Below are 249,633 nucleotides of genomic sequence, written 5' to 3'. Positions count from 1 at the left end.
GTGTGTGAGAGAGAGAGAGAGAGAGAGAAATAGCATTAATAATATGTTAATTAACAGAACATTTCCACTAGTTTGTGCTATATTTCTTTTATACTTTTGTTGCATACTCATTGTAATGACTTCCAGGTTGGGTGAACAATTAGCAGTTTTGGGGAGCCCAATAAATGTTAATTAGAATCTTTCCCTGCTATCCTCCTCTCTATATTATTTAAATAATATAACTATGATACTTTAACCAACTGTTCCTTTAGGGAACAGTACTACAGGACCTTTTATCCTGAAGATTGCTGAGCAATTCTTATGACTGGCCAAGTGCTTGCAACTCCTAATAATGTAGAGAAATGATGCACAATGATCCACAATCAGGAAGTTGAGGCTAGACAAATTCAGAGTGGAAATAAGAGGTACATTTTTAAAGGCGGGAGTAGTTAACCATTGGAACAATTTACCAAGGTATGAAGGAGCATGCCCTTACGCTGACAGAGAGGGGTGGGGTGGGGGAGTTAAAAATAGAAAACCTACCACATAGGGTGACCAGATGTCCTGATTTTATAAGGATTTTGGAGGCTTTTTCTTATATAGGCACCTATTACGCCCCATCCTCTCTCCCGATTTTGTACACTTGCTGTCTGGTCACCTACTACCACAGGAAGCAGTGGTGAATAGGAAGAAGGCTGCTCTGCCTTATCTCATCTCATGCAGCTGAGCTAGGCCTGCTGAGAGGGAGACAGCAATAAGCCTCACCACTCCCAAAGCTGCAGAGCACCCCATGTAGACTGAGGCTTGGCTACACTTGCAGATGTAGAGCACTGGGAGTTAAACCAGCCTTCGGAGACCATATCAGGGAAAATGCTGCTGTGTGTTTACACTGGAGAGACAGTGTGTTTTGGGGGGCAGAGAGTATGTCAGCATACTGTCTTGTAAGTTCAGACAGCAGCAGACTCCCTTTCCCCCCACCTCTCTCACTCATACACACTCACAGCAGCAGCATTCCACAGTAATGGTTTGCTTTGTCCCGGAGCAGATAAGCATGCAGGCTGTCAGGAACGGAGCTTTGAAAGGGAATATCCGCATACCTGCAGCCAAGTTCAAAACAATGACAAGAGTGGCCACTTGACTTCAGAGAATTATGGGACATTTCTGGAAGCCAATTATAGCGCAGTAATGCAACACATCGTCCACACTGACATCCAGGCATTTCAGCTGGGGCGCAGCAAGCTTTATGCCTCTCGCGGAAGTGGGTTACCAGGAGAGCTCCAGCTGCAGTCCAGGCGCTCTAAGTGCCTTGCCAGTGTGGACAACTCAGGAGTTAGGGTGCCCGTGGCTGATGTAATGCACTCTAACTTGCAAGTGTAGCCAAGCCCCAAAGGACTGACCCAGGAAGACTGCCTGAGTTCCAGGTCAACCTTACCTCTCTTTAATTTCCCATGGACTCCCCTCTTCCATAAGGGAGGGAAAAGAGGAAATTACTTTTGTTTGTTTGCTCCAAGAACCTCTATGGGTGTTGGAGGGCGGGGAAGGAGAGGACAGTATAAGGACCTTCAGGGGGACTTGAGGGGACTTCCTGCCCCCAATAAATGGTGGTGAATGCAGGCATAACCACACCTAATAAAATGGGTTAAAAAAATCCTTAGAGGGAATAGAGCTCAGCTGCTCCATGCAAGATGGAACTGGAGCACTGGTATAAGTGTTTAGCAGACATGCAGCAGCAAGCTGCTCAGCAATAGCAGTCCCAACAGCAGTTGCTGCAGCAATGGACCACCCAGCAGCAAGTTCAGGCCACACAACAACAGCTGCTGAGGGAACTGATGGCCCAGCAGTAGAAGTTTCAAAAGGAGATGATACTTGTTCCTTTCTTGGGGCTTTTTCCCTTGCGGACTGCAGCTTCCTGCTTTTAAAGCCCTTCTCCCTACCATTCATGATTGGCAGGACTGGAGGGTCAGAGCTACCTTAGTACACAGACTCTCCCAGACCCCTTTCCTGTCAGTGAGGGGTTTATACACCCCATCACAGTCCCTCTGTGTAGTGTCTGATGCTTGTCTTTTCCTTCTGCATAGTCATCATGTAGGGCCTGATTTTTCCACTGACTTGCACTTTGAGTAGCCAGCCATTGAATCCTCTGCAGTCTTGGCTTTCTGATTTGATAGCACTTTATACCCTCACTACACAGTTGTAAATGACTAGTCAAGGTGCAAAATTCTGGAGAATCAGGACTAGTATTTTTTAGCTGCTTTGGAGCCCAATGGAGGCTGCACAAGGATTTGGCCTTGCAAATGGAATTTCACAATGAAGGAGTTTCAATATGCACTGCAATACACTGAAAAAGTTTAGGATTTTCATTTCTCCTTCACTAGAAATGGAATTTTCATTGTATTATTTTTGAATTTGGCCCACATTGGAAGATATGTTGTCAGCTGTTAGGTGATAGTCCTTGTAAAAATATGGCTCTTGGTAGTATGTACAGCAATGCCCATTTTACTTCAAATAATTTAAAATCTCAACCCTGTCATTAATAATATTACATACAACCCCCTCCAAAAGAAAACTATGTTAAAAGAGTGTTATACAGGTTTCAGGGTCATGCACTCAACAGTCAGAAAATGCCAGATTTGATGTATCACAGTTACAGAACTGACTGCAACTCTGTGCCCTCTTTTTGTCCTGGGCTGGGGCCCCATGATTCTCTCACTCTTAGACTAGGATCCTGGGCTTACAGCCCCTTGTGTATTTCCCACAATTACTCAGCAGGCCCAACTGAGTTCAGCCTCTGCAATTCTTTCCTTAGGGAGCTTGTGACTAGAATTTGTTGGAAATTTCCTAACGAAACAGTTTACTTGGAAAATGCCAATCTATGGATCCCAAAATGTTTAAAAAAAAACACATGGAAACCTGCCTGTTTCCCTGCCAGCTTGCCAACTCCTGGGGAGTCTGGGCTTCAAGGGTTTGTAGCTCTGGGGCAGCACCACCATGAGGTCTGTGCCAGGGCTGGGGGATCTCAGGGATTCCAGGCTTTCTGCAATTGAATGGAGAGATTAAGGATATGTCTACACAGCAATTAAACACCCACAGCTGGGCTGGGTCAGCTGACTTGGGCTGCAGGGCTGTAAAATTGCTGTGCAGACAGTTGGGCTCAGGACAAGTCAGAAGCCCAAACATTTACGCAGCAATTTTTAGTTCTACTGCCCAAGCCTCATAAACCCAAGTCAACGTCAAGTCTTTTATTCCAGTGGTGCCAAAAGTTTGTTGACAATACAAGAGAAGGGGAATGAGAATATTCAACGCTTATATCTGATCCAAACCTGAACAAAATTTCATGGTGAAAGGAAAAGGCACTTCTCTGGTCCTAGGGCTTTCTCCCTGATGAATTTCAAATGTCCGCTGCAAAACAATGGAGTATTAGAAATTCTCAGAAAAACTCGGATGCATCTTTTAAAATGAAAAGTGTTAGGCAACCCAAATATAACTCCCCCTATAATTTAACAAAACATACCTTTTTATTAATGTATTTTGGGACAAGTCCTGAAGTTTCAAGGAGATATTTGTTTCCTTGTCTTGTATCAACACAAATAGGTTGAGGCTTCTTAGCCACTCCCATGATAACATTTGCTGCATTTGTATTTATGAAATTCTTTTTACTTTGAATTCCCATGAGTGGGTGATCTTTCACATGTGGCACTGATGGTATTGTTAGTAACCTCTTTCTTCCTTCATCTCCTTTTCCTGTGGAATTAAGCATATGAACATCCTTGTAGCTAGTATAAAGCACTAAGTCATTTTTCAATGTTAGCATTCTCAGGTATCTCAAGTGGGAGAAACAACTAAAACTGAAAGAAAAATGTACAAAATTATTCTGGAATGAAAATCAACTAGGTTAACAACATAAGAATGGCTTGGGGAACTACTGTAATGAAAAACTACTTAAAGTTAGTTGAACCAAAAACCTACAGAAAATCTACATGGCTTCTGATCAGGTTTTACACTGTAAAATCCATTTAAAAGTACTATCATGTAAGACTTGATCCATATTTTTTCTGCTAGTTGTCAGAGAATTATACTACTTAACTTATGTTTTACCATCATCAAAGAAATATTTTTTAAATGTGTATAATATTTTATAAAATTAAACGTGTGCATTACTTTACATGGAAGAGAAAAATTAAATGTTTATACTTATGTATTTTAGCTCTCTTTAATACATTTTGTCTTTTTTAAAATAAATTACTCAAATGGTCTCATTTTGCTCTTCATTTCATCTACCTTCCTATCTCCTCTGTTCCTCTATCTGCTCCTAAACCCATGCAAATGCTTGCCTGATCCTCCTCTCTCCCTACACATTCTGCTCACACTTTTGGCTTCCTTCTCCCCTGAACATGCTGTCAAGTTGTCTCATTCTCTCTCTCATGGAAAGACGCTGGCAGTTCTAGTCCTACTGGAAGCTTCTGTCACTGAAGGTAGCTTCTGTTTCCTCTCCTCCTCCTGTATGACAACAGCCCACTAGTGAAAGCTGTAGTGATGGCTCATCCTCTTTGTTTTCAGCTGCTTTTACAACTGCAGAGGCAGCTGGAAGCAATGAGAAGATGCAGTAGCAAATAATCAACCAGCTCTCTGTGAGCCACCAGTAAGTGTTCAGTGGGCCATTAGTGGGCCACAGACCAGAGTTTGAGAACTAATAAAAGTATGTTTCTGTACAATGGATTATGTAGTAAAAGGCTAACAGTGAAAGCAGCTTTTGTAAAACTGTTGGGAGGTATTGTCATTCAAGAGAGCAACTATTTTATTTGTAATACCTTCAATTCTTGACATATTACATTTAGGCACTACACCACATACAGTACATACTGTCTTTGTAATTCTGCTTCTTTGAATTGATCATTACACAGGATTCTCACTCTTGAGTCACATACATTTAGATGGAGACTGACTGGGAACTCTCAAAACTAAGGAGTTTTTGAGAGTTGCACCCTTATCACACCCATCCACCAATGCCATGAGGCGGAACACTTCTCCAGCAGCACGAGTGATACAACACAGTGGAGCACTCAACTGTCATTCCTTTTTTGAGCAAAAATATGAACCATTCAACTAAGTATATCCATACAGGTAAAAATCCTGGGAGATTATATCAGTAAAGAAGCAGAATTACAATGTAAGTGATTTCTTCTTCTTTAAAGATACCATCATCCAGGATTCTCACTTTCACTGTGTACGTAGCTTGAGGGATGTCCTTTCCACTAAAAAATTCAGTAATATACACTGCATCCGACAGTGATGAAAATATCAATCCATATTAAATAAACAACTAGTAAGATTTCTTTCCTTTCTTTCCTTTTTTTAAATAAGGGAAAGGAAAGATCAGGGACCTCCAAAGAACATCAGCCAAAAAACCAAAGATCTTCCAGACTGAATCCAATAAAAAGAAAATTTGCCAACCTAAACACGGGGTAGCACAAAAGAAACAAAAATTCTAAACAGTGGGTGAGTTCACACCCCTTTACTTCAGAGGTATAGGCCTGGGAAGCCAATGAAGGATTTACTGGGAGCAGAAGGTTACAAGAAACATAAGCTACATAAACGCAAGCCAGGAGGATCATGTAGCTACCTGCATTTGTCTACGTTTAAAACATCCCTGAGGTTCATAGCGAAAGCTGCTTGCTCTATTTCTGATAGTGTAAGAGAGGATGTGACCTTCTAAGTATCAGCTATCCAGATCATACTAATAAGAGATGGTAATAATTAGGGCCCTACCAAATTCATGGTCCATTTTGGTCAATTTTGTGGTCATAGGATTTAAAAAATATATATAATTTTCACTATTTCACATATTTAAATCTGAAATTTCATGGTGGTGTAACCATAGGGGTTTTGACTAAAAAGGGTGTTGAGCAGGGGGTTGCAAGGTTAGGTCTTGGTATTGCCACCCTTACTCCTGCTCCACTGCTGCTGGAGGTGCTGCCTTCAGAGCTGGGCAGCCGGAGAGCAGCAGCTGCTGGCAGGAGCCCAGCTCTGAACACCACTGCCAAGAGCAGCGCAGAAGTAAGGATGGCATGGTATGGTATTGCAACCCTGACTTCTGTGCTGCTGCCTTCAGAGCTGGGCCCTTGGCCAGCAGCCGCCACTCCTCAGCTGTCCAGCTCTGGAGGCAGCAGCGCAGAAGTAAGAATGGCAAGGTCTGGTATTGCCACCCTTACTTCTGTGCTGCTGCTAGTGCGGTGCTGCCTTCAGAGCTGGGTGTCTGGACAGCAGCTGCTACTCTCCAGCCACCTAGCTCTGAAGGCATTGCAGAAGTAAAGGTGGCAGTACTATGACCCCCCTACAATAACCGTGCAAACCCCCATAACACTCTTTTGGATCAGGACCTCCTGTTTTAGAAACGCAGTTTTCACCCGTGAAACCAGTATAACAGTGGTTCTCAAACTTTTTTTTCCGCGGACCACTTGAAAATTCCTGCAGGCCTTGGCGGACCACTTAATGATCTTTCCAAATGTTGTTTGTACCATTAGCTAACTATTGTAGAGCGCTTTGGATAAAAGCATTATATAAAAAACCCCGTAGTAATAATAAACGTGTTTTTGTTCTACAAATAAAAGCACACAACTCATATTTGAATATCAGTAGTCTTACCTTTCTAATGTGATGGATGTGCCCTCTCTCCCCCACCGTGGCAGCCCCCGAGCTGGGGCTGGGAAGGAGGGAGGTCTCTCCCTCTCTCCCCCGCCCTTCATTTTCTTGTGTGCAGCCGCCCAGGCACGCACCTTAGAGGGAACTATCCATGGACCACCTGAATGGAGCTCGTGGACCACAGTTTGAGAACCTCTGCTTTATAGTATAAAGGTAAAAGGACACAAAAGACCAGATTTCATGGTCCATGACGTGTTTTTCATAGCCATGAATTTGGTAGGGCCCTAGTAATAGGCAGTCCTTAGTCATGTCCTCTTTTAATAACAATACCCAAGAAACTGTTGGGAAAAAACAAGAGTTTGGATGGACCTCCACTGTTTCAACTCTGCTCTACACAAAATCCCAAGGATGTGTTGATGTTGAACTTTGGGAGAAGCATCTCACCAAGACCAGCACTCAGGCCTGGTGAAGCTGTGGCACTTATTAAACACTGAAAATGTATACGTATTCAAACTCTACTGTCTGTTTCACCTTCTTTTATCTGTCAAGATATGTCACTGGACCTTGCTGTAGTCTTTCAGGGGGTCTCTGTTGCTCCCTGACTGGCTTTCTTTGGTTAGCCCCCAGTCAGGACAGTTTTTGGCCTCTGGCCTCTAATTCAGCCTAGTGGTCTGCTTCAGTCCCTATGGGCTGCATTTTCGGAGGCAGCACGGTAGAGGGGTGTCATAGGTTTATTCCCCACTTTGAACTTTAGCGTTCACAAGATGGGGACCTGCATGGACTCCTCTAAACTAAAATCCTAGTTTAGATCTGGTTCTTGCTGCCACCAGTCAAGTTTTAAGTGTCTGACACACTCCCTGTTCCCCCAAAACTCTCCCTGGGGAACACAGATTCAAACTTGAATCTCCACACAAAGGGAAACAACCATTTCCCCCCTCCCCTCTCCTAATGCTTAGGAGAGATACCTGGATTCAAATTCCTTGAATCAAAACAAAGAGGGATTCACTTTTCCCCCCTCTCCTTCCCCTGAAAATCCCAACAAGGGAAGAAATCAATCAAGTTCTAAAAAAGAAAAGATTTTATTAAAAAGAAAGAAAGAAAGTACACTATCTCAGGATGGAAAAATATCACAGGGTCTGACTTATAAACCTGGAGAGGCTCTCCCCCACTCCTTTCTCAGAATAATCAAAGTAACAGCAAACAGAAATAAAGATATTTTTTCAGCAAACACACAATTGCAAATGTAGAAATCAAATTATAAGACTAGTCCGCCTTTCTAATATTCACTAGACTGAATAGAAGAAAATACTTCAGGAAACTTGGAGAACTTGAAGAATATGTCTGGCCTCTCTTAGATCCAAAAAGATGTAAGCAGTCAGGATGAGCTCTACCCTGACATCTGGTGGTAAATTATGGGGAGTGCAGAAAGAAGTTTCATGTATTCGCATTGGTATTTCAATTATTTGCATTGGCCTCCCATTAGCATAGCGCACAGCAGCCTGGGATGGCTATTGTCACCGCTGTGGGATCCCCAATTTCTTTGTTATTGGGGCAGGAGGAATGAAATGTTGTCACCCTGATTGGGTAAATGGGGAACTACAAAATTGTCTTGTGATGGGGGGGTTTCATTGTCAGCTGGATAGCGCTTGCTAGATGGGGCACATGGGTTCCAAAACCCATTGAAAAGAGAGAGGCTGGGGACAGATGTCTGTACTTGGTGGTGCAGGCTCCTTGTGTAAGCCAGAAGCACCAGTTCCACCTATGCCTCTCTCCACTGTGGAATGTCAGAGTTAATTTTTTGATTCCCTTAAGAATTGAGATACCAGTTACTGAGCTGAACTCATGGGCACTGGATTCCCCTACTATGAGCTAGAATCACTAAGAGCTGAAATCACTGAAGAACTGGACTTGCTGAGCTGAGAGCACTGAATACTGTGCTAATGAGTGGGGGAGCCTGAAGCAATACCACGGAGCAGAGCAGCTGGCAGAGCGGAGTGGAGCAGTTTGTGCAGCCACTGGGTGAGTGGAGCCAAGCAGCTCGTGAGGATGGCTGGAGTGGCTCACAGGACAGCTGGTGGACCAGAGCAGCTGGCAGAGCGGAGCAGCCCACAGAGCAAGTGGAGCTGAGCTGTTTGCAGAGATGACTAGTGGAAGCAGAACCCCATGAAGAGGCAGGGCAGTTGGCCCCGAAACCACGTAAGGTGCCCCTTTCTACCCAGGCTGGGGAGGGGGACCTCTGCAGAGAGACTCTTGAGCTCTGGGGCTGCACTGACCCGGGACAGAGACTTTTGGATTGTGGGACTTTTGGGACTGTGGGTGATTTGGGGGTTGCTGGACTCAAGGGCCCCGAGAGAAGGACATGGCCCAATTTGCTGGAGTGGGTCTTTGCTCACGGTTTGACCTATGAACTCTAGCTGAGGTATTTTCCCAATGTAATGCTTGTTGTTTGTCATGTAATTAAACCTTTTCTGCTACACCAAGACTCTGTGCTTGCGAGAGGGGAAGTATTGCCTCTTCAAGGCACCCAGGGGTGTGTGTAAGATTTTCCCAGGTCACTGGGTGGGGGCTCGAGCTGGTTTTGCATTATGTTGTGGGGAAGGGACCCCTATGTATTGAACCCGGCCCTTGCTGCTATCGTTTCGGCCCGGCAGAAGGGTTACAAAGAGAACACACAATTCAAACAAAGGACACAGACAAAGCCTTCCTTCCACAGAGATTTGAAATTATCCTGACCCTTGATTGGTCCTCTGGTCAGGTGTTCATCAGGTTACTGAGCTTGTTAACCCTTTCCAGGTAAAAGAGACCTTAACCCTGATCTGTTTATGACAAGGGGTGTGACCCCTTTATTGTCCCAGGCCTTTCTGCCTCCTTTCCTTCTTTGAGCTCTCTCCTTTTACAGCAGGCCTTTTTCTCCTATTGGTTGCAGCTGAGTGTCTGCCTCCATGATTGGCAGTTGTGGCAGCTGCTTGGAGGTGTGGCAATGCTGCTTGCCTGTAGGCAGGAGTGGCTCCCTTCCCCCTTCTTCCTTTGCTCAGTATGGGGTTTGTAGACCCCATTACAAGGTACTTTCTATGTTCCCTGCTGCTATAGCAGCCAAGTGATTCCTAATAATTAATTTATTTATTCTATGCCTTTTGGTCTCCACAAAGCTACCACTACTTTCCAATGGCTTACAAATAGGATCCTCAGCCCCCACCATCAGTATGCTGCAGCCTATGTAGATGACATTGTCAATAGTCCTGCTTGAAAGCACTTAAAAGCAATACTAAAAGCCCTACACGATGCAGGACCTACAGTCAATCCTGCAAAGTGTTAAGTTAGCTGTAAGTGAAGTAACCTCCTTGGGTTACCACGTAGGAGGCAGTCTGATGAAACCAGTGGTCAACAAGGTATAGGCCCTAACAGCATATCACATTCCCCAGATGAAAAGGCATGTAAGGCATTTTCTTGGCCTGGCAGGATATTACAGACCTCATAAAAGGCAACAATGCTAAGAAGATCCAATGGGATAAGGAACGCAAGGGTGCTTTTAAGAAGCTGAAAACATGACTATGCTGGGCACCCATGCCCTTCAGCCCTGATTTCTCCTGGGAGTTCAGACAGCACACAGATACCTCGGCTCCAAGGCCAACATCTGAACTCTCACAAGGCTTCAGAAAAGAAGTAGAATAAGAAGTACTTCCCTGAGTAGGAAACTCTTTCCTAGAGAAAAGGTTAACTCAATTATTGAGAAGGAGGCATTAGCAACTGAGTGGGCCATGGATCCCCTCAGATATTATCTGTTGGTTAGCCCCTTCTCCCTCGTCACAGATCACGCGCCCTGAGATGGGGCAGGGCGGCCCCGCACTGGTACCGCAGGAGTTAACCCTTCCTTCCTAGCAGAGGAAGCCATGCCCCGGAAGCTCTGCTGGGCTTGTTTCAACTGGAGACAGGTATAAAAGCCTGCACTCCAGCTCAGTCGGGGCTGACCACTGGAGGAGAAGGACGTATGCTGCCAGCTCCTGAAGAGGAGAGCCTGCACACCAGGATCCAGGAGTCAGCCAAGCCGAGACACTACCTGAGACCCCGACAGAGGACGTCACAGGGGAGGAACAGACCGGAGGACCCCCTGCCGCAGATGAACTGGTACTCACGGTAGGAAGTGACCCAGGGGAACTCTAGAGACAAACGGCGTTAAAGCTGTATTGACGCTCGGTGTGTTGCGGGCGGATCCCCGCCAAGCGAGTGGCAAGGAGAGCTTGCCACTACCAGGGCCCTGGGTTGGGGCTCGGTGGAGAGGGCGGGCCCGAGTCCCCCTATCCCCTCACCCCCAAACCGTGAGGGATCCTAGAGACTCCAGCTGCTAGGCCGCGCTACCGGCGCTCGTGAAGGGGGATTGTATAAACTTTGGCCGCTAAGCCACGCTACCCCGCTTGTGAAAGGGGGTTGTGTGCACTCTGGCCGCCAGGCTGTGCTACCCCGCTCATAAGAGGGGTGGTATAGACTCTGGCCGCTAGGCTCCACTACCCCGCCAGACAGAGGCGATGGGGAGAAGGCGGCTGGGAGGCTGTAACCGACCACCTGCAGGGAGGCGGACGCAAGGACTGGAGAGTGGACAGGCACCGACACCCCATCCCACCCCTGCCACAAAGGGGCGCTGCGGTGATAGGCTCGCCACACTCCCATACACTGGATTCATGTCATGAAAGACACAAACCTTGTGCTATAACCCTACAGTTTCAGAGTTATAGTTTCAGAGCACTGGGCGGGGAAGGACTATGTTAATACCAATTTTGTTTCACAGGAGATCAGGGATGGTGACAATTCACCCCAGGGCGACCTTTCCAGCTTGAGGGGTGGGGTATGTGAAAGGGCACGCCCTCAATCTCCTCGTTGTCAAGGTAACAAGCTCCTCTGGAACTGCTCAGCACCAACCGGGCACACCTGCAAGTCTTGTTCTCTCTGGAGTGTGGGGGAGCTTAAGATAACCTACCACAGGAAGGTCCAGGAATCCCCTTGAGTGTCTGCACAAGGGTCATGATGGATTTTCCATCACAGGTAATTTTAAAACTGAGACTGCATGGGGGGTTTTGTTTTTGTTTGTTTTTTTGTTTGTTTTGGGGTTTTTTTTGTAAAATATATACTCCTAGGAGTTATTTTTGAGGACGTTCTGTGGCCTGTGTTATGTGGGAGGTCAGACTGGATAATCACAATGGTCCCTTCTGGCCTAGGAATCTATTCATCTGTTTCAAGGTCTTCTGCTATATGCTGGATTGGGCCCACAGAGTCTAGAGGAGTTGGAGCAAGAGGGACAGCCAGCTAGCATGTGTAGCCAGCTAGCATGCCAGCCCTCCGTGGCCACCTAACAACCCACACCTTGTGCACCCTTGGAAGCTTTTGTTGTCCCTGCATATTTTGCTTTTTTGTTGGTTTCCATCCTAGACATAGCTTAGTTTTCTAACAGATGGTGTCAATGGCATGCTACATCGAAGTCCAGCTTGAAGATGCCCCTCATTTCATTCATGAGTCAAGAGGTTTAATTAAATTATGTAAGTAAAAGTCGGAAACTAAAGCATATATGCCTATAGCTCCCTTAAAGGTCTAAAGGTTAGAAAAGACACACAAATGACTCTCAAGAAAAGTGGACCATAGTCTCAGGTGCCTTGTAAGCAAGCTCTATATGCGACTAGATCCAAGAGTGTCATTTTAGCAAAGCTTACTTTTTGAAATATGAAATCCAGAAGGAAGAGACAATGAATTTTTTAAAGCATGATAGTCATAATTACGATGAACTAGATCAACTTTATGATGAGTCAAATCTATACAGATGAAAAATGGAAAGAAGTTGCCTAAGAAATATAGGCCTTTCAATGAAGAGTATATTTCCTTACTGTCTAGAGTACAAAGGCTAATGTATCAAATCTGACATTTACTTCTTAAAATTAATTTCAGATTTTTTATTTAAATTGTGAGGGGAAATTTGTGCTGCTGAAAGGTGCCAGATTTGACATTCCAGGAGAAAGATTTCTCTTTGCACAAAACTAATCTGGTACCACCAGTAGTTAAAGCTGGTCCAGTCTACCTAAGCCAATCTCTATTCTGAAGGAAGCACCCTATGGGTGAGAGAGTAGTTTACGCTTCATGAAACTGACAAGAAGGGTGCCCTGTGTGACTGTTTTCCTGTGAGGTTGACATATGTCCCTTAGTAATTGGACTGAAAGGACCAACTCATTTCAGTCAGGTATCTGATAATTATTGGCAGTCTGTATTAACCTGGGCTGGTTTGCCCAGGTATTGGGCTCCCTGGTATCCTAGGGTTAAAGGCACTGTATCCAATTTCAAATCCCCTTTGAGCCATCCAATGCAGATATTCCCTGTCTTTAGACAACCAGTGTTATTGTTTTAGTTTTAGTGTTTTAAAAGGTGGATCCAGTAACAAAATGTAATGTTAGATCTAGTTCAAATAATGCTCTTTGAAAAGAAAATTTTTTAAAATTTAATTTTGTACAAAGCATAATAATACCGCCCCTCCCCCCCCCATAAGTTTAGCAGCATTTGACTTTGTACTGAATCTTCTGGAGGAAAAACTTATTTTTATAGCCTTGTAGTGCTCTACTGGATATTGTATTTTGATCCTCACATTATTTTCTACAAGATGCAAGCTTACCATTCAGTTATTTTATGAGATTTTTAATAAAGTTAAATTTCTTTCCTGCCTAAAGATATTATTCTTCTACAGCCAACAGATAGTTATATAGTAGCTGCTCAGCTTTTCGCATATTTCTAGAAAGAATGTAAAAAACATCCCAGAAAGTGTGTAATTTCTTCTTGGAGCAGCATAACAGGCCTGGACAAATATTCACCATGTCTCATTTTGACCAGATAACAGGAATGGACTGCTCATAGCACACATTTATTCTTTTCTCCTTGGTATAAGATCCAATATTTGAAGGTCAAATTCTGCTGTCAGTTGTGCTGACAAGCATAACCTGGACTAAATCTGGAGTAACCCATTGAGTCTAAAGGATTTACAGTATTCTGTATTTACACTGGTGGACTTAGTAGAATTACAGTAGAAGAACCCTAAAAGTCTAGCCCATTATGGGGTTAATTTATGTTAGTTTTGATGTCTGACGTTCCCATCTTCACATACCACTGCTACTAAAGCTTCGAAAAGCTGATACTTCATGTAATTTTGCCTTTGGGGAATAGCAAAATGTTGTAATTGAATGTATTAGTGTGCTTATACAATGGCATATTTATAGCCTCAGGAATCTTGTAATACTTCTTTTCAGTAATGACTTGAAAAAAAGTCAGACTAGTATTCTTATTTTTAGCCATGCTCCTTTGAAATGCAAGCAAAGAATGATTATTGTTCTTTCAAGACAATCTTATAAATGACACTGTGGAAATGTTTTCATGACACATACTTGCCAAAATACAAAACCTGAAGTTTAACTGACAGAGCAGGCTGAACTCAAGAGATTCCCTGCCTATATTTATCATTCTGTATATTTATTCAGGCAGAAAATGTACTACTGAATTTTTTCTGGGAGTTTCAACAACCTAATGTATCAGATTGGGGGTGATTTATTGGAATAAATGCTCCTAGGAACAAGCTCTCAGAAGGATTTAAGACTCAGCTTTAATTGTATGTCTCATCTTACCACCACCACCATCTATTCCCTATGGTCACCAGAAGTGGTCTAGCTCTAACACTGTGTGAGCTCTGGTAAATCATCAGACTCCCTCAGAACTGGTTACCAACTGAGCCACTGTTGTCAGCTTTCTACTATGGCCTCTGCACTTGTATCTTATTCAAATGTAAGGTCCACTACTTGCCTTTATCCAGGAAAGTATATCTGGGCATCTCTGTTGGGAGAGACAGATGACATTTTGGAAGTGTTTCCGCTCCTATTACTGGATCATTTTTGTTTAAAGTCCAGTAAAGGAATAGTCTTTGCTGGAGTGAAGTTTGCAGAATAAGGCATTCTCTTAAGAAGTGAGCTGTAGCTCACGAAAGCTCATGCTGAAATAAATTTGTTAGTCTCTAAGGTGCCACAAGTACTCCTGTTCTTTTTGCGGATACAGACTAACACGGCTGCTACTCTGAAACATGTCTTTTGATCTTATTTCACTCTTATGTGGGTGGCTAGTAAAATGGATTTCCACGAGAGAGTCATTTAAAACATCTCAATAACAGAAACTCCTAGTTTGTTATTTAAAATCAGGGATGATTTGTAGAGGAGAGAAATGTCTGGCTGGATAGAAAGCTAGAAAGTTAAGCATGCACTGTTGCTTTTTCTTTCCCTTGGCATTGAAATGCCCTAGTTATTAGGAAATATATTCAAGAAGAGAGGAAACTTGGTATTTCTTTTATGGCTCTTAATAGGAGATATAAGGTTAATGAGGAAAATTTGGCTATCCTTGTTCCCAAGAGGGAAAAAAAGAGTTTAGTGGATCCTTCAGTTTTTAAAGTAGTGTCCTACTAGTTACTAATGATTAAGAAACATAGATAACTGAGCTGGAAAGTGTGATAGTTGTCTTTGAATTCTTAATGAAAGACAATCTTTCATTCCAAATACAAACAGAAATAATAGGGTCAAGTTTACTCCATGGCAGATGTGCACTTAAGTTAAGCCCTTAAGTGGTGTGTAGAGCTCTGACCTAGAGGGACTTTGAAGTCAACAGTTAAATCTATAAATGTTCTGGATACAATACAGTGAGAGGATCCAGTTAACAGTGTCCTGGAATCAATGTCTGATCTGCTAATTTGGATGGAAAAGGATTCTGAATTCTAGACCCAACTATATAGTTGAGGCTTGTCTCAGGAAGAAGATGTAAGAACCATCCCTGATCCAGGCCTAAAATGAGGAGTACATCCCCAAGCTGGGAGAATGCTGACATACACTTTCTCTGGCCGTCTCTACACTGAGAACTGTGGGGATTTACCAACTGTTGGTCTAGCGGTGGTGCAGCTTGATCAGTATGCACAACAGTGGGTGTGCTGGTATAGATCAACTTCCTGCATTCCCCACCTTCAAAATCATCTAGACCTGCTCAGAGGAGGTCTAGGCAACCGTGGTAAAAACACTAGTGCCTGGCTTACCATTGCTAGCTCTAGTGGAGCTGCAGTGGTACTAGACTGACAATGAGAGCATTCCCTAAAATTCTCAGTCTAGATGTAGTTTCTGTGTAGAGGAAAGATGACAGCTGCACATCTTAAGAATTATACTTGCCCCCTGTAGTGAAATTGCATTACAGCAACCTGTGAAGGATATTTTTAAAAATTGTCTTGTGCCTGGATGGTGATTCTATTTGTAAAGGCTTTGGTCTTTTTTAACCTCTAGAATAACAGCAATTATAAAAGGAATAGTAATAGGACCTAATCCTTTGTTGAAGGATTTATTAGGAACTCAGATAATAGATAGTTAGCTCTTATTTATAAATAGAAGGAAAGGGGTACTGAATCTTTAGGAAAGATATTTTAGCTCTAATTTAGTAGTCACTGAAGTAAATGACAAGAGTTTTAAACACTGACTAAAAATCCCTTCTTCTTTCCATTGCTCTTCGCATGTTTCATTTCACTAGCTGTCCAGAATCCTCCAGGCTAGACAGGACCTGAATTTTTAACATAACAAAAAGAGAGTAGTTCTTTGTTATTACTTTGCAGATGACCTATAACTTGTAATGGCTTTGAAAAAAAGGATTGAATATTAACATCCCTATCAACTTACAGTGTCTTAACACTGTGTGTTTCAGTCTACCTTTTATTTATTTAGCAAACATCCCAGTGTTATCTCCCAGGTCTTTTACCTGATAGTTCTTTTGATTCTTCAGTCCAACGATCTCATGGTTCTCATAAGTGTCTTTCATGGTTCATTTCTACTAAGAAACGCTACTGTTTCACTTCAGTAAGTTTTCCCAGGCTTTTTAAAGATAATAGATTTAACTTAATACAGCTGTTCTCCTGCCCCCCCCTCCCCGCGTTCACTTTGGGCTTGTCTACACTTAAAATGCTACAGCAGCGCCATTGTAGTGCGTCAGTGTAGACACTACCTATGCAAATGGGATTCCCCCATCACTGTAGGTAATCCACCTCCCTGAGAGGTGGTAGTTTGGTCAAAGGAAGAATTCTTCTGTTGACCAAGCACTATCTACACCGGGGGTTAGGTTGGCTTAAATATGTGTCTCGGGGTTGTGGATTTTTCACACCCCTGAAAGACGTAGCTATGCCAATATAACATTTCAATGCAGACCAGCCTAAGATCTTATTTTATTAAATAGGCTCTGTGGTGTACTTTGAACAAAGTGTTGACTGTAGCAGAGGGAATGTGCCTACAAAAAGACAAAATGGTACAGTTTCATGAGCCTTGATATTGAAAGTACAGCAAATTGCCTCATAAATTACTTCACCCCACATTCCTTGTAAAAGGAATAGCGGGTGTGCAAGAAACGCAAGATCATTCCCAAAGTACTTGAGTCCTGATTCTTGTACACTGTTGCACAGAGGTAAGAAAATAATTGCCTCAAGAAAACATGTTTTTTTAAATATTTGTTATGAATGTTGAACTGCAGTTTATGCTCACCTTCAAAAGAGCACCCTTGGCCACTCTTACTCATTCGCGGGAGCTGTGTTTTTTGGCTTCTGGATAACCATTCTGACTTCCTACATTCTGTATCTCTCCTAGGGTGGCTTGAATTACATGTTCACAGGTGGGGCCCACCCTATTTGGAGCTGTTTGTTAACACACTGGAGCTTTTTAAAACACATACGCTACATGCGCTAAATGTCCTCATTCATCAGATTATCTCAGGGGTGGCCAAACTTAATGATCCTCCGAGTTGCGTATGACAATTTTCAGAAGTTCAAGAGCCAGGGCGCACCTGGCAGGGCTCGGAGCTTCAGTCCCGCAGGAGGTGCCTGCTGGGGCTTGAAGCTTCAGTCCGCTCCTGTTGAAGCCCTGAGCCCTGGCAGGTGCGCCCTGCAGTGCTGAAGCCCTGAGACCCCCTCCCCACTGGGCAGAAGTCTCTGCCCCACCACCCCACTGCAATGCAGAGGTCCAAAGCTCCCCCCACAGTCTGGTAGGTGGAGAATGGGGGCGGGGAGAGTGTAGGGGGCTCCGCAAGCTGCACTTTAACTGTAAAAGAGCTGCATGTGGCTCATGAGCCAGAGTTTGGCCACCTCTGGATTAGCTCATGCATCAGACATTATCTAAAGAAATAGGAATGGACAGGGGCGGCTCTAGACATTTTGCCGCCCTAAGCATGGCGGCATGCTGCGGGAGGCGCTGTGCCAGTCGCTGGTCCCGCGGCTCCAGTGGACCTTCCACAGGCGTGCCTGGCGGCTTGCCTGCGGAGGGTCCGCTGGTCCCGCGGCTCCGGTGGACCTCCCGCAGGTGTGCCTGTGGAGGGTCCGCTGGTCCCGCAGCTCTGGGAGGTCCGCAGACACGCCTTGAGGCGACCGGCAGAGTGCGCCCCGCGGCATGCCGCCCCAAGCAAGCGCTTGGCGTGCTGGGGCCTGGAGCCACCCCTGGGAATGGAGTTAGGACCAGGTCACCAAATTTACTGTGTGTTGACTACCGTTTCATTCACAGTCTGGGGGCCAGGAATAAAAAGTTCACTGGCAAGAGGGTAATTTTGCAGTCTTCTCTGACAGAATGTTCCCCTTTGGCTAGCAAAGTTAAATATGGAATTTAAAGGACAGTTTTGTGAAGTAAACACATTTTTAAACCTCCCTTCCTCTATCCATTAATTCCCTCTCTGCGCAGCCTCACCCCCACCTTTGTGTGAATTTCGACTCCTTTTCAAAGGTTGCACGGGCAACATTAATTCTGGCATTTCCTAATTTTTGAGTCCTTGACTTTTGAAACTTTAACATTCTTTTAACATAGGTTTTTGTATGTAATACATATATCTACATATATTTACAGAGAAGTGGCACGTGGAAGCCAAAATGAAAGATGTTTCATAAATACCTGAAGTGGATAGTGTAGTAAGATGCGGCCCTGTAACATAAATCCTTGTATCAGAGGCCCGGTATGAGGCCTAAGGACTGAACTAAAGTAATGGTCAAGACTTTGTTAACATAAAGCAAAGTTAAACTGTGAGCAAGAGGCAGGCCCTGCTCAGAGTCTGGCAAGGAAAGGGCTGATGTTGCAAAAAAACACATCCCTAAAAGGTACAGGACACTAGAGATATAAATATGTGCCGGGATGGTACCAAGAACACTCTGATACTAGTATATTCCACACAGATAACAAGGAACATGCTGACCCATCCCAAAGACAGGGTCAAAAGGATAATATGATGGATAGAGTTGTTTTGTTTGAACCAACATATACCAGGTGAGAGGCGGCACCCTAACATGTAGAGGGGTTGTACCTCAATACATCAGGAGTGATGTGTAACTTGTTTGTACCTGTGTATAAAAATTCCCCCCTCAGGAGTTGGCTTTGTCTGGCCTAGGGGGCAGTGAATCCCACCACTGACTGAGCTGGTCCATTGTCAGGGAGCAAATATGTACTAGGAAAACTGTAGACATCTGATCCGGGAAGCTAGAGACTGTGTTTTGTTTGGCAATAAATCTGGCCGGGTGCCTTCGTACCTTATAGGAGTCTGTGGTCATTGGGCGGTTCGCTCAAGATCTGCTGTGCCAGCTATCTGCACAGAGCTGGGACAGCACACAGGGAGAACACACACGCACACACACAGCTGACTATTCTCAACATTGGACAGAGCAGAGCACCATACTGGTGACATCTGACAACAGATAGTTATTATACATATAATCTCCCTCAGTTCTCTCATCCTAATCCTGACATCTCAATGTTTACCTAACATGGCCCAACTTGACCAATAGATGTTGCAACATTTTAGGATAAAGTAGATTCCATTCCTTTTTCTTTTCCATGCATAATGTTCTGAAATAGTTGAGTACAAAATATTTTTAATCTGCATGAGTAATTTGAATTAAGTCCATCCTTGAATTAACTATAAGTGCATAATGTACTTTAAAAAGTTACTATTTTAATATTTGTGTCACAGATGAGGAGAAAATACAATCTATTTTGGGGACTCAAAGTCCTCCAGGGAGTATTACAAATCTGAACAATTCCTTTGAGTTCTGGATATAGCATTTTGACCCTGATTTAGCTGAAAGATGCATAAAAGCTCATATAGCTAGAACTTTTCCTACTTGCTGCCTGAGAAGGCTGAAGGAATGTAAGCATTGGTGATCACAAGCACAGAAGAAATGTGGAGTTGATGATCCTCAACTTTCTGAAGGTTTGGCAGAATAAGGGTTACCTTCATGGGAAAGTTATATGGCATAAGCTACAGGTATGAATTTTAAATGATATAGTTTTACCAATATAACCCCACATGTGGACAGTCATTCCAATCAGAATGCCTTTTTTAATTTGGCTTATGTCTCTTGGGAAGGGCTTCAAGCTAAACTGCAAAAAGCCACTCATATTGGAATAAGTGTCCACATAGACAGGAATTTATATCAGTTTAACTATACCAGTATAACTGGTAAAACTCTCCTGTGCAGAAAAGACCTAACAGTGGATCAAAAGTGAAGTATTGAGGTTGCTGTCAACTCCTGAATGAGCACATCACTGTTATTTTTGGACACTTGTAAATAAATATATTCCTATTTGGTTATACTAAATCCTTTTATAATCTAAATTTGTAGGCAAATACATTCAAATGTAGATGCCAATATGACCCTCTCAGAACAGCACCATTATGTTAGGTTGTGAAATAATCTGCCAGTCAGAATATTGGAAACTCAAACTCTTTATTATTAGGAACTCTTAAAACTATAATGGGTAAAAGTCTAGAAACTGTACTGGGGGGAGAAATCCTGCATTGGTAGGGAATGGAGCCTGACTATATGATCTACTACTAGGTCTTTTCCAGTGCTAACTTCTATGGCTACATATATAGGTTATTACTGCAGTCATCTGCTAACTTTTACAAATGTGCAACAGGGACTAAAATTCATAACATCCTGGTCCAAAAAGCACAGGCCTCTGCCCAGTGTGCTGAAGGAACAGTTCAAATGGTTAAGCCAGTAAAGGAACTGTTAATTACTTGAGTAGTTCTGAAGTATTCCATCCACACATGGGAGGACAGTAGCATTCACAACTACATTGCTGTTTCAAGCCACCAGGTGGCTTTCAGCTGTAACTGCAGCAGCAGAATAAATTACATTGTATTGCAGATTGATGTAATTTGCCTCCCTCCCTATCCTTCCTCTCCTCCCCTGGATCCCTGAGGCACAAATCCTAATGGAAGGTCACATAACAAGGGAGATGTGTCATTGCTGTGCATAACACTAAGAGTTAATTTAATTGACGCTTTAGTTACCTATGGATGAAAACTTTAAGATAGATGCTGTATGTAAACCTCACTATTCCTTTGCTATATATGACAAGCAAACATAGGGATACTGAACTCTTACTAGGAAATAAATCTTTATTCAGCCTGAGGCAGATACATGGCATGACAAATTTGAGCCCACAGAGTTAGTTTCCCAAAGATATTAACAACTGAAAACAGGGTCTTATAATGGGAAGTATCAGGCAACCTTCACTATATTCAGTGCTATCAGCTACACCTATAATATAGTGACCTCTCTGTAATATATCTACTGTATAAAACTTCATCCTAATTTTATTCCATGAATCAGTCAAGATTGTGGTTTTCCTAATATATAAGATATGACCAAATATTTTCTTTCTTTATGAACAAAGATTACTCACAGCAATGAATATGATCAGATACTACAGTGATGGGTGTAGTATTAAGCCTAGACAGATTCCAGCTATATAAGCAAAAGGAATTTTCAGGAGTGTGAAAGTTTCAGTCTATCTAGGTAGAGTGCGGTCAATTCCATTATCTTACTAAAAGAAATGGTAGGTATATTCTAATTTATTTTGCTATTTTGAGAAAAAGAAGAAAATGTAAAGCTAGTAGCTATTTCCATATGTGTAATAATTTTAATTTCATGTTACAAGGATTTTTCTGACATAAGATAGTTTTGTATTTCACTGGGTGCCAAAGTTTGTTTAAAAAAAATCCATCCCTCAACTAACTTACAAATAGAAAAGGAACACACTATCCATAAAAATATATTGTATGAGCTTGATGGTTATGAGCAGATAAATCTAAACATTCAAAACTGAAGCTGCCATCTAGAAGTTGAACCCAACAGGAGGGGTCTGTCACTAACTTGTGCATGCACCATTGATTGTGCCTACATATCACAGAGGAGGTCCTAATTTGCATTAGCTGCCCTTACAACCAAGACATTTTCCCCACGGGGTGTATTCTCTTCTCAGTACAGGTAACTCCCATTAATGTTAATTAAGGGATAATCTCTATTACATTTTGCTACAGGAAGCAATAAATGGTTGCTGAGATTGATTAATATCTGAACCAAAGCTGAGAGATGTAATCAGTCTCAGACACAAAAGAGATTATTCCTGATTTACAACAAAAAGTAACACGAAAAATTAAAATAAGCATAAAAAACTCTTGCTTCTGAATAGCAAATTTTCTGCCTTTGAAATCTGTTGGATTGTACCAAATGGCCTGAATATTTTTTTTAAATGTTCCCAGTGGCAAATCCCCCCCAGTTTCTCAATCAGGGCTTTGTACCCACATCATCTGCAGATTCCTCAGTTTGGACAAGGGGTTGGGCAGTGTAAATAAAGATGTCAGTGGTAATTTGAGAGGGGATGATGTTCTATTTTTCCTGAACTGTCTGGTTGAAATTATTTTCTAGTTTAGTAGGAGTGATCCACATCCACAAATGAGAGGAGACTATGCACTTGATCCCATACCTGTTGTCTTCAGTGAGAGCTGAGGAGACTCTGTGGCCCACAACATTGAACCTTATAGGCTCATTGTGATGGATTCCCCCCAGGGTGCCACCTGGAACTGGGGTACCACTGACCCCCCCCGACCCACCAGCCTGGGCTCCCTTTACATTGTACTGCTGTGTCCAGCCTGCACTTTCACCAGCACACATATAGGTAGGGACACACCCAGCTGCAGTTACATGCAGACACTGTGATCAGTTCTGCCTGGGAAGGCTCCAGCTAAGGAACTTCCCAGCTACTCGGGCACAGCCCCCCCTCTGGAGTGTAAACCCAAAATTATACCATCTTGCACTGCACAGGGAAATGTGTAGCATAAGCTCATGAAATTCATCCCCTCCCTCAATGCGGAGAAGAATATACAATAGTTTTCTGCCCTGAGTTATGACTCCCACACATACTGGTTTTAGATAAAGCAAAAACAAGTTTATTAACTACAAAAGGTACATTTTAAGTGATTATAAGAGATAGCAAACAGATCAAAGCAGATTACCTAGCAAATAAACAAAACACACAAACTGATCTTAACATACTAAAGAGATTGGATATGAATAGCAGATCCTCACCCTAAGTGATGATACAAGCAGGCTGCAAATTCTTAAGGGTCAAGCTGCTGTGGCTTACAGCTTAGAAACCTCATGTGTTCCATTCACAGGCTAAAAATCCCTCTAGCCTGGGTCCAGCACTTCCCTCTGTTCAGTCTTTGTTCCTCATATGTTTCCAGGAGTCTCTTTGGGTGGGGAGTCAGTGAAGAACCCATCACAGTGGTGCAGTGTAAAGGGAGCTCAGGCTGGTAGGTCAGAGGAGCTCAGTGGTACCTCAGTTCCATGTGGCACCCCGGGGGGAACCCATCACACTCATGCCTGTTCCAATTGCAGTCAATTGGAGATTTGCTGTTTCAATGAGAGTAGGCACAGGCCCTATATACCTAATGCATTTTTGGTTAATGAACAAATACTACAATGTGAAATATTACACTGACTTACTATGTCATCTCAATATTGTGCCAAGAATTATTATTAACACTGCAGAATTACTGTTGAATATGTAACTTTTACTGGGAAAAATACCACAATACTTTTGCAGTAATTTAATGTTATTTATTTTTTCTTTTCTGTTTTATGATGGAAAGCTACAATTCAATATACTATATATTTAAACACAAAAGTGGCACATCAGTTAATCAGTACAGAATTACAGGTGCTTTAAGATTGTTAGAAAATTCTGGTCTGCCATCCCCCCTTTCCCCCCCACACCCCAGCCCAACAATCTTTTAAGTAGAAAAAATATAAAAAGTGATGTGTTATTCAAGTTTACATTTTCTCATATACAATTAAAATATCTCCACCGTTAACACATTCCTTAAAAATTTTACATTATTTTAAAGGATCTTTGCAGATTGCTTCATCTCTTGTTACTCAGCACATACCTGAATACATACTTATTTATCTTTAAACAAAACTGTTTCTTACTCAAAGCTGTATGAAGATCAAGTTTCTGAAACACTGATTGTTGAAAACACTGATATTTAGTGGGAGGGGAAAACTTGGAAAGCAGTCATGGAGAGAGAGAGAGCTGGGGTGAAGGTGGAGAGCAAACGACAATATATAATATGGCAGCAAAAGTGGCCATATCAGTTTTGAGCTGCAAATGCATCACACTGTGTAATATGTTTATTTAATTCTGACAGCTTCTGTGGTGCTGTACCAAACATGAAAGAACACACAAGGAACTTATAATTAATGACCCTGCCTGATTCTGTAAGTATGTCTCATAAGGTTATATACATTAGTCAATGCTTATTCCTGGGAGTTGGATTTATTCTCTTAGGGTATGTCTACACAACGGGATTATTCCGATTTTACAGAAACCGATTTTTGGAAACAGATTGTATAAAGTCGAGTGCACGCGGCCACACTAAGCACATTAATTCAGCGGCGTGCGTCCATGTACTGAGGCTAGCGTTGACTTCTGGAGCATTGCACTGTGGGTAGCTATCCCATAGCTATCCCATAGTTCCCGCAGTCTCCCCCGCCCATTGGAATTCTGGGTTGAGATCCCAATGCCTGATGGGGCCAAAAATTTGTTGCGGGTGGTTATGCGTAAATGTCGTCAGTCAATCCTCCCTCTGTGAAAGCAACGGCAGACAATCATTTTGCGCCCTTTTCCCTGGATTGCCTGGGCAGACACCATAGCCTGGCAACCATGGTGCCTGTTCAGCCTTTTTTCACTGTCACCGTATGTCTACTGGATGTTGCTAACAGACGCCGTACAGCAGTGCTACACAGCAGCATTCCCTTGCCTTTGCAAGTTAGCAAAGACGGTTGCCAACTCTACTGTACTGTCTGCTGCTTTGCAAGTTGACAAAGATGGTTACCAGTCATACTGTACCGTCTGCTGCTGTCATGGGTGCTCCTGGCTGGCCTCGGTGAGGTCGCTTGGGGGCGCATGGACAAAAATGGGAATGACTCCCCAGGTCATTCTCTTCTTTAAGTTTTGTCTAATGGAGAGTCAGTCCTGCCTAGAATATCAGGCAAGCCTACGAAAGAACCAGAGAGGCAAACGACCTCTCCGGGTCAGAGCCCCAGACATCCCGCAGAAATGATGAGCTGCATGCCATTCTAGGGGGTGCATCTGCAACAACCCCACCCATTGCTTCCCTCATCCCCCCCCCCCCCCTTCTGGGCTACCGTGGCAGTTATCCCCCCATTTGTGTGATGAAGTAATAAAGAATGCATTTATAAGAAACAACACTGACTTTATTGCCTCTGCAAGCAGAGATCAAAGTGGGGAGGGGAGGGCGGTTGGCTTACAGCAAAGTAAAGTGAACCACCATTTTGCACTTACTCAGCCTATAGCTGAAAATGGGAATCTGTGACAAGCACTAGGATAGAAGCACAGGCAGGACTGAATCTCCATTTGTGTGTGGGCCTTTGGTTGACACTGGTAAAATACAAAATGTCCCAGGATATGTATGTTGAGGGGTAGTTCTAAATGGCAGCTTCATTTTTTTTATTTGCAGCAAAGTGTAGAGGTCTAAGTATCTGATTGTGAGCCTTGGTAGCAAGGGGTAGGCACGACCACGCGGTGCTGCCGACTGGGAGAGCAGCCTGAGGCAGAAGCCTCCAGCTGCCATGATATTCCAGGCAGGACTGAATCTCCATTAGACAAAACTTAAAGAAGAGAATGACCTGGAGTCATTCCCATTTTTGCCCAGGCGCCCCCAGCTGACCTCACCGAGGCCAGCCAGGAGCACTCACGGGACGATGATGATGGATACCCGTCCTACTGTACCGTCTGCCATCGGGAAGGGAAGGGAAGAGGATGCTGCTGTGTAGCGCTGCAGCACTGCATCTGCCAGCAGCATCCTGTAGACATACGGTGACATTGAAAGAAGGCGAGAAACTATTTTTTTCCCTTTGCTTTCACGGGGGGTGGGGGGCTGACGACATATACCCTGAACCACCCACGACAATGTTTTTGACCCTTCAGGCTTTGTGAGCTCAGCCCAGAATTCAAATGGTTTTCAGAGAGTGTGAGAACTGTGGGATAGCTACAGTCATCAGTCGCCCCTCCCTCCGTGAGCATCCATTTGATTTTTAGGCTTTCTGGTATGCTTGTCTCAGCTCCTTAAGTTTCACGCAGCACTGTGTTGAATCCCTGTTGTGGCCTCTGTCCATCATGGCATTGGAGATTTTTTCAAATGTTTTGGCATTTCGTCTATCAGGGCCAGCTTTAGGAAGTGCGGGGCCCAATTCGAACAGTTTTGACGTGTAAAAAAACACATGGGGCTTGTACTCACCGGGCGGTGCTCCGAGTCTTCGGCGGCACTTCGGCAGTGGGTCCTTCACTTGCTCCAGGTCTTCAACGGCACTGAAGGACCCGCCGCCGAAGTGCCGCTGAAGACCCGAAGTGCCGCCAGGTGAGTAAAAATTAAAAAGGTGCCTCTAGCCAGGGAAGGGATTCTCACTGAGCGCGGGGCCCTCTTAGGCGCGGGGCTCGATTCAGGGGAATTGGTGGAATAGGCCTAAAGCCGGCCCTGTCGTCTATTGGAACAGAGTTCTGATAGAACAGATTCATCTCCCCATACAAAGTTCAGATTCAGTATCTCCCATACGGTCCATGCTGGAGCTCTTTTTTCATTCTGGGACTGCATGGTCACCTGTGCGGATTAGCTCTCCATGATGGGCAAACAGGGAATTAAATTCAAAAGTTTGCGGGGCTTTTCCTGTCTACCTGGCCAGTGCATCCGAGTTTAGATTGCTGTCCAGAGCAGTCACAATGGTGCACTGTGGGATAGCTCCCGGAGGCCAATACCATTGAATTGCGTCCGCACTAACACTAATTTGAAATGGCAATACCGATTTCAGCGCTACTCCCCTCATCGAGGAGGAGTACAGATATCGATATTAAGAGCCCTTTATATCGAAGTAAAGGGCTTCGTTGTGTGGACGGGTGCAGGGTTTATTCGGTTTAACATTGCTAAATTCGAGATAAACTCGTAGTGTAGACTGGGCCTTAGTATTAAAGCTACCTGTGAAACGTGTTAATAAGGATCATTGCTAGAAGGCAACCACTCTGCTTTAAGTGACTGCTTTAAAATATCCCAATGTTTCCATTACAATATTGTTCAACCTCAGTTCTGGCAATTTACCACTGTCATGTGAGACTGACCAGCTCACCCTTTCACCACACAAACACTCTTCTCATCCTGATTAGAAGCTGAATAGGAAGAAGTAGCAGGCTGCCTTATGTGGTTGACTCTGCAGAGGCCTGGCTCCTTTTTTCTCCCCACATGACAAGCCATCTCTTGGTTTTCTCAAATACTGCAGACTGCACTGACTTGACCCATTGGAGGACTTCAGCCACAATTACTCCTGTTCTTTTTGCAGCCTTTTAAAGTGACATTATGAGGAAACTTAGGAGGGGAATCTACCTTTTCACTGGAGACATCTGGAGTGATAGGAGGAGAAAAACAAAGAGGAAGGGTAAGTATGGAGGGAGGTAAGGCCAGGAGCTGGATGAGGTGGGAGTGGGGAAAGATCTCAGTGATAAGATGGAAAATGAAGGGGCAAAAGCCACTTGGGGGGAGAGTACCTAATTGTGTGAGGCAGTGAGGAAAGATGAAAGGACAGGGGGAGGCAAGAACAGAAAGGAGAATAATGGGCATGGGGAGCAGGAAATACAGTGGAGTAGAGAATGGGAGAATTTGAGAGGACAGAGAATGGGAGGGACAGATTACTGTGGATTTAGTTGGGGATTGGTCCTGTTTGAGCAGGGGTTGGACTGGATGACCTCCTAAGGTCCCTTCCAGCCATGATATTCTAGGATTCTATGATATTGGAGAAGGGAGAAAATTGATGGACATTTGTTGGGGAGTGAAGAAATGGGATAAAAGACAAGACTAGCATGGAGGAGGGAAGGAGAGAAGCAAGGCAAGTGTGAAAAAAGGACTGGGATAGAAAGAGGGTAAATATGTTAGGGGAGAAAGGTCAAATCAGAATAAAATACTGGAGAACTGTTTATTTTTGTGCCTTTTATTTTGTGCGTTCTGAAGTCAGCAATTTTATGTTTTATTATTTTTGTGCTCTCCAGCAGCTCAGGCTGCCTAGCAATGACTGGCTTGAGTATGCTTGGTCTGCCATTGCAAAGCACTCCTGTTGCCTAGCAACAAGCAATGTGAGTGTCAAGTGTTGTGCAGTGGACAGGGCACTGGATTCCAAGTCAGGCAGAGCTCGGAAACAGTGAGCAAACAGTGGTAGAATGTATGGGCACCTCTCTGAAGATACTCCTGTTCTCTGGAATCTCAGCTTTCATTAATGAAGTCTCTAGTTATTATAGTTGTGAAGACAACCTAAAAATATGAATTGAATGTAAGCCAATGCAGAGATGCCTGTGTGAATACTTAGTGAATACTAAAAGATATCAACTGCCCCATTCATCTCAGTGTGATTTCTAACTCAGAGGCCCACTGATAACTGAAGTATCAATATTGTTAACTATTTAATTCCTCCTGTAAGGTGTGGTCCAGGAAAGATTTTTTTGGTATAACCTAAAATCTGAATGTAAACAAATATAGCATTGCTGGTATAACCTTATAGGCAGACACTTTTATTCTTGTATCAGAGTTAATCTGTATCCGCAAAAAGAACACGAGTACTTGTGGCACCTTAGAGACTAACAAATTTATTTGAGCATAAGCTTTCGTGGGCTACAGTCTCTAAGACTGCTGAACTTGAATTAATATGCAAATTAGATACAATTAACTTAGGTTTGAACAGAGACTGGTAATGGTTGGGCCATTACACTAATTGAATCTATTTCCTCATGTTAAGTATCCTCACACCTTCTATGGATCATCTCGATTATCACGTCAAAAGTTTTTTTCTCCTGCTGATGATGGCTCATCTCAGTTGATTGGCCTCTTACAGTTGGTATGGCTACTTCCACCTTTTCATGTTCTCTGTATGTATAAATATCTTCTTGCTGTATGTTCCAGTTTATGCATCCAATTAAGTGGGCTATAGCCCACGAAAGCTTATGCTCAAATAAATTTGTAAGTCTCTAAGGTGCCACAAGTACTCCTGTTCTTTATTCTTGTATGAGTCCCATTTTTTTTTCAATTTAAACTTTTGTTATTTTGGAAGGGTTTTAAACTAACCACCAAAACTCATTCTTATACCAGAATCAGTGTGTTTACATTGGGGGCGGGGCGGTTATACCAGTGTAACTACACCTGTATAACTAGTAAAGCTTTCCACTGTTGGCAAGTCCTAAGAAAGGAGACAGAAGGTCACAGATCGGGACAAATTACTGGGGGTAAAATCTCATTTTGGTGCCACAAGCAGGTGCTGTTTGGACTATAGCACCACTTATTCCCCCCCCCCAATGAAAAATGAGCCAAGCCCAAGGATGAGCTTGTGGGAGTCTTCAACCCCCACTGAGGGGGAATCAACACCGAGAAGCCAGATGGAGCTCAGAGAAATGCATCAACATGTTTTAAACAGCTACAAAAATCTACTGTGAGAACAATCTCATTTAGACACCTCACAAGGACAGAATTTATTTTGTGGGTAGAGCCTGAAGATACCACTATCTATTCTCTTCCAGTCTGACCCCTGGATCAGGAGAGATGTTCTGTCTCCTCAGCTCTGCTGCTGGCTTGCTTTGTGATCTTGAGTGAATCACTTGCCCTTGTTTTCCCTGTCTACAAATGGGACTAAAATAGTGTCATGGCAGGTTGGGCCTTCACTCCTGTCTTCCTTGCAGAAACTGTGCAGACTCCGGTGGTTGTGCATTCACAGCACTCACTCATTTAAAGTTCCCTCCACCACTACCACAACACTCCCTATGCAACAGTCTATTTACAATATCTATAGTGCTTTTGGCCCTATCCTCTGGACCTGAGGGGAAGAGCTGCCTTCCTGAGGCTTCTATGTGACATAGCTCAACTAGCCCTCTACCACATCCTTCCTGTGTCTCTTTAGCAGACTTGGGCTGATGAGCTAATTGGTTCCTTATCCCACCCAGCTGGCCAGCCTATCTAATTACCTCTCTCCGCTTTCTCTGGGGAATTAAGTGGCATCTAAGTGACAAAGAGGGCTGGCTTGCTCTTTAGCCTCTAGCACTCTGTCACACAGGTGCAGCCAGGTGGTCCTATAAACATCTTCTGCGTTATTTTTCTTAGTATGCAAGCAAGTTTTGATTCTTGTAAAGACGTGCTGTGTTGTTGGTAGTGTTGGGTCATGCAAGGTTTTTTTCTGCATAGAGGCAGATTGGGGAGAGAGGAAACTGTTGTGAAGCTTTTTGCCATGAGCTCTGACTAACGTACATTCTTGAGGCACAGGTTGTTCCCTCAGAATCAGCTGGGCATTGGTGTTGGGCTAGGATTCCTAGAAGCTGTGATTGCCCTGCCTACTCTTTAACTACCTCATTTCACTCATACACTCTAATCTAAATATATCCAGACCTCACATCATGGATTTCTCTTACATTTGTAAAGTCAACCTGCAAGTCCCCAGATATCTGCTAACTTTTGGCACAAAGGCAACACTATGTCAGAACAGGACACTGATATCAGAAAAAGGAGCAACAATAGTATTATGCTGAAAAGTGTTAATGGCTGCCATCAAACAGCCTTGATCTGTAGACAATATCAAGCTTTGTTAAAGCTGATGGATTTGGTAATCTATTTTCTTTCAAGCTGAAGGAGTGATTAAGTGCCCCTTTTATAGTGATGGCTGGAAACAACAGGAAGCCACCATCCCAGGCAACAGACTGCATTGCAAGGCTGATCAGCTGAGCTGTGACATCTAAGGGGTTTCCCTGATATTGGTGGTAAAATACAGGGGTAGGGATTGATTAGTTGCTGCTACATGCAAAAGACAGCCTGCAGAAAGTGAGAGAAGCAGTACTGAATGTGGCCCCGAGAAAGCTGAGTGATGCTGCTTCTTTTGGGCATGGTACTCGCTGAAAGGTCCAACTTGGATTTTTGAGCAAGGAAACAGCTTGTTGTTTATTTCTACTGTATTCATGGAAACAAGGCTTTGAAAGAAAACAGGATTGCATCATAGAAATACCTGACTCATACAATTAATTTCTCTTCCTAAGAGGGATATCTCAGCATCAAGGCCCCAAATATTGGCTATCCACATGGGCTAAAAGAGGGGCAAAAATAACATATTCACCTCTGTTTAATATTTTAAGTGATACTTAGAAAAAGAACCATATGAATGCTGATTTTATTCATTGTTATTACTATTAGTCAGGCACTCTTTTTGTTTGTTTGCTGTTTCAGTGTACTTTAATATCCAACAGAGTACTAGCTCCATCCTACACAACTTCAGTACAGTTCCTTCAGATCTACTGCTGAAAAGCACTATATTCATTCTGAGTATTATTATTATCACAATTGTCACTAATTGTCATCCTTGCTGGCAGCTTCTACAGAGAAGCCAATGGCTCTGAATGGGCCTTGAGACTGAACTGCCCTCTGAACTGTTTGAAGTTCCCTGCAGCGGAGAGGGCAATCAGCATGAAGTGAAAGTAAAGCAGCTGTTGAAAAAGGTCTGCTTGAAAAAGGTCTAATCTAGTGAGGCCGGAAGGCGAGGTGGATAAAGGAGGGGTGGATGAGAAGAAGGTGTTTCAATATCTGATTGTCAGTCTCAGCAGTGGCCCTTTTGCCTCTCCCCATGGTGTAATGCAGAGCGGATCTCGGCCAGACACTGAGGAGCTCGCTCACTGCTGTTTGCATTTCCCATTGTTGCAGCGCCCAGCCAGGCCCGAAGCTGGTGGAAATGAGCGGGGCTGGCAGCTCTCCCTCTGGTGAGAAACTGTGTGAGTGTAAATCCTAGGGTGACCAGACAGCAAGTATGAAAAATCAGGATGGGGGTGTGGGGGGGTAATAGGAGCCTATATAAGAAAAAGACCCAAAAATCAGGACTGTCCCTATAAAATCAGGCCATCTGGTCACCCTAGTGAGTGCCCACAGGGCTCAGTCTATCAGCCACGGCCCGGCCTTGGGGGGGAACCATCCCGAGCCTCCATCGCCCAGCTCCGCCTGGCGCATGCCCAGTCCAGGAACTCAATCGCCGCGGGGGGGGGGAGGCCCAGCGCAGACTACAACTCCCAGCGTGCAGTGCGGCGGGCATTTCGGCGGTGGGTGGGGCAAGCACGGCGGCCTGACGAAAGCGAGGCGAGGAGGAATCCCACAATACCAGGCGGGCTGTGTGGGCTCGCTGCCGCCGCCGCTGTCTCTTTAATGCAAGAGGAAGCGATGCGGAGGGGTGGAAAATGGCAGAGCTGCAGATGCTGCTAGAGGAGGAAATCCCGTCGGGCAAGCGGGCGCTGCTCGAGAGCTACCAGAACCTCACCCGCGTGGCCGACTACTGCGAGAACAACTACATCCAGGTGAGCGCCGCGCCGTGCCGCGCCGGGCGCCTGGCGGCAGGGCGAGACGGGAGGCGCTGCTGGCGGCTGCAGGAAGTGGGCAGCGAATGTTGCAACAGCCGGGGGAGCCTCCGAGACGCTGTATCGCCCGGCGGTAGCGGCAGCCGCCTCTGCTGAGCCGCCCTGATACCTCCTCCCTCCCCTTTGCCTTTCAACTTTCTAGCCAGATCCCCCCCACCCCTGCCTGTGTCTGGGAAGGGGGGTGACTATTCTGTCAGTTCAGCACACAGGGTGTGTGTCTTTTTTATTTATTTATTGTGACTCACAGCGCCCAGATCTTCCCGGGGTGGGGGAGAGGGTAGATGGTACATGCCTCTTATGGAGGGCTTGTAAATCTGCCTGTGTGCCTGTTTCAGACCGAATTCCTCAACCCTCCTCTTCTCCCCCCCCCCACCCCTTTGCAGTTTGGCTTTGTAGCTGCTAGTGATATCTTAAAGAATCAAACCAACCATTTAAAAAAAAAATCCCTGACGTGCTGGCTTCGTAGGTCACTTGAAATAGAGACCTAGGCATCACCTTTTCTTTACTTTTTCGGGGTGTATTTTCCGTCCCTGTTAGGTGTGTAAAGAGGTGAATTTCAGAAAGGATTTAAGAGCGAGGTTGGCAAATGCTGAATTCTGGGTAGTGTTGAAATACAATTGACAAATGCAGATTTATGTTTGTATGTTGTGGGAGGAGGGATAATTTCCCCCCCCCCCAACATATAACAATCCAAGTAGAAATTGTTTATTTAATATTTGGCATTTAATTCTCACTAAGAGTAAATGAATTACATTCCTGGCATGCTGCACTGGCGATCCTGAATTGTTAAAATTAGCAGTTTGCATGTGTATAGACAGTAATGTGAAAGCATGATATGGTATTTCAGCATGGCAGTTTCTCCTTCTGAGAGGGCAGGGCTGCTTGCTTCATAATTCAAACATCCTATAGGAATATTTTTAAACCGGGTGTCTCTTGCTGCAAGATACAACCTGATTCACTTGTCTTGTATCTTTCAATTAATTAGGAGAATTCTTCTCCAGCTTGTTCAGTGTTTCCTAACCTCTTTTTTTAACTCTTTTGTGTGTGTGGTTACTTTAAGTACATTTTTATTTTGGCCTTTAAAAGTATTTTCATAGTAGTAATCTGTATAAATCTGAATATAATTGTGTGCATACACCTGGATTGAAGTAGACACAGAGCTCTTCCCAGATGCCCAATATAGTTCATGAACAAACTTACTTAAGAAAAGAGCATTAAAAATTATGCATTCTAATTTTATGACTCCTCCTTTATAATGTAAATAAACCTATTGACTGTAATATACCAATGGCTAGGACTAGGTGTAACCTATAGTTAATGTAGTTTTTAATGTCTTAATATTTAGCATTTGTCTGAAACTGGCACACTGTTTTATCTGTGCAAGTGAAACAGTAATTTGGTGGTTTTACCAAACTTTAAATATCCCCTCAATGTCCCTTTGCAAAATTACTCTTTTTTTCAAAATGTAATATGTTGATATTCGAATGAAAATTGAGGTAGCAAATCAGTGTGTTTTGGGAAGGATTTAGATCCTTTTCACAATCTGAGGCGATAAGATGTTTTTATTCTTCAGTTACTTGCTCCACCCAAAGAAAGCTGGTTATATAAATGCTTCAAAGAGGCGAGGTTACGTTTGGGTTTACTCATGGGAAATATGACAAACACTAGTGTGGTAATTTCAGCACATGTTTTGACCTGTTGACTTTTTTTTAAAATATTTCAGGAGAGTTGTGGAGAATCCTTCTGGCATTACATGTTGCTTTCAAATAGTCTTAAACATCACTTTTTTTTAAAAACTAACTTGAGACATGTCCTCATCAGTCATTTGAAATCCATCTGACCAAGAGTCACCTTAAGAATCAAGGTCGACTGTATACAGAATCAGTATATGTTAGTTTGTCCGCATACAGCTGTGTATATCTCTGTCGGAAGGAAGCAGTATATACTAAGCTGAATAAACAGGAGTTTAGTCATAGTTTTGTGGATTACATAATTTGTTTGTATTCTGTGTAGGTTTAGCCCAATTCATTAAAAGTGGTAAATGAGATGATGCTCATCTGATTTTTAGTGCAAATAGTTTTCCAGTAGTTGTGTAAAGCCATCTGTTCTACAGTTGGAGTAGTGTAGATATGATTACAATCAGTCTCCTGGAACAGTAGTGTCAATGGGGGGGAGGAAGGAGGGGCTGCCACAGGATTAGAGGATGTGACACACAAGGTGGTGTAGGGTTGTGAGAATGGGGAGCTATCAAAACAAAACATGGTGTTTGTCAATTCAATGGTACTTAATACAAACAGTATTTTTAGAACTAGATAGGTATTGCTCCCAACTGCCCTAGATATCGCCAGGAAAAGACAGAGCAGATCAAGATGAGAACTATACATTAAGTACAGTGTTTAAAACACACATAAAGCCAAATTATAAAGCATCTCATTTTTGAAGTATGTTTAACTGACTCAAACCAGGCTCTTAGAGATACCAGTAGTCATGGTTCTATTAGAAATCTCAATTTTTTTGAGAACAACATTGTGTTGCTTAGTGCAGAAGGTGTTTGTACAGTATGTCTGACAGCCCTTTAGACCAAAGTGCACAAATATTGTTGCAAACACTTTTTTGATGGAGGTTCTCAATTTGATATCTTGCATTGTTCCTTTGCTGTGGCAAGAATGTAACTTTTTATAAGATTACTGATTTTTTTTTTTTCCCCTCTGAAAAGTCTTTGAAATTGTATATGTATTAAAAATGCCTGTATATTTAAGTCTGGAACAATTAGGCTTAATTTCTAGTCCCCTCCCTTTCTCTCCTTCCTACTTTGCCCTCAACAGCTGATGCTAATCTTTGGATGTCAATGCTATAAGGAACTGAGAAATCGCTACTGGCTACCATGTGCAGTGAAACAAACAACAACAAAGCAGAAATCAAGAGAGTAATGTATCTAGTCCACCAGGCCGTGTATATGCTGGTTATCTGATAGGAAGGAAGGAAGAAGAATGCTGTGAGACGGCACTGAAAGGAGCCAATGAGGTTAGGAGAAGATTCAAAATACTAAAAGGAAATTTTAGTGTGGTGACTGTTGGGGAGAGAAAAGGGAAAAGACACTGAATGTAGAAGTAGAATCAACTACCTTTTATTATAGATGTTTGGCGGTGGGGTTTAAAGATTTGATTAGTAGGAAACAATATATAAATAACTGTTACTTTACTGGTTTTAATTTGTAACTAGATTTAAAATGTATCTTAAGCTTCTGGTTATGCTTAGAGGTGTTAGTGATTTGGAAACAGCTAGAAATCTAGTATCTGATCTAGAACCACGGTTCTCAAATTTCCAGAGTACTGTACTCCTTTCAGAAGGCTTTGTCTTGCGTACCCCAAGTTGCTGCACTTTACAATGATGTGCTGTATGATATGAATGAGGGAGAGGGATTTGGCACTCTTTGGTAAGTCCCAAGCGAAGGTTGCCAATTTTCTAATTGCAGAAAACCAAACACCCCATCCTGCCCCTTCTCTGAGGGCTCACCCCCTACTCCCTTCATTCCCTCACTCGCTTTTGCCAGGCTGGGATGGGGTGCGGGAGGAATGAGGGCTCCATCTAGGGGTGCAGGCTCTGGGGTGGGGCTGGGGATGAGGAGTTTGGGGTGCAAGAGGGGGCTCCAGGCTGGGACTGAGGGGTTCAGGGTGTGAGAGGGTTCTCTGGGCTGAGGCAGGGGGTTGGGATGCAGGAGGGGATGTGGGTGCCAACTGGGGGTGTGGGCCCTGGGGATGAGGGGTTTGGGGTATAGGAGGGGGCTCTGGGTTGGGGCTGAGGGGTTTGGAGTGCATGAGGGAGTGTGGGCTCGGGGTGGGGAGGGGAAAGAGTTTTGGTATGTGTGGGGGGGGATGCAGGCTTTGGGCAGCGATTACCTCAGGCGGTTCCCGGAAGTGGATGATACGTCCCTCTGGCTCCTAGGTGGAGTCATGGCCCCCAGTTTCCATTGGCCATGGTTCCTGACCAATGGGAGCTGCAGAGTTGGCACTCTGGGTGGGGGCAGTCCACAGAGACTCCCTATGCTTAGGGGCCACAAGGAGATGCCACTGCTTCTGGGAGCCATGCAGAGCCAGGGCAGGCAGGGAACCTGCCTTAGCCCCGCTGACCAGACTTTTAATGGCCCAGTCAGTGGTGCTGACTGGCACTGCCAGAGTCCCTTTTTGACCAGACGCCTGGCAACCCTAAAGGGTTTGCCTTCATTGTGTACCCCTTCCCCCCAAAAAATACCCAACCAAAACCCAACAATAACCCTCTCCCCTTCAAAAAAAGGTGTTTACAGCAACTAGGGTTAGCAACTTGAGTTCAACTCCAGGATCCCCTATAGGATTTAATTTGGCTGCTAATCAGAGTTAAACATTGTTGCCATGTCTTCGGTACTGTTTGAATCTGAGTTAGCTAACCTGAGTTAAGAACGCACTTTTTTTGCAGTGAAGGCATAAATTAAAAGACAAGCCTCAGTTTTTGATTGTTTCCTTTCCCATAATCCATCATGACTGCAATTAAACTGTGCTAATACTTGTGGTGGTTATGTAGCAATTTGGGGATTGTGATTGTGGTGAAATCCTTCTTTGGCAACACAATATAGAAATAACAGAGTTAAAAAGTACTCAGAGTTAAAAGTACTGTCTAGCTCCTCAATTAGAAATACTAACTTACCATACATGTCTCTCTGCTTCTAGTCTGACTGGGCTTTATTGCTTAGCTTTAGTGAACATATCTGCAATAACTTGCTTATTGGGTGTGGCGATGAAAAATAGAAATGATATAGGAAGCTGTGGTCTTCAATGTTGTGTTGACATCTTCCTTTGAGTTGCTGCACTTCATTGCAGTACAAGAACTAATGTAGTGAGTTTCCTTCTGTAATAGGTCTATAACGGGTCGGCAACCTTTCAGAAATGGTGTGCTGAGTCTTCATTTATTCACTCTAATTTAAGGTTTTGCGTGCCAGTAATACATTTTAACATTTTTAAAAGGTCTCTTTCTAGAAGTCTATAATATATAACTAAACTATTGTATGTAAAGTAAATAAGGTTTTAAAATGTTTAAGAAGCTTCATTTAAAATTAAATTAAAATGCAGAGCCCTCCGGACCGGTGGCCAGGACCCAGCAGTGTGAGTGCCACTGAAAATCAGCTTGTGTGCCGCCTTCGGCACACGTGCCATAGGTTGCCTACCCCGGTCTATATAATACTGATTGTAAACACTGACAGTTTAAGTCAAGACAGTGGAACAGTACTTATCTCATGGTCTGGTTAAGTGCAGACAGCTGCATTGTTTACTTCAGTGCTTTTCTGTTAGACTGCTGTGGGAGCAGCCAGTAATTAAATCAAATGTGATTTTAAGATCACATTCAGAGCCTCTAAACTAATGGCTTGAAATACCACGTGATTCTTGTAAATGATGATTATTCTGAGCTCTTTAATGCTGGGGTCACTTTTTTATTTTTGTGAATGGACTCTCTAGCTTTTGAAAGTCAATTGCATAAATAATAAACATGAGACTTTGAGGAAGTATGTGCTGAATTGCTTAAATGTGCCTTTTTGGATGTGTTATTTCCTGCTTTAACTTCAAGTCTGGTATGTGGAAACCATAGTTCATGCTAAGCTGACTGAGCTATTCTGGAAGAAAGGGAGAAACGAGGGCATAGTCTTTTAGATTGACCCTTGGAATTCACCCTATTGGAGGAAATTGGAGGTTTCCTTCCTGCTTGGGGCGGGGGGGAGGGATGGGGGAAGATGCATGTTACGTAGGGAAAAAAGCTGTACACAGGGCCGGCTCCAGGCACCAGCTTATCAAGCAGGTGCTTGGGGCAGCAACTCCAGAGTGGGGCGGCACTTTCAGGTATTCAGTGGCAATTCGGCGGAGGGTCCCTCACTCCTGCTCAGAGCGAAGGACCTCCCGCTGAATTGCCGCAGATCGCGATCGCGGCTTTTTTTGGCTGCTTGGGGCGGCAAAACCCCTGGAGCCGGCCCTGGATGTACAGGTCAAATGTCCTATCCTTTTGGTAGGATATGTGTATTGGTATGGAAGGTCTGATCTGATGGAGATGTTCCACAGTTTTTTAACAAAAAAGAGAGATGCAGTAGATACTTCCTTCCTAAAGTCATCTAATTCTTGTTCTTGTATTTGTGTTCTCTTCTTTTTGGTGTGGGTGACCTCATGCCAGACTTGCTTTGCTTGAAAGAATGGAACATGGCACAGCTTATTTCACTACAATGAAGTTCACTTAGGAGTTTTGAGACAGAAAATTACCTGTTTTAAAGGGATAAACTTCTTAAACAATCATTAATACAAATCTTGTACATTCTGAGAGAACTTCTGAACTACTTTTGAGTTCATAGATTTATATTCATGGTTTTCAAAAATGGTTAAAGAGCAAAAGTAAATTGACTTATTGTAGACTCTCAATGTATTACAGTAAGACAAAACAAACAATCCACTTTCCATTACGCTTAACTGTTCAGCACATATATTATAAAAGACGTGGGAGTCTCAGAACAAGGTGCAATGTCCAAGACCCAACTCCAGGAATCCTTCATGTGGCTTAAATTGAAGTACTTGTACTTTTTAAAAAAAGGCATGTACTGTGTGCAAAATCTTTTTAGAGGGGATATGAAACAGGACAAAATATTCCTTGCCCAAGTATTAAATGAGAACATAGACTACTGTAATGTGTGTCTTGTAAATAACATATTTGGTGATTTTTAAAATGTGGATTATTGGCCTAGCAGATGTAATGGCTCCTCTTGTGTCAATGAGAGTCTGCGTTTTTGCAAAACATGGTTGAATGCATACAGTTCTAAAGTGGACATGAGCAATATGGCCATAGCGTAGTTTCTTATTAAATATTTAAGTGGTTATTTAGCATGCACAGGAACCACTTCTCTAAATATAGCGTGATCATTTTGTGGGTTTTTTTCTTTAAGGAGGACTGGTTCAGATCATGGACCAGTTGTCACAAACTTGAGATGTTTATACTTGCTCTTCTAAATTTATTTGAAGTGGGGTGGCAAGATTTCCACTTCGGTTCCAGTACTGTCCGATTACCACTTCAGTAGGGGTTATGTCTGTGCGTCTCCACCTAATAATTCTCTACTATTACCAGGCAAAGCAAAGTGAATTGGACTCTTTTCACTGGGGTTAGGGTCTGCTACCTCTGTCGCAGGAGATGCTCTGGAGAGGGGATTTGAAACGCAGAGGCCTAGTAAAAAAACATATCAAAGGTTTAGCTTGATACTTTGCTCCCAAGGCTGGAAGGAGCTGGAGCACTGAAGTTGGTGTAGTTTGTAGTACTGAAATGTTGGAGGAAAGAGGAATGCTGAGTGAAAGAGGGAATCAGTCCTGCCCTTTACCTCCAGAGCCTGAGGGAAGGACACTGAGGCTCAGAGCCTTTTAGGGTGGGAATGAAACTGGGGTGTGGATTCAGAATATGAATAAAAAATATTACTTCTGAAAGTTGTGTGGTGAGGCTAGAGAGATGTGTGGAAATGGTCTGGTGTTGAGTACCAGCAGAAATGAAATGTGTGGAAGGGGATGGGGGAAGATGTGGGTGATGAATAGAGAAAATGTAATAGAAGTAAATAACTTAATAAGCATAAACAAAATATGTACCTGTATAATGCCAGTCATTCCAACACTGAAGTTTTATAAGTACTAATTGTTACCTCAGTTCCCCTGAAAACCAACCCAAGGTCACACTTGTATTAGTTTTATTACGATGCTGCTGTTGTGTCAGGTAGAAAAGAGATGGAGCTTATACGCACGCATTCACCGCATTCATACCCTCGTGTACCCACACACTTACACAGATGGAGAGTTACCGGAGACAGCATGGAAGCCGAGAAGCCAAAGCATGGTAGATCTGGTGTGTCCGCCTGCGGTCATGAATCCAGGCTGGTGAGCAGGTCAAGGAGCAGCAGCTTGTGTGCATGCCTTCCTTTTTCTGGAACTGGGCGGCTCCTGTCATACACACTGAGTTTTTTTTTCTTCTGTGTCCGTCACCGAGAAGCATTCCCAAACCAGTTTCTTTCATGTATACCAGGCTCTTCTTTTTTTACAGCACCCCATGATTGCCTTCTCAGGGCAGATTATATCAGGCGCTCCTGGCTCCGGGGTCTTTTCTCCTTGCAGTTCCTCTCCGCTCAGTCCCACATACACTCCCTTGTTCACACTCTCTCTGATTGCATGATGGGCTATTACAGAGCTTGGGAGTTCATACAAGTGGTAACTTGAAAAGGTTACAGAGCTTGCTAAGGTTACAAAACTTAAAAGGCTATGCTAACAATAACTGATGTTATAAAGTTTTGCAAAAAGGTTGCAGAACTTAATGATACAAGCGGCAAAGAGTTCTATGGCACCTTATAGACTAACAAACACATTGGAGCATGAGCTTTTGTGGGTGAATACCCACTTCGTCGGATGCTCATGCTCCAATACATTTGTTAGTCTATAAGGTGCCACAGAACTCTTTGCCGCTTTTACAGATCCAGACTAACACAGCTACCCCTCTGATACTTAATGATACAAGTTACAGATCTTACAATCGCGTTTGAGCAGAGGCTTTACATAACACTAATGAAATCTCTCATTACCCCTTTTTGGTAGGGTGAATTATAATAATTTCACAGATGAATAAGTGGAGGCAGAGAGAAGATAAAAAGCTGAGGTCATGCAGGGACTCACTGGCAGATTTAGGAACAGAATCCAATTGTTCTGACTTAGTACTGTGCTCAGAGGGTTCCCCCCTCCCCTCAAAAGTTCCCATTACTCTCTCCCGTAGCAGAAATTTTGCATTGCTCTGAAACATTATCAGACAATGAAATGATACCCCTGGGAAAACAAATGCCCCTGAAACTATCATTAAACTCTCTTTAGCAGTAGTAATTCCTTAGTATCAACAGGAGCCCTCTAAGAATAATTTCTTATCAACAGTGTGGGCTACAGATATAAACTTGTCACTATATTGTGTAGGTATTATAAAAATGGGTAGGTATTTTTAGGTATCTTGGCCCAACTTGCAGTATTTTAGTGAAAAAATTTTTAAGCCTTGAGTTAGACAACTTCCAAGACTTGTACATCAAAGTACTATAACATATATTGGTATGAGATGTAATTAGTAACTACTAACATGGTGGCTAGTCTTACAAAAATTTAGTGCAGTTGAGAAAAATCACTATTTATTAAATTCCTATTTGGAGCACCATATTTATTGTTTCAGTGATTTCAGTTCAAATCTGTTCCATACATAAGTTTAAAAAAAAATGGCTTTTCTAACTGCTAGCTTTGAAAAATTAGCCTGGAATCAGAGAGTTAAATTGGGTTTCTCCTGGCTCATGCCTTCTCAACAAAGTTTTTTGCAACTGGGCCATAGTTAAGAATTCTGATTGAAGATGTGCCGTCCACCTGCTTTTTCATAGCTATATTGTATCTGCAGAGCCAAATGGGAGTAAAATACACTACATATTTTAGTGAACTAAGTAGAGATGCTTCTCAGTACTTACAGGGAGCAGGCTTCTAAACTAAAATGCTAAGTTTACATAGATACACACCAGAGTTGAATGTAATATTATTTTTGGTGGTCCTAATGCTAGGTGCTGTACAAACACAGAACAAATGAAATCCTTGTCCCCTAGAGCTTACAGGGTAAGTTAATATCAGGCTCTATCTCAACTTTGCTGTCCATTTTTAAAACCTTCCATGAATTGACTATAGCCTGTCTCATGGACTGTCTCTTCCTACTGCCCTCCACTTGCTTCAATGCAGTCTTTTCACCTGCATTCTTGTATCTAGGCACCTCATTGACTCTGCATTTCATTTGAAAATCTCATCTGGAAATATCTTCTCCCTTGCCTATTTCTCTTAACTACTCTCTCCTTCTGCTATTATTTAACAGTAAAACATGCTGGAATGCTGTTTAAATTCTATGACCCTTTTGCATGGCATCTTTGAGGCAAACTGTTTTTACTACCATGAATTTGAATAATAGCTCATCACATGGGCCAGCAGCTTCTAAAGTGATATATGTTTAAGTGGTGTAGGGATGAGGTTGGGTCCAGACCTTTGCATGGGAACAACATGACACAAAGGGACCCTGAGGAGCAAACTGAGAGACAAGGCGCACTGGTGGAGAGCTTGTTTGTTCATGTACAGCAAAACCTGTACAAAATCATCCTTTATTAGGAAACTTTCCATTTTAAGAGACATCTCCATATATTTGGAATATTTTGTGCAAAGGTGGAACAATTTACTAGAAATCCATTTTTCTTAGGCAGCTACTCCTTTTGTTGTTGTTGGCCCAAGGGATGGTAGTGACTTAAAAGTAAAACTTACCTTGATTTCATTTGTTTTGCTATGGAGGATCTGGAAGTAATGATCCTACTCTGGTAGTGGCCTTTCAGGTATAACGTTGTTGAGGAGAGGGGGAGAATGGTGTCAGGAGGAACAGTATTCCATCTCTTTGTTTCAGTGGGAAAGTGTTGACAGAATAGAGGGTTGAGACTAATCCAAAAGGGATTTTATGCAATATGGTTCTGGCTCACTTGGATTTCCATTGTGAATCTTTATACCAACTGGGCTGGCTTGGTAGTTTGAGATGTGAGGCTAAATGTCAGGCTCAGCTAAATAGAGAGAGGCAACGGATTAATAGGCTTATCCTGGAAACCTGAATGGTGGGGGATATTTGCAAGTCGGGTTTGGCTGATCCAGTCCTCATAGGGTACTGTTGTAGATTTCTTTATTTTAATGTTTTTACCTATAGAAGATCGCTATGTAAAAGTTTTCGGCTTTAGCTATTCCACAAGAGCTCAGAACACATTTTAGGGGCTCCCTAAAACAACGTGGGATCCAGATTTGGTATTTGGGATCCCTTGAATGTCTCTCTAAAACATTACTATTGGGCAGGGCCTTATAAAATTCCCTCAGTGCATTTTCCATTGCAATATGTACTGGAGTCTCTCTGCGCTACACTCTGTTCATTGTTCCTGGAATCTTGAGACTCATTACTGAGGCAGTACAGTTGCCAAGTGGAAGACTTGACTGCATGCTGTCCGAGGCTGAGAGTCTAAAAGAGATGCTTCCTTATTTTTAGAGCCCAGAACTTTGAGCATGAGGGCTGGTAAATTCACTATTATTAAAGATGTAATTGCAACTTGGATGCACAGTGGGGTTTCTGGTATTAATGAAAACCATATCACTTGATACATGACACAGCCGGTATTCTAGATTTTTATCCCATTCCTTTTTGCTCTTGAACAGCATGACCTTTGTTTTTCTTCTCCATCAGTGTATAATCAATGAAATCTCTCTAGAACAGTCCTGTGTGTCTTGAACCTGTGGTGCATGAACCAGTCAGTTTAAAAAAAATAAAAATAAAAAAAATCTGCTCCTTTGTAATTGTTACTAGAGCATAAAGCATGTTAAGATAAACTTTCAGAGTCTTTAAGTACTATTTTGTTATGAGTGAAGGAGGTCTGAAGAGAGTCAAAAACAAATGTGCAGCTATACAGTCGAAGAGCTGAGTAAAACAAAACCATAGTTGCTGAGTTTTGTGCAGTTCCATGTGTGATATTTCCTGCTGTTGAGGAAAAAGTTGCTGGTCTCTTCTCTCCTCCTCCCCCCCCCCCCCCCCCGCAAGCAAGGAAGACAGTGTGGGAGATTCCAAGAGCTTTATCCCTCACAGCCCCCAGACATGATGAAGGGTTGGAAGGGAGCCAGTGGGGACCAAGGCAGCTGGTTAACCCAGTACTTCACTGACTGGGAGTCTATGGGGTTGTTGGATAGTTCCTAGGTCAGGGGTTGGCAACCTTTCAGAAGTGCTGTGCCGAGTCTTCATTTATTCACTCTAATTTAAGGTTTCGTGTGCTGGTAATACATTTTAACATTCTTAGAAGGTCTCTTTCTATAAGTCTATATTATATAACTAAACTATTGTATGTAAAGTAAACAAGGTTTTCAAAATGTTTAAGAAGCCTCATTTAAAATTAAATTAAAATGCAGATCTTTCGCTGCCAGCCTGGGGTTCTGTTCACCTAGGCCGGCAGTGGAGGGGGGTCAAGGGTCAGGGCTGAGGGGGTGTGGGGGGTGCAGGGCAGAAGGTGTATGGGGGTTCAAGGGTGAGGGCAGAGGGCTGGGGGCGTGGGGGGGTCAGGGCAGAAGACTGTGTGTGGGGGGTGTGTGTGTGTGTGTCAGGACAGAGGGCTGGGGTGCTCAGCTTGTGGGGGTGCTCCCTGCCATGAGCCGCTCATGGCAGGGGGCTGGAAGGGTTGTGCCCTGTTCCACCCCCCTTCCCCAAGGCCCCATCCCTACCTCTCTCTGCCTCCACGGAGCTGCGTGCATGCTGTGTGCTACCTCTCTCTGCCTCCCCCTCGCTAGGGCCATCAGCTGATTGGCGCAGGGAAGGAGAGGGGGCGGGGCAGGAAAGCACCATGCTGGGGGAAGAAGCGGAGGAGGGGGTAAGCTTGGCTGCCTCAGAACCAAGCTTCTGCCTCCTGCCCCCACAGGGGAGAGTGGTAGGCGGAGGGGCTGAGTTAGGCTGGGGGCTGGGACCGTGGCAGGCAGCTGCGTGCCACTCAAAATCAGCTCATGTGCCGTAGGTTGCTGACCCCTGTCCTAGATGGAGACTAGGAGGTGGGCGGAGTAGCCTGGCAGGAGTTGATGTGTAATAAGAACCTTGGAGGAGTGGGGTAGAATTTAGAACAGTCTCCTCGTCTCATTTATCCATGTTCAGTCCCTCAATCTAGAACCTCACTGGCATGGTGATCTGACAGATACTGCAATTGAATACAATGTCTTTGACTGGTGAGTCTTAACTGATCACCATACTTGGGGTTGGAAAGAAATTTTCCTCCAGGGCAGATTGGCAGAGGCCCTGGAGGTTTTTCACCTTCCTCTGCAGCGTGGGGCACAGGTCACGTGCTGGAGGATTCTCTGTAGCTTGAGGTCTTTAAACCACGATTTGAGGACTTCAGTAACTCAGACATAGGTTAGGGGTTTGTTACAGGAGTGGGTGTGTAATATTCTGTGGTCTGAGTTGTGCAGGAGGTCAGACTAGATGACCATAATGGTCCCTTTTGACCTTAAAGTCTATGAGTTTAAGTTTGAGTGGTATGTATCACTGTTGGCCAGGGATTGCATGCTGCTCCAGTTACCAAGTTCTAAAAGCAGTGGGGCATGATGAAGGCTAGTGGATGAAATGTCAGTTCCTACAGAGAGGTACGCTGCCTGGGGAGGCTTGGATGTACTGGTTCCAGCTGGGTTTTCCAGGGTATGCCCACACTATAGCTGGGAACAAGCCTCCCACCCTGGGTAGACAGACTTGCACTAGCGAGGTTCAGGCTGGCATACTAAACATAGCTATGTGGATGTTGCAGCTCGGGCTCTGAAGCCTGGCGGGGTCAGGTGGGCTTGAGAGCCTGAGTTTCCACCACAGATGTTTAGTGAGCTAGTGCGAGCCAGGTTATCATGAGTCTCTCCCAGCTGCAGTGTAGACACCCCCCCAGAGACTGTCAGACAAAGGAAAAGCTTTTAGTATAAAAAGCCTGTGTGTGTGTGTGTGTGTTTGTGTGTGTACTGCAGATGTTAGTGACACCTGGCAGTCCTGTAAAAAAAGACCTTAAAGTTTCCTTGTGATGTGTAGAGGTGGGTCAGCATGAGTGGTTTTGAAAACAGGTAGGTTAGGGGGGAGGAGAATGAGCAGAAGATATTAATTAATATGGTTTTTAATGGAAATTAACCACAAAAAAATTTAGAAGGAAAATGTATCTTTTTGAAGGCTGATGAACAGAGTCTCTGGCCATCCATGACAACAAGAAAATCCTTCCTGTGAATAGGAAGTCTAACTTATGCAGTTCTCTACCATAGAAATCTATTTTTGCCAGTCACTTTCAGAAATGACAAGATATAAAACTGGAAGGCAAAGATTTACTCATAAAAGGTGGTTAGAGGGAGTGTTGAAATCCTTACCTGTCAGCTTTGTTTTGTGTATGTTTTCAGTGTTAAGAACTTGTTTTATAGGAATGTCTTTTTTTTGTCTTTTATGTAGTACTTAATTTGTATGTTCATACCACCCAGTGTTTGTTTAGAATGTGCCAGCCTATGATTTGGTTTGATGATAACATTTTCCATATAATTTATTTTGCTACCAATATAGCCATTTATTCCCAGTCTACAACCCTGCATACCAAGCTGTAACAGAGTTTGTAATGGTTTAATTTTAATTCTTTAGTACCAGCCTGGCTTGCATCCATTCACATCAAGATAATATTCTCTATCTGTGGTAGCTAACCCTTGCCAGCAGCCTAGGCTGGCCTGTCATTGTTTTCCAGTAACTTGTTTGGTGCTCTTCCCCCACCCCTATTGCTTTGTAGGTAGGAACTCCCAGATCTCTTGAGAAGTAGGATATGGCCAGAGCGTGCTCCTGTGTGCATGATCTTTGAGCATGCTATACTCTGAGATGCTATATTGCCATTGCTCAGATTGTAGAGATTAAGCTAGCAGCATAGTTGGGATGGGTGGCTGAGCTGTGGTCCTGTGAGTGGAGGGGTGGGAAGCTTTGTCTGAACACAACTCATCCATGTTTGTAACCAGACAGATGAGTGTCAGACTTGTTACCAGATTTGCCTGTTACTTTGGGTTACGCACATTTATTAGAGTTACTCTTTTGGGGGAGTGGGGGTTCTGTAATTCTATCAGTGCACTGCTTGTGTCACTTGTGTTTTTTCATATGGAGCTCTACTTCTCCCTTCTGCAAGTCCCCTCCCACTGGTGCTATCCTGCAGGACCTATGTTCCCTAGGGCTGGGTTCCTCCAGCCCAGAACCAGATGAACATACACATATATTAACAGAGCAAGTCTGAGTGGACCGGGTCAGTCGGCACTTCCAAGCTGCTCCCTTATATGCCACAGGTACTGCACTGGAATCAGGGCCGGCTCCAGAGCCCAGCGGGGCAAGCACCCGCCTGGGGCGGCCCTTTCCCGGGAGGGCGGCAGTCTGGGCCAGCGGACCTGCCGCAGTCATGCCTGCGGGAGGTCCACCGGAGCCCCGGGAGCAGCGGACCTGCCGCAGGCATGACTGCGGTGGGGACGCGCGGCCCGCGGCTCGGCTGGACCTCCCGCAGGCATGCCTGCGGCAGCTCAACCGGAGCCGCCGGACCAGCGAACCGCCCGCAGCTGCGGGAGGTCCAGCCGAGCCGCGCGACCAGCGGACCCTCCGCAGTCATGCCCGCGGGAGGTCCGCTGCTCCCGCGGCTCCGGGGCGCCTCCCGGGCATGACTGCTTGGGGTGGCCAAATTTGTAGAGCCGCCCCTGACTGGAATAGAGTAAGCTTGAGCAGGCTGGGTCGAGCAGCATTTCCAAGCTACCATCCTCATATGTCACAAGTTCAGCACATCCCTATCCTCACTTTCACGTTACAATTGTTCTGGTAGTAACCTACTTGATGAGCAAACCCCACAGTATTTTTGGATGCTACAGGGATCTTTAGCTTAGGTAAGAGAAGCGTGGCTGCAGAGTAAATGGGGACGCCAAAAACACAAGATTAAAGTTCAGAGATGGGGAGGGAAGCAACCACCTTAACCATAAAAATTATTTATTGAATAATAGTGATAACCACACAAGGAGAGCCTAAACAAACAAGTTACATTATAAAAGATTACATTATATAGAAAAATTGTACCTGATCAAACAGGTCTGGGTTAAAAAGTTATACCTGAGGTAGAAAAGAAAATGGAGAGAGAGCCTGGGTCTCACCACTCCATGAAGCTTGAACTGGTTGGGGTTCCCAGGTGATGGAGGTAGCTCAGGGTCCTGAGTGCTGGAGACAGGCAGAGCCCCCAGCACAACCAGTCAGGAGAAGATGGACTCCCAGTAGAACTGATGCAGAGTTTGGATCCATGCATCAGAACACTTGAGCGTGAGTAGGGTGTTTTTGTTTTGTAGGGAAACAACAATGGTTCGGGGGGGGGCACGGCACTGGACTTGTTTATGGGTAAACTGATGACTCAAGAGTTTTCTTTAGGCTAGATCAGGGGTAGGCAACCTATGGCACATGTGCCAAAGGCGGCACACAAGCTGATTTTCAGTGGCACTCACACTACCCGGGTCCTGGCTACCGATCTGGGGGACTCTGCGTTTTAATTTAATTTTAAATGAAGCTTCTTAAATATTTTAAAAACCTTATTTACTTTACATACAACAATAGTTTAGTTCTATATTATAGAAAGAGACCCTCTAAAAACGTTAAAATGTATTACTGGCACACGAAACCTTACATTAGAATGAATAAAGGAAGACTCGGCACACCACTTCTGAAAGGTTGCCGGCCCCTGGGCTAGATAATGGGAGCTGATCTCTCCTAGCTATGGGTGGTGGTCCTTCCAGGGAGCTCACAATGCAATTAGGTCGCTTTAGTATTTTGGTAATCAGTCAAGGATTCATCACTAGAATTGGTCTGATAACTGCTGAGCTGGGTGTGTGCAGGCATAAGTTCATTAACATCTGGGGCAGAGATCCCCCATCATGCAATGCTTCCCTGCTTTTCTGGTCCTAGAGTTCAGTGCGGTTCTTGCCTTGGAATCTCTGTTACCCATTCTGTATACTAAGGGTACGTCCATACTTACGGCCGGGTCGGTGGGTAGCGTTCGACTTCTGAGAGTTCGAACTATCGCGTCTAATCTAGACGCGATAGTTTGAACTCCGAACGCGCTCCCGTCAACTCCAGAACTCCACCACCGCGAATGGAGGTGGCGGAGTCGACGGGGGAGCCGCGGACTTCGATCCCGCGGTGTCTGGACAGGTAAGAAGTTCAAACTAAGGTAGTTCGACTTCAGCTACGCTATTCGTGTAGCTGAAGTCGCATACCTTAGTTCGACCCCCCCACCCTAGTGTAGACCAGGCCTAATAGAGATGCCTCCCTGTCCCATCTTTCTAGCAGATGAGGCTTGGGGAGTTGCCTTAATCCTGTCACCCTTGTCAGGAGGGGTTTAGTTGTCTCCCACTGCCTTGTCATTGCTTTCTGTAAGTCTTTCCTCTGATTGGTTTTGGTTCAAGCAGAGGCTGGGGGGAGGGGGAGGTGACCTTCATGAGTCAGGCTGGATACTCCCCAAGAACACAGAGCTGACGGGTATCAGACTGGTTGCAAAAACATAGTCCTGCTTCCAATGTAGACAGGGTGTTACAGGTGTCTGCCATGATTAGCGACGCTTGTGTTCTAACACTTAAGGGCTCTTTTTGTTGGTGTGGATGAGAGAGCACTTTTATAACCATGTGAGGTAGCAGTGTGACAGCCTAAGTCAAGCTCTAATGCAGGGGTCTCAAACTCAAATGACCACGAGGGCCACAGGAGGACTAGTACATTGCCCCGAGGGCTGCATTACTGATACCTCCCCCCTACTGCCCTTGGCCCTACCCCCCACTCCACCCCTTCCATGAAGCCCCACCCCAACTCCATACCCTCCCTGCCATAGCTCAGTGGTTTGAGCATTGGCCTGCTAAACCCAGGGTTGTGAGTTCAATCCTTGAGGAGGCCACTTAGGGATCTGGGGCAAAAATTGGTCCTGCTAGTGAAGGCAGGGGGCTGGACTCGATGACCTTTCAAGGTCCCTTCCAGTTCTAGGAGATTGGTATATCTCCAATTATAAATAAAATAAAGGGTGTGGGGTGCAGCAGGGGGTTGGGGTGCAGGAGGGGTGTGGCAGGGGATCGGGCTGCGGCAGGGCAGTGGGTTGGGGTGTAGGAGGGGTGAGGGATGTGGCAGTGGGTCAGGGCAGGGGATCGGGCTGCAGGGGGGAGTGGCAGGTGGCTCAGGGAAGGGGGTTGGGGTGCAGTAGGGGGCTCAGAGCAGGGGGTCAGGGTGCAGGGTACAGCAGGGGGTTGGGGTACAGCAGGGGGCTCAGGGCAGTGGGTTTGGGTGCAGGAGGGGTGTGGCAGGGGGTTGGGGCAGGGGGTTTGACTGCAGGAGGGGTTCGGGGGGCAGGCTCTGACCCGGCGCGCACTGGATCCCAGTAACCAAACTATCAAGATTTTATTGTGCCAGTGTGTATTTACTGTTTCTTTGACATGTCCTCATTTGACTGTAGTTGCCAGGAAGGTACAACTAGAAATTGTGCTACATACTATCTATATAATATAAAAATATTAATATGGGGAGCAATTTATTCCAGAGCCAACAGGACCACCATTTGCTGTATTGGGCAGAAGACGCCATTAACAGTAGCTGGCATTGCTTCCTCACTGTCTCAATCTGTCTGTCACTTTGTAAATCACTCTCCCATTGGGTGGATCAGGTTGCTGTTGTAATTCAAACAGCCTGGATTACAATGGAACCACTTCTTTAAAAAGGTGACTTACAGTGGAGATCAAAATATCTATTGAACTCTTTAAAGAAGAGTAAGATGGTTTCCTGAACATTTGGTATGCCAAATCTTGCTCTGTTGCAATCCCATTAAGATCCGTGGCAGAACTATTTGTATACATAGATGTAAACACTGTATTTTGAACCAACAAGAGATGATGCCATTTTAGATTTGGTATTGGTGAGAGTTAGGACCTCCTAGAAGAACTGGTTGTAGAGGACAACCTTGGTTTGAGTGATTATGAGCTAATTCAGTTTAAACTAAATGGAAGGGTAAACAAAAATTGGTCTGCAACTAGAATCCTTGATTTCAAAAGGGCTAACCTTAAATTAAGGGAATTAGTTAGGGAAGTGGACTGAATAGAAGAACTCAAGGATCTGAATGTGGAGGAAGCTTGGAATTACTTTTAAGTCAAAGTTGCAGAAACTATCTGAAGCCTTTATCCCAAGCAAGGGGAAAAAATTTGTAAGGAAAGGTTGCAGACCAAGCTGGATGAGCAAGCATCTCAAACAGGTGATTAAGAGAGAACAGCCTACAAGGAATGGGAAGATGGGATGGATCATCAAGGAAAGATACCTCTTGAAGGTCAGAAAGTGTAGGGATAAAGTGAGAATGGCCAAAAGCAAAACAGGGTTGGACCTTGCAAAAGGAATTAAAACCAATAGTAAAAGGTTCTATAGTCATATAAATAAGAAAACAAGGAAAGAAGTAGTGGGACCGCTAAGCACTGAGGATGGGGTGGAGATTAAAGATAATCTAGGCATGGGCCAACACCTCTCTGTACTTGACAGATGCTACAAGTGGGGCACAGTGGCTATTCAGAATGTTGCTCTGGCCAACTGATGATCAGTTGGCCAGAGCAAACAGGAAAAATGCCCAGTTTTGCCAAAAAAAAGTGTGTGCCCTCCTAAGGGGGTGCAGAAGAATGCTTGTGGGGGGATTGGCAACTCGAGGCGCTGAGCTGCGTGGTGGGGCTCGGGCAGTCAGCCTGTTTTTATTTTGGGAGATAGGGTGGCCATATCTCTCCTTCAGTATTGAAGGTCAACTCCCTCTGTTCGTGGTGCCAGCCTCTCTTGCATACTTGTTTAAACTTCTCCTTGTGCCTGGGAGAAGCTCCCCATAAACATCCACAAAACTAACTCATTATCCTCCTTAAAACTCTGCTCTTCTTTTCCGGTATGTGTACAAAAACTTCAGGCTGCTGGTGTGCTGAGACACCACAGCCTGTTATGCTAACTGATAGTATCTTGCTGTTTCCTTGTGGTGATCTCCCTTTGGTCGGTCTATCCATCTGTTGTCTAGTCTTATAATTAGATTGTAAACTATTCACAGCAGGGACTGTGGGTTTTTTGGTTCTGTATTTGTACAGCACCAAGCACAACAGGGTTCTGATCCATGACTGGGGCTCTTTATTTGTAAATATTAATAGTGTTAGACTGTCCTTTTGGGATTTTTATATTTTTAGGTGTTCTTCTCCCCCCTCCCCCCCCACACACCTTTTTGAGGGAATGACTGACCAAATGCTAACATTTTTCTTTCTGAAGAAAAATATGCTGGTATCTTGCATCTGGGTTCCAATGTGATTGTGACCGTCTAAGTCTTCCAGTGCTTTGTGGTACACAGCACTGGGAGAAACTTAGGCTGTGGCTACACTTAGCACTTCAAAGCGCTGCCGCGGCAGCACTTTGAAGCGCTAAGTGTAGTCAAAGTGCCAGCGCTGGGAGAGAGCTCTCCCAGTGCTGTCCGTACTCCACCTCCCTGTGGGGAATAACACGGTTCCCAGCGCTGCGGCTTTGACCACACTGGCGCTTTGCAGTGCCACAATTTGCAGCGCTGGAGAGGGTGTTTTTTCACACCCTGCTGCAGCGCTGCAAATTTGTAAGTGTAGCCAAGCCCTATGTCTGATGCACTGAGTCAACATTAGCTGTGGTATAAAAGTTTATTTACATGGAGGGAGGAGACGCGAGTTCCATCAGTTTCTTTTGTGTAGTGTAGATTTGAGTAACGCACCTTTATCTTAAAGAAATTTTATCTGCAGTATTGAAGCAGTAGCTATTATTTCATGCCAACATCTCTTGGGAGTTGGAAGGAAGTTCAGTGGTGTAGTGATATTGAATGTGCTGTTTTTACTGGCTTTGTTGGGAAGATTTCCTGCTCCTACCTTCCTTTTGGTATCTGGACACTAATTTTCTTATCGTTAAAGAGGTGGGTTTTTTTATTTTTTATTTGTTTCTGTCAACAAGAAAAAAGCATATCTGAATGCCCTGGGTTTTAGGATTGTTCTCGACTGGCTTTTTTTTAACCCTTCTCTCTCCCTCCTCCCGCCACCCGGCCATTCCTTTGAAATAAACAGTTATTTCAGCCTTTAAGAGCTCTTGTAACTGCATTTCAGACTTTACTATTGTATCTGGTGGGATGGATATATTAGATCAGTGGTCTCCAACCTTTTTTTTTACGCCCAAGATCACTTTTTGAATCTAAGGGCTACCCAGGATCTACCCCCACCCCTTCCCCAAAGCCCCGTTCCTCTCACTCCATTCTCCCCCACCCTCACTCACTTTCACCAGGCTGGGGCAGGGAGTTGGGGTTTGGGAGGGGATGCAGGCTCTGGGCTGGGGCTGAGGGGTTTGCAGTGTGGGAGGGGGCTCTGGGCTGAGCCTGGGAGGGGGTTAGGGGTGCAAACTCTAGGAGGGAGTTTGGGTGCAGGAGGGGGCTCTGGGCTGGAGCAGAGTGTTGGGGTGCTGGCTCAGGGAGGGGGGTTGGGTGTGGTCTCCCAGTGGGCACAGTGAGCTAAGGCAGACTCCCTGCCTACTATGGCCCCACATCGCTCCCGGAAGCGGCCAGTGCACCCCTGCAGGGGGCGGAGGGCACGTGGCTGTGTGCGTTGCCTCTTTCTGCAAGCACCACCCCCGCAGCTCTCCCGGCCAATGGGAGCTGCGAGGGCCGTGCTTGCAGGTGGGAGCAGTGCACAGAGGGAGACCCCCAGCTGTGGGGATGTGCTGGCCGCTTCTGGGAGCAGCATGGGACTGGGGTAGGCAGGGAGTCTGCCTTAGCGGCAGCCACACTGCACTGCCGCAGATCGCGATCGACTGGGAGATCCTCTAGGATTGACCAGTGGATCATGATCAACCAGTTGGTGACCACTGTATTAGATCATCAGGTCCATTCTCTTCCCCCTTTTCCCTGCCTCCCCTGCAAGGGCAGGATAGTAGTTCCCTGGAGAGAGGACACTGGATAAGAAACAGATATTACACAAGTGTAGTTAACATACTTAAGGTATATTAATAGCTTACTTAACAATTAGTCAATTAATTAGTGTCTGCAACTTTCATAATCCCTGTTCTCTCGCTTACCCCTTGGGATGGGCAGAAAGTGCAGCAAAATGACAAGTTGTCCTCAGAGGAGAGATCACTTTAGAAAAGTTCAAGTATTTTATTACTATAAATATTCTATTGCAGAACTCTAAATCACACTGCTGAATTTGTACACGTTTATGTTAAGTCTTTCTAGTTAGACAAATCTTTAATTGTGACTTGAAATTTATATGTGCTTTGGAATGCAAGTGTTTATATCTTTTTAGTGTAGAGAAGCTGGTTTGCTGTGCCTACACTAGGATCGCTTCCCCCAGGCTTCCCCCCCCCTCCCGAAAAAACCTCAGACAAACACAAAAACCCAAAACAAATTTCCAACCATTTCTACTACTGACTCAGATGCACTGATGGTAGTAATGAGGGAAGAGCTAGTAAAGGCTGCACCAGACAGTCGTCAGAATTTCACTACCATGTGACCTAACCTTGTTTTAAAGGAGGTCTAGCTTAAATAATGGCTGTATGATACTGGTGGCCATCTGGAGTCTTGTCTACATTATGCTTGATAGGACATTTTAGTATAATATGTTTATACAAAAAAGGAGAAAGTGGATGCATAAGATTGGGTTCCTAATGCCATTTTTAGGTACCTAAATGTGTTTCCTGATAGTTCAAAAGCGCTGAGCACTTGGGAGCAGCTGTATGCTCAGGACCATTGATGATTAGGTCTTGTACTTGGGTGCCTGAATGTGGATTTAAGAATCTGACCTGAGGGTCTTTATTTTTTTAAATAAAAAAAAAAAACAACATATTTTGGCCCAGGTCTGAGACGCAGTGCATGTGGAAACCAGTAGAATTTCTCAAATGTAATTCCTATATGAGCATGTTAGTAAACACTTTCCAGTAGGAGTCTAACATATCAGTTTCTCCTGTCTCCTTGTTCCCACTTCCTCTATATAATATCAGTACAATTGTAAATAACCCCTATTTGTAAATGAAAATTAGTCTTATCCAGTTCGGTGGATAATTCTTTTGCCCCTTACTCTGCTTTTAGGACTTGCATCCTTTAAGTCTGTATACAATATGAAGGGGAGGAATACCCTATGCTGTCTGGGAAGCACTCTTTTATTATGCTGTTCAAATCCCCTTGAGTAGCTTCCAGTTAGATAGCTGCTAGAAGTTTCCTTTGGTGCATAGAGACTTGTGACTACTACCCTTGCAATGGCTGACCTGACTTTCTTCCCCCTTCTTTTTTGTGGATTGAAGTGATACTAAAATGATAGTGGCAGCAACAGCAAAACATGATCACCCACAGAGCAATCTGTATGCAAAGTGTTTGAAAGAGCTTTATGAATAAAAACAAGCTGATATCCATTGGCCACATACCTACTTCAATAGGTAGCGCCTCAATACTTATTTAACATAGGTATATCTCTCTCTATCTCATAGAACTGGAAGGGACTTTGAAAGGTCATTGAGTCCAGCCCCCTGCCTTCACTAGCAGGACCAAGTACTGATTTTGCCCCAGATCCCTAAATGGCCCCCTCAAGGATTGAACTCACAACCCTGGGTTTAGCAGGCCAATGCTCAAACCATTTAAAAGGGCCTCTGGATTTATCATTCTTAACATTCAGTGCAAATTAGACTTTTGGCTCATAGTAGGTAAACATTATCTAGCGTGAGTGGGATAACTAAACCTTTGAGGGTAGGTCCATACTTACCTGCTGGGTCGACGCGGAGAGTTCGACTTCTCGGAGTTCGAACTATCGCGTCTAATCTAGACGCGATAGTTCGAACTCCAAATGCGCTCCTGTCGACTCCGGAACTCCACCACTGCTAACGGTGGTGGCGGAGTCGACGGGGGAGCCGCGGAGTTCGATCCCGCGGCGTCTGGACAGGTAGGAAATTCGAACTAAGGTAGTTAGACGACACCCCCCTTCCCCCCCCCCCCCCGTAGTGTAGACCAGGCCTCAGACACATTACTACAGCCCAGACTCAGAATGCTTAGACCAAGCTGAACATAAGCTGAGGAGAGCTCAGAAATGCCAAGGCCTGTTGCCAACAATCAGAATCAAAGAATAAATTCTTAAAATTGTAGTCCAGCTTTTCAGGTTCTTAAAAGCCTGATCAGGGAGATGAAGAAGCAATTTGATTGAGACTTTCAAACTCATTATGAAGACATGTGAGAGTGCTCTATCATAAAAAGTTCAGTGCTATTGGGGACTGCATAATGAGCCAGTGTTTTCATTTCCTGGGTGGGGAAGCTATTTGTTTTCTGTGCCATGTGGGATTGCCACCTTGTAGATGTCAGGGTTCAGTATTGATGGGTAGAAGTCTCCAAGCCAATTGCCCAGATATACCTCCTTTCCCATTCTACTGACACTGCAAGTGTATCCCATTCCAACAGAAATGGGAATGTAAACTACAAGTGAGCCCCCCCCCTTTAATTTTTAGTGAGTCTTTCAAAATATCTTGGTTAACACCAGCTACCATATTAACAGGTGCTAGCACCAATTCAGTGTTCCCTTCTCTTCCTCCTGCTTTTCTCTCTTTATCTCTAGTCCTTGTATCATTGCAGCTATTTGTGTGTGGGACCAGAATCTGACCCAGAGAAGGTGGGTGAGGCTGTCAGTCCAGCTATGATCTAACTATTGGAGCTAGGTTGGGACTTTCTTTCTGGTCCTGTTAGGCCACCAACTTATGCCATACCAAATTGGCTTTTCTGAAGAGGCCCTTGCTCTCAAAGCTTAGACCCAAATCTCAGCCCTCTTGAATTTGCTGGCAAAATCCCTTGTGACTTCAGTGGGACAAGAATTTTGGCCCATAATTTTCTAGAGTGAACAGATGAGTCAGAAAGTGGGAGGAAGACTCTGAAGCGTTGATCTGATCACTTCATTTATTAGGAAGTATAAATTACATTCTGTAACAGAGGGAAGTGAATAAAAGTGAGTGAAATTACATAAAATCTGGTATATTGACCATTCTTTGTTCCTGTTAGTACTACTTAGCTGCAACCTCTAGTCTATGTGATGAAGACTGATTACTTTAGTCAGTTTACATGTGACTTAATCTAATTTGCTTTTAACTGGTTGATGCAAAGCGGTTAGCTTTATAAAGCTATCCACAAAGCTGAAAAAATACCCTTGCATTTTCTTTCAGCAAATACAGATTTGTCACTGTATGAACTTTACAGCAAAACCATATAAAACTGCATATAAATCTATAGCATTCCTATAAATCAGAGTGTAAAGAGGGTCTGGGATCTTGACTAGAATGCTAAACAACTGACAAGTTACTGGGCATTGAATGAATAATGTCTCTCTAACTTAGTGATTGGTCAACTGATGTAACATTGCCATAAGTGGTTGTCCTGTTCTTTTTTTTTTTCTTCTTCTTCTTTAATTGAGGTTGCATACACTCCAACAGATAAAGATGAAAAATACCAACGAGTACACATTGCAGGATGGGGAAGCAAAATCCCCACTGTCTTTAAACTATCTGATATGAATGAGCCAACTATTCCTTTCCAATGCTGCCACACTTATTGAATCCTGCTGACTTCAGCCAAATTAAATCAGCTGTTCTTGGGAGTGCTTCCTCTTGCTGCAAGTAGTGCCTCTATTTAGTCATTCCTTATTTATGATGGAGAGTTGATGTGGCAGCAGCCTCTAAATTTCCTTCATAAGGAAACTGGGAGCATATTGAATAAACTGAAATGGGGAGAAGTGAGAGACTGGTCTTGAGAAGATAGTGAAGGCATGTGTGATGTTACACTCCATATTCTTCATGGAAATATGGTTATGATATGGATATGACATAACTGAGATGTACTTTGTGCAAGATGAGTCTTGTTAAGATGTCATTGGAAAGGTTATAATTTACTGAATATGTTTATCCAATTTTTATGCATGTATTTTTATATCTGAAGCTGGGAGTATTGACCATGTCTCTGTATTTTAAATATGCCACATAGGATGAGGCTAAACAATGTTAGTGGCTTATTGAAAAAATGCACACAAGCAGGAACTGTGTGCAATAGACACCTCTCAGAGATAGCTCTATACAATGGGAACTGTTTGACCCAGCTCACAGCAAAAAAAGCTTTCCAGCAAGTGGGAGGAAGATGTAAAAGAGGGACAATGACATGAGATTGCTTGACTCATGCAATACCCCCAAAAACACCTGAGGAACAAAGAGGAATTAACCCAATTTATGTAACTTCTACAGGGGGCGGGGAAGTCATGCACATCTCTCCTCACATTAAGGAAGAGGGTGGATTTTTATGAGCTTGCACTGTATAGAAAATCTGCACAGTGCAAGACAGTATTTTGGGTTTATCTAGGTGACCAGATGTCCCGATATTTGCTTGTTTGTCCTGTGTCCCGACCGATGTTCGATCGGGACAGTGGCCAAACAAGCAATTTTGCCCTCCACTCCCATGCACAGGCGGAGCCCGGAGGGTCTTGCGCCCCCTCCCGCCCTGACTCCGCCCCCTCCTTCCCCATTGGATCCCTCCCCAAATCCCTGCCCCGGCCCCGCCTCTTTCCCCAAGCATGCTGCATTCCTCCTCCCTCCCAAGCTTGCGCCAATCAGCTGGTGCAAGTGCTGGAGGGAGGCCTGGGGGATGCAGGGGAGCGTGGGGTGAGTGAGGCCGGCCTGGCCCCGAGTGCAGGCACGAGGGTGGGGCGGTACCTGCAGGGGCAGCCCTGAGTCCAGCCTGGGGAACCGGCTCCCTGTATGCGCCCATGAGTGGAGGTGGGGGGGGCAGCAGCTGCCTGTGCAGGGACTCGGGGGGGCCTTAATTTCCCGCCACGTGGAGGCAGCGACAGCCCCATTCGTTCCCCTGTGGAACCCGAGCAGGACGGGGGTGCTGGGGCCTGCTGCCCCACCCTTCGGGGCCACCCGTGGTGCTCTGCTGGGCATGGCCCGGGCACACTCGGGGTGATGGGATTGTGCCGCCCCACAGGGCAGGCTGTAGGGAAACCCCGCCCCGGGGCAGAGGCAGCGGCAGCCCTGTTCGTTCCCCTGTGGGACCCGAGCGGGGCTGGGGCCTGCTGCCTCCACTCCGGGGCTGCCCACAGGATTGCACCAGCTGGGCACCATCCCCTATGGGGGGAGGTGGAGACGAGGCAAGCTGGTGTGGGGGGGCGCTCCGGTGACTTTTTTTCCCTCTGCCGCTCCCACCTTGCATCCCGATATTTCAGTTTTGTCATCTGGTCCCCCTAGGTTTATCTTCCAAAAGGGGTGTGCACCTGAGTACTGAGGGAGTCCTCTCACACAGAGCTGACTTCAGTCTGTGGCTGGAGCAGGGTGTGTGTGTGCGTGCATGCTGCAAGAAGCCAGAGAGCCTAGTTCAGCAAAACAGGGAGAGGGAACCCAGGCTGGTTGAGCAGGAGAGGCTCAGTGAAATCCCAGTACATCAAGTGGCATCCCAGAAGGGGTGTCCAACTCGTCACAGCATGTACTAGAGTGTTTTTGCAGTAAAAGTGAATGAATGCATTTCTGAGATGCTGTAGAAGGTCACCTGGCAGGATTGGGAGAGGTTGTCTGTGTAAAGGATACATACCTAAAATCGTCTCAAGGCTGTGAGCTGGAATAGCTAGGAAGATTGGTGGGACTCAGATGAAATGGCGAAAGTTGGGAGAGGAGATGGTTAGATTATTGCAGAGACATTCCTATGGAAAGATGTCTGTATATAGATGGTAATCCATAGAAGAATTGTTTGTTCTCTCAGCTGTGTGTGCATAAGAGTGAATAATGGACAGATTCCCCAACTCAGCCACACCCTTCAGGGACAGATAATAAGGAATCACTGAATGTGCTCCATCTCCTACTCTGGCAGTGATTTAGGTGGAGTTCATTGTGAAATCATCATAATGTAGTAACATCACTACAAATCTGAAAGTGATTCAGGGAACTTCGCAGTCTTGCCAAAAACCAGTCCATGAGGTGGTAGGAAATCTAAGCTGCACACTGGCTTATTTATTTATATATATATAAATAAAAAAACTTTTTTTCACAACCTCTTGAAACTTCATACCCAATTTCTGCAGAAGCAAAAAGCCAAGTTGGCATTCCACTTTAGTTAGGCAGCTGTTAAGGTTACAGCAGATGTACAGGTCAACGCCAGTTTTAATGGTGGGATGCTCTTTTGGGGAAACTTTTTTACTTAATGTTAGTGGGGGTTGGTTTTTGGGTTGGTGTTAATTTTTTTGGCTGAAATTAGACCATTCAGTGAAAAGCTTCAACTTTTGCGGGGTGGGAAATCTGAAATCTTCTCTAGTACAACTGGAGAAGCATTGGTCTGTTTGAAGTTTAATATGGACCACAAAGTGACTCCCTTCTTCTCACCTCTGTTCTGGATATTTAGTAGTAGTACATTCATAATGTCTTTAAAATCATTCTTGATGACTTGCAGTGAACCCCTACTGAAGCTATAAATATCTTTGGTATGTTTGCCAAATCTGCCTGAACTGGTTCAAGGGGTTGAAAAACTATCTGAGCAATTGTTCCTATCTGATGGTTTACAGGAGACCATTGGATCAAATCTTGATTCTATTGAAATCAGTGGGAATTTTCCTGTTGAACTTAATGGAACCAGGATTTGGCTCTTATTTCAAAAGCTGTTCTGTGGTGTGGGGAAAAATGCACATGTATTGCACTCTTTTAAAGGGAAGTGAGACACTTCTGACATTTGAAAACACCACTGCCTGGTATTGCTTTTTTCCTCATTTGACAGCACTCAATCTCTCATCTAGTTACTGCAACTGTTGTCTTTGTATCATGTTCTTACTGCCTGATTCTCCAGTCCATAGTCGCACACAATTCCTCAATAAGTGTCTTGTTTAGGTAAGGACTGCCGGAGGAGGTCATAATTGGAATCGTTGAGGTGCAAGTTGTGCTGACTGGATTCATCCTGGCTGTTTCTACTACATTAAACCTGTCACTTGAAATTTATCACTGTGGCTGCCACTCCACCGTTGGCAGAAGTGTTGGGAACCTGTTGGCTTTTTAATGACTATGGGCTTGGCTACACTTGCAGGTGTGCAGCGCTGGGAGTTACAGCTGTGTAGCAGGGTGGACCCTGCTCCTGCTATGAGGGGTTTAAAAGTGGCCTGGCAGGGCTTGAGAGCGGCTGCTCTCAAGGCTGGGCTGATTGAGGAAGTGGCTGCAGCTGGGGCCACGCCCCAAACTGAGCCACAGGCCTTATAAAAAAGGCCAGGGAAGCCAGAAGCCCAGACAGTCTCTCTCTGCCTTCAGAGAGAGAAGGGCCTGACTGCAGGGAGCTTGAAACTGGATACCTGAGTGAAGCAGGGCTGGGGAAAGGCTGAGGAGCTGGGGAGCTCCAGCCTAGAAAGCCCCAGGCTGCGGCCTAGCAGTGGGCCAACGGGTACTGGAGGTTGCAGAGGACAGCCCAGAGGTAGGCCAAGGCAGCAGGTCCAAACCCCTTTGCCTGTGATGAGTAGGCTGATACTGCAGTCTGCCCCAGAGTGTGGGGCTAGACAATGACTGGCAGTAGCCAATACTGAGGCAAGGTGGGGATAGAGGGTGGGGGTTCCCCAAGGAGGGGAGACCCAGAGAGAAAGGGGTTACTGCCAGGGGCAGCACCCCCATGTAAGAGGGCACCGGGTCCAGGGAGGGACACAGGGGGCCTGAAGACAGGTGGATCACTGGCCTGCAGAGGGCACTCCAGCGCTGGAATAGAACTAATTCCCGGAGTCACCAGCAGGAGGCGCCACAGGCGTGAGTCTGACCTGTCTACAAGCTGTCTTTTTGTACAGCTGTGTAGGGAAAACGCTGGAGTGTGGCCACACTGACAGCTACCAGCACTGCAGTGTGGCCACACTTGCAGCATTTGCAGCGGTGTTGGGAGTGGTGCATTATGGGCAGCTATCCCAGCGTTCAAGTGGCTGCAACGTGCTTTTCAAAAGGGGGTGGGGGTGGGGTGGAGTGTGACAGGGAGTGTGGGGGAGAGAGTGTATTTTTGGAGCCAACACTGTGTGTCAGCTCCCTGCCTTGCAAATTCTGACCATTTCCCCGACCCCTCATTCACTCTTAAATGCGAATAGCCTGCAGACCAGATAAGCAGCTGCTCTGATGGACTCCCTCCCACCCCCCGCCGTGCTGTTTCTCTCCTCAAGCAAACACTAGCTGTAGACATTCATCCCCCTGCCTGCCTCATTCACAGCAAACAGGAGCTGTGTTTGTTTTTTAGATAAGCAGCTCCGGGAGCCCTGAGTTCACAACAAAACAAAGAGAGGCATCACAACAAAACAAAGAGTTCTATAGTTAAAAGCATTATGGGAAAATTCTGGAGGCCAATTACAGCTCTTTTGGTGGCCACACTGGCGGAGCAGCACTGCATCACCAGCGCTGCAATAGTTATACCTGAGGCAGAGCAGGAGTACAGCCAGCGCTGCAGCCAGGGAGATGCAGCGCTGTATGTGCCTTGCAAGTGTGGATGGTGAGTAAGTTGCAGCGCTATAAACCCACCGCCAGCGCTGCAACTCTCCAGTGTAGCCAAGCCCTGTGTTTAACCCTGCTGACAGCATGTATAGATAGCACAGTGGTTTGGCAATATAGACAGGTTACCATTATTTTAATCTTGCTATCACCAGTGGAGTTGAACCAGTGGTAGCAACTCTGGTTCAAACATAGAAAACGTTCAGTATCCCTGATGGCTGACCAGTAGCATTGTTTGTTTGTTTTAGTTAGACTCTTGGTGGTAGTTTTTGAAAATTTCTTGGATCCCTTGGCTTCTGCCAAAACATGCTATAGACCAGGGGTCCCCAACCCCCGGGCCGCGGACCGGTACCGGTCCGCGGCCTGTTAGGAACCGGGCCGCGAACTGACCCCTAGCACATCAAGCGTGTCTCCGGTGGGGCCCCTGAGCCCCGCCCCCTTAGAGCCGCATGGTGAGGGGGCGGGGCTGCGAGCTCCAGGCTGAGCTCAGCTGCCTCCGCTCGGCATGGAGCTCCCAGCCCCGCCCCCTCACCATGCGGCTCTGAGCGGGACGGAGCTCAGGCCCCGCCGGAGACACGCCGCAGCTGTCGGGCGAGGCACTGAGGCTCCGGGTGAGGAGGGAGCCGGAGGTAAGAGGCTGGGGGTAGGGGGGTTGGCTAAGGGGCAGGGAGTCCTGGGGACAGTCAGGGCACAGAGAGGGGGCAGAGGTTGGGGGGGCGGTCAGGGGGCAGGGAATGGGGGGGTGTTGGATTGTGGGTGTTCCGGGGGGGTCTTTCAGGACTTAGCGTGGGGGGGAGGGGATAGGGGTTGGGGCAGTCAGGGGACAGGGAGCAGGGGTGGGGTCCCAGGGTGGTGGTGGGGGTCTCTGGGGGATGGTGAGGGGACAAGGAGCAGGATGGGTCGGGGATTCTGAGGGGGGCGGGCAGTCGGAGGGGCAGGAAGTGGGTGGGGGTCAGATAGGGGGCAGGGCTCCCACTAATTCTGCATTATGGTCAGTTGTATAATTTCATTATATATTACAATAATAATAGAAATAAAAGTACAAAAATAAATGTAATGCGCTTGAATCGTTCCAAAACCATCCCACAGGTCCGCAGAAATTTTTTTTTCTACGAAACCGGTCCCTGGTGCCAAAAAGGTTGGGGACCGCTGCTATAGACGGTAGTGGTGATCTACTCTCTACTATGAACCATTTTGATTAGATTAGACTTCATTCTTTTTGCTGCTTGTTGCAGAGTGTCCTCTACTTCAGAGTCTTTCTTTAATTCCCCACCCCCCCACCCCCCACACCCTTTTCATGGAGGATGGCATACCCCCAGTCACTGCTAATGCTTTCTATTAAACCATTGCTAGAAATTAACTTCAATATAAATAAATATTTAATGTAAAAAAGGGTTGACTTCTCTGACAGCATCCTTTTTAATATCCACTCCTTAATATTAAAAAAAAAAATGTGGAGGCAAAAGAGCTAATGATGCAAGATTCTAAGAATGATACTTAAGCAAGCTGAAGTCAGGAAATGCGGGGCTAAGGTGGAGTGCAAACTGAACTCCAGATTCCCTGATTTTTGCTATGCTTAATTTAAATGTACTATTGCAAGGAATGTCGTCTTTATCTTCTCCCTTTTATTTTCAACCTGAAAGAATAACTAACAAAAGGGGTATGGGGAGGAGAGAAGAGAAGAGATCCAGAATTGAAAGGAAGGGTTTAGAATAGAAACTTCCCCAAAAGCAAGTGTAGCTGCTGTTGTGATTAGGTGCTCTATAAATCAATAAAATACAAAGAAACTTGCATTTGCAGTAATCATCCTTCTGATGAGACTTCATTCCTTCCCTGCACATTTCACTTTGTCAGTAGAAAGTAATTCCTCCTTTTGGGAGGGATCAGGTAGGTATGAATTGCTGCTCTGAAGCTGGGGCTTAGGGGAGTAATCTCAGTTTGGCTTTGAACCTCACACCCTATTGAGGTGTGGTGTTGGGAAAATTCACAGCTCTGCTTCTCATATTGCTTGTATACAAACGCACTTGAAAAGGCAAATGTCACTAAGTGCATCATTGTGCTTGTGTTGTCTGTCTTCTCTTCTCTCCCTTCTCCCTTCGTGCCCCCCCCGTCCCCCTGGAGGATGTTTTTAGTTTGGGAAGTGAGCGTTAAGGTGGGTGCTGGTGGAGGCAGTTACCATGGGGAGGGAGAAGCAGCAAAAGTGTAACTGCAGTAGCCACTGGGATACTTGACACTTCTTGTTTCCTTGCAGGGAGAAGTCTGAGCGAGATCTTTTATTGTTTTGGACCGGGGGTGGGCAAACCCTTTTTTTTTTTTTGTGGCCCGAGGGCCACATCTGGGTATGGAAATTGTATGGTGGGCCATGAATGCTCATGAAATTGGGGTTGGGATGCAGGAGGAGGTGAGGGCTCTGGCTGGGGGTGCTGGCTCTGGAGTGGGGCTGGGAATGAGGGGTTTGGGACGCAGAAGGGTGCTCTGGGCTGGAACCAAGGGGTTTGGAGGGTGGGAGGGAGATAAGGGCTGGGACAGGGGGTTGGAAGTGGGAGGAGGTAAGGGGTGCAAGCTCCGGTCAGTGCTTATCTCAAGCAGCGGCATGGTGCCTTCCCCCAGCTCCTATGCGGAGGCACGGCCAGGTGGTTCTGTACACTGCCCCTGCAGCTCCCATTGGCTGCAGTTCATGTAGGAGCGGAAGGGGGAATATGCTGCTGCTTCTGGGAGCTGCATGGAGCGGGGCAAGTCCCCAACCCCACTTCCTGGCTGGAGCACAGGAGCAGGGCAAGCCCCAGACTCTGCTCCTCAGTGAGAACTAGAGGGCCAGATTATGACGTCTGACATGCTGTATGTGGCCCGTGGATGTAGTTTGCTCATTCCTGTTTTAGACCCTCTACCCCCTCTTGCCTTAGTTTGGGACTGCTTCCCCAGCTGAAGGAAGGTTTATCAAATCCTCATTGGAACAGGAATAATTTCACAAAGGCTCTTGGATGCAGGAGCCTTATGTATGCATGTCCTCCTGACTCTCTGCGCTCTCTTCCCCCACTGTGGAATAAGCAGCCAACACAGCTGTAGAGTTGGCTTCATAATAAAAATATGTGCACTGGGGGACACCCAACTGTGGGAAAATGCTTTTCCCTTTTTTAATTGGCTTGGGTACTGTGAAGAGGGAAGCTGGATTTCACTCGTCAGAGGAATTGGAAGCTTCTCTCTGGAAGTGAAAGATAGGCGGGTTACAAAAGCCCTGCTCCAGAGAATTGATAGTAGTCGTGTCAAAACTTAGCGAATCACTTCTTAGCATGGAACATCTTCTTAAACAAAACCATCCTATGTTTTTAGAGTCTTAGTGGGTTTTTTCCCCCCCCCCTTCATGTAAGTTCTTGCTTGATGTAGACTTGTTTGTGCAGTCAGAGCAGTTACTCAATCAGGCCTTTTGGGTGAGTGAAATTCTAAAAGTAATGTGTTGTACTCCTCTCTTCTGGCCTTACAAAAATGACATCTTTGTTGTTTTTCAGGCTCCCGATAAAAGGAAAGCATTAGAAGAGACCAAAGCATACACAACCCAGTCTCTTGCTAGTGTTGCTTATCAGATCAATGCACTGGCCAACAATGTACTCCAACTGCTGGACATTCAAGCATCCCAGCTGCGGAGAATGGAGTCCTCCATCAACCATATCTCCCAGGTAACCTTTTACATAAGGAATTGAAATGCTACAAAAAACTACTTTGGGAAACCTCATCTAAAAACTTTCCTGGGGTTTAAGGAAACTTGCACTTGGATGGGTCTTCATCTTGGCAAAAGTAATGTTATCTGAGTCTTGTAATTTTTCCTGTAGTAATGAAAGATTCTATTTGTTCTGCCTCTCTAAATAATGGTTCTAAAGGTTGAGAATTGGGTAATTATAGTCTTTATTTTTTATTTTTTAATAATTAACTTCATTATTATTAACTCCACAGAAAAACTTAAGTTTAAAAAGCAATGTTTCAACTCTAGCTTATGAAATCTGCTAAAATAGTAAAATACATAATTAAAATAAGCTAGTTTTCTTTCTCTATTTGGACTCTGAAGAGAAGAGTTCAGTCACTGAAGCTTCTAAATCTTCAGGTTTTAAATGGGGAAATAGGGTGAGTCTCCTATTCTACAGCAAAACTGAAAGAAACGACTCTAAAATATTTATTAGTAGCGAGACAATATTGTCTCATGTTCTTGTTGCTATGACACTATTAGCCTCTGCTGGAAGGAGTTTCTCATTCGTATCCCAGCATTAGCTTATTCGTGTAATCAAATACAGTTAACTCAAATACGGAATTTGGGTTGTGCCTTCGCCATGACTTTGGGACTCTCCATAAATTACATAACACATTTTTTGGTGATTTCCAAGACCAACCCATCTCCTTTTAACGTTTTGTAACATTGAAACACACAAAATGAAGCACCCACCCACCCCCTTTATTTATTTAATTTATGGACTGTCCATTTTATAGTGTCTCCTTGCCTAGCTGCTTCCCTTGGTCTCTTCCCACATATTTTCTTCACTCTCCCTGACACTTTTTTGTATGTCTTGCTGAGGATCCAACTTCTTGTTGTTGCTAGTTGGTGGCAGCAGTTTGCAGTTGCCACCGTTGGAATGGCTGTTTAGCAAATATGGTCATGAGGAGGAAAAACTGAAGAGCACGTATAAATATAGAGTATTCCTGCAAGTGAGGAGCATTTGAAAGGTGTGGGGAGTACTCTGAGCTCCTAGTTTTGGGCTACTTCAGCAGCAGGGTTAGTGAACCTGCTGTCCAGTCAGTTGAAAATCATTTGAATAATTGACCCAATATTAGAAATATTCAAATATTCTCACCCTTCCCATCTTGAGCCTGCAAGAGGTCAGATGGGTCCATCTGATATGCATCTAAAGAGTAAATGGGGGCTTGATAGGTGAGGCAATAGGGATGGTAGGAAAAAACAGCACTATGCTTGGATTGTCAGGACAAAAGAGTTGGGTTTTGGGGATGACCAAGTGCAGGAGGGAGGCTAGAGAGTCTAATCAAACACTTCCAGTCCTTCAAAAAGTGCTGGCTCTTGGGAGTTAGTTCTTTACCCAGCTCTAATTATGTATTCACTGTGTAGCTTACCCAACAACAGAAGACTATGGAGTGAGACAGCAAGGTCTTGTTCAAGTCAGACCTTTCCCATACACTAAATAAAAAAACATAAAATGTTTTTGGCAACATTAATTTTGAAGGGGTCTCTTTTAAACTACTCAATACTTCTGTTTGTGGGGATTTTGAAACCCTTAGTTGGCCAGCCATCCCATATTAGTTGTATATCTTCCTGACCACGCACTTGAGATCAGAACTTATTTCTTCTACTTCACCTCTATCTCCCGCCTCCCCACTCCAATCAACTTCTGGTTGTATTAAGCTTACAAAATGGTGTGGCAATTGATTTTAAAATCTTCCAGCTGAGGAGCTGCACTGTACACTGCAGGAGATGATGGCACTTCACGGAATATGTAAATACACCCTGAAAATAAAAAGCCTTTCATAAAGTTGTTCTAAAACATTTGCTTAGTTTTAATATGTATTTATTTTGTATGTTTTTTAATATTGCCAAATTAAAAATATCTCTGTCATCCAGACAGCTAATGACTAGAAGTAAAATTGCTGTAGATATGTTTCTAGTTATATAAAGGATTTGGAAAGATTTCTGGACCCTTAAATCTCACTTACCTCCAAAAAGAACTGAATGGGGAATAAAAATGTACTAACCTATCTCAACGTTTTCTTTCACCACCATATACAGAATACCACGCTTTCATAACTTTTGGACACTCATGTCATCTAGAGCAAAATACTGTTGTGTAAGAAAAGCAGTTCCCAGTCAATATTGGGGAAATTTGTGTTTAAACTGAAATTGTTGATATCTTCTTGGTCCATTGATAGGACTAATAATGCAAAAGCTAAAATATTTGATACTGGCACAAAAGGTGTAACCCCCTGCGTTTTGAATTGAAGGCACTATTCTGAATGTATTGAGTCACCTGATACATGAACTGTTTGCTAAAGACTGTGAACAATCAGTGCTTTGTGGAGCTTTGCAAGAGTCTTTAGCAAGATCTCTTTAGTTTCCTTGGCTGTTGGGTCTTTCCTGAAACTAATCCCAATTATAAAGGAATCTTTTCAGACTTATTTTACAAAATTAAAACTAGATACACACACATTTGAACGTCATCATTGGTATGTGTGGCTTTTTTTAAAAAAGGTTTAGTTCAAATTCAATTCTTCAGTTATGTATTTAAAAAAACAAAACACCACACTGTGTAGTCCCTTACTGCCTGTTTCAGAAACGGGTCTTTAGAATTTGTCTTCACTTGCCCCACTTGTATCACTTTTGAATATTTCCATTGAAGTGGATCAGATGTATGTATTTAAATTGGATAGTTTTCTAAAGTTGGTTGGAAAGACAAGGACCAGAGCCAGGCTAGCGTACCTAGGGCATGCATTGTGAAAGCTTCTGCACACAGCTTTGCAAATGTACTTCAGTCATTCTCAGCAACACTTCTACTGGCAATGCTCCAGAGAAGCGCATGATTAAACTGTAGTTTCATTTGTAAAACAGGTATGGTTCTCTAGTGATTCTGTTCTGTGGGCTGATCATCTCCCCCTCAGTCCCATACAGCACAGTGACCATGTTCTTTTCCAGTCCAGTGCATGTTTCTGAACTTCTGTAGATCAGTTTGAATATTGGGCTAGAGCATTATCGAAGTATCACCTGCCTCCTCCTAGACTTTTTGGGTTAAATGGCATGTTGTGTAATCTTGACTTTAAAAGAATGGTTAAAGTATTAGCATCCGTATTAAAGCTACAGGTTTAAAATAAGCCTTAATAAAATATTACCCTGAGCTGTCTTCCCTATAAGGAAGATCCATAAGAGTAAAGTGCACAGTTTAATATAACAGCGTCTCTGAAGAGCTGAGTTCTGCTCATGGAGAATTTGATCTCATATTATGAAGCTTCAGTTCAACTTAAAGGCAAACCAAAAAGAGGGCTTTACACAAACAGATAAAAGCCCTATTTGAGTGAGACTTGACAGGGCTTCTCAGAGGCTCTTCAGTGAGCTGCTTCACTGTTGCACCTGACTATGGAGATGTGTTTATGGAGTTCTTTGTTTTAACCCTTGACACCTGCTTTGAACTTTGCCACATTACTCCAACCCTTTCCATGCATGCTGAAGTAGTAATGCAAAGCTTTTGTAGCATCTTTGGAGATGCTTGCAAAGCCCGTCCAGTGCAAGGGAGTCTGCCATTATTACAGTACTAGACACAGGGCTGGCCTGAGGATTTTGGGGAGGAATAGTGAGAACACTTTTGGGACACACTTTTACATTTGTGGGTGTGTTTGTAAATTTGAGTATCTTTAGGTCCCCATCCCACAGACTTTCTGCTATAGAGGGGGAGTCCAGCTGCTATATTTTTCTCAACCTTTGTGATTGGTTTACTTTGGTTTATATTAGCCTTGAAAGTATAAAGCCATCTTCTCAAAGGAGAGCTAAAATTTACTCAATCTTTAAAAAATGAAAGTAAAGACTTTCTTTTGTAGTTCCAGTTATTTTTGGGAAAAACTAGGTCCCTTGGCTATGGGCTTTGGAGACCGAAGGGCAGCTCTTAGTAAAGGAAACACTTTATTAGTGAAATACATTTAATTAAGATGGAGAACTTTCTACCATTGCATTTCCACAATCTTCAAAACCAGATGAATCTGGCTCTTGCTAAGAAGAGTTGGGCTGACAGGGACATCCTTGTTTACTGTGTCAAAACTAAAAAAAAAAAAAAAAAGTAGCTTATCAGAGCTCACATTTATGCAAGGGCAGCTGCAGTATTGGGCGTAGCAACTAGTTTCTTTCCCCCCTGAATATAAACAGTTTTGAAATAGCTCATTATTTAAATCAGTGCCTATTGAAGTGTAGAGGAAGAAATTGAGTCCCTTTCAAGAGATAACACATAGGGCCAAAAAATAAAATTAATTCAATGCTCAAATTCTTCCCTTTGACTCTAAAGCTGACTTCAAATGTGCAGAGATGTGACAAAATGGAAACTTCTGACAATGTAATTCCCTGGGCTATGCAAGAAATAACTAGTAGGTCTTCTGATGGCATTAAAAATGTTGAAAGCTTTTTAGAATAGAAATTGAAGGCCCAGATTTAGTTTAAAAGAACAGTGCCTGTTAACCTCTATTTCATCATTTGTGTACTTGGCTTTTTACTCGTATATATGGTGTTCAGACTCCTTCTGTTTTGTAATGTTGGCTAATTAAAGCCAGTAGCACTAATGGAATACACAGATGCTATCTTTTTCTCTTAAGGCTTCTTCTCAGAGTCTCAGCTGTTGGCTTGAGCTGTTCTGCAAATGATATAAATACTTGGAGGCTGATTTTTTTCATTTTAATGTTTGATCAGACAGGATTAGCATGGACTTTAGGTTACAGGTAACTTCCCAACAGGTTCCAGGACTTTAAGCCTACCCAAATGTCCAAAATCCCTCCAAGCAGTAGCAGATTAAGCACTGATCCATTGATTTATGGATCCAAGTCTTCAGCTGGGCTTTATGCCTCAACAGCCAACTTAGTTTCTTACCCCTGGTCTACACTGGGGGGGATCGATCTAAGATACACAACTTCAGCTATGAGAATCTTAGATCAACTTAGAATCACTTTGCGTCCTCGTGGCGTGGGATCAATGGCCGCCGCTCCCCCATTGACTTTGCTTCCGCCTCTCGCTGAGCTGGCGTTCAGCAGTTGACAGGAGAGGGATCGATTATCGCATCTACACTACACGAGAAATCGATTCCCAGATCGATCACTACCCACAGATCTGGCAGGTAGTGTAGACGTACCCTTAGACTCTGGGAGTGTGCTGGAGAGGAGTGGAACAGTCCCACAGGAGATGGGAATTTGAGGTTGAGGGCTGGTTTTAGTTGTACTGTTGCTTCTTCTATGTTTGAGTTAATATGATGTGTTATGCATTATTGGGCATGATCCATGGCACAGAACCGAATTTCAAACACCCAAAGCAACAAATGGTAGGCGGATGGAGCATGTGACAGATCACCTGCTGCTGTAGTTGTGCTTACCATGAACAGCAATGCACAGTGACTATCAGTACTTCTAAGACCCTTATCTCAGGAAAGAAGAAAGAACTACTTCCTGAGGCTCCAGCAGTGGTGGGCAGACTGATAAGCCACAGCTCCTCAGGCCACAATCTGAGCTGAGGCTTTTGCCCTGGAACCTGACATTGGGCCAGGGTTACTTGCTGAAGAGGAAAGGATCTCACTTTACTCAATCTGTGTTTACCACTTTTTCTGGTTTTTACATGGATCAAGGAAGGACGTTGTTTTCTCTCCATCCCTTAATATATGTATGCTGGCATGACTGAAATCAAACCAACAGCCTTTAGATACACAAGCTTTCTCTCTCCATTTATTTAATTAAAAGTAAAGCAAGGCATTCTCCATTCTGGACAGCTTCATGATGACATGAGAATATTGGTGTGAGAATTATAAGGGCAAAATTGAATCTTGCCTATTTTTCCCCACCAAATGAGTAATGGTGGGATTGCATGCCAAGTCAAGAGATTCACAGTAGCTTCTCTAATCTCGGAGGCACTGATTTCTATATCTGCAAGGGGTTATGATCAGACAAAGTATGAACATGGAAGCTAGTGCATCACAGAGCCTTCCATGTTTCTCTACTGCAGACATGACTACCTCTATGGTTTCCTCTTGAATGCCTCTAACTCATGTGAACATGTTCTGTTCTATATAGGTTCTCCTATCCCACATGTCCAGTAAAAGTAGGGTGACCAGATGTCCCAATTTTATAGGGACAGTCCCAATTTTTGGGTTGGTCTTTTATAGACTCCTGTTACACCCCGCCTCCTGTCCTGATTTTTCACACTTGCTGTCTGGTCACCCTAAGTAAGAGTTGTATCACCAAGAACAGCACCTCTTTGGCTGAAGTTCTCTTGGGTTAGTTGGACTGGGAAGTGGATAATGGGGACGCAAACTTCGTCTATTGCTCCTGCACTGTTCGGGCAAATCCTGTTTTTCTTAAAATCCCTCTCTGGCCCAGTAGTCATCATACATGGCTCTGAAACAGCATCCACTGACACTACAGATCCAGATTGATGCCCAATGGGTGGATAACTGTCTGGGTAGCTTCCACAGCACAATTGCTGCTGGCCTATCTGGTGAAAGTGTATTTGTATTATTGCAGAGAGATTTCTATCTATTGTCACATTGTTCCTTCCTTCTCCCACCCACCTCTCTAATTAGAGCTTATTATGGGTTTGGTAACTGTTCCTGCTAATGAAGTAATCTTGATGTTGTCACGTACTGAGATGCTATCCAGAACAGTGAGGGGTTGTCACTGCCTGCCTTGTAACCCTGGGTGCTTAATTTACTCTGCGCCTGTAGCGCCCTTGTCTGGATGCTCTCAGACAGCATACAAGCCTGGACAGTGTTAAACAACTCTGTTGGATTCACAGTTGCTGAGTCAGCCTGGCAAGATGACCCCCAACGCTCCCAGTTCTGAATTTTCCTCAAACCATGTGCTCTGCAATATCCAACCCACCACTGGGAGAGTAAAAATTTTTTTTTTAAAGATACAGTACCCAGCAGCTTTCCACATTAATTGGAGTTAACATTTATTTTAAAATCAAATGCAGCAATGGGTTGGTTTAGATGGAAACTTGTATTTTTTCTTTTCTAGGATTTGAAATGTGTTCAGGTATAAAGAATGAAATTAGAAATGGTTACAAGCAAATAAAAGTGGAAAGTGCTTCCTAGATACTAAGACTTACCTTAAATCAAGACTGTTATTAAGATTCTCCTCACGCTGCTTTACAGCAAGATGGCCGCCCAGCCCCTCTGCTCAGGATTTCCCAAAAGTCCAAAGTATTCTGTTCCTGTGTCATCTTACGTGAAGGATAACATGGGGTTCTTTGCCTCTCTCTTTTTACTCCCGAGGGCATTCTGCACCAAAAAAACCCTAAATTGTGCACATGGTATTTTAAAACTCTACAAAATTCTGCAGATTTTATTTGTCAAATGTGGAGGCTCCAGCATGGCATTGGGGAGCACAAGCCACTAGTTACACAGAGGTGGGTGATGACTTGCAGCTCCTTCCTGCCCCAGGACACGAAGTCAGCTTTGAGGCTGCACCCAACTCTGACACAGTGCAAGGACCGGGCCTGCCCCAGAAACATCCTAGGGCCCTGCCACTCCATGCCAGGTGTGAGCGGGCAGGCTCAGCAAGGCAGGATCCAAGTGTGGAGGGGCTTAGTGAGGGGGATCCAGGTGTGGGTTCAAAGGGGTCTGTGTGGAGCAATCTGGGTGCAAGTGTTTCAGTGTGGGATCCGTGTGTGTGTATCTGGATGCACAGGGGCTTGTTGTGGGTGTTCTGGGTGCAGAGCTTCCTGCAGCTGTGGGAGAAATCTGGGGGTGGGTCTGACCCAGCCCCATATGCTGTGCAGAAGAAGAGGAAGTCCCATCCTCCCCAGCTGGGCCTAGCAGCTGAGCCTGGTGCAGGGTAAGAGCCACGAGCAAGGTCTTTCCCAGGTCCACCCCACAGTGATTTACCTCTTTGCTGGCTGCTCTAGGCACCTGAAACATACTGCTGGAGGGGGTTGCAATAACCACTCTTATGGTTTCCCTGTGAGAGTCACTTTTCTGCAGGGGACATAAATTCTACACATGCGTAGTGGTGCAGAATTCCCCCAGAACTATTTTTTATAGTCTAATGAATGTTTGACATACTTTCTTTGGAAAGTGCGCACACACACACACAAGTTCATTCAAGCTGTGAGGAAGGTGGCATGGAGCCTCCTGGTGAAGGAAGTTCCACGCTAGCTTCTTCCTCTGTAGGTGTTTTCAGGAACCAGATCAATTTGCATTTTGGCAATCTCCTCCCCTTGCCATGATGTGAGTGGTTGTCTCCTCCCCTTTTATGTAAACAGCATTCCCATGGTCTCTTAGCGTACCTTGGAAATACCTGCCACATGGCAGAACTGCATTCCTTTCGCTTCTAGTGGGGTAACTTCACTTCTGCCTGGCAGACACACTTTTAAATATTTTCAATATCTTTGTATTACTGAATTTGTCCTCCATGCAGTAATAGTAACTATCTGTATATTGTTAGCTTTCTGTTGATATCTTAGTTGACACCTCTTTAAAGAGAGGTCATGGCATTAGTGAGCTGGGGTACACTGAACTGGTGAAGTCTGCTGAAACTTACTATTAGATACCAATGAGTCCCTTGCCCCACACACACTCCTAGAGCTGGAAGGGACCTTGAAAGGTCATCAAGTCCAGTCCCCTGCCTTCACTAGCAGGACCAAGTATTGATTTTTGCCCCAGATCCCTAGGTGGCCCCCTCAAGGATTGAACTCACAACCCTGGGTTTAGCAGGCTAATGCTCAAACCACTGAGCTATCCCTCTCCCCCCATGATGTAGTAGAAGGTTACATGTACAATTTTCAACAGTTTTGGCTGTTACACCTGTTTCTCCACTGAAGAGCTATAAGCTTTTGACATATTTCATATTAAATTCAAAAGGTTGATGGAATCTTTGGTTTTCTAAAATCAGAGCCAGAAGCCCACTACCATGAGAATTACCTTGAAAGGGTTTTAGCTGGTAGGTTTTGTGCAGCAAATGAATTTAAAGATTCCATAAACACCTTTTAATCTTTAATGAAAATCTTTCGTCTTTAGAAAACCACAAAAATTGAATGTCTCATAAACATGCTTTTAAGTCAAAATATTACACTCCTCAGTTGGTTACTCTTTCTTTTCATGTATCTGATTTGGCTGTTGCTCAAAATTAATTTTCCTTCTACTTCAAGTCTTTAGACAAGTGCTTTTCAAATTTGAACTTTGTAAACACCACTAGTTTTATATTGGCATGGTGTCTTTAAAAAAAACTTTGTAAATGGTTGTGATATGGGATAGAGGAGGAAGGAAATTCTAGGTACCAAGTGAGTGAAATGAGAACTTACCCAGTGTGCTATTGGCTATTTGTTAATAAGTCCACACTATACCATGCAGTTAATCAGAGGAGCACTATATCTTTCTTGTGCTAACTACAAAAGTCTTATGTTCACATCAATCATTTGGGGAAGGAAAGAAACCATTTTGTGAAGCAGTCAACACTTCTGCATTACTATATCATCCAAAATGACTTGTTTGAGTAACAGGTCATGAAGAGTGGTCAACGTATGCTATCAGATGTTTGTGGTCTGAGATGTTAGTAGTATGGAAGTATATGCAGGGGTTTCTATTTGCACAGTTCAAAAGAGTTCTTTAGTGCATCCTGCAGGCTAGTTTATATTTGGATGAGAAATATTTTTGAGAATTTGGACTATACTAAAGAAATCCGTTACTATTGAAGTAATATAACAGGCATCATGATTTCTACAAGATTCCTCACCTCAGTCCCTGAAAAAATCATGGAGCAGGTCCTCAAGGAAACCATTTTAAAGCACTTGGAGAGGAAGGTGACTAGAAGCAGTCAACATGGATTCACCAAAAGCAAGTCATGCCTGACCAGCCTGATTGCCTTCTATGATGAGAACTGGCTCTGTGGATATGGGGAAAGCAGTGGAAGTGATATATTTTGGCTTTAGTAAAGCTTTTGATACAACGTCCCACAGTATTCTTGCCAGCAAGTTAAAGTATAGATTGGATGAATGGACTATAAGGTGGACAAAGCTGGCTAGATTGTCGGGCTCAACAGGTAGTGATCAATGGCTCAATGTCCAGTTGGCAGATGGTATCAAGCGGAGTACCCCAGCGGTTGGTCCTGGGAATGGTTATGTTCAGCATCGTTATTAATGCTGGGGGTGCAATCCATCCCATCATCATCCAGATCAAGTTTGTGGATGATACTAAACTGGGGGGGGGAGGTAGAGACCCTGGAGGGTAGGGATAGGGTCCAGAGTGATCTAGACAAATTGGTGGATTGGGCGAAAAGATCTGAGGTTTAACAAGGACAAGTGCAGTGTCCTGCACTTAAGACAGAAGAATCCCATGCACCGGTATGGGCTGGGGACCACCTGACTAAGCAGCAGTTCTGCAGAAAAGGACCTGGGGATTACAGTGGATGAGAAGCTGGATATGAGTCAGCAGTGTGCCCTTGTTGCCAAGAAGGCTAACAGCATATTGGGCTGCATTAGTAGGAGCGCTGCCAGCAGATTGAGGGAAGTGATTATTCCCCTCTACTTGGCACTGGTGAGGCCACATCTGGAATATTGTGTCTGGAGTTTTGGACCCCCCACTACAGAGAGAATGTGGACAAATTGGAGAGAGTCCAGTGGAGGGCAACAAAAATGATCGGGGGCTAGGGCACATGACTTAAGAGGAAAGGCTGAGGGAACTGGGCTTGTTTAGTCTGCAGAAGAGAAGTGTGTGTGGGGTGGGGGGGATTTAATAGCCTTCAACTACCTGACAGGGTGTTCCAAAGAGGATGGATCTAGACTGTTCTCAGTGGTGGGAGAGGACAGAACAAGGAGCAATGGTCTCAAATTGCATGGGGGAGGTCTAGGTTGGATATTAGGAAACACTATTTCACTAGGAGGGTGGTGAAGCATTGGAATGGGTTACCTAGGGAGGTGGTGGAATCTCCTTCCATAGAGGTTTTTAAGGTCAGGCTTGACAGAGCCCTGGCTGGGATGATTTAGTTGGTGTTTGGCCCTGCTTTGAGCAGGGGGTTGGACTAGATGACCTCCTGAGGTCTCTTCCAACCCTAATCTTCTATGAAAAGAAATCTGAGTGTTTTACAAGGTTGCCTGTATCTCATCTCATAGTTACATTACTACTGAATTTTTTTAATAGTCAGTGTCTTTGATTTTATAAAATATGTAATCTGTCCTTGTACAATAGTTCATTGTATATGAAGTCATGTGATATAAGTTTATATCTGATGCTGGGCCCCATTCTGCACAGAATGATTCTGGTGAATTCACTATTAACGAAATCCAGAAATATAAAGAAGCTTAAGGTAAATAAGGCAGAACTCGGCCAACTAATCTTTTGTCACTGATGTTTTGATATAATCTTGAGCAGAGGTTCTCAAACTTAATGGCACCAGGACCCCCTTCTGGCAACAAATTACTACATACTCCAGGCGGGGGTGCGAAAGTTGAAGCCCAGGGGCTTCAGCCCCAGGCAGGGGGCCTGTAACCTGAGTCCTGCAACCCAGGGTTGAAGCCCTCAAACTTGGGCTTCCGCCATGGGTGGTGGGGCTCAGGCCTTGGCTTCAGCCCTGGGCCCCAACAAGTCTAACACCAGGCCTTGCGACCCCATTAAAACAGGGTCATGACCCACTTTGGGGTCCCCGACTTACAGTTTGAGAACTGCTCATCTGGAGAACAGATTTGATCCCATCTGACTGGCAAAAAGGCATTTGACTGGTTTGGAAACAAGGGTAACAAACGAGACTGTAATTATAGCAGTATCTTTTTTTATCCATTCTGGGTAAAGTTTGTGGTGTGCGGTTTGGTTTTTGTTTTCTTTTTTTGCATCTGTCTTAAGGCGCAAGAGAAGACAGTAACAGGCTGGCTTTGTTCCTGGCCATTCCATGAGAGAGCAAATCTTCAACTTACCATGAATGAACAAGAATCAAAGTACACTGTTCACGTTGCATTTGTTGATTATCTAGGCCACATTTGACCCATTGACAGGCAATTGCTTTGGCTGAGCTTGAAACTCGCAGATTTCCTTCACAAGCTCTGTAGAATGTTGCATCTCTTATGATGACTCACTGACTTTTTTTGTAATTGGGAAAAGAAATTCTTATTACATGTTTAGGTTGGGTATTCAACAAGGCTGTGTTGCCACCCCGGAATGCTTTAGTGCAGTGATCACACGCTAAGTAAATGCATTTTAGAAATATGCCTTGATAACATCACCAGTGTTAGTTATGCAGACAACATAATGCTACTTGGCAAATCCAATGGTAGTAGTAACGGCACCTTGAAGCCCTGGAAAGCTCAGCACCAAAAGTTAGCCTGAAAATTGATTGGACTAAAACCAAAATTCTTCCAGTTGGCAATTTCAAATGTGCTGCAGGCTTTAGCATCTTAGTGGGCAGCCACCGAGTCGCGATTCTGTGACTTCACCTGTCTGTTTTGTTGCCAATAATATGGGTGGCATTGAGAGAGCGAGCTTGAAACCTGCACTGCAAAAGTGTGTCAGTGGGACACCTCCATCAAGAACATCCATTTGCAAACTGAACACTCTTTGGTAGAGAGAAGAAGCTGAGGATATAGAATGCTTTGGTCAATATTCTGACTTATGGGCCTGAAACATGGTCCTTCACTGTCAAGAATGAGAAGAAGTTGGACACCATTCAGAGAGGCAGCTTCATCTGAATGATCAAAAACATTCAGCTTGAGTTCATACCATTTGATAAGGAAAAGAGTTTTCTAAGTAAACGGGTCCCACGTGCTCAGTCACCCAGTGCTCTCTAAGATTGTATAGTCATCTGCCACAAATGCCTACCAACTTCCTTGTGAGAATCTTCTTCAACTTTGACCCAATGAAAGCAGGATGGAAGACATGCTTGCCCCCCTCCCTCTGGGGCACCCCTCTTGGGAAAACATGATGGCTGGATGGCATCAGCAGACATCTGTCCCTCACAAGCAGCCTACCTTGAAATGTTCCAGATTTGGCTCAGGATAGAATATCATGGAGGGGCAAAACCAGTTCAGTGGTCTTACACAGTTCGACTTGTCTGTCCCTCTGATTGCTACCCCATGCTGCTCATCCATGAGGGCACTAATGATATTTCCAGATTTGACCCTGAGCAGATCAGCTGTGACTCCAGGGCCCTAGGAACTAGTGTGAAGAGGTCAGGGTGCAGGTTGTGGTCTCCATCCTCCTGACTGAGGATAAGGACACAGGCAGGGCCACACGTATCCTAGAGAGGAAAGCATGGGTGTGAAGGTTGTGTTGATATAAGGGCTTCAGCTTCCTCAACTATGGGATGCTGTTGGAAGAAGGTCTGCTGGGAAGAGATGGGGTCCACCTGACAAAGAAGGGGAAGAGCATCTTTGCACACTGACTCGCTAACCTAGTTAGGAGGGCTTTTAAAGTAGGTTCAAAGGGGGCAAGTGACAGAAGCCCACAGGTAAGTATAAAAAGAGGGTTAGATGTTGGGTGGAGGGCATGAAAAATTACAATAGGGTCATAAGAGAAAATCAGTGGGGGAATCTGCTCAACATCTTAGATGTATATACAAATGCAAGGAATGTGGGGAATAAACAGGAAGAATGAAGTATTAGTACATAAGCTAAATGATCACTTAATTGGCATCACAGAGACTTGGTGAGAAGTCTCATGACTGAAATATTGGTGTAGAGAGGTACAGCTTGTTCAGGAAGGGCAGGCAGTACAATTCCATTGTACATCAAGAAATATATACACTTGTTTTGAGATCCCGAAGGAGGTAGGATGCAGACCAGTTGAGCATCTGTGGGTACAGATAAAAGGGATTAAAAAAATAGGGGTGTTGTCCATGGTGTAGGGATCTATTACAGACCACCAAATCAGGAAGAGGGGGTGGATGAGACACTTCTAGAACAAATAACAAAAATATCCAAAACACAAGACCTAATAGTAATGGTGGACTTTAACTACCCAGACATACGTGGGAAAAGTAATACAATAAGTCCTTAGAATGTATTGGGGAATAACTTTTTGTTCCAGAAGGTGAAGAAAGTAACCAGGTGGACAGCATTTTAGATTTATTCTTGTAGCAAATCTCAAGGTAGAAGGCAATTTGGGTGAAAGTGATACATAAGAACGGCCGTACCGGGTCAGACCAAAGGTCCATCTAGCCCAGTATCCTGTCTACCGACAGTGGCCAATGCCAGGTGCACCAGAGGGAGTGAACCTTACAGGCAATGATCCAGTGATCTCTCTCCTGCCATCCATCTCCATCCTCTGACAAACAGAGGCTAGGGACACCATTCCTTACCCATCCTGGCTAATAGTCATTTATGGACTTAACCACCATGAATTTATCCAGTTCCCTTTTAAACACTGTTATAGTCCTAGCCTTCACAACCTCCTCAGGTAAGGAGTTCCACAAGTTGACTGTGCGGTGCATGAAGAAGAACTTCCTTTTATTTGTTTTAAACCTGCTGCCTATTAATTTCATTGGGTGACCCCTAGTTCTTGTATTATGGGAATAAGTAAATAACTTTTCCTTATCCACTTTCTCAACATCACTCATGATTTTATATACCTCTATCATATCCCCCCCCGCCTTAGTCTCCTCTCTTCCAAGCTGAAGAGTCCTAGCCGCTCTAATCTCTCCTCATATGGGACCCTCTCCAAACCCCTAATCATCATGATTCCTAAGGAAGGGAAGGATTGAGAGTAACAGAATAAGGATGTCAAAGCTTGAACAAACTCTGAGAAATGGTTGGTAAGACCCCATGAGAAGAAAACATAAAAGTTATTCAGGAGAGCTGGTAATTTCTGAAGGAGACAATATTAAAGGCACAATTGCAAACGACAAGGAAAGGCTTAAAAAAAAAATTAGTCTTGAGAGAGAGTGAGGGGAGACCTGATAAGCCTAAACATATTAAGGGTCGCTATAAAGAGGATTGTGATAAATGTGATCTCCATGTCCATGAAAGGTAGGACAAAAAGTAATGGGCTTAATCTGCAGCAAGGGAGATTTAGGTTAATATTAGGAGACGTTTTCTAACTGTAAGGGTAGTTAAACTCCGGAATAGGCTCCCAAAGGAGGTTGTGGAAGCCTCATGATTGGATGTCTTAAACAGGTTGGATAAACACCTGTCTGGGTGGTTCTGCTACAGCGCAGGGGGCTTGACTTGGTGACTTCTTGAGGTCCCTTCCAGCCCTATATTTCTATGATTCTGTGAGAACTAACCTAGGTAATCCTGGACCAACCCATTCTAGGGGTTGTAGTTCCCAGAGCGATGGATGGGAACTCTAGTCTGAGAGCAGGGCCTGCTGGGGACAGGGGGAGATAAGATATAAATAAGATTCTCTCTCTTCATAAGAAGGAGAGAAGCAGCCTGCTGGTGGGCTCCCTAGTACTGGGATTTGGGCAAGCCCTAAAGAGAATGGGAGAAGAAGCTTAGGAATCGCTGGCAAGAGAGAGACCAAGTGGTAGGCAGAAAACAAGCAAACATAAGTGGTAGCCATTGTGTGGGAAAATGAAACAGTTGGAGACTAGAGCAGACACTGGCCTTAGGGCCGGAGGTTGTGGGAAAGGGGGAGCATGGCTCTCCTTTACATTAATGTAACCTTAAGTGCTGATACCCTTGTGTGAAGAGGGGTGGTTCCCTACAACTGTAGGTGAAGGTAGAAGTGTGGACCCTGGAAAAGATGAAATTCCCTCAGGCTTGAAAGAGCACTGTGACTCAGGCCTTGGTTACACTTGAGAGTTACAGCGCTGGTGGTGGCTTTACAGTGCTGTAACTCACTCCCCGTCCACACTGACAAGGCACATACAGCGCTGTATCTCCCTGGCTACAGCGCTGCCTGTAGTCCACCTCGACGAGAGGAATAAAGAGTATAGCAGCGCTGGGGTGCCAGTGTAAACAGGGAATAATCTTACTACATTGTAACTGACCTCCGGAACCTTCCCATAATCCTTCTAAGTAAAGATTACTCTGTTTTGTTGTGAACTCTGGGCTCCGGGACCTGGTTATCAAAAAAACAAACACAGCTCCTGTTTGCTGTGAATGAGCTCCTTTTGGAACGTCCACAGCTAGTGTTTGCTTGAAGAGAGGGGGAAGGAAGAGGCTTGAGGAGAGAAGCAGCACGGCGTGCGGGAGGGAGAGGGAGGGGTCTGTTTCGGAGCGGCTGCTTATCTGGTCTGTGAGGGGAAAAAACCAAAGAGGGCTATTTGCTTTCAGTGAGTGAGAGGAGTGGGGGAGGGAGTCGGAACTTGCAAGGCAGGGAGTTGACAGTGTCAGCTCCAAAAATCCCCCATCTCTCTCTCTCTCTTCCCCCATGCTCCCTGTCACACCCCACCCCACCCCTTTTGAAAAGCATGTTGCAGCCACTTAAACGCTGGGATAGCTGCCCATAATGCACCGCTCCCAATGCCTCTGCAGATGTGGCCACGACAGTGCACTGGTAGCTGTCAGTTTGGCCAGACTGCAGCACTTTCCCTACTCAGCTGTATGAAGACAGGTTTAACTCCCAGTGCTGTACAGCTGCAAGTATAGCCATACCCTCAGAGTGGAATGAGGTGAAAGCTTTTTGCTTAGAATTTTGCCTGAAGGACTTTCCTTCCCCATTGAAAGGGAAAAGTTCTTAGTTTAGCCCTTCAGCCAAAGTATCTTTGACAGCGAAAGGGAGGTGGAATGACTGGGGAACTGAGGCACAGCTGCATCCTGACTGGGAGGGGTCAGCAACTTTGCCACTTTTTTTTTAAATAAAGTTACTATCTCCAAATAGTGCGCAACCTGCTCTGATTCCTTTTCTAGCTCAAGTGTTTAATGAGCTAGGAAACAGTGGTATAATATATCCTTTCCTTTTAGTGATAATTGTTTACTTTAATCAAGGGGTCTGCAACCTTTGGCATGCAGCCCACCAGGATAAGCACCCTGGCGGGCAGGTTTGTTTACTTGCCGCATCTGCAGATTTGGCTGATCGCGGCTCCCACTGGCTGCGGTTCGCCGCTCCAGGCCAATGGGGGTGGCGGGAAGCAGCAGCCAGCACATCCCTTGGCTCGTGCTGCTTCCCGCCGCCCCCACTGGCCTGGAGCAGCAAACTGCAGCCAGTGGGCGCTGCGATCGGCCGAACCTGCGGACGTGACAGATAAACAAACCAGCCCAGCCCACCAGAGTGCTTACCCTGGTGGGCTGTGTGCCAAAGGTTGCCGATCCTTGCTTTAATCTCTGGTTTCTTTAAAGAATTTGGATGGGCAGATCACCCAATGGCCTCAGTATGTGTCCTAAAAATGGGCAAAATTTCATTAAATAATGAATGTTATTTATTTTGGGTACTTTCTTGAACTGAGTTAAAGGGTGTTGGGGAGGGAATGGGACATTTCTGGCTGGAAAGGCATATGGTAAACAAAAGCCATGGTGAAACCAAGTTTAGGATCATGGCAAGCTATTGGCCAAACTGTACACTTACTGAAAACATAACTCTCCTTTGCTAAACCATTTAGAGGTTTTTACTGCAGCACCTGCATATAATCCCAAACTAAACAATATTTCCTGTACAGAAGCTGCTCCTTTTGTGGGTCTGCAGCGTTGCAGAGACTTTGAACATGTCTCTTTACCAGTGCCTAGCAGAGGCACCTCAATCTGAGTGGGGTCTCTGGGTGCTACTTGCACGAGTGACTCTTAAACTCTATCTTGGAGCTGGACTTTGCATAGGGGTGAGGAGGGGGTCTCCACCCACAAGAGAGTCTATTTAAACCCCTGGGAGACCCCCTCCATTTTGTCTTCAGCTGGCTAACGAGAGAGCCTTTCCACCCCCCCCCCCCAATACTTGGAAGAAACTGGAACAAAGGGCAGTGACTGCAAGGGGTGTGAGTGATTGCTGGACCCAGGCTAAAAGGAGATTAGTCTGTAAAAGGGAGCATTTTGGAACTGGTGAGGATCTTATCTGTATTCAGTTTGATTAGACATAGATTTGCGCATTTTATTTTGCTTTGTGACTTACTTTGTTCTGTCTTACTATTTGGAACCGCTTCAATCCTCCTTTCTGTATTTAATAAAAAATTTTTTTACTCATTAATTAACTCAGAGTACGTATTAATACCTGGAGGAGCAAACCACTGTGCATATCTCTCTATCCGTGTTATAGAGGGCAAATAATTTATGAAGTTTACCTTGTATAAGCTTTATACAGGGTAAAACAGATTTATTTGGGTTTAGACCCCATTGGGAGTTGAGCATCTGAGTGTTAAAGACAGGCACACTTCTGTAAGCTGCTTTCAAGTAAACCTGCAGCTTTGGGGCAAGTAATTCAGACCTTGGGTCTTTGTTGGAGCAGACGGAAGTGTCTGGCTCAGCAAGACAGGGTGCTGGAGTCCTGAGCTGGCAGGGAAAGCAGGGGTAGAAGTAGTCTTGGCACATCAGGTGGCAGCTCCCAAGAGGGTTTCTGTGATCCAACCCATCGCAATCACATCCTAAACAGTGCTACAGATTCTCATGTTGAAGTAATTTTCTGACTCCTTAATCTATACAGGAAAATAGCATTAGGAATATGATAACCTCAGAGAAATAGGGACTTAGCCTTTGGCTTTTGGAGCCTTCCACCTTTGTTTTGTGTTTATAATCTCTGCTGCTGTTGGTTATTTAAAAACAGTTATTTACTCCTCAGAACACAAGAACTGTGGTTCACCAAATGAAATTAATAGGCAGCAGGTTTAAAATAAAAGGACGTATTTCTTCACACGACGCACAGTCAACCTGTGGAACTCTTTGCCAAGGATGTTGTGAAGGCCGAGACTATAACAGGGTTCAAAAAGAATTGGATAAATTCAGGGAGGATAGGTCCATCAATGGCTATTAGCCAAGATGGGCAGGGATCGTGTCCCTAGCCTCTGTTTGACAGAAGCTGGCAATGGGCAACAGGGCATGGATCACTTGATGATTACCTGTATGTTAATTCCCTCTGGAGCACCTGGTATTGGCCACTGTGAGAAGACAGGATACTGGGCTGGATGAACCTTTTGGTCTGACCCAGTATGGTTGTTCTTATGACCCTCACAACAGAGAGCCTAATATTGTACATGAAGCAGAGAATTCACTAATGATTACTTAGCTCTCCTGTGAGGGGGTGCACGTAATTCTTGGCATGATGGAAGTTTGTCCTTTTTAAAAAATGAAGAATCCACATTTTAACTTGAGCCATGTTTTGAAATACAGGGAAACACTTTTTGGTTAAGTAGATCATGATGATATTGATAGGAAATGGAGGCTTTCAAGAGAGGCAAACAATGGAGTATAAAAATGGAAAGTTTCATATTTTAAAGAAATGAGTGATTTTTTTTATTAGATATTGAATGTGCCTTTGGCAAAAAAACTTGCCTTGAGTGTTAGAATTACTTCCATAACTGCTCATTCCAGTGGGGAGAGGTGCTTTGTGTCTTAATTAACTAACCTAGTTCTGGTAGACTGAAAAAAATCATTTATTTTTATTTGGTCAAGACTCAGGGTAGAGCCCTAGGTAGACTTCTATGGAAATAAGTTTGCTCGGATAGGAAAAAATGAGTGGCAGCTCAAATAGATGCTATAATTGGCTTTTCAGTTTTATTTTTCCATGTGGAATGTGGGGAGTATATGTAAAATAGAGAGGTCTCGGGGCATATATTTGATTTTTTGTTTACAATCCATTCTTATCCCTTTTTTCTTAGCTTAGAACTTTTAAATTATACAGAATCAATAGCCTATAGACCTAAAAGTTGAAGCCATTTATTGTTCTATATATAGTCTGAGGTAGAGATATATAATGTTAGATTTTTAGTCCCCTAGAAATTGAGTGTGAGAGAGAATGAATGAACGGACATCTACTTCTGAATAGAATATTGTATGCAAACAAACTACTATAAAGCAATTTGATATCACATTAATGGCTAAAAGTCAACCTCTTCACGGATGGAATCTATGCACTCCCTTGATACTCTGTTGAAATGTGCTGCCATGTGGGGATCAGAATTCAGGAGTCAGTTCAGTATTTCTAACTCATCAGAATTCTCCCTTCCCTCTGTGAGAGAAAAGGACATCCTTCATCACCTGAACATAGTACAAGTTTTGTCATCCCATCTGAAGAAAGAGCTAGCAGAAATAGGAGTCCCAAAAGGGGTGGGGTGATGGATAATAAGTACCAAGATTTAAAGAAAGGATTGGATATTTATGTAGATCAGTGGTTCTCAACCTGTTTATCACTGTGGGCCTCAGGCCACAGATTGAAAATCAGTGACCTCCCCCTCCCCCGCCCCCCCCCCCCAAAAAAAACCCATCACAGTCCCCTATGCCCAGGGCCTCACACCCACAATGGGGCCAGGAACAGAGCCCTAGGCTGGGCAGTGGAACTGAAACCTCCCCATGTGGGGCAACTCCTAAAACTTGGGGGTGCTGCAGCACCCTGGGAAAACTGTCTCTAGTTTCCAGCACGCTGCCCCCCTCCCCCCCCGACCCACTTTCTCGCCTCCTGCCCCTCTGCAGCACTCAGCAGCCCCCTGCTGTCAGGAGTGCTCATGCAGGCTGCAAGGTGTTGTCTTCCCCCTCAGCCAGCCCCATCCCCTGCCAGAATAGCAAATTTTGAATTTTTATTAGCACACAGCTGGGCTGCAGCTGTGTGCTAATTGGGCAGCAGGTTGAGAACTGCTGATGTAGATAGTCAGAGTACTCTTTTTTAAAAATCTGATGTGATAGAACCATGAAAGAGAGAGACCTTCAGGCCATAAGCCAACCTCTGACTGATCAGGGTTGGGAAGAAAGGTCCCCGGTGGGCAGGCTAGCTGTCTATTGTAAGATTTCTGGAGAATTCAGTACTGATCAGTGTCTGAGACTGGATACTGGGCTGACAGAGCCGTGGTCTGATGTGCTTTGGGTATGCATAAAAAGGATGGTGTGGCCAGAGATGGGGATGGCCCTTACAAAACAGCTGTCTCTTCCTCTTCCACCTAAACCAGACCATAAGAGGTGTTGGTGAAGCTTTATCAGCAAATATTTCAGTGTAGTTCAGTTTTTTTAAAAAGCATTAACAAGACCATTTGAAATGGCTTTTGATTTCTCTGGATTATCTAATGTTTTTTGTTTATGAACTAATATCACCACCAAGCCCTTTCATCTGTAAGCATCTAAAGTCTGTTTACTCTTGTAGTTACACTGTATCAGACTTAGGCTGGAGGAAGTATATATGCAAACAACCCAACTGTATTTGCATGTGTACATTTGTGGAAATAGTTTAAAATTGTGCAATATAATTCTTCTTGGCCTCCATGATTAACAGAAAGAGAAACTTGTACTTTTGTGCTTTTTTTTGGTTTGGACCAGCCTAAGTCACATTTAGGGTTGCCAACTTTCTAATCTTACAAACCTGAACACCCTTGCCTTGCCCCTACTCACTCCATTCTGCCTCCCTCCATTGCTCACTCTCCCCTACCCTCACTCACTTTAACCTAGCAGGGGCAAAGCGTTGGGATGTGGGGAGGGGGTGAGGGCTCCACCTTGGAGTGTGGGCTCTGGGGTGGAGCCAGGGTTGAGGGGTTCAGGGTGCAGGAGGGGGTCTGGGCTGGGGCTGAGGGGTTTGGGAGGGGGTTCAGGGTGCGGGCTCTGGGAGGGAGTTTGGGTGTGGGTGGAAGCTCAGGGCTGGGACACGAGGTAGGGGAGGTGAGGGGTGTGGGCTGTGGGAGTGAGTTTGGGTACGGGAGGGAGTTCCGAGGTGGCAGGGGGTTGGAGCATGGCAGGAGGGTTCGGGGTGCAGGCTCCAGGGGGCGCTTACCTGAGGTGGCTACCGGAAGCAGTGGCATTGCCCTGTGGCCCCTAGGCTCAGGGCAGCCAGGTGGCTCCACACGCTGCCCCTGCCTGCAGGCACCACCCCTGCAGCTCCCATTGGTCATGGTTCCCAGCTAATGAGAGCTGTGGAGTTGGCATTCGGGGCAGGGGCAGTGTGTGGAGACCCGTTGGCCATCCGTGTGCCTAGGAGCCAGATGTGCCGGTTGCTTCTGGGAGCCGCACGGAGCCAGGGCAGGCAGGGAGTCTGCCTTAGTGTTGCTGCGCCACTGACCAGACTTTTAGCAGCCTATTAAAATCTCTCCTGGATTGCTCTCAGTAGTCACCAGGAGATTGATGCTGATTCCGGTAGACTCCAGGCCAATCTGGGAGGGTTGGCAATGCCCTAGTCATGTCAATCACTTGAACATTTTTAACATAATTTTAAGTATTGGTGCTCATCTACCATGGTGATGGGTACAGCATGGAAGCAACTAGAATGGAGCATTAAACGTGGGAAAGTAATTTATAATTCAGTTCAAAAAGTGACGGCATCACTTAGGAGCCATCATTTTTCTACCGTTTTACCTATATGGTGGGGAGGGATAGCTCAGTGGTTTGAGCATTGGCCTGCTAAACCCAGGGTTGTGAGTTCAATCCTTGAGGGGGCCGCTTAGGGATCTGGGGCAAAAATTGGTCCTGCTAGTGAAGGCAGGGGGCTGGACTCAATGACCTTTCGAGGTCCCTTCCAGTTCTAGGAGATGGGTATATCTCCAATTATTACCTTTATTACCTTTTTATGGTGTGCACCGAGCAGCCCAAAACAAAGCTAATCTTTTATTTTCAATTGCTTGGATGGTCTTGGTTATGCCACTGTATATTTATGTGAACTTTGGGTTTCTGCATGCGCTTTTAATCTGGTTTTACAAGAAAACAATACTGCCTGACCGCATTATAGCATAATTTGTTAAATCCAATACTCTGATTTAAAAGGAAAAAAACATTTTTTTTTCTTCCCTGCATGTTAGGGCTGGTGTAAACTCAGTTTTATGTAGCACGGTCATTTATTAAGAATATCGGTTTCTACTGTTTTTGAGAGAGGTTTTTAAACTGTGGGGCATGCCCCCTGAATGTTCCTCTGCACATGCCCCCCCAGGGGGGCAAGTGGTGACACCAGGCACTTGGGCTTCAGCACCACCTGACTGGGCTTGGGGAGGGAGTGCCACCTCCGCCTTCCTCTTTTTGTCTGGGTTGGGCAGGGGCACAACCAAAAATTGTAACTCAAAGGTGTGTGTGTGTGTGGCTCAGCTCAAAAAGTTTGAAAACTATCCTCCTAAGTCAGTATAGGTATAGTGGTGTGTAGACAAGCCCTTAGGAAGTATGTGACATCAACACTCTGTTTTGGCAGTAGCTTGACAGCGGAGTACAAGAATACTTTCTTTCACGTGATTATAATTTTGAAGTGTTCATGATAGCATTCAGTGTTTGATTTGATTTCTGCACACTAGCTCGTAGTGGGCATGCTATTCAGAGTATGATGCATTCTCTCTTCCACCTATACAGCATACTTCTGTCTGCTTGTCTCCACAAATAGAATGTGACCCCAGTCTCACTGTTTATCAGCAGTTTTTTTTTTCAGTCTTTGGCTAAATTTCAGGGTAAGGCCTCCAAGGTTGCATTGACGAAGCCTCCCACCCCTACCCCTACTCTGCCGCAGTGCTTCTCACTTTTGACAGAGAGGAACATGGAGCTTCAGTCCTATAGAGCTTGGACTGTTGCTGTGGAGCTTCATACCTGTGGAACTTAGATGCTCCTCAGGACTGAAGCCCCCTGTTATCTGAACCCCAATTTTACAAAGGTTTAGGCAGTCCTCAGAGACCTTCATAAAATTGGGTTGATGTGTTAGATTACATTTTTTTGAAAGCTGAAATAGGAAACTATACATCTGAACTGGATATTAATTACTTGAGCCGAGTGAACTATTCATAGCTAGTATATTTGCATTAACTTTTTTCTTTTGGCACTTTGTCTGCAAACACTTTTTTTTTTTTAAGATTTATTCATAAGAAATGTTTGCATAAAGAGATATCACTGTCACTTGCTATTCATTGTGGTGTAATGCAATTGGTTGCCTAGCATATGATATTGGTTTCTGCTTACTGATTATGCATTGTTTTTGTAGCCATGTTGATCCCAAGATATTAGAGACAAAGTGGGTGAGGTATTATCTGTTGTTGCTATGTTGGTCCAGTAAAAGATATATCACCCACACTGATTGAATGATATTCTTTAAAATAGGAGGAAAATGCAGTGCTCCTTCTGATGTGAAATTGCACAAACATTTACAGAAAGCAGAGGTCTTGCAAACATTCACATTGCTTGGACAAACAAATAGAAAAGATCACAAACTCGGATACAGTGAATTTGCAGATTTTATTCAAATGGATGGGTGAATATTTCCCCCCACTACTCCTTTGATAGTATTTGCTTAGCTCTCATTATGGTACTTGTTAAAAACCAATGCTGAATTGCCAAATGCACTAGTGTTTACTCTATGTGGATTAAATGTGTGTTACATATTGCTGGCTGACTGTACACAACCTGCAGGTCAAAAATGGAGTGACCTTGTTTGCAAAGGTAAGTAGAAGAGACCACAGAAGTTTGCAGAGCCTTCCCTTTATATTCCATTCATTGAGCCCGGACGTGCTCCATAGTTATCTCTTATGAAAGTGTGTTTACTTTTTTTTAGTTGGGTTTGCGTACATGTAATCTAAGGGTCTTTCACTCTTTTCTGAGCGGTCTGATCAACTGCCTTGGGAAATAGTGTGGCCAGTCTTCTATAACTTGTGGGGATTCTTTAACTTCTGTTGGATTTCAGTGTTGTACACAGGGGCGGCTCCAGGCCCCAGCACGCCAAGTGCGTGCTTGGTGCAGCAAGCCGCGGGGGGTGCTCTGCCGGCGCCGCGAGGGCGTCAGGCAGACTGCCGCAGGCGGGAGGTCTGCCGAAGCCACGGGACCAGCGGACCCTTTGCAGGCAAGCCGCCGGAGGCAGCCTGCCTGCCGTGCTTGGGGCGGCGAAATCCCTAGAGCCGCCCCTGGTTGTACAGGTTTGCACGTCATCCATACATGAGTTTTAGTGATGCATAATAATGTAGAAATATATTGGCTCCTTTAAAATGTCACTGTGCAGTACTTGTGTCTATAACACCCACAATACTAGAATATTTTCAACAGGGACACACATTGTTTCCTCATTTGCTTTTAGTAGTTCATGGTTCAGTTTTGCCAAAGCTTCCTTGTAGCATTCACTTAGCTTTGCCTAAGTGTCTTAACCAGCTTGCTTGTCTTTCCAGCAGGTAACTTTTACCGATGCATACTTGATGCCAAGCAGAGAAGTAAGGTTCAAGTGTCTTCAGCATGCATATTCTACAAGGATGTGTCAGTGTGACCTTCTCTTCTTTATCATTAGACTGGTCATTTTAACAATTAGTGTTATTTTGGAAACGGATTATGCCAAATACAAAAGACAATTTCCCCAAAGACTAGTGCTTGTCAGCTCCTGGCACACTCCTCTCTATTTGACTCTTCTCCTCTAAGGGTTCAAATTCCTCTCTACACTGGGCACCTAAGGGTGAGGGAGAGGTTTCTTAGTCCTCATGGAAATATGTGCACCCAGAAAAAATGATTAGATTTACACTTTAACCCATCTTCAGACTTACTCTGTTCCCCATCACTCTTAGAGATTAGCTATTTCACCATAAACACAGGCCAGATGCATTTTAAGTAATACACTGGGATAACAGGGTTACCACCTGGACAGCCTTCTCTTCATGCTTCTCCACCTAGGTGTATCTGTAGGATTTTCAGTGGCAGTTTTTCCCTTTCACTTGTTAAAAAGGATGGAGTGTTACAATGTAGACACAGTTACATAGGATATTGTTTTAGAATAATTGATTGTGTGGGTGAATGTGGTAGGGGATTGGATTCTAACTCTTGGGCCAGCAAGGACTAGAGGAGTTGGTGAAGGAACACACTGTTATGGTCAAAAAGTGATTCTGGTAATCTGAAAACAGTGTCCAGGTCTTAGCTGGAAGAAAGATTGGCTCAGTGTAGGATGAGTGTTGTATGCAGGCAGTGCTGCTGGGGTACGGTGACCATATTTCCCCATGTTAAATATGGGACACCTAGTAAAATGACTCCATATTCGAGCAAGTTCAACAGCAGTCACCAGAACTATGCAGTACAAACATTCAAATTAACATCAAGTTGACTGAGTCCCTGTTAAAAAGAAATACTGCGTAGTTGGATTCTTTATTTACATTCTTATCTTTAAGGCTTTAGGGTTCACACAAGGAGGGGTGACACACACTCCCATATGCCCCCGCTCTCTCACGGGGTTGGGGGGGGAAACCACATGATGGGGACACTGACCGACCCGACCATGCCTGGCTGCGCCCCTGGGATGGACCTGCCTCTCCTGGTACCTGGCACTACATCTTCTTGAGGCAACAGTTGGGGGACACACAGGGTCACATGCCCCCCTCCCCAGATTTCTGCCAGGGTTCACACCAGAATGGCCAGCAGCAGCCTTTCAGCACTGTGCAGGAGGGAAGGGAGCTGCTTCCAACTGCAGGGGAGTGGGGACCGGGGGGGGGGGGGGAATGACCTGGCCCGTGTCTTTGCAGAGCTCATCTCTCTCCTGTCCCGCCCCCGTGCAGCTGGAAGCTGCTTATTCCCTTCCTGCCTGCACAGTGTCGAAAGGCACCTAACACCTCCTTGCTGCTGCTGGCCACCAACATAACTTAGCTGCCTCCTGTCCTCTGGCTACAGCATGGGCAGGAAGGGGTTAAGCCCTAAGGATGCATTGTGCACCAGGGCCCAGGGAACCTGACTGCAGGGGCTTCAGGGAACCCGGCCAGAGAGGTGACTCAGCAGGGGAGGGTGCCTAGAGGACTGAGCAGACTTGCACTCCCTGGGGGCAGGACCTGGGGGTGGGGGTGTGTGGGGTGTGTGTGTGTGAAAGGGGGCATGAAGAGGATGCTAAGCCCCTGCCCAGGGAGCTTGTGTGGAGCCTGCAGGTTCGGGGCACAACCAGGCTGGAAATTGCTTCCCTCCACCCCCCCGCCACTCCAGAGCTTAGCTGAGGGGGGCACAGAGGCTTCCCCAATGCCAGTGCTGTGTGGGGCTTTGGCATATGTAGGGCTCGGCTCCTTGTGGCCAGAGGGCCTTAGGTTTTCCTGGGGCACTAGCCCAGCCAAAGGCTGTGGGGGAAGGAAGGAGTCTGCCGGTCTGGCTTTTGGTGAGCTGAGCACTCCAACCAGGGGCTGGTTCTCCACATGGGACTGGTTCTCCACCCAGCGCTGGGAGCGGGATGCGCCACACAGGGGAGGATATGGAGGAACAGCGGGGCTTGCAGAGGGGCAAAGCAGGGAGAGGCTAGTGAGAGGGGGAGCACGTGAAGGGCTAATGGGTGGGCAGCAGAGGTGACATGTAACAGGCCTGGTGCCTGCCTGTACTCACCAGCCACTGCAGCTCCCAGTGCGCAGCCAGTGCTGGCCGGAAGTGGGACAGGGCCCCGCTGGACGAGAGCTGGCTTGATGGACCAGCAGGGTGAGCAGCTTTGCCCTGCCATCAGCCTTGCACATCCACCCCCATTGTCGGCCACTGGATCCGCCGACTCGCTGGTGGGCAGGCAGCTGGCAAGCAGGGATTCAGCCAGCAGCAGGGCCCACCAGTGATGATGGGGGACTGTGGGGGGAGAAAATACAGGACAATTTGCCTGTTTAAAAAAAAAAAAGTGTTGGGACACCTGTAGCTGGGCTTAAATATGGGACTGTCCCTTTAAAAGTGGGAAGTCTGGTAACCCTTTGCTGAGGTAAATGGACGTGTACAGTGAATGTAATGGGAGACTTCTGTATTTTATTTTGGGTGGGTGGGGGAAATCAAGATTTATGGTAATGACTTATGAAAGTGTTTGAAGGTGGCAGTATAAATTCCCTAACTACTCTTAAGTTTCTATTACCAAGTGTTTGCAAATTAGAATGGCAGTGGAAAACTTATAGAAGACTTAATGACAAAAACCAACCCTACTAGACTCTGATGTAGTATTGCATGCGCACCCATGAGCTAGCTGGCCCTCTCCATATGTCTTCCACTTTTCTTGTAATCTAGCCTATAGAATGGGTCTGCGTGACCCAGTCCAGGGTAGTAACTGCTGCCTTGTGAAATGAGTTTGAGGCACTGTTAATTGCTCTTCTTTTAACTATACTTTTTTTTTAGTATAAAAGTGCAATTTTTTTTATACATAATGCTGTGAAAGTGGAGTTTTTAGGAGTGGTTTGAAGTAGATGAGGGTAGAGAAGTGAAATAGGTTTTGGAAGGTTATTCCAAGCACCCAGGCCTGAAAAAGGCACAGACTCTTCCATGAGCCAGGAAGATAGAAGGGGTATGGAGGAATATAGGGCTGGCATTACTGGTATAGTGGAGAAGATGAGGCTTGGGAAGGGGTTGTGGGGAGGAAGAGTGACTGACGGACACACGCTTTATAGGATCCTGAAAGCAAAGGCAAGAAGTTTAAAATAAATATAAATACGCAGTACAACATGGAGCCAGTGAAGTGACATGCATGAAGAGATTTTAGCTGAAGTGTTTGGATTGACTGGAGAGGGTTGGGGTTAGTATTGCAAAGACATTGTGGGGAGAAGATGCAGCAGTTTAGGTGGCCAAGGCATGGAGAAGGAATTTGGCTGTTAGGGATTGAGAGGGAAGGGTGAATTTTGTGAAGGCAGAAGCAGCAAGGCTTAGTTACAGCCCAATTGTAGGAGGAGTCTAAAGACTCTGAGCATATGAGTTTAGGCCACCTAATGGAGAAGGAGGGTACTGCAGTGGCTTGGCTGTTAAAAATAGGAATTTTTAATTTAAATTCTAAATTCACTGGGTTTAGTGAAACTTAAACTCTTGTATGAAACCTCTATATTGAAAACTTTTACAAATTGAGAACTTCTAATAGTTAAGGATTGTCTCACCCTTTCCATAACATTGCTACCAGGCACCAATATTGCAAGCCTCCAGAGACAAGAAATTTAATCAGTCAGAAGTTCAGAACCAATTATATTTGCATGTGACAAGTTTCTTAAGTGACACATTGTGGCCACATTACTCATGCAATCCTGGGTGGTCCTACCTGAAATCTTGCAGATATTCTGGTATGGAGAGAACATGTTTAATTTCCTAACCAAGCTTTGAAGATTAACTTTTCTTTACATCTTAATATACTTTTTAAACTAGGGGACTGAAACTAGAGAATTTGTAATGGAGATAATGGAACCTTTCATCTTAAAATATCTGGTTCATTTACACCTCAATAAGCAGCAAAAGATATACTCTGATGGTTGTTTGGATGGCTTCTGTAACATGAGTTGATGTGAGTACACTTCCTAATGCAGGAGGACCTATCACAAAAACCACCTCCAAATCTATTAATATGCATCCCTGCTGGCAGTCTCAACAGAGAAGCCAACAATTCAGTAGACATAGTGGGTATGTCTACACAGCACCTAGAGGCTCACAGCTAGCCTGTGCCAGCCAACTCAGGCTCATGGGGCTCAGGCTGAGGGGCTGTTTCATTGAAGTGTAGCTTCTGGGCTTGGGCTGGAGCCTGTGCTCTAGGATCCTGTGAGGTGAGAAGGTCCCAGGGCTTGGGCTGGAGCCCAATTCCAGCACATCTCCACAGCAGTGAAACAGCCCCGCCGCCTGAGCCCCTGGCATGGGCCATTTGCGGGTGTCTAGTTACTATGTAGACATACCCAGAAACAACACTCTCCCATCCCTAAAGGCAATCTTTACAATGTGAAGCTCAGGTTACATTGGTCGGGCATTGTAGGAGACTTCAGATTGCTTCTGCCTGTGCTATATCTGTTCCATGTGTTACTGGGGGCAGGGGCGGCTCCAAGCCCCAGCATGCCAAGCGTATGCTTGGGGCGGCATGCTGCGGGGGGCGCTCTGCTGGTCGCCGGGAGGGTGGCAGAGCGCCTCCTGCGGCATGCTGCTGTGCTTGGGGCGGCGAAATGTCTAGAGCCGCCCCTGACTGGGGGACTTTTCCCTGAGAGCTGTCTCTCCAGGACCCCTCACAAATACATTTTTTTGGAGGAAAATTTCATATTAATGTGAATTACAGACAATTTATGAACAAGTGTGTAGATAACAAATTAGAGCTGATTGCATCATTACATATAGTATTTTAAAACTTTTTTGTAATGATACCATGCACTGTTGTATCACAGGGGTATAATGCTTTACTGTCACTGTTTGAAGTGGCAGAGAAGAGTGGCTGCTGTATATTATACATAGTTCATTTCTTATTTATTACTTTAAAAAATGAAAACCGACCTTTTAAAAAAAGCTGACTGTTAAATCTTATTTCTCTGAACATTCTGGCTCTTCATCTTTGCAGCTCAGTGCTGGTTCTTTCTCTCAAGCTCTTTCAGAAAAAGTTCAGTGAAACTTGTTCTGAATCTGTTTCCTAATTTTTTGAGCAGGTTTCCTTTTCAGCCACCTGCAGTGCTTTTGCAGTTGCACATGTTTGTTTTCTGTGAAGTTACTTTTTTAGCATCCAAAATATTTTTATAGGACACAGACTTTTGATATCACAATGAAAGCAGAATAATGTTTCTTTAATGAGTCCAAACCATCTTAAAAGCCTTATCTATCCTTACATTTCTCCTGAGTGAATTGCAAACAATGAAAATTAGATTCTCATGTTTTATTTGATTAAAACATTTTTTTAGTGATGCTATACTACCAGTTAAACTGTCATGCTAAGCCTCTTATAAAGGCTGAAATTTCTCATGTTAAATCTCTGACCAGGCATGATTTTAAAAAAAGGAAGCTTGGAAAAAAACAACCTCTTGGCTGTTTTCAAGTTAATAAAATGTGAGAAATCCCCTTGTACTCGAAGACAAATGTTCATTTCTGAGCAAAGAGCTTATGAAAGAAAAAATGTGGTACTTCATGTGCCTTACCATTTTTTTTTAAAATCTTCGTAGAATGTGGCTATCAAAATATCAGTGCACATCCTCAACCAACTCGCAGATCGCATCCCTGGTGGACTATCGGCTATTTTCTGCTCTATCCTGCTTCCTATAACTTCCATTGGAATCTTGAACACTTTTTTTTAATGTGTTCCCAGTGAAGGTGAAATGAGTGTACAGTCTAATTTCAGAACCCTGAAACATTTGAATATGCAGTCAGGATTTTGAATCTGTGCTATCAAGTGCATTGGTAGTGCATTTCCTTGTTTTACTTCATTGTTTTTTCCTTAAACAGAAGTACCTTAATGATTGACTAATCTTAAATGCGTTGAAGTAAGGACTTTCAAAGTCCTGGTTCCCACAGCAATGGTAACTGAATTTTCCAACTTTTATTGCTTAAATTTCAAACATATTAGGTCAACAAAAAGACTGAGTTTTTTTCTGTTAATATTTTATGATGTAAAAATCCCAAATCAAAACTACATTAGCAGTAAATACCAGTTAGACAAATTCCCCAAAGAACCCCATTTAAACAAAACCGTTAATCAGAATATCCACCAGTCTCACTGTGTGAAGTGTTTCCTTCTAACAAACCTTATTTATCAGAACCTTGTTTTCAGTGAGGGGTAGGGGTAAAACAAAGACTAAAATAGTTAGCATGGGTGGCTTCCATACAGCATAAAACTCTTAACTGGAATGATTGCTGTATACAGCAAAACATCAGATCTGCTCATCAGAAATTATTGTGCTTGATTACATTTCCTTTGTGGTTTCAATCTGATATGATGGTGATCAACACTTCCTTTCTTAAACAGTTGTGTAGTATTGCTGTGCACTGTAACACAGGGCTATGTTTGAGTCGTGGCTGAATTTTCAGTAGTGATTGAAGAACGTTATGTGGGATTTGCAGCAGCCCAAAAAGAGGCTGTATAATTCACTCTCCCAAGTCCTTCTGTTGGCGGAAAGCTGTATGTGTTAGAAGGTAGGTAGAAGACCATCTCAAACCATCTCTACTGGCTCTTTCCTCTATGCACATGATAGAATTTACATTATTAGGCTTTTTATTAGCTTATTACACTCACCCTGAACTAGAGAACATGAAAACCTTTTATACCAAAAGTTAGTTGCCTGCCAAAATTAATACATTTTAATCCTCTGATGGAAGGTCTAGAAATACAAAGTGTTATGCAAGCATTAAAGAGGTAAACCTTGTACTTCTATTAAGGAGGTGCTTAAATGTTTTTATCTGTTTTATGAATGGTGAAAATGAGCAATAGGCCTTACCTAAGCTAGGAAAACTGACCCATAATTCACCTCTCGTGCATTTCCACCACTGCTAACAATGATGGAAGCTGTACTATCTCTTTCCCAGTGTGTTATCTAAACCTGCTCAGAGCACGTTTGTGATGCGGTACTAAAAATGCCTGCGTATACCTGAAAATTGTCTGTTATGGCTACCACCCATAGATAACTGTCACTGAAAAATAAGCCAAAGTTGTTAAGTGATTTACCTAAAATCACACAGGAAACCTCACACAGTCAGGAATAGAGCTCAGAGCTACCCTCTGTGTTTCTTGTGCATCAGACACAAACCATCCCGCTTCTTCCTCTCTGCAGGCTGACAGTTTCATTTGCTTTCAAGAAAACCAGCTGTGTCTGCAGCACTGTCAGGCCTCCATATTCCAGATGTTTCAAGTTCCGTTTCAAGTCCCTATACTAAAATGAAGTTTAGCAAAGCTCTTCTGGCATTCCACCAATGCAGGAACATAGTGGGCAGGGAGGAGAGAGGATTCTGGCTTTAAGTCCTTGGTATTCTAGTTACCTTAGCTATTTTTTTTTCTGCAATGCAGATCTCCATAGAATTACTAAAATTTCTTCTCAGGGTATCCAGGACTGAGAGTTATCCTGTTACCTCTAGTCTCCAGCGAGAGGGAGTCTTTCTTATGGTAGCTGGATGTTAGCTCCCTGACACTGCCAGCCTTTCAGCCACTCAAGCACTCTCCTCTGGGCTATGCCAGCCCTCACTTCACCTTGCAGGTTAACAATAGGTGTACCCCAGTCCCTGAGTTCCCTTGCATTGTTCCCCAGTGATATCCAGCCACTAACACGGACTACTCAGACTTTCCAGATCCTCTGCACCTACAGGTACCCAACCATTGCTCCTGTAAACCACACCGCATTTGTGAGCACTTACGATAAAATACAAGTAGGTTTATTTTAAGAAAGAATAAAGATTTGACTAGAAATGAGAGGTGGAAACGAGTGGTTGCAATAAAAACAATCATAAAACACGAACCTGGGTTTGCCCTTTATTAATAATTTCCTTCTCCACATTCTCAGTGAATGGCTACAGAGTATCCTTCCCCACACTGTAAACTAAGTCTTTTCTATTTCTACTCACAGCTAGGATGAAGCTCTGTCCTATTGAAATTTTCTTTTTACTGTTAAGTGGCTTTGATTGTATGTTTTCGGACAGTATTGTGTAAGGTTAAATGATTGAAACTTGTATTGCTGGCCAGACAGGATGGGATGACAACTTCCTCTTGCTCAAATGGTCTGTTACTGAGACATCCTGGTGATTAATCTTTACTTTTATTCCAAGTCCATAAATCATACTTTCAAATAAATACATTATTCCTTAAATATTATCCATACATACATCTCACGATGATTTTCTGTAGATACTTTACTACGTGTTACTCTTCATGGATAAATGTCCTGCAAGATGTTTGGTGTGATGAGTTCCTAAAGTCTGAGGTGAGAGGAGTTTGAAGAGACCTGGGGACCCTTTGCCAAAGGGTCCGTGTCACTCTTCCTTTACAGGAGCTGAGAAATGGTTTTTAAATGAGTTATCAAGCAGAGGCAACCTAAGTGGCACAGTAAGATGCAGCTGACCTTAGTGTTTTTTCCATTAAAAAGTTAAGACTCTGTCTTCTGATCACAACCCATTTTATTTTTATCCTTCTCCTTTTCTTCCTCTCCTTGCCTCCCCCACCCCCACTCAAAAGACCCCTCTCATAGGCTACATGTTGCAGTGACCTGCCCTCCAGTGGATGAGGGCTTGATGTGACTCCTTCCAAAACCTGCCAATGTTGTTGATTGTTATAGCGCAGTCCTGCGATGCACTAAAAGCTGCCAGTGAGGAGCTGAGGGCCTTCAGCCTCTATTGAAGTCCAATGAGAGCCAAGAGCCCTCAGAACTTTCACAAGTGGGCCCTGAGATGGTCACCAGGGAGCAACTCAAGAGACTTGTTCCCCTCCCTGTTGAGTATAAAGGGGCGGTGTGCAACCGCCACAGCACTCAACTGACACAGGGAGTGACGGATCAAGCATGGTCTGAAGTTCTGTTAGACAATTGGACCAGCCTTCTTCCTCAGTTTTTGCTCCTACAGTTCAACTTCTCCATTCTGTCTCTGCATCAGCCTCCCTTTGGGAGTGTTCCATCTGTTCCATTTTGTCCAGAAGTCTAAATTTAGTAGGATTTCTCTATGGGAATTTTGAAATGTGAAAATGGGGAAATGATCTTATGCTGAACATAACACTCCCCCGCCCACCATCTCCGTGTGACCCTAATGTATGCTAGTGAAAGGAGCAGTTTGTTTAGAGGAGGGTGAATTTTTAAGACTCTTCAGATTAGGGTTTGTTTTTTGTTTGTGTATATTGGGATCGGTATGCCCATGCCTACTGAGGGGGAGCAAAATTTGAGTTGACTGCCTAGAACAAAGAACCTGCTATTGACCTTGCTAGTTTTAACAGCACTAGATTTTCAGAGCTTCTTCCCAAACTCTGCATTTACATGTGCATGTGGAGGGGTGTATAGTTTCACAGATTTTGTTTGATTGAAAATGTTGCCCTTTTAATCTTCAGTTTGCAGTGAAGTCTGTTCTTCAGCTTAGAAAAAGATTTCTCTAGTTTCATAGTAGGATTACAACCTTACTAAATTTCTGGCAAATAAAGCTTTAGGAATATATTTTAACTTTTTTTTGTTTTTAGCCTTTTGATTTTAATGAAGCTTTTCAACGTATCTAAAAGCAACATTTTCTTTAATTTAAAGGTTTGCCTGTATTATTCCTCTTACTCTTTAAAACACATTCTCTGACTGCCATGGAAGACAAATTTCCAGTATTTAAGGCTACTTTGGGAAAAATTTGTCAGAAAGTGAGTAACTTAGTACTGATACAATATGCCAAGTGGGACATACCACAGTCATGTTGGAAGCTATTATAATTCATGTAATTAATTGTTATAGTCTGTTCGAGGCTTACCAAAAAAAACGTCATTTGAGGGGGAGCAACCGAAGTGGCAGAGTGAATTTCCCTCCACTTTTTCTGATACCAAGGAAAAAATTTGCAAATAAAGAGAATGCGTCTTGCTTCAGAGCTTCAAGATGGTAGTTTTAGCTGCTGCTCTGTGCATCAGGCTCCAATCTAATTTCTGTTAAGTAGGCGGGCATCATTGCAAAGATAGAAAAATCTGCTGCTGTGCATCTCTGCATATACACAACAGAAGATTTTAACTGAGTGGCCACCTGTAAAGTGGAGACTAAAATTTAACCATTAGCCTTCACAGATGGTGCTTGTGAAGCTCAAAGATGAGCCATTAGAAGTAATTAATTATTTAAGACTTTTTAAAATTGGACAAAATTGGATGAATTTAGCAAAATGCTTTATCAATATTTTAAGATCATTAAATGTGGTTAATTTAAAAAGACCAATAGGATCTGCTAATTGAAGCCCTGGTAAGACTATGTTCTACTTTTGGGAATATGTAATGTAAGAAATGCTGAACATTCCCCCTCTTAACAGGTGAGGGTTATATGTATTGTGCTGATATTACACAAGCTACTACATATTGATGACTTTGGTTCATCATGTTAATCTGTAAAAGCCTCTTGACCGTAAGTCCTATCTAAAGGTAGGAGCATGTGTGTGACTTTTGTTACAAATTAAGTGTGACATGTATCTGGTTGCTCTAGCCTTTTACCTTAAGGGGTCTGTACCTACCAGGACTTCAGGAAATGAGACTAACTAGCCTGTCTCTTGAGAGATTTCTTTCCCACCCTGTGACTTGTCTGCACTGTGGGAGGGATGTGTGTGAGAATGGACTTCAGCTGTACATTTTTGTTTAAAGCTACCAGAAATTAAGCTCCTGAAAAAAGTCTAACTTTGTTTTAATTGTCATGTGCAACTATGGTAGGACATGTATAATGTAAACATTTACTGTTGCTAAATTCTTGAGTACATTTAACAAAAGTAAACAGCAACACATTTTCTCATATTTTTTAAATAGTTTAAAATGTCAAAAGGGAGAAGGAGCATTTTTAGTTTTTCAAAAGTTACCCTGTTTGTTGCTAGCACTTGTCCTCTCCTGTGGATTCAGTGATTATAGGCTGTATCTTTTTAAAGGTATACCCGCCCTTTAACAGAGTGGGCTCTAGTGACTGTCTAAATGAAAGTCAGACCCCTTGAACATGGCCCTTTTTTTAGGATAAAAGGTTACAGGATAATCTTGCTATCCAGGAGACTGCTGCTTTTCTCAGTAAAATTGTCATCTACTGTCTGTAAATTGAGACTTTTTTTCCCCAAAGCCAAGTATGGGAGTTAGCCACCCCATTCTTTATCATGCCACCATCACCAGATTTATTTCAATACCTTGGTCTGCTTGCAACTTGGGGCAGAACCAGATCTGTCAGGAAAGCAGTACCCAAACACCTCTGAAGTTTTTCCAGTCCTATCTACCTATGCAGTGGCAGGCAACTGAGACAGGCTTCTCTGCTTGCAGAGTTTTTCTAAGGGAAATTCCAAACTTCATTTCAAATTTCAGATCCAGAATCTTGCAGAAGATAGCAACACTATCACACGCTTCCTATTTATGCCTTTCTGGCTGAGCAGACTATGGCTCTTGGATCTGATTAGCCTAACATTGGACCTTGCAATATGTGCGTCTCCGAGGAAGGCTGTTATTGCAAAAACAGGTCCTCCATCCTGGACCGCCCAGGTTCAAAATGGGTACTAAGGACTGTTCCACACTACAAAGTTAGATCAGCTTAACTACATTGCTCAGGGCTGTGAAAGTTTCCCGTTCTGTTAAGATGACCTAAGCCTCATTGTAGACACTGCTAGGTTGATAGAATTTCTTTTGTCAGCCTAGCTATTGCCTCTTGGAGAGGCGGCTTTACTAGTGATGGAAAGCCCTTTCAGTTACTGTAGTACACATCTACAATACTGCACTACAACTGCACAGCTGTGGCAGTGCACCTGTGCCACTGTATTATTTCTAGTGTAGACCTAGACTAAGAGGAAATAACTTTCACTCTCATGGACCCTAAAACGTCATCCAGTAGAACGTATTGTATAGGCTGGTGCAAAGTCCATAGTGTACCTACCATATTCAACCAAAGTTTTGTACAAATCCAATATTAAATGCTTCCTTTAGGGGATACGTGTATTGTAGCTGCACAAGGTCATAGAGCCCAACCTTGGAACTCCATTCTGCTTCTTACAGCACCGTCCAGATTTGACCCCTTGGGGGAGGTGTCATTATTCTGCCTATCTGCTAAAGTAGACCTCTTAAGGGCTACCGTCCCCAGTCAGAGGAGTTTGTTTTTTTTTTAAAGCTGGGAGCTTTCTCTGGGACCCACTATTGTACATTGAATTCAGACAAATAATCATAGCATTCATTTACAAAAATAAATTGAAGAAATATTCTTGTTTGGTTACTCATCAAAGTCCCAGTCCCTAGGAGCACTGACAGTTATAGGGCAGGGAAGTTATGCCTCTTGTCTGAGGCAGACACATGGTCAACCATATAAAAATTCACCAAATTCTACATATTGATCATCAAATGTTTAGATAATACCATTTTCTTGGCAGAGGTCTTCTCCATGCTGTAATGCCCAGGGGAGGATGGAGGGCAGAGGACATGTACACCTCATTTTGGGCGTTCATATTTAAAGGATGAGCCTGGCTTCCACACTGGAGGCATACTCCTGTGAAAAATCTCATTGTAACAATCTCTGAACCATAGCACAGTGTAGAATTGGGAAAACATTTGTGCTCACCTGAAAATTTTCTTTTGTCAAGGGCATGGTCCACTGTGGAGACAAGTGGATCATTGAGAATAGAAATGGAAACTGATCTCCAAAGATTTGGGGTTGTTTCATTAGGAGGAATTCCCTGTGCTCTGCAGTAGGAGAACTTGTGCATTTTCCTCAGTGTCTTTAACAGAAAGATTTCTAATTTACAAAAGTAGAATTGAATTATCCTGGCCATAGAATTTGTCTCAGCTGGAGAGAATTTCAAAAGGTGGTTATTTTCCTGCTTGCTGCCCGTTACTGGGAAGTTTGGTTCTGCCCCCAACCTGCCAGCAGGCTGAAGTACCAGTTGTAACGATCAGTGATGAGCTGCCAAAATCTTAACGGGTTCCCTATAAAAAGTTCTGATTTAACAACGGGTTCCCTATAAAAAGTTCTGATTTAACAACGGGTTCCCTATAAAAAGTTCTGATTTAACAACGGGTTCCCTATAAAAAGTTCTGATTTAAGGGATGTGCGACAGCATGTATTTTTTGTACCAATAGGGTTACCATACGCCCATATTTTCCCAGGAGGTGATTAAGAACCGAAAAGCCTGACATGTCCAGGAAAATACAGATGTATTTTAACCCTACCTAAAGTTCTTTTTTAAAAAGATGGGGCTGAACTAGAAATGAGCTCCGTTTCACATGTGTGGGTGGTGATCAGGGACAGTCTCAATTTTTGGGTCTTTTTCTTATATAGGCTCCTATTACCCCTCACCCCCATCACGATTTTTCACACTTGCTGTCTGGTCACTCTAGGGTGTGCACATGTGTGGGTCCCAGCTGCTCCCTGCCCCCCCCTCATTAAAGCAGGTGTGCAGGGGGTTACTGCCCTGGGAACTGCAGGGCACCAGTGGATGTGGGGCTGGCTGCAGATAGGGGCGTGGGGCAGGGCTAGCTGGAGGCAGGGAGTGGCAGGGGGCTGGCTGCGGCTGGCAGGGGGCTGGCTGCGGCTGGCAGGGGGCAGAGGGTGGCTGGGGGCAGGGGCTGGCAGGGGCTGGCTGGGGGGCAGGGGGTGGCTGGGGGCAGGGAAGGCGGGGGAGGGGCGCAGATACTCACACGGGGGGGGGGGGGCTGGGAGCAGCAGGAGGCAGCCGGGGACTCACCAGGCAGCAGCCGGAGCCCCAGGGCCAGAGGTCCAAAGAGCAGGAGCAGCAACAGGGCCAGGAGGCAGCTCACATGGCTCTCGCAGCGCAGCACCCCCCGGCGGCCGGGAGGAGGAATTACAGGCTTCCCAGGCAGAGCCCATCAAAGCTTCCCTTGCAGGGAAGCTAGTTAACAAGCGGTTCTAAAACCGCTTCTAAATTTAACAACGGGTTCGTGCGAACCGGTGCGAACCGGCTCCAGCTCACCCCTGGTAACGGTTCTGTGGCTCTTATTGCCCCAAGAAAGGAATTTTTCACATAAGTACATCTTCCTATTCCTGATAGCTTCAGTGGTAACTGTGGCCAGATCCCCAGGTTGGCTTTCAAAATCTCAAACCCTGTGAAAAGGGAAGCGTGAGCTGCTGGTTGTAGAGCCAGTGATTGCTGAAGCAAATGTTACTGCATTATGCAAATATGGAACTCATTGCTTTCATGAAGCATTTCAAGACCACTTGAGTTCAAAAGTTATGAGACAGTATGCTGCCTTTTTAGTAGACACAAACCGCTCTGGTCTCAAGCAATACATATACAATAGAGTTTGAAAATGTAATTTATTCAGTTACTTACCAGAGGCAAGTAGGGAATTTCCATGGATTTGGGGGGGGGGGGGAAGTGTGCAGAAATTCATTAATGTTTAGGATCTATTTTAGTTGTTTCTCTCCTTTTATTGTTGTGAAGGTACCCATCTGCAGATTTAGGGGAAAAAAAACAGTGCAACAGTGTCTGTCCTAAGCCTGCACATGGGCAACTGCAGTGCTTCTGCAGTTGCTTATATATTTACCAGACAAAACCAGAGTGGAGTTAACAAGAGGCTCCATTTCACTGCTGCTGCCTGGGACTCTGTGTGCAGCAGTGAAGTCCAAGCATTAGACTCCTTTCACTCTAGAGAATTCTGTGGGAAGTAGTGGAAACTCAAACTAGTCACTGGAGAGGAGAATACCAAAACATGGAGGCTGGGGAGAAGGGTAGAGAATCGGATTCTTCCTAGCAGCAGTAGCCAGGGGTTGAGGAGAGAAGAATAACAGACTTCCTCTTGGCCTTGCAGAAGACTGGAGGTAGTAGGGTATTCCAGTAGCTGGGGGATTGGAAGCTGGTGGTCTCACCAGGATATTCACCTTGAACGTCTCTGGTCAGGGCCGGCTCTAGGTTTTTTTGCTGCCCCAAGCAAAAAAAAATTTGGCCTCCCCCCTTTTTTTTTTGGTTTTTACACATTTTCACTTTTCAAGGTTTATTCATTTGTTTGGTCTTGTTTTTTACTGTTTAAAATTAAAAATAAAGAAAACAGAATTTGTAGTTAGTGAAATAAAACAATTTCCTAGTAGTGTAATCATTTACTCACTGGGCTGGCCATGGAGTGAGCTGGGCTGTCTGCCTGGGCAGAGCTAGGGCTCTGTCAGAGGCCTTGGCATAGGCAGGACATCAGCACCAACCCCAGGGCTCATGTGATCCATCCGGGTCGGACCAAGTCACGCTGCTGGTGGGCTACCCAGCCTGGCTGTCGCTGCTGAGTAGCCAGAGGGGCCTGGAGCTGCGTGGGAGACACCGAACAGCTCTGCTTCCTGTCTCTCCTTCCCCACAAGCTCGCTCGGGGGCTTGGCGCTGCCCTCCGGAGCTGGGTGTCGCAGCCCCATGCCAGCAGGAGCAAGCAGCGGGCGTTGGGGGGTGCGGGAGGGCAGGGCTGCCTGGTCCCTCCAGCCAGGGCACAATCACCTCCACTCCCCCGGTGCCAATCCCAGTCTGAAATGGCTGTAGCAGCCCTGCCCACGGTCCCACGTCTTGCTATGCAGCGCAGGGAGGGGAGGGGAGGGCCCTGTGGCTGGAGCAGGGCTGCCCAGAGGGGGGGGCAAAGGGGGCAATTTGCCCCGGGCTCCGCAGGGGCCCCCAAGAGAACAGCGGAGGCTCCCGCCTCCGCCCCTCTCCTGGAGCCTCAGCGCATCAAGCGCCGAGTCTCCGCCGGGGCCCCTGAGCCCCGCCCCGCTCAGAGCCGCATCGTCAGGGGGCGGGGCTGTGAGCTCCAGGCTGAGCTCAGCTCCCTCCGCTCGGCGTGGAGCTCCCAGCCCCGCCCCCTCACCACGCGGCTCTGAGCGGGACGGAGCTCAGGCCCCGCCGGCCACAGGCAGCGGCTGTTCCGGCGAGGCGCTGAGACTCCGGGTGAGGAGGGAGCCGGGGGTAAGAGGCTGGGGCTGGGGCCGGGGCAGGGGGGGAAGCGGGACCCGCCGCTGAAGCGCAGCCCAGTCTTTGGCGGTGGGTCCCGGAACGGAAGGGGCCCCCCGCCGCCGAAGTGCCCTGAAGACCCGCGGCGGGGGCCCCCCCCGCCGAATTACCGCCGAAGACCGGGCTGCACTTCAGCGGCGGGTCCCGCTTCGGCGGTAATTCGGCGGCAGGGGGCCCCGCCGCGGGTCTTCAGGGCACTTTTGCGGCGGGTCCCGGAATGGAAGGGCCCCCCCCCCCGCCAAAGACCCCGGGCCCCCGGAATCCTCTGGGCGGCCCTGGGCTGGAGGGGCAGTGCACCCCAGGGAGCTTGGCTTGGGGCAGCCTCAGCAATACCCCAGAGTCGGCCCGGGCAGTCACCCTGCGGCGTGGCCGGGGACAGAGCCAGCCGAGTGGGGGGCACCACCTGTAGCTCTCATGTGGAGCGAGCTGGGGCGGCTGTGGGGTTCAGCTGCTGGGGCAGAGCAGACGGCGGCTGGTGATCGCAGGGCAGTGTGCCCGGGCCCCCCGCGAGCCGGCCGCTGGCTCGACCTGCGCAGCGGCACGAGTGCGGCTCAGTCTGGGCTGCTGCTCCCCTCCCTGGGCAGGAGGCAGCGAAGGGGGGAGGAGGTGGTGGCAGTGGAGGCAGGGACAAGCTGAGGAGGAGCCTGTAGCCGGCGCTGGAGGAGCGGCCCACCCGGCCGCCATGTTCCGCCGCCACCCCCTGCGTTCCGTGACCGGCGCAGGGTCGCGCTACCGGCTCCTGTCTGAGGGGGGCTGGCCGCTGCCCGTGGGAGAGCGGCAGGGACACGCTCCCCCTGCCCTGCCGCACAGCCCCGGCGGCACTTGGACAGAGAACAACAGGGCAGTCAGAATCCAGCCCAGGACACTGCCTCAAGCAGAGCTGGGGCCCCAGCATTATGCTGCCTCTGGTAACTTGCTGCCCTAAGCACTTGCTTGTTTTGCTAGTGCCTAGAGCCGCCCCTGTCTCTGGTATAAAAGTTTGGGAGATGGAGAATGGTGTTATCAGCCTCTGGCTAATGTGAGATTCTCTAATTGGTTCGCATCTGGTAAATTTTTAAAATCCTGTTGAAGTGGCTGTTTCATGGTCAGTCTTTGGGGGTGAATAGGGAGGGGGAGAATTATCATAAAGTGACTGAGATGCTCCATGTCTTTCCTTGTGGGTCATGGGCTAGACCAGGGGTAGGCAACCTATGGCACACGTGCCAAAGGCATCATGCGAGCTCATTTTCAGTGGTACTCAAACTGCCAGGGTCCTGGCCACCAGTCTGGGGGGCTCTGCACTTTAATTTAATTTTAAATAAAGCTTCTTAAACATTTTAAAAATCTTATTTACTTTACATACAACAATAGCTTAGTTATATATTATAGACTTATAGAAAGAGACCTACTAAAAATGTTAATGTATTATCGGCACGTGAAACCTTAAATTAGAGTGAATGAATGAATACTCAGCACACCGCTTCTGAAAGGTTGCCAATCCCTGGGCTAGACCTAGTGGGGAGAGAGGTCCTGGATTTTCCCCCCTCAGGATACATCTGGGGAATGACAGACTGCTGTTTGATTGCTGGGACCGCTGACTGTCAAACAAGCCCATCCTAGTACTTTGGGGTAGAAAGACTCTTGAGCCATTGCCTGCGCATGGAGGACAGATGAGGTCCAAGAGAACTGGAGACAGGCAAATGTTGTTTGGTCTCAAAGTGAAACCTGTACAACCTTAATTCATCTGTCCTGCAAAATGTGTTTATAATACAATTATATTGCAAAAGGAAACTATCCCCACCCAACTTACCTGTCAAACGTGCTAAGTTTTGTACAATTGCTTCACAAAATAATTGTATAAAGTAGTAATTTGTTTCATCTGAAGATGTACAGAGCTGCATAATAGTTTAGTGTGACTAAAGGCAGAAAATCTTATTTTTGTAGATCAAGTTGGTTGTCATTAATTTAACCCTTAGGATTCATATTGTACACATGATCTTCTCAGTACAATTTTTTTATTCTGATTTTTTTTAAAATCCTTGTTAAATGTGCCCTTCCTGGAAAAAGAATAGCTGGATACAATCTGCATATGTTGATCTGCTTTACTCTCCTTAATCTGTATCCTTTTAAAATATGATGAGTTTAAAATAAACAGCTGCTGTAGTGAGACAATGAAAACTAAAGGCCCTGTGAAGGGAAGTGAAAATGCTTGGTGTTATGGTGGGATTTATGCAGAAGAGTTTGCAAACAGCTGGGATTATTTAGCTTGGAAATAGGGATTGTGAGGGGATTTGATTAAGGTATTTAAGAGTGAAGGCTATAATGAAAGCTGGTTGCTTGCCTCTACTTGATTCTCTGCCCCTTTGCCCCTGGATCAAGGGAACACATTGAAGTAGGTGGGCAGTGATCTTAAAACCACTAATATTAATTTATAATGCAAAATATTAGTTACTCCTGGATTTCACTGCCATGAGCAATTGAAGTAAAAACAGTGGGTCAGTTTTAAAAGAAGAGTCTGGATAATGTTTGACCATTTATTGTATATTAACAGTGACAATGAGAGTAGTCAAAACCCTTTACTTCTAGGCTTGAGCTGATCAATCTAGTGGGACAGGAAGGAATTTCACTCAGGCTTTGGCTACACTTACACTTCAAAGCGCTGCTGCGGCAGTGCTTTGAAGCGCTAAGTGTAGTCAAAGCACCAGCGCTGGGAGAAAGCTCTCCCAGCGCTGTCCGTACTCCACCTCCCTGTGGGGAATAACGGACAGCGCTGGGAGCTTTGACCACACTGGCGCTTTGCAGCGCCGCAATTTGCAGTGCTGGAGAGGGTGTGTTTTCACACCCTGCTGCAGCGCTGCAAATTTGTAAGTGTAGCCAAGCCCTCAGTCCTCCATGTGCTGCATTGCACACCTAAATTCAATCTGGGATTCATTCCCCTCTTTTCTCTGCAGCATCAGGTACAGGAGATTGGGAGCAGAATACCAGATTTGATGGACCAATGGTCTGATCCAGTATTGTCAAACTATGTTCCAAGCAACTTGGTTTAGACCAGGGGTAGGCAACCTATGGCACGCGTGCCGCAGGTGGCACGCGAGCTGATTTTCAGTGGCATTCGCACTGCCTGGGTCCTGGCCACCAGTCCGGGGGGCTCTGCATTTTAATTTAATTTTAAATGAAGCTTCTTAAACATTTTAAAAACCTTGTTTACTTTACATACAACAATAGGTTTATCTATTATAGACTTAAAGAGACCTTCTAAAAATGTTAATGTATTACTGGCATGTGAAACCTTAAATTAGAGTGAATAAATGAAGACTTGGCACACCACTTCTGAAAGGTTGCCGACCCCTGGTGTAGAATGTGATTTTTGTTTTGTTCAAATACCTCCTGTGTTTTTCCTTGAGCAGTAAAACAACTTTAATTGAGGAGAATTTCTCACCCCAACCTCAAATATAAAATGAGTTAAATGCCCACTCCTCTCCTTCCCCCTCCCCGGATATATACTGAATGACTTTACTAACAAGGATCTCAGCTGTTCAGATTGAAAGTAGAATGGGTCTCAGTAACACTGAACATACATAGATCTGTACACATTCAAAACACTGTACATACATTAACAAATTCATCCTCTCAACTCCCCTTTGAAATAGATTGGAAAGTGTGCTATCTCCCTTTTACATGGAGTAGCTGAGACTTCTCCATGAAATGACTTTTCATAAGGTTACACAATGAGTTGGGCCAAGCCAGGGTTAGAATCAGAACTTCTTGACTCCCAGTTCTGTGCTAGTTCCTCCAGACTAATAATATTTTAAAGCGTGATACTATTCTTAATAATGGAGCTTTATAGTAGCAATTGTGGTATTCTCTTGATAAGGATCCCTGTAATTTATGACCTACCATCTGCAGGATTTTCCCGTGGGCTGTACTACCGTTGCAGTTCTTTGTTTATAACCTATTCTATAGCTTATGCAGCATACTGTGAGGCTTCAACTTAGAATATTGCTACTTTGTCAGTTTACAAAACTAGCTTTATCTATTCCTGTGACTTAAAATATTTGAATTGTTGTTCAGGGAATACAACACCAACTTTGATGTGGAAAACGGATATAAAAATTCCACAAGTGACCAATCCATTAAGTATGACTTAGTCACTCCAGACACCCTGAAGAGGCAACGCTTTTTTCCTATGTAACTCCTAAGAACTTTTCCCCTTGTGCCTAAACCTCTGTTCACACAAAATCCATTCTGATCTAGTAATTCTCATACCTGCAGAACGATGCTTAGCATGTAAATAGTGCTTTAACTATCCAAAGCTCTGTGCAAACATTAATGTAGTTGTATTTTTAATAACTTAAACCCATCCCAAACTTTGTATTCAGCCACAAACTGATTTTAAAAAGCAAGGGTGTGTGTGTGTGAGAGAGACTTACTCACAAAAGCAAAAAAGGAATCTGGAATCCTGGCTCTATTGTTAATCCCCTCCCCTTTCCTCCCCCGCCCCCTCCGGTGTTTTGTGTCTCCTTCATCCACTCTTCTTCTCTGAAATAGTTGTGTTTTTGAGGTATAGCTGAAGTATCAGCATGGAGTTTCAGCCCTGAATTTCCATGTCTGTATGAATCAAGGGCCCAAATGTAATGTTACTTCTGTGTAGCTCTTAGAGCTGCAAAGACATTTGTCTTAAAAGAGCAAGTTTGTGATGTGAATATCATGCTAAAGGTCTAGAAATTGCTGTGTGAAGTGACTCAAGAAGCTGTCAAAATAAAATTACACGAACAGTAGCAGCATTATTTTAGGGTGGGTTTTTTCAGTTTAATGTAATGTACCTATTTTATCTTTTTGTGGGTGGGTGGGGGGTGGTGATGGTGGTGTTTAGGGCAATTCCTTCTCTCTCTAAAGAGACCACTATTAGAGAACGTGTTAATCAAACACTGAAGTTTTTGTTAATGTGCTCACGGGTTTATGTAACTTGAGTTATTTTCCTCCCCTTTTCCCCAGGAATGGATAGTGCACAGATAGTAATTGATAACCCTTCTTCCTCCTAGAGCTCTGAGCATTCACTGATTTTGCTCTCTTTCCTTCAGCCCCTCCTCATTCACTTTTTCTTTCCCTCCCTCATGCTCTACTAGGATTCACATTGCGACCACCATTCTTACAGTTGAGGACTGGCTAGGACACCCTTTCCAGAGCATGTGAACACTACTCATTCTGCTGGAAAGGTTGCTGTTGAGCAATATGAGGAGCTCTTTCCTCCCCTCTTTTTTTCCCCAGGTTGAGTGCACTCCTTTATTCTCTAATTCTGCATTAATATTGATGGTAGGAAGCCTGTGAGTTAGCTACCCTGCACAGCGTTTCAGGAGTTCCAGTTCATTTAGCACATAGACACCTAAAAGGCAGTTACGTAGTACAAATCTGGTATTCTGTGTAGCTGCACTTGCTTTTCATCAACCCAACATTAAGGCCAGTTTAAATTTACCAGCACCCATGTTCATGAGTTTATTTGGTAGGGGTAATTTTACTTGCTGTACACCAGCAAGTACATCTCAGTTAAGTCATCTTCTTTCTATATTACATGTTCTTCCTTGTAGCAATTGGTGTAGGTTCACAAGCATAGAGGGTGGACATGGATACATTAGGGCAGAATTAAGGTGATGCTTGGAGCCTTAGATGCAGGCATCTTTAGCTTAAAACACTTAAAGCTTAAAAGTAATGGTCACTTTCTAGAATGATTTATACAAAGACACTGCATTTTCATTCATCATTCTCCAGTACCGTGTGTGTGTGGGGAGTGCGGGGGGGTGTTTGGTCTGGGAATATTTTACAGCTCTGTCCATGTTTTACATTATGCAGTACAAGGGGGAAAAATCAAGCTGTTTGATTGTATTATTATTATTTATTATTATTGTACTGGGACTGGCATCTACCCCACTTCTGAGAAATAATAATCTCTTAAACTTCAACTTCATATCAAGTATGTGACGGCCTGGAAGAATGTGACAATCTAACATAGCCCAATATTAAAGGGGCAACTACCCACTGACCTTTTTAAAACTACTTAAAGCTTTGTTGACAGTTTCCTGATGTTCATTGGCAGTAAGCCAGTTATGTTCTTTACCATGTACTTTCTGAGGTTTTGTCTTCACTGCTTAAAAAAGGTGTGTTACCGCTGGATAACTAATGCACGTTAGCTATCCTGCTGTAAAACCCAAGTGGAGATGAGTCACTGTAGTATTACTACAAGGCAGACTAGGTGAGGCTAACCACTGGTGGGGGTACAGTGTTGATCTCGCCTAGCTATCTGTGATATGACACTGCCTTGTCTCCACTGGGATTTTACAATAGGATAGCTATGCACAGTTGTTATCCTGCTGTAAAACAAAATGAGCCCAAGTTTTCTTTCACTGAAGACATTGCCTGTGATTAAGCAACAAGATACCACTATATCACTAGTATACTTTCAACTTATGTGCTTAACTGTATTGGTTACAGTACAGATCTAATTCTCTGCTTTACACTAACAGTAGTGATGTCCGATTTCACAAATCACTGGTCTGCATTTCGCAGTAAGGTGAGTTGGCTTCTTCATATTTATTATATACCACATCACTTTACAGTTTGTAGGATTTTCCCAACAATGCTAACACACAAGTGAGCCAGACTACTTTCTAGCTATGCATTTGTCAGGGTTCAGTGAGGCCTAGGGGCCTTGGGATGAGCTGGCACCTGGTCCGCCAGCGTCACAGACCTACATATTGCCTCTCCAGGAGGTGGATTGCCTACAGTGGCAGGAGCACCCCTCCCATTGTGGTAGTGAGTGTCTACAGTGCACAGCTGTACCGCTGTAGCATTTATTGAGAAGACCTAGCCTTAGTGAGCTGCTGCTCTTCGCCTTTCATCTTGTAAAATTGGCTGCTAGAGCATGTGTGGGTGCTGTAGCTGATTTTTAATGAGGCCTGCATATGTCTAGAAGTGCCTAGGTCAGAATGTTGCCTTAACTTAGGCTTGGTGACTACTGAGGATTTATGTCAGAGCATAAACTCAATGCTTTACATGTTCCAAAGCTGTGCAGGGGATGTAGCCCCATCTTCTATTTGCGTTTAATTGGAAGATATGTGGCTAAATTTCCTGCATTGCTTTTGAAAATCTCAACCAATGTCTTTAGAAAACAAGGAAAATTGAATTTGAAGTAAAGGAATGTCACTGAATGTTCTTCTTTCAGTGATTCCTCACTGTGTCCGTTCCACAATAGGTGTGCGTGCTCGCCACATGCACCGGGGCCAGAAGATTTTCCCTTAGCAGTACCTGTAGGGGAGCGCCCCTAGTGACCCTTGGAGTGGCACTGCTATGGTGTGGTATAAGGGGTGCTGCGCATTCCCCCCCCACCCTCATTTCCTTCTTCCCATCAGTGAAGGTGCTTTGGAACTGCTCTGCTCCAGCTCTGCTGTAGCTTTCCCACTTTGGACTTTGTTTAGTTCCCCCCCCCTCCCCCCCCAAATATATAGTTAGAATAGATAAGTGCACCTGGGTTGGGGCATGCCCCATGCCCCGGGCTTTAAGTCGTGGGACACTTGTAAAAGGCCTATCATAGAATATCGGGGTTGAAAGGGACCTCGAGAGGTCATCTAGTCCAACCCCCTGCTCAAAGCAGGACCAATTTCCCAACTAAATCACCCCAGCCAGGGCTTTGACAAGCCTGACCTTAAAAACCTCTAAGGAAGGAGATTCCACCACCTCCCTAGGAACCCATTCCAGTGCTTCACCACCCTCCTTGTGAAAAAGTTTTTCCTAATATCCAACCTTGTCATAAACAGATAGTTAAGGGTTAAGGTCTGTTTTACCTGTAAAGGGTTAACATGTAGTACCTGGTGACCACCTGACCAGAGGACCAATCAGAGATAAGATTTTTTCAAATCTCTGTGGAGGGAAGCCTTTGTTTGTGTGAGAACTGTTTTTGGACCTAACAGAGGACAGTCATGTCTCCAAGTTCTCCTGGAGTAGTTTCTACTAATTAATAGTGAGTATTAATTAGAAAGGCGAATTAGTCTTATGCTTTGATTTCTACATTTGCAATTGTGTGTTTGCTAAAGGAAATGCTTTATTCCTGTTTGCTGATATTGCTTTTACTGAGAAAAGGGGGAGAGGGGATTCTCTCCAGAGATTAATAAGGTTATACCCTATGAGTGTCCAGCTTGGGCTCATAGAGATTCTGTATTTTTCTTTTTATTCTTTAATAAATTCTTTTCTTTTCTATTAAGGACTTGTTGGTCTTTCCTTGGGTGGATTCTCAGGGAAAGGGGAGGGGGAGGTTCCTCCTCTGTGAATTGATCTGTGTTCCCAAGGGGGGAAACAGGGGTGTCCCGGCCCACGGAATTGACCGGGTGGTGGCAGCCGAAGGGAAGACCTACCCTAGGATTTTGGGGTGGGGGGAAGACATGCGGGTCCTCACTTTGAAACCGCCCAGTTTCAAGTGAGGGTAGACTCTGACAAACCTAAACCTCCCCCACTGCAACTTGAGACGATTACTGCTTGTTCTGTCATCTGGTACCACTGAGAACAGTCTAGATCCTCTTTGGAACCCCCTTTCAGGTAGTTGAAAGCAGCTATCAAATTCCCCCTCATCCTTCTCTTCTGCAGACTAAACAATCCCAGTTCTCTCAGCCTTTCCTCATAAGTCATGTGCTCCAGCCCCCTAATCATTTTTGTTGCCCTTTGCTGGACTTTCCAATTTTTCCACATTCTTCTTGTAATGTGGGGCCCAAAACTGGACACACTACTCCAGATGAGGCCTCACCAATGTCGAATAGAGGGGAATGATCACATCCCTCGATCTGCTGGCAATGCCCCTACTTATACAGCCCAAAATGCCATTTAGCCTTCTTGGCAACAAGGGCACGCTGTCAACTCATATCCAGCTTCTTGTCGACTGTAACCCTTGGTCCTTTTCTGCAGAACTGCTGCCTAGCCATTCGGTCCCTAGTCTGTAGCAGTGCATGGGATTCTTCTGTCCTAAGTGCAGGCCTCTACACTTGTCCTTCTTGAACCTCATCAGATTTCTTTTGGCCCAGTCCTCTAATTTGTCTAGGTCCCTCTGTATCCTATCCCTACCCTCCAACGTATCTACCACTCCCAGTTTAGTGTCATCTGAAAACTTGCTGAGGGTGCAGTCCACGCCATCCCCCAGATCATTAATGAGGATATTGAACAAAACCAGCCCCAGGACTGATCCTTGGGGAACTCTGCGTGATACCAGCTGCCAACTAGACACGGAGCCATTGATTACTACCTGTTCAGCCTGACAATCTAGCCAGCTTTCTATTCACCTTATCCATTCATCCAACCCATACTTCTTTAACTTGCTGGCAAGAATACTGTGGGAGACTGTACCAAAAGCTTTGTTAAAGTCGAGGAATAACACATCCACTGCTTTCCCCTCATCCACAGAGCCAGTTATCTTGTCATAGAAGGCGATTACGTTAGTCAGGCATTACTTGCCCTTGGTGAATCCATGCTGACTGTTCCTGAGCACTTTCCTCTCCTCTAAGTGCTTCAGAATTGATTCCTTGAGGACCTGCTCCATGATTTTTTCAGGGACTGAGGTGAGGCTGACTGGCCTGTAGTTCCCCAGATCCTCCTCCTTCCCTTTTTTAAAGATGGACACTACGTTAGCCTTTTTCCATTCATCCGGGACCTCCCCCAATCGCCATGAGTTTTCAAAGATAATGGCCAATGGCTCTGCAATCACATCTGCCAACTCATTTAGCACCCTCGGATGCAGCGCATCCGGCCCCATGGATTTGTGCTTATCCAGCTTTTCTAAATAGTTCTGAACCACTTCTTTCTCCACAGAGGGCTGGTCACCTCCCCCCCCATGCTGTGCTGCCCAGTGCAGTAGTCTGGGAGCTGACCTTGTTTGTGAAGACAGAGGCAAAAAAACCCATTGAGTACATTAGCTTTTTCCATGTCCTCTGTCACTAGGTTGCCTCCCTCGTTCAGTAAGGGGGCCACACTTCCCTTGACTTTCTTCTTGTTGCTAACATACCTGAAGAAACTCTTCTTGTTGTTGTTAACATCTCTTGCTAGCTGCAACTCCAAGTGTGATTTGGCCTTCCTGATTTCACTCCTGCATGCCTGAGCAATATTTTTATACTCCTCTCTGGTCATTTGTCCAATTTTCCAGTTCTTGTAAGCTTCTTTTTTGTGTTTAAGATCATCAAGGATTTCACTCTTAAGACACCGTTAATATGGTTGCCTGCCATATTTGGATTTCACTGTTAATATGGTCACTTGCCATATTTACTATTCTTTCTAAACATCGGGATGGTTTGTTCCTGCAACCTCAATAAGGATTCTTTAAAATACAGCCAGCTCTCCTGGACTCCTTTCCCCCTCATGTTGTTCTCCCAGGGGATCCTGCCCCTCAGTTCCCTGAGGGATTCAGTCTGCTTTTGTGAAGTCCCAGGGTCCATATTCTGCTGCTCTCCTTTCTTCCTTGTGTCAGGATCCTGAACTTGACCATCTCATGGTCACTGCCTCCCAGGTTCCCATCCTCTTTTGCTTCCTCTACTAATTCTTCCCAGTTTGTGAGCAACAGGTCAAGAAGAGCTCTGCCCCTAGTTGGTTCCTCCAGTACTTGCACCAGGAAATTGTCCCCTACACTTTCCAAAAACTTCTTGGATTGTCTGTGCACTGCTGTATTGCTCTCCCAGCAGATATCAGGTTGATTAAAGTCTCCCATGAGAACCAGGGCCTGCGATCTAGTAACTTCTGTTAGTTGCTGGAAGAAAGCCTCATCCCCCCCTGGTCTGGTGGTCTATAGCAGACTCCCACCACGACATCAACCGTGTTCCTCACACTTCTAAACTTAATTCAGAGACTCTCAGATTTTTCTGCAGTTTCATACCGGAGCTCTGAGCAGTCATATCGCTCTCTTGCATACAATGCAATGCCCCCTCCTTTGTTGCCTAGCTTGTCCTTCCTGAACAGTTTATATCCATCCATGACAATACTCCAGTCATGTGAGTTATCCCACCAAGTCTGTTGTTCCAATCACATCATAGTTCCTTGACTGTGCCAGGACTTCCAGTTCTCCCTGCTTATTTCCCAGGCTTCTTGCATTTGTGTATAGGGACTTAGGATAACTCGCTGATTGTCCCGCTTTCTCTGTCTGAGACAGGAGTCCTCCCCTCTTGCACTCTCCTGCTCGTGCTTCCTCCCGGTATCCCCTTTCCCCACTTACCTCAGGGCTTTGGTCTCCTTCCCCCGGTGAACTATGCCCATGACTGATCTGCACACTGACTGTTTATGCTGTCTGGGGGAACCCACCTCAGCGACCGCTGCAAAACTTGTGGATCTTTTAAGTCTCGTACTTCCACATTCACATATTCAAGGGCCACAGGCATTTCCTCCGCTTCGCGGTAGGACAGGAACACTACCAGTTCACTGTCCTCTCATTTGGCCTCTTGATGGCACCCAAAGTCTTCACAAAGTGTCTGTGGTTGTGGCCTACCTCAGGCATCCAGGGGTCCAGATTTTTCCCTACCTCAATGACTGACTGGCTGGTCAAAGGCAGCTCCAGATCACAGGTACAGAACCATATAACACTCCTTCTGTCCTCGTGCACCACACTGGGGCTGCTGGTTAACAGCACCAAATCCACATTGGTACTGGTGCAATGCATAGAGTTCATTGGCATGATTCTGGATGTGGCATCGGCCAGAGCCAGCCTGCCTGCCTCCCTCCCCCCAGACAGATTCTAAACCTTGCTGGAGCTCATCGGGGTGGTTACGAGGTTTCCCGTGACTACTGCCAGAGTGTGCCTCCATCTCCTAGGTCATATGTTGGCATGCACATACGCCGTTCGTCACGCCAGAGTCAGGATGCAGCCCCTTCAGCTCTGATTGGCCTCGACATTCTCCCAGTCCAGAGACAGGATGGACAAAGTTCTCACTGTGCCTGAACCCGGGCCTGAAGACCGGGCTGCGCTTCGGAGGTAATTCGGCGGGGGGGGGCTCCCGCCGCGGGTCTTCGGGGCACTTTGGCGGCGGGTCCCGGAACGGAAGGGGCCCCCCGCCGCCGAAGACCCCGGGCCCCCGGAATCCTCTGGGCGGCCCTGCCTGGCAAAATGGTCTCTGTTTTCCCGGGGGGCCGCAGATCGGGGCGTGTTGCCAGTGGCTGCTCTGATCCAGTTTATACTGGATTACCTCCTTCATTTCAGAGCCCAGGGCCTAGTGCCCTTGTCTGTCAAGGTGCATCTGGCAGCCATATCGGCTTTCCACCTGCCAGTACAGGGCCACACTATATTCTCTCATGCCATGACCGGTCGATTCCTTAAGGGCTTGGATCGCCTCTTTCCTTACGTTAGACCCCTGATCCCTCAGTGGGACCTGAACTTCATGCTGGCCAGGCTAACAAGGCCTCCATTTGAGCCACTTGCTACATTCTCCTGGTCCCACCTCTCATGGACAGTAGCCTTGTGGTGATCACGTCTGCTAGAAGGGTCTCAGAGCTTCGGGCTCTGAACACAGTATTCCATAAGGATAAGTTCCAGCTCCACCCACACCCTTCTTTCCTCCCTAAGGTGGTCTCCGCCCATCATATGGGCCAGGACACTTTCCTGCTGGTGCTCTGTCCCAAGCACCAAGCGTCCACTGAGGAGCACCACCTTCACATGCTAGATGTGAGACGGGCTCTGGCCTTTTACCTGGAACGTACAAAACGATTCAGGAAGTCTTTGCAACTGTTCATCGCTACTGCCATGCGCATGAAAGGTCAGCCAATTTTCCAATCAGCAGCTCTCCAACTAGATCACTTCATGTATCTGTACTTGTTATGACCTGACGGGTTCCCCTGCCGCCGATTTGTGAGGGTGTACTCGACAAGGGCGCAAGCCTTGTCAGCTGCCTTTCTGGCTCATGTCCCTATTCAGGACATTTGTAGGACATGGTCATCGGTCCACATGTTCACCTCGTATTATGCGATAGTCTCCCAAACTAGGGAGGACGCTGGGTTTGGCAGGGCAGTGCTCCATCCTGAGTGTCTGAACTCCTGCCCACCTCAAACAGGATATAGTTTGGAATCACCTATTGTGGAATGCACATGAGCAATCACTTGAAGAAAAGACCGTTACCTTTTCCATAACTGGTGTTCTTCAAGATGTGTTGCTCATGTCTATTCCACATCTTGCCCTCCTTCCCCACTGTCGGAGTTGTCTGGCAAGAAGGAACTGAGGGTTGGGGGAGTGCGCAGCGCCCCTTATAACGTTCCATAGCAGCGCCACTCCAGTGGTTGCTAGGGGTGCTCCCCTATAGGTATTGCTAAGGGAAAAACTTCCGGCACCGGTGCATATGGTGAGCACACACACCTATTGTGGAATAGACATGAGCAACACATCTTGAAGAACACCAGTTACAGAAAAGGTAACGGTCTTTTGCAAGCCATCTATTATTCAGTCTGAGGCTGTGAAAACAAGATCACTAGACTTTGCTTCTTTTAAGTTCCTCCTCCACTTACCTTGCATCCTAGTTTGCGATTTTTTAATAGGGTATAGAAACTGCTGAGAGAGGTTTTTGTTCCTTCTACTATAACTCCAAAGAGCTCAAGATGATTTAAGCACATACTAGAATTCAGTTGACTAAATCTGTTCTTCTATTGCAAGCATTTGAAAATCACCTCTGTATGCTTAGTCAACAAAGAGTTAAGGTAAATCTGTAATATTAAAAAAAAAAAAAAAAAAAAAAAAAGAGGGGGGGGGGGAAAGGGAAAAAAGTGTGTTCTGAAACCTGGCAATGGTGGGAGGGTTTCAGAACTCAAGCTTCAGCCCAAGCAGGAATGTCTACACTGCTATTTTTAGCCCTGTAGCACAATCCTGAGTGAACTGACCCAGGCTCTGTCACCCACTGCTGTGGGGGAAGTGTTGTTTTTTGTTTTACAGTGTAAATGTACCTGTTTTCTTAGGATCTGTTGACCTCTTGGGTGCTTATATGTTGGGCATGATTAGATGGTGGAAAATTGCTTTTGAATACAAAACTGATTTTATGATTCATCTGGATGCTTGTTTCCACTTTACTAAACACCGCGTATGCAGCACAATACTGGTTTTGATTGGGGCAGATGACTGTTTCTGGAGACTGATCCAAGCAAGTACTGACAGACAAGACTCTTCTTGCTCTTTTTCACTCTCTTGCTCTCCTGGGTTCTGATTGTTGCTCTATATCCTTGGCCTTTTAATTTGGTTCCCTCAGCTAGGAGTTAAATAATGCCCAGCTTATGTGAAGAGAGGCTTGTTTTATGCCATCAAAATTAGTTTGCTCCTTCAAATTGCAGGGTCAGGGTCCTATAGTCTGTATTGCCTCTACTTATTTGGTCCTTGCCCTCTAAATTGGTGGAGCACAGTACAGGCGTAACCCTTCACCCACCACCTCCACCCCACCCCTTGGAATTTAATTCCAGGGGTTGGATCCACCAAACCAAATCTCCATTCTGAGTAGAGATTGATGCCCTATTTAAGGCATACAATAGACAGTGTTCAGCTTTGGATCCATTTTCTTTGGTAAAGACAAAATTTGGAGCAGGCACAGAAGGTAGCTAAAACGTTAGTGGCAAGGAAACTGTCTTTTTGTTGTAGTAAGTTGGTGGCTTGAGAGAGTATTGGTGGCTTGGGGCAAGTCACTTAATTTTTGTCTTCATTTCTCATCTGTAAAAATGAAATTAGTGATCACTAATGTCAATTATAAGGGTAATGAGCGTGGTTAATCCAGTAATATCTATAAGGTGTGTTTTGAAAATCAAAAATTTTATAATAGATCACTTCGTTACTACTATTCTTACTTGGAACTGCATTGTTATTCCGCAGAGTGTAATTATTTTATTTTTAAAACAAGGATCTTGTTTATTACTCTAAATTTTTTTTGCAAAGTTTTCCTTATTTTAGTGAGTTCCTTAATAAAGTAGTTTGTTTCAAGTGCTATTAATTTAATAATTCAGATTGTTTAATTGATTTTGACTTGAATGTTTAGGCACATCTTTAAATAAAACATCCTTTTCTGTTTTAAATTTAGACTGTGGACATCCATAAAGAGAAAGTGGCTCGCAGAGAGATAGGTATTTTGACAACCAATAAGAACACATCAAGAACTCATAAAATTATAGCGCCGGCAAACATGGAGCGTCCTGTAAGGTACATTCGAAAACCTATCGACTATACCGTGCTGGATGATGTCGGCCATGGAGTAAAGGTGAGAATTCATGTAAATTTTGAAGACTTATTTGAACTGAATGCAGTAGAAATTTTAATTGAGATTAAAATACTTAGTTCTTGGTGCTGCTGTGAGGAGTTGATACAAATGTACCCAGGAGCAGCGCAGGCACAAAGTGAGATATTTATGTTGAGGTCTTGAGCAATTTCTGCTTATAAACTTGTGACTGCCTGAAGTAACCACAAACCAGGAAATAATGGCTCATGATTCTGATAATGGATATTTCATAACAATGCAATTGCACTGACTGGTCAGAAAAAGGGACATGACTGACTTGTTATGAAAAACATTCCTTAGTTTAAAAAAAGTGCTGCAAAAGTCCTTTTTATCCCTTTCTTCTCCTACACTCCCACTTTTGTTTAAATTAAGAATTAAAAAAAAAAACTAGGTCATGGGCAAACTTGATGGCTGGAGACTTCATTAGGGGGAGGTTTTTTTTGAAGGCACAACAGGCACCCCCCCCATTGAAAAATCAGTGGGAGTTGATGCTTCACTTTTCATTTGTTCATTTGGAAATCTTCCTCCATGTATATAAGTGTCTTGACCAAACTCAGCTTTTTGGGTACAACAGGTGGCCGCAGGAGAGTTAGGTAAGACTAATCAACATGGTACCTTTTACCATCTGGGAATCTTTCCTTGTCTGGTTTTATTTTTCCTTAGCTGACATGATAGTACATTCAGTTAATTGCAGTATTCCCCTGACTTACCTTTAAAAGCTTTTATTCAGGGCCTTGTATCCAAATAAGGATTTGTGTATGCTAGTCAGTCAGGAAAGCAGCTGCATCAATCTTGAAGTGGCTTTCTGTAGTGCTCAGCTCTAAGGACTAGATCCTTGTCTGTGGCAGAGAAGTAATCACCACAGATGGAGGGAAATGAGGAGGTGCCAAGGTGTCCTTGGCATTTCAGTGATCTTGGGGTTGCTTAGCAACAGCTAAGCACAGTGAAGACGACTGCTTTAACCTGTGACAGCTGTCAACAGCCTCGGGGCGTAGGAGCTGTTAGGGGGCCCTGTAGTGCCTGAGGATCTCACTACACAGCAGAGAACCTCTGAGGGGATGTCTACACTGCAATTAAAAACCTGCAAGCTGGCCCATGCCAGCTGACTTAGATTCGCAGGGCTCGGGCTAAGGGACTGTTGAATTGCCGTGTAGATGTTCACACCCGGGCTGGAACCCGGGTTGTAGGACCCTGTGAGGTGGGAGGGTCCCAGAGCTTGGGCTGCAACCTGAGTCTGAACATCTACACCACAATTAAACAGTCCCTGAATCCGAGCCCTGAGAGTTGGCATGGTCCAGCTGTGGGTGTCTAATTGCAGTGTAGACGTACCCTGCGAGCCAGATTCAGTGGGCTTAGGGCTGCTTTATATTGGTACAGTGATGCAGAGCAGATGAAACATACAGTGTTGGAACATAAAAGAGCAACCATACAAAGGAATCCATTTGACCTCATAGAAGTTAGTCACCTTTCATTTAGGGCCCCTTGCATGTGAGAGAAGGTAGCTTGAGGCACTGGAGAAGTATCAGAATCCATGTTTCCAATGCCACTCTCAGTTCACCGTTTAGATACCAGAGTGATAGACTATCTAAAAGACCATAAAATAGACTAATCAATTAGCTGCTGCTGCTGCATTATTGAGGGGTGTGTGTCCTTGAGCCTCATAAGCTAGATGTTTGGTTTAGATTCCAATGCTGTTACATAGTAATAGCAGCTTTCTCCCATTTGTACACTTTTATTTTGGCATGTCTATTTTAGTAACATGTTCAGCTTCAGCTAGGAAAAAAAATAGCCTGCCCTTTGGAACTGATAGTCTTCTGTTCACTGGGCAAATGGCTTTTTTTTTTAAAAGGCTCTTCGCAATTTTATACAAGTTTCAATGGTAGTTTTTGCCATCTAACTAATTAACCTCATTATGGAAAATTGACTTTACTAGAAACCTGAAGTTTAGTGGCCTTGATTTGTAGTGTACTATGTTGACTATATCTTACTTTTGTTTCTTCACTGTGTGATTGGCCTACTGCCATGCTATCAATTCTGCTATAGGCGATGGGACAATGGCTGTGTGTGTGAAAAGATGATGCCCATGTCTCTACCACATGGATTCATTATGCAAATACCATAATTGCCAGGTAAACCTTACGCATCTGCTATTGGAAACGACATCCATAGCCTTCCACTCCATAAACATAGACCTCAACCCAACCACTTCAGTAGCTGTATGTATCTCACCCAGAGAGACTGCTATTATAGACACCTAACTGGTATGTCTCACTGTCTCCTAGGATGTGGTACTCATTGTAGCTGCAAAGGAGGTTGAATGTTCTGCCTTCAGTCTTGGATATAAAGAGGATAGATGGCTTAGTGCAAAAAGCTTTCCACTTCTGGGTCCCACTTCAGATTTCTACTTGAAATTGAATTGACAGCCTCAGATCAGTTCCCAGTCAGCAGGAGTTCGCATAGTAAAATGGCCATTGATATTTGACATTGTTGTTAAAAGCTAGAAAAGCTTGAGCTCCCAACACAGAGCCATCTCTCAAACCTAACCAGAGTGGTTCTGTCAAATTGGGGCTGACATGGTTAGTGGCAGGAATGGAGAAAGCTGCATTGCAAATTCTTCAGCATACCTGTGACAGGACCTGACTCACCGCTGCGGTGCTTCCTGCTGGTCTTTCAGAGAATTAGCTTTTCCACCCTCCGGAGCGCCCACTGCAGGCCGATGCTCTGCTTGCCGCTGGCCCCCATGTCCTGGACCCTGGTGCCCCTTTGCCTAGGGGTTCTGCCCCCTGGCAGTACCCCTACAACTTGGGGGTCTCCTCTCCCTGGGGAACCCCCAACTCTCTATCCCCCACCTCGCCTCAGTCTGTGGCTACTGCCAGTCACTATCTAGCCCCCCTGTTCACTGGGGCCGACTGCAGCATACAAGCCATTCATCATCAGCATGGAGAGTTTGGACCTGTTGCCTTTGCCTCCCGTGGGCTGCCGCTCTGCAACCCCAGTACCTTTGCGGCCTTTATCAAGGCCTGCAGCCTGGGGGGTTTCCAGGCTGGAGCTCCCCAGCTCCTCTGGCCTTCCCCCAGCCCTGCTACACTGCAGGTACCTTGCTCAGCTCGCAGCAGCCAGGCCCATCTCCCTCAACAGCTAGAGAGAGACTCTTGAGCTCTGGCTAGCAGCCCCTTTTATAGGGCCAACTGTGGCCTGATTGGGGCGTGGCCCCAGCTGAAGCTGCTTCCCCAATCATCCTTTCCCCAGCCACAGCCCTCTCCAGGGCTGTTTTTAACCCCTTCGGGCAGGGGCGGGGTGACTACCCTGCTACAATACCCAATATATGGATAAAGAGGATATCAGACTTTACTGCTGTCAATCCTATACTCTTGACCACAAATTCATCCATAAAGTATTGATGGATACTAGGGCCTTGGAAGTGGCATGATTTCCTGACAAAACCAGAAATTGTAGTTCTAATCCCAGTTTACCCACAGATTGACCAACTGTATATTTTGCCCTGTTCATACATTCTTTTTCCTCAATAAAATTGGGCATGATATTTACAAATGAGGTAACTATTGGGTAAGTGTTAACTAATGTTCAAACAGCGCAACAACATCCTTTATAAGGGCTAAGTTATCACTGTTTGTGTGACTTCATTTTGTCTTGGTGGAGGTAGGAACAAAATGGGGGAGATGGTAAGGAAACAGGAAGGAAAACATGAGGCCACCAGAATAAATATGGAACCATAGCCTGTACAGTTCTGATTTCTAATGTCTGTGTGAGAATTTTTAAGGCATTTAAAAATAATTTCAAAAGTATATTGCAATGAGCAATACCAGAACTGTTTTGTTTGATTCTCATTTATTGAATTAAAAAAAAAAAGAAACGAAGCTGGTACTGGAACTACTCAAATACTTCTCTCTCCCAAAGCATTTGTTTCTGTATGCCCTTCCCTAATGGGACAAAAGTTTCTCACACTTTATTTTGAGTCTCACCCTGGGAATAGGGAGTGGATCATCATGCAGAAGGAGAGAAGCAAAAGCAGGAACATGTATGGAGGGGCATGAGGAAGGGCTCTGCTCTGTGTATTTCTCCCTCCCTCTGAGCTCATGAGATCAGCAGCTGTTGTGTGGTTGATGCTCTGCTGATGGGGGAGGGAGAAGATAGGCAGCAGCTGTTCTCCATAGTATATTTCCCTCCTGCTGGGGAAATCACTGAGGGAGTTGATGCTTCTAGTAGTACAAACTGCCTGCCACAGTTTATGTACCAAGAGGCTACACTACCATTGGGGGGAGTTAGTCAGCGGCAGCCCAGATCCTTAAGGAACCTGGGTGCTGTGTGGGATCCAGAGTCCACAGTTAACACACAGGGACAGGTCACCCCTAAAATGGCCCAGGATCTACCTAATTATACTCTTATTGGCTTGTGGGTCTGAGAGTTTTTCAGGCTGTCTCCATATCTCTACTCCACAATGCTCAAACCTCTCCCTTTGGAGGGGGCAGTGCTAAGTATTCTGTTCCAGTTGCAATGCATCCATTTTTCCTGGGATGGGAACAGTGAGCCCAGGGATACCATAAGTTTGATTTTGATGCCTCATACGTGGGCAGTGGGTTTTTTTTTTAAACTGTTGCACTTGTGATTAGACGTAACATGGCTCACTTCTCTTTTCATTGAACAAACATTGTGTGTAAATGGCTGCAAGAAATGTACACACAAGCGGATTTTGCCAATCTGTTAGATACTAAATAGTCACTTAGTGACCATCCTCTGGGGATGAAGGCAGGGGGACACAACTGAAGTCATTCCCTCCTCAACCCCATGTAAATCAGAACCTATCATGACATGTATGAAGACTTAGTAACTTAAAAAAATTAGACACAAGCTAATTTAACCATTCTTCCATTCTCTTCCTTTTGTTTTGTGAAGGAAAAAATAGGTCAAATGCTGCTATCCATACAGAAAATCCCAGGGCTTAAAAAAAGAATGTTGCTGAAAAGAATTATGCCTGTCTAGCAGCCCTGCTAGAATTTTAAAATATTCTGTGTGAAGAATGAAAGGCAGGTAGAATTGGCGCTATCAGAGTGTCTCAGTCCATTTGATTGTAAAATGAAGGTTAAAGCAGAAATGGAAACGATTTCTTATGCTAAATGTAGATAATGTGTTTAACACTCACTAAATGAATTGTCCAGTAGTTAAAATTGATTGAGTTTATTGTATAAAACTAGTAATTATTTTTTAAAAATTACAGGAAGACTGAGCACCTTAAGTGGAGACTTTGGAAGAATTTTAAAATCTCCTAGATATGAGGCACTTGTGACAAGGTGAAGATTGATTAATCAGTCATGGACCCAAGAAAGATGCAGGGGATAGGGAAAGGAGAACATTTAAACTGGAGATGGAGGCTCCAAATCCCGTAGTACTGAAATATGAGAAGTGGGTTTGATTTTTCAACATCTGTGAATGCTTGCCATGTACCAGCTTAGTCACTTATGTTCTTCATGATTATACCTACCGCATAAAACAGAGAACAAAAGACAAGACTATGAGGAAAAGATTTCTGTGCACCTGCTGTTTTTTCTCCCCTGTAGGGAAAGGCCTTTTATGTTGGATCCAGCTGGGCATTAACTATTTTTGTAGAGATTTATTAAAAAGATTTAAATAGGCACTTCTAGAAGCAGCCAATGATTCTGATCCTGAGACTCTGAATTCTCCTTGTTCCTGGTATTGGTTAGTGTCAGACACTAGCACTTCGTGTCATTTTGCCAATTGCATTGCTGCCATGTTAACATTCAGAGGGTCACTATCAAACAATACATATTGCTGTAGGGTAAAGGACACTGAGGTTAAAAATAAACATGAGTGTTGCCAATGCTGATATCTTTATCATAAGGCTCATGATAGCTGGTGCTTAAAGTTAATTTGGTGTTTTTCTTAAAGTGAGAATCTCAGCTTTAGATTTATTTTTTGTTAAGTAAGTTTCTAAAAAAAAGTTCATGGTTGCAGAGAAAATCTTGGAAGCATGAATCCTGAAAGACAAAACTAGAAGCTAACTAATCTCCCCCCCCCCAAACAATAACAAAAAACAAAGCACCACGCTATTAAAAAAACAAAAAAAAAACCCTATTGTTTTGTAAGCCAAGCTCTTGAGTTTTGGAGCCTGACTCATGATTTTGAATGCTTGGAGTCAGTGATACTGAAATGTTTTTAAAAAATATAAACATAATATAATGTTCCCCTAATAGAGAACCATTCATCTGAGGATCTCAAGCCAAACATTTATTTTACATGTTTTACAAACATTTCAGAGACATAAAAGTTGAACATAATTCAAAAACAAATTTTCTTTCTTGTACTGCTAATAATAGCTTAGAGTAATAAAGGAAAATCTAAAAAAGCCAACTGGATTTTTGTTTACTTGGACAACAAAAGTACTATCCCTTTTGTTCATCGTCTGCATCTGCTTAGATTTCACTTTCTGGTTACACGGCATTAACAGGAATCTGTAACTACTGGATTGCAAACAATATATGGCATATTGCTAATCTAAAAATAAAGTTCCACTAAAATAATAAAATATTATGGAATCTTTCTACTGATGTTTACTTTTGTAGATGATTTGTTTTAGAGCCTATATTGACCTGACATTGTCTTTTTGGGTCTCAGAACAGCCTGTGAGGCAAGAGCTAAGTATTATCCTCCATTTTACTCATAAGGAAACTTAGAGACAGTGTGATTTGCTTAAAGCCCCAAAAATTAATGGCAGAACTAGGACTAAAAATCCCCAATTCCAGAATGCAGATCACATGTAGGAGTCAGGAAGAGAACCCTCTGGGTTGTTAGCCATATCTTTTTCTAGGTTCATCCCTGAGTTTTCAGGAGCCCAGTGAGAAGCAATGTGTGAGCACCTGTTCATGATGCGTCAGTTCCCACCTACCAAGATAGCCCCTGGCTGCTTGTGACTCTTCATTAATACCAATACTATATTATGTGATGCTCCAAAATTGATCCGGGTACTCCACCAGAAAAGTAGGGAGGGGATCCATGTGTACAACATGCTACTTAGGGAGGATTCATAGGTCTGCAGAAGAAATGGGTTCTTTGGCCACAGATATAATAGCAGCAGGGGTTCCCCAAAATGTGTCTCAGGCCATACTTTTGCTGTTTTGGTGTAGGGCTGCCCCTGATATTCTCATTTGAGTAATAAGGAAAATGGCTAAAAATGGTTAGTTGAGTAGTCAAGAACAATCTTGGATTTTCTAGTGCAATTGGCTGATTATTGGTGAAAGGAACATCTAAGGTTAGCTAATCTGTAAGCTTTTTTTAAAGTAGGCAATAAAATACTATCGGATTGGACTGACTGCAGTTTCCTTTAAAGGGTTTAAATCCATCAGTTTTACTACTTTCTGTAACCCTGTAGGTATGGTAGGGTACATTTTAAATTCAGTTGTTGGAGTAATGGCAAGTACAGTGAACAGTGTACATAGAGGAAATTGCAATCTTCTTGTACAGACAAATACACTATATTAAGAGACTTCCTTAACATGGAATTGTAGAATTCAAGGGTGAAATCATACCCCTATTGAAGTATTTGGTAAAACTCCCATTGATTTCAGTGGGACCAGGATTCCTTCTCAAGTCTCTTGTACTCAAGGTGGTGGGTTTTTTTTTTGTTTTGTTTGGCCATTGTCCACTTCACTAAATGTATTTATCTGCATGTTAGGGGCTTTATACTCTGTTCACTAATCTCCATTTTTCAAGTACAGTTTATAATTTGAAAAGTGGCATCCTGATTCTCTTCATCATGACTAATGTTCCCCTATTACCATTTCTTAGGTTGGAATTAAAGGTACATTTGTACCTTTGTGCCACTACCTCTGAGATGCTGGTGCTGTCAAGTGACTTGGCTTACTGTAATGGGACAGCCAGCTCCTGAGCACCCTTTGTAGCCTGGAGTGGCTCTGTGGCACCCTGTCTTAGTTTCTCTCTTGGCAGGGCTCCTGAAACACCTCCCCCCCACAGCCTGGTTTGGCTGCTCCAGTGACTTGGCCCTCTGGCTAAGCCATTTAACGAAAGTCCACTGTTTCTGGGGTATACCAGTCCAAAAACCCCAAAGATTGCAATCTCAGAGTCTATAGCCCAGCCTCAATCTGGGCCTAGCTCCTCCATCTTGAGGGTCTTGTCTCTCTCTTAGTCAGACACTCTTCATAAAGCCCTCTGGCTGAGTGTCTCTCCTGGGTTCCTTTTGGCTTACTCTCTGCTCTTTTGGTCAGCAGTAACTACCCTAGGCATCCTTCCTGGAGTCTTCCTCCTTTTCCCTGATGAGAGAAAAAAGCTCTGTTCCACCCTAGGCCTCCTTATTTTTCCCTAACAAGCCTAATTAAGCCACATGATCCACAAGTCACATGACCTGACTGCTTCTCACTCCCTAGGGAGGTGAGCTAGTTGTTTCATGGGTAGGCTGGGTCCATCATCCCTTTAAAGAGGCCAGCCACCCTATAACAATGTCAGCACACCCTCTTGGTTACTGACACATCAAAGGGTGGGGTTTGTTAAGGCATAGTGCCAATGAAAGGCCCAACTCATTTCCTCGATCATTAGACCACAACAGTAAAACCCATATTGCAGCCTCCAGTGGGCTGAGTTCCTTAGCAGTGGCCTTGTTCTGTGATCATTCTTATATCCCATGTTTAAACTAGAATCTGGGGACTGGCTGACAGACATGCAAAAAAAAAAAAACCTCAACGAAATTTCTTCTAAAGCTGCTTGTGGCGAGTTGAGGTAATAGTCCTAACCTGGAAACACCCACCCCATGGCACAGAACACACACTAAATGCCTAATTACTTAGCTTCCAGGACTCTGGCCTCTCTTGGTTCTCTTACCTCTCTAATTTGTCCTTCAGCACAATCTTCAGAGGATTCCCCTTCGACTTTCTGTGGGGGTTCTACATGGCTCTCCCCTTCTCTTATCCCTTTATACTTCATCTATGGGTAATATTATCCCCATACACAAATTCAACTACTATCTCTGTCCTGACTCATAGAGCTACCTGTCTCCTTCCGTCCAAACTAATTTTGGCCTGTCTCTGAGATCTTGTGAAAGTCCATCTGTCAGCTCAAGTTCAACATAGGCAAGACAGAGCTCTTAATTTCCCCCCACTTCCTTACTTTATTGCTGTTGCCAACTCCACCATCCTACCTAACATTCGAGCCTGTAACCTGGGCATCATTTTTGACTCAGACCTCTTTCAATGTCCTCATGTCCAGGCTATGCCAATTCTTTCTGCATCATATCTTTTAAGATGTGGCCTTTCCTATTCATCTTTACTGCTAAGTCATGCCCAGGTTCTCCTCATCTCACATGTCGATTACTGCAACATCCTTTTCTCTGGCCTTGACAAATGTAACTTTGTCATGCTCGTATCTATTCAGAGTGCTGCTGGAAAGATTGTTCTCTTTGCCCGTCACTTTGACCATTGTTTTCTATTTAAACCCTCCATTGGCTTCCCCTTCTGTATCAAACATAATACACTTGTCTTCATTTTCAAGGCCCTTCGTGGCTTATCCCCACTCGACATTTCGATATTGAATGAGAGATGTGTAAACTGCTGCCCCCAATTGGCCAAGGATGGCCCCCCCAAATCATTAATTTAATTTAAAAAAATATATTTTGTGCTTTTTTATTTATTTATTTATTTTTAAGCCTTTAGGATAACCTGAAGTCACATTTTTATGCTTTCCTTTGCAACCATGAGGGCTAGAAACATACTACTTTTTTAAACGAAAGCGGAGATCTGACTCCAAAAGTCAGAACTTCAAGATAAATACTAATTATTTTGATGCTGGCAATAAAATCATAAGAGCTGGCACTGCTGCATTACTGCCCTGGGTTAGATTTCAAGCAGCAACCTAGAGGGGTGAAAGGCTCTGCTGCATATCCAGTCTGAGAATTCCTTTCATTCTTTGCCGTTCAGTGCAGCAGGTAGGACTTCTCCATTCTGGGTTCTATTCCCAAAGTACTTACTGATGGTTTAATACATTCTGTAATGTGTGATAGAGATTGTATAGGGAATGTATAAAATATCAAAACCATAACTATACAATGTTCTTGGTCTTGGATTAGTGTCAACCAAACATTTTAAACTGGTGTTAGAAACTTAAGGCTGGCAAGAGGCATGTGTCCCTTTTTTGCTGGCCACGAGGATAATAATTGTAAGTTTCTTAAGTGTTTCGTTTGGAGATGCCTATTAATTGTGATGTTTGTCCTGTGACTGCTTATGAGATCTTTAACAGCATACCTGGGTTGCAATGTAAGTTGTTGTTAGGGAAATGAATCACTATTGTTTAAAAAAAAAAAAAAAAAAGTTGTCCTGTCAGTTGTGATAGATCTGCTATTAATTTCTGCTTTCCCCCCCTTTTTTTTGCCAACGTTAAGTGGCTAAAAGCCAAGGTAAGAAGAATCATTTCTCATTTGACCCACAGTGCCTCATTGTATTGATAGTTGAGGCTGCAGAGCCATTAAAACTGAAAGCTAGTACTCTCCTATACTTCTCTCTGCTTTTCATAGGTTTAGGTTAAATAAGCTCTACTTCAGTGCAGATTTGCAACATTTAGCCTGGATGTGTTAATATATCAATGATATATTGACATTTGCATTTATACATAGATACATTAATTTCTCTAACACATGTAGCGCTTTGCTCTGATTTGGTAGATGCCTTGATCCTATTGACTTACATTTTTTTATAGGAGGTTTCCCAGACAATATGCTTGACTGCGCTAGTCAAATAGCTGAGCTAAATTGAGTGAGAACTTTCGAACGAAGACTGACAGTTTTGTAGAGTCAGCTTTAATTTTTTATTTAAAATATTCAGTGGAACTGAGACACAAATTGAATGTAATAGTAATTTAAAGAGGGGAAAAGGGGAAGACTTTTGCATGAACTGGTCATCTGCTTAATTTTCAGATGTACTTCAGCTGTAAAATGACAGTTAAAAACAATATGAAACTTACGTTTAGGGTTTGTTTCCTTTTCCTGTTTTCTCTAGTGTGTAGATAAAACCAGCTGTTCAATAGCTGTCTGGGAATCCTCACTTCCTATTCTTACATTAAAAAATAACTCTCAATAGTAGAGGCATTTGAGTACAAAAATAAAATCATGTTTCCCCTCATTTCAGCATGGAAATAACCAGCCTGCAAGAACTGGCACCTTGTCAAGGACAAATCCACCTACACAAAAACCACCAAGTCCTCCTATGTCAGGCCGGGGAACTCTGGGGTAAGAATGAGACTTTCATCCAGCCTCGATAAGAGAGAATTCTAATTGTGCAGATATCAATATTGCCTGGATAAGTGAGTATGTGAGAGCTCTGAGTACCCTTTAGGCTCTAGTGAGTTAGACATATCACCTTTCCATACAAAACATTTGAAATGTTCTCTTTTTTTTTTAAATGAAGCCCCTTTGAGAGAATATCTTTTCATGGCGGTATTTTTATATTACAGATTGAAGTGGCTGAGGTTTGTTTTCATTTCTGATAGTAATCAGGCAGAAATATTATTGCATATTTAATACAAATGAATTTTGATTAAGGTTCTCATTTAAACTAACAAAGCAAAAGGATTTCAGTGTTAATCTTATTTTGTTGCTAACTCACTCCTGATTCCTTGTCAGAGGAGAGTTGTGAAAATGCATTCCATGCTTTGTGCAATATTTAAGGAAAGTGTGTGTGGAGAGAAGTTAAGGATGTACTGGCAACACTAACTCTCATTTGTTTGCTCATTTGAGTGAAAATTTTAATGCTTAATTGAGGGAACTGCACCCCTCAACACAACCACTTTCTACTTCAGCTTCTGTTTCACTGCTGTTCGACCCCCGTACATCAACAGATTTATTTTGAAATGGTGGTACTTGAAAACACTGAACATATAGAGTGCGATTCTGTTTGGACTATTGTGTGAGGCCTTTTGGTTGAGATCTTAAACAGGAAACTTCTATGGATGTTGCTGTTCACTGTCACCTGAATCTTTGCCTTTAACATGTAAGGTATGGTAGATGGAATGTGAGCACTGGTGGGCTGGCACAGATTTAGCAGCTACAGATGAGTTAGTTTTCCAAGTTGGGGAGCTGAGTAATGGTGGGATTGGTTACAAGGCAGCTCATAGTGGGGATCAAGAGAGCCAAGGAAGAAAAGTGGGGGGAACTACAGCCCTCTTTAAAAGAGTGTTGCAGGGCTCTGGAAGCGCTGAAGACTTTAATCCTGATGCAACACTTCAATGCTGCACTGTCACTGTTTATATATCAAAATGTAATAATGTACTGTGATTAGTTTAAAAAAAAAAGCAAACTCTAGGGTTGGTTTGTTTGCTTGGAGTGGGTTATGGGAATGAGAATCTTGACCCACTGTTGATTAATATTGCATAGGCTCCAATTACCTGATTGATTGATACCATCCCACCAGAGAGTGTGCTGTATTTCAGCTGTGGGTGAAGTGAAGTGTGCTGGGATCCTTCAGGAAACAGTGGATAGAGATCATGGGTGAAATCCTGGATACTGAGGGGAAGAGATGATTGGCTGGGGGAACAACCAAAATACATAGCAAGGATTGCATCTTTTACATCTACCTCTCTTTTTGAGTGTTGTGTGCTGTCTTTTATCTTTTGGCATCAAAGTGCATGCATCTAGAATATTTTCTGCTACTTTACCTCACGCATGCAAAAATATTGCCAGAATCACAAAGATTTCTTCTTTTTCTTTCCATTTGAAAACTGTTGCTAGAAATTTAAAACCAACACAAAATATGCAGTTTTAGGAGTGTAACAGAGCATGTTAGCAGCACACTTAAGAGTAGGCACTGCCACCTGGCCAGTTGCTGGGGCTTGTCTGTTTTTAAGGCAAAGGAATTCTGGGAAATGTAGTTTGGACGGGGGAAGAGGAGAGTCCAAAGATCAGGTAACAAAGAAGGAACCAGGTGATTGTGGGAGGGATCTATAAGAAGGAGCTTGAGCTCAGTATAACAGAGACCTGGAGGGAGCAGGAGGTCTAGGAGAACTAGGAAACAGCTTTTCCCAGGCAGAGTAGGAAAAGCCTAGAAGAAGTTGGACCAAGTAGAAAAGGCCTCACAGGAAAAAGTGAAGCAAGGGTGTGATGGGAAATGGACAGCCACTGCCTGCTTAGGAGCCCTAAATTAGAATGTAGAAGAGCAGGAGAGCTTGAGATCCTTTGCAGTTCCACCTGAAGGTGGTGGGTATTAACACCACATTGAGAGAAAAAGGAATGACTGAGCTCTGTGAAAGGAACTACTGAGAGAAAATGTTCAGAGCCTTGAGAGCAGTGGAAAGACTACTTGCTTAATTGGATTCTGTCCATTAGCCAAGTCAACTCCCAGGAACTGGAGTAGGGGGAATTATATATGCAGATTATATAAGAGAGTCCTAATAAACAAAGCTATAGAAACATGGGCTACTCCATTTCCTCCCCACATTTTGTCCAGAAGTGCAATACCCATTGTAAACATACTATTTTCTTTAAATTGTGAGGTTATTCCTATTGGAAGCCTGTGTAAAACTTCAGTGAAGTCCTTTTTACTTTGCAGTTTCAATCATATTTGTGTTTTCTAGTTATAAGAGATTAAGATGCACACACTTCTTTCATTTTCTGATGATTGATCTTTCTGGCACAACAAAAGCCCAAAGGCAGCTCATATTTTAAAACTTTCTCTAGTTCTGTGTATGATAGAAACTCACTGATTCACAAATCCCAAAATCCATACAAACAACTGGGCTATTGTTTATCAGGAATGGTTTTAGTAATAGTGAGGTTTAGTGCTCCTGAGACATTTTGTAAGAATTCTAAGTGTAATACAATATGTTCACTAGGATAATATAAAGTAACTTAATTAAAACTAACTACAGCAGATTACTGAATATCATTTTTTGTGATGCATTTGCCTTGCTTTTTTGTGTTTTGCTTACCTACTACCTCACCAAATTCAGAACCTTGCAATGGGCCCCCTAATAATTAGTAAGGTTCTACTATATTGCCGAGCCATTGAATTAATATAATGTATGTTTAAGTGGTAATCTAACAAGAAGCAGCACAAATGATTTAAAGATGTTTATAGTCTCCCATTTCCTCCCCATCTGTGAGCTCCCTCAGAAAAGGGAACAGGGACTCCAAACATGCTCCTGGCGTGAGAATGTGAATACCTTTAGCAAAAAGTAATTTTTAGGACATTTGTACCTCCCTCAATGTTCTATGTAAACATTATCTTAACTACTGTTGAAGAGCAGTACTGGAATAGATAAGTGAGCATTGCATAGCATGTGCATACAATTGTTTGTAATCTGAACAGAGTTTTGTGGCCATGTGTTTAATGTTTTTGTTTTTAAATTAGCTTTTAGCTTGAAGAAACGTACAGCTTGCCTTAACTGTATGAAAGCATTTTCAAAATATTTTTTTTAGTGGGTTTTATTTCATATATTACCTAGACACTGAAATTTCCCTTTAACCTTTTAAAATATAATTTGTCCTGGAAGGTGACTAAAATTAGTACTTTTTAACATGTTGAGAATGAAACACCTATTTAATTTGCCACTTTCAGAGATAGTTTCTATATGGTAATGTTGAATCACTGTGCAGTGATCTTAAGTGAAGATTTAGGAAAACAAATTGTTTCATTACTTTAATTAAAGCTTTTTCTCTCCTCCAACCACTTTCATTTGACTAGACGAAATACTCCTTACAAAACCTTGGAACCAGTTAAACCTCCAACTGTTCCTAATGATTACATGACCAGTCCTGCCAGACTTGGAAGCCAACACAGTCCAGGAAGAACGGCTTCCTTAAACCAGAGACCAAGAACACACAGGTAGAGTACATTGCTTCTAATTCTATAGTTGTGTCTTGACCAGCATGCTGACAGTCACCAGCATTTCAGCAAAGCTTTGTCTGGCTTCTTCTAAGGTGGATGGAGAAGACGGGTGTAGTTTAAATACCTTAGATTCTTCTTTATACATGGTGCTGTCTGGCTTTGGTACTTCTAGATCTGTTAACTTTAGTACCATTTGTATCATTTTTTAAAATTTAATTCCACAGAAGCTTTGTTTATAAATACATACACACACACACACACACACACACACACACACACACACACACACACACACACAGCTTTGAATGCACAACTTATTCTCTTCTATTGTTTTTTGCCTCATCAGAGTAGGCAAAATTTCAGAAATTATAGGAGTGAATAGGGAGATGGAATATCTGTCAAGACTATATAACTTATTTCAGACTTTAGGCCGGGATCGATGTACAGGTAAGTGCTTTCACTGCTGCTAATTGTATAGGGAAGCCGTTCCTGATTAGAAAATACTTTAGTGAAGTTTGCCTGTCAGCAGTGTGGTTTGCTTTTATTGTTCAGAGAAAAATTCTGCTTGTGACATGGTAGATTGACAGTATTGGAAGCTAAAATTTATCCACAGAACCAGTTCAGCAGCGCCAGTCAGCTTCCACATACTGAGGCACATTGGCAGAACAGTACTTTCTCTGGGGAGATCATCTCTTGGGATGAGAGAGTAGTGCTGTCTCTATACCTATTGACTACTTGTCCTTTAAATCTTTTTGTTGAGGCTTCAATACAATCTCTGGTCAAATTGCAAGAAATAAATTGACAGTGGCTACCTGAATAGACAAGATTTAGACAGTGGTTTATTTTCCCAAAGATAGATATGATGTGATTGGTGCGAGTCATTGAAACAATCTGATGTTTAAATGTTTAATGGCATAATGGCAGTTCTGGGGTTCAAGGAGTCCTTATGGATTTTGGGAAAACATGTTAACTTCATCTTTGAGCAGCTTGCTGTCAATTGAACAATATTGTCAGATTAAGGTGTTTTATAAACCAGGATGCAATCTGTTTAATTGGTAGCCATAAAATCTTTTTTTTTTTTTCTGACAAGATCTTCTTTGTAGATTGCAGTTAGTCTTCAGCATACAGAACACTAATATTGAAGGAATTATCTTGGCTCCCAGTTCAGATCACTGATTTTTCTCTTTACTATAAAAAGTTATTGTCTTAAGAGATTTTTTGAATGATCTGTGCCCAACTCCTTGCTAGCAATTTATACATGGTTGCACAGAAATGGTAAAGTGCATTGAGTGCTACTATATTTTTATTAGGATGGATATGTAGAAATGGCTTTTTAGTTACACCACAGCTGTTTAATTCTCTGTTGAAACTTTGTAAATACAAGTCTTGGCTAAAGGCATGTTTATTTAATTTGTCCTTGGATTCTTACTCTGTCCCCTAGTTTCCATTGGGTTGAAAAATATGTAATAACTTTTTCATGCAGACATCTTGGAGGTCATCAAAATTATTCTATGGCTTCTTCATAAAGTGCGTTCTCTCACTGGCTAGTGGCTGGGCTAGTTGCAGTAGAATTGTTAATGACTCAAAATAACCTTGAACACAAGTATTCATTTAGCAAAAGGAGACTTCTTGAGCATATAGCACATATCACTGGAATTACAAATAGTTTATGCTTGAACCCTTTTCACACCCAATTTATCGTTACAGTAATTCCTCACTTGAAGTCGTCCCGGTTACGTTGTTAAGTTGCTGATCAATTAGGGAATATGCTAGTTTAAAGTTGCGCAATGTTCCCTTATGTTGTTTGGCAGCCACCTGCTTTGTTCACTGCGGGTCGTTGCAGCTAGCCAGTGGGGGCTTGGAACCAGGGTGGAGCGGCAGCCCCCCTAACAGCTCCCTGCTCCCCTAAGTTCCCTGTGCAGCAGCAGCCGCCCAGCAGGCTAACAATTGCCAGCAGTTCAGCTGTCCCTCCCCCACACTGCCATGTGCTGCTCCTGCCCTCTGCCTTGGAGCTGCTCCCCGGAGCCTCCTGCTTGCTGTGGAGGGGAGAGGGGAAGAAGGGGGCTAATGTCAGGGTGTCCTCCTGCCCCCTGCGTATTCCTTCTCTATATAGAGCATGGGGGAGACATAACAGGGCTCAGGACCGAGAAAGCTGGCCGCAGCTGCTGTCTCAACTTCCTGATCTCTTTAAAGGAAAGGTACTTAGAGTGTGGTGTCAGCCTACTTAAAGGGGCAATGCACATCTCTCTCCCCTACACATGGGATGTGTGTTTCTGTCTGTCTGCCATGCTGTCTCCCCTCCCTCCATTCGTGCTGCCTTGTAAAGTGTGAGGCAACATTAACAATGTGTTAACCCTTGAGGGCTTAGCCGAGTGCTAGTTCATCATTTAGCAGTAAGGCATTCCCTGGGAAATATCCCTCCCTAACTTCACAATCATCATTGCTGTGTACAGTATTAAATGTTTGTTTAAAACTTATAGTATATGTCTATAAAATATAGATAGGAAAAAAAAATTCCCTGGAACCTAACCCCACCATTTACGTTAGTTCTTATGGGGAAATTGGATTTGCTTAACATTGTTTCTCTTCGCGTTTTTTCAGGAACATAACTACACCATAAAGTGAGGAGTTACTGTACTTAATTTAAGGTGCCTGGAACCATTACAGTATTCACATTGGATTGACAGCTGTTAGATCTCATATAGTTGCTTACATTTGTAGTTATAAGTAATTAAAAGCCATGGATGTATAAAAAGTGGCTAACCGCTTAGCTAATGATACCTGTATCTACTAGAGTTATAATACATTTTGATTTAATGATCTGAGGGTGGTAAGTAATAGGGGTTTCAGGAACAGTCAGTGAACGGGGTTTTTTCCTCACATTTATGTAATTGAGCTAATTTATTTGGTCACTGTTCAGATAAGTGATATGAATGTTGGTAAGGCTGTATGGAAAGCAGTGCTGACATGTCTTCTCCTCTTCCTCCCCTTTAGTGGTAGTAGTGGAGGAAGTGGCAGTCGAGAGAACAGTGGAAGCAGCAGTATTGGCATTCCCATTGCCGTGCCTACACCTTCACCACCAACTGTTGGGCCAGGTATTTGAGATTCTTTTTATACCTAATACTGCAATGTGGCTCATTCAGACGTTTTCTCATAAATCTCAAGGGAGCCTTGAAGTTCTCATCCCTTCCCTTTTGAAGAGGTTGGAAGAGAATTGCTCCCAAAACAAACAACAAAATGCCAAAAAAAGGAGTCAGCTGCAATTTTTTCCATTACATTGTAACATGATTTAAAAAAAAATCAGGAGTGTCTTTTCTTTTTAAGATGTAAGGAGCAGGTGGAAGCCATGCTTTCAAACTCATGTTGACAAGTAGACATTTCTAGATGTCCTGAGAAGAAGAAACAACCATTCTGTATGCATATGATCGGAATTGTTTTTTGAAATATTCTATTGATTTTTATCACTTACTATTTAGAACATTTTTATTTACAATTTTAAACAAACTTCTTCCTTCAATTAAACCACTAAAGGAGATTGAAAGAGAGCCTAGGAATAAACAAACACCATCAATAGTGAAATTCAACAACATCCACCAGTGTGATTAAAACCAAAGTGAATCGTAGTGTGAAAATCATTTAAAGCTTATCGCACAGCTTCAAAAGCACACGCCTCTACCATTTGAGTTGGAGAACTCTTTTAGCAATGTGAAGGTGCTGTAGTTGGCTGTAACAGCCAAGAGGTAAATAGTAAAGGAAGACATGATCACTGGCCTAGTGAATGTGTGTCACATAGGCATGGTAAGCTATTTTGGACAAAACATTGACCATTCAAGTTAAAGTCTCATAAACTAGAGTGGTGGTATTCACAAGTCAGATTTTTACTCTGAGGTGGAACTTTGCTGTTGTATCTTGTTCCTTTGTTTACAAATGTTCACTTCTTACTAAGTCTTGAGGCCCACTCGCTGTTCTTGGCCTGCATAGGGATCTGCATACATGGATCTTACAGAGCAACCCAGTAAAATTGATAGGTACACCCTGCAGGAGAAGGTGTGCAATTGTAGAACCCTTTGCAGGATTGGGGCTTGTGTGTATAATGTTGAACATTTTCTTGTACTGTAAAGTCTCTACGTTCCTGTTGTCTTTTAAAATGTAGCTCTTTTGCCATTAGCCTAACTGGCAATATGAACTATTTTATTAGCACAAATTTCTGTTCCTCCTCCTCCTCCTGGAGTCCCGCCAGCACCACCACTGCCACCACCTCTCCCGATGGGCAGTACGATAGGTGAGACTTGTGTCAGCACTGGCGTGATTGCAGTTATTTGACATAATCAGTAATAAACGCCTCCTCCTAATGGATTTATAGAAGCAGTTTGCTTTTTGTAGTGGGGTGTTATGTGAGCTGGTATACTCATCAATGTTAGTTTGCGTGTTTGTTTTTTTTAACAAATCTAATCCCAACTAATTTCCTGTGGTGAGAGCCTCTGAAGGTAAATAAATAAAATATGGAAAAACTATATTAGTTGCTTTGAATCCTAATATTCCCACTAAAGCTAAAATCCAATTAACAACGTGAGTTCAGATTGAGTGTAGTCCTTGTTCATGCGTTCTTGTGGTTGGGGGTGGGGGGGGGGAACAAGAAGTTCACCAATAAAGTACACTGTGGTTTTAAAACAGTAGTGGGTAGAGTGGAGATGGTGCATACAGGGATTTCTCTTCTGAACTGATTATGAAGGAAAATGTAAAAGGAAAAGCAGAAATGTCTGGCTCAGTGGCTTGGGTACAATTCTGTGATCCTTCATGGAGATACAAAACTGGGAGACTTCAGGAGTTCTCCTGCGTGTGGCAATGAGAAGATACAAGTGACTTGCTTCCTGGTAGATTTGGGTGGGATGGTGAAGGAAATCAGTTGTCCTTGTTCTTTGGCACTTTGAAGCACCTTGGATTCACAAGCATTAAAGTCATTATTAAGGGCCCTGTCAGTTTGTCTCCTCAAGCTGCGCAGCGAATGCCATGCATAGCTGTTAGTGAGGGGTTTTGAGAGCATTACCTTAGAGAACTTTTAGTTCACCATCCCAGCCAAGGACAATTGTCAAATTCATCGTCTTACCACAAAACTAACTTTAGAGGCTTTGACCCATATAATCCTTATACACTTTCTCTTATCTGAAATAAGTGAAAGTGACTTTGAATAGTGTTATATTAGTCTGTCAACTTCAGAATGTACTGTGTGTGTATTGTGTGTGTTTACATCTAAATGCATGTAGTAATATTTTACTCCAATACTGTTACTACATTTGGAATCTGAAAAGAACTTGTACATTGGCAAAAAGAGTTCAAGCAACACAAGACGCTCATCAGTTTGCATATTGTGACATTCTGACTTTTGTGACACATGAAATAGCAAAAATGAAAAATGATGAACTGTTTCATTACTAATCTGCAATATTGAGAATGCTGCAGACCAGATGTGAGGCAGGTAGGAATTGGTGTTCATCTCACAGAAGAATGCTGAAATATCTTGTGTTGACTAATCTAATCTAGTTTGTTAATGCAAGTTCCCTATATATGGAAGCACAGTTGTTAAACAGTAGAAATTATAAATGTGGTAAGTGTCTTAGAATCGTATCACTCTGATTTTTATGCTTGATTGAGCACCCAATTTAAAAACTTTGTTCTGGTGGTGATGGTGTCCTTTTCTCCCCCTATTTTTCTTAACCTACAAAAATATGCTCTTTTTCTTTGGCTAGATTGAAGGCATCTGTTTCAGAATGCAAAAATGTTTGCTTTCAAGAAGATATGCAGCCTTCTCAATGTGCTTCTTTCTTTTTGTTTAACAGGTAGTGCAACAACAAAAAATCAGTTAAATTAGGAAACAAGCTAATCCAACATTCTGTATAAGTGGGTTAAAATAGCTACATCATTTCAGAAAACATAAATGATTAATCTTTTTATGAATGTTTATGTATTTTACATGGTAGATAGCACAGGACTGGTATAACAAGATGTTTCTTTTTTGTTTTGTTAATATCTCGCTGCTGACCTCAAGGTACTGGAGTGTTGGTTTCAAGTATTCACTATGTTCTGGGTCTTTTTTCTGTTTTCTGCATTCTTTCCTAAGTAATACTTGGCTTAAGTCTTCTTGTTGGTTCCTTTTGGCTACTGCTTTTCAGCTGCTCCTGGTTCAGCTCCTGGTTCCCAGTATGGCACAATGACCAGGCAAATTTCACGACACAACTCTACCACTTCTTCAGCATCTTCTAGTGGATACAGACGGAATCCTTCTGTGACTGCGCCATTTTCTGCTCAACCTCATGTTAATGGCGGGCCTCTCTATTCTCAAAACTCAAGTAAGCCTCTGCGCTTTGCCGTTATGCAGCAATCATAGAATGTTTTGAGATGAATGATTTGAAGTATGATTTCTCTGTGATAGGCAACAATCAGAATCCAAATGCTGTTTGGTTCTCTCTACTTGAGAAAAATAGCAAAAAGGTACACTTTGCCTTCTTTGAATTATACACAACACTTTTCCCCTAGAAAGTGATCAAGCAGTTAATGTAATGGGTAACACCAGGCTTACCTAATTATAAGCAAATGTTGGTTAGCATTTCAGGTGTGCTGGGTGTACTTTTGTGCACACAGTCCAAAATTATAAGCTCTTCTGAAGGGAGAACTAATTTGGTAGGACCTGGAATATTGGCTGTAGAGAGAGCTATTGTTTAAAACTGGACCATTAATATTTCAAATACATTATGAATGTTCCTGTTCTATTAAAAATTTAAATGATGAGAAGAATTGTTGGCTATCACTGTTGTTAAATATCTTACTGTCTGATACTGAGACCACAGGATAAAATAGCTGGAAATCATGTTCCTTGCATAGCATTAATATTACCTGCTTTCCTCTTATTTCACGTTAGAAATAACCACAGTATTAAGGGCTTTCTCCAGTACTTGAGTTCCCTTTAGGCCTTTCGCATCTCAGCACTAACTGCAATAGCATGACTTAAAGAACTGATTAGGGGACAGAAATATATCGTCAGTGTTACTTTAAATGGTTTAAAATATTAGCGTAGTCATTACTAAATCCCCTGTTATGTTTAAAATCTGTAATAAGAGGGGAATTATGAACAGACTGATGTGGAATGAAGCAGAAAACCCTGTGGCTGTACAACTAGCGTACCCCTGCACTCACACGTCTAGTGGAGTTACCTAGCCAGCAGAGCAGGAGCACAGATGCCCATGCTACACCTTGCCCATCCCGAGGCTCCCAGCTGTAGAAGTTCACTGCTACACCCTGGCTCTGCCTTCCAAATGTCCAGTTTCAACCCTCCCTCCCGCTCATCCCAAGCACCCCGTCCTCCAAATTCCTTGCCTGAACTCCTGCCTCTCCTGGGTCCTTCTTCCAGAGTCTCTCACTCTCCACCTCCCCCTACCTGAGTCTGATGTGGTGGGGGGAACAGGACAGGGGTGATTTGGTCTCTTCTCTGCAGCAAGTTCGTCCCCTTCCGTGGCCTGTCAAGCTGGCGGCCACCTGCTCTGCACTGGGGTGGGGGAAGCAGGCAGCAGAAGAGATGAGCCAGTTCCAGAGAGCAGCATGCCACCTGTCCAACAGGGCACCCCTAGCAGCAGGGTGCTGCAAAGCAGGACCTCCTCCCTGGTTAGCTGGGTGAAGTGGGGGAAGCGTTGACTGCTGAGCACTGCTGAACTTAAGCAGATTTGGTCTGTGCCTCTCTGCTGCCTCCCTCCCTCCACTCCAGGTAAGGGCCTAAAACTTGGGTAGCAAACCAGTGTTCCCCTCGCCCCCTACTCGCAGCTAAATTATGCCCATCAAATTATGGTCATGCACACACAAACCCAAGATGGATTAATAGTGCCCTACTGCTTGTCTCACATAGTTTCAAAGATACCTTTCTGCTAGCTGCAACTTTTGCTACATCATCTCTGTGATATTTTTGCTCTGCAGTTGCAAGAGAATTGAGGAATGTCTTGGTGCTGCTTGAGCATTATGTATATATGATGTATGGAAAAACATTTAGATTAAGAACTTCCCCACTGATCTAGAGTTCATTTTCAATGAAAAACAATTTTATATACCTGGAAAGCTCCTGGGATGGTCAACGTCATTTATTTATTTATTTCAACTAATATTTACCTTCATCTTCTCCCCCTGGCCCCTCAGACACACTCAGTCCCCTTCATTTCCTTCACACACTTCACTGCAAAAATAATTCGTTGTAACTCAGAGAAACTGTTCATTTTCAATAGTGGTGTTCAGATGCCAAAACTAGATTTAATTTCTAAAATGGCTGAATTGCCTCAAATGTTATGTAACTGATTTTATTAATGATTTAGATTCCGAATGCAATTTCTTTGTTCAAATGCAAGTATAATCCCTTAATTTGGCTTGTATACAGTGCTTCAAAACATTGATTTTTAGATTTTTTTTTTAAAGGTATTGTGATGGGCATATTTTTTCACTTGAACCTATTTTCATCCACTTGCAAAATGGGTGATTTTGACATCGTTGTCTTGATAAGACATCCAGTTTTTCCTGTTCCCCTAGGTTACACTTCCATGTTTGCAAACAGTAATTTTTTTCTCTGAAATGTTTACTTCAGTTTTGTAAACAAATCTGCTTTCTTTTCCCCCTTTCAGACCTCTACATTGATAAATTATATGGGGGAAATGGTTTTGGAATGAACTAAATACTGCCTTTATTCAGCAAACAATGTTAATTTCGCCTTTTGTTTTAAAACTGTTGCTTGCTCAGAAGAATAGAACCTCTTTCAATTTTACAATTCCAATCAAATTACTCTGCTGAATTCACACCTCACAATGTTTTCATCTGTAGTTAAATGTAAAAGTTTTAAAACTGAAAAAAATGGCGTAATTTGTTAAATGAGTTGGTCTATTTTTATTCTCTTGGGGAGATGTTACACCAGAACAGATCTTTGATGGCAGTCTCAACAGAGTTCAAGGCTTAAATGTTAATGGAGCTGAACTACTGTCCCCTTCCAGCATGAGTCTGACACACTTTGGTCGGTCAGTGCAGGGGAGCTTGTGTTGCTACTACCTGTACTATTACATACGTGCTTTATAAAGAGAGGACTTCAGTTTTTAGGCTGTCAGTTCTGTGCCTTTTTAATGAGCACTGACTGCACATACACACTTATAAAGAACACTAAATCCGTTGCTCAATAAAATGAATGGATCAACAGAATACAGTTCAGAGGATGTGCACTCGTACATTTCAACTAATTGGACGAGAGTTCTGCATATGCATGGGAGGGCCATTTGCATCATTGGAACCTACACCAGCCTTCAGATTGCTTGGTGGCTCGTATTTATAGAAGGCTTTTAAAAAATTGAAAACAATTTTATGCTGCTGGAAACCAATTTAGAAGCTATTGTGTGTTTCAGCCAATGGGAGAACAGGTCTTTCTTGTAAACCAATAAAAATACAATAGATCCACAGTAGCATAGTAAATAGTGAAGCAATTAAATGACTGCTATCTGAGATAAAATAATCATTGGTCATTCAGTATGAAATAATTTATAATAGCTGGAGTTGCACGATTGTCTGCTCCTATAAACAAATCTTTGCTTTGCCTCAAATTTATTTTATATATTCACCATATGTCTGCTGTTATGTAACAGCAGGAGACCACCATCCTCTGAACCCTTGTATATCCCATTCATATTTCTCTTTAAAGATAATCACAGAATTTTGGAGTAGTCCTTTTTTTTTAACATTGAGAATAAAGAAGTTCTGTTTTGTGCAGTTTCTAGGTGCTACTGTAATACAAAGAATGTATCTCATGAGTGAAATCCTTCGTTCTCATGTTTTCCGAACTATGAACATTCACGCTGGATTTTGCCTCTTAGTCAGATAAATATATTTTTCTTGAGTCACTAATTGGCTAGACATGAATTCAGCTTTAGCTTTGCTTTTGGGAAAACAAACTTGAAGAAGGTTCTTCTATGTGTGTTTTTGTTCTTTGCATACTTTGTTTTGTGGTCCTGGTTACTGACAGCTGCTCTTGTTTGTTTCCTTTTTTTCCTTTATCTGTTTGACTTCCCCAATATGGGCTCTGTTGCTCCAGTTTCTATTGCTCCACCCCCTCCCCCTATGCCTCAATTGACTCCACAGATACCTCTCACAGGCTTCGTGGCCAGGGTGCAGGAAAACAGTAAGTTTGGACAAGCTGAGCTGTCAAAGAGTAGAGCCTGTTTTCTTCTAGCATGCATGGCTGGCAAGTCAGACTCTATTTTGTTTCCTTTTCAGAAGCTAATACCATCTTGCATTCTAGTGCCACTATGCTATTGGAGCTGAAGGGCGCACTCTTCAATTTTTTATAACATGTGCATGATTATTACTGACCCATTTAAGGTTTGAGCTACAAATTTATGATAGAAATAAAAATGTGAAATATGTGGCATCTGCTCAATGTGGATGTAAAAATATATAGTAATTAATTTAGTGTTGCATCCTCCTGCCTACCTCTAGTGATGATTACTTAGCTTGGATTAGAAAGGATTACATAACCTGTTAAAGTATGCACCTGTGTAATTGTTAACTCACAAATTGTAGCAGTTTAGAAAGTCGTGTAGCCAAACAAAAGGAAAGGTGTGGTTTTACCATCTAATGCAAATAGAAGGAGCTTGGAGTTTGCCTCAATTTTTCCCTTTTCCGCCTGTTTTCTACAAGTGAAAACATTCACTAGAATCTGGACATCTTCTGGAAAGTTGAGCAATGGTACTAACAAAGGATCTGATCCTGAGAGGTGCAAAGTGCCTGCAATTTCCTATTAACAGTGGATGCTCAGCATGTCTTGGGGGAGCCTTCAGGGTACTGATACTGCAAGGAGCTGACTCCTTACAGGGTGCTGAGCACCCATAAGAACACTTGAGCAGTCAAATTTTCACCTTCGCCTTGGGGGTATTGTGCACTTCTCAGAATCAGGGCCAAGATAAGGGGCCCAGATGTGACAGTGAGGAGCACGCTATAAACCTTGTATAAAATAAAATAGATAGCATGGCACAAGTTTGCATTTAAAAACCTTTTCAAACCCCTTCTCTGTTATAGTGGGCTAGCGATTGCTAGCGATCAAGGTTACAAAATGTTAGAACCCCATTTTTACATATTAATTTTTCAGAAAGTTATTAGCCTTTGGACTGAAATTTTCCATGCTTATAGTCCTCCTGAAGGTGAATCCTCTCCACCCAAAAACAAACTTGTGTGTGTAACCAAAGGAAGAGAATCTGAGATCACTTTTTAACAGCCTATGGCAAAAATGACTAAAGTTTGAGGCCTGGGAAGGGTGAACTTTGAATAAAGTTTTGATTGGGAATCAAAATCCATTAAAAAAAAAAAATGAATTGCATTTGAAAACTGGGTAGTGAGCATCCAGAGTGGAAAATGGAGTTCTAGGCAGTGGTGTAAAGTGGTGCAAAGACTGCACTTTACAAAACTGAGTTTAAGAGTTTTGCCCAACTGCTGGGTTTTCACTTACCCACTCCCCAACAAACCCCATTAACAGTATGGCGTGAAGGCCACAGAGCAACATGGATAGGCTGGACTTCTATGGCATGAGAGGTTCCCGTCCTTATGGATCCGAAGTACTTGGAAACTTGCTTCCTCTGTGGATTCCTAAACCCTTCTTCTGTGGCCCCTGAAAGAAATTCCATAAGACCTATTCTCTTTTTTCCTGCGCCCTGTACTCCGACTGTGGGTATCTTCGTAGAAGAGGATTTTATTCCTACTTCCTAATATCTCTGTTACACAGACACAGCTGATACAATACAAGTAGGTGTGCTGCTGCTTTTTTTAAACAAGATTGGGTTATAGCAATCCCCACCCCTATCTCCACCTAAACAATAGCAGCAGCACAGGTGCAGGAAGTCACCATGCCCTTACGTTGTACACACCCAAGAGAGGGTTTGAATTTGAAATCTGGATTTGAAACCATTTAAATATTAATACTGAGAACAGGCAATTTCTGCCCTTCCTCCTCTCCCATTTTATTTTTAAAAAGAAAAATAAATGCAACAGAACAAAGTTAATGCCATGTTACAGTTGCCCAGTTACAAGCAGTGAGGAAATGTAAAGGTTAAATTTCCAAGAAAGGGTTAACTCTGCTTAGTAGCACATATATAGTACTTTGTTCCCATTTCTCCCATTAAATGTGAAGTTGAATTTGTATGTTTTAGGAGAAACATTTAAAACAGACTTGTATGCTGCAGCCAAATCGGTGTATCTGTTGGCACTTCGTTCTTTTTAAATAAGCAACCTTATTGTTGAATTAACATACTTTTGCAGTTAATAAGATGAGGCATTTTTACTGGTTGGAACAGGACAAGAATTGATGAGCATGATTAAATAAAACAAAATCCAAAATGCTCAGAGATGGAAATTGTGGGAGATGTTCAATTTGAGTTGAAAATACATTTGTGAAATGTGTGCCCAAGATACTGTATGAAACGGATCCAATTCCTATATTGTTTCATTTATTTGTGTGTGCATGTTTCTATGACAAGTGAATTGGGTCAATAAACTATGCCTACTAGCAAGTCATATTTCACTGTGCAGACAATGACACCTACAAGACATTACTCTCTCATAGAATAAAATGTTTAGTTGGGCAAAGGATTTTGGAAACAGTCCAATTCATGAGAGTAGCATAAGTGGAGGTTTGTCTGGGAGAAGAATCACTAATGGCTTGGAGGTGAGGAGTAAGAAGGTCTTTTAAAAAAAAATTCTTAATTTCTGGTAACATCACACACACATCCAAAGCGTCACTCATGATCACCATGTTGTCCCTCCCTGTCCTTTATTTGCTTGTTACCATTAGCATATTACACTCTAAATGTAGGGCTGTAAAACTCTATAGTTGAGCCATAACATCTTGGAGCTGTGGTTCCACCAGATCTGTCCTAAGTTAAGCAAGGTCAGACTGGGATGGTACTAGGACTGGAGACCGCCAAAGAATGTTAGTGATGTTGGCGATTCAATCAGTGGCACTGATCCAATGCCCCCAGAACAGTGCAGTGGGACGCGATGCAGCTAGTGGTGCTATAAGATGAAATTTCAAAACAAGACCCAGACACTTGTATGGAATTATTACACTTTGTTTGTGCTAAGTCTGGTGTTCTGCTCAGGTCATGGCCCACCAATTATATTACTCTTAACTAAATTATTTCTATAGGAGATGCCAAATATATGGCACATGGGCTGAATCTGGCCAGAGGGGCACTTGCTTCTGGCCCCAATGCTCATGAAAGGGATTTGTCCCACAGCTGCTTGGATGCAGCTTGTTCACATGAACTGGAAGGAAATTTGAGTGGGAGGAGGGAGCTCCTACAAGACTGGGCACAGGTTCCATCACTGAGCTACTCAGTCAAGGCTCAGAGCAGAGGCTTTCCACCCTCTTTCTCTCTGTGCTGCTGCTGCTGAGCATGCTGGGGTCAGAACTTCATCGGGATACAGTGTTTTTCATTTTTTGTCCTAAACTGTCATGTAGATTATGCATTGTTAAATAGCTGTCCTACTCCTCCACAGAGGGGACTGCACATGTTGATTTGGTTGGATACAAACAGATCTTTGGCCTCTGTCCTGGTTGGCAGGGTGATCAGTAGCAGGGAGTGAATGGGGAAAGTGTAATGTTTCATGTTTGCAGTGGGAAGGCGGAGGGGCTAAAGTGAGGAGCTTGACCTAGGAGAGAAGTTGGGGGATGTCTGTTACCCATATATAGAGGTTAAGATTTAATATGTTGTGGCGTTTCCCATGAATGGGGAAGATGGATCTCCAGCCTTTATTTGCTGGCTGAAGGAGAGCTTGCAAGCCAGTGTTTAGAAAAAATGGTTACTCACCTTCTCCTAACTGTTCTTTGAGATGTGGTGTTCATGTCCATTCCAATCAGGTGTGCATGCACCATGTGCACAGTTGTTGGAAAGCTCTCCTTTAGCAGCTCCCATCAGGTCAGCTGTGGAGCCCCTTGGAGTGGTGCCTTCATGGTGCTTAATATATGACCCTGCCAATCCGGCCCCTCCTCAGTTCCTTCTTACTGCCAGTGACAGTCGTTGGAACTGCTGTTGATTGCTTAGCAAGTGCGTCCTTTAGCTTTCTTTTATATAGTTAGCTTAGCTTAGCTTAGCTTAGTCTGAGGGGGGAGGGATAGCTCAGTGGTTTGAGCATTGGCCTGCTAAACCTAGGGTTGTGAGTTCAATCCTTGAGGGGGCCACTTAGGGATCTGGGGCAAAAATTGGTCCTGCTAGTGAAGGTAGGGGGCTGAACTCAATGACCTTTCAAGGCCCCTTCCAGTTCTAGAAGATTGGTATATCTCCTATTATTATTAGTTGTTGTTGTTGTATATAGTGAGGTTTGGGAGCAGGGTTTCCCTAATCCCAACCCCCCCCCCCTTGGGCTCCTAGGCATGCCAAGAGCCCAAGGCTTTTAAACTTTGTGGAACCTTCAACAAGTCTATGCCAACGAGCAATCCCCATGACTCGTGTCTGGGGGAGGTGCACCAGATAGAAACATGCAAGATCTGCAGGGCTTTCTGCCCCCAGAATTAAAGAGGAGTGAGATTTCTGATTGAAGCAGTTGCTCATGGAATCCACCCTTCATCCCCAGTCTGCTGCAGACTGCCAGGACCCCACACGAGTGTGTCCATACTGAGTGCCCTGGCATCAGTACGTGACACGGTGCCGAGGAGGGACTCTAGTCTAAGAGACCCTCGGTACTGGTGCGCTGTGACATCACAGGATGCACAGACAATCTGGCACCGCTTGCATTCACCAGTGCCAAAAAAGCTGCTGGGCGCACTCTGGTGCAGAGAACAGTGGGACCTGCAGTGGGATATCAGAGGCTTGGGGAAAGAAGTCTGGCCTGTATGGCAAAGGTTCTCTAGGAGGGTAGGGAGAGCTGCTGTACGGTTCTTGACTGATATTTTTCCATTCTGAATATTGGTGATGACTAATTGGAGATAGATGGGTTTGAACAATAATTTGTACTTCCTTTTTTTCATTTCTCCCTATCCCAAAGCCACTAGTAATTGTGCTGATATGGGACTCTCTTTAGAGATCGGATATTTTGAATTATGCATTTAATTCCTCAAGTATCTCCCCTGAGAGCAGTGGCTGCCTATCCTCCATTTGCATTAATTCACTAATTGAATCCAGGGCGTGTGCTCATAGACTATCCTGCAAGATAAGGGTCTGTATAAAGCTTTGCCTCTGTTTGTGTATTATTCTGTTTTCTCTTACCTAGTCAAATCTGGTATACTAATGACTTCCCTCCCTTCTTGTCTAACACCAGATTTTGTAAAAAGATGATTCTCAAAGTAAGACAGAAGCAAATAAATTAGGTCTCAGAATAACAGAAATGAAGTATATACAAAATGCATTAACACGGAATCTGCAAAACCACGTCAAACCACTGATTCATCATGGTGCCCAGTTACCTCCTGGTTCTGAGGATGCCTGTCATCTCCTTGCACATGTGTATATTGCATCTAGTCACTTGTCATACATGGAGATGAGGCAAAAATCCTTTCTATCTGCTGACAATCAGCTTATGCCCCCTGGAGCATGTGCTTTGACTCTAGTAGCATTTATACATAGATTTGACCACTAATAACATAGTTGTTTTGTTTTGTAGCTTTAACATGTAAAGCCTGTTTCTAAGCAGTGCATGGTATTGTAGTGCATGCTCTGTCTTTCTCTACAACGCACAGCCTAAGGTTTACTTTACTGTTTCTGATGCAAATCTTCAAACTTTCTTTAGTTGCTGATAGTCCAACTCCTCCTCCTCCACCACCTCCAGATGAGATGCCTATGTTTGATGATTCTCCTCCTCCCCCTCCTCCTCCCCCTGTGGATTATGAGGATGAGGAAGCTGCAGTAGTGCAGTACAGTGATCCGTATGCAGATGGAGACCCTGCTTGGGCCCCTAAAAACTATATTGAGAAAGGTAAGAGTTCAGTCCATACACTGACATGGTGGCAATGCATAACTGCAATTTAACTTGTAGGCTCTGATGAAAGGAAACCAAAATCTCCCTGCTCAATCCAAACTTATAACCATTCTTTCCTAACTTCTCAGTGGCTATGCCCAGTGTCACAAATCGAGTACTCAAGCACTCTGGAAGGAAGTGGATAAGTAATCCATCATTACAATAAATAGCTGTAAATTGGATTTAATTTGTTTGTTAAACAATTAGACCAGCAATGGCTGTGTCAACCCTGCTGGATATCTATCCAGAAATAACTTCATTGAAAGACCAGTAGGGCCAAAAAGCCTGATTTGTGGGATTTTTTCCCTTGTTGTTGTTGAATAAATGATAACCAGTTGGCTTATGTTAGCTTTTTAACGGTAAAATATAGTGGTTTTGTTTGAGAAATGTCTTGAGTATTTTAAATCTTATTTGCATATGGAACTCCTTACCTCATTCATAAGCCTGGTAATGTTTTTCTGCAAATAACCGACATGCCAATTTCCTAGCTGTAGGGTCAATCCATGCTAAGAAAATAACCAGTTTGCGACAACTCCTGCCAGCAACAAGTTTCCTGTGACCTGGTGTTTAAAATGATTTGGCTGCCACTGTAGAGAGGGGAATGTTTCACAGTTAGGGGAAATGTGATAGTGATCGATTGGAGTTTGGAGTATGTTTTCTTCCCTGTAACAGTTTAACTATTATGTTCCATCTTCATTAGTTGCTAAACTGTTTTCAGCACGAGTTTATAGACATTTGAGTGATGCCAACATAGGTTCATTTTACTAATGTGCCCAGACCGTAAGTCACTCCCTTCTCCAGATATCTGCCACATGTACATTCTTGGAACTGACTAAGGAGCCTGAATCAATGCTACCACTGTAATTACTGGGGAAAGTTTTTTTTTTTTCTTTTGCTCGCCCTCTGCCCCCAACATAAATCCATCTTTCATCCATAAAAAGTACATTAAGGTTGAAATGTCAAGCACCCAACACTTACAAAATGTCAGAATTAAGGCTGCTTGTGCAAGACTAATTTGGCCCTCTTGTGCACATGGGTTGTCTTCATTTACATAATCACATCCTATTTTTTTTCCATAGGACCCCTGCCTCTTTGAGTGTATAGGATGAAATGTGGTCACTGAATCATTACTACTTCCATTTTTTTATGCTAATCATTCAATGTGGGGCCCCAGACATCATTTGCTGTGCACCCTCCAAACCCTGAACTGAATACAGAATTGTTAATTTTCCTCAGTGGCTTCTCTTTCGTGCTCACATCTTAGTTCTTGACAAACAGTTAATTTTGTCTTTGTCTTTTGTCACCTGTGAGACGGTGGTATTCTCTCCATTTTATACAGGGCGAAATGAGGCACAACAATTAAAGCAAGAAGTGTCCGTTAACTTTAGGTGCATAATTTGAAAAGCCTTGGGCCTTATTTTTCAGAGTCCTTAGCATTTTATGTTCTGAACACAGCTCTCATTGACTTCAGCTGCAGTTGAGTGCTCAGCACTTCCATAAATCAAACACTAGCATCAAGTTTAAGCACCTAGAAAATGAGGAACACAGTGGCCACTTGTCAAAGCTTTGGTTTATGCGACTTGCCTAACATCACATAGGAACTCGGGGGCAGAGGGAGTGATAGAAGGAATCTAATTCTCCAGAGCAGCATTCAACAAGCTTAACCACCAGACCTTCCTCTCTTTGATGCAGTTCCTTTTCTCATGTGCTACATACCTTCCAACTTTCACAACAGTTGAGGCAGGGGCCCTACAGCCTCTTTCACTAAACAACCCTGATTTATTACCAGAGCACAGTTCAGCCTATGCTGGGAAGGTCTTATGGAAAAATATAGTATGTGGTCATGTGTTTAAAAACTATCAATGTAAATTGGGGGCCAATTTAAAGTTTATAGGAACCTCTATTCTGGATTTTCCCAATTGAGTGATTGCAACCTGAATTTATTTTGGAGCTAAAAATCTCCTACTTTAAAATGAAAAAAATGAAAAAAATTAATCTTAGAACTAAATTCACCAGCACAGGAGTAATCTGCAAGGTTGGAATCTTTAGATCCACAGCACTGTTCTATGCCACTTATGATAAATAGAAGATATGCCTTTTAACAGCTTCCATTTGGATCTGATTTCTTTAGGATTTGTGCTAAAAGCTGCACTAAATAGACATGGCCAGCATTTAGTGAATAGCTAATTTTATCCTTGAAGGTTCTATGCTACAAAATTTATATAAATAGAACCTGAAATACACACATCTGTTAAGGTACTATCTGCTGTGACAAACCGTGTTGTGGCTGCAAGGCTAACAGTTTACCTTTTTTTTTTTTTTAAACACACCTCAGTGAACTGGATTCAGTTCCTTTTCATGCATCTCTGCAACATTTTCTGCATTCCAATCAATTACACATGTGCAAGCCAAAAGTTTGTTTGAGGGCCTAATGGGGCCTGTACACCTTCTTTACTGGTGGTGATAAGAGGGAAAATTTATCTTGACCCTCCAGATTTCATGTTGAAGGGGGGAATTGGGGGATGACTTTATTTGTAAACTGAGCACATTAGATACAGGAATCAGTGAGACCAACCCTGAAAACCCTGAGATGTCCTTACTAGTCACTTAAATATGAGACCTGCACTTTAAAATGCTGTGTATTGTGTAATAGTACATGCCAAACTAATTTGTCTGACTCTTTTCATCCCTAGTTGTTGCTATATATGACTACTCAAAGGACAAGGATGATGAGCTGTCCTTTATGGAAGGTGCAATCATTTATGTGATAAAGAAGAATGATGATGGGTGGTATGAAGGAGTTTGCAATCGAGTGACTGGCCTGTTCCCTGGGAATTATGTTGAATCAATCATGCACTATGCTGATTAGAATCTTTGCTTTTCAAGTTGGGTCTTGTATTCAATCATACCGTGATTATTTACAAGCGGTAACTGAAGGTTAACAATTGTCTTAATACACTTTTTAAAAAAAATGTGCCCATCTTTTCAGGCCATACTGTTTTAATGGTATGATTGAAGAATGTCCATCTCCATAAGCATAAATCTTTGGAGACAGTTTGTCTTACCTGATAGCAATTTGTAACACAAGCAACTGTCTTATTACTGGTTATGCTTATTTACTTACGCATTGTTAATTTTGTGACCAGCCTAAATATTCTTGGGAAGTAGGGTATAATATTTAATGAACCATGATTCAGATTGTGCCATTACATTTTTCAGTGCAGCATGGTAACTAACATTAAGTTAGATTAACATATTAAAATATGGGTGAAAAGTTTAATGTCAGTGCTGGTCATATTACTTTTTGTTAGACTCTTGCTCATTCTTGAACTATAATTGTTTAAAGCATGCATACAAACTTATGTATTGAAATATACTTTTTTAAAAATCCAAGATGCTTCCAATTTGTTGTAATCTTTACCTGGAGAACTCACTAAAATCTATTGCAATGAATTGCTTGAGTCTCTACAGTGTCCATGTGAATCAAAAATGGGTGGTTTTATGTATGTGTAATTTGTACCAAGTTTTTTTAAATGAGTAAATTTGCATTACAACTTTTCCATTCATAAATATATGTGGAACCAAAGGTCTTGTCCATTACTTTGTCAGCACTTCTAATTGCTTTGCCAAGTAAGCCAATTTATGATTGTGTTATCACTAGCAATGTACTAAACTAAGGACAAGTGGTGTAGCCTTATTAACATTGACATTAGTGGGCAAACAAATATACCAAACCTGAAAATTATCCACTTATCAGAATGTTCTTTCAAAATTGTGTGTAAAGGGTTCAAGTATTGCTAAAATTAAATACTTAAAAGGATTCTCAGCTGAGTGTTGAACTCACTGTAATTTAATAATTAGTTTCCGTTTGCTGCAACTGACATTACTAAATACAAACTGTATGCTGGACCAACAGGAGAAATTTTGTATGTTTGAAGCTGATACACCAAGTAGGCAGTCAGAGCTAGCAGTCATACAGAAAGAGGGGGGCAGACATTCACATCCTGTTTGTTATTGGAAAGTGACAAATGCACTTTGCCTTGCCACTGCATTACGGGAAATTGGGCAAAGAGTCAGATGGGATGTTCACTTCTGTTTATACAAAACTGTAGTGCTTCGCTTATCTGAAGTAGAGTATGCAGTATGCTCTATTGTATGTAGTAGGGATTTGTTTTGGACTTTAAAGTGCTGTCCTAATGGGGTATTAAATGTACACTTCTATAACAGTGCTTAAAGACTGGGGGTTGGAAGCTTGATTGGTTGCTGCATCATTTTTTTCCTAGTGTAAAATTAGAAATATTGGAACTCCTTCACCTTCCTCCCGAAAATCATTGTAACTTCCAAATGGTTTCTGCTTTAAGTGTTAATATCACCTTCTGAAATTAGCAACCAATAATTTACCTGTATTTCTTTATAAATTGGAAAGTCTTCACTTAATTTGTATATAACTTGTTAAGTTTATGTACAGTCTTTTATAATAAACCGTTCTCCTATATAACGTTTTGGGTACTTGTGAAGTTTCACACACAGCTGGGAAAGCAATCAAACCATGTTTTTGCAGTAAACCTTAACATTAACTAAGTGTGAAGTGATATTTAGAACGCATTAATTTTAACTGATTTATTCTCATTGTGGCCTTATACATCAATATTAAGTGTAAACAATACTTTCCCCAACATAAACGCCCTTATTAAAACACATTTAGACAGAATTTAACAGATTGATTGTTTCATAGTTGTATGGCTTCCCTCAAACATCTTCATAAACGTAAAGTATATTAATTTCAGAAAATATTAAAAAAAATTTTTGGTAACCAGCACTGGAAGCAAACCAAGATGTTTTGAAATGTAGTTTTGTAGGCACAGTCTGGTAAGTAGCTGCCAGTATGAGTGGAAGAAGGTGTCTCACTTGTCCCGGGTGAGTACAGTTTCTGTGAGCTGAATGAGGGCATCTCGTTCAGGGGATGGTCGCAGTTTACTAATCTCTTTCATTGCTTCATAGCCGTAGCGTTGGGCGAGGTAGGTTGTTTGTTGTACACCATCACTCTTTAAAAAAAAAAAAATTACGGTAATACATAGTAGCAATCATTTCCATTGCTACATGTAACACAAAGCAATGCTGTTGGAAGTGACTTAGTGTCTTTAGCCCTCTACACTGGCTCTAGTGATGGTAGATTGGATTTAAATCAGCAAGCAAAGCTTGATTTTAATCTTGTTTTACATTTACACCTGAGTTATTTTCATGAAGAAAGGTTGATTTCATTCACATAATCTGGCATGACTTGCTAACCAGGGTACAGTATACTTATACCCATTTAAACAATATAATTGTTTAACATACAATCAGATTCTTGATTTTAACTTTTGATTAGAAATGGGACGATACATTTCTTAGGGTACGTCTATGCTAGCCGCTGGATCGGCAGGTAGTGTTCAATGTATCAGGGATCATTTTATCGCGTCTCTGGACATAAATCGATCCACTACCTCCACCTCGGCAGGAGGCATAAGCGGCGTCGACGGGGGAGCCGTGCCAGTTGACTTGCCACCGTGAGGACAGCCAGGTAATTTGAACTAAGGCCTGGTCTACACCACATGTTTAAACCGGTTTAAGGAGCATAAAACCGATTTAACGCCACACCTGTCCACACTAAGAGGCCCTTTATATCAATATAAAGGGCTCTTTAAACCGGTTTCTATACTCCTCCCTAAGGAGAGGAGTAGCACTAGTATCGGTATTACCATATCGGATTAGGGTTAGTGTGGCCACAGATCGACGGTATTGGCCTCCGGGTGGTATCCCACAGTGCACCACTGACTGCTCTGGACAGCAATCTGAACTCGGATGTAGTGGCCAGGTAGACAGGAAAAGCCCTGCGAGCTTTTGAATATTTTCTGTTTGCCCAGCGTGGAGCTCCGATCAGCACGTGTGGCGAGGCAGTTAAAAATCAAAATAAAGAAAGAGCTCCAGCATGGACCATGCAGATGTGATTGCTGTAAGGGCAGGCAAATCTGTTCTATCAGTGCTCCGTTACAGAAGACAAAATTAAAAATCATTTTTAAAAAATCTCCAGACAGACACCATAGCAGGGACTCAGCGCACTGTTGCGTGACCAGCATAACGGAAAGCCAAAGAATCAAATGGACGCTCATGGACTGGAGGACTCAAGCTATCCCACAGTTCTTGCAGTCTCCGAAAAGCATTTGCATTCTTGGCTGAGCTCCAAATGCTTCTAGGGTCAAACACAATGTCCGCGGTGGGTCAGGGCATAGCTAGGCGATTTATCCACCCCCAGAAGTGAAAGGGAAAACAATCCTCTCTTGACTTTTACATGTCACCCTATCTTTACTGAATGCTGCAGATAGACGCGATGGTGCAGCACTCACCACCAACATCCTTGCTCCCCCCCCGCCATGGGTGGCTGATGGTGCAATAAGACTGATATCCATTGTCATCAGCCTATTGGCACATGGGGCAGTGCAAAAGGACTGGTAACCATGTGTACTAGCATCTGTGAGGTTGATCAAGGGCACCTGGCCCTAATTTTTCCTAGTAGATGGTGCAGTATGGCTGGTAACTGTCCTCCTCATAGCAACAGGGGCCTGAGCTTCATCAGCCCCCACCCTTCATGTGTAAAGAAAAGATTCAATTGCCCCTGGACTAGCAGCGGGATGCTGGGCTCCTCTCTTCCACACTGCTTAATGTCCTGTCTGGACTATCATAGCAGCTGGAGGCTGCCTTCCACTCATTTCTTACTAACAAGTCACTGTCTTATTCCTGCATTCTTTATTACTTCATCACACAAGTGGGGGGACAATGCTATGATAGCCCAGGAAGACTGGGGGAAGAACAGAATCAACAGGTGGGGTTGTTGCAGGAGCATCCCCTGTGAATAGCATACAGCTCATAATTTCTGTGGGATCTGACAGAGCAGCTGTGCTCTCTGGTTCTATGATACAGTGGTTCTCTAGTACACTTGCCCATATTCGAGGCAGGACTGATTCTATTTTTAGATACCAAAAAGGAGGGATTGACTCAGGGAGTCATTCCCAATTTTGGCTTTTGCGCCCCCGGTTGATCTCAGCCAGGGGCACTTATGACAGCAGCAAATGGTGCAGTGCAAAAGGACTGGTAACCATGATCATCTTATTACCAATTTATGGTATGGTAGATGGTACAGTATGGCTGGTAACCATCGCTGCTGTGTAGCGCTGCTGAATCGCCTCTGTGAGCGGCATCTAGTACACATACGGTGACAGTCACAAAAGGCAAAACAGGCTCCATGATTGCCATGCTATAGCATCTGCCAGGGCAATCCAGGGAAAAAAGGCACAAAATGCTTGTCTGCCGTTGCTTTCCCAGAGGAAGGAGTGACTGACGACATTTACCCAGAACCACCCGCGACAATGATTTTTGCCCCATCAGGCACTGGGATCTCAACCCGGAAATTCCAAGGGGCGGGGGAGGCTGTGGGAACTATGGGATAGCTACGGAATAGCTACCCACAGTGCAACGCTCCAGAAACTGATGCTAGCCTCGAACCGTGGACGCACACCACCGATTTAATGTGTTTAGTGTGGACGCGCACACTCGATTTTATACAATCTGTTTTGCTAAACCGGTTTATGTAAATTCGGAATAATCCCGTAGTGTAGACGTACCCTAAGATACTACTTCAGCTATGCGAAGTTGCGTATCTTAGTTCGAACCCCCCCACTAGTGTAGCCCAGGCCTTAGAGGTGATTAATTATTGAACTCATGATTTGTGTCATTACATTTGAATGGAAATGGGGATTCAAATACATAAATAGTAATTGTTTCTCATTGTTAAACTACCTTAAAAGTGCAGCATACAGAAAAAATATCAAAACATTTTGCATTTAAAAGTGACTGACTTATTAAACAGGAATATCTGTGGTTAGTGAATTAAACTGACTACTTCTGGTCATCCACGTCCTGTGCTAATGTCCAAATTCTACAAGTTTAAATTTGACAAATGTCTCATTACACAATACTCTACCTCTTAGTTTCTAATTTTAGACCATTAAACTGGATCTATTTTTAGCAGGGCCAGATTTAAACTAATAGGTACAGTCAAGAGAGCTTGCATTGCTTATGTTTTCAGTACCTCTGAAACATAGTTACTGGTACTGAAGAGTAGCTGCATTCTTAATGCACTGGATCCAAGAAGGTCAGTTTCTAACTATGTTGCCACATCTATCTAATCCAGTAACCTGCCTCTGCTGTTCCTCTTAAGTGCTGTGCCAACAAGCTATTTTTCACCCCAGGAGCCAGCAAAGTTTGAATACCTTTGCAACAATATCTTTGATTACATTCTATAGTTCAGTGTTCTCAACCTTTCTAGATTATTATATCCCTTTGAGGAGTCTGATCTGTTTTGCATACCCCAAGTTTCACCTCATTTTAAACTACTTGCTTACAAAATCAGACAGTGTCCCAGCACACTTACTGAAAAATTGTTTACTTTCTCATTTTGTCTGTATGAAACTTTAGTTTGTACTGACTGCGATAGTGCTTTATGTAATAAAACGAGGCAAATATCTGTGTGCCCCTGGGGGTATGGGTAGTCCTGGGTGAGAACCATTTCTTGAGTTAGATACTAAACTTTTTTAAATACAGCCCTACCATCTGTGGCTAATTCATTGCATGAATTCTAGATTGCCTATAACTGCTACAACTACGTTGAGGAATTAAATAAATTTATACTTAAGACTAGTCTTACCTGAAGTACATATTGTCGAGCACGTTCAATATCACCTGGCAAACTGAATCTCCTCATGATCATAGCATTCATTTCTGGAAACTAAACATGAAGGAGAAAATTTAAGTATTGCCTGTTTCTTAGGAAGTTTTTCCTCTGTGTAGCTGCCTGTTACACCAGCTCCAGGGATCTAGTACATTTTTATCTCCCCTGTGACATTAATCTATTAATATAACCTCTGCAACAGTCTAATGGAGGCATCTTCCCTAACCAGATCAGGTGTCTTAAAGGTCACTAACTGACCGTAGGCTTCTTCTCATTTGTACAAGAAGGGTAACTTACCTGCTTTGAAATAAATGCTTTAGAGCTCATCTGATGAAAGTAATAAGAATATAAGGCATTGGGTGGAAGCTTCTCACTTTCACACTGCCTCCAGTAATGAGGTTATTCCTCCCCCCCCGTGTACATATTACTTGCTGCGTATCAGGTTTAAATTTCTATGTGTAGGTTTTAAATATAGATGCAGTAGGGATCAATGTAGTGCAGAACTTGTCTGTCCTTTCAAAATAGTTAAGGAGCAGAAACCAACCTTTGGACAGCAGGAGGGAGGAATCACAGTAAATTTGGATGTAGTGGAAGGTGGATGTGTTCCATTTCTTGGGAAGCCGTAAGGTAAGAGATAGCAATTCAAACATAACTAAACCTGTCATTTGATGTGCAGCTGACTTCCCAATGTGCTAAATATTTAATTAGAATTGGACCCAAGTCAGATCACTGCCATTCCTGAACATGGTAGACTTGAATTAAATGGGCAAAATAAGGGCTGGTTAGAATCTGGGTCCCATCTCTATGGGTAGTATCTAGCTAACAGTTCAATACCAAACCAAATCACTATCCTCCAACCAACTTGATGTGTCTATACTGCAATAAAACAGCTGCAGCTGGTCCAGTCGGTTGACTCAGACTGGGGGGGGGTGGCTATAAAATTGCAATACAGAAATGTCAGGCTCAGGCAGGCTGATCCAGACCAGCTGTGGGTGTCTAGTGTGCATTACTGAACATTTATACCCTGTCTGCACGGCATTTAGACACTCCCCATCACTGTTTACAGCAGGGGTAGGCAACCTATGGCACACATGCCAAAGGCAGCGCACACAAGCTGATTTTCAGTGGCACTCACATTTTACTTTAATTTTTAAATGAAGCTTCTTAAATGTTTTAAAAACCTTATTTACTTTACATACAACAATAGTTTAGTTATATATTATAGACTTCTAAAAACATTAAAATGTATTACTGGCACACGAAACCTTAAATTAGAGTGAATAAATGAAGATTCAGCACACCACCTCAGAAAGTTTGCCAACCCCTGGTTTACATTCTAGGATGACAGCATAGCTACTTAATACTTAAGGAATACTTAATGTAGCTAATCACCTTGGCTTTTCATATAAAATCTGAACATTTAAAATGTAGGATATTTTGTGTTCTCAGCCTCTCACTCATTAATTACACTTTTATAAAAGTCTTACTCTACAAATCAGCCAGTCTAAAGTGCAGTGTCTGGGTAAATCACTATCAAATCTAAACAGCTACTAGCCCTTCCTCCAGATGCTGTATTTTAGAACACACTATTTCCCAGCATGCAGGAACCTCAGCATCTGTGTGCTGCTTTATAAAAATAAAGAGCTTTTTTCCTCATCATCAGGACAGCTAGGATCAAGCAAAAATGTAACTTGTGCTATACATTTGTAAAGGATGCTCAGCTTCCCTTGTGCAGCCTTCAGTATCAATGTATGTTGAATTGAGAAATTTTGTATAGGGGACCTACATCTCTCTATAATGACAATGTTCCTCCCACTGCTTTCAAACAGTTTTCTTAGGCAGAACCTACAAATAAATGTTAGTGCTTGATGGGTTTTCTATGGATTCCAACTTTTACTGTATTATGCAATTTTAATTAGTTTGCATATTATACATCTCTGCTCTTAGGTTATTTATTAGTTAGCTACATATGCTTTGACAGTCTGCATTTAACTTGCAAAAATATAGAAAAATCAGACCTTTCACACAAAGCTATTAGCCTTTAAATCTGCACATGACAGCTAATGTATAAACCTTTGAAAGGAATGCTTGTTAATTCTGAAGTCACTTAAAGAATAGGATTGAAAGTGTATGAGAACTTTAATGTTTAACTATTCTGTGCAAAAATGGGAAATTCCCACTTGGTAAGTTCTCTTAAGGGAACCAATATCCAGCTTGCAGCTTTCATTTCAATTGTTAAAGAGAACGTGAATATACAGTCAGATTATGCTGAGCAGGGGTTGATTTTACATTTATACATAAATTTTTAAAAAAATCTCATTTCTTAGTCAACTTTAAATAAATAAAGGTGTTGCTCATTTATTTTATATAACTTTTCTGTGAAAGTGGAAAGACAGAGGCATTTCCAAAGCCATAATTTCGTATGTGTTTGTAAAAGCATCTTCAACATATGGAAATAACAGGTTAACTGTTGGTCAAAATGGTAGGAGGAAGAGAAGCAGATAATTTTTCTTTGGGGAAAAGGTAAACAACCTTCAACAGAAAAACCCTTTACATGTTTTAGATGGAGTTTTTCTTCTTCAAAGGGCTTGACTTCCACAGCCCTGCAGTTCAGAGTAGAGGGGTGTGAATAACATTGCACAGGCACAAACTAAAAGATTTGCATTAATGTAATCCTGTTGCAGAGTCCACACAGGCAAGTTACAGTGCTGCACTTTTTTGCCTACTGCTAAGTCCTGTCCAAACTGTGGGGCTGTGGAGACATGCATCTATTTGCACTGAGGTTAACATTTATTGCTAGTAGTACAAATAGGTGTCTGATTGCAGTCCCAGATCCAGTTTTTAAAACTTATGTAAACAAACAATACCTAAGGCTCATGCATCCGATGAAGTGGTTATTCACCCACGAAAGCTCATGAACCAATACGTCTGTTAGTCTATAAGGTGCCACAGGACTCTTGGCTGCTTTTACAGATCCAGACTAACACGGCTACCCCTCTGATATAAGGCTCTAGTGTGGCTCAGTACTAGTTTCTTGTAAGCAGCAGGAAACTGTCAATGAAGAGGCCTTCCCCTGGGCACAAAAGGCCTTACAAAATGTTCTGTGGAAGGACAGTTTGATGGTGCACTGACAACTGCCTTCTGTCATCAAGATATAAAGAGTGTGAAAGGGGGAATGCTAATAAGTGGCCTGTAAACAGAACACTGGACTTGTGGTCAATGAAAATCCTAAAATGTTTGTCAGGTTTTTTTCAGCTTTATTTTAATATTGTAAACTCAGGTTTTGTCTACTCTACAACAATTAATAAAATGCAACCATTAGAGTCAAACCAAAAGCTGATTAACTGAGACCAGACAGCCCAATTTGAAGATGGATATATGGATAAGAGAATGGATCTTGTACAGCTAAACTATTTTATCTCCTCCAGTTTCTTCCATTACTAATGGTGGCCAGAACAAAGAATTACAAAGCTGCTAGTGGCACTTAAACCCAGATGATTTGAGAACAGAAGCCTACTTCAATGACTAAACAAGCAGTAGTGGGAGACTACGGGTTCTTGGCATGAAAATAACAACATGCATTGACCATAACAGCTGTTAAAGTATTTAAATAATGCTCCGGCTAGACTGTAATCAAAATTCATTTTCAGCTGGGAATTTTGTTACTAACAGATGAACAAGTCTGAATACCAAGAATAATGTAACCTCCTTCACCCCCGAGTTCAACTAAAGTCAATAGGAACTAGCCCATTTATTTAAAATGATACAGGGAATCAACAGTTTCCGGCCTTTCTATGGCCATTTACCCCAATAATCCTTACCCCTTTAGGAGCTTACTAAACTTTTTTTTTTTTTTATATAAAAACACAAAGGTGGCACTAACATTGTGTACCTTGTGACAAGCAGAACCACACAACCGTAGTGTGTAAACTTCCTCCTTTGCCAGCTGTCACCTCTCCATGCCATTTGCACCTTAGATTCTAAGCAGCTCAGGCACTAGGTCTTTACCCACTCTGTAGAGCAGGGGTTCTCACAACAAACTTTTTGGTAGCTGCAGAGTGTGGCCACCAACTCTTGCTCCGTCTGTCTGCCTCCCGCAGCTCTTCACTGAGAGCCCGCCCCAGGCTCCTCATGCCCCAGCCGGCCAGGAGCAGGGGAGCTGCCCAAGGGAGTGCCCTGACAACACTGCAGCTGCCTCCAGAGCCGCGGCCAGCACCGCACACACCAGCCCCACATGGCTCCTGAGGCGCTGCACAGAACCCCCAAGGAGGCTGAATGGTGCAGGGCACTGATCCCTTTTGGCAGTGCCAGCGCAAACATCAAGGTGGCACATCTTGCTGCTCTTGGTGACAGCTAGTCAGGAGCAACAGCTGGGTGCTGCGGGGGGGGCTGCTGCTGCTTTGCTTCCCTTGTCCCTCCCCTCCCCCAAATCTCCACCTATTCTTTGGAGGCTGTCCTGGCTGCAAACAAATCCACTGGTGGCTGCATTTAAGAAACACCGTGTGCCATGTACACCTACCATGTAATATACAAATGTAAATAAATAAAATACTAAGTTAATAAAACAGGTTCTGGGTTGGACTCATCAGCACTCTACAGATCAATCTTGTAATAGTGCAGTGCACTGTCTCTGCCTGTGCTGTGTCCTGTGTCAGTCTGCAAGTATCTTCCCTTTTCTGTGCACTTGCTGTTCATTTCTACACTGCATCCTCTTTCTGTACTTCTGCCACTCTCGCTGTTCCTTTTTTCTGTTGTATGTGCCTCTTCCCTTTTTCTCTAGAAAATGATCGCTCAGTAAGGAGAGATCTTACTGGGTGTAAACGCGTTCTCGTGACTCCTAGGGGATTTCCCATTGAAATAAGTGAAAAACTAGTGGAACATGGAGGATTTTGTTCTCAGAGGCCACTAAACATCACTCCCTTTTTATGTGGCCAGTACCATCCTTGCCTTCCTGTCTTTGCTATATGGTGGCTCTCTGGCCATATCGTCCTTCCCCTTTGTGCAAGTGTACACCCATATTAGTCTCTGACTCTATTTTTGTTCTGGGGGATGTAAGGGCAGGGGAAAAATACCCACTTATCTAAGCTTGTTCTAACTTATTTCTCTTCAAGCCCTCAGTAACGGTCCACTCTCCAATGGAGGAATGCTGAATGCAGCTCCCACTGGAGCCAGTCAATGCCAGTACATGTTTCATTAGGTAAAGAGGAGAGGAGATCCCTCCTAGCTATGTCCCGAGCATATTTTAAATTGACTAGATTTGAAGTTGAGAGTGTCCCTTTAAGCCAGCAATGATTTTTATTTTTGGAGAATGTTCTTTAACCCTACCTGTTGGCAAGCAAATAAAACAGGGCCTGTGGCTAATCCAAGTTTGAGATCCGCTGCTGCTGGTTTCCCCAACTGGTCAGCACATGATGTAAAATCTAGCACATCATCTATTAGCTGGAAGAAGACAAAACACAAAAGCAAATTTTACCACATTTAAAAAAAACAAAAACATGACAACACATTTTAATTGCTGTGTCTAGTTAAAAGAAAATTTATATAGAGAATCCCAGCAATCTAGTTTGGTTTCCAATGTAGTTTTGAGAAGTGTGCATTTTAGACTTCCCACTAATTCCGTAAAAGCAACAGAATACACTACCTGAAAAGCTATGCCAACATTTTTTCCATACTGGTATGCAATCTCATGAACTTTTGGATCAGGGCAGCCTAGTATGGAAACCTGAAAGGAGGAAGAAGAAGAAAAAAAAAAAAAAGGACAGCTCTAATTATTCACCTGCAACTTGTCTGATTGTAGGTGCAACATAATAAGCACAGTAAACATCTGGGAGAGGGGAAAAAGCCACATCTAGAGCATTCTTCCCCATCCCCAATCCCTGTTTATGCACGCGCGCACACACAAATATCCAGGCCCATTAGAGAAAACAAAACCCAATAGAACTGAAGTATTAAATTCTGGATAGAGATTAACTTTATTAGGTTACAAATTATACTGTAAGGAGAGGGAATGCAGCAAGATGAGAGGTGTTACCCATGTAGGTTAATTGTCTAATGTAGTTCAGCAACACAGGGCCTGAATCTGTTTACATAATTGTTAGGAGGATAGGGCTCAAGTAGGTAGATGGATCTTACAAGCCTCCCAGTAACAGACCAGGGAGTTGGAAGAGTGGTGCCCAAACTAGGACAAGTGAAAAAGGGGTGGTTATTTTCATGGGAGATGTTAACTGTCCAGAAATGAACTATCAACAGAGATGAGCTGATAAACTTGTAGATGAAATTTCCACTGAATTATGGGGAGAGTTAGTGGCAAAGGGGGCTGGGATGGGAAAGGGCAAACAATACTAGACCAAATCATCACTGGTTCCAAACAAGCCAGAAGGAATCTTGAGGTTCAAGAAAGGTTTGAACTGCAGCCATACTATGGTAATGTGGCTCTTTGTCCATGAGTAGCAGGCAGAAAAAAATCCCCTATGTAGTCCTTGGGGAAAATAAATTAACATTTTACTTAAGTGCACACAAAAGGATGAACTACTCTGAAGACAGGTCTAGAGGCATGAATTCTGTATAATTAGATGAGGGGATGATGAGTGAGGTTTGGGAGTTGATGACCATGAGAGCCACAACACTGTATAAAATAATGTTTTAGAATTTTGTATGTGCACTTGTAGATAGATTATTTTTTTTAAAAGTGCACAAACTTGGTTCCACTAGATACTCAGATTTATTTTAGTTTTCAACAAAACTACAGTTGTTGAGGGGGAAAAAAAAATCCATCCTGGCTTACTATAGAAACTAAAACTAATGTTACTAAAAGAGGAGGAGAGGAGAGGAAGCAGTGAAGATTCGTTTTGATTTATCAAGTAAAAATAAGAGTAAAAATGCAATAGAAGAGCAGCATGGGAACACAAAGATATAAGGAATACATTTTTTTTTTTCTTAGGTGGGAAAGTTGTAGGATCATTTAAAAACAGAAGCAGATGCCTTGATGGGGATTGTGAAGATGGAAAAGAAGCTGAAAAAAGTAATTTCGATAAGGTATTCACACTGAAAAGTATCTTCAAATCAACATGGTGCAAGCATGCACTCACTTAAGTAGGGCCCTACCAAATTCACAGTCCATTTTGGTCAATTTCATGGCCATAGGATTTTAAAAATCATAAATTTCATGATTTTAGCTATTTAAATGTGAAATTTCAGTGTTGTGATTGTAGGGGTCCTGACCCAAAAAGGATTTCGGGGGGGAGAGGGGTGTCACGGTACTGCTACCCTAACTTCTATGCTGCTGCTGGCGACAGCGTTGCCTTCAGAGTTGGGTAGCTGGAGAGCAGCAGAGGCTGACTGGGATCTCAGCTCTGAAGGCAGAGCAGCTGCCAGCAGCAGCACAAAGTAAGGATGCCATCCTTACTTCTGCACTGCTGCTGGCAGGGCACTGCCTTCAGAACTGAGCGCCTGGCCAACCGTTGCCACTTTCTGGCTGCCCAGTTCTGAAGGCAGCTCAGAATTAAGGGTGGCAATACCGCGACCCCCCTAAAATAACCTTGTAACCCCCCCTACAATTCCCTTTTGGGTCAGGACTCCCCAACTTGAGAAACACTGGTCTCCCCCGTGAAATCTGTATAGTATAGGGTAAAAGCACACAAGACCAGATTTCACGATCCGTGATGTGTTTTTCATGGTCATGAATTTGGTAGGGCCCTACACTAAGAAATAAACATGAAAGAACCTTTAACACTGTGCTTTCCAAACATAAGAATACTAAAAGGACCTAATGAGAAAAGTATCCAGATTTTTTTTTATCAGACAACATCTCACATTGCCTCAGTCTATAAAAAGAGGAAAGATGTTAGTAGCTTAGTTTTCTTGCTCAAAGTTTGCCTATAGTCAGGCAAAATTCCAGAGACCATCAAAGGATAAACTGAACTGAAAATACAAGGGGGTTTTAGATGGGAATAAGCATGGGGTATTAAACTAGAACCTAATCTTTTATCCTCCTTTTCAGGCTTCTCTCTTTAGAGAGTAAACTCTTTGGGGCAAGTCCTACATCATCTTATGTCTCTGTACAATGCCTAGCAAATTTTGGTTGCTATTGTAATATAAATAAAATATAATCAGTAAGACAAGCTGAGTGTGTGACACTGTATATTTTTGGTAAAGTTTCTGAGTAGTGTCAGGCTCTTAGGTTATGTTTACATTGCAATAAAAGACCCAGGTCAGCTTATTTAGGCTTGGGCTGTGGGGCTATAAATTGCAAATGTTTGGGCTCAAGCTGGAGCCTGGGCTCTGAGGCCCTGCAAGGGGAAGGGTCCCAGAGCCTGGCCTCCAACCAGAGCTCAAACATCTACACTACAATTGTATAGCCCTGCAGCCGAGCCTGTGGCTCTGAGACTCCGTGCTGGTTTTTTTTTTTTTTTAAATCGCAGTGTAGACGTACCCTTAGTTTGCCAATCTAAGTGTGAAATACAGGTATAAATGGAATGTTTAAACGGGCATTAGTAAAATTCACAGTAAGTGGGCGTGGAGACAAGTCACTACTTGGGGAGCTTAAGGGTCATGCTGAGACTGTAGCTTTTCAATTTATTCAATGATCTAGGTCAGGACATGACTGTGGCTGCAGATAATTTTAATATGGACCAACTGGAGATACGAATAATTTTAGCAGCATAAATAGAAAGATTTAGATGCAGAGGAGAGGGCTATGGAATACATTTACATAAGTGAAGTTCACAAAAGGAAAAAATTATTTTGTCATTGTGAAATTAGAAAACTTCTCGTCTTTTATTCAAGCTACACACATTCAGGTAACAACAAAAATGAAAACCCAGGACTTTAGGCCTACATAACCTCCTAATGAGTATCCCTCTTACCAGGACCATATCATGATTTCTATAAGAGTGAAGCACAATATGGGATGTCTACATGGGAAAGTTATACCATTAATATATAAGTTAATGTGTGAATTTAAACTGCTATAGTTATACTAGTGTAACTCTCCATGGAATAACCATAGCGTTATAACTATACTGGTATAACTTGAAAAACTCTCCTATGCAGGCAAGCCCTATGTCACCAGAGTTACAACAGATCTGTTGCAAAGCCAGTCTTATAGGAATTCCAATAGCTTCCCCACTAAACCTGCATTCAAAATTCTTACTCCTAAATTCAGCATTTCAAGATGAAGATAAGGAACCCTTCATAACCCTACACTACAATGAGACAACTCAGTTTAATTAAAGCTGTATTTCAGAAATATTATCTATTTTTTTTTAAACTAGGAACAATTTTCCAGATGTCATAAGCAAGGCCATGATGCCATCTTGCCACTCTGATTTCAAACAGTGTTCATGAACTAACCCCTCAGAGCTGATGGCTATATATAATCCCTTGTTATTTACTATTCATAATTAATACTTCAAATTCCAGTTACTATGTTGAACGTTAATCTCTTCCACTGAAAGTAGATTATCAAAAGGAAATGACTTTAGTAGATTTTTTTTAAATGAATGAGGGGATTTATCAGACATTCTGTAATAGTGACTGATGCACCTGATACAGTAGTTCTATTAGCTCAAACCTGTTACTGGACTTTACAGTTTATTTTAATGTGCATGCAAAGCCTGAGGTGGTTCCATATCATCAGTGACATTACATTCTTTAATATGTCAAGAGGAGCTAACACAGATTAGGCCCCAATGCTGCACTGTGTTCTGTGCAGGTGGACCCGCATGAGACACACCCAGTGGAAGTTTAAACTTAATTAAATTTGGAATCATTGGCTAGATAGAGAAGTACAGACTCCTCCTTTCATTGTATTCCCTATGCCAAATCCTTATCGCCACACGGAGCTCTGTTGAGGTTAGTGGGGCTCTTTGTGGATGCAGGGATATGCATGCACAGATCAGCTTGTAGGATCAGAGCCTACGTCTGTAAAAACTGAAGTCATGCTAGATGAAGCCCGAATATCTGATGCAACTTTTATACTCATTTCAATGAAGAAATATTTTTTTTAAAAAATCCCTATTTTGAAAGTATTTTATGCAGAATGTAAATCTTTACCTGGCTTTGAAATCTAATTACAGCAGGAAAAATAGGCAAGAGAGGGAGAAGCTGCTAAGCTTATTTGGTATCTCAGATTTCTCATGACAGCTAGGAATTCCATTTGTGCTTCATTGCTGTGAATTCCTGAACAGAAATCCTCCACTTCCATATTGTCCTTGAAAAATGCCTTTCAGTAACTCAGGCTACAGCGACTCTCAGGGCCATCTGCCACTATTTACTGTGGCACGCATGTACTACTTTGGCCATAGCTTAAGCACACATCTACCATGTAGTTAATATACACTGAAGACTGTGACAGCTTTAGCCCCTTGATAGACTTTTTATAAAAGTGTATTTAGTTACCTCAATGGCATTTTGGTTCTAATGTAATGCTTTGGAGATGCAGACGATAACTCGTGAAATTACAGGAAAAGACCATCCGTATCCTGTTTAGACACTGTCCCAGGAACACACCAATCGTCCTTCCTCTAGATTAATTCTAACTAAAATCCCATTAGAATTAGTTTCTGCCATTTTTTTCAGCCAATATTTTATCTTATTTATATGCAACTGGAAACAACAAGTATCTTTTCCTTCCCTTAACCCGAGAACTGAATTGGCTCATGCTAGCAGGACTTATCCTAACTGATATTCTTAATCACCAATAATATAGCCTTAGTTTGCCCTTGAGAATGAAGTCATCTTCATCTTGGATACTTAAAAGAACCCACTTTCAAGCTACAGATAATGATTCTGATGACCATTTTTCTGGCTACAAAGAGCAGAACTCCTTCTGAACCCATCAGCTCTCCTTAACTAGCCCAAGAAAGTGTGCTCCAGGCATTCTCTGCCACTCATGCTATCAGTACCATTCTTCCTATCCTTGCTGACCTATGAAGAAAGAAACTGAGGGAAAGACTAAAAAGTGTCATTGTCATAGTGTGAAGAGCTATAGTTTTGCTCCCAAGGATAATCCTCTCTCCCTCACTTTTATTTATAAACATGATTTTGCTGCATCTGAAATGCTAGATTCCCAGTGGTGAAAACCATAATTATGCACAGTACAAGTACCAGAAGGCAACAGTAAAACAAACTCTCTTTCCTATCAACTGTACCTCAGCTACACTTTAGACGGATGCCCCTGAATCCTTGGCTTTTGTGCAAACTCTCAGAAAGGCCAAAAAGCAAACTGAAACGGTAGAATTTGTAATGAGAATCTATCTAATGGGAATGAAAGACCCTGTGAATTCTTTTCTTAGGTTGTCAAAATTGCTATCCAATAGCAACAGCTTTCAGTTACACTGAATATGTGGTGAGTCAGAAGCTTGATGTGACTGTCTTTACTTAGGCAAAATTCTCACTGAAGATTTGAGCCTTAGAGAGGAAAGCTCTATCACACATTACTATTCATATGAGCCATCCATGTCCTGATCTGTTTCTATAAAGAGTTTCCTAAGAAAATACATCTGAATCCTTTTTGGCAGATAAAATTGTCTACTTCCAAAATATATGACCCCACTTTTAAATCCTTGGATACTATTGCATGAAGTTAGTAACACAGCTGAAAGCATGACTGTTTTGAAGGTAGGTGTAGATCTGGTATCAATGATTGGTGCTAGCCTTTTTTCAAGGACCCCAAACTTCCTTGCAGCATTAGGTCTAAGAGGAAAAAATGCTTCATTTGTGTTTTGTTGCCAGTGGATATTCCCAATCTGCTTCAGAAACACAAAAGAAACTATCATGAATTTAAGCAGCTTTGGAAATAGATTACTCTTAGTTAGAAATGAAACCTTTACAAGATTTAGATATACCCAAATGTTGTATGTGACTGCAACTGGAGTGTTTTCTATTTTCCTTGAACTGGTCAGTTTTCCAGATTCCTCTGACACAGATTTTTATGGAAAGTATACTGTACTGAGAGTGTTCCAATAAGGTCTTACAATATTAGAAATAATGTCCTGTTTTACATTTTACATTTACTTATTTAGGCAATTTTCAACTGCTCTCTATTGCAAGAATGTACCACTGATTTCAGAATAAAACACTTAACAATAACACAGTGTGTTAGACTAATCCTTTTTGAACTGCCTCTTATTGCTAAGGTTATGTTCCAGCTACACTTCCCTTTCTGACAACATTATGGCTCTCTTTGGGGGGGGGGGGGGGAGGGGGGAGAGAAGAGGGGAGAAAAGCATTTTTGTCACTTTCTGCATTTTCTGAACTTGTAATAAACATCTTTTTTTGAATAAGAACTTGTCTGTGCAAGTCAATATTCATTTGTTGTGTAACAAAAATAACAGAATTTGGTGGTAAATACGGAGAGTAGGATATAGCAGGGTCTAACTGACTGTCAGTTTGCTTGGGACTCAGTCCTTGAATTTATGCTTCTGTCATTTTACAATAATGGAACTAGACAGGATCGTTTTAGTCACCCCATACCCACACAACTAAAAACATATTCAATGTATAAGACTTAATGAGGAGCAGAAGAGAATGTATTTCCTAATTAGAGCAATGCTAAAAGGAAGAACACAAACTAACTGTTTACATTTTTTGCACTGTTTTCATGTAGGGCTCTGCATTACAGTTTACTATGCTACACAATAGCAGACAACAGATGTGAAAGGAAACTTATATTTAACAAATTATAAGATGAACAGTTCTCGGACATGGATTTTAAAAATAGGCTCAAACTTCTAACATTTTAGAAATCAGCTCAGGAGTCGATAGTCAATCTTACTGTGAATCGAGTGAGGAAAGAGTAAAAGTCTGTCTCTGCATATAAAACAGAAAGGAAAGAATGAAAACCAATAATGGAGGCTGCACAGCTGAACTGGGATAAAAATCTTAAACAAAGATCCATTAGGACTGTGGCAAAATACTAATTGAAGAATCTAGTTTGGAGCATTTCCAAAGAAAATAGCAAGTAACTGGGAATTTAATAAGAACATAAGAACAGCCGTACCGGGTCAGACCAAAGGTCCATCTAGCCCAGTATCAGTCTACCGACAGTGGCCAATGCCAGGTGCCTCAGAGGGAGTGAACCTAACAGGCAATGATCAAGTGATCTCTCTCCTGCCATCCATCTCTATCCTCTGACAGACAGAGGCTAGAGACACCATTCCTTACCCATCCTGGCTAATAGCCATTTATGGACTTAACCACCATGAATTTATCCAGTTCTCTTTTAAACGCTGTTATAGTCCTAGCCTTCACAACAATTTAGCTGTGAAGCTTACAGTAAGGTATGTTAACTTGAGGAGAGACAGAACGTACATACTGCTTTACAACTGTTTGCGATAAGACTTGCAGTCTTCTTAAAGGTCTTCTCGAGGTAGTGAGCAAATCTCTCATTTTCATTTTCTTTGGAGCCCAACTGAAGGAATTCACCTATAAAGATGCAGGAACAAAGTCTTTATTTTTTAGGTTTATTGTTTAGACAAAGAAGTATAAAGATACAAAGTATAAAGATAGAAAAAAACCTTACCACGCACCAAATCTTCAATCACCTGACTTAATACCGATATAATAGTAGTGTTTCCAATTCTTGCTAAAGCAACAGAAGCTGCTGAAAGGATAAAATCACCAGCTAAAACAGCCTGAAAAAAACAAGAGAATATTTTTTTTTGTTTTTTTTTAAAATGTCTCTTCACATAAAAAATACTAGGGACCATCTGATTCCCTGTATATTTTCTAGGTCTAGTCACATTACATCGTTTTCCTCATAAAGCGTACATTTCTGACTGAAAACTGGAAAAGGAAAAAATAGTTACAGTATTTAAATTTGAACCATTTTGGAGTTCCCATGTTACAGTGATCTCTTTTTTGCTATATCTGAACGTGTTTTACCTGTGAGGTAAAGAAATAAGTTTTAACCATTATATATTGTATTGTATGGTCACTGCGCTACTGTTATTGTGTAATGTCAATTAGTTCTAAAGTGTCTTAAAAATCTTGGAAGTGTCATTGATCTCTGTCATCCCCCAGGACTTCCTGAATAATTTTTTTTCCAAATGCTTTATGAAGAAGCTTAGTCATCTTACATATTTCACAAGAGAATAACAGCAAAGCCTTTATTATCTTAAGGCATATATTTAACATTTTAAAGCCTGAACATTCTAATGCTAGTGTAAAAGCTCTTTTGGTTTATTATTTCAACAGGGGAAACCAATACATGAGGTGCTTAAAAGGAGGCATATTTTTATAGCATTTCAACATGATTTTAGCTACTGTATGCAACTGCCATTAGAGTCTATCGGAATCACATAGCAAAAACATCTTCCCACTATACTTTGAAAATATAGGGTTAGAAACTTTATCCATTTTACCCCCTGTATATAGGAATTCATAACATGATCACAACTGTGTGATCAGCTCAGATTGTACCCCTTTTTCTAAACACCCCCAGCTTCCACCATAGCCACACACTACTGTCAAGGAGACACACACTAAATACAGTAACTCCTCACTTAACGTTGTAGTTATGTTCCTGAAAAATGCAACTTTAAGTAAACGAATCCAATTTTCCCATAAGATTCAATGTAAATGTGGGGGGTTAGGTTCCAAGGAATGTTTTTGGGGGCAGACAAAAGGCATTATATACTGTACAGTACTATACTGTGGTGGGGAGGTGCCCCAGCTCACCCCTGGGGCTCAGGGCTGGGGGTACAGGGTCTGGGAGGGAATTAGGGTGTGGGAGGGTGCCCAGGGCTGGGGCAGGCAAGAGGTGCAGAGCACTTACCTGGGGCAGCTCCTGTTTGGTGCAGGGGGTCTGTAGGTGGCTCTGTGCAGCGTGGCACCATCCCCATGACCACGATTCTGGGAGCTCTCCCCCTCTCCCCCGGCAGGCAGGGCCACCCAGAATGCAGAGAGTTCAGAAGGTTGGCAGTCTGGCCGGCTTTGAAGGGGAAAGCGCCGCTTCTCTCCGGTCGCTGGCTGCGCGGCTGCCCCTGCTACTCCTGAGTCCCCTGGCCCATGCTCGCAGGGCCGCATCCCAAAAGGGGCTTTAGAGCTGCAGGCCAGGGCCCCGGGACCCCCTTAGCCCAGGGTCCAGCAGCTCCTAAAGCCCCTGCGTTCCGGGTGGCCCTGCCTGCTGGGGGGAATGGGGGGGCAGGAGGAGCAGCTTCCCTGCTCCCTCCCTCCCTCCCAGAAAGTCTTAAGCACTGCTGTTTGGCAGTGGGGGAAGCACTGGGAGGGAGGGGGAGGAGGCAGAGAAGAGGAACTTATGCAATGCTCCCTTATAAAGTCAGCCAAATGACGTTATAATGGAGCACTGCACAACTTTAAACAAGTATGTTTCCTAATGGAGCAGTGACGTAACTTCGAAACAACGTTAAGTGGGAGGACATTAAGTGAGGAGTTACTAAATTAGCAACATGACAAATAAAAATCTCCACTTTACCAGTACTGTATACAATGACAGACTCACCTTTCTCTCCCCCCAGATTTGATTAACAGTCATTTTTCCTCTCCGAGAATTTGCATCATCAATGACATCATCATGAACTAGACTAGCAGTATGGATCATCTCTGCAATTATGGCCACAGAGCGTTGGCTTGCTTGCACCTCCCTAAAATTATAAAAAAACCCACACCTTTAAGTGTCAATCAAGCATACTATGTGCACTGCAATATGCTCATGAAAAACCTCTATGCAAACTAAGAGAAACTATTATTTTTCAATAGCAGTGGTTCTCAAAACATTTTCATGTTCTGAACCTATCATTGACTGCCAACCTTCTGAACTTTGTATAAGCAGACAAGAGAAGTCAGATCATTTTAATACAATGGGTGCAATTGGTTACATCTCCCCATTTTGTAGCAGTCTGTATATAGGCTTGTTTCTGCAACTCTGAAGTTAATGGGAGTTATGCCATTAATTTCAATGAGAGCTGAATCAGGCTCATATATATATCTCTCTGGATTTAGGGCTTCAACATCTTACCTCACTGCTTGCAACCCTCGCTGCTCGCAACCCTCACTGCTCCAATATCCGCAAGTCAGGATACAGTCTGGTTCTGTCTTTCTGTGTTTGTGCTACTGCCATTCCCAATTTTGATGTTTCCCACAAATTTGATTGTGACTGAATTTACACCAAAGACAGACTTGGACAATGATACTTGAATAAGACACAGAATGCAGATACTTGTGAGTTCTACTAGACAAAAACATCTGAAAACCTTTAGTGTTCCCTGGGCTGTGCTACATTTAGCAAGAGGCATCACTATTTTAAAGTTGCTATCCTTCCCTACTGTAACAGAAGCAGATTTCAAGATCATGTGAAAGTGCCCTGTAGACCACAGTTTGAAAAACTACCACTCTAAGAACATTACATTAAATGGTCCCAGTTTTACCGAAGTATCCTTTTTTCTGTTTATGTTATTTAAAGAACAATTCCTCCACCACAACCCTGACTCAGGAGTTCTGATAAATGTAGTAAACTTAAATGGCAGGTTCAAGAAAAATAAAAAGGCTGCAAACATGAATATATAGCTGAGTATAGGTTTGGAACTGAAATTTAAGTAAATTTTGCTGATAATCCATGAGCCAGAATAGATGCCAGATTACTCTTCCATAGGAGTGCAGGTCACCATAGCTAAGTAGAAAAAAACCCGAAGACTGAATGAACATAGGGAACAGATTTGTTCTACAATAAGTTGCATTTTTTAGTCCCTTTTTTGACCATATTTTATAAATTTCACCTTACTCTTCCCATGCAGCCCTAGCAATGTTTGTGTAATACAATGGCATACTTTACATGCAAAACATTCAAGAATCAGTTGAGGTCAAAGTTTGCAAGAGGAAAAGACTTTTCAAAAATATTATTGGCGACATTTAGACATTAACTTTCTTTCCCCATCAATACTTGTGGGTGAAATATACATACAGTAGAACCTCAGAGTTATGAACTGACCAGTCAACCACACCCCTCATCTGGGACTGGAAGTACACAATTAGGTATCAGCAGAGACAAAACAAAAACAAAAACAAAAAAACCCGCAAATACAGTACTATGTTAAAGGTTAACTACTAAAAAAAAATAAAGGGAAAGCAGCATTTTTCTTCTGCATAGTAAAGTTTCAAAGCTGAATTAAATCAATTTTCAGTTGTAAACTTTTGAAAGAATAACCATAATGTTTTGTTCAGAGTTATGAACAATCTCCATTCCTGAGGTGTTCATAACTCTAAGGTTCTACTGTAGGTCTAATTAAGAGCAAAATAACTGCATTAAAGGAATATTCACAGAATGTCCAGTTCAAGTGCAACCCCGATTTTTCCAAAGCATGGTCATGACCCCCAGGATTGTATTGTACTCTCTATTTTAGGTTCTGCAGCGTTTCTCAAATGCAGTCACTATGGCTGCTTCAGGCCACCAGAGGCTCTTCTTGCGGTCACAGCTTCCTGAGCTGTGACTGGGAGAAGGGGGTAAAGTAGCGGCCTCTCCCCTCCATTCCTCCTGGATGCACTGCCTTGGTGTTGGTTGCTGGGGCCACCAGCAAGGGTTAGGTCCTGCCCACCTCTGGAGATACCTAGGGCACAATGCGGGAGGACCAGGCAGCCAGTGAGTTCCCCACCTTCCCAGGAGTGGTGGGGCTCAGGCTTTGGGCTTCAGCCCTCGAGCGGCGGGGTGGCAGGCTCTGGCCAAGGTGCTTCAGACTCCATCCCCAGGCTCCAGCTGCATGGTGGCAGGTCCCAGGCTCTGGACGCACTGCTTCGGGCTCCACCCCCCCGCTGCCTCCCCCGGTCCACCATTCAGGGCTTAATTTGTCCCCAGGCTTGGCAGGGCTGAGTAAGGCTACTGTGAAAAGTGATACTTGTATGTTTGTTAATATCACTGTTCACAACAGACTTACTAGTTAGCAATAAATAAATTACAATGATTTGGACATGTATATACACATATTTGTTTTTCCTGAAGCTAATTACATATTTTAGCAAAAAGTGTGAAAGCGGCCACCAAAAAATTTGTCCTGAGAACCCCTAGTCTAGAGTGAAGTAATGAGGCAACAGACTACATTGTGCCCAAGAACATATGGTTCCAAAGAGACCGCACTCTGGAACATTGCAAAGTTGATTGGCATCCTTGTTGCTGAGGACAGTTTTAAAGGGATGCCTGAACAGCTGGACTGCTGCCCCTTAAAGTCTGCCTTATCTTCACTGTGCTCCACACATGGGAGGTCTGAATTGCAGACTCTCCAAAGCTGATTGACAACTCACTAACATCTGGAGACATGACCAGCAAGCTTAGAAATCTGTATTCTAAATTTGAAAGACATAGAATACAGCCTCCAACGACTGTTGAACTGACTCTCTTGATTCCTCTAAGATTTTGGGTGTCTTCAGAGACTGAGATAATTGGGATTGTATTGCATCATTCATTATGTCCGAATATGACCTTGAACACTTATCAGCCAAAGCCACACATTGATTGGCCAATTAAGTCTTTTGTCACACCAGTGATTTAACTCAATGGTTCACAGGTACTTATTTATTTATTTTTTAAAGAGGTGGAGGGGAAGTAATGAGGGAACATATATGGGATTAGCTGGAGTATAGAGGACAGCAATGAGGAAGCAGAAAAAGCAACATTTTCAAATCATTCCCTTCCTCAGAAGCGCCAACCTGCTCTCCCAGCAAAAGTCTGAAACTTAAAAATGAGCCAATCATGCTAATTTCCAGCAGAACCAGAATAAATTAAATGAAAGAGAAAACACAAAATCTTGAAATCACTTCAACTAATTACAAAAGGAATTTAAGTCTTGTTGCACGTGGTTTAATAATCAGCAATGAAACTGGAAGGTGACATCTTGCCAGTCTGCCGACATAGGTGCCAAGATGAGACCCTATTTTTATGCAGAGCACCTCATAGCTTTTAGTGGGGAATTCTGCATGCAAAACAATGGCAGGATATGACCTGTAGTTTGTTAAAAAAGGAATCACTGCTCAGTATAAGAATAAAAGCTGGACACTTTCATGGTTGTTTTAAGATAGTTCTAATATGCATTAGAAACTTTGTTAGTTCAACACTTCAGTATAAATTTTTTTCCATAAAGTTATTTTTTAGTAAATCATACAACTTACCTTAAAACAACTGTAAAAGTTTCCAGCCTTTTTCAGGCATTCAACTGCTCATTGGAATTCCCTTTCTCATAAACTATGTCAGCAGACTGGACTTCCTGCTGGAAAGTAGCAGTAAAATGGCAGCGCTCATTGACACACCAGAACCATTCAATGCTATGAAGATAGCACAATAATGACAGACATTTCAAAAGCAAGTTTTGAAAGTTCTGTTTTAAAAGTATAGTTCTTCTCCGAAAAGTGACTTTAAAAATGGCATTCTAGGGTTCACATTTACGGTGTCTCTGATTTCGGTACAAAATGTGCCAATTTTACAAGGAACTTTTTAAAAAAATTAGCTAGTATTTCTGAAAATTTGATCTGGGCAGCAAGCAAGGTCCTTTCAATCTCACACATCAGTAACAGTAATAAAGATTCTGCAGGCAAAGTTATTCCCTGATAGGAGCATAGTAAATTTTGTTGATGACATTCAAGAAATAATAGGAACTTGGTCCTTCTCTCTTAGCAGCTTCCACTCTGCCATGCTAACAGAAGGAAAATAATTTTAGTGATTAAGGTTGGCAGATAATGCTGGATACATACAGACTGTCTGAGGATGACGGTGCCATTTTTACACAGTTATCAGAGTAGAACCACACCACCATTTTATGTATTATTTAGTAAATATGTGCAACCTTAACTGCCTTTTTGTGCATATGCATTATGATAGCCTTTAATTACACAATCATATATTTTTTTTATTAGCAGGCCCCTTGCTTTGTTTTGTGCACATACTGGACAGACAATAAGACAGGTTTGTATAGTGAATTGGTGTTGGGACTGCAGTACCCTTGACCTTTTCTACTAGTATAGTGTGCAGTTGACAGAGGCCTGCTGCAAGAGGCAGAACGATGTTGTGGGTAAGGCAGTATTTCTGTATGGAACTCATTATTTACAACTTCATAGAGCTTTGTAACACCCTGCCAGGTAGGTAAGTACTGCTATTCTGATTTTAAGGATGGGGAAAAACAGCAATGGGTGGGCTCTCACCCAGTCCTATGCGCTGACCACACCTCTCAGGATAAGCTTTCACTCCCTGCTGGGAATCTTTTGCTGGGGAGGAAGTGTGTACGTTCAGGAGTGTAAACCAGAAATTGCGAGGGTGCAAGAGGGAGTTGGGGAGGCATGGATTAGGGAGCTCTCAAGGCAGCTACCTGATGCAAACAGCTGAACAATAAGCAACGTACATGATGATTGTGAGGAAGTGAAGATGCTGTCAAGTAGTCTTGTACTATAATAATGAATGGAGTGTAAGAACTGATATAGATTGGACAGTGGCAGAGACGTCAGCTTTGTTTCTGTTGCCCTTCAAGGGGGTCTATTCTCCCTACTTTGTTTCTAAGTCTCTTGTGTTCACCCCATTTTTCCTCCTTTGATATTTCTGTATCTCTTCCTCCTTCTCTTTTGTTTCAGTTGCTCTCTGAATTATGGCTACAGAAGAGGACATGCATATTTCTAGTTACAAACTATAGGTGGTGCATCTGGGAAACCAGTAAAGTGCAGCAGCACAGCTCCAGTCAGGCAAAGGGATAATTCTCTTTAGTGATAATTCTGTGAGATTCTCCCATTCTGTGTTGTGAATAACTCCAGGAGAATGTGTGAACACACAGGATTCACACAATCCCAATTTAAACCCCTTACCAGGACTCCAGTTCTCACACAGAGATAAATTTCAACAGTTAAACAACAGACAAAAAGCTATTGCCCAAGGGACCTAAACACTTAGGCTTGTATTTACAGCACTACGATCTTTAAAAGAGAAGAAAAATCATACCAACGTTGAACAATTTGCATACTTCATCCACTGATCTTGTGATGAGGACACAAGGGATCCAAAACATTAACTGAGTGTGTAATTTTCCTTGCAGTGGCTTGGATAATGTGAACTTGTTGAAGGGGAAAAAAAAGCTAATTTTCTGAGAATAGTTTGGGGACCCTTTTTTTTTTTTTTTTTTTTTTTTAATTTTAAGAACTATGACCATGCCATCAATCCTGCAAGCTGTTCTGTGTTGGTGGATCCCTGCTTCTGCATGGAGCTCCAATAGGATTCTGCATGGGCACCAGGATCCATCCATGCAGAACACATACCAGAATTAGGTCTTAAGATTGTGTAAACTGATGTTCTGCTATTTTAATAGATACAGAGGGAGCATTTTCCTTTCTACTGCTATTTACACAGCAAACAAGATTTTAACAGGGGAAAATATGTTGGATGCAGAAGGTTGTACAAGAGTTGGGACTGGCAGTTGGAGAAGAAAATGAAATGCAGTGTCAGTAACACAACCCCTGGAGGCAGAGAGAAGGAGGGCTCAGCTGATGAAAAGCAGAGCAAACTGTCTGAAGAACAGTGCCAGGGAAGGGAAAGGATGAAGAACAAAAACCAGTAAAAGGGACCACTCAGCAAATGGCTAAAGGAGACCAAAAAAATCCACCTGAAAGTGGGAAGTTACTTTTCTGTAAAAATTGTGCTTTTCTGAAGAGATCAACTGGCAGGAGTCACAATCCTGTATCTTTGTTTCTTTGCACAAGACTAGCTGAACTCTCTTAGCTCTAAAGGGTTTTTGATCTTTGCGGGCAACAGTAGCATGGTGAAGTATAATCAAGCCACCCTATTAATATCTGTGGGCTATCTCCCCCAGCCAGATATAATGCTGCCCTCCAACTGTTCCAGTCAATTTCTTTGATTGCACAGAGGGGTGAAGCTCCTAGAAAGAAAAGTAAAGTAAAAATGATCATTAAGATATGACAAAAAAATGCTTCAAAAGGAAAGATAGGATCCATGAGAAAAACATCTCAAATAAACTCCAAACATGAAGGGGAAGTGGATGGGTGAGTGAGACTCACCCATGATGACATTTTCAGAGAAGCAAAATTATAGATGAATAATGTTCCCTTCTCCATAGGTACCATCTGTGCAGAATTCTCACTCTTGGATAGTAAAAAGAAGGAACTTGCCAAAAGGAAATGAAAGCACAGCTGTAAAGAGCTGCAAGAACAAAGCTAATGACAATGCAAACAGGAAATACATGTTCGTGTATATTTATCATATAGCATACAATGACTAAGAGACCTCTCAAAGTTCAGCATCAGATCAGGTATATGGCCTGCTAGAAAGACCTCAACACTAGAGAAAAGATCCAGGCAAAACTTGCAACTCATAAGCCAATATCCCAAAATAAAACAAACCTTAATTTTTGGTCTACCTCCCCAACCCTGGAAACATGCATCAACATGAAAAACAGTATACTGCAGACTTGCATAAACATACATATATACATTGTGTAAAGTCATCTAGATTTATCTAGAGAGAAAGGAGGCTGCAGCAAGGAAGAAGAGAAAAAAAGTGAAATCCTGGTATTTCATTCCTTTTCCCCTTCCAAAGCATTTCATTTTTCTCACTACCCAACATTTCATTTCCAAAACTTAGACAATAGGGTACGTGACAGAGAGGGCTGAAATATCAAAAATGGTTCGGGAAGCACTGACTTCATGAAAACCAATGAGCAAAAGGTGCCAGGGACACCAGTCTCCATGCCAGAGCTTTTGCACTGAGAGAACAGGCATCTGCCTCAGCACAAAAATCATTCCAGTGTACCGAGAATCATACTCCTGCTGATACGGGGGAAGGGAATGCCCGAAAGCTGGTACAGAGAGTTTAATGAAGGCAGCCTGTCTAGCCACAGAGGAGCCTGCCCATGTCTAAAGGAGAAAACGCACACCCCACCCCATCCATTTTTCTTCAGGACATTGAACAGATGGCAAAGCTCACACCAGATCATCCGAGTTCATCTTCAGAGTTGCCAACCCAGTTTAAAAAAAAAAAATTCAGCACCCACTTTGATAAATGATTTTTCAGCTGCTCTATTCTGTGTCAGGAATTGAGCATTAAAAACATTGCATTGCCACCATTAGCTGAAGCAAGGGAAAGATTGAAATTAAATGTATTTTTAAATTAGTAAAAGTGGAGTGGTGACAATAAATCATAATGTTAAGATGAATACAATGGTGTAACTGATTATAAGGGTTTAATGATAAAGATAGTTTTCAGCAGTTGCAGCAAGGAATAACAAGGTGATCACAGGGAATCATAGCCAGTGAAAGTAAAAAGGTGGTCTCGGAGTGATTTGGCCAACAGCAAAAAGGCAGGCTGAGGTGAAATAAAGGTCACCCCAAAAACCTGGAGGGAGGAGTCAGTCGAGCATGGCATAGGTTTTCAATCAGGTCCACCTTTGTTTGACAGGTGAGTTTAACAGCTGTGATTGGTTCATAAGAACAGATCAATCAGGGAAGGCATAAGGATGATAATTGTGGATGAGTATGCTAAGGATTGAAGAAACAATCTATCAGAATAGGCTATAATCTGTATACAAGGCAGGTTGCTGACAGGCTTCATTCACTGTGAGTGGGAGGTGCTAGAGTGAACAAACAATTGGAGAATCATCAGACGCTGAAGGAAAACAGCTGAAATCACTGAAGAAAGAAGAACCAAGGCAAAGCAGTTGGAACAGTGGCAGATAGAGCAGAGGGACAGAAGACTATGGAGAAGTAAGCATGATGACACTCGCATGAGGAATAACTGGATTGCATGACTGTGTATACCTGGGATAATAAAATTGGATGTCTGTTTCTTTTTTATTCATATATATAAAGTTGTAATTAGAATTTGTTAACAGCATCTTGCATGTGACTGGCCATTGTATGTGGAATGTAAGCACTTAAAGTTATTTCCCCATTGCATAATATTGCAATGTTGGGTACTTTAATGTGTATGTACCAAAGACATTTACTTTACCTTTTTGATGTATGCCTTTTGAAAGAATTTATGATGTTTCAGATTTATTGTGTCAAAGGTTTTTTGTTTTTGTTCACCCCCCCCCCCCAAAAAAAAGATTGCTGCCTGAGTGTCGATACTCGAGCAGAAGGCTGTATCCGTGTCCTCCCAAGGGTCAGAGTTAGTCTGTTCTGGGAGTTTTCCCAAAGGCCAGAGAGAAACCCCTGGCAATTTCTCTAGGGCAGGCCACCTCCTTTCACTCACTAAAAACAAACAAATTGAGGATTAAGTAAATGACCTAGGCAGGCCATTGTGGGGGTACTTTAAGTCTGATTTGGGAGGGTAACAAGCGGGTGTCCCTGGGTGGGCCCACAGCACTATTTGAAGCCTTATGGAAGGTATAGTGCCCCCTAGTGGATAGGTAGATGATTGACACCAGGAAGTGAAAAATTTTATTTTTACTTATTTTAGTCATTTGTTTTTGTAAGCTAGTATTCTGAGTACTGAGGATGAGTAGCTCAAAGAAGGGGGGTTTCTGTCCTAAAGAGAGAAATACTAGTAAGTATTAGATATTGATGTGTTGAAAGCCATTGTGTTAAGTCAGAATGCTCAGATTATAGCCACCCAGGAAGAGGCCAGTAAGTGGCACAGTGGAAACAAAAAATATTAGATGGGCAAGTTGCAGTTGAGTCTGTAATCACAAAGATAGAAGAAGAAAATAAAGTTAGCCATGGGGTCTGTCAGTGCCAAAAATGTACTCCAGAAAATGAGTTGCAACTAAGAAGGAGTGGTAATGGCTGTAAAGGGGCCAGAAGGGAAAAATTGGGATAGTAAGTTCCCTGAATGGTGCAATAAAGAGGAAAAGACCAACACTTGTAGTAAAGATTTCTCTAGTTAACAACTAGCAATAATCACACCTCAGATTAACTTCATTGGCTATGATACTTCCACTATTATGAAAGGGATAACCCCAAGAAGCTCCCTCAGAGACTCTGTGCCATGGAACAAATTAGGGTATTGGGCAAGTCCACAGGTCCCCTAAATAGGAGTACAATAGCAAGTTGGTTGGCTAAGACGTCTGCTATCCGTGGGACAACAGGGACAGATGTCTCAACCATGGTTGCAAAAGAACTAAGTAACCCATGTATGTTTAAGTTAGAGGAATCCAAAAGGTTAAAAGATTCCTCAGACCAGGTTCAGCAATTGCCCCAACAGCAACTGGAATTTTGTTTTAGGGAGAAGGCTCAGCTTGAGAAGCCCACACTACAAGAAAAAACGGTTTAAGGGATGAGCTGCAGATTAAAAAGCTGCAACTCACTTGTGATAAGCAATGGCTTAAAATGATAAGGAGCAAGATTGCTTCTTGAGGAAAACTGCCACAAAGGCAGAAGTATATGTGGTTCTGAACCCACAGAACCAGCAGACTCTGGCTAACCATGTATACTGCCAACAGGAAGTGACTTGCTTACAGGAAGAGCTGCAAGCTATACAGGTAGTAAGCAGCACAGCTCAGGGAAGCGGTGTTGTGGTGAGCATTAAGAAAGATGTGCTCAGAAAACTGGAGGAAAAGGACAGAGTTAGCTCTGGTATAAGTTCAGAAAACTGTTCTAGACTTCCCTATGGAAGTAATACTAATAGACTTCACTTCTTTTCAGGTTTTCTTCCCAAAAGGGGATTTTGATTCTGTAATGTCTTTTCCTAAAGAGAAACAACAGGTAAAATTAAAAACAGAGTCATGTATGACTTGGAAATTAGTGCATAGAAATCCTGAGTTGATTCAGGGAGGTACTATAGTATGTAATGTAACACAATCTGAAGGAACATTAGTTTCACAATTTGGGTTTAACAATGAAAACAGTAGTAATGTTTCATAACTTAGATGTTGCTTTAGTGTAGGATGAGTTGTAGGTAAAATACAGAAAGGCTGGCCACCTCCAAGGAAAAAACCTAAAAAAGTATCAGTGGTAACCTTTTCCAATAATGGTCCATAGGAAAAAGGAACCAACACCGCAAACAAAATAAAGCAGAAACCAAGGAAAGAGAGCTAAAGTAAAAATGTTGCCTCTTATGAAAGGAAGAAAGTTCCCGATGTGGTTAGAAATTGGTTTGGGGAGAACTGTTGCAGAATGAGCCTAGGGATCAGATCCATGGACTACCTACTGAAGAATTGCTTTGGAGAGTAGCCAGCCATGAAATAAGTATACCTACAGCTCTCACACATTCCAAAGATCAAGTATAGGGAGGCCGAGCGCCCCCATCTCCCCAGTGTCAGCAAAAGACCATGCTGACCTAGTGACACATTTAAAACGGGATATATGGGACAGTAGAGCAACATCCCAATATAATAGCAACACTATCTGAGGATAACGAGGTGAGACCACTAATATATTAGGGTAGTGGAAGAAAAAATTCAGCAGTTATGCTATTTAGATATGGAATCAACATATTCAATATTAAATATTCCATTGAGTTCCATAGAACTGATCCCATATGTCACACTTGAAACAAAGGCGATTAGAGGAGTATATAGGATTGAGAGTGCCGTTCCGTTGAGTATTCCACTAACAGTAGACGTGGGAAATAGGAGGGTGCAAAATGTTCGATTCAGGCTAATGGAAATAGGGTTTAATGGATTAGGAATAGTAGGGATGGACATTTTGAAGCCACTCCAATATTCAGTAGACTTTGTAAACAGGATATTATGGGCAATGGATTAATTAGTTGATTTAAGAAATGTAAATAGTTAAGGTTACATTTAAAATGTTGTTCAATAAAATTGTTAGAAATGATACTCCCAAGGGAGAAAAGGTGTCTATTTCTTTTTACCGAAAGAGCCAAGATGATTACTCTTTTTGGTATCAGTAGTTACTGGATTCTGCTATGGTGGTGCGAATTTGGAAGCTGTAAAGTGGACAGCGAAAATCCAGTGGAAAGAACTCAACCAAACTGCTGCCAACAGTAATGTTAGCTGTCTCTTTATCTTTCCAAAACCAGATAGTAAAAATATAGAAAACTGGGTAGTCAAGGTCACAATAGGACCTTCAGGGGATGTAATGACACAAAATTTACATAAGTGTTTTATCTTATTTGTCGCCCTCCAATAGTTGGGGTATTATCAATCCTCATGTTTTCCCCTCACCAGGACTAAGAGGGTGTGAGTGGACAGCTAAAGAAAGAACAGGCATAATATTGAGAAAGGCAGTTAAAACTGGACAATGGCAGTGTACCCTAGCAAATGGGTCTGGAGTATTTGCACGCTCTAGCAGCCTCTTGTAGACCCAAGCTGCCCGAACACATGCCTGTTATAGCTGCAGCACCAAGAAGTATATTCAGGCAAAAGAAAGGAAGACCACCACCACAAAGGTATGCAAATGATCTATAGGAATGAATAAGGAAGGATGGTGTATAGTCCCCCAGATTAAGGTGGCAAATATAAGGGGCGACCATACCTCACAGGGAGCCTCACCCAACCTGTGGGAAGAAGGCGAGAACATCTAAATTTCTGTAGTTTTAAGTGGACAAAAACATCAATGGGTATGGACAAAAGAAGGGAAAACGTGGGCACATGTAACTGACATAATGTCAATGGGGCAGAACATGCCTATTACAAACAGTTGCCCTGGAAAAGATAAACCTATGCTATGGTTTAAAGGGGTCTGCATCTGGAAGTATAGAGGATTAAGCAAATATACCCACATTTTGAGCGGGAATCCCTCATGTATGTTTATGGCATGGTATGCCTCTAGGTGGATAAAAGAAAAAAGGGAAACCAGATTGTTAAAATAGGCCCATAACAATACCAACATGAACAATGCTTTATTTATTATTAATCCCCAAGGAGGGTACAAGATGACAATTCATTTCATGGCTCAATAGAAGGTCATATCAAAGAATCAGTTAAGCTTGCAAGCACCATGATATAGATAGACAGAATGTAACAATGGGTGCAAAAGTCATAAGAAGTCAAGTTTTGTTTTCCTATTGGTGTGAAGGTAATAGAAATATAACAAGGAAACATGGAAGTGGAGCATGAAGAATTGTTGGCCCTAAAAAATTTAGTAATGTTTCACCATATTATGGGTATCTAAACCTGAGCAAGTTAAAATTGGTCCTTACATAATAAAAGAGGATGTTAGAAGGCAATTAACACTAGATCCCACCTACTCAAAGAAAATAGTAGTAAACTTTACTCTCATGAATATCTGATCATACAACTATGGTATGTCAAATACGTAGAATCTCTGTTTATAGTAGGGGTGGGCAAACTTTTTGGCCTGAGTGCCACATCACGGAATAGAAAGTATATGGCAGGCCATGAATTTTCACAAAATTGGGGTTTGAGTGTAGGAGGGGGTGAGGGTGCTGGTTGGGGGTGCGGGCTCTGGGGTAGGGCTGGAGATGAGAGGTTTGGGGTGCAAGAGGGTGCTCCATGCTGGGATTGAGGGATTTGGAGGGGGGGGGGGAGATCAGGGCTGGGGAAGGGGATTGGAGCGTGGGGAAAAGCTCAGGGGTGCAGGCTCCAAGCGGTGGTTACCTCAAGCAGCTCCTGGAAGCAGTGGCATGTCCTTTCTCCGGCTCCTAGGTGTGGAGCGGGGCCGAGCCGTGTGGTGCAGCCCCCAACCTGGCTCCCCAGCGGGAGCTTGCGGGCTGGCTTAAAATGGCCCCCAGACCGTAGTTTGCCCACCCCCGGTTTATAGGATGGAAGAGATTGGTAAAAGTTGGGTTTTTACCAAGAATGCCTACTAAGAAAGTGAAAAGAGATCTGCTAGAATGGCTCAAAGAGGAGCAGGAACAGGTGTCGGAGTATTAAAGAGTATAGATGTAGAAGTGCTGGCTAATAAATTAAACGCAGTAGGACAGCACTTAGGAGCTTTATCTAAACCCCTGAAAATATACCTCTACCTCGATATAACGCGACCCGATATAACACGAATTCGGCTATAATGGGGTAAAGCAGTGTTCCAGGGGAGCGGGACTGCGCACTCTGGTGGATCAAAGCAAGTTCGATATAACGCGGTTTCACCTATAATGCGGTAAGATTTTTTGGCTCCCGAGGACAGCGTTATATCAAGGTAGAGGTGTATCTCTAAATGAGATAAGTAGTAGACACCAGTGAATAGCTAGTTTACTCCCTGGATGGGAAAAGCTACAAGAAGCAGATCACTTAGCAGTATTACAAACAGTGGAAGTATTACAAAGCAATATATCGATGGCACTAGTTTATACACATGCACAAACATGAATTAATAATTTGGTAAAAGGCATTAAAAGGGATGGAATGATTTGGGTGCCACTGACAAAGGTGGCTGAAGGACTGGCTAGAAGCACAATATGAATGAAGTGTTGTGATCAGAGCTCTCTCTGCGAGGGCTGATGGACCGACCTATCAAGATGATCAAAGAATGAGTGGGATCCTGCCTTCAGAAATAAGAAGTGTAACGTGGCCACTATTTCTGAGCAAAAGTTGTATCCTTGGTGGAAAATGGTAAATTTTACATATGAGGTATAATTAAAACAAATTACCATCCACATAGTAATAATGTCTGATGTTCAAACAGAATGGATATCCCCTATTGTGGCATTGGGACTGAATCTTAATAAGAGCATAATGCAGCCAATGGAACAAAAATCATGGGTCATAAAGCAAACCTCTGTATGGACAACTGTGGAACCTGAAGTTTGTATGGAAGAATGTGGTATTGGATACATTTGTAATCATGATGCTGTGCAACCATACAATATGTTTAAATTCAGAAAAGGGAAAGTGTCACTATGAACTAGATCCTTTTCCATTTAATGGATCTGTAGTTGTGCATATAGGGAACAAATGTGTATGTATTAGAAGATGGTGCGAATGGTCTGAAGTTAAATCATTTGTTTAATACAACACATGATTCTCATGAAAACCAATGTCTATATAACAAATTAATAATACTGAAGTGGCGATAGTAAATCATAATGTTAAGATGCATATAAATGTGTAATTGTTTATAATAATGAGGGTTTAATAATTAATAAAAGATAATTTTGAGCAGTTATAGCCAGGAATAACAAGGTGGTGGTCACAGGGAATCACAGCCAGAAAAACTAAAATGATGGTCTTGAAGTGATTGGCCAATAGCAAACAGGCAAGCTGAGGTGAGCTAAAAATCACCCCAAAAACCTGAAAGGAGGGATCAGTTGAGCATGGCATCTGTTTTCAGTAAGGTCCAGCTTTGATTGACAGATAGGGTTGCCAGGCATCTGTTTTTTGAGCATAATGCCCGGTTGAAAAGGGACCCTGGTGGCTCATGTCAGCAGAGCTGACCAGGCCTTTAAAAGTCGAGCCAGCTCCGTGCAGCTCCCAGAAGCGGCGACATGTCCCTCTGACTCCTAGGCGCAGGGACAGCCAGGGGAGCTCTGCACGCTGCCCCCGCCCCAAGCGCCAGCTTTGCAGTTCCATTTGGCCGGGAACTGCAGCCATTGGGAGCTGCGGGAAACAGCACCTGGAGCCCCTCCCACACCAGCGGATGGGGGTAGCGTGCAGAGCTGCCTGGGCGCACCTCCACCTAGGAGCCAGAGGGACATGCTGGCTGCTTCCTGGGAGCAGCTGGAAGTAAGCGCTGCCTGGAGCCAGCACCCCAACCCTGAGCCCCCTCTCCTGCACTCAAACTCCCTCCCAGATCACCTCCCACATCCCAGCCCCCTACCCCATCCTGAGCCCCCCTCCTGCACTCCACACCCCTCGACCTCAGCCCCACCCTAGGGCCTGCACCCCCAGATGGAGCCCTCACCCCCCCACACCACAACCCCCTGCCTGGAGCCCCTCCCACACACAGAACCCCTAATTTCTGGCCCCACTCTGGGCCTGCACCCCTCCACCCAGAGCCTGTACCCCATCCCACACCCCAAACCCTTGCCCCAGCCAAGAGCTCCCTCCCACACTCAGAACTCCAAACCCCTCATTCCCTGGTCTCACTCCAGAGCCCACCCCCCCAACCCTCATCTCCTCCTGCACCCCAACCCCCTGCCCCAGCCTGGTGAAAATGAGCGAGTAAGCAAGGGTGGGGAAAGTGAGCAATGGAGAGAAGGGGGGGGGGAAACGGAGTGAGCGGGGGGGGGGGGGCTCAGAGAAGGGGCAGGGCAGGGGCAAGGGTGTTAGGGTTGCCAATCTTCTGATTGCAGAAAACCAATTAACAGATGAGTTTAGCAGCTGTGATTGGTTCATAAGAACAGACGAATCAGGGAAGGCATAAGGATGATTGGTGGATAGGTATGCTAATGCTGATGATTGAAGATGGAACCAATCAGAACAGGGTAAAAACTATATATAAGGCAGGGAGCTGAAAGGCTTCATTCAGTGAGAGTGCGAGGCGCTGGAGTGAGTGAACATTAGGAGAATCATCAGAAGCTGAAATCACTGACGAAAGAAGAACTAAGGCAATGCAGTTGGAGCAGTGGCAAACAGCAGAGGGACAGAAGACTATGGAGAAGTATGATGACACTCGCATAAGAAATTAGAATGTATATGCCTGAGATGATAAAGCTGGATGTTTGTGTACATATGTTTATTTTAAGTTGTAATAAGAACTTGCTATTAGCATCCTGTACGTGACTGGCCATCACATGCAGAATGTAACCACTTAAAGCTATTCCCCATTGTATAATATTGCAATGTTGGGTACTTTAATGTGTATATGTGCCAAGGAAATTTATTTTACCTTTTTGACATATGCCTTTTGGAAGAATTTAATGTTTTAGATTTATTGTATGAAGACATACTGTGTCAAATAAAGTTTATTTTTGTTTGCAAAGATTGCTGCCTGAGTGTCAATCCTTTGAGCAGAAGGCAGTATCTGTGTCCTCCCAAGGGTCAACACAATCTGTTCTGGGAGTTCTCCAAAGGTCAGAGGGAAACCCCTGGTAAAACCCTGGCAATTCCTCAATAGTGGGCCACCGCCTTTCAACTACCAAAAACAGACAAATTGAGGATTAAGTTACTGATATAGGCAGGCCATTGTGGGGGTGCCTTAAGTCTGATTTTGGGGGTAACAACTTCTTCTAGCTGTGACTCACCTGTAAGTTTTGTTTCACTGAATATTGCCATGTGAGGAATAGCGGGCCTCACACCCAGGTCGACAGGGCTCAGACTATGGCCATCACCCAGCAGCTCACCTGAACCAGTGGAAAAGGAAGTTTGCAAAGCTCTAGCTCTCAAAAGGTCCCATCCATGAAGCTCCTGATTGGGAGAGATGTCCAGCCTCATCAGCTGGCTGTGACGTACTATTTAAGCCAGAAAAAGGCACAGAAAGTTGTCTAAGCAACTAGGAGAATCCTTAGCTGGCTATTACTACAGACCCTGCCTACTTGCCTGACTCCTGAATCCTGCTTTCCTGTCTCTTCCCGCTATCTTTACTGCAGACACCTGTCTCTTCCTGGTTACCTGCCTTACTCCAGATTCTTTCTCCTGCACCCGATCCCTGATGCTGACTCTGGCTTCGACCCCTGGCTTGATTCCTAACTCTACCTCCCGCTTGAACCTCTGGCTTGGCAACTGACTCTGATTCCATTACACCCGACGACCCACGCGCACTCATAGCTGTATTGTACAGCATCAGTACTTTTGAGGATAGTGGTTCAATGCTCAGATCCACCTCTGTTGAGCAGTTTGTGAACATTCCAAGTTACAAACTTTATTTGGGTCCACAGAAAAGCTGGATGACCGGTCAGGTGAAGCACTCTGATAAATTTGGGTGCAGCAAGCACTTTTTAGGGATTTTTTTCCATCCCTTTCCCAATTTGAGGACAGCAGTGCTTGGTTATTACGACTGCTGACACACCTAGGAAGGATACAAACATGGCATCTACACCAGTCTACAACCAATGACCATCACTCCCAGGCTACCTGCGTGCAGGATTCTGACTAAGGACTTCCAGCAGCATCCTCTCCCTGTCTCTGTCGGCATGTACCTATTGCATAGTACTTGGATTATGAGGTCGCAGAGTCAGTGTTGCATTGCTGAATCACCTGCACTGAGATTGGATTATAGTGAGAAAGGTGTGTGCAGTTCCCTTCCCACTGTCTTGTCCATGCAAGCCCATGTGCCGTACAGAAATTGCAACAAGCAGGATAAACATGGATTAAGTGCCTTTTTCTAGCGAATGCTGTTGACACTTTATGGTTCCTTCATATTTCCAGTTACTTCTGGAAGAGCAATTAGAAACTATACCTCCAAGGGAAAAAAGGAGGCTGATATACTGAGAGAAGTGCCAGACCAGCCAGAGAAAAGTATGCCAAGCACCGAGGTGGTCACCAACCAGGGCGGATTAAAAATAAATAAATACATAAAAATCGATTTTTTTTTAATAAAATGCTTTTTGAGGAAAAAACGTATCTAAAGATCGTTTTAATTAAGACACATTATAGCTCAAATATATCTCATCATGGAATAGGGATTAGAAATTCTAATTCTATAGTATGAGACAATATATTCACATGATGTTTAAGAAAAGTTTTGTAAAATGACTTCCAATAGTTCATGGATTAGGGATCTAATCTTATGGGATTCCAGGGGCTTCTATATAGCTTATTTAGGTTAATCTTTCTATCTACCCAATGGGACTCAGTGCTCAGTCTAGAAGATACCATCAGAGATGCTTAGTTTTGCAGTTCTCCAACTGTGGATTTGTGTCTCCAGAGATAACATGCTTGTTAACAGCAAAAATGTTTTAAAATAAATATGTAGAGGTGAGAAATAACAGACCTCAACCCTATTGTCCCTTTGCAAATTCGTGTACACAGAGTCAATCCCTTACCTCTCTCTAAAAGTACAAAGTTTCAAAAAGTTCCATGAATAGAAGACTGTTGGGGGTGGAATAGATCTGGACAAGAAGTCTAGAGATAAATGTGAGAAGCGAGAGACATATGCTTGTTTTGTTAAAATATTATAGGTTTGTTGTTGAAGAAAAAAAACCAGAATACTTAACATTGTTGTTTTAGTTAAATAAAACAATTTAAATGTCTGTCTGGTGATGTTCTCCTCCTAATACAGCATGGCAAGAAAACCCTCCAAATATTAATGATTAAACTGTTGAAGTGGAGATAGTTCCCAGTGATTTCATAAATATCTGCTTCAATTACTTTTGGTAAATGAATAACCAATCATTCATTTTCTGATATAGCTGTAAAACGAATCTGAAAAGTTTTCAAAATAAATCATTGTTTATAAATGTATAGTGTGTACCTTCTAAAAATGAAACCTACATCTATCTCTGAGTTGTGAGGAATATGTATTAAGGTTATAACAACCAACAGGAATGCACTTTTATGTAGAAAACCATGATTAAATCGAGTTTGGGTGAAGTGTAAACTGGTTCACTGGGTGGTATGTGTAGTAACAAACTATTTATATTACAAGATATGAATTATGACCAAAGTTTTCACAAATATCAGAACTGGGGATTCTCTCTTTCCCTTCCATAACTACAACCGTACATTTCACAATTCTATTGGAAAAGTTCACCAAAACTATTTATTCAGTTCCACAATACAGATCATTGTTTTGAGAGTGTAAAATGTACTTAATGGTACAAAATAAAATTGAAGTTTCATGGGTCACCTTATTGTTTTGATGAAGTCACTAGACAAATTTTGTTAAATTTTAAAGAATGATAGACCTGAAAAATCTTACTTAGAGTTTCTATTTGTCCATACCAATATATTTCAAGACCAGGGACTCACCCGGAGTTATTATGGTGAATATTGCACGCCCTTGCCATTAGCACCACAATCATTGGTCGAAAGGCTTTTCCTTTTCCATCAAAGTAATATTCACACATTTCTCTAAGTTCTGCTGTAGATACAAGTAATTCCTGTAAACAGAACAATGTATTACTTTCAAAGATACATAATCAACCTGGATTACAGGTTAGGAACATGCATTCAAATCCTCTTAGCTAGTTGTTTGGTTTTTCTCCCTCCAATTTATGTTGGAATTGGTTTTAAGACTATTCTTAAGACTATTCCTCATAACAACTTGGGAAAAAAAAAGATTAAGAACAGTGAAGTACTCTAGATAGTGGAAACAAAGTCATTTTTCTGCTTCCATCAGTTACGCAACAATTTCCTCTTCCCCTTCATTTTAGATTTAGAGGAGATCACGTGACAGCAATACACGTAGACTATCAAGAGAAATCTTCCTTCAGTTACTTTGCTTAGAGTTTTGGCAAACTTTAAAGGGAACCCGATGGTTGCATTTAACTGTTTTCAATGTCAGAATCATTACATTGTCCTAAAGCATTCACCAAAACCTCCTACCTTTTTAATATCCTCATACAGATTCTTCAAGTCTTTCCTACCAAGTTTAAAAGGATCCTTGATTTTTTCATCAGTAACTGTTTTACTACAGCTGCATGGTCGTGAGGTTGTTGTATGATGAAACCTGGCAACAGTATGATCCAAAAGAAATAAGATTGTTAAAAATGGCTTTTTTTCTGACTTTACACAACAAAAAATTCATGAAGGCTCTTGCCTCCCCAAAAATACTTTCAGACAGCACAGTGAGGCGTTTAGCATGGCTACATGTCAGGATATGCTACATGTGATACAGATTTTAGAGTGATGTGTAAAATGCAGCATTTGAGAAAATGTGTTCAGTAAACTAGGGAGAACTTTTTTAGCAATGCAATTTTTGTTTTTCTTTCCTTGACAGCCAATTTGAAGGTGTAGTCAACACCTGCAATTTGTTGTCAACAGAATGACTTTACCATCCTTTTTTTCTTAAGAAAGTGGTTTCTATTTTGGAGTTGAATATACTCTACACTCTATGCAGCTAGTCAATCTGGCCAACCATGTCTACATCAAATTCAGTCCTCCAGATAGGACAGAGGCTGAGCAATAAAAAGAGTCAGAGCTTCTTTCCGGATATGCCAGGATCGATAGGGAATGAGCCTAATTTCCTTGAGGATCCCAGATATCCACTGAATTTGAGGGTTATACCCACACACTAGGTTTCCTCTATTTCAACCTCAGGACATTACCTGAGCTTTTTTCATTGCTGCAAGTTTTTCGTGATGGGAGCATTTCAGTCTACCTGCATGCCACATCAACAGAAAATGTAATATGACCTATATATTAAATTGGTCTTGTACACACTAGGGTGAATAATCTCATTTTACAGTCTGTTTTAGTAACCAAAGCATTACAGTGTAAAATCCACAACTTCACATATGCAATCTACCTAATATAATTACTTCTTTACCTACTTTCGTTGTTACCTAGCAATATGGAGCTTCAACTTACCGCAAAAATATACTACGAATTTTTGGAAATGACAAAACTGAACTTCTCCCCAGAAAATAATGCATCTGCAGAAAGAAAAGACTACTTTTACTTTGAAATCAAAATCTTTAAATTCAGTGGAACTATATGATCATTAATACTTGTTCATTAATATTTTGTTCCAGTATTTCCTCATGTAGATAGAGAGTTGTAAAACCCAGTGCAAAGGCAGTATTGCAATTGTTTCCTTACATGATGTGGTATGTACATATATATTGCCAGTTAACTACTTACTTGATAAGCTGACTCCTGCACACAGGAATGCTGAACTTATTCCTTCTAGTCACTAGGAAGAACCAAGGAGGCACCTTTTATCTAATTGATATCGGAAAGCTGTACTAGCAAGACACAGTTTGTGCACTCAGGGGAGGCAAAGTCTCCTTGCAATGGCTCATTATCTTGCCGGTAGATTTGGGTTGAGCTGCCAAAGGACAAGAGCTGCTGGCATGACCCATGTTGGTACAACTCTACCCCGATATAATGCGACCCAATATAACACGAATTCGGATATAATGCAGTAAAACAGTGCTCGGGGGGGGGGGGGGGTTGCACACTCCAGTGGATCAAAGCAAGTTTGATATAATGCGGTTTCACCTATAATGTGGTAAGATTTTTTGGCTCCCGAGGACAGCGTTATATCGAGGTAGAGGTGTATTTCCAGGAACTGCTACACTAATTAAAAAAAAAAAAAAGTGTGCATCCTCTGCTTTCCCCTAAAGAGGTTTTAAATCAGCATGCCTCCTACCGTAGTCCCTTGTGCACAGGAAGGCCTGGTCTACACTGGGGGAGGAGGGGGAATCGATCTAAGTTATGCAACTTCAGCTACGTCAATAACGTAGCTGAAGTTGACGTACTTAGATCTACTCTTAGATCTTCACTGCTGTAAGTCGATAGCTGACGCTCCCCCATCGACTCCGCCTGTGCCTCTGGCTCCAGTGGAGTACCGGAGTCGACTGAAGAGCGCTCGGCTGTCGATTTATCATGTCTTCACTAGACATGACAAATCGACCCCCGCTGGATCGATCGCTTTGGAGGTAAGTGTAGACATGCCCTAAGAAAGAATACTGCACAGGCGCCAAACCCTCACCATCTACCCATCCTTCCTGGAAAAGTTAAAAGATAAAGAAGTCAGGCCTAGACAAGAAGTGAACATTCAAATCAGCACAATTCCCACTAAAGATCAAAATACTAATGCCACAGGACTCGCTGTGAATCCTGCCCCTCCATAAGGGCATTTGCAAATAAAGTTGCAGCAGCTGGAGCTGCTACTATGACATATCCATGATTTCAGTCTCTTTCAGTGGACAACTGGTGTCCCATCTCCTTGTAAGTGCCACAAAATGTCTGATGAGAAGTTTGCTTCCCTAGCCCCCCAAATTGCACTTCAGGAACAATGCATGTAGCTAATTACTTAAGTGTTTTCCTCAAAATGCAGCACGAGATTCAGTGACTATTTGGTGGTTTACATGAGAAACTGAGGCACTGGAGGAAATTTTTTATTTTATTTTTTAACCTCAGGTCACACATACCAAATCAATCAATACAGCCAGCATTTCTTAGTGCAGGTAAAGCCAACAACTTGACCTTTGAGAGACAGATCTAAAACACAACCATAATTAAACAAACAAACAAACAAACAAATAAAAAAACAACAACCCCTCTCTCATTTTGACTACAACAAATGTGAAAACTGTATTTTCTTGCCAAACAAACTCAAATTATAGGTGGTAATGAAAACACTGGTTAATTAGCCTAGTTCTCCTAACACAACTATAGGAAAACCTTTTAGGGTCTTCCCCCACAATAAAACAAGTCCCGAACCCATAAAGACTTTAATTTAGCATGACTAGTCTTGTTTCAGGGCATAGTAAGGAGGATCAAGGATGAGGGGAAATGAAAATCCCCCATCCCTTTGCACGGAAAGAAAAGCTGAGAGAATCTTAATTCAGGCTGTGATTGCAGTGGGACTACTCATGCTTAAAGTTTAGTATGTATGTTTGAAAGACCGGGACCTTTGCATTTGTGTCGAATCTATTAAGATTGATTGTTTTTAAAGTAGTTTAAAAACAATCAGACTAGTTTTACATTAATTATAGATGTAAGAAATAAATTCCACTCGTTCTGAATGCCAGAAAACAACTTTTTATTTTATTTTTTTTATAAATACAGTTTTCTTCTGCATTTCCACCTTTATTGAATTCTGGTCTATCTCAATTTACTTAAAGTGATCAACAGTGTCTTGAGGTATGTCTACACTTATGGCAGCATTTAGAGTACAAGAGACTGCATGCCCAGCTAGCACGGGTGAGGCACCACTAAAGCAACAAGAATGCAGACATACCTAGAGTATATATATACCCTATGTGATTCTCTACACACCCAAGCAGTACTTCCCACATTTACACTGCTATTTTTAGCAGTGTAGTGTCCCACTTCCAGAGCCTTAACCCACCGCAGCCTTTCCATAAGGGAAAGGCTCTGGCAACTCTCTGCTGCCAGAGCCTTTCCCTGCTGCTTTCCTGCTTTGCCTGGGGTGTGTAGCTACACATACCCTACATGCCTCTGCCAGTGTAGACAAGGCCTTAGATTCTGGTCACTTCACCAAGACCCCTGCTGAATTACAGATACCAGCAAACAGACCATTTACTTCATCAGTTCTGTGTAAATCTAATCACACCCTCATATATTCACAAAAGTAATAAAAAAAACAAATCAAACATGTATTTGGGTCACTGCACAGTATTTAAAATCTAAACAGTCATAAGGCAAACATAAAAAATGTCATTACCAAACCAAGTCTTATGACATTCTCTAATTACCCTTGCAACTTTTTTTTAAGCAAATGAAAGGGATACTATCAGGTTGTTTTTTAAAGAAGTTTCTTAGAAACTAATATTACATTAAAATTAAAACTAATTTAAAACGTCTAATTTCTCTCACTTGAGCACTGAAACTACATTAGTCACTTTTTTCAATCAATTTCACTTTCAGGCATTACTACAATTAAGCATATATGCAGTGCAATAATGCAGGGGAATGTTAATTTGTTAACAACATTTATTAAATTTTCATTACCTCTCAATACAATCAATTATAAATAATTCTGTAAGTACAGAAAGACCTACATTTTGGGCCAGAAGTAAAGTAGTAGTAGGAAGCTACTTTCACGTGGAAGGTTACAGCCCATCCATTTTGAGAGCTTTTAGGCCTGGAAGCTATCTGCAGTTCCTTGTGGGTACAACAGAAGCTGTCAGATGACTGACTGGGCAGCGTTCTCCCAGAAAAGGTGAGGGCTTGAGATTACCATGTTCTATAACTGTGGTTCACAAACAGCGTATTTCTGCACACGTTCACATGTGTCTTTCACCGACTACAAACATACCCACCACCCTGGTACCCAGCCCTCACATACCAACCCCCACTCTGAACATCCCTGCCCTCTGTACCTATAAAACATTTAAATAGTCTCTTCTCCTTCTGAACCCCATAGACAAACCATCCATGTCCCCTGCATTCCACATGCTCCTCCCTCCTTCCCTTGCACTTCCTGCCCCCAGGCTACCTGCCCAGTACCCCTCGCACCCCATGGGCCCCTCAACCCAGTGCCCCTCGCACCCCCATGACCCACACGCCCCGTAGCCCGGCGCCCCTCCCACCACACGCCCCACCCCGCGGTTCCCATTCATTCCCTGTGACCTCTAGTTGCCCGCAGCCCCGGCTCGCTCACCTCGGCTGCCCCCACGGCCCAGCCCGCCCGGGACCCGGACCCGAGTCGCGGCCCGGCGGCCTCCAGCAGGCTCCGGAGGCAGCCGAACGCGGGCGCCCGGGAGAAGCAGCAGCGCCGCCACCACAAGGCCATGGCGTCTCCCAGCGACGCTGCCGCCCACTCCGCCTCCCGGCCCCGCCGCGACCCGGAAACGCTGCTCCGCCGCCGCCCTTTCCCCCGCGGGCAGGTCCGGGCAGGGCGCAGCCGGGGGAGGGGTGGCGCCGTGGCGGGGATACGTGGGGAGGGTGAGGGGCAGCCAGGCCCCATCTACAGCCCTACGGGGAGCCGCCCACCCCTGCGCCCTCGGCCCCTGCAGCCACGGGGGTCCCCGGAAAAAGCCACCGCCCAGCCCGGGGTAGCCACACGGGGGTCCGGCCGGGCAGAGCGCCCGGGGCGGGGCGGGGGCAGACAGATCCTTCCTTGGCGTGACAGGACGTAGCAGCGCAGCCAAAGCGTAGCCCCGTTTTGGCCAGGCTGCTCCTGGGGCAGGGCTTGTGCCTGCCGCCTTCCCGTCTGGGAGCCGTCTCGCACCCTGGCCTGGGAGCCAGTCACACACGCCGCGCGGGCGCGATGTCTGGTTTCTGGACGGAGCCTGAAGGCTGTGCTGGGTCATGCAGCTGAGCCCGGTGGGGTGGTCAGGCCGTCAGGTTTTGTAAATGTTTTTGGAGAAACTTCTCCCGGCCAGGCCGTTTTCGGCACAACCACGTCACCTGAAATCCAGTTTTGAGCAGTTCGCGAAAACCCTTTCGGAACAATAGGCAACTTGCCACTGTAGAATAGATGGGGCTAGAGCGATGAAGAGGGAGGGAAGAAAATATCTCTAATTTATAAATTAATTAATATATTAGAAGGGACCATTGTGATCATCTAGTGTGACTTTAATGAGCTGTTTTCCTGGCTGAAGGCTCTTTCCTGCAGAAGAAGAGCCTCGGTCACATTGCTACTGTTTTGACTCCTGGGTCTGTGCTGAATGACAATCTTTAAAGCAAAGTTCCAGTGTCAGTATGTTCAGGCGCCATGGAGTCCCCTGGTTGCTCACCTGGGTGGTGGTGCTGATCTGTCAGGCTGGATGCTGCCTCCTGGATTCCATTGGTGCAGCAGGGAGTTTCAGCCATGTGCATCCTTTCAGCAATAAATCAAACCTTGACCAAGGTTATTGTGAAAGAAAAAGAAAAACAAATAATTTTAGTGTGTGGAGCCTTTCTTCAGAAAGCCTCATAGGTACATTATATATTGCACAAATATTTTTGTTTGATGGACTGTGCTCTTTGTTAAAATGCTTATTAAATTTGCCTGCAGCTTTATTTGGAAAGAACTGGATTTGGTGGTTAGGGAGAGACAGCGTCAAGCTCATGTACTACTTTAAAAATTACAACCAATATTGTCCACAGCAAGCTATTTACTCCTTTTATCTTTGTATTAGAGATTTGTAGCTGTGTTAAACAATACCACTTATCCAGTGAAGGGCCAGGGCTGTCCCAGTTGTGTATTAATGCAAAATTGGGCGTGTCTACAGGATTGCATGCAATAATATATTTTAACATTGAACTGCAGGGTAACCTACTCAGATACTAAAATTGCATGTGATTGTAAAAAAACCAACAAAAGTGCACTTTTTGACAGCCACCCAAAACAGATTTTTCAGTGGTGGTATTTGAATAACACTTCTAGAAACAAATGTCAAGAGTTATAAATATTTATATTAACAATCACTGTATATTGTTTGTGAAAATGTCTATTAGGAAATTTAACATGGGTACATTTAGCAAAGGATTGTTAAATTACTGTAGCAAAAAATCATGGAAAATGTTAGATTACTTTTAACACTAGTTTGTTGTCATAAAACATGCTATTCCTGCACTTCTGTCTCTAGCCAGGAGTGGACAGCTATTCTGCAGCAAGAGCCATAGACTATGGGCCCTGCTATGACTGCTTTGCACTACACAAAGCAGTCTTACAGTTGGCTAACTGGCTATCTGGGGATCACTCTTGCACAGGGGAATCTCCAGATCAGTATTTTTCTGGCTGTATGCCACCTATGCTTATGGACTCTATAAGGGGCTTCAATTGTGTTGCTTCATTGCATAGGGGACTTTGATTGTGGGGGAAAGAGGGTGTGGTTACACTTGGGGAATTCCTGGCAGCTGGAATGGCCTTTTAGGCCATATCTACACAGCAAAGAAAAACCCATGGCTGGCCCATACCAGCCCACTCAGGCTCGCGGGGCTCAGGCTATGGGGCTGTTTTATTGCTGTATAGATTTGCAGGCTCATGCTTGAGCCTAAGATCTAGGACCCTGCAGGGTGGGAGGGTCCCAGAGGTTGGGCTGCAGCCCAGTTCCAGGAGTGTACACAGCAATGCAGGTGCCGCGCAGCCAGAGCCCAAGTCAGCTGGCAAGGGCCAGAAACGGGTTTTTCTTTGATGTGTAGACATACCTTTAGTGGCCATTACGACTGTGTGCAAGTTGTAGCAGCCCTGAGGCTGTTCTAAATTGCATGGGGGGAGGGGGGACAAATTGACCACCAGTTGACCCCAGATTTGTTTTGGAGGGCATAAGTAGTATAAACTACTTGTCTGGTTTACACTGTAGACAGATGAGGACCCAGCACTTACTGTCTAAAATATGGATACATTTCAGTTCTGCTATTTATTTGGCCCTGTGTTTTCTATTTTTATTTTGACTTTAGGAGAAATAATATATCTATAATAATGTGGTTAATTTGTAACATTTTTTAAAAGGTTCATTGGATTTTTTACAGCTACGCTGCCTGTTGATGCTATTCCAGAAAACTCAATTCGTAAAGTACGAGACTGCATTTTTTCAGTAGCCTACCCTACTCCTTTTATATCCAGAGTTGTTCTTGTAGCAGTTTCACAGGTTAGATTTTATTTATTTCTTAGAATATAGTGTTCCTGTTTTATTAATATGTATCTTTAAAATTAATAGAAAAATGTGAACACAAAATGTATTATGTATATCAGGCACCTTCATTTTAGTGGTGTCTCTTATTAACTCAAAGAATAGCATGAACAAAATCTCACTGCCATCGGAACTTCGGTAATGTTTACATAATTTCTGCTTTTCAGGATGTTCTGGAAGGTATTTTGGACCTTGATGTATCTGTCAAAGAAACAGATGATTTTCTCCAGCTTGTCAGTGGTGGGAAAGTGGTTTTAGGGTCTATTCCTCTGGCCCATAGGTATGGAGGCCATCAGGTAACAATACCTGTTCTTCCACATGATAATATGCATTTATGTGCTGACCTTTACCATTTGGATTATGTCTTGAGAATCTGTAAAAAAACTCAGAGCTCATTGAGGGCTAGATTGTAATTTTACATTCTGTCTTGTATAAGGGGCAACAGGCAGAAAAGGGAGGGAATTGTAAATCTTGGTTAGTTTCCTCCTGTGAGTAAACCCATTGACTTCAGGAAATCTTCAACAGTAAGCATGTGCAGGATTATGTTGAAACATGTTTGTGGAATCAATCCCTTACTGATTACCTGAGCATTATTTGTATCATATAGGTCATGTTAAGATATTTGTTAATGATGTCCCAACATGTAAATGATAGCAAGAAGAAAATGACTTCGTTTTTTAAATTTCTGTTCTTGTTAGTTTGGTAGTTGGGCAGGTCAGCTGGGTGATGGAAGAGCCCACTTGATTGGAGTGTACACAAACAGGTACAGCATGCTTGATTTTAAAATAATCATATAGCTCTTTATGTTCCCAAATATTTGGTTGACATGTGGATATCCCAGTATGTATCATCATAAATACTACTATTGTTTTTGTAGGTATGGTGAGAGATGGGAATTACAGTTGAAAGGTTCAGGAAAAACTCCATATTCAAGGTACAGTACAGTTAATTCACACAGACAGAAGTTTGATGTTTTCTCTACATATTTTAAAACAGAAGACAAAATATTCCCAATCCATTTGTTCTCTGTAGAAATGGTGATGGAAGAGCTGTGCTTCGCTCCTCTGTGCGAGAATTTTTGTGCAGTGAGGCCATGCACTACCTTGGAATTCCTACAAGCAGGGCAGCTAGGTATTACCCATCTTTTCTCTTTTGCAACATTCAAGTTTATGGAAACTATGAAGTTGAGTTTTGGGATTGGGCTTTTTTGGCTTGAGCTATGCATCAGTGAAGTGGAGTAGCTAATCTCTTAGCCCTGGTCTACACACAGCCCCTGGTTCGAACTAGGGTACGCGAATTCAACTACGTGAATAACGTAGCTGAATTCGAACTACCCTAGTTCGAATGACTTACCGTCCAGACGCCGCAGAAGCGAACTCCGCGGCTCCAAGGTCGACTCCGGCAACTCCTCCTGCCGCGGTGGAGTACCGGAGTCGACCGCGGCGCTTCCGGAGTTCGAACTATCGCGTCTAGATCAGACGCGATAGTTCGAACTCCGAGAAGTCGAACTCGCCGCGTCGACCCGGCGGGTAAGTATAGACGTGGCCTTAGAGAGAGATTTTTTCTAAATGCAGAGTTACAACTAGTGCCAAAATATACCCCTCCATTTTTTGAGATTGGTAAAACTGCTTAATGAATGCTAGGTTTGAGAATTTTCATTACAAATTAATTCGCTTCTGCCTTTGAAGTAATTTGCAAATACATTTTTGTTGATGCTACTATTTGCTATAACTTTTCTCTGTTATGGGATGAACAGCTGTGCATGGATACAAGGGAGGGTGAGAGAGGGTTGTGTTTTAAAGGGACACCATCAACTTGATATCTACTCAGTTCTCAAAAATGAGTTAAAATTAATTTGAGAAATGACACCTGCCACTAACTTCCCCTTCCATTGTCTGGTATTACTATCACAATTTCTATATAATTTTTTTTTTGTACTCTTGCCTGTTGCTGTATGAAAGACCTGCACAAGGAGCAGGGTGAACTAACTGACTCAGATCCTGATCCTATAAGTAATATGCCCCCACTGTATGTATATGAGTAGTCAGTGGGACTACTCATGCATAAAATAAGCACCTGTGTAAGTCCTTGCAGGATCAGAGCCTAAATCACTACTCATAAAAAAAGGTGAAAATGACAATCTGCAAATATTATCATATACACAAAGTAAACAAGATGTCTCTGGTTAAAATTGTGACATTTATTTTGTGTTCCATGTGAGTTGGTCATGTCTGGGAGCTCGTGTTTCAGAGTCCTCAGAAAGTAAACATTCTGCAGCAAATGCATTGTATTCAGCTGTCACAATGCAAACTCTTGGGGTTTCTACCATTGCAGAGTGCCTGCGAATCTCTCTAGCATTAGTTTTAACACATTTGCTCTGCTGGAGTGCAATGTTTGTAAACAACATGTTGGAAGGTCTGTTCACTCATTTCAGCAAAAGGTCCCAAAATGTCAGTAATTGATGCAAAACCACAAATCTTTGTGGACATCAGTGTGAGAGCCTATGGCAAGGTTATGTCCTTCCTTTACTGTTGTCTTGACAGATTGTTCACTTCAGAGATACTATCAAATGTTATTCCTTAACTGTGTATTAATTCTGCTGTGTAGAAAATATTCCTTAGCCCACTATACTTGGCAAGTTGGTAAAGTGTCACTGAAATGATTGTATAAGGCTGTTCTGTAGACTCGTTCCACCAGACTTGTTTTACAAAGTTTTCACTTGAAGAAACCTCGCTGATATCCATATTCTTCCCAATAGGGAACTGTTGTCTCAACAATTTTAATTCATTTACAAAGTTCTTGCTGAGTCTTGACAGAAATGTGGGAAAGGGCCATATAACTCAGCCAAGAAGAGCATCCTACAGGTGGGTTCATGCCGTTAACTTCACGTGCTATTTCCCAACTGAAAGTTGCAGACTACATCTGCAGCAGTGCCGGATGAAGAAAATATCATATTCAAATATCATCTGCAGTCATATTCTGGGGCTTCTAATTGGGAAAACAACACATGAAGTTAGTGGGGTGAACCCACCTGAAGGGTGATCTTTATTTTTAATAAGGATTCAGGGTGAAATTCACCTTACCTATATACAGCCTCAATATTCAGAATGTAAGGCAGCGTTTATAAGAAGCCAGGGGAGGCTAAGCTTCCCCAAAAAAGGCTGGCTAGGCAGGGGGGAAATCACATAGATGTGGCACGAGTCACCCCTCTGTAGGCGTGCCTGCCCACTGCTATCTTGGAAGTGCCAAAAGTGAAGCTCCATAGAAAGGGGTGGTGCCGCGCTCCGTGCGTCCCCACTCTCCCTCTTTCTCCAAGGCCCGTCCCTCGTTCCATCTCTTCTCACACTCACTCTGCCTCTTCCCCCAAGGCCTCCTCTGTCTGCTGCTCACTCGTCTCCTCCCTTCCCCCCACCACTCACCGAAGGCAGGAAAAAGTGGTGAAGCCATGGCCCCATGGTGGCCCCCCCTGTTCTGGGAAGGGGGTGGGCAGATCTACCCAACACAGTGGTTAAAACCCTGGCAGCTGCCATCTTTGCTACTGCTCTCACTGTTGCTACCACTAGTGGAGCCTTAGGAGCCAGCTTCCTTCGGGCCCGGGGGGTGCTCAACCCCCCGCTTCGTCCCAGGCCCCACCCAGTTGTTTCCCCCAAACCCCCATCTCCATCCTGTCTCTTCCTGCCCCCACTCTGCCCCAGGCCCCGCCCCCACCCCATCCCCCAAGTCCTCATCCCAGCCCCACCTCTTTCCACCCCCACCCCACCTCTTCCTGCCCAGTTCCGCCCCCTCCCCTGAGCATTCCACGTCCCCTCCCTCCCAGAGCCTCCTGCATGCCGCGAAACAGCTGATCGTGGCAAGTGGGAGGCATGGGGGGGGGTTGTAGGAGAGAACTGGCTGCTGGTGGGTGCTAAAAACCCGCTACTTTTTTTCCATGGGTGCTCCAGGGCTGGAGCACCCACAGAGTGAGCACCTATGAGTGGAGCTGTACTAGTTTTAGCAAGAATGGAATTTTTTTCTGAAAAAAGGCTAATGTAGACAGTGTCTGCGTAAAATCCACTGAGTTACCGTACATAAAAGGTCAGCAAGGAACTCCTGACAGGGAGTTCACCATGAGGGTCCTTTGACTTTGAAATTGACTCCCTAAAACCCTTGCCAGAAATAATCCATCTTGTTTTGCCTGTAGGGCACATGGCAAAATCCATTTATATGGCTAGGAGGAGGGTTGAGTCTTGTAAGGCAAATGAGGGAGTATGGATTTTTATCTGAAGGGGATAAGGTTTTTCAGTAGCCAAAGTGGGGAGATTTCAGTTTTTTGGATCTTTTTTTTTAATGTAGGGGAAAGTTGGGGGTGAGACCACTAGTATGGTAGCACTGGTTCAAGTGAAGATAGAAACCTACATTGCGATGTTAGTTTTTGGTTTTTAATTTTCTTTCAATCATCTGGGAGTCTGAGACTATTGTTATTTTTTTTACAACAGTATCAGTCAATAATCAGAATCCCAACCATGCTAGGTGCTGTACAGCATAAATTTTAAAAAATGACAGTCCTTGCCCCAGAGCTCACAATTTAAGATTATGACAAGATGGCACAGATGAAAGAAACAGACAAAGGATGGGTTGTGGGTTGGAGGATAAGGTAAAGGTGAAACAAACACATTTTGCTAATAAGCTGTAGCCTCACCTTGTCACCTGCCTACATCATTTCTAAAGACTTAATCATACCAGCACACCAATTATTCATCTTTTCTTTCTTCTTTAAAATGAAATACGATTGTAAAATGTGACTTCCAAAATATTTTTGCTGAGATAACTTTCATGGCTTTTTATCTTCTCTTACAGCTTAGTTGTAAGTGATGATGATGTGTGGAGAGACCAGTTTTACAATGGAAGTGTTAAAAAAGAAAGAGGTAATCGGTGCATTTAAAATATTCTCCAGTGATTTTTTTTGCATTGTGTACTTGGAAAGTGCACTATATTTTTAGAATGAAAATATGCACCAAATCATCTCATTTCCAGAGAATCCTTATTTAGATACTATACTTCCTCCTGAGGAAATCAGCCCCAAAATATTTCTTAATTTAAAATTCCTGTGGTCAAGGCTGCTGTTGATGTGGCATACCTGACCTGCGTGTGTGTCTTCTCTTTCAAAATTTGACCACAACAGCCACAACAAAAGAGGTAAAGGGGGAATTTTCATAGAGCTCCCCTCCAGCAGTGTCCTCTTTTTGGGAACCTGAAATGTGGTAACCTTAGTCTTAATTATTGCTACAAAATACTAGCTCTCTAACTAAGGTAGGGAGAGGGCAGAAAAGATGTTAAAGGGAGAAGTTGAAATTGCTCATGATTTTATGCCAAATAAAAGTGGATATGTTGGAGGAAAAGGGGTGGGAGCAGGGCAGGAATGGAAGGAGAAACAAGAGGGTTGTCTCAGTATCTTCCGGTGGAAATGGTTTAGAAGAGGGGAAAAGGAGTCCAGAAAAGCTGGATGTATTTTAAAGAATCCTTATTGAGGTTGCAGGAACAAACCATCCTGATGTGTAGAAAGAATAGTAAATATGGCAGGCAACCAGCTTGGCTTAACAGTGAAATCCTTGCTGATCTTAAACACAAAAAAGAAGCTTACAAGAAGTGGAAGATTGGACAAATGACCAGAGAGGAGTATAAAAATATTGCTCAGGCACGCAGGAGTGAAATCAGGAAGGCCAAAACACATTGGAGTTGCAGCTAGCAAGGAATGTTAAGAGTAACAAGAAGGGTTTCTACAGGTATGTTAGTGACAAGAAGGTGGTCAGGGAAAGTGTGGGCCCCTTACTGAATGAGGGAGGCAACCTAGTGACAGAGGATGTGGAAAAAGCTAATGGACTCAATGCTTTTTTTGCCTCAGTCTTCACAGACAAGGTCAGCTCCAAGGCTGCTGTCCTGGGCAACACAATATGGGGAGGAGGTGAGCAGCCCTTGGTGGAGAAAGAACAGGTTAAGGACTATTTAGAAAAGCTGGACATGCTAGTTCTAATGCATCCAAGGGTGCTGAGAGAATTGGCTGATGTGATTGCAGAGCCATTATCTTTGAAAACTCCTGGCGATCGGGGGAGGTCCCAGATGATTGGAGAAAGGCAAATATAGTGCCCATCTTTAAAAAAGGGAAGGAGGAGGATCTGGGGAACTACAGGCCAGTTAGCCTCACCTCAGTCCCTGAAAAAATCATGGAGCTGGTCCTCAAGGAATCAATTTTGAAGCACTTTGAGGAGAAGAAAGTGATCAAGAACAGTCAGCATGGATTCACCAAGAACAAGTAATGCCTGACTAACCTAATTGCCTTCTATGATGAGCTAACTGGCTCTGTGGATGAGAGGAAAGCAGTGGATATGTTATTCCTTGACTTTAAGAAAGCTTTTGATACAGTCTCCCAAGTATTCTTGCCAACAAGTTAAAGTATGGGCTGGATGAATGGAGTATAAGGTGTATAGAAAGCTGGCTAGATCATCGGGCTCAATGGGTAATGATCAATGGCTCAATGTCTAGTCAGCAGCCGGTATCAAGCGGAGTTCCCCAAGGGTCAGTCCTGGGGCCGGTTTTGTTCAATATCTTCATTAATGATCTGGAGGATGGTGTGGACTGCACCCTCAGCAAGTTCGCAGATGACACTAAACTGGGAGGAGTGGTAGATACGCTGGAGGGTAGTGTGGAAGAAATGAATTCCACTCTCAGGTTGGAAGCAACAAAATCAGAGACAGCCTTATTCAGGACATGCAATTGCAAGGGAAGAACACAGCTGACAGAGAGCATCTCTGCCTCACTTTCTCCAAAGTACAAGCAAAATCACACAAGCATTTATACCTCTTTTTGACGTGCATTAATTAAAAACATCTGCATTTTATTTAGGCTATTTGCTATCTATTCCAGTATTTTCTCACTTTCTCTTCTCAAACATCGTTATCTCAAGGCTAGGTCACACTGACTATTCTGTTGTTTTCCACTTGCTTCTGATGTGAACCCTGCTTCTACAGGTCTCGCGATATTAGGCTAAGACTTAAATGGCTGCATATAAACCCTCTCTTTCTTTCCCTGCTTCAACAGTAGGGATAGCATACAGAGGGACCTAGACAAATAGAGGATTGGGCCAAAAGAAATCTGATGAGGTTCAAGAAGGACAAGTGTAGAATCCTGCGCTTAGGAAGGAAGAATCCCATGCACTGCTGCAGACTGGGGACCAAGTGGCTAGGCAGGAGTTATGCAGAAAAGGACCAAGGGTTACAGTGGATGAGAAGCTGGATATGATTCAACCGTGTGCCCTTGTTGCCAAGAAGGATAACGGCATTTTGGGCTGTATAAGTAGGAGCATTGCCAGCAGATCCAGGGATGGGATCATTTCCCTCTATTCGGCATTGGTGAGGCCTCATCTGGAGTACTGTTTTGGGCCCCACACTAAAAGAAGGATGTGGAAAAATTGGAAAGAGTCCAGCAGAGGGCAACAAAAATGATTAGGGGGCTGGAGCACATGATTTATGAGGAGAGGCTGAGGGAACTGGGATTATTTAGTCTGCAGAAGAGAAGAATGAGGGGGGATTTGATAGCTGCTTTCAGCTACCTGAAAGGGGGTTCCAATGAGGATGGATCTAGACTGTTCTCAGTGGTAGCAGATGACAGAACAAGGAGTAATGGTCTCAAGTTGCAGTGTAGGAGGTTTAGGTTGGATATTAGGAAAAACTTTTTCACTAGGAGGGTGGTGAAGCACTGGAATGGGTTACCTAGGGAGGTGGTGGAATCTCCTTTCTTAGAGGTTTTTAAGGTCAGGCTTGACAAAGCCCTGGCTCGAATGATTTAGTTGGAGATTGGTCCTGCTTTGAGCAGGGGGTTGGACTAGATGACCTCCTGAGGTCCCTTCGAACCCTGATATTCTATGATTCTAAGGGATATGCAACTTGCAATATATTAATGGAAAAATCTGGAACACAGCAATGCCCAAAGATGACTTTTCTCTTTCCCCATTTTATTCTTTTAGTATGTTTGTCTTATTTCTCTGCTTTAAGTTAGTTGATTAGGGCCCTCCATAACAATCCTGCTACATTCCTCTGTTTGAATTAGCATTGAGTGACCAGTGATGCTATTTCTGACTGGATGCTTTTTCTAGAACCTTTTAATTTGTGTGCTTCTAGGCTTAAATTTTCAAAAGTAAATAGGGACCCAAAACCACTAATCACTTTTGAAATTTAGGCCCTTCACTCCCTCTGTTTCATTTCTTTTGTCTCTTCCATTTTCCTCTTCATTGTTTGTTTCTTACGCATTTCCCCCTTTTTCTTCTTGGAATTAAATGCACAGTTTTCTATATCATGTAAGTTCCTGTTCCTTTTTAAATGGGTTTATATGTGTCAGTCATTTTCAAGCAAATTAAACAGTGTTAAAATATTTGTGCGGAATTTAATGCACACACCCTCATATTTGATTTTTAGTTGTTTTATCTGTTTATAAAAATGCATGTGTATGTTTGTGTATATGTGTGTATATATATACATGCACATTTGTGTGTGTACATATATACATATATATAATATATATTCTTGTTGCTGCATTGGTTGTCTTATCTTGCTGATACTCTATTTAAATTTAACATATATGTTTATGTTTAAGGTGCAATAGTCCTGCGTGTTGCCAAATCGTGGTTTCGTATAGGTTCCTTGGAAATTTTAGCTCATTCTGGGGAACTGGACTTGCAAAGGTTAGAATGAAATCTTCATAGTAATATCAATAAAACCTATTCAAACATGTATGTACAGTAGTAATTTAGGATGATAACTTATTGGATTGATTTACCTGATTTTGCTATTTACTTATAAGGAAAGAAATACTATTTAATAAAGATTCAAATGCCAGATATTCATGGTAAGGGCTGCATTTAGCTGTTTGGCCTTGACCTTGCAAAAACATTCTCACAGGCTTAAATTTATATACGAGTAGTCCCATTAACTAAGCAATTGTATACATTTTTGTAGGATCAAGGCTTCAGTTTGTAAAAGTTTTCATAGGGGGCCTGTGTGTGCTACTGTAATATAAATATGAAATATAACAACAACAGAAGTACATTCTGCAATATGTATTTTCCAGCAGCATGTAGGATTAAAAGGGAATAATGTATGTGGGTAACAAACTATTGCAGAACTATTGTAGGCTTTTTAACAATACTATAGTTTTCTCATCATTAAAATATTTGGCCTTAACCAGTTTTGTTGCTCAGTTTAAGAGAGCTTGAATCAAGTAAAATTCCTCGGATCTTCCTCCTTTGAATCTATAGACTGATTGCTAATCACCTACAGTAGGGACTCATGCAGGTAGTGCTCAAAGAAGAAATAGCAGTTACTTACCATAGTAAGTAGTTGTTAAGATGATTGCCTGCCTGGATCCATGCTGCCTGCCCTCAGTCCCCTTTATTTTGAAATCTTACAGCAGATTTTTGATTTGTGGAATGAACTGAATTATGGTTGAGGCTGTGCTATATAGGATTTTAATTTATATGTGTGCAGTCCCAGTCAACAGTTTCTGAGAAAGTTCCAAGCTAAGGCACCTAGGACCTGCATGTCACTTGCTGTCAGGACCATATAGGCAGTTCTTGAAGAACCATATTATACGGTGGTAAATAGCTGTTTTTTCTAAGGGTTTATAATTCAGCCATAAAAATGTTCTATGTGGTAGAAACTTGGCTCAGAACTTTGCCTGGTAGTGATTTTTTCTTATAACCAAACCAGTTTGTCAGAAAATGTTATACGGGCATATAAACAAATATTGTGCTCTAGTCAGAGAATTTAATACTTGGAGTTGTTTTAACATAATGTGGCTGCTTCTGATCATGTTCTATGTGTGAAATATTAAGTTTTATTGCTAACGGATTCCATTAGGGTCTTATCCATTGCATTTAATGGGTGTTTCTTTAATGACTTCACTGGGCTTTGATCAGCCCTTTAATGTGGAGAATAAGAATGATTAGTCATCTCTTTGGCACATCAGTCCTAAAAATACTGGTTTTGCTTAAAGAACTCTTGATTCACTTTTTCAGGACACTGCTAGATTTTGTCATACAAGAACATTTTCCATCAGTAAACATGGATGATTCAAATAGATATTTGGTGAGTATAAGAGACTTTTACGTTGCATGCATATTGTCAACGAAACATCATTTGTATTAACAATATAAAAATAAATTTAAAATGTTGCAAATATCACTGCAGTGGGCTTGCAGTTTTTATTCAAAGAGATGTTTGCAAGTATTATTCTTCAATATTTTCACAGTTCTCCCTTCAAGTATGAAGATTGTCTTTTCCTGCCTGTTACTTTACACAAACATATTTATTGTGAAAACAACCAGGATTCCAGTAGCACCTTAAACACTAACAGATTTATTTGGGCATAAGCTTTCGTGGGTAAAAAACCCACTTCGTCAGATGCATGGAGTGAAAATTACGGCTACAGGCATAAATATATATTGGCACATGAAGAGAAGGGAGTTATTTTACAAGTGGAGAACCAATGTTGAAGGCCAATTCAGTCAGGGTGGATGTGGTCCACTCCCAGTAATTGATGAGGCGGTGTCAATACCAAGAGAGGGAAAATTGCGTTTGTAGTGAGCCAGCCAGTCCCAGTCCCTATTCAAGCCCAAATTGATGGTGTTAAGTTTGCAAATGAATTGTAACTATACAGTCTCTTTGAAGTCTGTTTTTGACGTTTTTTTGTTGAAGAATGGCTACTTTAAAATCTGTTATTGAATAACCAGGGAGATTGAAGGGTTCTCCTACTGGCTTTTGTATGTTACCATTCCTTATGTCTGATTTGTGTCCATTTATCCTTTTCCGTGGAGACTGTCCGGTTTGGCCAATGTACATGGCAGAGGGGCATTGCTGGCACGTGATGGCATATATCACATTAGCAGATGTGCAGGAAATTGTTGAAATCCAGGTGGAATCCTTCAATGACCTCCTTCCCATGGGTCCATGTGATGATGTCATCAATGTAGCATAAGTAGAGGAGGGGCGCTAGGGGATGAGAGCTGGGGAAATGTCCTAAGTCAGCCATAAAATGTTGGCATACTGTGGGGCCATGGGAGGCAGGCCAATCCTCGCTTACAGACAGCCCCCCAACCTGAAGCAAATGCCAGCAACTACACACCACAGGAACCAACCCCTGTAACAAACCCCATTGCCTTCTCTGTCCCCATATCTACTCTAGTGGCACCATCATAGGACCCAACCACACCAGCCACACCATCAGGGGCTCATTTGCCTGCACATCTACTAATGTGATATATGCCATCATGTGCCAGCAATGCCCCTCTGCCATGTACATGTACCACTTGTAAGATAACTCCCTTCTCTTCATGTGCCAATATATATTTAGGCCTGTATCTGTAATTTTCACTCCATGCATCTGAAAAAGTGGGCTTTTTACCCACGAAGGCTTATGCTCAAATAAATCGGTTAGTCTTTAAGGTGCCACCGGACTCCTTGGTGTTTTTGTGGATACAGACTAACACGGCTACCTCTCTGGTATTTATTATGGTAATATCCCATTCATGTTTGTTCCCCTTATGCCCTTCATATACTAACCATAGACTAGTGATGGAGTGTAGGATCATGCTGTACCCTAAATAAATGCAATATCATTACTATAACACTTTGATTTTAGCATTATTGCTATTGCAGCTGAATTTGTGCATTGTCACACAGCTCTAGGTGTTCTTGGATAAGATCATCATGCAGCCAACTCATTGACAGTGCCATGTAAAAGTTCTGACAGGCATAAAAAATATGTGCCCAAATATTAAAAAGAAAACAGTATAATGTGCCAACTATTATTTTTAAAGAAATTATATATTTGATAACATACTGTTTATCCGTATTTATTAATGAAAGGGTTTGAAGTAAAAAATATATTTGATTTCAGGACTTTTTCTCTAGAGTGGTATTGGAGATTGCAAATCTGATTGCATTGTGGATGTCAGTGGGCTTTGCTCATGGTAAGCAATGATAGCTCAATTAAATTATTGGTGTGGTAATTGTAAAATATTACGGTCTGTTAAAAGTCCTTTTACCCTTAATAAACTCAAATCTTTTTGGTTTTGGTATTTGTTTTGTTCAAATTCCCTAGAATGTATCAGTGTTAATTAAAAAAACAAGCTAAAAACGGTGCAAAAAACTTAACTTCAAAGTTTTTTTGGTAATTATCAGGGTTAATGTTGAGGGGACAGGAGGACAGAAAATAGCAACAAGTAGAGAAAAGTAAGAGTATTGAAAGTTAAAATAGTTTAATGCTGTGATTTATTTCATGAATTGTATATTAACAGTACGTAGGTATATGCAAATGTGTGCATGCATCCGTGTGTGTATCTTCCAGGACATTGCCTTACTTTAACAGACAGCCCCACACTTACACTTAGATTAATTTATTATTAACATTAACACATTTATCTAATATAATGTATTGGATTTTCTTAAGATAATTAGTATTTTCATGTACTTGAAGGGTTCAAATTTCAGGTGAAAATCAGTAAAAACCAAAAAAAAATTAGCTTTTTTAAAACCTGGGGATTTTTTGGTAGAGATCCGTAAAAATCAGAAATGAAGGTCCTTACACATACTTAATAATGGCTTTTGCTTTGTCATGTTTAATTCTTTTCTTTTTGTCCTTTATTTCAAACTTTTTGGCATTTTTACCTACAACAATACCCTTGTTGTTATTTAGCACTTCTGCAAGTTTTCTCTGACAGATTCAAGAGATGTGTTGATTTTCAAAGTGCAGACAGATTAGGAAGACTGGCATAGTACATGGGCTTCTCAAAAAATTCTTTAAGAAGGGTTGCTGGTTAGTGGCAAAGAACACAGTTGTATCAATATTGCTTATTTCTGTCAGTCTACTGGATTTTTTTAAAGTGAACACTTTAGATGATACAATACAGTGGTTGTTTCTGAAGGACAGTTGCACTGATGTAGCACTAGTGCATGTAATAGTGTTTTGTAATATATTCAGAGACCATATGTTGATGTCATATAATTGGCATGAATTTGTGATGCCTTCATTAGATCCTATCATATACAGTTAGATAGTGCAGTGGTGGGGCCATATCAGTACCTAAATTCACTGATACATGAATTTATTGGTACAGCATCATGGGAATACTTGTTTATTTGGAAAACCACTCTACTCTCAATATGCTATGAAACTTTGTTTCAGAATTATCCCCATTAGGAGAATCAGCATGATATTGCTAATATAGCGCGCACACAACTCACAAGGAAAGGAAAGGAAAATAATTGATCAAATGTGCATAGTTCCTCAATGTTGTCACTGAAAGTAAAAGAAGACAGTGCCATCTAGGCATGGAAACCAGATGAGATATCACAGAGACATCAGATGTTTTCAGTTTTGATATATAAAATGCCTGCAAGGTTGAGAACAAGGGATTTAGCTTAAAATCCAGAATCTCATCTGCTGAGCCCAACTTTAGATAGATCCACCATAATCTAGGCTTTTCAGCAAATTTTCTGCTTTTGATAAATCAGCAGTGTCTACACTAAACAACTTTATTGTGTATTTTTATTGTTGATTAATTCTAGGTGTGTGCAATACAGATAACTTCAGTTTGTTATCCATAACAATAGATTATGGTCCATTTGGTTTTATGGAGTCCTATGATCCAAGTGAGTATAGCACATGTATTTGAATATACCTTTTTTGTTGGACGTGAAATTCCTTCTGATTGTGTTGTTTTATATAACTTTCTGAGCAAACAAATTATTAGCACATGGATTCTGCATATGTGTACTGTATGTACATTGGTCAGAAAATAAATTTTGTGCATCTAGTTGCATTTTAGATCAGAGAGTAGTTTTACTGTGTATTACACAAGTTATATTTTAAACTGTACACTAAAAAACTTGCAGATAATGTATATTACTACTAAACCCATTTCCATAAAGAATCTCTCATACTGACATTCATCAGATTCCCAGATGCTATAGCAGAAATCAAGAAAAAACTGTAAAAATTGAATACAGCTAAAAGTAGCCAAAAGCAAAATCTGTCATCTTTTATCATTTTGACTTTACAGTCATAACTGTTAATCCGGGGGGTGGGGGTGGGGGTGTCAAATCTGCCAAATTATAACACTCTACTGTAAATCTTTCATTGAAAGCATGAATTACATTACTCTCTCCATCTGTAATAAATAGACATAGGTCCAGAAGATGGTGTTCAGATGTACATTACATTTAGGCTGGGGTTTGGAAGTCAAATCATGGCTGGGGTCAGCCTCAATGGTGTTGAAATCTCACTGTCTATTTTCATAAGATTTCAGGCTCAAATGATGAAAATCTCCTGAAATCTGATCTTGTACACCTTGGGCATATCTCAGCTGGAACCTTAAAAGAGGCTCTTCTAGTTTTCTTTCTTTCCCTGAAGCCAAACCAGAGGTGTGGATGTAGCTCTGGGGATTCAGATTTGAACATGTGCCTCAGCTCCCAAAATTCACCCTTATGTAGGTGGGCTGGGGAGGAGAGTGGGGTTGCATTTGAAGTAGTGTTTTGGGCCCACCTCTAATAACAATGAATCAAACAAAGTAGAATTCCTATTTGACACCAACTCTGAGATGCTGTTCCTAGTCACAGTCCTTGTTTCCTTCTGAGTGCCGGGGCTGATCCCCATTAGTATTGCTTCTGGTAGTAGCTTCCTCAGAGAGTACAAAGGGGGATCCAGGACGACAGCCTTTCCCCTCATAGACACCGACCAGCAGAGCTGGCCCTGTTCTGGACAAGAAGTGTATGCTGCATCCTTTCTGAGGTTGATGCTGTGGCTATGCTTACCCTTTGCTCCTGGATGCATTATGCCTTTCATGAAGGGTATGCATTTGCCTATTCGCCACTCCTCAAAGTGGACTTTCTTGTGCTGGAACATTTTAGCCCTAAATATTTCAGAAGCTAATATATAATTATATACATTTTGAAATAATCTTTATGTTCAGATAATTAGTGTCACTAGGCTACTTAAAAATATATGCATCTCATTTATTTAGATTAAATTGTAAAAATATATTGTTGTTTGGAAGACCGGAATCCCTAGGCATCTAACCATATGATATTTAATAGTAGCATTATTTATATTAAAGAATACTGAAAAACATTATTCTGAGTGTAAAAAAAAATGGCTGTTTAAATATCTGAATTTATTCTGTGTCTTGAAGTAGGAAAACAACACTTGTGACCATCTGGGAACTTGTGCTCTAAGAATGTATTCTTTACTCTGGCAAATGTTAGATCTCGGGCTAATCCAGTGTAAATAAATATTCTTGTGTTTGGAGTACTCTGAGTTAATATTTAGTGCTTGCAGGACTTCTATTAGTTTGCTGTTTAAATATGAAAAATTAACCTAGTTTAATATTTTAACTTTGATTGTTTATTCTAATTAATCTGTTGCAGAAATGTGATGCTTTGTTTCAAACAGATTTTGTTCCAAACACATCTGATGATGAAAGGAGGTATAAAATAGGAAACCAAGCAAATGTTGGGATGTTTAATCTGAACAAGCTGTTACAAGCTCTAAAACCTGTATTGGATCGCAGACAAAAGCAGCTGTAAGTTATCCTTAAAAATATCTTCACACTTAAAAGAACTAGAGAGATATGCTATAATGGCCATATGTGTAGGAAAAAAGGGGGCTATCTTTTTAGGAAGTTTGATTTCTAAACAGAAAGTATTTTCTGGATATGTTACTGGCCAAACAAGACTGTTTGTTTTTAAAACAAATAAAAAAAAATACCAAAATGGGGTAAGAGGGAAGTTTTTCATAAATAGGTACAAGCCAGAAGAAGGTTTCACGCTTGAATGTGAAGCTGAATTGTGTCTTTGGTATTAGTGTTGGTCAATAGGATTTGATATTTCCTTACTTTTATAGTGCTTTCCAGATTCTGGAGGGATACTCTGAGCATTATTATACACGGTATGTACTTCCATAACTCAGATTTTAAAGAAGCATATACTATAGAATATGTTTTCAGAACAATTTATTTGCATTCATAATTTCTGTTACTACTTTCAGTTTTACAGAACTATTTAGAGCAAAATTAGGTCTCCTTGGGGAGAGTGAGGATGATAACTATTTGATTGCATTTCTCCTAAAAGTGAGTTTATTATTGGTCATTCTTTTGGGGATATTTGAACTGATGTCTAATATTTTAAGAACACTGATAGAAATGTATTTAATTTCATAGCTCATGGAAGATACAAAGGCTGATTTTACAATGGCATTTCGGCAGCTCAGTGAGATTACTCAACACCAGCTAAAAGAGCTCCGTATTCCTCAGGTATTAATACATACATGATATTTTAGGAACATCTTACTGGCCTTTGAGCTCACCTAGGCAAGTATGGAATGAATAAGTGAGTAATTAAGGGTACATAGTGAAAACTGCATGCGTCAAATTTTCAGTTACAGGCATAACATGGACACTCACAGAACTATATCCACACACAACTTCACTTGCATGAATGCCTGCATACATCAGGTATGTCTTCTGAGCACCTTCAGACACATTAGATGAAAGGATTGCTAAGAGAACGCCATCTCCTAACATGTTTTATTTCTTTTAAGTGTATATATTTAAACAACAGAAATATTAATGGGAAAAATCTACTTTTGTTAGTATAGAGATAGCTAAAAGCAATTAGTCATAAAGCATATATAGTATCTTCAAAGTTTACATTCTACAGCCTTTACAGACGAGGACTCTGCATCTGCCAACTTTATATTTCTTCTTCAAGCAGTGTCCACTTCAGGTGAGCTCACACCCTTGCACCTTTAATCAGATTTTTAGTAGTAGTGCCCCTTTGGCCCGTGCATGTGACCAACGCTTCCTTGGGCCCCGACTTACACAAGCGTTCCGTTCCAGAACGCCTTGCGTTACTCAAATTTTGCGTAAGTCGGGAACGTATACCCGACCATTACGCGCAAAACCCCCCAAAAAACCGTTCTAGCTTACGGAATTTACGAAACTTTTTCTGTAAGTACAGATTTGGGTAAGTCGGGTTTGCGTAACCCGGGGACTGTTTTTGTATAGGGCTGCATGGGTGAACTGGCCCAGTTCCTTCTCAACATCCTGGGTCTAACACAGAGCATTAGTGTGCCTTACTTTTGAAGTTTCTGAGCCTGGTTACCTTTCTTTAGTTTATTGTTTTTTCTTTAGTTATTTTATTTACTTTTTATTTAGGGAGACTTTCTCTTGATCCCTTTTCCCTTTGGGGAGGGAAAACTTCCCATATTAAATTCCTCTGCCCTGGGGTATGTCAGGCTTTCCAGGCTTCAGCAGTGCATCTCTTACCGGGAGGCCATTCCATTCAGTGATTGGCATTCCCGTTGTTTCTGTTGCTTGGGGGTGTCTCATATCCCACATAAGTGCTCCATTTGCTCAACTTTTAAGAGCAGGGCTAGAAAACATTGAGAACTAAAACTGAGACTCTTAATGATGGAGCATTCCCTCCAACTGGGCTCAGATCCCGGTCAGGAGACCCCCACCCCCGGATGTCAGTCACTTAATTAACACAGTGCCCGGTCAACTTTGACATGTTTACCTGAGGTAGATCCACAGAGAAGACCCATAGAATGCGAAGTCATTCTCCACAGAAAGAGTCCGTTTCAAAAAGACCTCAGTCTCCACAGAGCAAGACTGCTGCGGAGACCTTGCGTCCCACCTTGGGTATGGCTGAGGCTCCAGATGCTCTTGGAATCGATCCTGTGCCTCAGGCGCCAGGCTCAGCAGAAGAAAAGCATGCTTCATCGAAGCATTCCACAGCTCAGAAAACAGTACCTGCAACTTCTTTGATAAAGTCTACATCTAAGTTGGCCACTAAGATGGCGTCAGTACCGGGAAGACACCATGCCTCTTATCCAGTCTCTGCACTCCCCAAGCATCTTCCTCAGTACCATCTATTTCAACTAGAGTGGACTTGCCAGAACAGCATATACTCTCAGTACCAACAATGGAATGGCGCCCCACTCTTCAAACCAACCTAGTATCATAGGAGTTCAGATTCTCAAGGGATCTATTTGTTTCAGAGAGGCTGGAGTCTCCCTTATAGATTGGTACCAGGAGGTTATCAGTACCAAGAAAAGCACAGTCACTGAGATGCGACCTTTCCCTAGTACCGCTTGACTCATCAACATCTTCAGAGAGTACCGGTACGTCCCTTCTTGAAAAGGAGGAATTTTCCTCCAATTTGAGTATTTTGATCCATGGATTTCCATCCTGACACTGCTGACAAGAGAGTTGCATCAAAAACCGGCCCATGTATCCCAGACCTTGTTCAAGCACAAGTGGTTGCCACCCCTGTCAAGGCTGATTCCCCAGTCTGACACTTCGAGTGAAGAAGGGGGGGACCTGCAAGGACTCTCAAAATTAATACTGGCCACTCCAGGCTTGTATTAAACTCCCAAGGTTTCAGCTTTTCTCTGACCTTGGATTGGTAGATGCTGCCACCACCCAAGTGCAGAGCCTCTTTGAGAAACCAGGAAGGCTCACTTGGGAATTCCTTCCTGTGGGGTACCCTCAAACCCTTTCACACACACACCCTCCGGGGGGGAAGAGCTGAAAAAGAGAGGGGAAAAAAAGGAAATTAGCTGTTGCCACCAGCTAATTAAACAACATGTGCAAACCTCTTAAGACACAAAAATCTTTTTAAAAGGTTCTTAAAAAAGGTCAATTTTATTAAAAAAAAAAAAGGGAAGGAAAATACATCAGGGAACTCAGCTATTGCTAGATTTTAAAAGAGCAATTACAAGGATTAAGCACCAAGAATAGGGTTTTTTTGGGGCGGGGGTCCAGTGTAAAGGTTACAAGGAAAACAAAAGCAGGGGGTTAGCACAGTGGAATCCACAAGCCATAAAGAAATAAAGGGATAAACCTAATTATGTCTTCCTAGACATTTCCTGATCTACTTACATATCTGGGGTTTCAAATGAGTTGTTTCTAGATATGATACTGATGATTTTTCATACCTGGCCCCAAGCTTTTTACAGCATTGCTGCTCTGTCCCCCTTTTCCCAGGAGAACAGCCACAGACAGACAAGGGGGAAGTTTTTTTCTCAATTTTAAAAAGTTCTAGCCTTCCTATTGGCTCTTTTGGTCAGGTGCCCACTCACTTCCTTTTACCTATGCATAACAATGAGACTTTTAAAATCTTTACAGGTAAAGCAAGTAGAGAACAGCTACTAAGAGGGATTTTATAGCTAACTGGCTGGCTGGGTGTCCATAAAATGAAGTTACTGCCCCCCCTTCATTTTATCACAACCCCCGATGCCTTTTGGTCCTCAGTGGCCTACTGGGATCCATCAGCAGTTTTACCACGCCTCTAGTCTCTCTTTCAGGAAATACAGGGGAGAAGCTCCTGTACTCCAACTTCTCTCTTACCTCAGGCACCTTTGAGGGGCAGGAGGCCAGGGCAGATAAAGAGGTCACTTCCCAAACAAACATTTTTTCATCTTCCCCAGATGAAGCTGTTATACCTCCCACACTGACTGTGGCTGACGACTTTGGACACTTCTAAAAGTTAATGAAGTGCATTGCAGATTCCCTCCAGATCAGGGAGTCACAAGATAAGCTCCTGGACATCCTCCAATGGACTCCCTCTACCTGAGTTGACCTGCCTACTAATGAGGTTCAGTTATATCCTGCCAAATCCATCTGGGAGTCCCCTGCTATGATTCTGCTGAAGTGCAAATGGGCATATAAGAAAATATTACATCCCGGCTAAGGATTCTGAATTTCTGTTCACCCATCCAACACCAAAGTCCTTGGTAGTGAAGGCAGTAAATGAACATGGCAGACAATGTTATGCGAAGGCCACGCCATATGATAAGGACCAAAAATGCTTTGATCTATTCCGCAGAAAGAGCTATTCATCCATGACTCTTCAGTTTAAGATCGCAAACTATCAAGCTCTCATGGCTAAATAAAATCACTCAAATTATGCCAAATTCACCACCTTTATTGAGCTTCTGCTGGATGATCAGCATGACCAGTTTCAGGCTGTCATTAATGAGGGTCATCTGTTAGCTAGAACATCACTACAGGCCTCTTTGGATGCAGCCGATACTGCTGCTCAATCCATCTCTATGGCAGTAGTCATGCAGAGGACTTCCCGACTCTAGCTGTCTGGATTCCCAAGGGAGGACCAAATCATGGTTGAAGACCTTCTCTTCGATGGCCTCAAACTGTTTGCTGAGTCCACTGATGATTCACTATGTACCCTTAAGGATTCCAGAACTACATTAAGATCCCTTGGGATTTACACGCCTACAAACAAATGAAAATTTAGTAGATCCCAAACTGCACAAAGATCCCTTCCCACTTCATTCTCAGGTTTTCAGAGACCATATCAACCACCCAGGAAAAAGCCAAGGTTCCAGAGGAAGAGATCACCTGCTCCTTCTGCACCATCATTATCATCGAAGTGTCAGTTTTGATGGACTGGTCAAGGGCCCAGAACTATCTCTCAGTACCAAGCTACACATACACCCATCTTCCACTCTTTGGAAACTGTTTCTCCCATTTTCTTTCTGCATGGGAAAGAATCACATCAGACAAATGGATGCTAGAGGTCATAAGATCAGGATATGCTATCCATTTTATCTGCCTTCCCCATCCCTCTTCAGGGACCTCTCTCCTGAGCACCTCTTAAAGCAAGAAGTTAACTCACTTCTGCAAATGGGTGCAATAGAACCAGTTCCTATTCTGTACAGAGGGAAGAGGTTTTATTCCAGCTACTTTCTGGTCCCGAAAAAGAACGGACAGTGGAGACCAATTTTAGATCTAAGACTCCTAAACAACTTTTGTCAAGTCTCAAAAATTCAGGATGGTGTCACTTACATTTATAATTCAGTGATTACAACTGGGGGATTGATTTTTAGCCCTCAGCCTTCAGGATCTCTATTTTCATATCGCAATTCACGCATTTCACAAATGATTCCTGCGCTTTTCAGTAGACCAGGATTACTTTCAATATTGAGTGCTTCCATTTGGCCTTTTGACTGACCCAAGAGTGTTCTCAGAAGTGCTGGCAGTGGTCGCAGCTTATCTTTGACATCCAGGAATAACCATTTTTCCATGCCTCGACAACTGGCTACTCAAAGGCCGGTCTTACAATGATGTTTTTGACACCATAATGAGGATGAGCTCTCTGTTCCATGAGCTAGGGTTGCAGCTCAACATTGAGAAATTCAAGTTGAACCCGGTACAAAGAATAGAGTTCATAAGAGCCTCCTTGGACACTATATCAGCTAGGGCTTATCTTCCCCTCAGCGGATTCTTGATGTTAGCGAATCTTGTCTAAAAGATTCAAATCAGCCCATAGATATCAAAAAGACGCTGTCTTCAATTGCTCAGACACATGGCAGCCTGCACTTTTGTGATGCCATATGCCAGGCTTCACCTTTTGATATTTCCAGGGCTGGCTCAGGGCTATTTGTATTCCAAACAAACACAGCTTGAATAAGTTAGTGTCAGTCCTTCGTCAGGTAGGAGAGTCTCTCAGTTGGTGGAGGGACCCCAACCAAGTCAGCACAGGGATTCCGTTTGTTCAGCCTTCTCCCTCTATCACTATAATGACAGATGCAGCCCTGAGGGGCTGGGGGATGCACTTGGGGACCCTCACAGTACATGGCAAATGGTCTTCCCAAGAGATGCAACTACACATCAACCTCATCAAAGATCCCTTCCCACTTCATTCTCAGGTTTTCAGAGACCATATCAACCACCCAGGAAAAAGCCAAGGTTCCAGAGGAAGAGATCACCTGCAGTCAGGAATTCATGTATCCACTTCCTCCCTTTAATCAGGAACAAATCCATAAAGAGTCTCATGGACAACATAGCTTGCATATTTTATATTAACCGACAGAAAGGGGCCAGCTCCCCTTCCCTTTGTGCTGAAGCAGTAAAGCTCTGGAACTCGTGCATAGCCAATTGCATCCTTATTTCAGCAACTTATCTTCCGAGGATATAGAACCAGTTAGCAGATGACCTCAGCAGGCACTTTTCCCAGGACTAGAAATGGAAATTGGATCCTCAGATTCTTGATCAAATTTTTTGGACTTGGGGAGTTCAAAAATAGACCTCTTTGCCACTGTTACCAACAAGTAATGCAAACACTTTTGCTGAAGGGGGAGATTGGGTCCTCTCTCTTTTGGAGATGCCTTCCTCATTTCATGAACAGAAGGCTTTCCATATGTGTTTCCCCCAACACCCTGATTCTGAAGGCGTTCAATAAGATCAAGCACAACAAAGCCATAATAGTCTCAGCGTGGCCCAGACAGATATGGTATATCCTTTCCTGATTCACCTAACCATCTGTCAGATGATCAGCCTTCCATCCATTCCTCATTTTTCCCAGGATGCTGGCTGCACTCTTCATCCCAACCTGAGTGTACTTCGTCTCAGAACTTGGCTCCTAGATGGTTCATGGGACTACAGTTGACTTGTTCTGAGGAGGTACAACAAGTATTATTGGACAGCAGAAAAGATTCCATGATATACGCTTACCTCCACAAATGGAAAAGATTCAGCCTGTGATGTTTCCAGAGAAGTTTTCCACCTGTTCATTCTTACCTGTTGATGAGCCTTGATTACCTCATAGAACTAAAAAAACAGGATTGTCTTTCAGCTCTGTCAAGGTCCACTTGGAGGCTATAACAGCCTTCCATTCAGCAGTTGAAGGATTCTCAGTCTTCACCCATCCTACAACTCTAAGATTTCTGTGGGGACTGGGAAACCTTTTTCCCCAAATTAAGGAACTCATTCCTATCTGGGATTTGAATTTAGTACTTAGATGCCTTATGCCTTTGAGCCAAACCTCTTTCCTCATTAATTTATCTTGGAAAACAGCCTTTTTGGTGGCAATCACCTCTGCTCGCAGAATTGGAGAAGTAGGGGGCTCTAATGGCAGATCCTCCATTTACAGTATTTTTCAAGGACAAGGTTTTGTTATGTCCACGCCCAAATTTTGTATCATCTGAATTTCACATCAACCAGATTATGCACCGTCTGTTCCCCGCCCCCCCAAGCCTCATCGGTCCAAAGAAGAGGCCATTTTACACACATTGGACATTAGGAGGGCGATAGCCTTTTATTTGGAAAGAACCAAGTCATTTGGGAAGTAACCCAAACTGTTTGTGATTATTGTGGATAGATCCGAAGATTCAGCAATTTCCACCCACAGACACTCCAGGTGGATTTCTGATTGTATCATATTGTACTATAAATCTTTAGATATACAGCCTCCTTCTAGGGTGTTGGCCCATTCCATGAGATTTCTGTCTGCTTCTATGGCATTATTCAAGAATGTTCCTATTCTAGAAATGTATAAAACTGCCACTTGGTCTTCTGTACATATTTTTCCTAAGCATTATGCACTGGTCCAGTTTTCTAGATCAGATGCTGCAATTGGAAATGCTGTGGTGTCTTCAATCTTGGACTTGGCACAAAAGTCCCCCTCTCTAGCTGGAGTTACTGCTGGTAGTCACCGGAAGTGGAGCACCTATAGGGACACTACTCAAAGAAGAAGAGGTTACTCACCTTATGCAATAACTGGAGTTCTGTGAGATGTGTCCCCCTATGGGTACTCCACTACTCGCCCTCCTTCCCCTCTGCTTTGGAGTTTCCTCTGGGGACTTTATGGTACATAAGGAACTAAGGTTTAAGATGTATTTCAGTATCATGTGACATGTTCACATGTCCTGTGAGACTTCATTACTCACTGGCTGGCACCCACTTATGCAGGAAGGCTTACAAGTAAACAGCCATTTACAACCAATTGTCCTAGCTAATGGGAGCCATCAAGATTCCAAGCCACCATTAATGGCCCACACTTTGCATAGTTACAATAGGACTTCAGAGTAATACTTCATATTTCTAGCTTCAGGTACAAGAATGATACATTCATACAACTAGGATGAACACATTCATTAGATTATAAGCTTTGTAGTGATACCTTACAAGATACCTTTTGCATAAAGCATATTCCAGTTACATTATATTTATACTCATAAGCATAGTTCCATAAAACATATGGAGTGCAACATCATACTATAGTTGGGGAAATTTAGCATTTTTTGCAGTCTGTCTCAGGATTGGAAGTCAACAAAATAGATCAGATACTCAGCTAGCATAAACTAGCATAGCTTTGTTGTCTTCTCTGGAGCTGCACTGATTTACATCAGCTAAGGATCAGACTTGATATTTTTTTTCTTTTAAAAAAATGTAAAGTCAAATAAAAATCCCCATAAGATTTACAATAATCAAAATAATAATTTGAGGTAATATATAATATTGACAAGGTTTCTGCTAGTTTTGGAGGTAGCTATGGCTTTCATAGAAATCAGACTAATATAATTAAATTTCATTTTAGTTTAATTAGATTAATTAATGTTTGTACAGAACTTTGAATATGTAACACACCAGAGAGAGTTAAGTATTATCAAGTATTAAATTAATATTGAAGTGATGGAAACAAGGTAGGTTATTTTAAGTTAAGTATCGTTTACACAAAACCTGCTTTTCTTAGTGAGGAGGAGAATGGAGTTTGTGAAACAATTGTTGCTTTAGAGTTGCCTGTTCTATTTTAGGCCTTTCACCATCTGTTTCAATGGCAGCAAAGCATTCAGGAATCTGGTATATTTCAAAGACAAAATACAGGAAATTCCATTTTCACAACAGCAGTTACAGACTTAAAAATCCAAAAGGCTCTGAGATATTTAGTATGTTTAACCCCAACCCAGCTCCACAAACTGGTAATAAACAAAACTCTAGTCTAGATCCACAAATTAGCACCTACTTTAACCTAACATGGGCCCACCAATAGGTACTAAGCCTGGACCCTACTTTGAGACCATTGGCCCACCCCAATCCAATCTTGTTCCCACTTGCCTGCATCAACCTTAACCCTAGCCAAGGCCCACTGGGTTTTATCTAACCCTGACTTCAATGTAGCAGGCTGCACCCAGCCTGGAGCTACTACAGTGGTGAGCTGGAGCAGGTTCCCACAGGTTCTCAAGAACCGTTTGCTAAAATTAGACCTCTGTGGAGAACCGGTTGTTAAAGGGCCAGGGGGTGGGCAAAGAACTCCAGTCTGTGGGCCGGACCATCCTGTTGCTCCCAGGATTCCCAGCTGGGGAGGCTGAGGCTCCCCCAGCCCTTCCCCCGCTTTCCCCCAGCTACAGCATGGCCAGCCACCGGCACCAGCTGGGCAGCTCAGCTGAGCTCCGGAGTCGTCCTGCTGCCACTTTTTGAATGGCCCAGCAAGGTGGGGGGGGCAGGGCTGGGGCTGCTGCAAGCTCCAGGGCTGGCCAGAGGGGAGGGGAGGGGAGGGGGCAAGTGGGGCAATTGGCCCAGGCCCTGCAGGGGCCTCTGGCCCCACGACGATCTCTCCCTGGCCCCCTCCCCCACTCCCCCCCTTAAATCAGAACTTTTTATAGGGAACCGGTTGTTAAGATTTTGGCAGCTCATCACTGAGCTACTAGCCAGTCTTCACTCTGAGCCTAGCCCTGGTGCTGGCACCAAACCTAATGTTAGCTAGGGCTTATCAGGTCATGCTCAAATTTAGCCTTAACATGTCCACTGAGCCATCCCCAGTGTGGTCCCAGATTACCTCAATTCCTGCTTTTATTTAGGCCATCTAGCTGGCCCCGAGACCTAATGCTAACTGGCCCATGGGACATCACCAGCCCTAATTTGAACCTGGGCCCACCAGGGCCCCATCCCTCATCCGGTCCCTCTCCAATCCCAATGTGGGCCTAGGACTAGCCCTGATCACAACTTAAGAACATGGGAACACATCTTTGTCCCTGTCCTCTGCCCATCCCATAGTCCCATTCCATCCCACAGATAACTCAACTGAGCCTAACCTCCAGGCCTAAATAACAAAATAAAACAGGTAAAAACAATCTAGCAACTGTAAGATGAGGTAGAATAATATACAGATTGCATTTAATGCTGTCCTCAACAGTGAAGGAATAACTGAAGTGTTGACTGTGTGGAGGACACTTAGCAAGTAATAATTTAATAACCAATAAACAGTATAGACTCCCCAAAGGGGGAGACTCATGGAAATCTGGAAGGAAACACACATCTTTTTACAAAGGATTACTATGGCTATTTATAGTACTTTTTCTTTGTGGGGAGCACATTTCATCTTGTCCAGAAAACTCATAGACCCTCTTTATCTTTTGACGTTTTTGCTTCTCTTCTGAATCCAGCTCAGGACAGGCTAGCAGATGTGGGAGGCAAAATGCTTTTGTGCATAAGGCTGTGTGAGAAAATCAGGAGATATGGATTCTGTTCCCAGCTATGTCACAGACATTTAGATGATCTTAGCCAAAGTCTCTGCTTTTCAGTTTCCCCATTTGTAAAATGAGGATACCTGCCTCAGTGGGTTGCTCTGAGGTTTGATTTGTTAATATTTGAAAAGCTCTTTGACAGCCTCAGATGGCAAATGTTGTAGATGTGCAAAGTACTACTATTTTGGAGAGACTCATGTATACCAAAGGGATGACTGAGAAGAAAAGTGTGTATACGTAAGAGCAAGAATAGCTTTGTGAGCTACAGAGTAAGAGACAAAACCTCTTCCTGGCTCTTAGCTGATGGAATCCTCCCAAACATGCAGTAGAGTTGCTCCTGAGGCTACAGCAGCTGTGAGCTGCAGTTGTGTTCTTGGTTACTGCATCTCCTCTTCTGTGAGGGGCCAGGCTGGTGAATCAGTTTAGCTGTGTCTGTCTCTCTGAGGTACTTATATGCCCCCCATTACCATTGTGTCTGAGCGTCTCACAATCTTTAATATGTTTTTCCTCACACCCCCTGTTTATAAGGTAGCGAAGTGCTATAATCCCCATTTAACTAAGGGACAGAGAGATTAAATGTCTTGCTCAAGGTGACCTAGGAAATCTGTGGCAGCAAGTCCTAGGCCAGCACCCTAATGCTGGATGATCATTCCTTTCCTTGTGTACTAATCACACCCTTCACCAGGCCGAGGACCTTCTGCAGTCCTTATTTGGGCTGTTGCTGTTTGAGTAGCTGAACAAACTGTTTCAAGCATGTTGATTTAGGTTTGTCGAGTAGAAAGTGTTCTGTTCAAGGTAGAAAATAATTTAACCCAGGAGTTCTGATCCCCCAAGCCTTGTTTGAAATACCAGATGTAATTTTATGCTGTTTAAAAGATTCATATGCATGCAAAACAGATAGTTTTATCTATGCAAGAATGCTTTGCCAGTGGCAAAGCACGTTCTTACAAATCAGCAGACCATCGCATATCTCCCTCCAGATGCACATATAAACACATGTCAAAACCCAGCAGGAATATTGCAAGAACAGCAACTTGACACCATTGTATTCTCAACTAGGAGTATCTCTTTTCTCCCGCTAAAGCCATTTATCCTCATATCCACACATAGGAATACTGGACTTCCACATTCTCCTCCTATCCACAAGTTGGTTGCTCAAGCCAGTCCTTCTACCCAGTTACTTTCCCTGACTCCCTTGTTTTTCTTTCTTTTCATGTCCCTTTCTTTGTTTCACTCTTTGTTTCCTTCTCTCGTGTCCTGTGGTGGATCTCTTCCTTTATGCATATCTGTGCCTGTTTCTGTAATGTTTATCCATTTTTGCTGGCTTTTTTGTCCCACACAGACAATGCAAAGCAACTATAAACACAGTTTAACCAGCTTGTGAAACCTGATTTGTGGCTTCCCTGAGTCAGCTTTCTCATCTTTCGCCTTTATCAGACTTCTTTCTCCTCCCTTTCCTTCCCTGTTTCCTCTCTTCTTTTCTTTGTTTATCCCCTCTTTTCCCATTCATTTTCCTTCCCTCTCACAAATATTTTTAAATAGCTGTGTATTTTCTGTAAAAGAAAAGATTTATAAAGGGGTCTCACTTAAGGCACACAAAGCGCAGACACAGGTAGCACAGATATCCTTGTAGCATCTCTCTGGGTTAGCATGAAACACAAAGGAAGCACACTAAAGAAAAGTTAAGTGCCAAGCACTGTGGCTTCTTCCTGCCCTGCTTATGTCCTAGAATTTTTTACAAGCAATGAACAAAGTGAACAGATTTATAAGTAACAACCTGCAGTGTATCTATCATTAACTGTATTTTTTCATTTAGGAATTCTGGGCTCTGCAGGACCTTGCTAAACACAAGTTCTTTTCAGACTGGGTTACTATATACCTCTTGAGATTAGGACGGTAAGATAAATACAGTTTCAAATTAAAAATAACAAGAGTATGTTTGCCAGTGGAATTTAGGTGGGGTACACTTAATCTTATCCTGGTCTGGGTTCGACATTGCATGGTCTTTAGCCAATCCTATATATTGCTCCTTGGCATACTTTTACATGCCATTTTTCCCTATGTGCATGGAGATATCACTAGCTGTCATGATAATTGCATGGCTGGAATGTATTTTTATTCTGTCTAATTACAATCTGGTCTATTCTGAAACACAACTTTGTAAAAATGACGTTATGGAGTTCAGCATTTAGTGTCCCTCAGTGACCCCTATAGCATATTTACTCACCTTACAATTATGGTTGTTTTTTAAACTGACAACCCAACAAACTCAGTCTGGGATATGAAAGTCAAGCTGTGTTCTCTCACTATATGCTTCTGATCAGGAGCTCTTCTCATATACACTTATGCAACCCTGTTGCCTTGGACTTGGGGGACTGCACAGGTGTGACTCAATGTCTAATTGAAAGACAGTGGATTGCATAGGTGTCTGCTTCGCAGTTGGAACCAGCTAAAATTCTGTTGTTTCATAAGCCAAAAAAGAACCCTGTTTGCTCTTACATAGTTGTGTTGGCTCTGCAGGGCTGATAGTGGTAAAACATGAGAAATCAAACATTTTTATACTCATGACAATTCTTATTCTCTTTAAAGATACAATTCTCAGGGAGCAAATGTACATGAGGAGCAAATCTGCTGAGAAAGAAAATGCCATTTTCACATAGTCTCTTTTCAGAGTGTAATCACACTTAGGGGGTTAATCCTGCTTCCATTGAAAACAATAGCAAAACTCCTATTAACTTAAATGGAAGGAGAACAAAATATTTTAAAAAGTAAGTAAACCCCACAAATGCGTGGTGAAATTATGTGCCTAATTTGCACATACATTTGTCAGAGCTGCAGCTACAAATCTGAGATAATAAGAATATAATTTAATAATATATGGAGATATGCCTATCTCATAGAACTGGAAGGTCATTGAGTCCAGTCCCCTGCCTTCACTATCAAGACCAAATACTGGCCCTGACAGGTTTTGTTTCCCCCCCCTCCATCCCTAACTGGTCCCCTCAAAGATTGAACTCACAACTCTGGGTTTAGTAGGCCAGTACTCAAACCACTGAGCTATCCTTCCCTCCTGGTAAATGTCCAGTGAGATTTGTAATTTGGCATTTGTGCCAATGAATAAGTATTTACCGTTTTGCATTTGATCATATGCAGTTTAGGAAGGTAGGTCAACAGTGTCAAATGGAATGCATTTAGAATATATTCAGTATAAGAATTAAACTCAGCCACTTTGTACTGGATGCATTATCTTCTGAGAAACCTTGAGGGAGTATATGTACTAAACAAGTGTAGAATGAATACTTTATGAATGCTGTCTTGGGAAAATGTTAGGAGAGGGATAAAAGGGAAAATAGATATGTCAGTTATGTTTGTTTAATTCTTGCTGTTCAACTAATGGAACTATTGATTTTTTTTGTTTACAGTAGAATAGGAAACTATAATGAAAGGGAAATGTGGTATCAACAAGAGAAGTTAGAGTGCACAAAATTAATGTAATATTTTTTTTATTTTTTTTTGGTTTTCCATATATAGTAACATGGGTGATTCAGACAGTACAAGAAGAAAAAGAATGACAGGTAAGTAAATCAATTGAATAATTTAGAACTTTTCAGGCAATTGGAAATCGTTAGGTAACAGTTTATTCACAGAAGTATGCTATCCATGCACTGGGTATTCAATTAAATAATTACTGTGGTTGTGACATGTCACTGGTCTGAAGAAAGTATCAAAATTGTCCACTGGGAATAGAAATATGTACATTTGCTTTCCTGCAGGTTATATAGAGCCTGAGCCCGTGACTGTTAGGGTACTGTGCAAGGTGCAGCTTTTTTTGTCTGAGGAGAGAGACTGGGTAATTGTATTTGTTTCATTTTCCAAACAAAATCCCCAAACAACTCAAAAGCACTATCACACTTGTAAGTGGTGCCTAGCTGCACAAAACATGTTTCTTCAAGGCTATCAACCCCTTCCTTTCAGGAGCAGAAAAAAGTACCATCTTTTTATGAAGAAAAGGAAACAAGGGTCAGATTTTGGTCTCAATTACACTGCTGCACATTTGGAATAATTCTGTTAAACTTCAATAGAATTACTTCAGATTTATACCAGTGTAATTGAGATCAGAATCTGGCTAAATGTATCCTGACAGAACTGTATATACATACTTCAATTCAACAAATGGTCATGAAGTTCATGGCTTAAAATGAAGCTTTATTCCTTCAGCGGTTACTGTTTTCACTCCTTCTGTACTGCGTTTACATTAACTAAATTAAAATGATCCACACATCCTCTTCAGACTTTTTCCTTGTGTAAATTATCAGAGTTTCAGTTACTTTAAATTAAAGTGTCTCTTCATAATTACTTAGAATGTGAACAACTAATCTCATCCTGTTGCTGTGGCAGTTTAATCTAGGTGAAAGATATTCATGAACAAACATTATTAATTGATGTTTCTAATCTTTCAAAGGTCAAGATACATCACATTGTTCTGCATTTCATTGTTTGATTAAAGCCAAATATACTTCTCTATGAATGCTTATCTAAAACTTGTGAGGTACAATTTACTTTTCTGCACCATTTTTTCTGTTGAACAGGTATTAAAATGCAGTACCAAACCTGTTGCCATTTTCATGCAAAAAAGCTTTGAACATGTTGAAACAAAAAACATTCTGTTTTTTAAAACCTGTTTTTATCCCTTTCCCCCAACAGTCTCCATAAAATAAAGTAGAAATTAGAAATGCTCAGAGCTGGCTTTTGGGACCATGGATGTGGAATCCACACTTCCTCTGGTATTTACATTCTCTGAGAGCCAAGACTAAGTTTTCATTTAAAAATCTGGTGTCTCTGACCCTTTCCATTGTGGGGGCAGCGTCTGAATATAAATTGACTGGTAGAGTTGAAAGTTTACCACTGATTGAGATAATGGACTGAAATCGCTTCTGCTGGTTCAGAGAGAGGACTAAATTGCACATCTCTGCACCAGCAAGGAACTTGAACTGTCCTCTGGGTAGAATTCAACGCTGACAGGTAGAAGCAAATGCAGCCTAAGAAAATCTAGCCTGATATCTGAGATATCAAATAGTGGACTTTACTTTGATTCTGATAGCTAGATTCAGTGCTCCGGTCACCCCGGATTTAGAATAATCCTATTACTAACACATACACACATTGGAGAGGTAAACTGGCACCTAAAAATATAACTCAACAAGTAAATCTACATCAGAGCATTATAAGTGGGATTTACAATATCTGTATGAAATCTTAACTCTTAAGGAAAATAGTATTTCTTTCAGAAATATCAGTACTTTACTACTACTGCTACTATAGCCCCTTTTATATAAGGATTTCAGATCATTTTACAAGTACATTAATAATCATCAAGCTTCACTTGTGAGATAGGGTAAATGTTATTAGTTATTATAATTGTGATTATCCACATCACATGGGGGAAACTGAGGCACATAATTTAAATGACTAGCTCAAAGCTCCAGAATGAATCAATGGGCGGAGTTGATAATTGACCCCAGGAATCCTAGCTCGCAGCTCCTGATAATCACTAGAACACACTCGTCACTCGTTCTCACTAGACTTGCATTTAACATTATAACTACAATACCGTTTTATATCAAAAGATCAATTTCTGTTGTGTACATAATATTGAAATCTCATTTACGCATTGTTTAAAGATGACATCGCATTACTGACAAAACTTTATTATTTCCTAATTAACATGCAATTGTTAAAATCATATAATCATTTCTTATCCTAGCATAGTTTTATACTGCTGCTTATCATCATATATTACTCCTGGGGGAATTCTGCACCAAAAATTAAAAATTCTGCACATAGTTTAAAATTCTGCAAAATTATACATATTTTATTTGTAAAAATAACACAGTATAATCAGACCAGTTTCAATTATTTCAGTAATTTATTTCAAAATATCTGTCAGGAAGTATGTCTGTAACAATAGAGACAAAAAAAAGATTCAGGAAATGTGTTTTTGACAAATAGATTCCTTACTAGGCATATTAATACAGAACTTTGAGTAATTCATTTAAACTACAATAGAGAGATGCATTTCCTGCACTCCTCAGAAGCAGTGCAAAGGGTTGAGGGCTTGGAGGAGCTGAGGGAAGGAGCCTGGGCATGAACCAGGAGGGTTGTTGGTGTGGGTGAGAGAAGTATGGAAAAGGTTTTTTTGGGTGGAGGAAGGAATTGTTAGGCAATTGGGGGGCTGACCCCTAGCTTCTGTTATTCAGTCAGGTACATCTGCCCCAGTTCCTGTATGTCTCTGCACCCCCCATCCCTGTGTGTCTCTGCACTCCCTTTGGAGAGGAATAGTTAAACATCACCACTCTTGGAGTTCTGCTGGAGAGGAATGATTGGAGCCACTGTAGTGCTTGACCATCTGTCCCTCCTATGTCATGTAGGCTGGTTAACAATACCACATGGCCCACTGTGTCCAAAGCTACAGAGAGTTCCAGCAGCATGAGCCTGGAGATCTTACCTGTGTCTGTGGCCATAAGAAGGTTGGCTTTTAGTGCCACTACAGCTGTCTCTGTGTTGTGCTCTGGTCTGAGCCCTTGGGAGGCATCCAGCATGTTAGCTGATGTCACATGTTGGAGCTTGGTGGTTACTATTTTGTTCATGAATGGGAAGTTAGAGATGGGACAATAGTTGGAGAGGTCTTGAGGATTGGGCGAACTTTGTGTTTTTGAAAGAGTGTAGTTGGTATGCTTCCCTAGAGGAGGCTTTGACTATTTCCATTAGTAGTGGGCATAGTTGTTCTCTGCTGGCTTTCACTAGCAAAGGAAGGGCTTTTTTTAAATGTTAACACTTAATAATGTTAAAGTTATGAGCATCAAAATTACTAAATATGACAACCGTTGATTTATTTAGGCATATTATACATTGTATGCTTGATCGAGCCCTGTGGAAGAAATGTTTTTTTGACATTATCCACTGTTGTTAGTGCTACATTTTCAGCTATTCTGTACATATTGAGAGCCAGATCCTGAGGTCGTTCTTTAGAGAGAGATTTTGCCTGGCCATTTTGTGGCTCCACAGTAAATTCTGCGAAATCTGTGAAAAGTTTGCATATAGAGGACCATGCACCATTGAAAGTCTCGAGGCACAGATGGTGCACAGTCAGTAGGGGATCTGATCTTACTTTGCACCAAAAGTATTGTAGGCTTCGTCTTTAGTTATCATGCTACTTTGGGAACTGTTGGATGTAAGTTGTGTGATTGCATTTGCAGCCGGTAGCCATGGTCCTTTGTGAGATATTGATCAGGTACTTCTTTCAGAAGCTTTCATTGATTCCAGTGAAAAATAGAAGGAGATTAGATTGTGGCTTCTCAATAAGATTTAAAAAATTAGATGTGGCACAAATTCTCACTGCTACTGGAATGTTGATCGTGATTATTTTGACCTTTGTATTTTGGATCTCCATGTTCTAGCTGAAGTTTTATCCATTTTAAGGGATAGTTCTTATAATTTTACATGTGCTTTTGGAAGATTAATGTTAAAGAGCAGGCAATAATGTTGAACTGAGGTCTGACTATCGCTGAATATAGTACATAGATAGGTAGCTGTAGGTTCCTACCATGCAACATGCTTGTCGCAGCTTATTATAGTGCATTTTTTATTCTGATTTTTTATCTTTTACTGTTATTCACATAGGCAGTGCATAACTCTTGCATTTTGGGAGGCTGGGCATGAGCACCAGAAGCTCCCTAGAAGTAGGAGGGGCCACCGGTGCCTGGCCCATGCCCCCTCTCTGCCCTGAGGCTCTGCCCAGGCCCCACCCCCTCACTGCCCCAAGACTCTGCTTCCACTTGAGCTCTTCCCCCAACACCCCACTCTGCCTCTTCCTGTCCCTGCTCTGCCTCTTCCCCTGAGGCCCCACCCTTACTCCCCCCTCTTCCTTCAAGGCCCCCCACCCACTGCTCATCCATCCCCTCCCCTGAGGCACCCGCCACTCATTCCTCTCTGCCCCCTCCCCAGAGCCCCCTGCCACTCGCTCCTTTCCACTCGCTCCTGTCTTAAGGGTGAGCAACGGGGGGTGCGGGGGAGGGAGTGGAGGGAGCGAGCAGCGAGTGGGGAGCCTTGGAGGAAGAAGGGCAGCAAGGGCAGGGCCTCGGGGGGAAGAGGCACAGCATGGGCGGGGCTACAGAGGATGAGGCCAAGTGTGGGTGGGGCCATGGTCCGGGCGCTGGTGGCCTCCCATTTCTCGAGAGTATCCGGTACTCTAAAGGCAGTGGGCCAGCATGCTTCCAAAGGGAGGTGCGCCACATCTGGCATTTCTTGCCCTGTTTGGGGAAGCTAAGCCTCCCGAAGCCTCTTATACCCACCACCTGTGTTTTTATAGTTTTCATATAGAGCTTTTGAGTATCTGTGGTGGTTTATTACAACAGATGCCATGGGTACAAAAGAAAAGTGCTTACCTACGATTCTTGTTCTCTGATGATATAAGTTGCAACACCTATATTATCAGTATCCTACTCAAATTAGTCAACTGTGCATTATTTTACATGTGTCCACATCAAATTTCATCTATCAGGTGCTGTGCATTCATCTAGCTTGGTAGATCCCTTTGAATTTCCTCCCTGTCATCTCTAGTCTTGAATTACCTAAATAATTTTGTGTAATCATCAACTGTTGCCATCTCACTATTCACCCCCTTTTCCAGATCATTAATAAATTATTTAAACATCACCGGTCCTACTACATAACCTTGCGTCATGTTGAAAATTAACCATCTGTTCCTACTCTTTTGTTTCTCTCAAATAGCCAGTTTCTAATCTCTGATTATACTTTACCTTTCACTCTCTGATTGCTTAGCTTTTTAACAGCCTTTTATTACAGAGTTTGTCAAAGAATTTTTGAAAGTCCAAATATATTCTGTCACGTTCTTTTATTCAGTTTCATAGACCAGCTCAAAGAATTCAAGTTGGTCAGAGAGGCACAATTTTTCTTTACAGAAGCTGTGCTGGTTTGTTCCTTTCATATCCAGTTCATCTAGTTCTTTTATAATTATCTTCTTAATTGTCATTTCAGTCAATTTACCTGATACTGAAGTAAGGGCTTGCTGATATAAAATTCCCAGAACCTCCCCATTAACTTCTTTAAAGATCACTAATATCTGCTACCTTCCCATTCTCTGGTATAGAAACTGATTTTAGTAAAAGATTGCACATTGTGGTTGGCAGCTCACCCACTTAATTCTTAAATTCCTTCAGAACTCCTAGATTAATACTACACCGGACCCCCGCTTGAACGTGGGTTTTGGATCCATGTGCAGTCCCGCCTTAATGTGGGGACCACGTTAACATGGATCCCAATGTAATTAATTAAATTCGGGATCCATGCACGGTCCTGTGCTATATGCAGAATCACTCTATATAGACATGCGTTCAAGCGAGGGTCCACTGTATCTAATTTTAATTCTTCACATTTTTTTCTATACAGAAGAGATAATCCACTGTCAAACTTGTCAGTTTGCTGTTGTTCAGGATATATATGCCTGGGACGAATATTATTTAATAGAATTTGTATTGCCTCCTGGTACTATGAGTCCTTGTTTCAATATGAGTTGTCATTTTAGTGTGAGTTATGTTACTTTCCCATCTGTTGCAGTATTCTTTCATATTGTTACTATATTTTTAGTTTATTCCCGAAAAGCAACGTAATGGATTAGATCAAATGCTCAGACAAAGTAGATCACATTCCACTGGAGGGAGGCAGAGCTTTAGTGGTTAAGGCAGGATTCTGGATATTGGCATGGCTGAATTCTATTCCTGGCCGTACCACTGAGTTGCTTTAGGATATTGGGCAAATTATTTCTCCACTCTGTGCCTCAGTTTCTCTATCCATAAAATGAAGAAACCAACCTCACTGGTAGAGTGTTAGGCTTATTTGATAATTGTTTCTAATGGATGAAAAGCACTGAATGCATACAGAGTAATACTATCTTGTAAAATCAAAAAATACTGTCAGGAAGGAATGTTGTTAATAAGTATATATTTTTAAGTCTTAAGGAAAACGGTACTTGAGACTTACTTGAACACACTGATGAAACATACATTTTAGTAGCAGTATTATCTCTGTCTAACAATGTGTTTATTTGTGGGGTGAAAATCATTTTGAAGCTGGTTCATGAAATGCAGTGCCTGAGATTTCAGACTGCACTTTCACTCTGAAGGAGAGCTTCACCTCTGCAGCATTGCTAGTCTGCTTTGGCTTGGGGAGCCTTTAGAGCTCAGAGTTCAAAACCAGAGTCCCAACTCAGTTGTATAGCTCACTCTCCTTGCTAAATAACGTAAAGTATCAACCTCTTCTGCTGTGTTGCCTATAATGAGTCTTGTTGCTTCAAACTGCCAATGTCCAATTCCCAAAGTAAGGAATGTAGTAGAATTATGAGTCGCTGTGTAGTCATACAAGTTCTGTTTAACCTATTGCATAGGCACTTAGATCTTCAAGAAATACTAGCTATTAGCTGGATTAGTTGTGCTTTTTATAAATTGTGCATATTACCAGAGAAGAATGTTTATTGTCTTAGGCCCTAATTCTGCAAAGGAAACCATCAAAAGTGAATGCAGTTCTACTGTAAGGGTGAACCCCATGGATCTCTTTGCAGGATCAGGGCCATAGTCTCTCTCTGATGTGAATTCTTAGGTGCTGACCTGCTGCCTACAAGGTATACATTTGTAAGCAAATAAAAACATTCCATAGTATCAATGCTTTTGTTTACAAAGGACAGAAGAAAACGGCATTATGTGGAGCAGAGTTAAATTTTAATCTGAAATAAGGAACATAATGAGGAACAAGTTGAGAGATGATTTGAGGCTTCAGGTTTTTATCAATAGTTTTGTCTGTTGCCATAGGACTATTTCAAAGCATATTTTATAAGGTTACATGTTTTTTTTTTCCCCTCAGAAATATTTTTTATTCTTTAAACATTTTCTTTGGCTTGAAACAAGTGTTATTCACACTAAAACTACCGGGACAATTACTAGAACAGCAGTTCTCAACCAGGGGTCTGGGGCCCCATGGGGGGCTGCGAGCAGGTTTCAGGGGCATGAGACTTGCTGGAGCCCAGAGCAGAAAGTTCAAGCCCCACCATGTGGGGCAGAAGCCCGAGGCCCTGAGCCCCAGCACTGAAGCCAAAGCCTGAGCAACTGAGCTTTGCGGGGCCCCCTGTGGTGTGGAGCCCTGGACAATTGCCTTGCTTGCTACCCCTATAACGCAAGCCCTGGCTTTTAATCTACTGGATATGCAGAAAAAGAGTTGTCGTGGCACAGTTGGGCCATGAAGATTTTATAGCATGTTGGGTGGGGCCTCAGAAAGAAAAAGGTTGAGAACTCCTGTAGTAGAACATCTCCCCCTTTCAAAATGATTGGAACAAATGAGCCTTAGTTGTGTGAGCAAAAACTATAGACCCTTCATGCCAAGGCTAAGGCTAATAGTGTGTCTAGTACTGCTGATTGATCTCATATAAAGGAATAGTCAGGTACTGACCCTGGGAAAATACACTGCTCCTGTGTCATGTAAAGATATATACTGGGAGTTTAACAGGTTTAAGAAACAGATTTAATCGGTAGATATTCTTTTGGTCATTAGTTGAAAGAAAACATACTGAACCAGAAGGCCATGCTTTAATTACAGAGGAAAATTAGGACTTGTCAGAGTGATAGCAGCCAGGAATTTGAGAATTAAAGTCTGTTTGCTTATAAGAATTTTCCTTGATCCCAAGATGCAGGATAAACTCCTTTGTAGTCTATCATTTGTTCCTTCTGGAAGAGCAATGCTGAACTAATAATTCAGCAGTCTCATTTTCAAAGTCCATTGAACTGCCCCTTATTAGATATAAACAGCCTGAAACCTGACAGAGAAAACATGTGGCTCTCATGGATGCTTCCAACAGATTTTGGGAAAAAAGATGTTTTTATGATTATGATGCTTCCATTTGCCGAGTTGTTTGAAGCTATTCAGGACAGAGCGCTGATTCCTGAGCCCACTTATACCCCATTTTAATGTGGCATGTTTAGAACTTTGACTATCTTAGGCTTCTTATCCTCCCCTTGCCTTTATTCAGCTTCTTGATTAATAGCAACATGACAATAGTGGAAAGCAAAAGATGGTTTTATTTACTCACAGTAAGAACAGAACAACTATATAAAGCACAGGAAAGACATGCAAGAATCACAAACCAAAAGTGTAGGTTGAAATAATTGCTACATAAATTCAGCTTTGAAAGCTTCTCTAGTCAGCATTTTGATGTGTGGACGTCAAGAAAAATTCAGAAACTAATGTCTAAGTATAAGTTTTTTTCTCATTAACATTATTCAGCCCTTTTCTTATTAAGAAATATCATGAATTATTATTATAATAACTATTATAACCCTTAATAATAAATTGACAGTGGCAATTTGTGTCATTACTTGTGCAGTCAGCAGAGACACCCGAACTGGATCCCCCTCACTATAAAAGGGAGGAGAGCAGTTGGGAGGGCATTCTCTGAGAAGGCTCCAGGACTCTGGAACTTGCTCCCCCTGCCTCCTCCCTTGCTCTGAAATAGTCAAAATTTGGTGACCTCCTGGGCACACCGTGCCACACAGCAAAAGAAACCTGTTTCACTGGGCTTTTAGAGAAGGCTGAGGGTGTGCTTCCCTCAATGGTAAAGGTGAGGAAAGAGTCTGGATGGAATGATTATTTCAATATTGCTAGAATTTCATTGTATTTCATAATTATTGAAGGTGTAAAGGCACCTAAGACCTTGGAGTAGGCATCTTTTTATAGTTTTAAATCTAAATAAATAATTTCCCCCCAAATATATTAGCTTATAAAGGATCATTTATGCAGAATCACCCCTCTCACTTGACTCCAAGAATCTAGATTTCAATATGCTAACCATTACTGAAAAGTGAATTAGTGATCCGCACTGAGAAATCTTATTTGCATCATAGTATTTAATACCACGCTTTTCTCTCTGTTTGTAGCCTGGTTGCATACAAATTGGTCAAGTACACACTTCACATTAAGTTAATTTTTCTAACATATTTCAAACCCCCATAAAAAATAAAAAACATCTAAATATTCTTTTGTAAGTATTTTTTATTACTAAACAAAGAACAATGGTACTGTGGCATCACTATATGTAAAAAATATGGCTAATTAATTCATTTATTTTCCTGTTATGCCTCTGTTTTTTTTGTGTGTTTTTTTTTAATTGTGTACTAAACCTTTTAAATGACCTTTCAGTTTAAATATTCAAGAAATATGGGTTGCTTTTATATGGTATGTATTGAACTTTTTATAACCAAATTCAACTGGATTTTCCTTTGATTTCAGCTGTCAATCCTAGATATATACTTAGGAATTGGATGGCAGAATCAGCAATACAAAAAGCAAAAATGAATGACTTTTCAGAGGTAAAACTGTCTACTTACATACTAATTACATTTATGGAGCTAATGAAATGAGCGTTGTGTTCATAACACTTTTGACCAGTACTGTCCTCCAATAGTGGTAGTAGTAAATAGTTAGAGGAGTAATTCCCGGAGTGAGTTCAACGCTTAGTATGTTTTGCCCCAGGGAATCTGCAAAACAATTGTGTGGAATGGCTTCTCAATTTTAATTGTTTCTAGGTCCATCTTCTGCAGGAAGTTTTACAACATCCCTTTCAGAGGCAAGCAGCAGCAGAGAAAGCTGGCTATTCACTACGTCCACCTTCTTGGGCCAAAGACCTTAAAGTCAGCTGTTCATCCTGATGAAGAGCAGCTGAAGCAAGAGAAAATGAGTAGGGTCAGAGCTCAAGCCTTCAAACTGGTGTGGGGGAACTAGGCAACACTACCCGCTCTCTCTCTGTAGGCGTGATTCCTTCCGATCTGCTGTGTGAAATTTTGACCAGGTTTGTCAAGAAAAATGGAGTTCTGCATGGTTCTATCAGTAGGTAATTTGCTGGCATTTCTAGCTCTGACCCACATACCTATTGATGCATTAATTTGTGTCCTAGAAAAAATAGAGTTCAGTCAGGCTGTCACATTAACCTCCCCAAATCCATCCTCTTAGTGCTATGTCTTGATTAGTTGCTTCTAGATAAGTTTAAAATTTTCCTGACATAGTTTTAATCATGGAATATTTTAATTAATGTCCCCACTAGGTGTGACACACTGTTCAAATATAATTACATTCTGTTCTGAAGAAGGTATTTGGAGATTTGAAGCAGGAAGCAAATCCAGTTCTTAGCTGGACAGGATTAGTATTGCAAAATGGTTCCTTACTAAGTTTTATGTAGGTGACCTCATTGCTTCCCATTAAACTGCCAAATAGTTTTTTAAGGAAATTAAATTAAATGGTGAGCAAATTTATCTATGGAATGAATTGTCCAAGACTAAAGTGGGATGTTCTTTGTATACCCAGCTGTCTATGGGCTTAGCTCACCCCACTTCCAATGTTTAGCATTTGACAGCATTATTAAGATTTACACCTCTACCTCGATATAACGCGACCCGATATAACACAATTCAGATATAACGCGGTAAAGCAGTGCTCCGGGGGGCGGGGCTGCTTTACCTCATTATATCTGAATTCGTGTTACCGCAAGCGGTTCCTCTGCACCCGCATTACTTGCTGCGACCCTCCTCCGTTCCGCCTCTTCTCATGAGCGCGCCGCAGCTCCGCTTCTTCCCCAAACAACTGATTGGCGCGGCAAGCCTGGAAGGGAGGGAGAAGCAGAGCGATGGCGGCACGCTCAGGGAGGAGGCAGAGTGGAGGTGAGCTGGGGCGGGGAGCAGTTCCTCTCCCTACCCCAATGTAACGCGGGCTCACCTATAACACGGTGAGATTTTTCGGCTCCCAAGGACCGCGTTATATCGGGTAGAGGTGTATTTTGTACTGGTGTAATTCCTCAGGGAATGTCTACTAGCTGGACATGGACTCTTCCTGAAGATAACTCAGTATATACATTGAAATTAGATCAAGATGCCTTTCATACCCACTTTTCAGCTGTGCAGTGGAAGTCTAGCAAAAAAACACTGGAAAAAAATGGAGATATTGCTGAAAATGTGTCACTTAACAATCCAATGGATAAATATGTAGAGATTTTAGTCTTCCCATCCTTAGAGGCTGAGATTGCCTTCCATTATGAGCCTTTAATTTCATAATTATAATGTTATGGAAAGCTAGTATTTTTCAGGAATGCTTAAGGTAAATTAAATTATTTGGAAGATCTGAGGGTTCAAGAATGAGGTGATCTTGTTACCCTAAAATTTTAGACGCCAGTTATGTTAGCCTACCAATAGTGCTTTTAATTTAATGAAAGGGTAATAAGGTTGTGGTTGCCCTGAAAGAATTGCCAGGATGTTACCAGGGGGCTTGTCTCAGGTCCACAGAGGGCTCCCCAGAGAAAGCTAGTCTTACTAACCCCTGAAAGGACACACATACAGCCTTCCACTCAAGGATGGATACACAAGCAATAATTCTTTGAAAACAAAAGTATTGTCTGTTTAAAGAAATAAGTGGTTATTTCAGTGTATTTAATGAAGCAAGAGAGAATACATAGACTATAGTAAAACACAACAGAATTACATTTAAAAGAAGAGACGCAACAAAATCAAAGGCACAGACAATATAGATAACTATCACATACAGGAAATATAGTAGTTTCAATGTAACATGCGCATAGAGATTTCCGTGTCCACAAAGGTTTTTAGTTTTAGTGATACAGTTTAACTTTGTACTTAATACCATGTGGTATACGTGACCTCTGTACACATATGAAAAACCATTACCGTATTCACAGATTAAAAATAAACATTTACTTGACATCAACATTAACCCTTAACATTAAACATTTAACATGCTGTATGCGCTGGCCAAGCGGTTTCAAGACGGGTAGGGGAGATCTCACTCAAGGTACAGGCATCCAGCTTTATTTACAAACAAATCTATACACTCTTAAATAATAGGTAGAAAAGAAGATCAGACTTGAACTTTTTATTCAAAATTTCCCTCTGACCCGTCTAATTGGTCCTTCTGCTCTGTCTGATTTCCAGACCTATGGGCTCCACAGCTGTGCTGTTGCTCATTCGGGATACAGATGCAATGGCGGTTGCTGCTCTTCTGTTGCTGTTGGCAAGGTAGCTGCTAGCAGGCAGTTGCTCATTGTCACGGCAACCTTAGAATGCTGCTGCTGTTTTCCCAGGTAGCTGCTTTTCAGGTAGCTGCTTTTCAGGCTGTTTAGTTCTTTTAAGGCAGCTTCCGTTCTTATGCAAAGCTTCAAACCCACTGCCTTCAGCCTGTTAGCTGAAAGCCTCCTACAATCTCAGCCTGCTATCAAACCCACTGTTCTCAGCCTGCTGGCTGTTGGCCTTGTATATTAGTTGCGCTCTCAAGATCAGATCCTCTCAGCCAATCAGCTTCTAGCTTTTCAGCTCCTCCCCAGGACATCATACTTATTTTTAGGTAGGAAAGCTCCTCCCCTGATGCCATCTTAGAATCTAGACCTTTCTAAGCTCCTTTCTCTAACTCCTTTCTCTCTTGTTTGCTGGAACTTTCCCCGACCTAAATTTGAACTATGTCATTACCATCCCTGCCATTTTGATCAGCCATGTTGGATTTTCTAAATTTAAACCGTCATTAATTTCTACTTAATTAGAGCCTTAATCTTAAAACTAATTACTCTTTTATGCGAACCAAAGTGTTCTGATACTGTCGCCACCTTAATTATATCAGTTGGAAGAAGTGAATTCTACAGCATTTTTAAACCCCTTCCAAGTGTTTTCTGTAAGTCTCTATTAAGGTGCTGCAAAGTACTTTAGAACATTCAAAGCAGAATCTTTCACTACAGTCTCACTTCCTGAACTATTACTGAACAGTGATTTGGATTTTGGATAGCTAGGACTAGAAACTCCAATTTTCTTTAACGTCTTTTGATTCTGAAAAAAGAGGCAATTTAGCAGTATGATGACCAGTCCAGAAATATATCCATTGTATTTTCCCCCTACATTAGCTCTCTCCCAGTGGTCAGAAAAGAAGATTTTACATCTATTCACTGGTGACGACCATCAGGATGGTTGGTTATTCAAGACAATTTCCCAATATATGCAGGGTTTATAACAATGGTGGGCAACCTGCGGCCCATCAGGGTAATCTGATAGCGAGCTGTGAGACATTTTGCTGACATTGACCATCCGCAGGCACCGCCCCCCGCAGCTCCCAGTGACTGTGGTTCTCTGTTCCCAGCCAATGGGAACTGTGGGAAGAGGCAGCCAGCATGTCCCTGCAGCACCTTCGTCTGCAGGCGTCGCTTCCCATAGCTCCCATCGGCCGGGTTTATAAGGTAAAAGTGTTATGATGTGAGACATAATATAAACATGTAGCCATAAATCTCTTAAGTCCAGATGAAAAATTAGACATCTTACACGATAAGAGCTCAGGGTAGGAAGAATGGGGAACTACAAGCGCAACAGTTACAGTGTACAAAACCAATGCCAATAGTTTCTCCATTCAATCAGCAAATTATGCACTAAGTACATTTAATGTATTTAAGAAATCCATAGGCCAAAGCTGTGAACTTCTTTAAACATTTTCCAAAATATCTTTCCTCAAGTGTCCTTCATCAAAATGTCTCTGTTTTATAAACAAGGTGCAGTAATTGCTGGTGGTGGCATATCTGTGAAAGATGGGAGTAATGCTAGGTCATTTTGGTGGCCTTAACTGTATCTTTCCATATATTCTAATAATTGTGAACCTAAAAATTATCTCTGCATTTCCAGGACTTGTGATGTGTGTGCTGTTTGTTTTTTAAGAAGACTACATTGTTAAAGATCTCTTATTTTAAGTAATTGATAGATATTCACAACATTTTTGCCTGGGAATTTAGAACCAACAAAAGTGCCAGTAAATTTGTAGTGTCAGGGGTAAAAAAAAATAACAGAACTGTTTCCGTATATGGGGAGG

At 42.8% G+C, this 249,633-nt stretch overlaps 3 protein-coding genes across 15 annotated transcripts; 2 read left to right on the top strand and 1 right to left on the bottom strand.

Moving 5' to 3' along the window:
* The first annotated feature begins 32,175 nt into the window (after nucleotides 1-32,175).
* On the top strand, nucleotides 32,176-158,123 carry ABI1 (abl interactor 1). 8 transcript variants are annotated; one of them, XM_045007221.1, is made up of 12 exons: nucleotides 32,176-32,396; nucleotides 66,104-66,271; nucleotides 122,565-122,741; nucleotides 133,180-133,194; nucleotides 133,922-134,022; nucleotides 137,471-137,611; nucleotides 140,609-140,709; nucleotides 141,813-141,896; nucleotides 143,785-143,961; nucleotides 147,717-147,803; nucleotides 153,398-153,583; nucleotides 156,319-158,123. In XM_045007221.1, the coding sequence occupies exons 1-12, from the start codon at nucleotides 32,280-32,282 to the stop codon at nucleotides 156,492-156,494; spliced, it is 1,530 nt and encodes a 509-aa protein (XP_044863156.1). In that variant the 5' UTR covers nucleotides 32,176-32,279; the 3' UTR covers nucleotides 156,495-158,123. The 8 variants fall into 8 exon arrangements, with proteins under 8 accessions (XP_044863156.1, XP_044863157.1, XP_044863154.1 ...); XM_045007222.1 differs by lacking the exon at nucleotides 147,717-147,803 and having other exon boundaries at nucleotides 32,177-32,396; XM_045007215.1 differs by lacking the exon at nucleotides 141,813-141,896 and having other exon boundaries at nucleotides 32,180-32,396.
* A 107-nt stretch (nucleotides 158,124-158,230) lies between these two features.
* On the bottom strand, nucleotides 158,231-203,486 carry PDSS1 (decaprenyl diphosphate synthase subunit 1). 6 transcript variants are annotated; one of them, XM_045007226.1, is made up of 11 exons: nucleotides 203,440-203,486; nucleotides 198,596-198,660; nucleotides 197,612-197,735; nucleotides 197,036-197,166; nucleotides 177,856-177,997; nucleotides 175,915-176,026; nucleotides 175,708-175,817; nucleotides 168,034-168,114; nucleotides 167,718-167,831; nucleotides 162,369-162,449; nucleotides 158,231-158,670 (listed from the first exon to the last, which is right to left on the bottom strand). In XM_045007226.1, the coding sequence occupies exons 2-11, from the start codon at nucleotides 198,658-198,660 to the stop codon at nucleotides 158,530-158,532; spliced, it is 1,101 nt and encodes a 366-aa protein (XP_044863161.1). In that variant the 5' UTR covers nucleotides 203,440-203,486; the 3' UTR covers nucleotides 158,231-158,529. The 6 variants fall into 6 exon arrangements, with proteins under 6 accessions (XP_044863161.1, XP_044863158.1, XP_044863159.1 ...); XM_045007223.1 differs by lacking the exon at nucleotides 203,440-203,486 and adding an exon at nucleotides 202,362-202,890; XM_045007224.1 differs by lacking the exon at nucleotides 203,440-203,486 and adding an exon at nucleotides 202,362-202,886 and having other exon boundaries at nucleotides 175,704-175,817; nucleotides 175,922-176,026.
* Nucleotides 203,368-249,328, top strand: LOC123364802 (protein adenylyltransferase SelO-like). Its single transcript, XM_045007213.1, has 19 exons — nucleotides 203,368-203,621; nucleotides 205,160-205,278; nucleotides 205,488-205,616; nucleotides 206,019-206,083; nucleotides 206,198-206,254; nucleotides 206,353-206,451; nucleotides 210,157-210,224; nucleotides 213,946-214,033; nucleotides 215,366-215,435; nucleotides 217,246-217,318; nucleotides 218,916-218,999; nucleotides 220,798-220,927; nucleotides 221,248-221,292; nucleotides 221,392-221,473; nucleotides 221,564-221,656; nucleotides 233,489-233,568; nucleotides 235,204-235,247; nucleotides 245,023-245,102; nucleotides 245,319-249,328. Exons 1-19 carry the CDS (start codon nucleotides 203,405-203,407, stop codon nucleotides 245,439-245,441), a joined length of 1,746 nt encoding a protein of 581 aa, XP_044863148.1. The 5' UTR covers nucleotides 203,368-203,404; the 3' UTR covers nucleotides 245,442-249,328.
* Nucleotides 249,329-249,633: the final 305 nt, after the last annotated feature.

Source organism: Mauremys mutica, chromosome 2 (assembly GCF_020497125.1).
Source record: "Mauremys mutica isolate MM-2020 ecotype Southern chromosome 2, ASM2049712v1, whole genome shotgun sequence".
In the NCBI taxonomy this organism is placed as follows: Eukaryota; Metazoa; Chordata; order Testudines; family Geoemydidae; genus Mauremys; species Mauremys mutica.
This window is presented reverse-complemented; position numbering and strand designations above follow the sequence as displayed.

What these genes read in the sequence shown, in the direction of transcription:
- ABI1 (XM_045007221.1), top strand. Translation starts at nt 32,280, where the DNA reads ATGGCAGAGCTGCAGATGCTGCTAGAGGAGGAAATCCCGTCGGGCAAG. An exon ending in CCATCAACCATATCTCCCAG is followed by an intron (nt 66,272 to 122,564) that starts GTAACCTTTTAC and finishes TTTTAAATTTAG; the next exon opens with ACTGTGGACATCCATAAAGA. An exon ending in TAAAAACTATATTGAGAAAG is followed by an intron (nt 153,584 to 156,318) that starts GTAAGAGTTCAG and finishes TTTCATCCCTAG; the next exon opens with TTGTTGCTATATATGACTAC.
- LOC123364802 (XM_045007213.1), top strand. Translation starts at nt 203,405, where the DNA reads ATGTTCAGGCGCCATGGAGTCCCCTGGTTGCTCACCTGGGTGGTGGTG. An exon ending in AAGTGTTAAAAAAGAAAGAG is followed by an intron (nt 210,225 to 213,945) that starts GTAATCGGTGCA and finishes TTTATGTTTAAG; the next exon opens with GTGCAATAGTCCTGCGTGTT. An exon ending in TCTGAGCATTATTATACACG is followed by an intron (nt 221,293 to 221,391) that starts GTATGTACTTCC and finishes TACTACTTTCAG; the next exon opens with TTTTACAGAACTATTTAGAG.
- PDSS1 (XM_045007223.1), bottom strand. Translation starts at nt 202,667, where the DNA reads ATGGGGCCTGGCTGCCCCTCACCCTCCCCACGTATCCCCGCCACGGCG. An exon ending in TGTATGAGGATATTAAAAAG is followed by an intron (nt 197,167 to 197,611) that starts GTAGGAGGTTTT and finishes TTCTGTTTACAG; the next exon opens with GAATTACTTGTATCTACAGC. An exon ending in AAATCTGGGGGGAGAGAAAG is followed by an intron (nt 176,027 to 177,855) that starts GTGAGTCTGTCA and finishes TGTTTTTTTCAG; the next exon opens with GCTGTTTTAGCTGGTGATTT.